Here is a 275,747-nt window from a genome sequence, read left to right on the forward strand (position 1 = left end):
TTCTCCAAAAATGTGCTTTTATAGTAGCCGTGTCTAGTGCATAATTTCAGTGAGGGCCAGGGCACTGCAGGAATCCTCTGTCCACCTGTGCCAGTGACCTGCTCAGTGTTACATCTTGGTGGAGAAAAACAGAACTTATTCCTTGCCTCTGGGTTTCTTTGTCGAGGTTCATAGTGCAAAGGCCGAGACATTGAGAGGAATTAGAGTTGAGGGTGTAAGAGCACCTGGAAAACTCTTTATTTCACATGCATTTGCCTGCCTGATGCAACGTGGTTAGTCGAGGTCAGGACATTTAATTGTCAGCGAAATGGAGAGCAGTTTGTTTGTTACTTACATGTGAACTACTCCAAGACCCTTCTGTCATCAGACTGATTTCACTGCCAAGGACACACTTTATTTCTTGTGAATATCCTGTGACATCCACCCTATGCACTGGGGGTCAATTCCTCATGGTCAGACCCTCCGCTTCTAAATCTGAGTAGCTCTATTTAAGTCACTGATACTCTAGAAATTTATGCCAGGTGAGCCTGTTTCATAATATTAAAAAAACAGTCTTTGAATTCAGTGTTGATTTCTTTATGAGTTTGTATGAATTTTGCATTGTAAGAGAAGAGATGTGAGGGCCATATGAAATTCTTGCGTGCACCGAGTCTACCAGCTTACAAACAACTTGTGTGGCAAATTAAGCTGCTTGAAAACATTTTGAAATGGGACAAAAAAATCTGTTCTCATTTGTCAGCTGTTAAGAATTGTGGACTGTGGGACTTCAGGGGTCTGAAGGATGCTCTGTCCTTCTCACAAGTGCATTCACATTTGTTAGTCTCTTCCCCAGGAATTGCTGGTTATCTCATAAACAATTCAGTGCTGATTTTGGTGTTTTTCTGTGCAGTTACCAGTGTTTGTAGAGACTTTTGAAAAGGAAAAAAAAGCAGTTGATTTTGAATGTAATCGTTTGCAGCAAAAGAAGAAATGCATTGGAAGGGCAGTGACTGAACTCTTCGCTGGGCTGAGAAGGCTCTGCTGGTGTTCTGGTGGCTCTGCAAGCTGTGTGTGTGTGTGACCTGCAGCACAGCACTTGGGAATGCTGGCAAAGCAAGTGAATGTATAAATGCTCCGTCAGAGCATCCCGACATCCCTCTTTTCTAATGACTGAACTGTTTGTTCATGTAAAGACATTTCTTTGGCATTCCCAGAGACAGTTGTGTTTGTGAAGGACGTTTTTAATATGTCAGTCACAGCCCAGAAATACCAGGCATGGACTTTGGAGCTTTCTCAACATGCATTTGTTACAGTCCTCTCTACTGAGAAAACCAGAAAATACCACCAAGAGGATATCTTTTGCTTCCCCTCTGCTTCTTACAACCTCACAGTTGTCTGAAACCTCAAGTCCACGTGGCTTTCCTTTTAATTCTTCCTGCAGGAAAGCATGTGGGTTTTATTCTCCTCATCTATTAATTGGCTCATGCGAAAGGATGGTTTGCAACTGCAACAGTCTCATGGAGAAGCCGCTTCTTAAGCAGAAATGTCTGACTGCTCTTCACTTGGAAGTCAGTGAGACATTTTATCCTCACCCACCTCACAACTGTAGCTGACCTCCTAGTCTTTGAAGATCTGAGCTCTGAGAATTTAGGCTTAATCCAGGAGGAACTCCCACTAATTCCAAAAGATATCCCATACATGAAGGTCTGATAAGACCAAGATCTTGGAGGGATGAACACTTTTAGTTTAAGAATTCACATGTTTCAGTTTAGGAGTCAGAAAAACAGACACAAACTACAGTATATGATTAATTTTTATTGGGTATTTTTAAGGGAAGTGTCTGCTAAAGTAGAGTTTAGAACACAGTGAGTGGGCCACACAGTGAAAAAAAAATCAGTAATCAGTGTTTCATTACTAAGGCAATGAACAAATAACAGACACTGTCAAGACAAATAAGGGGCTCCTGATTTTCAAGGGTTTGGAGTGTCTCATGCAGATTCATCCCAATTTTATCTTGTTTGGTCCTTTTGAATCTCTAAGCCTGTACCATTTCCTGGAATTCTGTGAAAGATAAGAGATTATTTACTGTAGAAATACTGACATGAAAGGATTAGGAGTAACAGATTAGTAACATATCAAGAGATTTAGAATAGGAATGAACAGAAAACAGTTCCCTGACAGATGACCAGAGAAGAAACATGTATGGAAAAGAGGCTTTGCCTAAAGGTCCTCTTCTAAACAGCAGATGGAAAGGCAGTGTTTTGCTGACATTTATAAGGAATAATAAAATATTCAGGGTAGTTTTAGCCTTCTCTCTGCATAGTATTAATCCTAGGCAAAAATACTGCAATGGATTATGTAGAATTTGAGTAAGAAGTAGTTAAGAGCTGAACTAAAAAAAAAAATTAAATGTGAGGCCATGTGTTTTATTAGCTGTTTGTAGTGCTTCAGTAGTTGAGAAATGTTGATTTAGAGCAGAGTCTAAAGCCAAAAAATTGTGCAGTTGCATGTGGTATGATCCTGGAGTATTGTGTGATGCAATAAAACACTGTTATTGAAAGGTTTTTAAATGTTTGGCTTTGGTGAATTAGTGTCTGATCAGTGCTGTCCTGAATGACTATATTAGTATATGGATCGCTCCATAAATCATGTGTGTTTATTCTGGCATGGTTCCCAAGGAACTGGATTTAATTCCTTCCAAAGAAAGAAACAGAAGAGCCGTGTCCTGCTGGTGCAGGGAGCTGGGGAATCTGCATGCCAGCACATTCCCTGCGTGCTCTTCCCTAAGCCCCTTCCACGCTGGCCTGGGCACTCGCTGCTCTCCCAGGGCAGTGCCAGCCCTTTGTGTGAGTGTGCTCCGTGCTCAAACAGGGCTCAGAGATGGGCAATTGGGAGAGCAGGAGGTTTCTGCACTGAGCAGCCATTAAATCCCACCAGCATTTCCAGCGGTGAGTGCAATCTGCTGCTTCCTAGAACCTGCAATCTGCTCCTTCCTGTGGGGTCCTTACCCTGCCACTGAGGATAAACAGCATCCAACAGATCCTGCTGGGGGATCTTGTGTTAGAGCAGTGATCTGATCATTCTGTTCTCCTTGTTATGCAAAGCAGATATTGAACTGTGCTGCTGGCTCCTGCACATTGAAATTGTCAGCCAGTGACTGGGGGAATTTCTGTGGGGAAATAGCTGCTGTAAATGAGCTGCTGTTGGTTCTTCTGTGGACAGCTGGTTCTTTGTTCTTGCTATTACATTTGTGTACTACAAGTGATACCGGTGCTGCCTTACATCAGTCAGGGGGAGGAGAAATAAGGGGCAGCTCCCTTCAGAACAACTGGAAATTTGAGAGTGAGTAGCAACAGGAAAGTTCCTCGGGGGTTTTTGACTTGTTTGTGCCAAAGGAGTTGCAGGTATGAACCTGTAAGACCAGGGACCATGACCACCTTTAAAAGGTTGCTGCTGCAAGGGTTTCAGTAAAATTACTGGAGGTGCATTAATGTACTATCAACATAAAAGAGAATCACAGACCATGACAACACCCCTGAGGAGCCTCGTTCTGCATCTAAACAAGTCAGTACCTTCAGCCCCAATTTTCCCGTCCCCGTCGTGATCTGCAGCTGCCAAGAAGGTCTTGGTTTCTGAGGTGGTTAACACCCTGGCTCCACACTCAAACCTCTGAAGGAAATACCTTGGAAGAGAACAGCTTTGGTTTAGATTTTCACACAATGTTATTTTTCTGTGCTTGTTGTATAATCAAACTGATCGTTATCTCTACACCATTTACCACAATAGCCAAGCCCTTCAAACTCTGCTTTGTTTGATAAGCTAAATCTTTGTTGTATATATTTCTGCTTTGTAAGTCCAACCCTGATACAACTGATTCTGCTATCAAAACCCAGCCTCAGGGAGTTATTTTTTTCTCTACTAAGCATCAAAGGCAGGTATTACTAATTTGTTTTTCTCCGTAGGGATTATCCATTTAAATACAACTTTCACAATCTGCTGAAGGTTTCATCAACATTTGGCATAACTTGTGTTCACATTTGCAGAACAGTTCTGGAAAGTAAAAAGTGCTGATAGCTTGGGAACATCTAAATAGTTAATAAAATCCTTACTTGAGCTCATCTTCCTCAATAAAGCCACTTTGATCATTGTCGAGAATCCGGAAGATCTCCTTGAGCTGGCTGCTACTCTTTTTAGACATCCCACTGATCTGAAAGAATTTTTTGGGACTAAAGGAATCTGGAGCTGAAAATAAATTAATAAACAAATTAACCCCGGGCCACTGTGTTCACTGTTCCTAAATGGCCTGAGGATGCTGCTTTGTGACATTATAATAGCTCTAAGCATGAACAGCAGGTGAAGCCCTTCAAGGAGTGAATGAATTTACCCTCCTGCCCCATAACCTCCTAAACATCGAACAGAATCCCGTGGGGAGAAGCTGCAAACTGCCAAGAGAAACCAGTTATGAACAAACATTCAGTGCCAGCTGAGTAAAGAGATTACAGAAATCAGTTTAAAATATGCACTTGCTCAGTATTCCTTCAGGCCTGAGTCCAGCTTGCCCTGTGTTACCCAAAACTGTCGATTCGCAGAGTTTGAATTGTTTGCTCACCTTGGCAGTCCCTCAGAGCAGCAGCAATATCAGAAGGGCTTAGGATGTCTGTGAGGCTCATTTTAAACCTGTGCAAAAGAGTGGATTGCAAACAGAGCTAAGTGCAAATGCATCTTGTGTTTTGAAGAACACTATAAGGATAACAAGACTTCTATCAGTAAATCAATCTAATTGATCAAACCAGCCCCTCTGCTATTCCTAACAAATGGCAAGATTTAGTACACTACTTCCTTCAAAACAGCAGTGCTGAAATAGTACTCTTTAATAGTGCTTTACAGAAATCAGGTTGTGAGTTGATGATCAATTTTTTTGTCATTTACCTTCAGCCTATTTAAGTACAACACATTTTTAAGCTCAGTGTGACCATTAATTTAATAATTAGTCTTACTGGAATGCATAGCCCCAGGCAACACAAATAACAGTAGATGCAGTGGGAAAAGGAAAGGCAAGAAAGTTTACTTCTATTGTCTCCCCCAACAGCTCTGAAGAATAAAAAGAAAACTGATACTTATCTATATAAGGTCCATCCATATGTAATTCCAGCAATTAAAAGAAAAATCTTAGAACAATAATTATTGTACTTACTGCTGGTGCAACTCTGCACAGTAAATTAATTTAATTATTCTCAAGTCAGCTGCTCACCTTTAGAGTTTTCTCAGCTAAGTAAAGGAAAAATAGCTGAGGAGACACCAGGCAAAATAGTAATGTTGGCTCTACTTGCTACTCTGTCTTATAAAGGATTCAAAAAGTGACAATAACCACTGCTTAGGTTACACTTTCATGGATCAGGTGTTTGAACTGAGACCTGGCTCAAATTTCTTCCTTAACTAATTAAACTTTTCTTTCTATTTATATCCCGAGATAATATTGACAAGAAGAACTTTTTATTTCAATAAATCCACTCTTGTTTATTTAAGTACAGCTCTGCCATTGAAACAGCCTCTCCTTCTCCAGGTATGTTAACAGGTAACCTCTGCACCTGCAAGTCCCTCCTCAGAAGAGACTCCAGCTGTCAAATCCTTATGAAAATAAATGAGTTTGTTTTCCCTAAGTCTGTTGATCCTTTGGAACGTGGAAGGGAGGTGGGAGATGAAAGATCAGAGGTGGCAATGTGTCATTCTGACAAAGATGACTTGTCACCAAGAGAGAGGAAAGCAAGCCCTACTTTGGGTGATCTCTCTCCAGTGAGATTCATTTCATACTTCCTGACCATGTTCTAAATTACAGGAACAGAAACCAAAGCCTTCAGTGACACAGAACTATGAACTAGGTACAGCTGAATAAGTTCACCTTGCTGTCAGCATTCCTTGGAAGATTATGTGTAATCAGGTGGCCTATGTAATGATCTATTTTGAGTATTTTAAATTACATTAAATTAATAACAGACTATTACTATAAACAATAGTTGTGGTGAGTTGTAGGAATCAGACTTTGCTAGTCTGGAAATGAATTTATATACATCTAACACACACTCTCACAATCTGTTTCCTTAATGTGACATTTAAATTGGAGGTATAAATAAGTGGTGGTTTGTTATATATTTCAAGAGCATTAATTTTGGGACAAAAAAAGTAAGAAAATTCATAACAGCAGATGTAAGGTTTTCCTTGTCAGACAAAAATCTATTTCCAGCTTTAAGCAGGTTTATATGGACAAAATTCTAGGACACAGGCCAATAAAACTCATTGGTTAGACTTTATTGTGTAGCAGCCTATCATGGTATCTAAAGTAATATTCTCTTACTAGATGAGCATTGCTTTATTTTTCATGGGTGGAAATAGCATGATCTACCAAACAGATACTATTTTTTATAGTACCAACAGTTACAAATTACACTGTGGAGTAAAGCAGTAATAAATTTAAACCTTGGTGTAAATGAATGGGCTGCAGTGAGTTTACTCCTGCTTGGTTTAATGACAGGGAGAGAAGTGTCAGCCACAGCAACTGTTCCACAGCTCTGCTTGAGTTTGGACATAGCAATACCAGGTGACAGGAGCACAAAAAGCAGACATAATGTCATGATACTTTTACCCTTTTTGCAACATCTGTTGCAAACAAGAGAAAGTGGCTTAAACCACAAATAATCAGCCTTGCCTTTGGTCCCAAACACCAGCATCTGGTAAGGAAACAACTCTCCCTTTTTTTGCTCCCAGTAGGAAAACTGTCCATAGTAAATTGGAAAACCCTTTCCTGTTAAACCCAAGGGCCATGGGCTGTTGTGCTTTAGTATTAACAAATATAAACAAATTTAGTATTAACTTTAGTATTAACAAATATAAACAAATTAAACGATGCTGATTTGTAAAAACTGAAGATCTGATCTCACACCTTTTGGTGTTCTTTCCATTTATCTCCTTCATTCAGTACTATATACTCGTGTTGCTTCCTGGCTGAGATTTCCATGATATTATGGTCTAGCAGGCGGTGGCAGTGATGGATCTTTCTCCAGAATCATCCTGAAAACAACTTTCATCCTCGCAGGTACCTTTTTCCACCCCGTGTGAGTTTTCTCTTTTCTGATCATCCCAAGCTGACATGAGTTTGAACAGAGTGGTTCTTTTACCGATTCCTCTTGTCATTTCTACTGCCAAGATGTTTCTAGAGAAAATTTCAAGAAATTGAAATGAAGTAGAGAAAAATTACAAGATCGAGGTGAGCACAGCAATATTCAAGCTCAAAATACGCCTGCAATTAATTCAGGCATTGCATTAAAATACAAGCACAGATGTTCAGAGAATGATGTGTGGTTACCTCATCCACTGCCCTGGCACACCGGGGGCTGAGTTGTTCCTGCATCCAGCAGGAGTAAAGTGGCCAGAATTGGGGTTATGTCAAAATATGATCTCAACCTAAAGTGAGACGATTGCTGTTCTTGCTTACGGAGGGATCTTTGAATGTTTGAAATTCAACACTGACAACAAAAGTGATGCTCATCCTGGCTGAAAGATGGTTTACAAAAGCCTAAAAGAGCTGAATTTCAGAATCAAGTTGATGTCACTGTATATTGATACAGGTGGGAATCTAGGGTTACCGGGTTTTATTTATTTATTAATGACACTTCATCTGAAGTACAGGGTTCCCTCCACTACAATTAGAATGCAATAATCAGGGATTAGGATATTAAGGGATGTTTTAATGAGATAATTTATTTTACAGCTAAATTCTCTGCTTTCCTTACCTCTGGAGTGTGTGTTAACCTGGGTGATTGCAATTATTTTATGCATTCAAAAAGTGAGATTGATAAAAGTGAGTTTTTAAAATATGCTATGCAAATAATGGAATGCTATAAAGAAAATCCCTAGTAATAAATTCCCTAATGCTGCTAGGTAACAGGCAGTTAACAAAAGTGCAATATCTGGCACAGGATCTGAGCATTGCACATTTTCCAGGAATGTTTAACACTTGTTCCTATGAAATTCAAGAAAAACTAATAATTTTTCTCTGAGTTTGTTTATTTGTTTTGGGTTTTTTTGCTCTACAAGGGACATCTGAAAGCTCTATTGAGTTGTTCATCTGAATATTTATATACTTGTATATCTACTGTTTTCACCTGAGGTGTCTTTATTAAATAGTATTAAAGCCATTACTTGTTTGTTTGTTTTCAGACTTCCAGAATTAAACTTGGAGGTCTGGTTCTGAGAAACACCCAAAATTCATGTTGATAAGTTCTTTCCAGGAATCTAAACGTATGAAACTATTGTCTTCAAATCAAGTACTATTTACATCTGTAAGAATCAGAGGAAAGTTGTGTTTTGGTGAATCATTGACAGGTTGTGGATGAGTCTCGTCCCCTTTGTGTTCTGTTTGGCATCAGGGACACAGTTAATTAGCAGTGGCAATCAACCAGAGCCATGACTTCAAGCAGCTGCAAAAGAACCATCAGCAGTTGTCTCAGGTGAGATCAGAGGAGAGGTGTTAACCTGAGACCAGCTACAAGAGTGTAAAGAGATGCTGTAGCAGCTGTTCTAAAACCCACACAACTCCATCTTTCAGCCCTGCCTGTGTCAGGGCCAGTGGTATCATGATCCTGGCTAACAGATTCTGCCTCTGTGATGACTTTGGAAGTAACTGAAATAAGGACCCAGTAACCTGTGGGGTTGCTCAGTAGTGTTGATGTCTCAGTGGTGATGGCAGAGAACCCTGCTGTGCTGACAGCTCCAAACATTAAACCAAAATGAGATACATCCTGCCACTTTCAGTGGTCTCTTAAGGCATAGGCTTTAATTGTATAGAAATAACTGCAGGGTCTGATTTGAGTTGTTTCTTGGACAGTATTATTTCACCGCATTTAACTGAGGAGTTTGAGCACATGGAGTAGGGGGTGGTTTTTTGGGGCTGTGCATTACTGGGATGCAGGATGGAAGCCAGGCCCCAGAAGCCTCAGTGACAAAGCTTTCTGTCCCTGCAGCAAGCAGAGGGTGTTCCCCTGAGCACAGAGCAGAGAGCTGGGCTGTAGAATCTGAGATCCAACACAGATCCTGCAGCACTCTGGGCTGGAGCTAACCCAGAGCAGGTGCTCCTCTCCCATTAGGGGCAATGTCACGTGTGCTTTTCCAGCTCAGATGATGTCCTCAGGATTCTGGGGGAATGGAATGGATTTCTGTTTGAACCTGGCAGCAGAACAGGCTGCCATAAGGGAGTAACAGCATCACTAATTCACAGAGGCTGGTCTTCCCTTAAAAAGCTGTCCTGGAAGATCTCTGCTGGCATTTGATATGACAGGTGTTTGTCTTTAAATGCACTTGGAAGTTCTTCTGTGACTCAGCAACACTATTTTCTGTCTGTGATCCTCAGTGTAATTGTCTGAGATGTTTCTGTCTGCTGCCAACATTACAGACAGCATCAGGTGGAGTGGCCTCGAAGAACCCAAATTGTTCAGGTTTTCTGTGTATTTTGAGAATAACCATGTCCTAAAGGCTGGGAGATAATCAGGATGCTGCCTGTTGTGACATGTAAAAGATGAGTGCAGTGCTGCTCTGCTCTTACCAAAGGCCTTTTGCAGGTGGCTGCATTTCACTGTGCCCCACAGGGGGTGAGGTCACTGCAGGATAAAGCAAATAACACTGAACCACTTCTGTATTCACTGCCTGCCCTCACTGATGTCACTGGGATTCCTGCCATTCACTTCAGCAGTAGGAGGATGTACAACCCTTAGTGAGGCATAAAGTACAATTACCCTGTAATTAGATTTAACCTTATCATAAATAATCATCAAAAATCACTTCTTTAACAGAAATGGCCCTCTAAATAAAGGGAAGCAGGTGGCTAGATTCAGACAAGCTCTTAAAACACACACATCAAACCCCTGACAAAATTCCATTGGCAAAAGGCAACCACATATTTAGGGTCTCAGACCTCCAAATTTGTGATTCCAGTGGAATGTTCTTTGTTTTAAGGGAACTGTTTGGCAATGTATGTTTATGATCAGGCAGCAGTCTTTCCAGCTGAGGCACAATTTGAAGAGCTTTCTTAAAACACCCAATAAATAGTTACAGAAATTTCACAGCCTGTGTGAGTGAGAGACACAAAGGAGAAGAAAGTAAGTGTATTTTTATACATAGAAAACAGCATTTTCTCCCCCAACCTGCTTAGTGGTACTACTGAAAGAAGGAAAGGTCTAAAAGTGTCTGTAGTCACAAGCTCTTCTTAACTTTCTGGAGTGACCAGTGAAGCTGATACCAGACTTACCTTGTCATTAATTTTTTACTGTTCTTAATGGAATGGTAAGTGGTGAAATTGTCTTAGATTTGTAGGCCTAGCAGGCTAATCAGGGTGGAAGTAAGTGTGGTTAAATAAAGGAGCTGCCTGCTATCTCTGAAGTTATCTGAGCTGTCTAGGCCTCTCTTATTTAGCCATTAATGTTGGTACAATGCTTGAAAATCTCCTGGTGACCCATATTGCATGGTGAAAATATAAAACATAATATCAGCTGAGATACAAAGCATTTTCTGGCCATAGTGAGAGCTTTTAGCCCTGCAATCAGGCTGCACTTACTAATTGTGCAAAATTTCCTTTTTTAATTGCTTACCTGGGTGACACTGAAAGAATGAGTGTCAATTTGTCAGGTAGATAATTTTTTTTCACTCTTAAAGGAAATTGAAATTCTGCAATATTAGGACCTGATTTATTCATTAGAGGTAATGAAAATATATTGTTGGCTAATTTATAAGTCATTAACATTTTATTGAGCATTCACTGAAGTAGCATCCATTGTAAATGGCTTTAATTTTGTGTAATATGATGATTTCCCCAATATTGTATTGATATTTCCTTCCTTCTCCATAATTTCTCATCATAAATGTGTTATGCATCAGCAGATAATTTTGAAATTAAGGTTTTTCATCTGCAAATACTGAAACATCCTCTTAAGTAGCTCCAAAAAAAAAAGTGTGAGACAGCTGTCTACCACTTTTTGCGAAAGTAGTGTCCAAGAACAGCATTGCCAAGAGTTCCAAATTTTAAAGGAGCACGTGGGAGCAACTATCTCATTGGATGAATAACGTTTGGAATGGTTAAAGCCATCAAGAATTGCTCTGCCTGGAATTCATTCAAGCAGCTGGAATTCCGGTTTAACCTCTCGGCAGTGGAACAACAGTGTCATCGGGTGGGCACCAAGGTGAGGAATTCCCGGAGAGTTTGGAATGTATTGCTAGTTCAGTAATCTAGATTCATCCTGGATCCAGCTGAAATTAAACTGGTGGTTTAATTGGTGCTAGGTCCTGCCATATAATCAGTCTCTGAAACATAATCAGGTGTAAAGAGTGACGTAAAAACATATGGATCATTAAATACACCTCTTGATTAAATACCCCTCATTACCAGTCACCACAACCAGGCTTTACACCTGGACATTTTATCAATTCTCATTTTTTCCAACATGTGCTAATATTGAAAATTCAATGGCCCACAGAGATGCTTCGAATTTTTTCCTCTTACAATTTTTATTTGTATCTTTAATGCCCAAAATGCAGATGAGCAGAGTGGATTCCAGTTCAGTCTCCCATTGGTATAGACCTTCTGCTTAAAACGTGGTTTAAGTAGTGCTTGCACCACTTTAGATGTTTTCCAACCATCTGAAATCACTTGCCAACAGTCTTTCATGACCTTCCAGGGTACAACATGTGTAAATAAATAGTAGACTTGCAATAGGAAAGATTGTTTGTGGCACAGATATCTTGGTCTTCATCTTGACTGCTTGTTAAGATTTCACCAGAGCCTGAAACTCTGAAAAATACGTAAGAGAATAACAAAATAGAACCACATTTTGCAGTCACACACTTTAAAATTTACTTTCTTAATTTTTAAAGTTAAAATGGGAAACTAATGATATTTTTTTTCTGATAATCATTCCTTAAAGGTATAGTACGAGATACTTAAGGCAAAGGGAGTGTTGCATTTAAGGGTCACATTGCACCATAGTTCAGGAGTAAAAAACACTGAAATTATGGGTTGATCTTGGGTTCCAGTCTTGAAAGAATCTCCACAGATGACAGAAGGGACTGAGCACCTGTAGCCAGGGCAGGAGCAGTTCCTGTGTTAGATGCTCTCTACAATCCAGAGCAGATCTGAGCACCTCAGATCCATGACCTGCAGTGCATGGAGCAGGGAGCTGCCTGGAGCTGCCATTAGGAATTCTCCAAGGCAGGTATTGTTCCTTTTACTTACCATCCACTCCAATTTTGCCGTCTCCATCACTATCCCCTGCTGCCAGGAATGCCTTGGTCTCAGCATCAGTCAGAGATCTGGCATTGGCAGAGAAATTCTTCAGGAAAAGTCTGTTAAAGGAGAGAGCACAAATGACTGAGACAGACTCAGCACTGACAGAGTTTGATATCAGTCAGAGCTGTAAAATGTCAAGCCTCATTCAATCCTGGAGGCTGTTTCAGTGGCAAAACCTCCTCTAACTTCAGTGAGGGTCAAGGGTAAGAAAGTAAGAGGATGCTGCATCACCACATGTAAAAACGCTTGATGGCATCTTGGTTTCACTGGATTGAAAAGGCAAAATTAACCCTGGCTCTGTAGTGGCAGGAGTCATCTCCCTTCCTCTTTACCTTCCTCCTTTTTCCTAAGATGCACATCCCTGAGAGTGACAAGAATTCCCCTAACCTTACTTTTAACTTCAAAGTCCGATGACTGTGATCTGCAAGGTAGAATTCATGTGACAGAAAGAAAGATGAGAGGAAAGATAGCCCTTTGAATTCAGTCTAGTAAAGAATCTTGCAATAATAAGGAGCAGCTGTAGCAGAACTATTTTTATCTTCACAGTCTGTCAGTTATCACTACATGAAACAAGTTTTTTCGGTGCTGTCAGAGAGTTTTCTCGTTGTGATCCAGCCTTGCCTTTGTTATTTGACTTGCACAGGCACTCACACATGTGAACACAAACCCCATTGTCTCATCCAGACAGACAGAAGGAAAGGGAGTATTTCTGGTCTTGTTTTTAGGTGACAAAACACAATCTCGTTGGTAACTCATTTTTTTAAAATTTACTTACTTCAGTTCCTCTTCCTCGATAAAGCCACTCCTGTCCTGGTCAAGAATGCTAAAGACTTTGGCCAGTTCATCTTTGGACTTGGAGTTGAGCCCCACTTTGACAAAAAAGGTTTTGTAATCAAAGGAATCAGCAGCTGAAATAAGCAGGAAGGGATAGAGAAAAGTAGTTAAAGATCTGGAACTGAAAAAAATTAGCTTTTTAGTCAAAAAGCAGCAAACTATTCTGCAGTACAGTGAGAGTCATTACAAGCCCCAAGTAACAATCTTTGATTTTCCTGAGTTTACATCAGATTAATGGGATTTTCCATCAGTGATGTCTCAAACCTAGGAATATAAATAATGGCTGTAGTCTTTATCATGCAAGAACATACATTTGTAAACAGATACTTCCCTCAAACATAAATTCACAGAACTTGATGGCAAATATTGTACTTGTATGGAAACCAGCAGTAGTTTTGTTATTATTCTCTGAAAAAAACAGAATTTCTGCTTCAGGACTTCAGCCATTGTTTTTTTTCATACTTAATATTGATGCAATGCACAAGTGCTGATGGGTTCCTGTACCTTGGCTGGCAAAGACTAAAACTTGCCTCTCCCATTGTTTTGCCTCCTTTATCTCTTCTTGAAACAACCTTTTCCGTTTCTATTGGAGTTGGGACCTTGGGGTGACGAGGACAAAGGAACTCGACAGACAAACTGAAAAGCCAAATTTAAACCACAAACATTACCTTGACAGCTCTGTAGGCCAGCAGCAATTTCAGCTTCTGTCAGGATACCAGAAAGAGCCATGGCAAAGCTGCTGAAAATTGAAAAGCACTGTCAGGGGGAGCTCCCACTGCTCTTGCTCCCCCAGCCCGTGGTGCCCGGGGGGGACAGACAGGGGGATCTGCCCTGCAGGAGCCAACTGCTCCATCCTTTAGTTCACATCCATGTCCTGCATCTGACTCACTGTTATTTCCAGTTGAGTCTTCAGGTGCCTGAGCTGGGGACAAACTCAGATGTATTTATAGAACTGCCCAGCCTTGGGGGATCTCAGGTTATTTCCATGCATTCTTTCTGTGAATTATTGTGGTGTCTTCTAAAGCTCCAGGAGGAAAGATTGAACTCACCTTGCCTCTTAAGTTTTCCCCCAAGCCAAGGAAATTTTGTAAAGGTAAAAGGTCTGCAGAGTCCTCTTGACTTAATTCTTATTCAAATGACAGAGATAACGACTTATATAGATTTTAGTTAAGTCCTCTTGACCTTTTACAGAAGTCCCAGAGCCACGTGATGGCTCAGATACCCCAGGGGATAAGTTACTGTGGCTGACAAGACGTGCTAGCTAATCAGTTTGATATTTATATCCCAAAGGAATGCACGTGGTGTTTTAGACAATATAGAAGGTTTGGTGCCATACAAAGTAAATCCTCTCAGCTTGCACCTATTTTACTGAAGTGAATTATTTTTGATGGGTGAATGAAAAAAATATATATATTTTTAGAATTGCTTGATGACAACAACAAATGGGCATCTTCATGGTGCACTTTGGCTTGTAAGGATCTTATCCTGACAGGAATTACTCATGAAAGATTAGTCCTGCAATTGTCCTAATTGTCTTCAAATAATACTAGTATTGGTACATTTGTAACAGATGTATCTGACATATCTGGGAATTTAGCTTTGCCTTTATTTCAGAGTACTCTGGAATAATTGAGAGTATGGCCTGGTATCAGAGAGGATCTGATAATTGCGTCGGAATTAGGAAACATTCAGGAAGTAATCCTTGTGAGAAGCCCACACTGAGATTGTAAAGCCTTTATGGATAAAGTTTTGGAGTATTTCTGTGGCAAACCAGCAATTGCCCGTAGGTGGCACCAAAGACAGACAAGTCCAGGAGTGCCATCTCTCCGGGACAGAATGAGAACAGGGTGACAAGTGTAACAGGGTGTTCATCAGCGAGGAGGTGAAGGGGAAGGAGCAGATATTTAAACCAGAAAGTCTAATCTACCAAATCACTTGAAAGACAGGAGTATAAAAGGCTAAACTGAAAACTCTGAAATAACTCCAGAGGACTTTCTTTTCATGAAGATTAAGAACTGGTTAGTTTGTCTGTTTAACAGAAACAGGTTTTACTGTGTTTATTTTTATGCTGGCTAAATATTAGTGTCTGTTGTGGAGATCACTGCACATATAAAATCAGGCCTGGGAGTTAGAGCAGAGAGTTGGTATCCAGGAAATACAGCTGATTAATGTCTAGTTGTGATGGCACTGGTGGGATTCCCTGAGTCAAGCATTCCCATGTTCTACTCGGCCAGAAGTTCCCCTTTGAACTGAGGGTCAGAAATACCTTTGTGCCTGCAGGGCAAGGCATTGTCTCAGGTTACCTTCTTTTCACATTGTAACCGATGTGCTGATCTGATTTTCTTTTCTGCAGTTTCTTATACAAACCCTCTGATTTTCTTGTTTTCATGAGTGTAGGACTTCCTGACAATCAAACCCAAAGTTACGGAGCAGCCCTGTCCCAGCTGCTGGTGTGCTCTGCAGGCCTGCAGTGCAGTGAGAGTACCAGACAGTCCATACCAATGGAATGGGAGCCTTCTGTGCTTGCAAGCAAAAAGTAACATGGAAATTAAGCGTCCTAAAATGTGAGCACTTCGGTTCACATTCCTCGCTATCCACTTATTAAAATGTTCTAAAATACACGAAAAATTAACCACGAAAATGCTAGGTACGTGTCTTGTTCAGGGATTTAATCAAGATGTATCTATTTCAGTAACCAATTCCAGGAAATTAATCCAGCCTTGGCCCCCTCTGCCCACACTGTTTGTGAGAAGAGCTCCAGGCGCCTCTGATGATGCTGCATCAAAGATTTTCCACATGGGCTGGCTGCTAACTCGGAGAAGAAACTTTACCAGTCTATGTGTGCAATGAATGTTCTGACATCCCCTTGCCCTTTCTGTGCTCTCGTACTTGTTAGAAGATGACTGAGAGATTTTGAACAGTTGGAGAGCTGAAACTGAATCTGAAGTTTACAAGTGGCTCTAGGTTGGGGCTTCCAAAGGAACACGAAGTTAAGAGGCAGCAGCTTTCACTGAATACCAGGAGGTTTTATTCTATTCAAGGTTCTGCTCCTTCTTCAAGACAACCCAAGGTTTTGGTTTAGGAGAGATGATGGATTCAGTGGCTAAAGCACTTTAAAAGCAGTATTATACCCAGTATTATACTGAGTAGAATGGTCTTGCTCTAAACCTGAGAACAGGTGTGAAAATCAGTGTGAAAAAGCAGGGGCTTGTTGGATCCTTTCTGAGTTGATGTAGAATAAACAATTTCTAACAGAATTTTGGTATTTGACTCTGTACTCAGCAGTGTTTTATTTGTCTAAGTCTTTCAAAAAGCTTGATGCAGAGAGTTTAATCCTCACTTATCAGATTGCCCAGAAGGGTTATGGAACCTCCATCCTTGGAGATACCCCAACTCAGCTGGAGCAATCTGCCCTATGGTGGCCTGGGACCAGAGACCTCCAGAGAACCTTTCCAGCAGGAGTTACTCTCTGATTCTGTACCTTGTGACACCACCACGTGTCTCTTTGCTCCTTCAGATGACATTCACATAGACATCCTGCAAGAGAAGTGTTTCTTGAGCACAATGAGTTCAGAGAACACCCCGTGCTCTTCCCTAGGAAAACTGAAGCTGTCACTGGCTGAATTTAAACTAATTGAAATGAACCTTCCCAGAAAACTTAAAGTTTTTTTGAATTTGTTTCCTGTAGTTGAAAAATACTCTCTTTTATCTTGGTTAAAACATGGATCCTGGTGCCAACAGAATCCTTTCCAGAGAGCAGGTGGTGTTTTTGCTGAACACTCTATGGGCTTTTTTTTAGAAACTGGGGAGTTTTTTGAGTTTTATTGTGATTTCTTCTAATGAAATGGCTGGATGGTTTTAATAGGATTTAAAACACGTCTCCTTGCCACAGGTTAGTGTTTCAGAAGAGCGGATTTTCTGTAAGCACAGTGAAGTTGCAGCATCCACAGGAGTGCCTAACTATCGGGAGTACCTCATCTCCTGCTTGTGAGCCAGTGACAGGACAGTCTGGAGATGAGCTGTGTGAGGAGCCAGGGTGTGTCTGACATCTGGATGTGGCTGCAGAGCTGCATTGCTTGGGGTTTTTTTCCTCAGCAGGGAAATGAATAAGGTGAAAGGAACCAACAGAGTCTCATCATTATGCAAAATATTTCAGTGCTGCAATTAACAGCAGCTATAATTTAAGCCCAGATTTAACATCAAAGGCAGTGGGGATAGAGTTAGGATTTATGTTCATTATAATTCTGCCAAGGCTTCAGTGAGTCTGATTGCTGGAGTTCCTCTTTTGCATGAGGCATCTTAAATCTGTTGACCAGCTCTCTCCTGCATGCCTGGGTACGAGGGAGCTGTACTCGCCTCACACAATCATCTTGCAATTCATGGAAATGCCAACACTGGATGTTACATAAAAGTTCCAGAAGGCTTTGTTTCTGCTCTTCTTCAAAACAGCTGCCAAATTATAATTATGGTTCAGCTTCAGTGGGGAGTGTTGGAATGACAGCCTGGGAGCTGGAACCACACCAGGGGAGATGGGGAAGGAGACCCAGAAACGGTGGGGGGAAAATTTCCAACACACTCAATCAGAAATGCCCAACATCCACTCACTCTGCTGAGCTCTGCATTTAACCACAGACCTCATTTATTTGGCACATTAATGATGACAGTGCTGTAACCAGCTCTAAATCCTGGGAGACACTTGTCGAAGGGAAGGCCAATACTTGGCAGCTTTCAGACTGAGGGAAGTTGCTCATATTATGGAATATATAGATGATTATTCGTATAATTAATGAAAGAGTTGAGTAATAGCCATTATTTAGCAATGATACATGGCTTTAAGGTAATCAAGCAGCAAGACTGGCTGTTGTTTCATCTGTAGGAAACACAGAAATTCACGGATGTGCCAAAGGGTTCTTGTTTTGTGCATGTTGAGAGACAATAAGCAACATGGTGGTGATTCATGGAAAACCCTGCAGGCCTGTGGCCCAGGTTGTCAGGGGACTGTGACTTGTGACAGTGTCAGAGTGGGATTAGACCCTTCTCCTCTATCTCACAGCTGCCTTAGATTTCAGGAGAGATAAATCTTCTTAAGGGAGAGTTACATTTTAGGCCATAAACACTTTGGGATGATACGTGCTGTAACCTAGTACTTTATTTTGTAAAATTACCCACAACCTTATTCTCTGCTGTGAGCTGCGTGTCAACTCTTCTTAAATTTTTTTCTCATATTCTCAGGGTTGGGACTGAGTTATTTTTAGCCATCTTGTTAGCAGTGCTTTTCCTCAAGGATCAGAGAATTAAGCAGAAATAAACCTCAATGAAACCAGTACAATTAAGCCTTTGAAGATATCACATTGTTTCAGATGATCCAAACTGCATCTGGCGAGTCAGCATGCTCAAGTATGAGGATGGAGAACCTAACAAAATTTTAAAAAGCAGCTTTCACCCCCCCTCCCCGAGGTTCTTTTTGTCTGGTTGGGTTTTTTTTAAATTTTTTTTTTAACTCCCCTCTTCCAGCCGCAATTTCAACATTATCAGCGGCTGAAAATCACGAAGTGCCTTCTTTGCAATGGAAATGGAGCGATACCATGTGACCAAAACACTGCGAGGTTTCTTTCTCAGTGATCGGGGTGTGTGAATTCCGTGTGTGGGGAAGCGTTAACGCCTGAAACAATAGAAAAAAGTACAAACACATGCTGGGTGCGAAGTGCTTGTTGGACGAGGTAATTGGGAGAGTCAGTCCGAGGTTGCCTTTGGTCTAATGCTGTTTATGCCTTCACCAGAGACTGGAATTCTGTCAAGGAAGAAAATGAGAAGGCAGGGAATAAAACTACATGACAGCGTTTTTTGACGTCTTCAAAAAAGATAGATAAAAATGACTTAGACTCCTCGGCATGGAGGGCTCCCAAAGTTATTATAACACTGCTCAAGCTCCTGCTAAACTGAGACTCTGGGGGCGTAACAGATTTTTCTCTCCTTAAAAAGAGTAAGCGCAGAGAGGAGGAGTGTGTCTGTAAATTCATATTTGTGGGAAATCCTGAGTTATAGGTAAACTATCTTTACCCCTTTACAAGCTCTGATAACAGCCAAGGAAGCAGAGCCTTCAGCTCTCAGGGAGAGGGATTTTTTTGTGTGTGTGTTTTGTTTTGTTATTCCAAAGAAAAAAATACCAGCAGTGATGTAATTTCAGATGGCAGCTTCAATGGTTAAGGGCTAAGATCTGCATAAGACAATGCCCTATTTGGGGCTCATAAACAGAAGCTGCAAAAGCTGCTGCTAAAGCAAATTCCTCCAACAGTGTATCCCTCTCTCCTCCCAAACTCTGGCTAAGATTAGCACGTGTGTCTGCTGGAGTTATTGCCACCTGTCCTAGTTCAGCTGAGACAGCCCTGTTTTCAGTGACTTCATCTCTAATATATGATGCACAATGTCCTATTTTCCTGTGCTGCAATTCCTAAAAGAAATATCCTGGCCAGTTCACATCATCCCTGTGAGGTTTTCTCCAGGAATTTGGTTTGGTTTCTCCTAGAAGGACTGCCTGGTGAAATGTGCACTTAGCAGATGATTCTCCAGCACAAAATCTTGTGCTGCATTGCAGCAGTTGCAGCCTCGAGAAACAACACCAGTCTTATTCACATGAGTGAATTAACCACTCAGTAATGCTGGCATTGTTTGATAGTAGATGAAGAAATAAGTTTATGTAGGTGGAAGTGGGTTTAAAAATGAAAGTGTCAGATGGCCAGAAGCACAGAAATGGAAATCTGGAGATGTTTAGGTGTTCAGGAAGTTTTCAAGATCTGGCACATTGGGGTCTGTGGATCAGACACACAGCAGGATTAACCCCAAAGCTGTTATTATGGGTTGGAAAGACCAGAATCTACATAGGGCCTAAGTATTCTGTTGGTGCAACAGAGACCAAATGGGAACAAAGTGATGAAAATAAAGGAGTATTTGCTCATATACAAACTGTGGCAGAGTTATGAGGCCAAAGTACTCAAATGGATTCTTCATGCCACAGTTTAAATGCAGCCTGAAATGTGTGCGTTTTAACCCACAAACTTTATCAACTTCCCAGAAGCCTCACCTTCCACTCCAATTTTGCCATCACCATCAGTGTCACCTGCAGCCAGAAAAGCCTTGGTCTCTGCCGAGGTGAGGACTCTGGCAGTGGAAGAGAAATTCTTCAGGAACAGCCTGAAAGAGAACAGGGGAGAGGGCTGTGCTTGGGTTCTGTTCTCTGAAATGTTCCATAAGACAATGCCTGCTCTTATTATCTGAGGAAATCCACACAGATTCAAGGCAAGACGAGGAACTGGGTTTGAGTTTTGAAATAATAAGTTTCTCCTAAGACAGCAGGCATGTTGAAAGGGTTACACTGCTTAAAGAACCGGAGCAGCTGAACAGTACTTACTGCAGCTCCTCCTCTTCAATGAAACCACTCTTGTCCTGATCAAGGATTCCGAAAACTTTCTTTATCTGATCAGGAGTTTTGCTGGATAAACCAACCATGGAGAAGAAAGACTTGTAGTTGAAGGAATCATCAGCTGGAAGAAACAGAAGTTGTTAAATATTTTCCCTTGAAGTTGCTACTACTGGATGTGTTCCTTGTGAATATGTATGTCTGTTCCTAAGCATCAGCCTGCTCCTCTTTCTCTTCTTCCCTGGTGTAGCAAAAGAGCAGATACAGTGGATAATTTCCCTTTTTAATCACCCTGTGCCTGTGGTCATATATCCTTTCAGCCAGTTTGAAGTTTTCCGCTACAGCACATTCTGCTAAATCAGGATTTATGCAAGGTGTCACATGCAATTAATAATAAATATTTAGAGGGTGCTACTGTGCCCTACTAAGCAACTCCCGTAATTCTTCCTTCATTTTCACTCAGTCCTCACTTAGGTGAAGAATTTGGTAGAAAAGTCAGTAATTCAGAGACAAAACAGATCTCTGAATACTTGGAAAATGGGCTTGATCTTGCTGAGCAGGTCTTCAGAGAACTGAGGTTGGTTGTTGTTTCACAAATGACACTTTGATTCTGCAAGCTAAGGCTTTTGGGTTTGTGGGTTTTTTTTTGAATTGGGAAGCAAAAAGCTTTTTAAATATAAGTCTTTAACAAGTTTAAACATTGACAGTTTAGAGTTAAGGTAGCTCTAGCCAAATCTGAGGCTCTTTAATTGCTGCTCACCACTTGTGAGAGTCCCTGAATGTAAGGGGCTGTACTGCGATGTAGCTTACAAAGAGATCTCACAGGGAAGGAATCTGAGGGGAAAATGACAGGCATGCCATCTTAAGACATAAAAATGGTATGCATCTTCTGTCTGCAGAGAGACCATTCCTTACCCTGGCAGCTGGAGAGAGCAGATTCAATATCTTTAGCGGAGAGGATGTCGGTCATGGCCATTGTCGAACTGGAAAATAAATTAAATGTGAGCTCCTTAGTCATTAAAATGACTTCTGTCCCCCTTTCGTGACTCTATTTGAAGTTGCTGCTGTGACAGTGTGAGAGAGGGGAGACATTATTCATCCCCTGGTAAGTGGGGCACAGCGTTAGAGATGAACAGATGTCTGAGCAGGTGCTTGCACGGAGAGCCGGGTAATGAGGGAGGAATTCTGCCTGCGGAGCGCGGGGCTGCAGGAGGAGCTGCTGCCTGTGCAGCGCTGGCAGAGCCAATCAAAGGTGTCTGGCACCACAAAACTGCAGGGATTCTGTGTGGGCTTTCCTGGAGGTGGGTTATTGCTCAAACAAAACCGGCATTTATTTACAGCACACATAAAAGACAAGGCTCGGAATGTCCCCGAGAACGATATCTGGAATGAGTGTAACTGGAATTTGAAAAAAAAAAAAAAATCTGGTATTATTATCAATATCACTTTACAGACAGTGAAAATACTAGTTTAGAATCAGTAAAAGTAATTTTACTGATTTCAAGGAAGTGTAAATTTGGAGATAAGTTCCCCCTCTGTTTAGTTGCAATAATAAATGTGTTGCTGGGCTGCTGTGCCAATGAAAGGCTGCGACTCTTGAGAGCTTCAGAAAGAGTTTCAAAGTATATTTTGAAGGTGGATTTTTTTTTTTTCATTCTATGCAGATGATAAAAAACTAGATTTTTATCCAGATTTTGGCATTTCAGTATATACTGCTGTGTTTAGAACAGAAGTATTGAGACAATATTCATTCTTAGTAGGGGGAAGGAGGTGTTTTCTTCTGGTACAGCAGCATTTCATTTGAGAAGAGATCCCCTTTGTCCCCTTCAGTCACCAACAGCTGCAGCAGTTTGCCAGTGTAATGAAGATCACTTAACAAAGTCCTATAATGCCTGAATTTTCTAGTAAGCTTTTTTAGTGTGAACATAACACTGATGAATTTACAGCTGGGTAAACTGCACCCACCACTGCAGACTGGTTACAATTTAAAACTTGCAACATTACTGATAATTCATGTTAATGAAAGAAAGGGAACTAAGGCATAGAAAAGTTATCCTTGAAAGCCACAAGAGAACAGAAATATCATTTCATTAATCCCTAACTGGTCTTCAACAACATCATTCTTCCTGTCCAAGCACAGAAAGCAGCATTTTCATGAGAAGGAATCCACTCCTGGAACCCATTTATAGTCTGTGCACTGGTTTGAGATCTACACACAGGTTTAAACTTTGCCTAATTTATGAAATGGCTGCATTTGTACCTGTTGGTTTGCAGCAGAGGGAAATGTCAATTATTTTAGTCCCTTTCCGAGTATCTCAGAAAGTGTAAGAAAGCAGTGGGACAAATTCCCACTGATGGCAATGGCTCCTTCTCCACCTCAGGCAGCTGAGTTACTTTTGTTTTATTAGCAATTATTTTGTCCCAGTGGCTTCTTGTGCAAAATTCCTCTAGGAATTCCTCCTTACACTAGGCAAGGTAATTTGGAGCTCAACCATTCACCTAATTCTCCCTGCTGACCGGATTAAAAACGGAGAAGAGCTGAAGGAAAGCCTAAAAACTGCAGCATTTTTTACAACAAGAATTGTTCCAGTCCAGTTCCATCCTGTGATCCCAGTGCTGATTCTATTCTATGTTAGCTTGTAAGGCTACAACAGACTGGAAGCTGAGATAAGAACAGATATTTTAATTGCACAGGCACTTTCCATTCAGGGAACCTTTGCTTTTGTATTTCTTTTTCAGAAAGCAGAGGATCTGATCAGCTTACCTTTTGTGGTCTTCTTGGCTGGATAAGGAGGCAGTGAGGTTGGGAGGAAGGTACTTGCTGTGTGTCTCCAGCAGAGCTGGACTTGCATATATATACTTTAAGTTGTATACCATATACAGATTTTAGATTTCGGCGTCACGGAGCGGGAATGGTGTCAGATGAACTTGCCTAACTAATCATCTTGCACTATTTTTATCTCCAGAGAATACATATGATATTTGCAAACGAAACAGGATAAGTGGCCAGACAGACAAAAAGAGCAGTCATGTTGAATTTCGTCTGATTCAAGCAGAAATCACCAACTTCTCTGGATGATGTAGGGCAAGAAAATCCCCCCAATGTCTGATACGCTTGATCTGAGGAGTCAGATGAAATGAAGCTCAGTAACTTCTGAGGAGATGACTTTAATGAATGTTTAAATGTGATAACTTGTTATCTTATCTGTAGGCACTGAGTGTGATAGAGTTTCATTGTTAGAGCACTGAACAAAAAAAAAATTAAAAGTATCCTGTTCAACTATTGTTTATGTAGGGAAATGATAGCCTTGTTGGTAGCCTTCTTGATGTCCCAGAATGTCTGATCTGGTGTTGTTTTGAAAAAAACACCACGCAGTCAATTTGTTTCTACAGGAGGTAAAATAATATTATGTCAATCCATCGGAACAGTTGGCTGGGGGAGGGTATTTCATCTGTTTCCAGAGAAACCCTTACAATTCTGCAAGGTTCTGACAACCTGTTTAGTTGGGCATGTGTGAAGCAAAGGGCTTGTCATCTCCCCAGCTGTCTCAGAGACAACAGTCCCTGAGCTCTACATGAAAGATCTTCTCTTTCAGAATACAGAGAAAAACTTTGATGGCAACATCACTGCACAATATGTGAAGAGAGCCTTTGCAGTCTGTCAGCCTGCCTTCAGTCTTTTTTAGATCAGTGATTATTTTTTTTTTTTTTGTTAATTGTCTGGGCAGTTGCTGTTTCCAAGTGTCCCTTTGTGCCGTTGCCTTTTCCATAGGAATAATCTGGTCATCTCCATTTCCTTCCCTGCCTGTTGGAGCCTAACGGGGTGAGTGAGGACTCTGCCAGCCTGGATCCCACTGGTGGCTCCAGCAGCAGAACAGGGAAAGACACGTCCTGTGGGTGACAGCACAGCGTGTCCTTCTGCTCAGGGCTGAGGGGTGGCAAGGGGTGACAGCGCACTTGGCATCACAGCTCGAGGTGGTGGCACAGGAGGAGGTGACGGTGCAGGGACAGTCTCAGTGGCAGAGACAAGGGATCCCTTTTCCAAAGCACTTCCCCCCAAGATGAGAGGCAAAGCCAGCCAGTCACTGCAGCCACTCACTAATAAATCACAGGGTCAGACAGCACAGTGGCAAATGGGGGGAACCCACGAGACCTCAGTGCATCCAGCACTGAGAGAGGTGATCAAAGGGAGACAAAAGAGCAGTGAAAATGAGTCTGTGTGTGGAGGAGCTGCTATTTCAATCACAGCATACAAACACAAGAAAAGTTACTGCTATGAGGTTTTTTCTTTTTGCAAATCGTGCGTGTCTGTCCTCCGTGAAAACAGTTTCAGACACAGATAATTCTTACGCAGGGAAGAACCACTGGTTGAGAATGGCTGTGGAAGATTTCAGCTTTCCCCATTTTCTGAATGGGTTCTTGACCAGCTGACGCTGAAACATTTCAGGAAGAATTTGATGGATAGATATTTAATACCGGCTCTTGCTGTCGCTGGTGACATCTGGTAGAAGGGATACAAATATCACTTTCCACCCTCAAACTCTTCTAAGAAACGACTTTTATTCTAAATGGGAAAAAAATTCCTCTCCTTTTTATACAAATCACCCTTCTTTCTCCCCCTCCAGTCGGGGAAATTGTCCACATAGTGCCAACAACTGATGTGCCGTACGTGGAGCATCCAACACAAAACCTGCTGGCATGATATGACCTAATGAAGCTAAGTTAAGAGGAAGGCCAAATTCTGCTGAAACTCTTGGACTGCAGGAGTCTCCATGGGAATTTGGGCTCTGGTGTCTGTTTCAGAGAATGTATTTGATTTTAGATGGAATGGCTTCTCATTTTGCCCAGAGCTAATTCCACATATGTTAACCCCTCGCCCCCACTCTTCCCTTTAAAAATAGCATTGATTGCTGTTATTTGCCTTAATGCCTGTGGACTGTTGCCATTAGTTTGAACTTTAGTATGTGAAGCACATAAGGATGCAGTCTGGAAAAGTGTGCTTTGTTTTCTAAGAGGCTTCAGCGAGGTGATTCCTTTTGTGCCCTGAGATTTTGAGGATAAAGCGTGTACGTCAGATGATTTATGGCTCCAGGCTGGTGAGCTCTATTCAGACTCCAGCAAATTTTGGAGCCACTTTTGCAGTGAGGTTGGAGGCACTAGAGATCCAGAACATGTGCACTGATGAAATGCAAAGGGATCATGTAACTATTTACAACCAGCCTCCAACAACCATTTTCTTTTCAAGCCCTACATCAGAGATTGCAAAAACATCTGTCTGGTCACTTTTATTTTCTTAAAGCAAATACTGTTAATAACTTTCCAAGTTATTGGAAGGGAAGTATGAAAAAGTAAGGAGAAAATATCCCTTTCAGACCACCAGGTTACCACTAAAGCAGTTTTAAGCCCTTTGCTCAAGGCTCGTTGCCTTCTGCAGGCATGGAGTTGCTTTGTCCTTCCCATTTTCAATCTTAATTCTTCTGACACTTGAAGTTCCCTCTCCAGGTTGAAAAGCTGTATTTTAGGTCATCATAAATTCTGGGGTTGTTCCATAATCTATTCTTGTCATTCTTCTTTGAGTGTTGATGTGAACCATGTGTGCAGTGGAACAACAAAAGTGCAGCTAACAGTTGTGAGTGCCTGCTTTAATTTAAACAAGTGTGACCTTGTATATGCCTGAGATGATTCTCAGATGAATGAGATGAATGCTCCTGATAGGGGTATCCATGGTCACGAGCCAAGGAACAGGAATCACCTTACATAATGCGTTTAACCTATTGTCAAATGGCATGTGAATAAAGAAAGTGGAATATTCATTCAGCTTGCAATTTGCTTTGGGGATATATGAGATGAAAGAAATAATATGAATGTAATTTGGTGTAGCTGTACGAATGAATCATGCTCCAGTCGTTTGAGGAATGTAGCTCTTGGAGTGATCTGGAAATATTTGCTGGTAGTTCTAGAATTAAATTACTGAATCTCCTGTCTGTAGATGCCTCATATGGAGCCTCCAGTAAAATGTTGAAAAAAATAAAAATGCCAAAATAGTTGCTGTGGAGGGAGGAGGCTGTACTTGGGAAATACACCAAATAACACCTGGTTTATTTTTGCAAACTTGAAGGAATCATTCAACTAATTTAAGTAATTTATTTTTCACCAGCTCTCGTTCTAGTGTGACGTGGGTCCCACCTCTGAGGTAGATTTCAGGGGTTCTGAAAATTTATAATGCAGTTTTCAGTTTTAAGTGCCCATTAAAGTATAAATGCACAAAGCACCTACAGACATATTTTTCTTACATGTGTAAAGCATAATTTTTAAGCCAACTGTATTGTTTACAATTTGTGGTCCTGCATATATGAAATTTGCAAGAGGAAGTTTTAATCCTGATTCTGAAATTTGAAAGGAATACATCCCAGATGAAAATTCTATGTGATTTCTCAAGCTGTAGCTTGAAACTTTTGGTCCTGAATTCAACCTTTCCAGTTCAGTTCCATTTCTGTTTCTTTCTAAGAAAATCCATGCATTGATGTAGAAAAAGATTTCTTTTTTTTAAGAAATAAATTATCATAGACTAATTTCTGAAATGATAGATATCTGGGTCTGTTGAATATGATACAATCATTCATAAACAGACAAGATACATGAGTCTCCAAATAACTCTATCCATAGTTTAAAAATTATTTACAACAAGTGTCAGAAAGCCTATAGGGTCAATAATTTTCCTGCTTTAATTCTGAAGAAAAAAGTTCACTATTTTGGAAAGTATCCTAATAAAAGTACCAATAACAAGGCGTGTGTAGGATAATAATGGTTTTTCAGTAGAAAATAAAGCTATTTCTGTCAAGACAACCTCCTGTAGCTAAGCTGGAAGCAAGAATATATGCTGAAAGCAGAACTTCTATTCAGTATTTGAGCTACTGTGTTCTGCTCTTGAACTGTGGTCTTCAACTCCCGAGTGGTGAAATCCCTAAAGGGGATCCTCGTTACAGGAATTGTAACTTTAGTCTGTGTGTTTACACTGAGCAGCCCAGTGCAGTCCTGCTCCGTGACTGTGGGTTATGGGCACTATAAATAATCCTCTCTTGCAGCAGGCTCTCAAATATAGAGGTGTTTGAGATGAACTCAGATGTTTTCCAGCCGTGTTTGTGTGTTCCTGCACAGTCCCTGTCCCAGGGATTAAACAGGGGGTCCCACCAGAAACATGGACAACTCCTTCAGCTGGAACATGGAGCGAGGGTTGGGGCATCACCCACGGGCTGAGCCAGTGCTGATACTGCTGAGTAAAGCAGGGCCTTCAAACCTTCTGGCAGAGCTGCTTCTCAAGGGGATATATGAATTCCAAGGATATGTGGGTTTCAGGTGCCAGATGACAAAAAATGGACTGTGAGAGATGTTTTTTCTGAGCACAGAGCCCACCCCCAAACTGATTTACAGGTGCCCAGTGAGGTGGGACTTAATTCCCTGCTCCTCCATTTGCTGACACCAGGAAATGGTCAGAACTTGTCCCAGCTCCAGTCCAGCCTGAGTGCTGGGGTTTTCCATGGAAACTGGAATGTGATCAGGGGCTGGTGTGTCATTGGGGATTGTCCAGATGCAGAGGTCGTGTCTCCAGGGCACTCACCCGCACTCAGGGACTCAGGAACATTCCTGCATCCCTCATTAGGCATTGCCAACAGCACTGACAATAATTAGAATGAGCACTATGGAAAAGTGAGCTGAATGAATATGGAAATTGGGCCCAGAGACAACGGCATCGGATATGGAAGAATTAAGTCTTTACAAACAAGAATCCTTTGAGCATTGGAGAGCTAAGCCTGCTTTAATCAATTGGTGCATCAGTGAAGTGATTCCACTGGTCAAATATTCGAAGGATCAGTGGGATGAAAAGACAGAAGCAGGCATGGTTCTTCCTATACAGAGCTGGGTTTGTGCTGCAGCTCCTGAGTGATATCAGTGTCCAGATAGTCCAGTGGTTTCAAGCTTTATTGTAGAGCAAGAACAACCCAGACAGAACATGGGAGTTCTTATTTTTCATTTATGAGCAAACCACATTACATTCACTATGGACTTTATTACCAAATTACTGCAGTCAAGTGTAAAGTAAATAACTTTAAATCTGTTGCTCTGAGTGAAAAATTAAGTTTCTTGCATTCTAGTCATAAATTCATTTAAGAGTCTTGCCTTGACTTGTGATGGCCTCAGTCTGAGCTCCATTACAGCACTGATTGCACTTTGCTACACTGGAAACTTTAGGAGGAAAAGGGGAGGTGAATCTCTAGGCAGGAGGCCTGTCTCCTTCTGAACAAGAATTCTGGCCTGGCTGAGCCTGGTTAGCTGGGAGAGCAGAAAATGGCCTTGATCTGTTAACAGATGGAACATGAGCTCTGCCCACACATGGTGAGGTGCTCCACTGCACCTCTGACTCTGAGACAACTCACAGAGCAGCTTTGTAGTTCAGAGACAAGAAGTAGGTGAACAAAACTCTTGAGATTCTTGGATCCATCTCACAATCTTTGAAGGATTTGACCCATTATTTTTTGCCTTTTGCATTTGGATATACCCAATAGCACCCTCTAGATTTGAAAATCCAGACAGCTGAGAGCAGAAGGTGCTGATTCCTGAATTCTCCATATCAGCTTGTCCCTTTCTGAGTGGAGGTGGATGAAAGCAGGTGTTAAGCAGAATAAATGCTGAAGTGCTTTGCTGAGTTTGAAAAGTAAGACCATTCTGCAAGTGCATTGTGTGTCCTACACAACGCTGAGCTGGGCTGCACAAGCTGGAGTTCTGGCCAAAATTTGGCGTGTCGAATTTTTTCTGGAAAGTTAATGACTTCTGTGGACAATGTGATGTTACTGAAATCTGATTATCAAATGAAATGTGAAACCTTTACTGAGAAGTGGTCCAAGGCTGTTATCTCAGAATACCATGGCAAGGTAATTTCAGAATACCAAATCCCAGCTATTCCCTGAGAGTTGCAGTTATATAAAACCTCCCTGAACAGCCACGTTAAAAAATGCATGTTAATCAGTGCAGATCTTGTCCATCACCTAACCTTGTAATTGATGGTGCCATCGACAGCAGAGACAGTAATTTAAATTATGAATGCTTCTGGTTATGAACGATGGAATTTTTTTGGCATAGGAATTAAAATGTGTGCATTATTAGAACGAGTAGAAGAGTTCCAGTCATGCTTTGGAGAAAAGTACAAAGTGACAAGGTTTAACATCCATGAATATTTGGGTAACAAGCCTATTTTTCTATTAAATATGTAGATATTACAAAATAGAGAGAGAAGCATCCATCGAACAATGCTTGAAAGTTGTTCTAAGCCTTGTTGAAGTTGATGTGTAAGGACAGCACTTTTAAATTCAAATGTCTCTGAGCAGCTATGGCAGTGCCTGGATGGGTGCTGGCAGCTGAAATGATCCTTGTCAATTTGTTCCCTTCTGAGGGAGCCAGTCCAGGGAGGTTTCTGGGCAGTGACTCTGATGAATCTGAGGGAGAGGTTCCCTGCCCAGGGGTGACCTGCTGCTCTGGGGCATTTGCCTGAACATCTTCTGTAATCACCTCTATTTGCACAAGATGTTTCTGTTTAGACCCTGATTATATCAACAGCTCAGTGTTATTAACAAACCAAAAACATGGAAACTTCTCCTTGCTGGGATGGTCAGCAAGTCATCTTCCAAAAGGAGGATTTCCTTGGAGTGAGTGGAATTGGATTTCACCCGGTTTTAAAACTGTGAGTATGAAAACACGATCTGATAATCAGGCATCGCTTTCACTGTATCTTGGTGTCCTAATTCTGCCACTTCTTCAGCAATCCCCTAGAGTTTTCCAAGCAAAGCTGCATAAACAACAACAACAATGGCAAAAATAGCAAGACTGCTATTAGAGAGAGACACCCAACCAGTAAAATGGAAAATGAAGGTGCAATCTATAGAGGATAAAATGCTGCAACTCGCTGAAATCCAGCTTCCTCAACAGAGCAAAACCTGCTTTGAGATACTGCCTCATGACTGGGCAGAGTCTGAGGGTTTTCCTGCTTATTTTAAGTGTCCTGGATGAGCCCCATGGACACAGAGCAGCTGTTTGTTCTCCTGAAGGACCTTCCATCCCTCTGAGCGCGAGCGGTGCCCGTGGCCCAGTTCCTAGGACAGATTTACAGCCCTGCCATGAGCAGGGGGAGTGAGGCTGAGCATCCCAACCTGCTGGCTTGGCATGACATGGGCTTGATGTAAGAAATGCAGAGCTGAGCTAGTGGAGCTACTAAACTGCCTGTTTGTGCCCAGGGAATGCTGAACACACGCGGAGCAGATGGGAGAGATTAAAAAACCAGGGAATTGTAGATGAGAAATGTTCACAGTTAAAGCGACAAACAGGAGGTTTCTATGTAGTCTCTTTTCTGATCATTTTGAAGGTGTGAGGGGTGAAAAAGGCCTAACATACAAAAACTATTGTGAGCTCCATTTAGAACCAAATTAATTTGACTCGAACAGTACTTCCCAAAATGAACTTTGTTTCCCTGCACTTCAGCCTAGCAAAGGCAAATCAGCATGTTTAACTCCACCACTTAATTTAGGACCATTTTAAGTTGTCTGATGAATTTGATAATTCAGCTTGTCCTCTACTGTTTCAGCTACTAAGGAAATTCCAGTTAGGAACTGCTGGATCAGATATCCTGTGTCTCAGCTGACCCAAAATCCCCATGATGGTTTTAGCAACATTCTTAAGAGAACCATGCAGACTTAGTGAATAACAGATTTGTTTGTCTGATGATGGCAGAGCATTTAATTTAGAAGTATTGGAAAACTCAGAATTAAAGGATGAGGTCTCGAATATTCTTTATTTCTGCTGTTATTAGTGTAATTCATTAATAACAACGAATTCAGTAGAAAATTAAAAAAGGCTTAATAGATTCCACTTGGTGGGAAATTCTCTTCCACCAAAGTTGTGAAGTAAAAAAATCTTTCTAGGACCCTTAAATGCTTTTTTTTCCCCCCCAAAACTCTAATCTCATGGGATCATGTGTATTCCTCCCACTGTGCTTACACTGAGCAAAGCTGAATAATCCTGCAGCAAGAACTTGTGCTTGTGCTGCTGCTCCCACCACTCAGGGTGTGATTTCGGGGCAAAAGCAGCAGTACAAAATCTAAAAAGCCCAGGAATTTCACTTTAGCCTCAGGGTTTTCTAGAAGCACAGGCTCTCAGTGAGCTAAACAGACCTAGTTTGTGGTAAGACTGTTTTTGTGGATCCCTGACAGGGTGTAAAATTACAGCCTGGTCAATGCAGATAAAGCTGACACATGCTTCCAGGCATAGCGAGAGTTTAGGGCTATATTTAACAAAAACACTGAGTTCTGTGTTGGCGAATACACTCTGCCTCCATACCCAAAAGAGTCACTGGCATCCAAATTCTCTCCAGCTTCTCCTGTTTATTACACCCCACAGATTGGCTTCAAATTCTGTCAGATTGTGCCTGTTTGGGGAAAGAGGTATGGTTTTGAGGTAGAAGATAGTATCTTTAAATGTGTTCAGTTTTTAACTCTCAAGGACTTAGTCTCTTTTCTCCATGGTTCTGGTAAAAATGTAGCATTGGGTTTCCTTTCAAGCAGTGGAAAATGTGCAGTCTTGACAAGCTGGGGAGAAGGGACATATTTTCTGATGTTGCCTAGAGCACACCTGTGCAGGAGAGTCGGTGTGGCCAAAGCACCATTTCTGCCTTTATCTCACAGCTGATAACATCGGACTCCTGGGGTCAAGTTTTTGAGGGAGCTGTGGGCTGAGTGCTGAGTTTTAAAAATCTGTCTGTAAATATCAGAGCAGAACTGCTGCTGGAAAACGTGGACAAAACGACTCTTCCTAATTGTGAAAATTAAAGCCCCTCCCCAGACAAAGGAACTGCACTGCCTCTGTTGTATCTTTCCAGATCTTTCTGAGGTTGTTTTGCATCCCCTGACGTCTCTGCAGGCATCATCTGCTCGGTGGGGAATGGCACTGTAAACTCTGCAGCTGTGAAGCCACAGGGAACAGGAGTCTTGGCAAATTTCTAAATAAAGCTCTGGTAAGGAGCGAGGGGGAATTTAATGAACACAGACTGTGGAATCAATCTCTTCACTCTTCACGTTTTGATGAGGGTAAAGTGCCTATATAATGGTTTTCCTTATTGCATCACTAAGTATGACAACACTGAAATTTATTACGTGCTCCTATTTATATTATTTTTCTGTGCTTTTCATTCCTGTTAAACCTTTGGGTTTCTCAGCATTGAGGTTGTGGCCTCTTTTTATTTGTATTTAAATCCTCCCAGCTTAAGAATTTACAAAGAAATGATCTTTTGCCTCTGAAAAATCCTTGGAAAGGACTTTTCTCTGGGCATGGAAAGTCAGGCTCTGTATGTGTGTGGTAGCTATGTTAGACTTTTCTTTATGATTTTTATCTTTATGCCTTTTTAAGAAGAAGAAGAATTGCTCAGAGAATTGCACTGGTGGTTTTATAATCCATTAAGGAATCTCCCCAACCAGAAAGAGATTTTCTGGGCAAATGAATCGAGTTGAATAAACACAATACACAGACAACACAGTGTTCCTGGGTCCAAGAGAAAGAAATTCCATGGCTTTCTGCTGGGAATGGAGTAAGGTTTAATCTTGCAAGCAGGGCCATAATTTATAGTTTGTAAGGACAAACATATGATATTTATAAATGCCTACTCTACGAGACTTCCCGTTTCCATTGAAATCAGTGACCAAATTCCCATTGACCTGAGTGCCAGCAGGACCTGAACTGCAATAAGATAAATGTTTCCCATTAAAATGGTGTTGAAATTAGCATTTGGAAACTGCTTAACCAGGTGGATCTGACAGCTACAGAAGCTATGGCTCATCAGTATTAATTGAATCTTTCTTTGTTTCTCTACTGCTTTTATTTGAAATCAAGTAGTGTCTTTGTTTTCACCAGGATCTGTGAGTTTTCCATCCCGTACCTCATCATGGTTAAAGCCAAGCAGAGTGTTATTAGTGAAGCTTGGTCAAAACAAGCTTTGTGGGCTTGGTCAAAACACATGGAAGTTTCTGTTAAGGTGACGTGGTTATTATCAGTCATATTCCTCACAATATTACCCATACTCTTTAACCTGTTTCTGAGTCAAATGAGGAACATTTCAACATGTGGTCAAAGCAGGGTGGTGATTGTCAGTATGAGGAGGAACAGACACTCCTGAGGCAGCAATGGCTGCAGGATGCCCAGGAATAGCAGCAGGATATTTAGTTGGATAGCTCACGTGGCTCAGTTTAGGAGTAAGGACTTACCCTGCTGGGGATCAACAGCAGGCACTGGACCCCACTACTGTACATCTGAACTTCTGCCTCCAGGGAATCCAGCATGGACTATCTAATTCTGCTGTTGATGTTGAGCTCCCTGTGGCCCTGGACAGTTGTTATTTACTGTGTGCTGTGTGTCAGTACCTCCCTGTGCAGTCTGCCCCAGGCATTTAAGTGATAGGCTTTGTCCTTAAAAAAGGGTCAAAGAAAGAGGTCAAAGACGAAAGGGAAAATTGTGATGTTGTCTCAGTGTATGTTGAACGGATTCTTGTGCTACAAACTGCTTCATTACAAGACAGATGATTCTAGGAATCAGATCCTACTCAGGGAAAGAGTATCACAAAATTGTTCCTATATGTTCTTACTTATCCCTACGTTGACAAAGTTTGTACTGAAAATCAACTGAAATTTTGCCTCATTAAGGGCTGCTTTATGGTAGATTTGGTCCATGTACGAATTTTCCCAGTAATCAAGATGGTAGTTTTATTTTGCACTGAAATAGTCCCATCTGAGCTGCCGTGCAAGCCAAGAATAAATGGCAAAATATTCAATTCAGAAGAATAAAGTCATGGGTATTTTTTTCTGCACTTCATTTTGTGCTGTGCGGTTCATCTTGGGTAGGGGAGCGAAACAAATATTGTTATGGAGAGCAAAGAAACAGTGCAAACATATTTATGTATTTCTAATTTTGTCTTGGGTGTTGAATTGCCCTGGGTTCAGTTGCATAATGATAAGCAAAGCAACTGGACACAATCCAGTGCAAAGTGATGCATGAAACCAGCACTTTTCCCCCCTAGTGTGTGAAAATTTGTATCAGCAAGAAACAGATAGTCTAACTTGTATGTAGCTGGAGAAGTGCCTGCATTTTGATACCTACATTCTTTCAAAATGAATCATTCTTGGGTGCAGACACAAGATCCTCGGCTCGCAGGGGCTCAGCGGTGACACCACATTAACCCTCCATCCTCCCTCGCCCTGGGCACCACCGTGACCCCCCCGTGGGCAAGGCTGGGGGAAGGTGGGTGTCGTGTGGGATTAGAGCCCCATACTCTGCTGCACAAACCCTTATTGGGGCAGGGATAGAGCCAGGGTTGGGGCTGAGCTCTGCTGCCTTTTTGTCCCAAATCCAGTGCACGAAGCTCCTCATTGCTGCTCCTTCAGTGTGAGAAGGTCTGGCTGCAAACCCCACCGGCCTGGGCAGCCCCTTCCTGCCCAGAGATGGGGCAAAGTGCTGCCTTTGGAAGGAAAAGGCCACTCCTAGCTTTTCTACTGCTAAGCAGTTATATTAGTTGCTGAAGTCTCAGCAATTATCATAAAAATAAATGCTTGTGGTAATGATTTTATTCTTTAAGCATCCTCTACCCTGAAAACCTGGTATGTGACTTTCTGTTAACGATGTAACGAGAAACACTCATGAAAAAAGGCCTTTGGTGTTTAAAGGAATTTGCATTTTTTAATAAATAACTTATTTTTAAAACAGCCTTCCAGCATCAGATAGAGAGTAATCGGAGAATAATTTCTCTGTTTTGCCTTTACTTTCAGAAAAATAAAAAATGTAAAGCTTTCTGGCTTTAGGCAGCTGCCCAACATTTACATGTCATAGAATAACCATATTTGTGTGATAGAAGGAGGGGAAGGCTCAATTCTAGACTGAAGCTCCTATTTGGTTCTGGTTTTATGTTGCTTTTTCCAAATCCACCTCCAATCTCTGGGAGGTAGGTGCTGTACTAGGATTTGCAGCAGTGCAAGGACAAGTATTTAAATAAGTCAGATTAGTCTCAGGAGTGGGGAATGTTTAAAGTAATGTTACAGACTAAGCCAGTGTAAAAATGTGGATCAAGACCATGCAGATTTGGCCTCTTGCACAATCAGTCAGTCAGCAGCTCTGCACTCGGGTTTTTCACCAAATATCTCCTTTAAATAAGGCACAAACCTATAAACACATTGCAGATTTCTCTTATTTTGGTAGGTGAAGATCTGGAGCCTAATTGCAAGTAGAAGGGGCAGTTTATGGCTGGCTTACAGACCTCCCAGAGCTGAACAGGCGGTGGCAAAGTGAGCACATCCTTCCCTCCTGTGAGAGACACCACTGACCTCTGAGTGCCCAGCAGGCCTTGGTGTAACTGCTGGGATTTATTAATCACTTGGATTGCTTTGATTGACAAAAGGGCAACTGAAAAAAATGGTAAGTCATCATGGATGTGGGAGTGCATCTCTGTGATCTCTGAAGGGCATTTAAGGGTTCATGATTTGTTCCCAAGTGACTGAAGCAGTGGGAGGGGCACCCGAGGTCTTCCAGCTTTTTGTAGCAGATTCTCAAGTACTTCACCTTTGGATGAGGTATAACCTAAAGTGTGCTGTTGAAGCAGTCAGCTAGGGAGTATTCTGCTCTTGGAGTGGGCAAAGGAATGCTGTGTAGTGGATAATTGCTGGTGGAGCAGCAGAGGGATGACTGCTCTAACCAAGACTGAAGCAGAAGGATTGTCTCCTTGAGGCGTCAGAGCTGTCCCCAGGGCTGAGGGACACAGAGGCTTTGCAGTGGGTCTGCTGTTGCTGTGGTGCTGTTGGAGGGTGATGTGGAGCAATGGCAGTGGATTTTTATTTATCCCAAATGTGCATCTTGTGCTCCATGACAAGGAATGTAACACTCAACAGCCACGGAACCAGCCTTTGCAAAGGATGTGGCCACCATGTGCAGACTCCTTGAATTCTACACCCACTTGACAGTCAATCCTTGCAGATTAGGTTATTTTTTGAGTCCTCTGTGAACTTGGAGTGGGCAAGATTTTGCCTAAGAAGAAATGTTGTAAGAATAGGATGGAAAAGATGAGTGAATTCTGTTGCTTAAAGGCTGGTCCTGGAAGAACAGAAGGGATAATGCACTAATCAAATTCTGACAAGGTATTAAGGAGAAAAGATGGGAAAGCATTTCTGAACTGCCTGCACTAAAGCTGGATGCCTGAAAAATAAAGCAGTTCTTATGCATAAACATAACTTTGATTTAGTTGGCATTACCCAGGGATAAGTCATACAACTACAGCAGCCATGAATGTCAGTGCGGGAAAGAATGGGCCTCACACAAGAAATCAGGGAGACCACCTGTTCTGAGATGAAGTACAACATAAATAAATACAGATACCTCATCTCCCCCAGCTGGGTCAGCACAGGTAGCACGTGTGGCCTGTGACCATGTGGACATCATTATGAGACTGAAGCATCCATGGCCTGAGCTGCTTGTGCAGCAGAAAGAGAAGTAGCAGAGGCTGTAGTAGTGAACTGTTTAGGGAAAGTGTTCTGCTGTGATCAGTGAGGTCTAGTTGTCTTTCCTTTCCTGTGATGTTTATGTAATTGTAAGTTCTTCAAAGAGGAGCTGATTTTCAGGCTGCAGGGAAGGGCAGGTGATCCATCTCTGAGCTGCACTGTGCAGTGGGGCTGTGCTGCAGCCACAGGGGCAAAGATGGGGACATCAAAGCTTTGGACATGTCAGTCAGGGCTTGGCTTGCTGAGTCCTCTTCCTTTGTGTTTTCTGAGAGATGATACAGCCAAAGCAGAGCATGGAGACTGAAGGGAAATAGGTACATAGGGAATGACCAAGAGACAGAAAAATAGCCAGAGTGAAAATGTGAACAAGATCTTGCTGTGTACTGCAGATCTGAGGTGATGCTGCCTTTCTCCTTTTGTCTGCCATTGTCTGAATCTGGCAGGAAGAACAGAACAAGTCTGGCTAGGCCCCCAAATAATAAGTTTCAAGCTCTGGTAGGATTGACATCAGCATGTTAAGATGTCTCTGGGCTCCCCGAATTTTCTTTCTCTCAATATGTTCCCTTAATATGTTCGCTACACTTCGTAAGACTTATTAAAATGTAAAGCTGTTAGAGGTGGAGGATTTGCAATCACTGACGTAGGAAACACTTGCTCAAGGACCAAGTGTGTGCAGTCCTCGCCCAGCTGGGCTCCCGCTGGCCCCTGGCCTGTTCCTAGCCCAGCGCTGCATCCCTTCGGAGTGCCCAGCCCCGCATCCCGCCGGGAATGGGCGCATCCCGCTGCAGGGAGGCCGCTGAGCGCCACCTCGTGTCTACCGGGCTGCGGACACGGCCCCGGGGTTTTGGGGAAGGGACGGTGATGGATCGTTCCCGGGTGCCGGGAGGCAGCGGGATGAGGCAGCGGGATGAGGCGCTGAGCTCGCTCCCTTCCCGCAGCACATCTCATCCTCCGGCAGCTCCGGGCTCTGCACAGGCAAGCTGAGGCCAGAAGGAGGTAAAAAAATCAAGCCCGTAAAAACTTTTTTTTTTTTTTTTTTTTTTTTTTTTTTTTTAATGGGAAAAGCTGCCCCTCTGACGCTGCTGAGTCAGCCGGGAGGATGGATATGAGGATTTGCCGATAGGTCGCTAAATCCTGTTCTGCAGTGAAAAAAATCGTGGGACAAAATGTCAGTAGCAATACTGGGGAAGTTTCCAGTGCTGCTCCTTCCAGCTGCTCTGCTGCTTTGTGTCCCCTCTGGTTCCCTCAGGAGAGCACAGAGCTGCTCTGACATAACCCAAACCCTTTCCATCCTGCCAGGATGTCTTGTGCACGATCCTCCATCCCACTGCCATCTTTCCTGGTGCATTTCTCTGCAACGGAGGTTCAGTTCTCCAGAAAGATTTTTCCCTGTAGTCTTGGTTCTCTCATCAAGCTGTGGAAAGCTCCCACTGGCATCCCTACCTGAATCACATCCACCCATGCTAAACCTTTTGTGGATGCCTTCTATTATGTAGAAGCCTCAGGCACTGGATCTTCAAATGAATAAAGGACCCAATTTCAAACGAAGCAGTCCTTTGGGATTTGAAATGTCCTGCAGTGCTGTATCCACTGGGACACAGAGTGTCTAAGTGCACAGGCAGGGTCTATTGGAATTGTGCTTATTCTAAGGGAGTAAACCAGTTTGTCCTGACAAGACTACAACTTACACAGGATTTTGTGATTAAATCCAGATCATTTAAACCAGTTTCACCTGTTCAAAACTCCAGAAAAATAAGATTGGATTTCGTGTGGTAGACACAACCTGAGTGGGCCATGTGAGAGCTCTAGAGACAGATCATGATCTCATTGGGAAAGAGATTAAAAGGAGCATAACAGAGTGAGTTCAAACCATGGCAGATGTGTTGTTGTTATGTTACCAATACTGTTTCCACAAATGTTTGAGATGTCCCAGGTATTTCTCAGAAATACAAGAAAGGATTACATTTGGCCAGGTAGCTCACAGTGGGATACGAGCTTTTTTTTTTTTTCAGTTTGACATGGAAACAAATACAATAAACACAACATTGGCAATTACTTTGCTTCCTGTTGAGAACATGTTATGTAACTCTCCTGGCTTTCTTTCCTCATAAAATAGGGTGGGGAGGATGATAACTGTGGAGAAAAGAATAATACAAACATTCAGCCACCCTGCAGTAGTTCAGAGAATCACCCTCGGCAGGTACAGGAGTGGAGCCCTTGAACTCACATGGCTTCACAGCAGAAGTTCTTTATCACTTGCCATACTGTGATAAAAGAGCAGAATCAATAACACAGGGAATGTGACTGAATAGCTGATGCTAAATAGAAGTCTTAGGAGGCAAAGGGTATTCGGGAAGAATATAATAAGCAATCCAAGTTTCTCCAGTAACTCATGTCCCATTTCAGGTACCAATGATGAGCCCACAGGAGGGTTTCTCTGGATTTATGCCAAGATAAGTAAGAATAAAAAAAACAAGCACTCAAGGAATGAAAATTCCAGCGTAAGATTGTAGAGAATAAAATGTAAACCAATAAAAGGTTTAGGCAAGGGAACAGAGTGCATTTTGTTTGGAAAGGGAGAGCCAGACTGCACTCCAGGGTGATGTGCTACTGCACTGGAGCCAGTGCAGGAGAAGGGGCTGGAGAGGAGGAGCTGGTCCAGCGAGGTCCCATCTCCAATCCACACATCTCCACACATCCTTCCACACATCAGTACACCCAGGTACAAATCCCAGCTGTGTGGGAGGAGAAATACCTCGTTCAGCTGTGTCTCATCCTAGGCACCCTCCACTTCCCAGGCAGGTTTCTTTTTTTGGAGGTGAAATCCAACAATTGCCAAAAGTCCTGTGTTTCAGAGAACTGTGAAAAACCTCAGAAACCAAGCTGTGCAGCAGTGAGGATGTGCTGGGAGGAGCCCAGTGATTCCTGCTGGTGGACCATTTTGGGAGTCAGAAAGTTCTGTGAAGCATGGGATCCATACACATGAAAAACAGTGACCTAGTCTTGGTCTAAGCCCCCTTTAGTACATCCAAAACATTTACTGACCACAGGCTCATTTTTCAAGTTTACAACTATTCCATGAGTATATCAAATTCTATATTAAAACTGTTTAGGTTCTTTGACTTTCTGCAAGACCATGCTGATGTGTGATCTCCTTCAGTGGTTAGAAATGCTTTCTTTAGTTTTCAGTCTAAACACACTGTTGATAAGACTACAAAAATTTGATCTCCCATCAGGTTAATCTTTAACTTATTTCCTTTTTCATGTATTTATCTTGAAATCTATTTATAAAGAACTTGCATATTGCCCCTCCACTGTCACACAGAACAAGTCACGTTCTTTCTATCTCTCCCTTAGAGTGCTAATTCTGTAACTGCTCTAATAGCCAGTCTGCACTGATCCCAGTTTAGGCTAATCTTTTTCAACACTGTTGACAGGAATTGTATAAATATCTCACACAAAATCTTACCAGTGCCTTGTCTAAAAGTGCCAATATTTCCTTCTCTACTAAAAATCCCACCTAACCCATGTGAACATCACCTTATCTGTTTCCACAGCTGTGTTGTGCTGGCAGACCTGGCACACTGTCAGTCCATCAGAACACTCGGATCTTTTTCCTTCTCTGTTGCTTCCAGCTGATGACTCCCAAGAAGATGACTTTGCAGTTCACATTATTAAATTTCTATCACTGCAGGCAAGAAGGTCATCTAATTCCAGCTGGGGATCTGGTCCTCCTCAGTATGGGCAATGTCTTCCAGCTTTGTATCATGTGCACAGTTTTTGAGGCTGGGCCTGATCATCATTCCCAGTTCATGGAAGTGTAGATTAAATGGTATTGCTCCAAAGACTGATCCCTGAGGAACACTGTTGGGTAATTTGCTCCATTCTTATGACTCCTTTTTTACCATAACCTGTTGCTCCTTGGTCACATTGCTTTTGTATTAATCCCTACCACTCCCCCTTTCAGGAATGATTTCCTGCAGAGCACTGTATCAAACCATCTCTTTCAACTCCAACAGACCGAGTTCACTGCGTTATTTCCTTCTAGAGAGATAATTATCTTACTCAAAACACACCAGCTCAGCCTCACATCCCCTACTCTGGTAGACCACGTATGTTTTCTCACTTTCTGTTTGCCTCCCTACAGCTGATTGTTCTGTCTTTCAACATTTGTCCTAAGACTTGGCATTATACTGAATTTTAGAATATGTATACTTTCTAAAAAGATTTTTTAGAATATAAACATTTTATTTGCTATGCTGAAGTCCTAGGCAAGCTTTCATTGAAATTCATTAAACACTGGCTGCTTTTACTTGTAAATTCATATACCACTTATTTCAATATGCTAGGGAAGGAAGAGATTGTATGTTTTCCTCAATGTTTTGTTTTACATTAAGAATTGTAGTTTGTTTCTCCTAAGATATTGTAATTTCTGTCACATTACTATTTCCTTTATACATCATTCCCATCTGTCATTAACCTTATGTAAGTCACAGCAAAGGACCTCTTTGTTCATTCCCCAGCAACACCATCTCTTGTTAGTCAATTGATGACTTAAGAAAACCACCTTGTACCATCCCAATGTCTTTGATGGAGCTCTGACACCACTGGTGGCATTTATTTTCTTCTTTAGGTGTGGGACGTTCAGGTCTCCCATAAACAAGGAATTGCATTTATTATTTTCCTGTAATTTTACATCCCTTTGAATTTATATCCAAGCTTGACCAGAGAAGGAGGCTGTAAAAGATCCTCAGCTCTATCCTTCTGGAGCAGTTTATGTCTGAGTAATCTGCACCCAAACAGAACGTATTTGGTTGGTGTGATCAGATTTCTTTGCACTCAGCCGTTTCCTTCAGTGACTCCCTCCCTCTCCTCTCATTTCTCTCTTTTTCCCAGTATTTTTCTGGTATCCACAGCCAATGGTGAGGGCAGTTCCTGTGGGGAGATCTACTTGAGCTAATGGCTCATCTCCATGTCTTGCTCTTTTCTTCAGAGAAATTATTTTAGCCACATCATGAAAGCATTCACTGAGGTTATAAATTTCAGCAGGGCCAGGGGAGAAATGTGCTCCCACATACCTGATCCCCTGAATCCACCACAGATTTGCTTCTCAGCAGTGAGTGCAATATCAAACAAAAAAAATAAAGGACTGGTTGAGAAATGACATTGCAGGAGTTCTTTTCTTGCCCAGTCACTGGTGTGTGCACACACCCAGCTGCTGTGGCTGGGAGCACCTCCAGACAGAGCTGGGTGATGCAGAGCATTTTCCAAATGTTTGCACAATGAAGAATTGCCATCACAGGCTCGGGAGCAACTGTTTTCAGAAAGTAAACATTGTGCATTTCTAGGGTAGAGAATAGCTAAGGGCAGCAGGCATTGTGGTAGGAGCCTGAAGGGAAAGCATGGCATCAGGTCTGAGGAGAGGTTCTTGTCTCCTAAATCAGGACGAGACTTGGGCTGTGCAGCTCAAGGAATGCTTTCCCTTTCCCCATTACCACTGGCTGCAATGCATCAGGCTTCATTTTTCAGAGATGTAAAATTAAATTAGAAAGGAGGACAGCAGCAAGAGGTTCAGTGAATTGGAGAAAGAGTAATAATTTTGTATCTGAGTCATCTTCAAACCATTCCATCAGATCAAAAATAGCCTCACTCTTCTTCAGAGATAAGCACCAGCAGCAGCATCACAGGATTTACAGTTTAGCAGCTCTGGTCAGGACTTCTGCATTTCTCCACGTAGCAAGATCAGTCCTTTAACTGCAATGTTATTAATTCAGATACAATAACTCCTGCCTGTGACACTTTCTGACTATGTTTCACTGTTCTCATGCCTTTCCACTGTAGTGTTACAAAAAGGATTGGCATTTTCCTGACGTGCTGTATCTGCAAAAGGGTCTTACCAGTTTTCAGAGCATTTCAGGAGGTTGTTTCTCAATAGAAAGAGTAGGAACAGCATTGAAATGTCCCACTGGTGTTTCTGTGGGCTCTGTTTGATGCTCGGAATGTTTGAGGAGTTTGGTTACTGCAAAGGGACAATATGGTCCAAAGTCATGCCACCAGTACAAAAGTGTTCCCAACACGATAGAATGGCTGGCAAAGAACTTTTGGCCCAATGAGAACAAACTGTATGTGCCTTCTTCCCAGCACCTGCATGGCAGGAAACTATCTGAAGTTTCTTGTCCTCTTGGCAAGGCACCAGACAATCTGCAGGGGTCTCTAAGAGATCTTTTTGCCTGCCTCTGCTGAAAGGTGGGTGAGACAGGAGGTTGTTTCAGCTGGGGGAAGAATTACAGGTGGGAAATGACGGCTGAAATAAACACTTGATCTTGTGTCTCCAGTTTTGGGATGGAGGGTGAACTTGTGTCTTACCTATTCACATTATTTTTATGACAAAAAAGCTTTGCAGTGGGAACTCTCATTCTGATTTTAGCTCTGCCAGGCAGTGCTACCAAAACGGGATTGTGACCCTGTTAGACACACATGACTCAGCACTGGGCTGAAGTTCTTCTGACTGCAGAATCAAAGTGCAAAGACTCATTTGGCTCATGGGACACAGAGGCCTAATTCAATATCTCACTCTCTTTCTATAACCTGAAGATATGCGATGTGAGTTCCCAGGGAATGTTTGCTTGAGGGTTGAGCAGAAGGGAAGATCCCAACATCTTAGCCTCTTATTTTGTTCCACCATACATTCGTTAGCTTTTAGGAAAAAGATGTCATAAGGGATCACATATTTGTTTGTTCAAAACAGTATTGCAATGTGAACTACATGCCAGTGAAAATACAGAATAATCTTTCCTGTTTACAGAACCAAAGCTGCACAGTCTAGACATCCATTTATTTATGGTATTTATTTAAAGCTTCAGTTTTGACCTAGATGGAGTTCTCATTTCTGAAAGCAGCATAAAGTTCTGACTTGCAGCAATTTTCTTCTGAGGGCCATTAATGTGTATGTATGCAACATCAAGAATTCCAGCCTCTTATTACATAAACTGTACAGGATTTTCAACAAGAGTCAACTGTTTCTATGCAAAGGTATACACAGGATATTGCAGGCAGAGGAAACAAACATGTGGTCCTTACACACTTGTTATTAACTGCTTTAACTTGACCTACCTGGTTTTGTGAGCAGCATTGTCAGGCGAATTCATTGCATCAGAGTCAGTGGAGAGAAAAATCAAGGAAGAATTCTACTCACCCCAAATTAAGCTTCAATAGTGCAAAGCTGTCATTTTGTGTATCAAAGGCTGTTGAAAGTCATGTTGCTGGGAATAACTAGGGGCCTTGTTAAAGCAGTCATGATCATCTTTCTGACAGAAGCTCACTTTCAGGAAATGTGATATGAAATTTTCCTTAGGTTCTCATCTCCTTCCCATACTGTGTTTCTTTCACTCTTGGGCTGCTTGGTCTGTAATTCCTCAGTTAGGAACTCATTTTTTCAGCATCTGCAAGACTATAATGAATGATGAGCAAGTCTGAAAGGATTCTTAAGTGAATGCAAGTTACATCTTCTTTTCCTGGTTTTGGCAATGGGAGTTTTCTCAATTGCTTTGAGCTGAACCCTGGTGTAAGTAGGGTCGTATCGTGCTTCTAAAGATAGCACAGCACAAGGCAGATCCCTGATTTCTGCTTCTTGTGGCTCCATTTGGAAGGCACTGTTTTCTTCCCAGCACGTTCTTGTGAAGTGGGTGTATTTCTTCCTCTCTGGTAATCTCTGCAGTATCTGATCAGTCTCTCTGGGGCTGACCCTTCATCCTGTGAATGGCCGGAACTGCCACTGAAGTCTGCGGAGTTAAACAAAGGGCACAATCACCGAGAGATCCTGCCAGCAGCTTAAAGGCTTACAGAGCTTGGAGCACTGATGTAGGCACTGTTTCACTGGGATTTTATGTGCATCCTTTCACATGTGTGCCTATCACGTGCAAATCTGTCTGTGGAATTCTGGTCCATCCTTCTCAGTAATTCTTTTTTTTTATTTTTATGAGCAGTCAGGAGCCTGAGTTCTTCTGCCAAATATAGTAACAAGAGGCAAAAAGCAAAAGCATATCAATAATAATGCAGGAGGCAGAGAACACAGGAATGCCTGTTCTGTTTCAAATCCATTTGGCTGTCTCATCCATGCCGAAACTTCTGCACAGAAAACAATCAAATGTAATGTAAGGGTCTCTTACTGTAAATAAACATGACTATATATGATAGCTGTTCTCAGGCCAGATGATGAATTGGACTCAAAATTACGTACACAAAATGCATGACCAAGTGCACATTTTAATTTGTGATTATCACAAGTGCTTATGTTAACTGCTTGTTGTGCAGTGGCAGTAAAATAAAACATAACTGGTTTAGTGTTTGTTGTCGGTGCATTTTCAGTGTACAACAGCTAATTTATTGCTCCTCATTTTTTTTCTGTGTGAGTGATCTGCATATGTCTATAAAGCATTAAATGCAGGATTCCTTTGACATGGGATCAGCAAACCCAGAAGTTATTGTGTGCCTTTGTCCTAAAGGGTGACCTTCCTATCTATATATCTTATCTGTCTATCTCAGCCCTCTAACAGTGGGCTGAGCATTGTGCTTTCACTGTGCAGCACTAAACACACTTTCTCTGAGATTCTGTAATGTCATGCAATTCTATCCAGCAGCACAAAACTCTGCCTAAAGGAAGCAAATATCCAGAGCCATCTGGAGAGGTGCTGAATTTCTTAGTGGTGGACAAACTGTACTTCAGACAGGGATGGGAATGACAGAGCAGAAAAGCAGCTAGAGCACATACGGGAAGCAAAATCCACTGGTGAGCTCTTTGGACACTAAACCAGCCTATAGCACAGCTCCTGCATGTTTCTCACTCAGAATTTACCTCTAGGGAGAACTGTGCACATTAACTGAGCCACCTGCAGAAGTGCCACAGCACCAGAGCACACAGGAAAGGTCAGGCTGGGCTCAGCCTTTAACTGGTGCTGCTCAGATCCCTGTGGGAGTCACCAGCAGGTGATGGTGGGGCACAGACAGGTTCTCCTGCCTTTCAGTGGTCAGCTTGATGTTCTAGAGACCTTCCCTCTCGTGGTGGTTTAAGCCCAGCTCACAGCTAAGCATCACACAGCCATTTACTCCCCCAGGGGATGGGGACAGACTGGAAGGGTAAAAGCAAGAAAACTCTTGGGGGCTGAGATAAAGACAATTTAGTGGGTACAGCATTCTCCTTCTTCCCCCAGCTGCAAACACGGAGGATGAAGCCCTGTGGTGTGGAATATCCCTCGGGTCAGTCAGGATCAGCTGCCCAACCGTGTCCCAGCTCCCTGTGCACTCCCAGTTCCTCACTGTGGGGTGGGGTGAGGAGCAGACAAGACCTTGGCTCTGTGGGAGCTCTGCTCAGCAGTAACAAAACCATCTCGGTGTTACCAACACTGTTTCCAGCACAAACACAAAACACAGCCTCACACCAGCTACTGTGAAGGAAATGAACTCTATCCCAGCCCAAACCAGCCACTTCTCCACTTTGTCTCCTCTTAGCACCTCCTCTACAAGACGAGGCTTGCAGTGGATTAGACCAGGAATCCTCAGTGTGGATATTTCCTCTGCAGTGGATCTGCCCGGGCAGGGAATGCTCACAGATGGTTGCCAGGCTCTTGTTTGCCAGCTGGAGCAAAGCAGGGAGCAGCAGGGATGTGTGTCCCAGCCCTTGGCCAGTGGTGGGACCAGCCAGTGGAGGGGAAAGCTCTTGGAACTGTCCTGACCTCCAGCAACTGGAATCAAATGCAGGCAGAGGAGAAATCAGACATGACACACTGATGTTACTGCTTGTGCACAGAGAGCAGTGGAAGATTTTCTTGTCAGACAGGAGTACTTAACATGTGTAGGAATGTAATGTGAGTTGTGTTAGTTTGCTTGATAAAAATAACATTTTCTCTTACCTTCGTTCAGTGATTCAGCATTTTGAGACATGTCTTTGACAAAACTAAATATGTCTCGAGGTTTGTGTGGGATGAAGATTTTATTTGGGTCAAATTAAAAAGTGGTCCACACTGCGGTGGATGGTTAAGCTGTCAAATTTACCCAATGAAAGGATAAAAGTGCTAATCTTGTTTTTACCAGCTCAGCAGTAAACAGAGCAGGTGCAAGCCATGTTTAATCCATGACCCCTGGGAAATGGTAATGCTCCTTTCTGTTGTCTTCCTGTGCCAGATGCCAGGCTCCCTGAATTCCTGATGGAGAGCCCTGGCTACAAGGACTGATAAGGCACAACTCAGCACCTGGGTCGCATCAAAATGAGAAAAGCTCTTTAGCTGCTGCTTATTGTAATACCCTACTGCAGGCAACACCTGTGGTATGACTTCATAAATAGATAACCTGAGCTGTGCTCACACAGGGGTAATTCAGGAGCTGGCAGCTTGTTAGGCAGTTTTCCAGCCGTGTGCTGATGGCACATGCTCATAACACAAGAGGAAATAATCCTTCATGTGTATATAGTACATTATGACATGAAGCTGGGGGGGGGGGGTGGTGTTGTCTTTAAAATTCCTAGTCTGCTTCTGCATTAAAAGGAAGTTTTTGGAAGATGTGATTTGGACATTTTCTAGTGTCTCAGAGTGGGTGTGTCACCTGCCATCTCTGAAAACACGTGGATGGGGAAAATTACTGAGTATTGGTAGCAGGCACCTGCAGAGGAATGAAAATCTTGGCAAAGGTGCTGGTAACTGTTTTCTCATCTAGTTTAATCTCTTCTGAGGTTTTCTCTCAATTTACAGTGGTGGTCACTGTACCCCATGGAGTTCACAGCACTGAAGCAGCACATCCTTCTGGTGTTGTGGCAGATGTGAGTAAGAGATCCCCCTGCTGAACATCCTGCAGCCCTGGGGTTTTGACTAGCTTTGGATTTTTACACTGAATATCCTTCATGTTCAAATAATTTACATTTGAGAATATGAAGAAGAAAATGCATTTCTTCAACCACCACCTCTTCCTGATCACTCAGTGTCTATAGAGGTTGATTCAGGAGATTCATGTACAGACAGCAATTTATCATCAACCCCCTTTCTACTCTTCAGAATTAATTTAGATTCCTTGTTGTCTGATATACCATAAACATCCCACTAAGGTATATTTGTTGGTTTTGACATTGCTTTGATATCAAAAAACCCCACCACTCCCCCCTAAAGATAAATGTATTTTTTATTTGGACCAATTTTTCCTTTCTGGAATTGGAGACCACAACTGTAACTACTGACATTTAGTGAATTAAATTAGACCTTTTCAGTTTAGTCAAAGCTTTGAGAAGCTGCAAAGAGGGGAGCATTTTGAAAAATGACTATTGTGCTCAGGTAGCTCCTGCTCATGTAAGATGGGCTCGTTACTTGGATTTTCCTGGAGTTCATCAGCAAAAATAAGAGATGTATTCCTCCATATCCTGGCACACATGAGGAATATCAGCCACAAAAGCAGCTCTACTTCATTGTGGGGAATGGCCAAAACAATGTAGTGCAGAATGAAGGACATCCAATGCTCCTGTGAGGTTGTCCCAAGGTGGGGAAAAGAATGTTCTGCACGGTGAGTTGAGCTCAGTAAATTGTCAGTACTGCAGATGGAAAGACAGTTGCAATAATTCTGATCCTTGCTTAATTTTTCACAATCTTTTTATCTGTATTTTATAATCCTACAAGCAAAGCAGCTGCACCTATGAGACTCCACAATTCAAATAATTTTGTAGACCTTTTTCTGCTGGATTGTTTTTATTAAAAAGATAAAGGGATTGTGGAATATTGGAGGTCTTTGATTCCTGGATGATCTTTGGACTCTAAGAACTGCAAAGATAAGGAAAATAAGCTGCATATTTCAGGTCTGGTTTTGTAAGTAACCAGTTAATAAGTAAGCTTTTAAAGTAAGGTACTGTCCTTAAGATTGCCAAGGCTTTTTAAAATGCATCTACAGTTTGTTTTTAGGCAGTTGTTCCTGGTCTGTGGCACAAGCTTTGCTCCTTGGTTTTCATTGCTTTCTCTGTAACAAACTTTCACTGAGGTATTTTATACCTCTCTCCCTTCTAATTACCAAATAGAACAGGAAGTTGTATCCACTTGCTACCTTTGATAAATGATTCTTGTTCTGAATACGATCTTTTGAACCTATAATTATTAAAAACAGAGGAAAGTATAAAAAAATTTGTTTTCCAGCTTCCACGTGCTGGATATTATTTGTTTTTGCTCCTTGCCCAATTGGCAAGATTCTTCCTGATCCTGCCTAATTTGTCTTGACTCACCTTAATTCTTCTCTATGTAATTGCTCATGTTAAAATGTCAGTGCTCTGGGAGGCAACATTCACTAATGTAAGAAAAATATATAAGAAAGCAGAACATTTCAGTACAAGGTAGACCCTTCCTTCCCTCTCAGTGCTTCAATGAACTGCACCTTCCTCTAAGTCTTGAATCTTCCTGTTTTAATTCCAAGTGCCTGAAAGCATCAAGACACCAGTTGTCTGGCTGGCAGCAGCAGAGTTATTCTGCTCATTTATCCTTTTCTGGATCTGCCCTCTAGATCCAAGTGTTTGTTTTGAAAAATTCCTTTTGCAAATTATTTCCCAGTTGGGATGAGCTTCTCCCCCGTACACAGAGTGGTCCTTAGGCTGAAGTCTCTGCTTACGCTTTCCCTAAAACTAAGTGTGGAAGCCAATGAGAGACTGTTGAAGGGGAATGTGGGTGGTCAAAGATAATTTCTGGTTTAATTTAGGATAGGTTAGGATTTAGGATTTGGTTATTAAAGATGTTTAAAATGAAAAGTGACTGTCTACTTATGTTCAAAACATTGTCCTTTAATCTTCTCTGAGCTTGCTCAAAGTTAATGTGAACCAGAACTTGTATGAGACTTTTTCTTAATTATTTCTATAAAGTTGGGTGTAGAGTGGTATGGAAATTGAAAATATTACCTCAATAGGCAGGTTGATCAAGAATTCCCTGTTTGATAAGACTCCAAACAAATTTTCTCCTTCAACAGGTGACACATTCAAGTGGTGACATACAATACTCACCAAAATTTAGTATTAGAGAGACACACAAGTCATATTTTATCTTCTGCTCAAAAGTTTGCCTTCCTTTATCGAAAGGATTTGTGACAAAGAGATTCCTGCTGTTCAGGAGGTCCAGAAAGAGATAACACTTGTTTTGCAAAGCTTGAGTGAGCAGAGTTTACACCAGCAAGACACTTCCACGTGGCTAATCCCAGGAGCATCCTGGAGATGGGTTGTTCCCACAGGCACTGGCAGGTTCTGTCACTCGGAGGTGGTTTTACTAAACCCGTGCCCTTAGACTGGGATGGTGCTGAATTATTCCCTTACAGGAGGGCTGTTCTTGCTGCCTCACACCTACAGTGCAGAAACACCCCCAGCCCCGAGCAGAGGCTCTTGAGTTTGTGAGTCCAGACAGGACAAGTTTTTGAGAGCGGCTGAGCAGCTTCCACAGCTCTCTGCTTAATGGAAGTGTTGCATGAGGAGAAGATGAGCTGCAACCTCCCTGTTTAATCCGTTGTGTCTTACTTGCTCTGTTTGTGAGAATGTTCTCTCTGCTTTGCTTTTTTCTTTTTTACCTTGACACACATCCAGTGTATATTTAGATCAGGACTGCATTAGACATTCATTTGGTTAAATGCTTTCTTACTATATTCAGTGCTGCTTTGCTGCATCTGGAGCAAAATTTAATAGTCCACACGGTTTAGCATTTGCTAAAAATAAAGAGGAGAGGGTGGAAGGAATTTCTAATGTAGCTATAAAAGTTTTACAACAGCTTCTTTACACAAAAATCATAACTTTGCATTTCCTTTTGTGTCAGTGGAAATTAATCAAATCTCCTTTACCTTCGGAGAGGAGAGACACATCATTTCTCTCAGCATTTTGGTGAAAGGTTCTATAGGAAGCTTTGGGATACAGATTTATCACCACAGATGTATCTTTTATTTCAGCATTAGACAGTTGTCAGTGGAATAAAAACCAGTTTCAAAATTGGCATGAATTGGCATTTTGGCTGGCAACAACATTAGAGTAATAAGTGGGGAAAGAAATTTGCCCACTCATTATTCTATTTTTTGTAAAAAGGGGTAGAATCCTGTTGAGAAGAAATTTGTACCGATGTTGGCACTTCTTATGCCTCTTTGAGGGAGTAATTAAGTGCTCTTCCAAAAAAAATTCATTCTTTTTATTAACTCCATTGCTTCCATAGAATGGTTCAGTTGACGGAAGTGATATATCCAGTGATGTAAAAACACCATTAGGTCATTGATGACTGAAAGTGGAGGTTAAAACCAGTGATATTTATTTTGCTTCTGTCAGGTGGAGAAACAAATCACTCTGTTAAATAGAAAAAGACAACACTGACAGGAAAGAAAGGTTATATTTGAAAGGATGAGACATGATTCTTTTGAGGGGAGCAGAGTGAGTGTCTCAGCATTCCCACACAGAGAAGCCAATTTTTATGCTTTAAAACAGTGACGTGGAATAAAGACCTTGGTCCTGTGCTCAGCTGGGTGAGAACATTTTATAGTAAGTGAATTGTGAATCTTTTGGGCCTTTATTCACAGTTACACTCGCAGACCTTTAACACCCCTCTGGCAACTTGCTCAGCCTGCCAGACAATGTTCCTTCCACACCGAAGATGTTATCAAAAATATTGAAGAAAACCAACTGAAAATAAATCCATCACCATCCTTTAGCTGATCCAATTAGCTGCCTCTAAAAAAAGGGTTTTGCCACCTCCCACACGGAACAGCAGCTCCAGTAATTTGGCAACGATAACAGTGCATAATCAGGAAACACGAGGCTGTGATATGTGGTAACACATCCCATTTTGTGTACAGGAAGAGTTTTGTTTAAGTAAATACATCTTCTTCTTAAGTACCTTTTGGGTTACTCACTATTAGGTTGCTCATCCCATTAAGCTCCTGGAGTTACCGCAGGTGTTTGACTGCAGGAATTGTAAGTGGGTGAATCTAACATTCCTGAGAATGGAGATAGGAGACGAGGCTTTGCATCTCTGGGTGGTTTTTTTTGATGTTTGTGGTGTATTTGAAGACAGGGAGTAACAGTGACTAACATGCAGAACAAAGGATTGGAAGGTTTGGTTATTTACCTCCTGCCAGTGACTAATTCACAGCAAACCTTAAGTGTCCCATCATTATAAGAGAGTGCTCTAACAAGTCCTTGTAATGATATGCTGCCATAACATCCCAGATGATGTTACAACACTGTGTTTTATCAGCAAATTACATCAAAGGCCCAACACTCAATTATGATAGGGCGGGTTGGGAAATCCAGCAGCCTGCAGTGTTTAAATGCAGTGCATTGTTTTCACTATGGAAATGAGGACACCCTTGCATTGTAAACCAGCTGGAAAGCTACAAAGGAAGGTCTAAACTTCATGTCTGTAGCTGCTGTCAATCCCAAAACTATTGATGTGTGGAATTTGCCTGAGGTCAGAGCCAGAGCCCAGAAGTTGCCTCAGCCCCATGGCTGGAACACGGGATGTGCCCATGTGGTCACACCACGGAGGGACAGGGTGGTTTGAATATCCATCATTCCAAAATGTCAGCTGGAAGGAGCCACGCTCACAGCCAGAGGTGCCAGTCCTGGAGGGAGATGGGATAGAGTGAGGAATAATCCCACTGGATATTCCAGAGAGGCCTGGCTGCATGTGGGTGACCAGAGTCAGTTTTCCAACAACAAAGAGCTATTTTAAATTGAGTGAGTGGCTGTTTATACATGAAAAAAACCCAAAACCAAACAAAACCATGTGGTACATATTGTATATTAGATATTGCTGATTTTAAAAGGAAAAGATCACAGTTTGCATCCCACCCATGAAATCTCCAGACAGCCAGATTCTGGGACTATTTTTTGGTTTGTATTTTAAAAAGTAATTAATGATAAGCAGCATAATGCATTAGTAATAATTTACTGAAACAACAAAAGAGGAGGTGGTGTTCCATATTATTATTCAAGTAAAATATTTCCTTTGGAAGAAAAACTAATTAGACCATTAAAAAAAAGGGTCATTTGGTAACACAATTAGTGTCTTCAAGGCAGAGAGAGGATGTCTGGAGGTAGACACAGACTTGGCAAGAAGCAGGTAGCTTGATTTTAGGTAATATCTCTGTGGTAGAAGAAAAATTACCCTAGAAAAAATACTTAGGGATGGAGGGGATTTGGGTTTGTGTTTTGTCTTCCTGGACATCATGTTCCAAATACTACTGCGAGCACAAAACTTTCCTTTCAGAGTTCCCAGGGGCCCACTCATTGTACATTTCTCTGGACAATCTGTGCTCCCAAAGTTCATTATATAATCTTGACATAATTAGCCTTTTTGCTAAATTATTTGGAAAGCAGAAATCTAGTTAGACTTGTGGTATTTCCCTATTTCCACACTGCATAGAGCCTCGAATTCCTCGGGATTAACACTTCCACTTATGCTACTCAGAGCTGACACCTCATTTTCGTGTACTCAAAGTTCAGCAGAATCACAAACCTGAACCAGAATAATCTTTATTTCTGAATCCTGCTGGTATCAATAATTGAACAAGGTCACCTCCAGCCTTGGAAGCGCTCGGGCTGGAGGGGGAGGGATGTGTGCCCGACTCAGTGTCCAACTTGGGACTCACCATCCCCCTGCAGGGGAGCAGGAACACCCCGGGAGTGAGGGAAGAGCATGTGCCCTGGGGGCTCATCCCGATGGATCCAGGCGGGGCCGTGTCCCTGGCGGGTTCATTCCCGATGGATTCAGGCGGGGCCGTGTCCCTGGGGGGTTCATTCCCGATGGATCCAGGCGGGGCCGTGTCCCTGGGGGGTTCATTCCCGATGGATCCAGGCGGGGCTGTCCGGGAGCCCCGGACCTGCCCCACGGCCGTTCGGCCGCCAGGGGGCGCCGCTCCCGCCTCTCCCGCGAGCACTGCGCGCGAAACCGGACAAGCCCCGTCCCCTTCACCCGCCTCACTCGCCGATTGGCGGAGCCCGCCGTCGATCCGAGCGACGCCCCGCCCTCCTGGCTCTTGATTGGCAGCCACCCTCAGCCGCGCTCGCGCCGCACCCTCCCTCCGCCCTAGCTCTCCTCCTGCAGAGCGATTGGCTACCGTGACTGTCAATCACGGATTAGCCCCCTCCCGGCCAATAATCCCGCCTCCCGAGCGTGAGTCGCGCGATGATTGGGGCGTCGGGGTGTCAATCACGGGCGCGCCCCGCCCCTTGGCGCCCAGGTAGCCCGGAAGATGGCGGCGGTGGCGGCGGCCGGCGGGGCTCGGGCTCTGTGAGGGGAGCGGCGGCGGGGCCGATGCCGCGGTGCCGGGGGGCGGCCGCTGCTGCCGCGGGGGCTCCCCGGAGGCGCTGAGAACCTCCAGCCCCCTCGTTCGGCGCCGGGCCTCGGGCCGGGAGCGGAGGGCTATGCGGCAGCGCGGGGGGCTCAGCGGGGCCGCCGGGCGGCGGGGGGGCGGCGGCCCGCGGGCCCCGGGACCGCGACCCCCGCTCGGGCCCGTCCTGCTGCTGCTGGGACTGCTGGCGGGGAGCGCCGGGGCGGCTCCGCTGCCGCCGGCAGGTGCAGGTGAGGCGCGGGGGGAGCGGCGCTCGGGGCGGTTCCGCGGCGGGGCCCGGGAGCGGCGGCACTGCGGGTGTGCGGCCCCCGGCCCTCCCTCCTCCTTCTCTCCCTCCCTCCCCGGGCTGCGGGCACGGCCCCGCCGGAGCGTCGGGAAGGGCACGGCGGGCGGAGGGGGCTCCCCGCGCTGTAGGTCACGGCACGGAGCGCTGTTCCCGGGCTGTGAGTCGCTCGCAGCCCCGGGACTGAGCGGCGGGCTGGCTCCCTGGGTGCTCAGCCCAGCCGTGCTCCTGCAGCGCTGCCGTTCCCCTCCGTGGAGACTTCGGCGGGGCTTTGCTTTTCGTGGTCTTTGCCTGTGAATCACCGGGACTCCCGTTCGTGGGTGGAGGCTCTCCAGGGCAGACGGCGCTTCCCTGTTTTCCGGTCAGATTAGTCGGATTCCCCTCCCCGGCCCCCCCGGCCCGGCCTCTCTAAATAGTCATGAGTTCATATTTATTTCTCTCTTATGTTAGGTAACGCGAACTTCCTTCTCTTGCCTTGCTTATTTTCCTGTTTGCCTTAAAAGCACAAACTAAACAATATGTCCTCTCAGTCGCAGGAGTGGCTGGTCAGAGGTTTATTGGGACTCACAGGTACCAACTAAGTGCTTGATTAATATTTTTTTGTTGGTATTTCCTTGGGACTTGCCAAGAGAACATTGTGTTGAGGCTGAATTTTGTTCGGGTTGGCTTGGTTTGAGTGTGTGCTGAGATTGCCTTTGTAGCCATGAGGAGTTGTACAGCTGGAATACACAAGATGTTCAGGGAGGAGCAGCAGCAGTGGGGAGGGAGAGATATGAAGCACAGAGATTAGGTAATTTGGCTGCTATTCCATAGTAAGTATCAAAACTGGGAGGGGAACCCCTGCTTCCTTTATTTTTGGACCTCTGCCTCTTTCCTTTTTTTTAAATTCCCAGAACATTTCGGAATTGTTCATAAATCCCTCCCTCCATCAGTCTTCTTTGAGGTCCTTCTTACTTTCTACAAAAGGAAACTTAGGAAAAAGAGAAAACTGTCCCTGAAACCTGTATTTCCTTTGAGACTGAATTATAGGCTTTTTCATTTATGAAATGCTCGAGGTTTGTCCAGATAATATGAACTCATCATTTGGCTGTGAGGTAAGACAGGAGAATCAGTTGAGGGGGGGGGACGACACTTTTCTTCCCTTTTTTGGGATCTTACTTTTCCTGAAATGTAATTAATTTTTCTATTTAAAGGTAGATGTCAAAGTGTTCTCTGCATTTTTTTTTTCTTTTTTTTTTTTTTTTTTTTTTTTTTTTTTTTTTTTTTTTTTTTTTTTTTTTTTTTTTTTTTTTTTTTTTTTTTTTTTTTTTTTTTTTTTTTTTTTTTTTTTTTTTTTTTTTTTGTGGTTTAGCAATCCTGTCATGGAAAACCCAGGGAACTCCAGGAAATGAAAGTGTTGCTGTGTCCTTATATTGTATCTCTGCCCATATAGTGACCAACAATGTATTTGGATTCCTTTATGGATGGATCTTTAGTACTGAGGGTTTAAGGCCCCACTGGGAGCCTTTTCTGGTTTCACTGGCATCACTTTTGCTGGGCAGACTTGCTCCTGAGTGAAATAATGTTGCAGGTGGTTTGCATGCAGCAGATTCTTAGTCTGCAATGTGTCCTGCATCATTCCCTGTAGCAGTAGCAGGAACCAGCTGGAAAGCTACAAGGACTTTGGTTTTCCCTCTGCCTTGGAATTGCTTCCCAGTGGATGACAACGAGACTTTTGTCTTGAACCTTCTCTGTCATTCCAGGCAAATTTTACAGCCTGTCTGAAGACAAACCTGTGACTTTATTTTGCAGAGTTGAGTCATGAGCTGTGTTCAAAGCCAATCCAGCCACGTTGTGACTGTCCCTCTCCTGTCCCATGACAGGTTGCTTTGATTCCCTGTGTTGGGACTGGCTCCACTCTGGGCCTTGGCAGTGCCTTGCTCTGATCCATAGGAGTTGTAAACTTGGGAAGAATGTCATGGCTTTTTCATAAAATGGTTAGTAACTGGTTTCAGAATTATTTCAGGATCCCACAGCTCTTCACCTAACAAGAATGGTTGCTTCTTTGACAATGGAGAAACCTTTTTTACGTATGGTGCCCCGAGCTTGTTATAGGAAAGATGGAATCCACAGAAAAAGGAGGGAGGTGCCTGTAGTTGTACTGAACTTTGCAGACTATTTCATGGAATATAACTCCTCTTCTGGGGAGGAAGCTGGAATGCCAGAAGTGACTGGATTCCTTGTGCAGAAGTGCTCCAGTTTGTGGAAGTGCTGTGGAAGGTTGCCAGGCTGGGGAACTGTTGGCTTCCCAGGGCCTCGATGAGGATGAACGGTGCCACTGTTCATGTGTGGCTTTGTGGTGTTTGCAGATGAAGGCATGCAGTGATGATGAGTTCTATGTTCCTCTTGCATTTTTGATAGTATAGTTTTAAACTAATTAGCAGGTGGTTTTTTTATCCAACAAAAAGGAGAGGAGGAAAAGGAAATCAAGCTTTAACTTTGGAGGGTTGATAGCAGTTATTGCAGGAAATACGAAACCTAAGATGTCGAAGATGCACCTGGCTGAAAATACTTTGGCCAGCTTAGATTTAATTTATTCTGTGAGTGGAAAAGGATACTGATACGTCCTGTGATAGTCCTGAATTTAAGGTTTCACTTTCTGCTGGAGGTGAGAGCTGGGACAGCCGTGCTGGGAAGGTGTTTGCAGACTGAAGTGCCAGAGTTGTCCTGAGCATGAGGAGTGTTGGTGACTTGACCCGAATGCATCAGGCTCAGGTGACTTGCACTGCTCCTGCTGTGTGGCTGAGGTGAGGGCATTGGGGCACTGCTCTTCTGCAGCAGGATTTAGCAGCCAAACATAGTGCATCACAAACTGCCAGGGCTGCTTTACTGTGCTAAAGCTTTACATTTACATTCAGGCTCTCAGTTCTCCTGACTTGGATTTCCATACTTGACCTTAATTCGGCTGCTTCTCCAAGAAGGCTGAGCATCTGAATCGAGGGGGGGTGTGTAATACCAGCCAAAGTGTTTTCATCATCTCTCTGCTCTGTGAAGCTCTTTGCAAATACAAAGTAGCAGGGACTCAGAAATACTTTTCTTATCCTGTAAAACTGGAATTGGTGGCAGCATTTCTGACAGGTGTGTTCAGTTTCACAGTTGCGATGAATTACGGTTTCTGTTCAGCTGAATTGAGCAGCTGGTCTTGGTGCTGACATAATTTCTTCCTGAGAACCTCAGGTTTGGGACTCAAGGGCCCAGTTGGATCTCGTAGCAGGGAGTCACTGCTGATGGACTTGGTTGTGTAGAATCCAGGAAAAGATGCTTGGAAAATGGTATATGGTATGCAGAGACTTCAATCTGAAGTATCTAGGTGTTCCTGCAGCTGTATCTAGTGTAGTCAGCTGGCCACTGTTCATGCTTTGAGATTAAGTCACTTTTTTTATTATTATTTGTTAAAATGAGTTCTATAGCACATAAATACTCCTGGGAAAATTGTTGCTTTTGAGTTGCTTTGGCTCGATGCTTCACTTGGCATTCTGTCAGACTGGAGCCAATTGCAGTTCTGGCCTGTGGTTTGGGACAGTGTAGAATGTCTGTGACGCTTGCACACAACAAGAAAAGCAATTTTCTAAGTATATGCAACTCAGTGACTTAGATCACTTGAAGTTAAGAAAAATCTTGACAAGAAAGATGAGGTTTGATTGTGGTCTGTGTTTCTGGGGAGTGGCCTGTCCTTTCTCCCTCTTTCAAGCATTGGGCTCGTTTGCTTCTTCCTGTATTTCTTTTTCTAGCTTGTGTCCCAGGCACCTCATAATTGTGGAGCCAGAGCCGGGAAGTTGTCTTTTATCTTTTGTTTCTATCTGTGAGTTTGAGGTAAGAAGCCACCCCTGCCTTAGCCCTGCAGGGATGTTCCACGCCAGGCTTTGTTCACAGCCTTGGTTTGCTCTCTCTCTGCCTGTGGCTGTGAAGTGTCTGGACTTTGCTACAACTCAAGCAGTCCTCAGAGGAGGGGGTCACTTTCTGAAGTTATTTCTCATGTCTTGAACGCTTGGGTGTATTTATTAATTCCTCAGATACCACTGCAGCACATTAAGATAGAGCTGATCAGGGCCGGTCTAAAGGTTTGTTGTCACAGCATCAGGTGCCTAATGGGTTGGAAGGGCCCATTAGCAGGTGCTGGTTGTGCCCTGTATAAAAAAAAAAGCAGTTTGTGTTCCATAGTGAGATCCAGCATTCTGGATAGGCAAATTCGATTGGGAGTGATTTTCTGGACATTTGCTATGGTCTGATTTCAGTCTCTATCCACATGTGGTTCAGCTGTGCAGGATAAAGAGACCCTCAATCAGTGTAATACCAGAGCTACAAAAATCAGTCCTGTTTCAGTGCTAAGGCAGCAGTTCTGCAGCAGAAGGGCAGCACAGGGAGTGCTGGAGTCTCCCTTGGATTTTATTTTGGGTCTGCCTTTCTGTTTGGTCTGTGCATCTGGTACTGGAGTTTGATACAGCTGTGGGTACAATTTGCAATGCCTTCAATGCTTTTCTTGCTCTCTGGGAGCTCTTTGTTTTCACTGTAATGCAGTTACGAAAGGTCTTGAGCAACATTTAGATACTCGAAACATTTTGTGGACTCTCATAATCAGAAATGTCCCAAATGTGTCAGGACAGCCTGTCAGCCTGCACGTGTGCTCTGGGCACAGCCCCCAGCAGGCTGTTTGTTGTACCCCAGAGAGCTCAGGCAAGGGGATGGTGTGAAGCTTGATATGTCAGAGAATTGTCTTCTGAGGGATTTCCAGTCGGAAATGCTGGTACAAAGTAACACCTTGTCCAACGGTTCTACACTCACAAAAACCTTGGTGGTAAGAAAACATCCCTGTAGTGACTGATCAGTGACATGACTCTTTTGGGACTGTTGTTGCATCAAGACTTCTTTGGTAGGAAAGAGGTGTAGAAAATGTTAACAGGAGATTTTTGAGAGTTGACTTTTAAGCTTCCAGCCTATAAAGCAGATCCTGTTCTCCAAAATCAGTCATTCACTCTCTGGCCTGTTCTTCCAGGGGATCCTTTGGCTGTGAATAGGGACGAGAAATGGAGCTGAATAAGCTCTTTTAGCAAAATGCTGCTGCTTTATTTCTTTCTTTCCTGCATTTCTTAACCCAGCTGTATGTTAGAGTTGGAAAGATAAAATCAAGATTCCAGAAAATCCCATCGCATGAAAGTTGCATGTGTGGATTCCTTTCACGTGAACTGAAATTAATCTCTTCAAAACCAGTGTATCTTAATAGGTTGTACCGATATCAGATGGTAGCAGAAAGAATTACCTGCAGCACAGAAACCCAAACAACAGGATCTGTTTCTGGTGGTTTGAGATACCACGATGTGTGATCTTCTCATGCTGCTTCAAATTATTGTGGTCTACCCTGTGTAAAAAAAAAAAATAAATCCACAACTCCTGTGCTTCACTGCTGGAGAAATGGTACAGCAGATGAAAAAATACTGTACTTGAGCAGAAAATTATTGCAAACCCAACATCTAGCAGTGTAAAATAAAGTATGCTCAGCAGAATTTTATGTGCAAATATATATATATACACACACACACATGAATCAGTGATGGGTTTGCAAGATAATAATGCTCCCCAGATTATACAGAAACACTGCCATGAAAGCATAAGGCACATAATTATTTAACATGGATATTTTTTACCTTGTCTTAAGATGCCTTTGTGCAAACATGAGATTCTAACACTGAAACTTCAAACAGATCTTGCTCTGTAAACACTTGAAGTACCGGCCTATATTTAGTCCTTATTAAAATTGAGCAGAGTGCTGTTGTGTGAGTAATTCTCTGACATTACTGGGAAGACTTGGAGGATAATAAAATAAGGTCAGTAATGTAAAACTTACCCAGCTGACAGTTTTGCTGGTTCCTGACTGTTCAGCCGACCCTGGGGCCAGGACAAGTGTTGGGGATGAGGGTGATGTTGTTGTGAGCTGCTGTGCTGCCCCAGAGTCCAGCATTGCCCTGGCTGTCATTGTCACCCCTGTGTTCAGAGGGCATTTAAGCAGCTGCAGAAACTCCTTGGAAACACCCTGTAAAAACACTGAGGGGGAACAGGGGATAAAACAGTTTGGGAAGGTGTTGGCTTAGATTGCAGGATGGACTTCTGTTCTTTTTGAGGGCAAAAGGGAGGGCTGAGATAATGAGCCAAGAATTGTTGACAGAGTTACGTGTCCAGTTGTGATACGAAGTAGCTAAGATTTCTTCTTTAAGATACTGTAATTTATTGCACAGGACAGTAATTATTTCAGGGTCATGTATGCACAGAACAAGTTGAACTATGAAGGTGGCTTTTGAAGCTGTAGGACTATATCCAGAACTCAAGGTGGGTTGGAGGAATGTGTCAGAAGATATATTTTTCTTTTCATCATTTCATGGGGAAAAAACTCTGTATGAAATGGCCCCTTTGCTGTCTTCATTCCCTTCCCTTGTGATGATTAAATAACTGCTGTAAAGAAGAGCTGTTAGTTTTTCAGAGCAATTGTCTGTGCACATGCACTGGCCTTTCATCCCACCCACCTGCCCCGTGGGGGACTCACTGAGTTCCAGATAAGACTGGGATGAAAAAGTTGAATAAGGGATGAAATGTTTCAATTTCTGTCTAGCAGAACATGGGAACTCGTTGACTTGGATGTGACTTTTGATTATTTGTTCCCACACTGCCGCTGAAAAATCTTGTCATCTTACTTACACCTTTTGAAGTGGGAGACTTTGATTCAGGCCATGTGACACAATTCAGATTTAGGCAGAAAACAGATTTATTGCAAAGTTGTTAATTACTGCTGCTTGTTTGAAGGAAGGATAAATACAGTTGTGCACAAGTAACTTGGACAGCTGTAGCTTTAAGTCCTTAAGAGGTTTTTTTTGTTGAGACTATATCTAGAAATTAGGATTTTCCATAGAAAGGAAAATAAAATTAGGTGATAAAGTGTTTTTGGATAAAGATATATAATACTGAATGTTACTTCTGTTAGTCATGCAGAATTTGCATTATGCAGTGTAAGGGTAGGAATAATGTCACAATGGGATAGACTTTTGAAATAACTCTTCAATTAATAACATTTTCAATTGTTTGTTCCTGGTTATTGTAAACTGTGAAACCTAAAATTTCCTTAAGGAGTGTTGTGTGTCTGTTGTTAGGGATTTGCTCAGTGAAGGAACGTTTCCAGTCTCTGCTTGAAATACTTTGGGCATTTGGAAAAGGTTTTAGATTTCACTGAGGTGCTGCCATTGTGAGGACATCAAGTCAATGAAAGTCATCTGAGATCTTGGGATTGTTTCTTCTTGTAGGACTGGTAATGGTCATTCAGATCAAAGGGCTGATTGGAATTTGGAGTGTTTCTCTCAAACAAAAATTATCTTCATTTTATTTTCCAAAGAATGTCTGAAGTGCAAATAACTCCTTCAAAACTGGTGTTAAATTCTTGTTTGCTTGTGTTGTATCTCAGTTGAAGGTTGGTGGTTGGAATGCCCTTCTGATGTAGTGTTTTAAAGCCTGTTGTAATACAGCATTTCACAACTGAGTGATGGTGCTGCACACATTTCTGCTGGAACTTATTTTCAAAAATGATGAAAACACCGAGATTACAGGAATGCAGTAACAAATGGAATGTGCTTCTGAGTTTGGGAGGGGATTTTGGTTGTGAAATGGAGGAGTTGCAATGTCTGTTGGGCTTTACCTTGTGATACAAATCAGGCATTACACAAGTGCTGTGTCTAAAATTGTTCTGAACAGGCTCTTGCTTTAGTGTTCTACCTGTTACCTGCAGGCCACCAGAATTTACAGGCCTGGTTGTGTCTGCATTGCTTTTGTGTTTATTAGTAGCAAACATCTGAAGATTTCAGGGAGTAAATAAATGCAGGAGAAACTCTTTATGAGGGAAAGATAATGATCTGATTCTGACTTGTGAAGAACTGGGTAGGAGTTGATAACCCTTTCCCACTTAATTGCTGGCAATTAATGACAGCATTATTTAGGGAAGTTGGGATAGCTTTTAAAATCATGTTTATCAAACCCACTATAAATTAGGATGATATTACACTTTTAAATCTGGTTATTTAAGTAGAGAGTAAATAGACAAACCATGTTCATGGAAGGTACCGTGGATGTAGCTGTGGAGGGAATTCGATTTCATCATTTATTAGTATTTTAAAGACTGCTCTGTTATGACTTAGTGTCATAAAGTAGCATCTTAGTTCATGATCATATAATTTGAGTGTGTCCAAGAGACAGTTTAAGTGAGTGCTGTCATGCAGGATTTGTGCTGGAAATAGTTGTAGCTCTTAGTGCCAGTTATGGAGCTGCTCTCCAAAGGAAAGCGGCTCTGGCTTATGCAGTGGGACTGTTGTTGCATAGCAACTACTGCGCTGAAAGCTTCAAATGAGATGCTCCCTTGAAGTTCAGAGTGCCCTAATAATGCTTAATTTATCTGGGCCTTGCACTGCCTTTATCACAGTAGTGAATATCTTTTATTAGTGCACTCGGGAGTGTCTTTTATTACGTACTCAGGGTTGTCTGTACGTTTACTTTGCCTTTTCCCCAGGCTTAGAGCTGGGTGGTGTCATGCATGTTTTAGCAGAGTGTCCTGAAGGTTGAGATAATAATAATATGATTAATCAGATTGAAGCAAATTTGAGAGAGTGAAGAGTTGAGGCGTCATGGTCTCTTATAATGTGGGAGCAGGAGAAGGGTGAGCCCGGGGTCCCTCCTGGACACCCTTACACCACATCTGGTGTCCTGCGTGGGGGCTGTTGATTGGCAGGTGAACACGGGTGGAACACTGGGCTGGTTGGCCTGCTCCTTGCTCCTCGTTGATGATAGCAAAGGATGCCACAGGTGCAGGACATGTGAGAGCATTGTGGGCAGCCTGGGAAACTGGATAGAGAAGGAAACCAGTTCTAGCAAGGGAAGAACTTGTGTTGGCTTAGTGGCTGCACTTGGTAGTTGGTGAATTGTCTTACAAAGAAAGGAGGCTTGGGAGAAACTTGGAAAGGTGTAGGGAATCCTGGCCTATGGAAGTTGCTGTGAAATATGCTTTGTATGAAAATAACATTTTCCACCCTTTGAAACGTCGTGATCCATCCTGACGTGTGTGTTCTCAGGTCTGTACTTGATCCTGGGGATGCCAGCACAGCTCATCATCATCCTTTCCTCAGTGAGGGTGCTCACTGCCTTGTACAGGGTTTGCCTTCACATGTGCTGGGCTCAAATTGAGACCTGAGTGTAGAAGTGGTTGTGAAATGACAATCTGCTTCAACCCTGTTCATTGAATTCCTGCCTCAGCCAGGGCTTTGAGTCGTTGTGATCCCGTGTGCTTTGGACAAGAGGGTCAATAACAGCCTGGAATCACTGTTCAACACTGTGAAGCTTTGAGAGAACACCCCGCTTTCTGCACTGATAACTTAGGACAGTGTAGATGCCATTTGGGCTGGGCCATTTCCCAGCACAGGGCTGTGCAGAGCATCACGTTGAGTTAATCTTGCAGTGCCCCCCACAGTGAGGCAGGGGCTCCTCAGCTCCTTGTTTAATGGAGTGCTGATGGAACCCAGGGCTCTTCCTCGCCTTCCCTGCTTTAGGTATCCCAAAGCAAAGGAGTCCAGGCTGTTTGGAGTAGCTGACAGGAAGCCTTTGACTGTTGGCATTTTACAGAGGGTATTTTTTTAAAATCTGGTTGCAGCTCCTTTCCTAAAGAGCAGATCCTGACTTCTGGATAGGTATTAAGATGCTGTAGATTGTCACTGAAAAGGGTTATAGTAAACATGGTTGGGCTTTAAACTGATGAGCAGAGGAAGTCTATTGCCTTCTCTCCTTTTAGAATTTATTATATTGTGTCAACTTCTGCAGTAGTTATGAAATTGTGAGTGATGTTTATTGGATGTTTTCTACCTCTGTATTAAAATTTATTAAATTTACCATGTTTTTTTAAAGAGGTTTTTTAATTAAAGCAAACTCTTCTGTGATGACTATATAAAATGGTCCTCTGCATTTATTAGACTGGATTTCTTGCTGGTTGCTTTCTCAGTCAGGATTTTGTAATAAATAGATGTCATTCCTTCATACTTTCAGAATTTACAAATAAAATGTTGTATTAAACATCTCTTACCTCTTCAATTCCCAGTCATTTTACTAAGCTCCAGTGAATTAATCATTGGATGGAAATAGTCAGAAAATGCAAAAGAGGTCCTACTGCAGCAGATTTTTCAGCACTTTGTCAAACACCAGCTCCAATACTTAATCAGTGGCTCCTATCCCTGAATATGTATTCATGTAAGCTATTAAAATAGCTTCACTCATAATAAATTTTAGCCCAGTTACAGGTTGCCATAATTTTATACTTAATTCTACATTCATTTTTTAAAAAACCCTGCAAAATAAAAATATGACTTATTAATTACTATGTAAGAAACTTCAAAGTTTCTCCAAACAGAGATGGATTCTGTAATTCTTAGTCAGTAGCTTTTACTTGTGTGAGTCATCTGAAATGTTGTTCTGTAACTGTTGCAGAAACTTGCCCATGATAATTGGCATTTTTCTTGTATTAAAGCATCTTTTTATAACTTTGTATGTGAAAGTTGCCCCGTGCTTTTGGAAGTTGAGATGACTTCCATCTTCTTAGCAGACCATTTATGGTTACCTGACTTTTCGAAGGTGATCTTTGCTTTTTAAATAAAATTCATTAATTTCTCCAATGAATTACTGCTAATTCACAATTTCTTTCCCTGGGAATTATAAAAGGGGAACGGTGTAACTTGCTTAAACACTTAGATGGTAGGCTTGATAAATGTGCAGTTTTTGTTGTCTTTTTTAACGTAAAGTAGCTGAAAACATGTGTAGTGTATCTAATGTGCAATAAATGGTTGTGATTGTGGTGATGTGATCTGGGTGTTTGTTACAGTGAATCTGCATATCTGTTCAGTAAATAATCTGTGATGAGTTCACTTCTCATTTCAGTGAAGTTGGTGGTGAAGGTGAGGAAGTTGTTTGGAAACTGAGTGGGATGGGCTTGGAAAAAAAACGACTTTAAAATAATGATTTTAATTTGTAATAACTGGTAACGTAAATATTTACCCTTTTTTGGTTGTAAAACTACCTTTTATTGTTTGGTTTCAATTAGAAGTTCAAAGGGATCTCTTAAATTTATCTACAGCTGTGTTACCCGCGTGTGTTTTTGTTACAGTAATTAACTAATGAGTGCACAAAATGCTTATATTTGTGGTTCTTGGTAATTTTCAGTCTCCTCAGGCAGGTCAACAAACATCTGGAGGGAGTAAACATAAATCAGCTGTTACCTTCCCCTCTTTTCTTTTTGATGCTTAGGAAGGGAAAAATACCCGAATGTTATGTAGAAGACTTGATTTAAATGAATATAAATTGTTCTATCGAGAGGGATTTTTTTGATTCTGTTCTGAATTATGACTAAAAGGTGGTGAGTGGCTTCACACCGTGGTTGATCTGCATTTGGACAGTGCTTAATATCTGCAGATGGAGCGTTCATGTTCTCTAACGAGGCGTGAACACCAGAGCTGCTGTGGAAACTGAATCCGTTCTTTGAAAATCTTCCTTTTTTGGTTAACTTTTATTTGTTGTGTAGATAATATTCCTAATTGTTCAGGAAATAGAGGATCTCCTGCTAACAGGCTTTGAAGCAGGATTATGGTTATGGCAGTTTGCTCTTTAGATAGAATTAGGTAAATATTCTGTGAGATGAAAAGCTCTAGCTTTTTCTGGAAATCTCCTAATTTCTGTAGTTTTCTGAAGGTTTTAGAGGTAGCTGGACAAGTTTGTGTGTTCCTTTAATAGTGATCAGCTTCTGGTTTTATTTTCAAGGCTTCATTCACATTCATTTTCTGTTGGCAGACATTCCCATTCATACTCAGATGTTCTCATAAAATCCAGTTAGTCCAATTCACCTGGCATTGTTAAACTTTGTCACTGATGTAATATCTGAATATCAGATTTGGTCCACCTGCTCTTCCAGTCCCCATAGTTTGAAAAGAAAACAACAACCCCTCAAGATGTAGTTCCCTAGGAGACCAGAGCACACATGTCTTTGTTCTCTGCTGAGGATGAAAACAGGCATGAAAACAGGTTTAATTTAAGATTTTTATAAAATGCCATTCGAGGCTTTTGATCCTGGGTGAGTAATAACCTGACTTGTCATGGAAAATGTGTTGTAGAATGTTTATTTATGAATTTTGGGGAATTATTTGGAAGTGTGTTTTGCAAAATGGTTAGGAGTCCAAAATGCTTGAAATGGAGACAAATCACGTGGGGAATCACAGGAAATAGAAGCTGGGGTGGAGCTGATCAGATCCACTGCGCTTGTGAGAGCAGCTTGTGTGTTTGGGAGAGTGTCACAAATGCACTTACTGAGAGAGAGAGGCAGCCTTAGAGCCACATACTTGAAATTTGTGTCCAGTTGAAGTGAGGATTGATTTCCTCTGGCTGCCTGTTCCCTTAGCTCGAGGGTTTGAGCTCATGGGAGGTGTCTTCACAAAGACCAAATTTCCAATATCTGTGATTGGCTTTCTGTATTAATTTATTGACTTAAACAACATCCCAAGGCTTGGGACTATTGCTGTTCATCACCATCTTCAGTAAATGATCTTGGCTGGGGCCCCTTGGGTGGGATCAGGTAAGTCCAGAGCAGTGCAGGGGGGTGGGAGGGCGCAGACAGATTTGTCCCTTCTGTTCAGTCTCCTCACGTTCCATCCCATCCACAGAGTGAAACGTTCACACTCCCATCCCTTAAATCAATGCAGGTGGATAATACATTGGCAGGGAACTTCTTAAATTCTGAGCATGTTTCCAGAATCTTGCATCCATGTTTATTTCTAGGAGAAGGAGCTGCAGCTGAAGTTCCCTCCACCTTTGTGGTGGTGTCTCTGTGTGTCCTGGTTGTCCTGGTCATCCTGCTGGCCAACTGTGTCTCCTGCTGCAAAGACCCTGAGATAGATTTCAAGGTAAGCACTGAAGGTACCAGTGGGGGTAAAAGGGGCACTCTTGGCTGCATCCTCATCTCCAGGACACCTGGATATTTGTGCTGATACCCTGCAGTTACTGATACTTGAGTGTCTCTCCTCTGAAACAGCCAGTGACTCTTTCTGTGGGCTCTGAAGTCTTGAGGAAACCAGTTATTTTAACTAATTGGTCCCTGCTGCATAAGGGTCTTTGATACCTTTTCAAAATCGTAACTAAACGTGAGGATCAGAAGGAAAGGTTTTACCCTTGGAGACAATTTTGCAGTAAAGGACCTTTTTGTTGCTTTTCTCTATTTTCTTTTGTTGTTCTTAGTCTGCTGACAGAGTTTAAGACATTCCTGTTGAATAAGAATACTGAAGATGCTGATCCACTGTAGCAAAACTCTTGAGAAATTGTTATCATTTGAGAACAGTTACTTTTGGAAAATCAGCTATCAGTGTTCCTAAAATTGAGTTTTGCTCTCATTTTTAAGTGGAGAATGTTTGGCCTCAGCAGTTTGTGGTAATTCATTCAGAGCCAGGGTTGGCATTTGAAGTAACAACAAAACAAAGCAAAAAACAAACCCACGAAAACCCAACCAAGGAAAAAACCCCTTAAACCTCCTTTGTATTAAAAGCAGTATGTGACACTTTGCTCTCTTTAAATCAGCAATAAATGGGAAATAAGGAATAGAAAACTAAATCTCTGTCCCTGTCCTTGGAAAACAGCTAAGCCTCCTTAGCACTGCTCATTCAAACTGAAAGAAATGTATTTGTGCTAATTTTAGGACGAAGATCAGCTTGTTTACTGAGACTTTTTTTGTTTAGGAATTCGAAGATAACTTTGATGATGAAATAGATTTTACACCTCCAGCAGAAGATACTCCCTCTGTTCAGTCTCCAGCTGAAGTGTTTACCCTTTCAGTTCCCAGTATTGCTTTACCAACTCCCTCCCAGTTCCCGTCTCGCACAGGTAAAATACTGGCTTTGATGGACAAACAAAAGGAGGCCTTTTCAGTGTCAAGAGTGGAGAGTGGCTGATTGTGTTTGACTTTACTGAAACAAATAATTTGTTAACAAATTACATAAACTGAGCCAGTAGTTTTGTGGGGTAGAGTTAAATGTTAAGTGCTACTGCTGAGGTGTTAACCTGTGGCAGGGTGCCATGTGAGGTGGTTTAAGAGAATGAAACTCCCTTTGAAAACCCTCTGTAGATTACTGTCATTATATTTGTGTATACCTGAAGGGTTTAAAGTACCCTGGGACATCAGTGACTTCTGCTCTTTAGTGGTTTTCTTTGGGGCTAAGTTGTGGTTGGATTTTAGTCACTACCCTTAAATGGAAACAAGAGTGACTCCCTTAGTTGACAGCAGTGCTGCTGTTCAGCTGCATCACTTTGAGTCTCACTGTAGACAATTTGTGCTGTAAATGTGATCTTGGTAAGGTAGAGCATTGGGTTTCATTTCCCTGCGTGGAAGGGTTTTTGAAATGTATTCTTTACAAAACTATTTTTGTAAAAGGAAACTTAAGCATCTTAGAGTATTACAGGCACAGTTTAGCCCAAAATGGTTGTTCTCATATTATGCTGTTGCACATAATTTTACATCTTGCTCTTGTTGCTTGATCACTGGATGTTCAGGGAAGCTTCTAGTAAAATTTCTGTACAAATTTCAAGGAGCTGTCAGTGTGCCTTAATACAAATTACATGGTACTCCCTCAGTGTTTTAAAGAGCTGGGAAAAATTATCTGTGAAGAACTTCACGTCAGCTCTTCCATGTTGCCAGAATTGTTAAAATGATACTGTCACTACAAGTGTTTTGCCAGAAGTAAGGCAGTGTGCCTGAGTCAAGTTAAAAATGTGCTGCTGGGGCCTTCTCTGTGCTCAGAAACACATTGATAGTGTATAAAACATTCCAGTAAAATGATATTGCTGTAAATGGGGTTTATGGAAATAAAACTGAGGGCTAGAATTCTCAGAGAAGTAGTAATGATGGTGAGTTTTTGTTAACATAATTCGTGTTCCTAAGCAGTTGGGCAGCAGGGGGTGAACACTGCTGGAACTCTCCTGGAGTGTGGGGTCTGCCGTTGTTGCTGCCCATCCTCTGCCAAGATCTGGGGCTTCTTTTCTGCCCTTTCCCTCTCTGGGCTCTTTCCATGAAGTATTTTTAGTTGAAAAATGTCCTCCTTCCAGATGGCAGCTACAAGTGGGGCAGTTGGGCTGAAGAATACAGCGGTTGAACCTTTTCTCTTAAAATGGTAACTCTGTAACTAATAAATGTTAAGATGTACAGTGAGTTTTAGCTGGGGTTTTCTATTTTACTTACATAGGAAACTTGTGTAAGCAAGTTGGTTGCTCTACCCAGCTCCAGACTATGATACACTTCTATACTGGAGGTAGAACTTTAGCCTTTTTGCTTTCTTACTGAACGTGGTATATTCAAAATTCACGTTTCATCAGGACAATCGCTCTTTTTTTTTGGGTTGGTTTTTTTTTTCCAGTACAGTTGAGAACCTGGATTTGAGAAGTGTTTCACTTAAGTGCTGTTTTCACAGCATTAGATTCATACTTTGTGTGTCTGATATGGGCTTGGGCTGAGTGTGTGCAGCCAGCTGGGAAGGGCTCTTGGAGGGGTTGCATTATTGCCTCAGCAGTTGATCCCTTTGGCCATGCAGGTGGTTTGATACCTGTTACCTTTGTTTCGTTGTGTGACAGATGGATCAAAGTCTCAAGTTGCACGTCAGAGTCTAAACTACATCCAGGAAATTGGAAATGGCTGGTTTGGAAAGGTGAGGAGTTATCTTTTAATGTTGCACACATTGAGTCTTACTCCTAGCTGAGTATTCACTTCAAAATGGCACTCAAGGAAAAAAGAAATAGCATAAAGAAAGCCTGAAGTTTAATTGAGATTTCTTTGCATTCACTTTTTAACTGTAATCACAACACTAATAAGTACTTCTTAAATTTACATGCTGATTCTTAGTAGAGCTACTAGGCAGACGTTTCACTTCCATGGCTTTGAATTGTTACATTCTTCTTATTACCAAGTCTTTCTAGGAAACTCTTTTAAGTAAATAAGTGATCTTCACTAGAAAACATGTTTTCTGAAAGTTGACATATAGATCAGTTGTCAAGATTTATTAATCATGGATGTTTAATTATCAAAGCTCTGCTTGCCTTTGCAAAAAAATAAAAAGGCCAGCAAATCTTTCTTACAGCATGTTTTTAGCTCTTATTTTAATTTGCAGGAAGACTCTGAGTACTTTTTCCCCTCTTATTAAAGACACAATGCTATCTTTTTTTCAGGTTCTCCTTGGAGAGATCTACACAGGCACCAGTGTAGCAAGGGTAATAGTGAAGGAGCTGAAGGCAAGTGCAGGTCCCAAGGAACAAGAGCAGTTTTTAAGGAATGGAGAACCATATTAGTAAGTAATGTTTCACAGCTTCCTTCTGCTGCAGATGGATCAGGGGCATTGCTTTTGTTCAGTACTAGTGTCCCCACTTGCCCTCCCTTAGAACCGAAATGCTTGTCTTTAAAAAGTGATGCAGTCAGTGCAAAGTGAGCAGAAGGTGTGGTCATAGATCACCTTACCTGAATGTGCTGCAAGTGAATGGTCATGGAGTGGTCATCATTCTGTTCTTCATGCTTTCTTACACCCTGGTTATATTTGCATTTAGGCTTAAGTTGTTGGCAGCTGTCACAAGAAATTTCCTGCCTTCTGCTGCATTGGCACAAGTGGTTGGGAAGCAATTTAGAAAAAGTAACTGATCTGGCTGGGAACTAACCTGGCTAAGGAAAGGTTGGGCTTTTAGCCAGATCTGCACCTTGGTGTAGTTTCTGAACCAGTTGCATGCTTTTATTGTTGCTCCAAGGCTGGTGGGAGGATGAGTGACTTTCCTGTGGCAGTACTGGCTTCTGTGGCTCTGGGATGCTCTCAGATGAGCTGCAGCAGCACAGGCAGGTGGAACCTGTGGCTTTGGGTAGTTTGCACCACCCCCCTCAATGTTCTGGTTGAAACTTCTGGTGGGGATTTCAGTGTGTTGTGTTATACTGTGATCTTTCTGGCTTTAACTGTATTTTTTTCACTCCAGCATTCTTCAGCATCCAAATGTTCTCCAGTGTATTGGGCAATGTGTGGAAGCCATTCCTTATCTCCTAGTTTTTGAGTTCTGTGATTTGGTAAGTGCACTTATGCAAAGTTTTTCCACTGATGTAAATGGTCTGTGGTGCTTTTACAGCCCTTGCTCATGAAATGCTTGTTTTTCTTAACCAGATTAACCAGAATTTTGATTAACCAGAATTTCAGGAGACGTTTTTATTTAGAGACAGCAGAGTTACAATTTTTGGTTTGGACTCTTTTCAATTCATCATGTGCTTTCTAGGTGCTTTTGGAATGTTCTGAAGAGGGAAATAGTTGTTCTTTCTTTGATAAAGGAATTACTGGTCTCCTTCAGTCTGCCTTCAAGAGGGAGCTTGAAGGGCAGAGGATGTCTATCACATGTACGTGCCAACATCACATCCTAAATTGTATTTGCTGTCTGGGCAACCTTAATGGACTTTTATTACCATTTATATGAAAACGTTAATTGAGGAAAATTGAAGAATTTCCCTCCTTCTGCCTCCTCCCCCATCTCCAGAGTGCCCAAATTTTACCCATGCTGTGCAGCTTTGGGCTAAAGTGCAGCGGTGGGCTCGCTTCTGGAATTAGCCATATTGTAGCATAACACATTGCTGAACACAAACCCCAAAGTCCAGGGGTCTGACTAAACATTGACTCAGAAGCTGCTCTGAAGTTTGGTGTGCAGATACCATCTGAAGCAGAGCTCCTTGGAGAATACCGAGGGAGAATTGAACTCCAGACTGCACAGATGTTATTCAGAAACAAGTCTTTCAGAAAGAAGATAGCTTGCATTTATAAAATTCAGCAAAATCCTTTTTATCAGCTTTACAACTGCAGAATTTTCCTTTAAACTCAGGTGCACAAATCTGCTTGCAGCTGCATCTGTTGCCCCAAGCAATTTAAATGAGCTAACATGAACTTGAGTTTTCTTGAGAAACGTCAATTAATCTGTGACTTTAAATAACGATATTTTTTCATTGCTGCCCTTCTGCTTGGACACATTATCTGTGGTAAATTAATGAGACAGAAGTGCTGATAAAATCATTCTTTTTCAAATGGAAGAAATGCCTGGACTTTTTAAGTAACTGATCAAAGTGAAATGTTCCAGTTTTGCTAACAATTAAAAACTTGGTGCCTAAGGTTAACAGATAAGAGTTTTTTATAGTCTTTCAATATGTAGAAATAGAATACTTACTGGTTTTTAAACCTGCTATTCTAATTGGAGTTTCTTAAAAAGGACCCTTGAAAGAGAATTGCATTTTATGGAGTCCATCAGATACAGATCCAGATAAAATTTCACTGCTACCGTGTTTTCAAATAGTTACACAATTTAAACCAACTTTAAATTTAAAGATGGAGTAACTTTTGAAGATTGCCCTACTTTAGGTATACGGGAGAAAATAATATCCTTGTTTGATGCCTGATTATTTATGCCAGAAGTTGTCATGATCCTGCAGAGTAATCTGGAATGGATTTTACTTTAGGGGATAAAATAGATTTTCACTTTAACTGGGGGCAGTAAGCTTGACAGTTAAAGTGGTAGTTTTATAAATTTGAGTGTAGTTAGGTAATTTCTTTGGAATGGAAAATAAATGGGCTCATTTCTATTCCAAGTGAACTAAAACTTGTTTACAGAAAATTATATATTACACTGAGTTAAACATAACATTCATGTTAAAGGCTCACTTAAAGAGTTCTTGGTTGAGTATCTCCTAGACTTGGTGTGTGCACACAAATACACAGGGCCTGGTAATTTTGGAGTAAAGGGGAGAGAAGAGGCAGGAAGAAGGAAGCAGGACAGCACCATTTGGAATAGAAGGTGTTGGCTAAACTGCTTTTTTTAGTAGGCAGGTTTTTTAGGAGGCTTTTTATCACTGTGGCTGGAATGGCTGTTATTTGGATTTTTCAAACTTCTAGTAGTAAGTGATCTCAAAAGCTGGTAGCTCCTTTTGCATGTTTTTTTTCCCTTACATTGGGTGAATTCTGGTGTATGGAGATGCTTCCAAAACGTGCAGGAGTGATTCTGCAGCAGAAAGGCCCCAGGGGAAGCTGAAGGGGTTGGCTGAGGGTTTCAGTGTCTGTGGTGACTTGGTGTGGGAATCACCAAACATGGTCCTCTGGCTGCCAGTGGTGCAGTGCTGTGCTCAAGCCCTTTGCCTTGTTACTGGTGCTGTCTGTGCATATACAACAGAGTAAACTTGCTCTAATCCCTCAGACTTATGTGATTAAGTACTGGAAATTGTGAAATAAAGGTGTCAAGTCAACTGTGTTGGGTAGGAAAGGAACTATCTCCAGGTGACCAGTTCTTTTGAGGCCTTTTGGGCAACACCAACCTTGTTTTGCAACTTTGGCACGTAAAGTAATGAAAAATGTGGCTGTTCTGCTGATCAGCAGGGGCTGGAGGGTACAGTGGTTGTTTTATTCTCACTCCTTCAAACTCAGAGCCTATCACAGCGTGCACCCCTTTTGCTACTTGGCTCACTTGGATTTGTAGCCCTTTTAGGGCCAGTTGACCTTGCCTTGGCTGCTCAGGCAGCCCTGTTGGATTATCAGTTCCCAGGCTCCTTGGCATTGAAAGGGCTTGGTCAGAGGCACTGGAACTGGTGCAGAGAAAGCAGAGCTGTCAGGGTGGCAGTGCTGAATGTCAGGCAGGCTGGCTGACTTGTTTGCTTGGCCACAAAAACTCCTGATACGTTTGTGTTACCCAAGATTGCTGGTGGGGTGTGCAGTGACTGCTAGGGCTAACATTTACCCTATTTTATAGAAATGCTCAAAAAGGTCTCACACCCCCTCTCCCCATGTTGGTTGGCATAGTATGTTGGTGCAGTCTGCTATGAATAGTTAACTGTTCACTGTTAAACATTGTAGAATGATGCCAGGTTAAAAATAGTGGTAGCTGCCTTATTAACTTTAATATATTACTCAGCCCAGTGTGGCCAGCATTTTGTCAGCACAGCAAATCCTCTAATGGATTGACATAATTTATGAGAAAAGGAAAGTTATTCAAATGTGGAAGTTGCATGTAAGCTGTGAGGCCGATTTGCCTATCAAATCCTTACAGAAATTCTTCAGGTCCTGCAATTCCCTGAGCAGATGAGATCAGCAGGATGCAGTATTTGCCTGGAATGCTCTGTAGTTTGCTTTAGGGATGTTGCTGTTAGGAGAAGGTGCCAGCTTGCAGTGGTTAGTTCTTCTTTTAATTTGGGCTTTTTTTTTTTTTTTTTTTTTAATTGCTGCCACTTGAAAACGTCTTCAAATCAAAACAGAATCTTTGCAATGAAAACTTCATCATCAAAGAGTTCAATGAGTCTGTTTAATAATCATGGTCAATATGGATATGAGGCAGATAGATTTATCAGTGATGTGGTTTAAAAAGAAAGGGGAACTTGTCAATTCATGACAACTTCAGAAACTACGCCTGAGTTCAAAGACTCTGCTCTCAGCACTGTTTAATATTTCTTAAACATATATCTACCTAAGCAAGATTGGTGGGGAAGGAGCTCTATCCCATCCAGCAGTTTCATGGATTTCTTTTTAATGAAGTAACTGCAGGATTAGTGACACTGCAAAGCAGTGCAGGGGGAGACAGGGGGAGTGATTTCAGTTGTCCAAGAACTTTCAAAGGGATAATAAGGTCACACAGTATTGTGTGACTTGACAGGTAGTTTTCCACTTTGGTCATCTCTTTACATTTTTAAAACCATTATCTTCAATGCCTTCTGGGTTAAAAAGTCCTGTCAGAGCCGCGTCAGTGTTGGGTGTTTGTGTGAACCCAATACAGAATTTGCACAAACCAAAATGTGCCAAAGGTACCCTTGTAGATGTGCCCCAGCTTCTGCTGTCCCAGGGGAAAAAGCATGGCAAGATTGAAGTGGCTGAACTGCTCCTGACTGAACCGAGGAGGATGGGAGGAGAGGTGAAATCCAGTTCTTTGTGGAGTCCCAGGAGAGGAAGGAAAAGGCAGAGTAGCAGAGGAAGCTGGAGAGAAAGTAGAACCTTCCTCAAGCATGATTATTGAGCTTTTTATATTTAGATGTCTCTGCAGTGAATTTTGCAGAGCTGCATTTTTTTCAGATATAAATAACCTTTGATATTTGCTGCATTGGAAAGTCTGTCAATAAGGGGTCATTTTGTGGCTCTCAGTGTGGGGATAATATTGCTGTGTTGCTGCTGCCTGCTTTTAGGCAGGGAAGCATCCTTGGATAATTCAGGATAATTCTCCACTCCAGCTTCTTACTCAAAGCAGTGTCAGCCTGAGGTCAGACTGCATTTCTCAGAGTTATGTCCATTTGGATCCTGAGCACATCCAAGGATGGAAACTGCACCTTCTCTCTGAGCAACCTGCACTTCTGCTCATGTCCTTGTGTGGAAAACAGCTTTCCTTATACCGAGTCTGAGCTTCCCATGCTTCAGCTCATGCCTGTTGTGTCTCATCCTCTATCCATGGTCCACAGGGAGAACCTGGCTTAGCCTTTAATAACTCCATATGACCAGAGAACTGCTCCTGGGTGCTCCCAAAGCCTTCCTTCAGTTCCCTGAAGAAACAGGCAATTGCTTGGTACAAGTAATGTCCTTTAAAAGCAATACTAAAAATACCTGGTTTATATTTTTAACCTTGATTGTAGCTTTAATTAGAATGGAATGGGAACATGGCACCAGCGTGCTTCGAGGTGCTGGATTTAATAAAAGTTGGTTTTCCTACAAAAATAAGTGCCTGCATGAATAATTTACTAAATGAGGGATGTCACACAGCACCGCTGTTACTAATGCATTTAAAATTTAAAAAGTAATTCCTCGGTGCGCTCCAGGCATCCTAGGAACTTAATCCACCTGGGACAAGCCCCAAGCAAGCAGTTGCTGTTTTAATGAATGACAATTTAGGAGAGTTGGTCTTTTCTCCGGGCTCCTGCTGCCACCTACAGTCAGCTCCGTGCTTGTATTCCTTGGGCTCGTATTCCTGCTGGGAAACCGAGTGTGTTACAAGCGCTGTTCCTTCCCTGGTTGTTTGGAGCTCTGCTCTGGCAAGATGGGAAGAGGGAGGTCTGTGTTTTATATGGAAATGTTTATCCATATAAACCTGAGCCAGTGTGAAGTGGCAGTTGTAAGTCATAAAGATCATCTGGGAAACATTTTAAAAAATGTCATTCTGTAGGATGCAAATACATGAATGTTAACCTAATTTCTAGCTAAAAACAGGATAAAGAGAATGTAATGAAGGCTTCTGCAATGTTAAACAGAATTAGAAGTTCTGCATGTTTTCTCCTCAAGTGGTGTAGCTACTTACAGCATAAGTAGTATAATCCAAAGCAGATGAAGGTAGAATAGCTGCTTCTGTGTACTGTAGAATCTCTTCATGTTTTTAAAAATTAAAATGCTGTTTTGCAAAGGATTGGTGTCTGCTTCTGAGTAGTTCTTGTTTTATTAAACATAACCCAGGTTTGTGACTGTGTCCAGCTCAGCTGTCACTGCACCACAGACATTCTCTGCCTGACCTGTTGGAATTGTAAATTATCTGCCTCACTTAACACAATAAGGAGGAATGTGATCTTTCAGATATAGCTCCATAATGCATGTGAGCACCAGAGAGATCTTCAGTCTTTTCTGGACATCAGAGTGGCTTCTAGGCAGTGCAAAGACTGTCTTTTTGTCTGCTCAACCTCAGGATCTCCCTTCAGTCTCCTCCCTGGCCCAAGATCTAGGTAGACAATGGACATGGGCAGTTAGAGCCAGTGAAACAAGCTGGGATATAATATGTGCAGTCTCAACACAGAAACGCCCTCTGAAATAATTTGCTAAACTTACAGAAAGTCTGTATTTTAAATAACAAAAGCACAGGAGTGCTGGGTTTAAAGCCCCAACTGTGAGAAAAGGAACAACAATGGCATGAGAAACTTGTTCTTTTCCCCTGCTTGGACTCATTTACTGTAAGTCTTCCTTTTCCTGAATGTTTGGACAGCTTTCAGGTATTTTCCCTCTATTTCAAAGCTTTTCTTTTTTTAGCAGTTTATGAAGTGCTGCTCTGGCCTCATTAATTATGTGTCTGTTGCTCAGTGTTGCCTGGGATCAGGAAAACTGCTGCCATCACTGGAATTCCTGACTGGAGTGGGTGTATTACCATGCTTTTTATATTGAAAGCACTGTGAGCTGGCAGTGTCTGAAACCCTCTCCTGCTCTCTCCCTTCCATCCCTTACAAATTCCAGACAGTCGGCCTTGCTGATCCAGAGCACTTGAAAACTCATCTCATTTAAAAACAGCAGCTCATCAAACTCTGTGTTTTTTAATGGAAACTATTCATGTATGACAGGTTTTATGTGGCAGTCTGATCTAGGTTGTTAATTACTAATGATTTGATTAAAACCCCTGGAAATGCCAACACCACGTGCCTTAGATGGCTGCTGTGAGAATCCTTATGGAGAATGGGATCTTGAGATTATTTTATGAAGCACAAATGTGGTTAATAAAGTGCTGTGGTCAGTTGGATCTTTATGAAAAGATTTTCAGATTCAACCAACAGACAAGGCTGATGAACATTTTTAACTTCTTTTACAGGGTGACCTGAAAACTTACCTGTGCAATGAGCAGGAGCAGGTGAAGGGCGAGTCTCAGATCATGCTGCTGCAGAGGATGGCGTGTGAGATCGCTGCTGGCCTCGCTGTCATGCACAAACACAACTTTGTGCACAGGTACGGCTGCCAGGGAGCTCCCATCCAGCTGGGATGCACTCTGAAATTCCTGGGGGGGTTTTTGTTAGGATCCAGGCATTGAAGATTGTTCTCACGAGCTTCTGTCTGTGCCATACCCTGAGCCATGGATGGAGGGGTGATGCTGATGAAGGTGCTGATTGAGCTGCAGTGCTGTGCTGTTCCAGCTCCACCTGCCTGAGAGCCGAGCACCTGCAGCCCCCAGAACACAACCTGCTGCCAGGCCAACCCAGAATGTAGTTTGATTAATTCTTGGCCAAGTTAAACGTGTGTATTGTGGGGGGAGGTATGTTAGAATTTTGTGACAATGAACATTACCTGCTGTGAATTTTTGGTGGATTATAACAATTTAGGACTTCTGTTTGGTAATCTGTTACCTTTGTTACTAAAATTGGAAAAAAATTTCTTTCTAGTACAGTAAGGGAGAGACTGACTTTAGATACAAAATCTGAATAAAATGGGTGTTCTCTCCCTGAATTATTGTTCCTGTAACCTTTTCATCATCAGTAATTGAGGCAGTCAGATTTTGAAGTAATCATACTGGGAGAACAATTTTGTTCTAATTGGGGGGAATGCTAGATTTCTTTTTAATTAATATAATCATTTAAAATGAAATTTAATGTAGTTGGTATTGAAAGAATGACAGTAGCTGCAAAAAGCTGGGAAAATGTATTCATGAAACTAGTTGCTCAGAAAAATGCAAAAATTAATCTTTTGGCTTAAAGTGAAAAGGTTCTAAGGAACTGGAAGACATCAGCCTTTAGGATGATTAAAAAATGAAAGCATACATTTTCAGGGAAATACAGATAAACTGGGTAAATCATTATTCTGTGGATCTGCAAGATTCTCACTGTAAATGTTTACTTCTAGCAACACTATCCTGATGCTGTCAGAGTGTGTGGTAAATCTCCAGCATCAGTGATTTTGTTGTTAGTGGTAAATTCAAGCAGCCAAAAATTTTTCTCTTCCAGGATATTTATTTAAATAGCATAAAACAAGTTGGCAAGCTCTGGGGAATAATTGAAGGTTACAGATGTGTTTCTAACCTGTGTAGTTCAATGACTCTAGAAAGGAAAACATCACCTTTCTTTGAAACAGGAAAACTGTGTGGTTTTAAGACTGTTTGTACTTCAGAGACTTTTTTTAATCCACACAGAAGCAAAGGTAGAGCTGTTCCAGGGCATTTAATTGCCTGGTCCCCTTCTGTGAAAGTGAGGAGTGAAATATTTGAGCAATTAGTCTGCTGAGCTCTTTGCTGTCACAGTCACAGTTCCAGCTTCATTAAACTTGCATAAATTTCTGAGTTTGCACGATGGGTTTCCTAAAACAGCTTCTTGGTATTGTTGCAGCAGCACTGCTGGCTCATGAATACTTGTGCTCTGGTTCATGGTGCAAAGTAGAAGCAAGTTCTGTGTCTGTTCAAAAGCTTTTCAATTTGTTTATTAAAGGACTCCTATGAAGTATGTTACTTTTTCTGTTGGGCTTTTTCAAAGACTGTCTGTAGTTCTGGTTTGTGTGTAATGGATGGGTTTGTAACTTGGAGGAACTTCACTGCAGGTATAAGATATTACTGGTTGCTTAGTGTCATATTGTAAAGTATTTAAAGCCAGTCTGAATTGCTGATAGATTTTGCTTATGGCAAAATGCAAGACGTGCAGGGATAGGTGTGAAGAGAGACATGTCTGTGGTGTGTGAACAGCCTCAGTAATCTCCATGATAGGATTATTGTAGAATGAGCTGCACATAAATTCTGTGTGTGGTTTGAATGCTTAAGGATAAATGCCACTGCTCTAGAGAAGTGACTACACTTTAAACTTTTTATACAGGACAGCATAATAGTCTGGGGGTTTTTATATAAAATCTTTAAATGTGATTGCCTTCTCATTGGGTTTAGTTTTCTTTGCATTCCAGAACAGGTTCTGCTTGAGTGTGTGCCTGTAAACTGATTCTCTTTTGAAACAGTGGGAATGCCCAAGGGAAATCAAATCCTTCTGAGCACAAACAAATGTCCAATAAGTTCACTGTCAGGAGAAACCCCAGCAGTGTTGGCTGTTTCTGGAAGCGCTCAGTGTTTGTGCACAGCGGTGTCTGCTGTATTCCAGGGAGATACGGGATCAATTTTTGGCTCTTACAAAATTGATCAAACTGTCAGCAACAAGAGCGCTGTCTTAAGGTTTAGTTTGGATCAGAATGGTGCTTTTGAAATGGCTCTCCCCAGTTCCTGTGCCTGTGTTTGCACTCTGGATGAGCTGGTCTTTGAGAGAGCACAGGCTGGTTTGATGTCCTCCAGAGGCACTCAGGAGGCAGCTGCAGGAGCACATCCATCTGCACCCAGCTTGTTCAACCTTCAGCAGGATTTAGGTTTGTGGCATTGGCCTGCAGCTCATGCACGTGGGATTGTGGAAGTGTGTGCAGAGTGGATGCTGAATCCTGAGCACTGTTTGTGTTACTGATTTGTTCCCGCTACCTGTGAATAAGTCCTTGATTTCTTCATTATTTTTTTAAATAATGTTGTTGGCTTTTCATTTGGTATTTTAAGCTCTGGCCTGACTCTTCCAGGAGGTGTCACTTCTGTTAAGCCAGTTGTCTCAGTTTGCATGGAACACTTCTTGGGTTGTCTCACTGTCATTTGTTTGCGTTTTCAGTGACTTGGCCTTACGGAATTGCTTCCTGACATCCGATTTAAATGTCAAAGTAGGAGATTATGGGATAGGATTCAGTAGGTATAAGGTAAGTTAATCTACTTGTGCACCACTGTTTTTAAGGAATTGGGGCCTAAAGTTAAAACAAGCATCCTTTAAAGTTATAAAATGATACTACATTGTCCTTTATTTGAATAATGAACTTCCAAACTACAATTGGCAAATAACTGTAGCAAGTTCATGTAGCAGAATAAATGAACTTTTGAGGGATGAGTAGAATTTGTGCTTGTAGGAGGAAGCTTCCAGTGAATCTGCCTTTTTAGGTCCTATTTATAGTAGTCCTAAAATATGAACAAATTAATTTTAGTGAATTTTAAGGAAACAATTGAAAGAAAAATTCAAATACCTTAATGAAAATGTTAAAAATATTTAAATATAGCGAGAAAGTGAAAAATTAAAGACATTAATTAAAACGTTTTGTGAGTACTAAACCTTTAACAGGAAATTGGCATTCTGGTTTTCTGCTGTGCAGTGACTAGTGAATGCATTTCCTCAATTGCTTTATTCTCTGCTAGTTGGGGAAAATAGGATTTTTTTTTTAATTCTGATTTTTTTACATAGGCATCACATAAGACCATATTAAGGAAAGGACTGTCAGTGTCTGAAAGTTGATCCAGTGTTTGTTCAGTCTCCTTTTTTTTTTTGTTTTGTTTCCTTTTTTAATCAATAATTTAGGAAGATTATATTGAGACAGATGAGAAGAAACTTGTTCCTCTCCGCTGGACTGCACCTGAGTTAGTAACAAGTTTTCAAGACAGACTGTTATCAGCAGAGCAAAATAAATACAGTAACATATGGTATGTAGAAGGCCTGAAAAGTGCTTTAATGAGAGATTTTTGAACATATTTTCAAATGTTAAATGAAGGAGTAAATAGTATTGACATTGTCCTGATGCACTGCTTTCTTATTCCATCAGATGGACAGTAGGGTGATCTCTGTAAACCTGAAACTGTGCCTTGCTGTGGAAAGATGCTTAGAAATCTGTTGAGAGAATGGTTGGAGTAAGCGAAAATGTTTAGCAGAAAAATAGGTGCTTATGCTAATAAAAATCATTACTGTGTGTTTGCCAAGTGCCTTCAAATGTTTTTAAAGGAAAGAGATGGAAAATGGTGTTTCCAATCATGAGTAGGTGGGGATGACATGAAATGTTGATCCCACTAGACCCTGATTAAGTTCCAGTGGTAGAACAGTGGCATCTTAATTAAAATGCTGTGTTCTTGCTGCAGCATTTGAGGGCAGCAATTAACTGTTTGTCTCTGCTCCAAAGAGCTGATAGACAATGGCTGGGGAAGCTCTTGAAGAGGAACGGGTTTGAAATTGCCAAGTTCTACTTCAGTTCTCAAGCCCCAAGAAATTTGGATGATGGAAATTGTGGATTAGGCTAACGTTTCTGAAAACACTAATTAAAAACTAGGCTTTATTTGCTGATTTAAAGGTAGGGTTGCAGAAAGTAAGTGGCATAGATAGAAATTATGTAAATACTGATTTGCTTCCATCCTCCAAGTGAGCAAACAGCTCTGCTCTTCACCTTGGGTTAGTCCACCTGGACTACGAGCAGCTGGGGTCTTAAGGTTTCCAAATGGAATTTTAATGCCTTTCATACAGAACAGGTTTGGATTAGATGATTCCAGACACCACTTCCAATCTAAATTATGGTACTGTGACACATGCAGAGTGAGTTACTTTGCATTTTGAGCACAGAAAGATCGCTCGTGTATTAACTGTAATGACTGAAAATGTGATTAGTGTTGTGCACAGTGCATGTACAGCACTGAGCAGAGAGGCAGTTTTTGACCCCTGCAGCTTACAAATAAGGAATTTTTTGAAAGCTGAAACAGAGATGAGGTTTTTAGCAGTTTAACCCATAACTGCAGTTTCTGATGAAGGCTTTTCCTTCTGTTGAACTTGCCATAAGGCTCTTTCATCTTGCTTCTATACATATGCATAACAACTTGCTTCGATATATAATAATAAAAAGTTATCTTTTATTATATGTGTATTTTTTCCCCATGGTTGAGTCATTTAAGGCCTCTTATATTTTATTACCTTCATTGTCGTTGCCTTCAAGCAACTTCACTCTTCAGGCTTCTAACATTCTGTCAAATAAAACAAGGTAACAGGTTCTAAAGTTTAGAATTCCAGGGACAATGGGGAGTAGTATTTATTTCTTCTTGCCAGTTATGCTGTGCACGTCCTGACTTCCTTAGAACAGCAGCTCTGAGGTAGTTCTGGGAATGCACAGTGACTTGCTGCTCTGTCCCAGGTCCCTGGGGGTGACGCTGTGGGAGCTGTTCGAGAACGCTGCTCGGCCCTACTCCGACTTCTCCGACAGGGAAGTCCTGACCCACGTCATCAAGGAGAAGCAGGTGAAACCCTTCAAGCCACGCCTGGAGCAGCCCTACTCTGATAGATGGTAAACTTCAGATGTTTTTATTTATTCTTAAAGCTGCTGAAGAAGTTTCTCAAATTACTCCGCTCTCTTAAATGTACTGAAATTGTTCATGGAATCACGCTGCTGGCAAACCCTGGATGAAGGGAGTAGAAGGACTTGCTGTAGATGGAAGTTCTTGCCAGTAGTATTGGTACTCTAAGGCTTGTTAGATACGTGACTTTTATGAGTTCCTTTTCAGTGTGAAACCCACTGAAACCTGTTTCCATTTGTTAGGTATGAAGTCCTGCAGTTCTGCTGGCTGCCTCCAGAGAAGAGGCCGACGGCAGAGGAAGTGCACAGGCTGCTGACTTACCTGCGCATGCAGAGCCAGAGGGACTCGGAGATCGACTTTGAGCAGCAGTGGAATGCTCTGAAACCAAACACCTCAAACAGAGAAGCAAATAATTCTGCATTTCCCATCTTGGATCACTTCACAGGAGATCGACTCGGCCACGAGCTGGAGGAGGTTCTGACTGTGACTGAAACAAGCCATGGGCTCAGCTTTGAGTACATCTGGGAGGCAGCTAAGCACGATCACTTCGATGAGTGTGGTCCCGTGAATCCTGAGGAAGCAATGACCTACACAAGCATTTTCTACCCAGTGGAGGTGTTTGAGAGGTCACTTTCAGAGCAAGGATCGGGAGCCCAGGATGGAAGTGGCCAGGAGGCGTCACTCGCTGTCCCTGGGGTGTTACCTGTGTTTGATGCACACAAGCTTTCTGTGGGAAATGACTACTATATCCAGTTAGAGGAAAAAGGAAGTGGCTGCAGCATGAATTTTGATAACCAGTCCGTTGTATTAACAACAGAAGTCGATCATCAAGAAGCTGTACAAGAAAAAAGTTCTCATTTCACGGTTCTCAGGGATCTTGATGTTGAAGAATCTAGTACCGATGGGGACTTCTTCCACTACAACTCAGATCCTCAAGAGGAATTTTTGCCTGCTGCTGGTAGCCCAGAAAGCCCTTTCCAGAGTATATTTAATGACATTGACAGGTCAGAAGAACTGACAAACAGAAAAATACTTGGGTTTGCTGAAACAAATGATATTCCTAAAGACTTTAAACCAGCTGTTTTGAACTCAAACACAGATGATGGAAAGGCAGTAGGATGTTCTGAGAAGGAGCATTCTAGTCATACTTCTGAAAATGAAACAGTTTCCTTATGTGAGAATATCTCCAACCAGTCTGATACAATAACTTTAGAAGAACTTTCTGATAACTTCTTATTTCTCCAAGAGAAAAACTTATTAACAGGGTTGTTGTCTAACAGAACCAGCAGTGATCTGGGGCAAAAATCAGATGATGTTCTAAAAAGTATATTAGAAACTTCACATAAAAACTCTGTAGAGCCTGAGCCTGTGCTGGCTGAAAATGCACAGGTCTTCTCTTTAATACATGAAAGTCTTAAAGCAGTGAAAGATGAAAATTTTAACCCAGTAACGATGAATAAAGATCTGAATTCTCAGACTCCTGGAGAGGTGCAGGCATCCTCTAGTCCACCTGGAGCACTTAAATCACGTGATAAACATGCAAATCTTCCTATTTTGAAGGATGAGGGAAAACTTTTCAATGTAGAGGTGAATGAAGTTGTGTCCTGTAACACTGATACTCTCTGTCAGGAAGAGCTATCCTATAATGCCAAAAATAATAACATTGGAAATGGTCCTTATTACGGTGTTGCTGTGGAAGCAGATGAGTGTGATGGCCAGATTAAGCAGGGAGTGCTTTTCAAGTCTGATGAAATAACTTTGAATGGAGAAAAATGTAGTGATCAGGAAGACAGGAAAAGAAGCTTGCAAGATAGTTCTCCCATATTAAAAAAAAATGAATGTTTATTAGAGGAAATACAAGAAACAACAAATCACTTGGAGAACTGTAAGGATGTTCCAGAAGAGGTGACTTTAATTTCTGTTGCTGCTTCAGACTGTACAAGTCAGGACAGTCTTTTGGAAGACAGCCCTTCTCCTGTGCAAACTGCAGAACAAGCCTTAGAGACACCTGATTCTTTGGATTCTTTAGATGTAAACGAGGTTTTAGAATCTTTACAGACTCAAAGTCCTCAGAAACTTTTGCCACCCGATAAACCTGCTGACAGTGGCTATGAAACAGAAAACCTGGAGTCTCCAGAATGGACTTCCCATATCCCTGTTGAGGATGCTTCCAGTGTGGACACAGCTCTGTGTGTTGTCAGTGAGAACAGTGGCAGTGCTTTACCCTCCAACCCAGTCATCATTGTTTCAGAAGCAGCAGCTTGTTTAGATGCAGTGAACAGCAATTTTGAAATAACCCCAGTGGTTTTTCTGGGTGGAAATCAAAATTCCTACAGAGACTCTGCCTATTTCTCTGATAATGATTCTGAGCCAGATAAAAAACAAGAGGAGTCTGTAAATCTGTCCAGAGAGACTGTGTGTGTTGTTCCTTCCACCAGAGGGGAGAATCACACACAAGAGGCTTTTGGTTTAGAGGAGAGCCAGCAAATCTGTGATGTGAGGAGTTACCAGGAGGATGATGATCAAAACACAACACTAGAACTACACCACGATTTAGAGATCCAGGAGATGGATGTGGGGATGCAGGGGTGTCCTGATGAGTGGGCTGAGGCAACTCTTACTTCCCTGGGAATAGAGATGGAAGGCAACCTAAGGGATGAAATAAAACTATCAGAGACATCCCATAAAAGTGTCTCCTGTGTTGGCACTAACACTGCAGAACTTCTTTCACACAGAGACTTAAAGTCTGTGCACAACATGCACGGGCCTTTAGATCTGAGTACCAGTGAGAAATCCTTCTACCACATGGAAGGGCAAAAGCTGAAAGAGCCAGATATTGAGGGAAAATACCTTGGCAAACTCAGTGTTTCTGGAATGCTTGATTTAGAGGATGGTGATGATGCAGATGAGGAAGATGAAAACAGTGATTCTGAGGATGACATGAGGACTTTTCATATGCATAGTCTGAGTTCTGACAGTGAAGATGAAACTGTTCATCAAGTACCTGAGATAGTTACTGACAAGGATGATGGAAAGCATTTGAGAAGCTTGTTGAAACTTCCAAAACCTCTGAATGAAAGGCAACACGAGCTTTGGAAAGATGAGAAAAAGGCTGTAACATTCTTTGATGATGTGACAGTCTATTTGTTTGATCAGGTAATGTTTTAATTACTAACTGAAGTTCTTGTTGGTTTGATTTTCTTGTGTGTGTGTGTTAAACGAGAAGCAGTAGAATAAATAGGTTAATATTTGGGAAAACCTTGTTCCAACATTACCTTTCTTGTTTTGGCAGTGTTAGAGCTTGGTTGTGATGTGGGTTATTTTTATATATAAGAAAGAAAAAAAGAAAGAATTTTTGCTTGGCTAGGTGCAGTTTTGTGTTGCTGGTAGAATAGCAGCACTAATTTTAAGTGAAGGAGGGTTTTGCTTTGGGCGTGGTTGGTTGCCAAGTCCTGAATCTCCATTGCTGTTGGACCCTTGACTGCACGTGCTGAGTGAAACATGGTTTTTAGTGATGTTTGTGTGATGTTTGTAAGCTGTGTTTAATTTGAATATGTGAGACAGCATCTCTGTGGACCAGATCTGATGAATTGATTTTGACAGAATGTTGTTGTAACTTTATAGAAGCAGCTTATCTGTTTAATGTGTTTGAGGACTTTAAGTTCAGATACTTTTATAAAAGAAAAGAACTAAGGGAAAAAAGCCAACAACTAACCAAACAAAGACAAACTGAAACCTGACTCTGAATCTTGTGTTACTTAACATTAAAGCAAATTTACCTAAAATCACAAAGATGAGAACAGCATTTAAATGGTAATGCTAATTTTTATGAATCCAGTGGGATTCACGTCCAGTGAAATACTGATCTGCTTATAAAATCCGAAGTTACCTTTATTTCCCTGTCTGCTTTATCAATTTTTAACTTCTGTAACTGGATACAGAGGGGATTGTATTTTAACATTATGGCACCTAAACTAGTCCAGTGAGTTTAAAAGAACAGCCACATTGTCAAGCTTCGGAAATGTTGCTTATGCTGACGCACATAAATATTGGAGTTAATTGTGTTTTGGAATAGAAACCAGAGGTGATATATTTGTGTTTGGGTAGCCTGTGGAATAGTAACCCTTTTGTCAGAGGGGAAGGAAAAAAGTTAGCTGTATTTAAACTGCTCTTAGTTGGTGAACTCTTTACTTGTTATTCCAGTAACTGATAAAATGTTGGCTACTTCCAACACCGGCTGTACAAAGTCTGTCTCTTTATCCTAAGGCTCGATTAAGGGATTCCAAAGAAAAATAAAATGTTGGGAGATGGGATAAGACTTTATTAAAGAGGAAAAAAAACCCTACCTATGTTAGGCTGATAAGTGAACTCTTTTCCATTGGAAAGTATTTTAACTTTGTTCCTAGAAATATGAAACCTTTTTATATAATAAATAACATTTAAATAGTGAATTCCTGCTTGTATTTTTGCATAGACTTTAGCATAGAACTAGAAGTCAGGCATGTGCCTAATCTATAGCTCAGAGTTTTGTTGTGTAACAGGAACAGTTCACAGACCTTTTAATTGCTCACTCGACCTGAGGGCAGTGTGGGGCAGTGTGTTTGTGGTGCAGGGACACGTGTGGAAAAGAATGAAAGCAGTGACTTTGTTTGCCTCAGGAAACACCCACCAAGGAGCTGGGGAGCCGTGGGGTGGACGTGAACGGGGAAGGCGCTGGCAGCTCTCCTGTCCCATCCTCCAGCCTTGGCTACCTCAACAGATTTGCAAATTCAGAAAGCTCAACAGATGAAGAAGGTACTTGGATATATTTATACACAGCAGGGACTGAGACTGGTTTGTGCACAGTCTTTTATGAAATGTCATTTAAATTAAATGTGACCTGTAAATTCCCTCTACCATGGTGGCTTCAGCTTGGCATCCTAAGCACACGCTGCAGTTGGGCTCAATTCCCGTGTTCCTGAGGATAAAATGTGATCCTGGTTGTTTATGTATTGAAATGTCCGTGGTATCCTGAGAGGACACCGAACTGTGGGTGACAAATCTCTAGCCCAGCACTAGAGGTTTTCTTTGGGGTTAATGCAGCGTTCCAGGGGCTTACTTGTAAAACTGTGTGTGACCTTCCCTTCCAGAACTGTAATGATGCTTTTTGCTTTTTTTTTCCCCTCAAGGTGGGGGTTTTGAGTGGGATGATGACTTCTCCTCTCCAGAGCCATCCTTTCTATCCAAGGCAGCTAACAGTCTCATTGGTTCCAAATCACCCCTTCAGCCATCAAAGTACTTGTCTCCACCTCCACCTTCCAGGACTCTTGATCAGAACTGGTCACATCCATCCCCTTATTCCAGATTCTCCATCTCTCCTGCAAACATGGCAAGCTTTTCTCTTACACATCTTACAGATTCAGATATAGAGCAAGGAGGTAAGTGATTCAGTTGTAACAATTATTTTAAAGATACAAATTACAAACCTTATGCGAAGATACAAGCCATGGATACAACAAATCTAGTTCTCTTTTAAATGCTTAATTTATAGATTTATTTTTAGCACTATAAAGGTAATCTCTTGTGTTTCAGTTAAGAGATAGCTTTCCACAGAGATTGGGATTATTTGCATCCAAGTTGCTACAAGCTTGTGGTTGAACTGTCTATGGAACACTTATAGGACAAGCTCTCAATTTTTCTGTTAAAAAACCCCACTGCTGTATTTATATAAATAAAACCTCTGTAGTGCTTAAGCAGTGCCACACTATGGCACTTGATAATTCTCGTTACTGCACTGTCATAAGTCACAGTTGTGTTTTCATTGCACAGGTGAGGATGCCAGCAGTGTAATGTTTCCACATTATTGTGTGAGCTTATTTTACAGTCTAGTTTCTTTCCACATTGCTTTTTAGTCAGTGCATTCTTGACATCCTCTCAAGAACTGCAGCATGTTTTCAGGAACTGTGAGTAGGATTGTTTCTGTTGGGAGAGCCAAACAGTCTCTTCAGAGCAAGATCCAGCAGTGGATTTATTAATAAGCCTTGTCTGTAACAAAAAGCTTATTTAAGCTTTGATACTTTCCTGAGGGCTAAGAGAAGCAAAAGTAAGGAGACTTGGATCAGTTTGGCATATTATTTTAATCTCAATAACACATTGCATTATTAAAACTAAATATTACTGATTGCAGAGCCTTGCTAATGGGCAATGTCTATAAAAGTGTAATCAGCGTTAAAGAGTTGTATTGTTCTTGTATTGTGCTTATTGATTAGATAATATTTGCTGCTTAGGAACTTACAGATAAGAGAGATTGTTTTGGACATCCTGCATTGCCTTTTGTGTCCTGGGAAGTGACATTGAACTGTGTGATTGAAGCAGATGTCTGTGAATAAATGTACCAAATGTTTACAGTAGTTGAAGGCCGTAGGGAAAGATTAACCAAAACTTGGAAGTGCAGAGCAGCAGAAGGCCAAGTTCTAGGAAGAGTCTTGGAAAGAAGTGAGGGTCGTGCAGAAGAATCTCACTGTACATTATGACCTTTCCTCTGTTAACAGGAAGCAGCGAAGATGGAGAAAAAGATTAAATTAATTTAAGTTTCCTCGGACTACATACATAAAACAGCCAGACTTTGTGTCTGAGACTTCTTTATGTAAACCCTGGATCCTCCTGGAGGGACACAGGTAACCAAGAAGTACTGAGAAACGAAAGTAAACACTGAAAGCAATGTTAAATCAGGACATTAATTTGAATGTGTATTTAACTTTGTAATGTATTTTTAAATCAGTGCAATTTTGCTTTTCATTGAAAGACGACTCTGCCGCTGTTTTCAAGTACTTGAAGTATTTTTCAGATAACTTAAACAAGTAAAGCAATTACACTACAGTCTGGTTTATGTATGAGATTGTATAATATTCTTTTTATATTTTTCCATGTAGTTCATTATCTATTTGAACCTACACCTGTTGTAGAATTGTGTATAACTGTCCTGTGCAACAGGTGGCTGTGTTGATGGAACTGTATGAATGATAGTTGATCAGTAGTGAGCCATATTTATTCAAAAAGATATCACTACATATTACTTTGCTTATTACAATTGCACTATGGATTATTCTTCCTTTATTTCCTGATGATGTACAGAATCAGAATCTTAAATCTTTCGAGGAAAATAAGACAAGTTGAATTGGCCCAGTTATCCAGTTTAATTTGTCCTTTTTTGTAGCCTTTGCTATGCACGGTACTTGTAAAACGTACATAACTTCTGAGTATTATGTTAGACTTGCTGAAATCTTATATTCAGTACCATTTCTAAATGATAATGATTATAGAATGGTTGTTAGTGTTCATGTTTTATAGGAAACTGGAAAAGAATATATGATATACTCTGGAATTTTTAGATGAAAGAGAGAATGTCTCTTAATTCCTGCGTATGATCCTACTGACTGCTCAAACTGTAATAGCATCTGACTATATCACAATTAAGGGCCTTCCAGTTTTTACTGCAATTTCTGCCTTGGAGAAAGAAGAGGAAAAATTGGCTGTACAAAACTGTGGAATTTATGACTCTTATAAAAAGACTAATTTCAGTAGCCTGGCTTTGGGCACACTGGGCCCTTCAGTTGTACATTCTGTGAATTCTGAAGCTCCTCTGAAGGAGCTGCCTTCAGAGGCTTGTGGTAAATCTACCTCTCGGTGATGTGATGACAGGGAAGGTTTGGATTGACGGTTAATGCCCAGTTTTGCACCCCTGGTAAGGCCAGACCCACTTTAAGATGTCTGCAAGGTACACCTTGAAATGCATCCTGAGCAAAGGGGGCAATCCTGTAAGTTGGCTCTGAAGTGTGTAGGGAAGGGAAGACGCTGGGGGGGTTGAACCCTCCCACCCTCCCCCTCATCTGGCTGGTTCAACCCTTTCAACTGCTCGGAAAAAAGAGATCCTTAATCGTTACTGCAAAGGGAGTTCAGCTGAGAAACAAATCCCTGACCTCTTGGAATGCCTTATGCAGCTGTGGATCTGCAGGAAACACTGACAGGAACAGTTTACCTGGGTTTGTGTTTTAGGGCACTACAATACAAATCTACTGAAACACGAACTACTTTGTATTTTAGTGGTGGTTTTGGCAGGGCTTGAGTTAACGGTGTCCAAGTGCTCTGTGTCCAGATCCAGTCACCAGAGAATTTGCATCAGATGAAGATGGGAAAACTAGATATTTTCAGATGTGTAATTTTTTTTTTGTATACCTCTGTATTACTTCTGATTTTTAAATATGTTTTAAAATGACAGGAATATGTCAGTTGTGGTTTTTTTTTTTTTCCCAACATTGTTTAGCCCTTAACCAGAATGGCTTCCATACTGATCAAAAGGGAACGATGTAGTTATTATGTTATTTGAAGTTGCCAATGAATTGTTGAGATTTCTTTTTCTGATGAGGCACTCAGGTTTGGAGTTAGTCAGAACTGTTCTTCAGTATGAAGTGAGGAACTGAATTTTCCCATGGACTTTTCCCAGAACATGATTTAAAAGGCAAAGTCAAGTAGTTCTTAATACAGGCTTACAGTATATACTGTAGAGGGTTTAAGGAAGCTGTGCACTGCAAATATTTAAAAATATTGCTAATAGACTTTGTGCACAAATTATTGCTTAGAAATTCCGTAATTCCAACTATAAACTCCGTGATACAGCTAGAGTTAGGGCATTTCATCTGTCTTTACAATTCTCACCATAATAAGAGTGAAATTCCACAATGGTCTGCAGAGAACGTGTGGCTTGTCTGCCTGGTGTGGTGAGAAGCCTGTCAGACCTGGAGTTCAGCCTTAATTTTGAATCATTTGATTTACAAAATTAGTCCAGAGTTAAGTAAAAGCATATACTGCAGAATGTTGTAATTTGGTGGTTCATTTTGTTTCTTAAAAGTCTGGAGAATCAGATGTTTATCTTGCACATCAGGAATTTCCTTTGCTTGATGGGAATCCAAGATTTTTATTCTTTACCTGAGTTTAAAGAAAATCTTACACAGGAAGTGAAAGTTTACTCCTTTGTCCACATGGACTCATTGCTAATGAATTGCCAAAGGAGCATTTTTTCCAAAATTAGATGTGTAATATATTAAGCAAGGTAATGTCCTTTTTAGCTGTACAATGAAGAGAAAGAAATATTTAAAGTTGACTCACCTCAGTTTAAACAAGGATTTTAATTTCAGTAATCCAGTAGGCTGGATTGCAATAATATAAATGGTCTTTTGGGGGAAAAATATACTTAAATATACTGATCAACTACTAGCAATACTTCAATATCTGCCTGGCAGTCAAGTGGCACAATGAAGATGAATCAGTAATTCCAATGTGTTCCATTCTAAAGAGGGGATTTGTCACCAACCATTCACTACAGGTAATTTCTTGCACTAGCTACTTAAGCCTGGGCTCTCTTTGAGAAGTACATGTATCTATTTTCAATGGTTTATTATGAGGACTGCTTACAGTTTAATTCCTTCTCTAGTAGAATACCTGGATTGTCTGAAAAACGAAGGCATTGTCTCAGTTTGGTTACTAAAGATATTTTAAAAGCTCTGATTTTTCCCACCTGAATAAGTTTGTTTAAAGCTTGGAATCTATAGTAAGAAGCGAAGAGAGCGAGAAGAGTGTCCAGTTTCAGTGGGAACACCTGTACCCTCCCCGGTCCCCCAGCTGCAGATACATTGTGCATACCTGCATTTATGGAAATTGCCATTTTCATGAAATGAGTGGATTTAACGTTTTATTTTTTTTTCTCATATCCTTGTTGATGCACTAATGAAAGCCATTTAAGCCTCATTCTTTTTATCAGTATTTTTAGCAGATTTTTATGTAGTACTCAATCTCTTTCATGAGGAGGCTGGTTGGTAGAGAGACCTTTTTTTATTTTACAATTAAGCACTATCCTAAAATGTCAGCGTCGTCAGGTGTCAGTGACATGGCTATTTGTGTTGGAGTTGCTGAAAGGTGGAATCCAAGTATTTTAGCCTTATAAGAAATAGCCTTAAATAAGAATGGAGTGTACAAAATTACTTCAGCTTTAAGTCACACAGAAATATCCTTGTATGCTAATGGTTTTGGTTCAAAACAGGAGGAAATCTAGAGGAGAGTCAAGCATCATATAAACTTATTGAAAATAAGTATTTGTAATACCAGCAGCCTGTTTTTCAGAAACTTGAATATGACTTACAGTTAGTTTTGTTTATGAAATTGTTTGAACTTGCACAGATGTAGGTGTAACTTAAATGATAAATGGTACTGATGTGTGTGTATATATAATGTTTAATTCTATTTGTAAATGAGAAACTATGTAACAAAATCATAGGTATGAGGTTTTCCTATTGTAATTTAATACAGGTATGAGGTTTATGGCAATATATCATAGTTAATGAAATTTCAGGTCAAAATGTCTTTAAATTGTGTACATTTTTAAATTGTAATTTCTACTGTATATTGATTATCATGCATAGTGTGATTCAAGAAACTGCTTGTAATTTAAAAATATTTAATATTAAAAATAAAATACAGTTATATATTTATAATCTCTTTGTCTGTTTGTTCATTTTTAAACAGATGCCAGCAATGGATCAGGTCCAGAGTGTAGTTCCACTGTAAGATATATTTATTAGGGTCCAGAGGTTGAGAAAGTACCAAAAGTTCAAAGCCATACTCCCAGCAGATGAATCTACACTAAGCAATGTAGTCACCTTTAATTTCTTCCAATATCACCCTTGTGAGAACTTCAGGTAATGTGTGTACAGTCAGTAGAACAGCAATAATTGAAATACAAACTGAAATTCTAAACACTGAATATTGGTTTTAATCACAGAATTTAGTATCAGTAGGAAGAATGCAGAATTCAGAATTTGTAAGTACTCTTCAGAAAGCAAGTTAATGATGTTTTCTCAGTAGTCATTGAATTTCTTTCTAGAAGATTTTCTTGGTTTTTCAATCCAGGTGCATGTGCTGAATGGACCAAAGAGGTAAACACAGTCCTTGTGTGTATTGAGAGCTTCTTTCCCATGACACTGAGACTGTTTCACCCTGGGCTCGTGGTGAGACGGGAGGAGAGGGCTGGTTTTACTGTTGTTCCTTCAGTGTGGAGGGCACTGGCAGCAGTCAGGGGTTAGTGGAGGCTGTGGGGGAAGCCCCCACATCACATCATATCACAGCCCTTGAGTCCTGGCAGCTGCTGAGAGCTGGGAATGAGAGGCTGATAGCAAGATGACTTTGTTAGGTAAAATGTAACTGCTGGGCTGAAACTTGACCAAGGCAGCGATCATAATTGAGAGCAGATGGAAAAGATCCCATGGCACTAAACTGGTCATCCTGTATAGAACCTATTATCGAAGAATTTGAGAACTTACAACCTTGATCAGCAGCAGCTCCCTGCAGGGGGTGGCAGTGCTGTGTCTGTGGGCCGGTGTCCCACGGGGGCTGAGAACTTGCTTAGCCCTTGGCAGAAGGGAGCTGGCCCAGCCTTTGTGTTCCTGCAGCTGCTGCAGGAGGCACTGAACTGACGTCCTGTGTGGCAGTGCCGGCTCGGTGCTGTCAGTGGCACAGGCGCTGCTGCAGCGCTGCTCCCCCTGCCCTGTGCCCATCCCAGACCCGGCGAAGAGCCTTGTGCTGCCCACCGTGTCCGTGCGGAGCCCCCGGCTGTGCCGAGGGTTGTCCGGGGTGTCCGTGCCCGGTGCCTCCCCCGCCTGGCCCCGCAGCTCCCGCCCGCCCCACCGGGCCCGCCCCCACCGCTAAAGCGACGTGTCGGGCGGCCCCGCCGGCACCTGCGGCGGGCTCAGCCTGCGGGGCTCGGGGCTGCGGGGCTGTGTCAGCGCTGCCCCTGCGGCCCCCTCGGCAACAGGCGAGTCCTGCTTCCCTCGCAGGCTCCTGCTGACACAGCCTGGCTCGAGGACCCGGCAGCCTTCGCTCCCTGCTGCCCCCGCAGAGCCTCCTGCCGCTCCTGCCTCCCCGCGGGTCTCGGCTGTGTTGCCCCCTGGGCCTTAAGCACGTTCTCTGCAGCTGGTGCAGTGGTAAGTCACAGTGCAGGGACGCCAGCCCTGATGTACGGCTGCAGAGGGTGGAAAAACTTGTTGGTGTTTGGCTGCTTATCGCTCTTTGGTTTCTCTTGACCGCCCCATTCTGCTGCTCCTGAACTTCTCCTCAGTCTGTTTCCTCCTTGCACATTTGGACCACCTCCCTGGGGGGATCCCAGCAGCTCCTGTGGCTCCATAAGGTCTCTTCTGAGGGTTACAGCAGCAGTCTGAAAGCAGGCCTTGGCCAGCTAGGCACCTTCTTATCCCATCATATCCCAACTGCTTTTGCTCAGTCTGCAGTTTTAAAGACTATTTTGCTCCCACAGTTTGCTGAACCTTCCTTTCTGTTGGGTTTTCTTCCAGCTTTCTCTCCTGGCTGCCTCCATGAACTCTTCTTCACCAAGTCCTATGCGCTGTTTTCCTTCCAAGCAGCAGCTCTCCCAGCAGTGCTTTGTGCTGTCCTGCAGTTGGGCCTTTTCTGCTGAGTTACACAAAGAGTCCAGAACAAATGCAGTGCTTGCCTTTTGTCCTGTTTTCAAGCTGAAGATACCCGTGTGTCTCCAGCATTGCTTTGAGGCTCACCCAGCAGAGCTGCTTGGTGCTTTCTCTCAGCTTTCATCACCTGGGTGCCACCCTCACCCAGCTCTTTCTGAGTTGCTGTCACCTTTGCTAAAGCTGCTTCCCTGGTAGTAAAGAAGCTGGGGATGGGCAGGGTGCCCTCCCAGGCAGAGAGCTGAGCCCCTGCCTGCCCAGCAGCTGAGCTTGACTCTAGAGAGACAAGAAACCAGAGGGGAAGTGGTGTTTACCACAGCACACCAGGAACTGCCACCATCTGCTCCAGGTGAGGGTGATGTCCTGTGCTGGGGCAGCACCTTTTGCTGCTTCTTTTATTTATTTTTTATTGGCTCACCAACTCTCAAGCTGCTCCTGTGTAATAGTACCAGTATAAAAATATATTTTGTTTAGACCAAACCTTTCTCTGACTACATCAAGTGTAAGAGCACAGAAGGAACATTCTGAGAATGTCTCTCAGTAACCTGATGGTTGGAGTCAGAAGCAGGGTGGCTGCAAGGCTGTTGTCTTCAAATGTAGGGTGGGCACAGAGTCTGGGCCGAAGGAAGGTAAAATATCAATGCAGTCATCTGCCCTGCTAATACAGGGGAAAGGAGCATTGCTGTGTCTTTTTGGATAACCTGGAAAGTAACCTGCCCTGCTGCTGTTGGTCTGGCAGGAACTGCAGTTAAGCCCTGCACTTAATGGATTATTGTTGGAAGAGGGAAGTGCTTGGTTTTGTGTGTGGGGGGGGGACTGGCCCAGAAAGCAGAAATGCTGCAGCTGAAAACACGTGGCTGACTCGCAGTGTCTGAGCCGTTTCAGGAAGGGAGTGTGCCTTGTGTCCCTCTAGTGGACTGCTCAAAGCCACAGTGGGAACTGGAAACAGCAATTGCCAGGAGTAAGAGCCTGAGGGTTCTGTCTAACACCCCCCCACAGGTAGAGTGAAGCAGTGTATGGTTTTATTATGGTGTGGGGTATGAGTTGTGACACGGCAGGAAAGTATGAGATCAAAAAGTAGAGGCAACGTTATCGAATCTGACTGACCATTGTACTCCACAGGTGTTTGGAGTTGTGGTTCACTATTTTACAGGAAGATTGGATTAGCTTGGAGACCATTTTCTTCTTATGTACAGTGAGAAAAGGGAAATCTCTCTAATTTGAGACCTTCTAAGAAAGCAGAGGCATCTGTTTTTCACCAGTGGGTGATTCACTGCATCTTTGTTTCTGTGGTTCCGTTCACTTGTCCTCTGCTCCCTCTGTAACATCTTCCTGCCAGCTGAAGGAGGATCTGTTCTCTGAAAAAGGATTTTCTCCTCTGTTCATCTGCACAGGTCAACTTGAGTAACAACATTCACAACTTCTAAGACCAACATCACTAAACTGAGAGCCAGTGCCGGTTTTCCAGTAAGTGAACCAAGTAAATGCATCAAACCAGCCTGCACTGGCTCACTGGTTCAGCGGGGAACTGGGCAGCAGTCAAAGATATCGGTGTCATGTTTTAACAGCACATTGGTGCTTAACACCAGCACCTCCAGCAAACCATGAAGACTAAAACCAAAGGAAAGAAGCAAAGGCAAACTGCTGACAAAGAAGCGTTTCCTGAGGAGTCAGCAATGAGAAAAAAAGAACTGGTGAAATGTTTGCGCCGCAGGGAAAGGAGGAATGGGCCAAACAAGGAGAGCAGTAAGATGTCTGCAGCCAGAGCCAAGAGCCCTTGGAGCACCAAGGACAGGCATCTGAGGAGGCTGGAGAGCAACGAGCGGGAGAGGCAGAGAATGCACAAGCTCAACAACGCATTCCAGGCCCTGCGAGAGGTGATCCCTCACGTGAGGGCTGAGAACAAACTCTCCAAAATAGAGACCCTCACACTGGCCAAAAACTACATCAAATCCTTGACCTCCATTATACTCAATATGTCCAATGGACACTTTTCAGCAGCAGAAGGGGTGGGGGGAACCTGGGGGTCCAAATTGTACCAACATTATCAACAGCAGCATGGGGAGGATGACCATGAGGAACATCTACAGAAATGTTCCATGTAGATTCATAGCTTCAGCCACAACACCCACACTTAGCTGCTACTCTCATTGTTTTTTTTTTTTTCTTAAAAAGACAAACAGGCAACACTCCTGGCTACAGTTTATATGGCACATTAAAAAGCTACCTTAGACTATGACAGTTTTTCAGAGCATAATGAATATATTTGTGGGGCTTGCCAAGGCCTGGAAACCTATCCTGTAACACTGGAGTTGACTTGAATGTAAGGATTTAGTAACTTCTGAAAATCACCTTCCTTGGGAAGGGTGTGAGTTGAGCATTAAGGTCTGTGTCACCTGAGTTCTTTGGAGCTTGGGAATCATGGCTGTAATTCTGTTCCCCACCCTTGCAGTGCCTGCTGTGATCTCCCAGCCACAGAGGAAATTAAAACTGATGGCTGAAGTGACCCTATGGGAAATCAGCCACTAAATCAGAATATTTATCTTGATATTTACATTTTAGGGATCTGCTCTGATAATTTTGGACCTTGCAAAGCATAAAAACTTCTAAAATACTTGTTGATGTAAACATCTGCAAAGCTTTCTTAGGCTGTAAGCCCTGTAGAGTAAGGGCAGTTCTGGGCTGTGTTTCCAGACCATCCAGTCTCATGAAGACTTTCTTTAGTGGGTGTCTGGCTACCATTGCAATACAAATAATAAATAAGGGACAAATGGCTTATTTCTGCCAAAACAATGATAAAAATGCTTTAGTATAGTCTTAAGTTAGACATGATTTAGCCAATTTAAATTATTTGCTAACGAAGCCTGTGATGTGATCGTGTTCTTTTGGGGTTAGTGTTAGATTCTGGTCCTATAAACCAATAAATGCAGAAACTCTTCAAAAAGGAAAATGAGCTCTTTTTTTTTCAACCTTCTCCCCCCTTTCCCCCCCTTACAGTAAAATGCTTGATGTCTCTGAGGATCCCTCAGTTCCTCTTGGATTCTCACACCTCTATTTATGTGTTGTCTGATTGTAGTGGGAGAAATCAGAGACTGCAGGGCCTTTTCTTTCCGTTGTTCCACTCAGCATCTCTCCAGGTAAGAGATGTGGGATGTTCTTTGGTTATTTCTGGAGTGCTGTGCTCTTGGAGATGCCCAAAGGGATTTTTTTAGGAAGCATTTTTTTTTTCTGATAAATTACTTTTATTTTTCAAAATCGCTTTAATTTAAAGTCACTTTTCCTTATTTTAACTAGCCACAACAATGACATTATATTTTCAATTAAATAATTTTCTCAATAATCATTTTAGAAGGCAAATACTTAGTACTCAAACATATCTTTTTTTTTTCTCCACTTAAACCCAGCTATTTACAGTAAAGTAAGTAAAACTTGGCAATGTAGGGAAAAATGCAAAGGTACATTATCAAGCTTCTTGTGTGCAATCAGGTTGATTGTTGGGATATGTAAACACCAACTAGTAAAAGGAAAAAAATCTTTTTGATACAATGCAGGGAAAATACAATCCTAATAATTCTCTAAAAATACATGTAATAAAGTTATTTATTTGGACAAGATACTGTGCAAGTTATGCAAAACCTCTAATGGTAATTAATGCAAACATGTTATTTATGATTCTCCCACAAGGTAGGTATAAATCCAAAATCTCTACTCACATACTGGAAAGATCAACAGGTTATTTTGAAACAGTTAAGCATCTTCAGTCTTCATTCACATTTGGACTTGGAAACAGTGCTTTCCTTGGCATTAAATACCAAATATATTCCTTAAATACGTGCAGACATAAGTTTTACTTCTACAAATACAGTACTGAGACCACACCAAACTGCTCATCATATAAAAATAACTCCATATACAGTCACACACACACAGAGGAAAAATGAATGTAAACTGCCCAATTATTAGAAGTAACTTGGGGGAAAAAAGCTTTTTTTTAAGAATAGAAAGTGGTTTCCTGTTGGAAAAAGGGATGAATAAATAACTTACTATAAACAAAGAGCTGAGCTTAGTTCTGAACCCCCATCAGTGTTACACTGGCAAACTCCACTGAGAGCAGAAAAGTCCCTTTGTACTGTAAAGTCAGAATTTTAAACCTTCTCTTGAGTTTGACACTAGGAGGGCATAATTTGCTCTGATCTGGAACACAGCCTAACTCCTCGAGTGTCTGGTGCCTTCCAGCCCCTTTAGGGAGGCATCTGTACACCCCAAGCATCACAGTTCCAGTTAAGATGAAGCCAAAAAACAATTTACCCCCCTTTGGAGTGACAGTTTAGAACAGATGTCAGTGCTGAGTCAGACTGAGCAGGACTGTGCTCCCTCCACAGTCTGGCTGCAAGGAGTGGGTTCACTTCTCCAGTGAGATGTTGCTCACTGTGAGCAAAGGTAGCACAAACTGCCCCTTCCTGGTACCTGCCCCCTGAGCTGAGTTGTTCAGGATTGGATTTCACTGATGGGAGCAGGATCCAAGCTCTGCTCTTACCCAGGCAGCACCCAGAGGAGCAGAGCTCTGCAGGTACAAACCAGGAGCAGGGATGTTTGCCTTCATTCAGATCAATCCAACACCATCTCTGCTCAAACAGGAATCTGAAGAACAGTGTGTGAATATGAGAGAAAGGTAGGGAACTGTAATATTTAAAAAAGAAAAGAAGTCAATGTAGTGTTCATCTGCAGATGTTCACATTTGGATGGGGCGTAGCAGCTATGGTAAAGGGTCAGAAATACATGGTGGTTACAAAAAACCTTGCCTGTTTTGACAAAACTATGGGTTCCATCAAGTCACATTTTACACATGATGTAGTAGAAGAATTCAGTACTTAAAATACCCCATTGCAAAGTGCAGTTCAGTCCAAGCCATCAGCAGCACAGACAGGTCATGTGTTTCTCTCCAAGCAATGGACATTTGGCTTCTTTTCCACTTACACTCACCGTTGCTTGTTTGCAACATGTAAATGGTGACAGCTTAACAATTGACAGCATTTCTGTCCAATTCTTGGCCTTCACTGACCATCAGAGGGGTTTTAGAGTGTTCTGATTTCCCTTTACTCTCCTCATCTTCTAAATCCTTTGACCCTGCGTGGTTTTCCTCGGAGGTGTCGTGAGCAGCGGCTCGAGATGCTTCTGTTGCGTTTCCTCTGACTGTGATGTGCTCCCACCCACCCTGGAAAACAAGGAGCCAGAAATTCAGAAGGAGAAACATCACCCTGCAAGTGCAATAGCTGATGTGATGCTGTGTGTGCACCAGTTTTGTTCTATTTACTCAGGAGGAATCAGAGAAAAGGCTCCTTGTGAAATGAAACAAAACACAGCAGACCTCCCTGGCAGGGAGCTCCAGAGCTGCTAAACCTGAGGATTATTTTTCTTACAAGGAATTGAGATTAGTAGGGTCAGGGGTTTATAGCAGAACCACTGCAGGTTTTCCACCAATTTAAAAGGGGGCAAAACCTTGAAATAGCCTTTCTCGAAACCTTGAGAATAATTCAGGGTACAGCAATGAGGAATAATTGCGTGCACACCAGGAAGAAACCCACTTTTTCTTTTTAAATGGCCCTTACTTTACTAGTTTTTCCATTATAACTTTTAAATTCCCTATTTAAAATGAACAGTCATCAAATGCAAATAAACAACTTCCCAGCTGTAACTGCACAGCCCATTATATTGACTTATAAAGGAGTCTGACTGAAGACCCAAGGTCAATCTCCTGCAGGTTCATGAGAGCTTTCCAACACTCACCAGCTGGGCAGGAGGGCACTTTCCTTCCTCTGGGTGCCCGAGGACATTTGGATGTTCAAATTTCAGGCAGGGTCCTGCCCCCAGCACTTACCCCAATGCCATAATCCCAGGAGAGGCCTTTGGGTTCCAGGGGCTGGACACCAACCCGATGGCAGACTGTCCCACAGCTCAGACTGTGACTGCCCTGCACTTTGTCAGCAATCACCCAGACCTCAAGAAAGCAAAGACAGGCAATAAAATGTGCTGCTCTTCCCAGATGTGAAAGCTCTGGTTGACCACTTCCATAAATCACTCTTGCACTTCATGAGACCAAAACTGCTCTAATTTAGGCAGAGAGACACCCAAGCTATAGAGCAGCGTTCTAATTAAAACATGGCCAGATAAGACTTGGCAAGAAATATATATATATGTATATATATAATAATATATAAATATTATATATTTATAATATAATATATAAATATAAAAGTATTTTTATAAATATATTAATATATAAATATATATATAAATATATAAATATATAAATATATAAATAGTCTTGTTAAAAAAAAATAAATTCATGAGGCTTTCTACAGCAAAGGGCTGGAGCACCATTCCATTGGTACAAATTTGGTCTTGCTCTCACAATCCCAGCATTTAGACCAACACTTTGTGGAATAAAGCTAAACAAAAATAATTTTGAAGGACACTTCACTACTAAAGTATGTTATGCATCATTTTTACTAAACTAATGAGATCCAAGGGAGCCTCCTCCTCACCTGGTCCAGGGGCCCCACAGACATTTTGCGGATGTTGTTTGACACGTGATCCCAAGCGGATCCCTGGGGGTAGCTCGGTGTGATTCCCTGGCGGTACCAAAGGTTGCCTGGAAAACAAACAGTGCTGGTTACAGCTCAGGGGGCTGTTTGAAGTGCTTCAAAACCCACAACAGATCAGCAGGTAAGTCTTCCTGTGTCCCAGGGAAATGCATCATGGCTTTGGCTCATGTGTGAGCTTCCCACTTCAGATTATAACCTTTCTGAAAAACAGCAAATACTGTTTGGTAAAATTTCCTGGGGAAAAATGTTCATACAAGGAACACTAGAAAACAAAATCAAACAAGATGAAGGTCTCTAAATCTGGTATTAACGGCTTGTTTCTTTTACAAAAGGTACTTCATGCTTTATCTTGCAAGGATGGGGTTATTTCCAGGTTTTGCAGCAGGTAAATATCCCTCTTCAGTTTTGTACATTTGGGGTTCCAGGCAAGATCCTGCCATGCAATTTTCATTTGTGTCTTCCCCCCTGAACAGCACAGATGCTGGGTTGCTGTTTCCCAGGGCACTCTCAGCTCTAACAGACACCAAGTACTTCAGTGCACTGCCACTCCAAATCTTTCAGTACAGAATACTCCTCCTCTTGGAGCATCACCACTGATCATCTGTCCAGCTCCAACTTAGCCTCTCCTTTTTAAATCAGTCCAGTGTATACTGATGCATTTTTTTAACTAATAATTTTTTAAAATCCTTACCATTTGTATCCAAGACAAACACAGATGTTCGTCCTACTGAGACTTGCTTTAACTTTTGTTTTTGAGGTGAAGGAATATGGTACCAACAGTCACCTGAAGGTCAGAAATACTTGAGTTAAAGGCTGAGAAAACAGAATTATGCATGAGAAGCCTTGAAAATGCTACATTACTGTGCAAGAAAGCTGTGAATGACATCACACTTCATCTGTTTTTGCGAGCTCGTTTTTACAACCTAACACTTCAAATCATGCAAGTGAAGAGCAAATAAACTGCTACAATCATCACATTATTTGTACGCAGTGTTTGGCACAGCTGTGGGAAAGGTCTCTGTGAAACAGGTTGGTCTTTTTCAGCTGTGGCAGAGCAAAAGAGAAAGCACCAGGACTCACCTGCAGGTTTATTGGGAGACACCGAGCCCCGATAAAAGGCTGAACCATCTCTAGCAATGGCCCACACTTGGTAAAATGCTCCAATTGAGATGGAAATGAAGGGCTGGTCTGTTCCCACGTGCAGCCAGGACACTCCCTACAAATCATGGGAAATGAACTGTGAAGGAATGGTTAAAAGCTCCATGACAGAATATCACTGATTGTTACCAAATGGGAAAAATACCCCATACACTGAAGAATATTATGGAGAATAATTCTTAGTAACTTTACAACTGAACTGAAACAAGGTTGCTGATCCCCAAAGATATTTGGGTATACAACTCTTTGAAAATATCTAAATTGGTCTACAGCAGGGCCTTTTTGTTTAAATCACTGGATTTTAGGCACCTAAATTCCAGTAAAGTATATTGTTAGATTTCCCCCTCCTGTTGTAAATATGGCTTAAAATCAGTGCATATCCACCCTAATTTGGTGTTTCAGCATGTGTCTATTAGTAAGAAATAAATATTCCTTTTGAAGTTATTGGGACCATTTGTTCCTTTCTGCACACTTTACTGGACATTTGCTCATTATTTCTGTCCCAGTCCATTAAAAAAGGTCAAATCTGTAGGTTTGTCCAGACCCACCTTCCTTAAATAAAGTCAGTTCCAGGCCCAGAAAAGCCAAAGGTTAAACTCTGACTGATGTCACCAGACTGGAACCATACTTTAGAGAAATTCTGTCCCTCACCAATCATTGAAATGGGACACACATTACCAACAATTTAAAAAACGACGACAAAAAAAAGAGGAACTAAGCTATCAGTGCAGGGAGTGGAAGTAAAATGCTTCCTGAGAAGATGGGCAGGAGCTGAGAGAGGCTCCAGCAAGCGATGTGGCACAAGCTAAGGTAGATTATGCCAGAGAAGCACTGTAGGCTTCAGTTGATGGACAGGGACTTGCAGATCTGGGACATAAAAGGGCAAAAAATACCCAGGTGCTCTGAGAGGGGGCATGGCTGGGTATAGGGACCTGCACAGTGACAGTAAATACATCAATAGGGCAGGGAAAACAAACAGGCAGCCTTACAGCTGGATTGTGCTGCGTCACTCCAAGCCTGCAGAGCACGTCTCCTTTGTCACTGATTGCCCACAGTGCCACTGCCTCTTCAGCATCTGCATCTGAGCTGGGAATTACGGAGATGTCCCACAGGGTAACAGGAGGCACTTCCAGCCACGGCCCGTTGGTGACTATCTTACATTTTCTGAAGCAGAGAAAACCCAAACCTGTCACAAGGATGCACTTTCTATAACTGACTTTGTCTCCCAGGCCATTGTTTGACTTCCAGTCTTTTCATTAAGTAGTACTTTTCAATAGATATTAGTATTTTTAATTTGAAAAAGGTTTTTAACAACCAATCACGCTTTGCATCAGGTTTTGAATTATGAACTATTACTGATTTCTAAAAATTTCTGTTTGTTTTTTTTGTTTGTTTTATTTTGGGATTTTTTTTGTTTTATTTAAAGTTACTTTATAAAACCAAGACCACCCAAAAAGTCTGCAACTTGTGCTCCTCTGCTCCCCAGTTCTCTCAGACTCACTGGGCATAGATAATAAATCCAACTGCAGAGAGAACTCTACACCCAGTTCTATTCTTCCTCTCTCTTGGTCAAGGGAATAACCTTACCATTCCCTTCCTTTTTTGGTGGGGCCTGTTAAAAAGCTATGTAGCATCTGGAGGTAGGCAGAGGTAAGGCAGCTCTAAATTAAAATCTTGGTTGGTCATGTTGAGAATTTGTGTATTTTTTTCTGTGGAAACTGCAACAAAGTAGTGCTGTCTATTAGGGAAATTATGTTAGACTCTGTTATCACAGACTCTTCCCCTCCTAACTAAAGGAGACTTGCAGTGAGCTGTTAACATTCAAACTCAAAACTTCTATTTATATCTTAGTTCCTCACCTTGCCCAGCGCCTCCGTCGGACGAAGTCTTTCATTGTCTTGTGCCCGTGGTAGGACCTACCAAAACAGATTTAAAGGTGTTCATGAGGATGTCAGAGCAGCTCCAGTGTCAGTGCCAGCCTGAGAGTACTGACAGTGTCTGGCCCCCAGACACATCTCCTGCCTTCAAGAGACTCAAAACAATGGTTTGTTAACTATTTGCTGCCCGAGCTCCCCGGCACAGATCAGTGTGCCCAGAAAAGGGCAGAAATCACGGCAGTGTCGTGTCCCTGGCAAAGCACAGTCAATGAACAAGCCAGCAAACGACATGAAGTGAGGACCTCAGTAGGGATTGGGGAGAAGGAGGTGTTTCCTTACGCTGGGAAGTCTGCTGCGTACTGCCAGCCCTCCCGGTCCGTCCCGCCCGGCACAGTGAAGTCAATGTACCAGTCCGACACCTGTTGTCGGGAGGAGACAATAACCAGCACAATCAACACCTCATTTCTGATAAAAATAATCTCTTCTGCTGTTTCCCCACACCTTTTGAGTGCAATAACTTGCTAGAAATCTTCCCGATACTAGAAATGGATATTCATACAGAGGTTCCCAGGTCCTTTTAATTCAGCTAGAAGGGATCAGTTTAAGTCCTGCTAAACAAAAACCCCACTTGATGCTTAACATTCTTTTGTCTATGGATTATAACCAGTGAAATGGGGAAAACAAGGTTAAATGTTACAGCAAATCCAGGAAGAAAATCTGGGCTGCTTGAACTCAAGTCTTGTATCCCACTTGCTAAAGCCTTGCCTTCTTCATAAAAAAAAAAAACCAAAACCAACAACTTCCAAACAAAAATTTACCCAAGACCACTGTGGAGAAGGAGGCTTGGTGTTGATCTTGGTGCATTCCTGCAGGCCAGATGCATCACTCCACATGTATCTGTCTGTGGGCAGCCCTCTGTGGCGGAACAGCAGACAAGGAATGCAAGGTCATTTACAACAGAGAATTTAAAAAGCGAGGGAATAAAAGCCTTTTTGTAGAACTTCCTACTTCCATACACAAACCACTCTGCTGACATTAATCTCTGTATTTAGAAATATCATGTGAGTGATGAGGATAGTGGGAAAGAATGTGTACAATTGCTTCCACTTACACCAAGCTTGAGGATCATGTGAACTCTCTGTAGAGTGATATTCCCCACGACTATTTAAAATGGGAAGGTGAATCCTGAGTTTCTCTGGCACAGACCACCATATATGTGAATATATATTTTCAATACTTTTGTTCAAATAGACTGTTCAAGGATCCAGTGTATTTAGCAGAGTATGTAAGAATTTACAGATCCTAATAACTTTACTGTGTGGCCTTAATAATGCAAGATACTGCAAATAGGCACACTTTGTGCGATCACAAAGCACAGATCTGCAGTGTTTTGCCTCAAATGCATTTTGAATGGATAATTGCAAATTAGAAAATTGAGAAAAACTGCCCCTGCCATCTCAGGTAAACTATAAGTGCTGGAGGAGGCTGAAGATAGAACAACTGTATTAACTATGCCAAAAAGCTAGAACAAACCCCTTGTTTCATTTGGCAGTAATAATATTATATTAAATAAATCCAATAAATTGACTAAATAACCTGCCGCTGTATCCAGTGACTGGGTTCCACCGTTGGTTCTCATAGATGTAAACACATTTCACATCTGACTGCGTATAAATGTTATCAGCACTACTGGCCAGCCCTGTGAGAAATAAATAATTTGGATTAGAGCAAAGCTAAAGACACTACATTTTAGACTCCAAGACGCTACATTTTCATTTCATTATGTCACTCTTAAGCTGAAAAGATGACCCTGCAATACCAATTCATTTCCAACACAGCCCCACATGTCAGGCTGCAGGAGGGGCAGCACAAAGCACCTGCCCAGCTGACCCACTCAGGAAGGTGAGTCAGGAAGGAGCTCCCAGAGCCCCCCAGCCCCTACCTTGGATGAAGCCCCCTCCGTAGCCCCCCGTGTACACCCAGGCCGTGTGGTCGTGGCCCACTCCCCACACCACGCCGCGGTTGTTGCACTCGATCAGCCGGAGGTGACCCCCGACCTGGCGCCAGAACCTGCCAGAGAGAGGACAGAGTGTCACCCCACCCCACTGGGATCTCAGGGAGAAAGGCTTTGGAAATCACAGCAACAGTTCCAGCATCTAAGAATTAAAATATGATTTCTTGCCGTGCAGTGGTGGATATGAAGGCTGCCATTAACCCTGTCATTGCCAGACATCTGCAGTGTGCTGTACACTCCAACAGCCCCTCAAAGCCACTTTTGAATTGAAAGGAAGGACATTCTTTGCTGGATGGCATCCCATGTAGAAAGAACAGCTTCTGAAACCTCTTACATTTGATCACAGGGCATCAGCTGTGGTCCGGCCTCCAGCTCAGCACTTGGCTCACTGACAAAGATGTCGCCTTTACAAGTGACTGACCAAATGGCATGGTGAGAGGGAGGGCCCTGAATCCGTCTGCTCTCACAGCAGGACATGGTCAGCAAAGACAGCTACAAAACAAGAAGCAAAGAACCAACAGCTTCCATTTACAGTGAGAACAAAAGTATAGATGCTTCGTGCTGTAAAACAAAGTTTTACCTTTGCATGTTCACTCAGCAAAGTGAATCTGCAGTCTTTTCTCTAAGGCATGAGAATTCAGGGGTTCAGAAATTATCACACAATCACTGGAGCCACTGTGGTTTGCAGGGACTGATCAGCATGAAGCACCTTTCAGGTTTCCCTTGCTCCAGTGTGTATCTGCCTGCCTGCATGTAAGACTTTCTACCAGAGAATGGTTCTTCTACCAGTGTGGAAGAATAAACTGAATTCAACTCCTAATTCATTTGTACCCTAATCTATATCCAGAAATAGGGAGGAAATGAAGAGGAAATGAAGAACAATATTGGTTTTGCTGTGGATAACTGCAGCACCAACACATGTGCAAACTCCAGAAGAGATAACAAGCCCCAGATGCCTCTAAATAAATTTGATCAGATGTTTCAAATACCTAAACTCTGAAAACAGATGAGTAGCCTGGATAGTGCAAATGTACTGCTGGGATTTCAGAGAGTAGCTTTTATGCTTTCTTGCAGATATTGTCAGTTTGAAATGAAAGGTTCTCAGAATTACCCAGTCATGCATTTCTTGCTCTGTTGTGGCTGCCAGGCGGATTGGCCATCGCTGCTTCGTCCTCTCAGGTGTGTACAGTGCAAAGGAGTGTTTGGCTTCATTCAGCACTTCCACTATAATAGTCACTTCATTCAGGAACACGTGGATGTACTAAGACAAGAGAAAAAAAAACTGTCACCAAGGCAAACTCAGATAAAGCTTCCTCAGAGCCAGTATTTTTGCTCTTCAGGACTCCAAACAAGGCACTCCTGCCAAAGATGTTAAAGAATCGACTCTTGGTGCAGAAGGAATGGGGCTCAATTTCCAGTCCTGCACTTCCTTGGATTCCCATTGCCTGTAGGCATTACCCCTCTTTGTGAAGACTCTGGCCAGCCAAACCTGGCTCTTTCTTCACAATCAAGAACATTTTGAGCTTCCAACAGAACTCCTAATTAGTGCAGAACTGATGGTTTAAGCAGTGTGGGTGGTTGCTGACTGGGTATTTCTGCTGTAGCACTGGCAGAGCTGCAGCTCAGAAAAGCCTGTGGTTTGCTGGTACCCGGGGCTGCCTTTGAATCGGCTCCCAAAGCTCAGAACATCAGAGTGCCACAGTTTGCCTCCTTTATGAAAGCTGATTTCCCTTCAGAGGTTTCCCTTTGCCAAAAGCAGCTCTCTCAAGGGTCCCAGGCTGAACACACCTTTTTCTCCTCGTGGTACATGTAGTAGATGAAGAGGATGCTGTCACGCATCCCGTCGCTCCCCGTGAACTGCTCAAGTGCCACTCGAACATCCATCCACTTATGAGGCTTCCAATTCCTCCACCACTGCAAGGCTCCAGTTTTAACCCAAACTGACTGCAAGGCAAACACAAATTTACAGGGTTAAGGAAACTCTGTAAATCTTTTTCTTTCTCCCAAGTACTATTGTTTGCTGCCACAAGTTATCTCTGCTGAAGGTTAATCTGTATCATATCAGTTAATTCTGACACAGAGTATTCCAAAGCTGAAGGCAAAATGAAAACTCACAGAAATGGATTGAGGGGCACTGTAACAGCACGTGTGCAACAGTATTTTCTGTCTTTACATTGTACCTCTGCAAGAATGCAGCAGCACACAGGTACTAATGAACTCCACTGTGCTCCTGTTATAACACAACCTCTATTTGGAGTTTAAAGGCTTTTGACATAATCTTTTTAAACTCGATTAAACCCCTGGGCTACAAGTGTTTTTTAATCAAATGAATTCCAGATGTCATGTGGCAATTAGCAATGAAGGGACCAAAAATGTGAATGAATCTGAAAAACAGCCAAGGAGCCATAACAAAGGGAACATCAAACAAAAGTGCTGCTATTTAAGAACTGCCATTGACGTTTGCACCATTGTTTTATTTATGCAGGTTAAATTAATCTTTTAATGGCCACAGAGAGGAAAGTTCACCTTCTTGAGTCAGTGTTTCAATTAAGAAGCCTCATTTTGTGGTGGAATAATCCATACAATGTGTGCTGTTGCAAACATTTCTCTGAGGATTTGAGGTTTCAGAGCACTCAAATAATGCTGACCAATTTGTTTGTTCCCATACAAAACTATCTGACAATGTTTTTAGAGGGAGATTGCTGTTCCTTGTTTGACAAGCTGTTAATTTCCCACAGGGAGCTCAGACAGTAATAATCCAGGAAAGCTGTCATAGACAGGAATAGGGGCAAGAATATGAAGCTGAGAGTAAGTTCAAATCACGTGTCAGAAGACAAGAGATGTGTCCCCACTGCTCACCTGCTCAATGGCCTGCTCGTAGTGCCTGAAATTCTCCAGTTCCCTCTTTGTCCTTTCACTGAGCTGCTGGAAAATCTGCTTCCTCCAGGCTGCTGTCTGAGCTGGGGTGATGGACAGGGACAGGGACTGCACAGAGCATGACAAACCTAGAGCAGAACCAAACCAGTAAACTCCAGGCAGCTTTGAACACAGCTCTGTAAAAGGTAAAAATCTTTCCAAGCCATAACCTGGCAAAATGGGAATTTTGTCACTGAACTGCAAGATAATGAGGTGATACAAAGCATTTAGAGTTCCACTTGTTACATACTGGGGTGCCACAGTTCACAGTTTCTTTTGAAAACGTGGTTATATTTCACTGTCTGTCAAGAATCTAAATTCTAATGCCACCCATTTATCATCTGGGCTCACACTCACAATGCCTGTGTGTAACTTCTGTCTCTGACTGCTGTCTCAGTAGCAATGGCAGGAGTGACTTATTGGCATCTGCATCTCTCAAGAGAGCCCTTTTCACTGCTTCCTGTTACTATTCAGGGATATGAGTTTTTCCAGAAGTTGCAGTTTCAGTACAATTAAAAATGAGATGTAGATCCAGAAGAGATTATTTTACAGAATTCTTAGGAAACTCAGAGCAAATATCACTTTTAATTTATATATCTCAAGCCCAAAGTGCTTTACAGCTAAATACTGCAGCACCCTGCTCAGACATGGAGCCCATTAACAAACTGCAGTAAGTGGGTTATCACAAATCTTTCACCATGGCTTCATTCCAAAAAAACCCCAAACCTACATTTGTCTTAAAGAGCTTATTGGCCTGTGCCTGGGAACTAGGCTGTGCTGTGGTGACTGGGTAGTACCTGATGGAGCAGTGAACCACTTGAGTGGGCTGTGCAGATCCACCAGGCAGCCTCCCCCAGACACCCAGGCCCACAGTGGGTGCTCATCAGCTCCGAACTGCTCCTCGGCTCCCGCCGGGAACGCGCCCAGGGAGGACAGGCTGGCGGTGTCTGCGAAGCTGCTGACGGGGAGCACTGGCTGCTTCTGGGCCTCCTTCAAGTCGATGTTGGTCCACTGCAGCTCTGCAGAAGGATTTGGGCTTGCAGCAGGTTTGTGGGTTTCAAGATCAGCTTTCTCATGGCTTGTTGAAGCAGCAGCGGCTTCTCCTTGCTCAGAGTCCAGAGGGTCTGCAGGGAGGTTTGCAGGTGTTTCTGTCTGGCTGCCCGTGCTGTTCCCACTGCTGCTGGATGCAGCTCCCACTGGGGCAGTGCTGGCAGGGTTCATGGGCAGCTCTGTGTCAGAGGAAGTGTCTGCATCACCCTGAATGACGGCGTTTGTTTGGGTCTGAATGTCATCGGTAAAGAAACAGCCAGCACTGAAGGACAAATAGATAATTAACTGACTATCATCCAAAGCATCGTTAATTACCACAGGCCTTAGACCACAGACACACAGAGAAACAGCAGACTTCTTTTTTTGTTATCAAGGGAAAGAGTTCACCACAAATCTGGCAGACCAGTCTAATAAATCTGAACCACAGGAAGGAATTTCACTGATCTTTTCAAACAATCAGTGGTGTTGACTGCCTACAACTCTGAGGAAAACATTGAAGCAACACTACGTTTTCTGAATATGAAAAAACAAGTAGGATTTTTCAAAGCTCATTATTATGATTTGCCTTGGCTAGAGAGGCCTTCTCAGCACACACTGACTCAAAGTAGCTTCTGCAGCACTCTCAGATCCACTGGCATGTCTTGCACAGCCCATAGGCCAGCAGGGAGTAACTGATTTAATCTCTCAAGGAAAAGGAATGTACAGTGACACTCAGGAAGGGTAATTCCTAAGTAGAGCTGACACTCCTTTATGATATTTCCCAGATGACATTTCTTCTTCTTAGAGACTAGTTTCAGATGGTGGTGGTAAAGCCCAGAGGAACATGCTTTACTGCAAACATGCAGTGAAATCCAACGTGGGAGCTTCAGTTTCTACTCTGAGTCCAATAACTGGTGCTTATTGTTAATTTTAATGGCAAAAAATGCACATGCCTTTTGGTAGACATAATGATTGGAGATGCCTTCCCTGCTCCTCCCTGTCTGTACCACTTGAATGTAAAGAAATATCTCCCAGCACAGAAACTCTGGGTGCACAGAGTCTCAGGCAGGTATTTCCCTTGGTACCTGAGCAGACTTGTTGAGCTCCCGCTCTGGGATCTGTCACTCTCTCGGCCAGACACAATTGCCTTCCACGTCTTCCCACTGAGCTCACTTGGTGTGACACCTTGACGGAAATAAATTGCTCTGTCATCACAGCCAATTCCCCAGACCTAGGGAAGGACAGGAAAGGGCTTGGTGAGGGAAATCGTTTGGAATGCCGTAGATACCAGTTACAAAAATGGTGTAGTGGTGCAGAATTCAGCTGCTGGACACAGCATTTTCCTTTTGTGTTCTTCCTTAATGCTGATACTCCAGATGCAGTACAAAATTCTGTACCTTCAAGAGAGAACTGTCTGCACCTCCCTGTGCCATCCAAGACACAAGCTGACTGTTATCTCCTGGTGCAGAATTCAGCCACTCTTTCCTCCCTAGCAGTCCAAGCCCATGGATCTCTTGCTCAGCCAGCCCTACTGGCACTGCTGACAGTCCTTGCCACATGGGAACGGTGCCTGAACAAAGGGGAAAGTAAATATCCCCACAGCTGGTATGCAGCTCTCTTACCTGGTTATTTAAGCCTACAGTTACCATCATCATTTCTCCAACCATTTCAATCCAGCTTGTCCCACAGGGATTATGTGAGTTCACTCCTCTTCTAAACCACACCTACAACAACAACAACAACAACAACAGAAAAGTCTAAATTTTGTTCCTTCTGCATTAGCAAGCAGACAGATGGAATTTAGTTTCTTTAGTGGATTAGTCTTAATCTCTAATACTGATTTACTGCATTGTCTTAAGAATTCAATTACTTCCTTGATTCTTCATCAGATAAAGATAAAGCAATTATCTTAATAATACCCACACTGTGTGTCCAGCTACAGCCAGAAGAGCACACTGGAAAGTTTTTTGGTACGACTTCCTGTGACAGAGTTGGTTTCTCTGCTTTCTATTATGTATCAGCTGTAGGCTATTTTTGATCATTCTGAATGGCCTTCTAACTAGTGCTCTGGTGTTCAAACTGTAGAAACAGGCCTGACAGAGGGAACTGTCAGAGGGATCCTTTTTGTGGTACAGTTCTTTAAATTATCCCCCCTTAGATCAAGTCTTATCAATCTGAGAGTGTCTGTGGGCTGGCTACCTGAAAAAATTTCCCTCTGTATGTAGTACAGTCATATAGTGACAATCTACTCCTTTAGAAGTGCTGGTTAAACGCAATACCATCAGTACACTTGACTGTCCTGTGGCAGATCTGGAGGAAAACACACCAGCTCATCTCCATTTCTTACAGTGGATTTCTGTGGCAGATGGAGCAGGCTGGGCACAGTCTGTTGCCATGGCTCAGCTGACAAGCAGTGACTCATTAAACCAGAGAAACTCAGCACAACTGCTGCACATGCACAGGGTTCATGATGGGTTTGAATTCAGGATGAAAGGGTTTGATTGCAATCAGCACAAGAGCACTCTAACATTAGAGTATTCCAGTATTCTTCCCGACTTTCAGGACTCCCTGTATGGGGTAGGGAGTTGGATTTGGTGATCCTTAGAGGTCCTTTCCAAGTTGACACTTTCTGTGATTTTAAGTTAAAACCCCAGTAGGAAAGTAATCACACATCCACATAACAGATATCTCACCTAATAAATACAACCCCCCCTATGTTAAAAGGTTGATCAAGAGAGAACAGCTGGAGTAGGAAGATAAAAAAAATAGCATCGTACAGGAAAGTGTAAATAAAAATATTCCTCATGCTGCTTTTGATGCAATCTTCAGCCCATGTGGGAACAAGACTGAGCAGCAGGATCCCTTCCATTTTAATGTTTAAAATCCCCTAAAAGTAGACCCCTTATTACATCCCCAGCAACATTCCCGCCCATCTGCCACATCTGTCTGAGCTGGGTTTAGAAAATTCCTTCTAAGAGAAAAGTAGAAAATCTTCCTTAAATTACATTCAACTGTATCTATCATAAACCATAGAGCATTCCCATAACAGCAAGGGGAACCAGAATTCCCCAAACCATGGGGATAGAGAGTCCAAATCGCCAACACTTCTTGTGCAAGGACTCCTGTTTGGGAAAAGCAGACAGGAAAAGGCAAGAAAAAAGCAGAAGCAGATCATGACCCCTCTTACTTTTCTATCCTTTGTAACACACCACACCACATCAACACCCACAGAGACGTGCATAATCCCATTTTCAGAGCTTGGAGACTCCACAATACTCCAGGACATTCCTGCAAGAAACAAAAGCCAGGAGGCATTGTAGGTTAGTTTTTTATTCACCACTATGCAAATCAAAGGGGTTTCCAGCTAAATTTAACAAACTTTACCTTGAGGGTTATTCCTATCAATTCCTTCTCTCACAATAGCTTGCCCTTCCCAAAGAGTTGCCCAAAGGAGGTCGTAGGGTCCACAGCTGATCTGAACAACTTCACCAGGAGTGCTGATTAAGGACCACGTGGAACCTTCTGGATTGTGGTGGCAGACATTTTCTCTGTACCATACCTAGACAAGTTTGAAAAAAGCAGAAATGAATGAACCCAGGCAAAATATCACTATAACAATGAAACCATTGAGAGAAGCATAAAGACAAACTGGAAGGAACAGTCCTCCTTTAACAACGGGATGTTTTTACGTAGCGTATGGCACTCTGACCTTTAAAGGTACTTTTTGATGTTGATTATGCAGTTGAAGCTATTTCCTTATGTACTAAGGGAGGAGGCTGTTCTACAGAGCTGCTTTTATCATGGAATCGAATCTGGATTGGGTACAGAAACCTATTGCTACAAGTCCTGCGTGTATTTCAACATTTAAACCACTTCAGTGTATTCCAGGGCATGTTATATAAACCAGGAATGAACAAATATATAACACAAAAATGTTTCTGTTGGCTGACAGCCTGACCTCCCTTTCACTGAACAGAACTTGCCACAATATGGGGAAAAAAATCTCATTCTCTGTGCAGCCTGCAGTGCCTTCCAGCCTTTTGCCAGCCTTGGACTGTGCACTTCTCTATTGTTCACAGTCAAATTAGGAAGGTCAAACACAGAAAGCATCCTGTGGCAGTCACATGAGCACTCCACAACATGACTGCTGAGTGTTAAATCCTCATTTTTAGAAATACTTTATTTCTCTGGTGACTTTTACTTGGGAAATGAAAGCATTTTCCAATGGCAGTTAAGTAAGCTGTAGACTGGGATGCTTGTCACGTACTACTGGAAAGTATGATGCATGAGAATTTTATTTTAAACAATTTAACCAAGATTGCTTGCCTCTCCAGGCAGTGCCAAGTGTGACTGAAAGCTCAAGCTATCTGTTAAAAGTATTACAAACTGCCCTGTGAGACCACAAGTTAGAAAATGTCTAGAGATAAAGCAGTGTCAGATACAAGCTCTAAGGATGAAGGAAGGAAAGCAAGAGTCAAATCTTTACAGCACTGAGCAAAAGAGGAGAGGTAGGCCTAAACCCAACATCTCATGGTAGGCCTAAACCCAACAAAAACAATCATGAAAGATGTGTAGTTTTCAATAGAAAACAAACTGAAAACATTTCAGAGTTGGGTACCACATCACCAAGCCAGGAGATGAACACTTTCTGATCAACAAGTCTCAGAAAACAATTTTGTAAACTCCTGAATTATTCCTGTCTCTCCACCACAGAGACACAGCACAGTGCTTTGCATCTCTGTCAGGTTTTAAGGCCCTTTCTCTTGGTTACCAGTGCCATCGTCAACACTCTGGGCAATTTTTCAGGATATAAGACATTACTCAGCCCAAGTTTTAAGATTCACCTGTTCCTAGAGGTTTAAGGAATCCATAGAACAGCACTTCGATGAGATACTTAAGCCTTTCCATTTACAACACAAGTTGTTACATAATGTAGCCCCAAAGCAGCTTTTCATCCTCTGCCAGATGCACAAACAGCGTATTTCATTACCGACATAAGACAATAACAAACCTGCCCTCCTTTAAAAGTATTTAACTCCTTTCCATTAGCAATCTGTGTCAGAAAACACAGGGAACACACACATACCCTTCCTTGTAAAGAAACTGCCCACACTGACAAGCGGCCGAGAGGCTCGTCGGTGATTTCCCACCCTCCGATGGAGATGTCATTGAAAGGGTCTGGCAGCTGCTCTGGATCATCACGTGACATGATCTGAGGCAAAGGGAAGGAAAACTGAGAAGAGGAGACACTGCACGTGTGGCCTAACTTGTGTCTTGCAGATTGGTTTATGTATCACTTCCTAAGTTGGCTGAGCATGGAGATTCTCCCTCTCGTTCAAGGGTGTTACAAGCAGAGAGAGGGGAAACGCTGCTGGAGCAGCACGAAGAAGGCTGTGTTTTGTACCCTACCTAAAGGAAATTTTTCCAGTGCATACAGAATTGGAAAGCTGAAACATCATAAATTACAATTTTTGTATGGTCTTAGAAGAAAATAACAATTAATTATTAATGAATTATTCATACAGATAAAGGACAGAGCTGGTGAAAGATGCCAGGCAGGTGCCACCTCAAATGAGAGTGCTTTGTCAAGCAACCAAAGGAAGTTAAAAAGCTGGTCTGAAATTTGCAGTGGAGTTAAGCATCCATCTCCAATTGCATCACTATGAGATCTGGCACCTTATTACTACAGGTTTCTATGAAAAACCCCAGCCTTCCATAAGAATAGCAAGCTGGAAGTCAAGGAATCCAGTTCCAGCCTCCAAAGAAGTAATAAAAAATTAACTTCCCTGCGCTTATAATTGATCATTTCCAAAAACCAGTTTATTTAGTATTTGAAAGGTATCCAGAACCTTTGCCCAAACATCCCGGGATTTGTATCTCCGGTATCTGATCCACCGCCTGCGCCGCACACAGGAATTCCATTTCTTATCCTTTGTGTAGGTGCTGGGGAAGTCAATGGCGTAAGTCCAGCCCTGCAAACAGAGGTTTTCCTGCATGAAATATGGGATCAAGGGAAAGCTTGAAATCAGAACTCAGAGCAATTCTGCACAAGAGTCACAGCACAAGTTACTGTGTGTGTCTCAAGAGCCCTGATTAACAGATCAGCTAATTCCATGGATGATTTATGAATCATCCCAAATTCCTCTGCATGATACACACAGAACAAACAAGACACAGTAAAACATTTTGCTTGTTTTACAGTAAAGATCTTAAATAACAATGGCATTCAGTTGCCAGCATTTCGTGGCCTGATCAAAGGAAAAAAAGCTTCCATGGAAGCTCCTATGGACTTCAAAAGCTTTCAAACAAGATCCTTCCTTGTGCTGTATTAAGAGTTGAGCTATTTCCAAGGAAGAAGTATCTACGGGAAGTTTATTTTTACACTTCTATAAAAGTGTCTTTTATTTTACAGACTAAGGATTCCCAGAACAGATCTCTTTTTGGTATTGTTCACCTACCCCTTTCTCTGTTGGTTCCCCTCCAATATTTTCATCCACATACCAGTCAGACTCCCACTCCCAGTGTGGAGAAGGCAGTGTGAAACTATCGAGCTGCTGATGTTTTAGCCCGCTCACATCACTCCACTGCCAGCGGTCACTGGGCAGTAATTTCTCACAAAAGCCACCAACTGGATTCCAGCGCTGCCAGAAATAATAAATAAAGGATTTTACTGGAGATCACATCATCTCATTGGACAGCTACAGGGAGTCATAAAAGACACAGTTCTTATTTTTTGCAGTAGAAGAGGAATAAATTCCTGGGGTGAATGAGAAAGCGTTCCCTCTGTGAGCCCCTCTTTAACACGGCCTTTTTAGGAAGAGACTTGGAGACTTTCAGTCTCAAAGCAGGGCTGACTACAGAGCTGGTCCCAACCAAGTCCTCTTTGGCTCCACAAATAGGAGCACCTGATGATCTGTTTTACCCCTAACAGTGCTTTTTCCTTTGGTGATGTATGGCACCATGACACTGCTGCATTAGATGGCCTTGGGATCTCTAATCTACACCCTGGACAAAGATGATTAATATCTTGTCTGTAGTAGAAAAATAGCATTGCCTCTGTGCCAGAAACTGTGGCAAGATAACTATTAGCAAATCTCTCCTGTATCTCATGTTACACCAGAGGGTTTTTTCCCCTAATCTGGCTTGAATCAATAGCAGTACAAATAACATGAGGATTTTCACCAATACAGCTGTCATTTTTATTTTTTCCCCACACTCCTACATACTGTAGAAATACTGACAAAATCTATCGAGTAATGCTGTCTTACATTTTAGGGCACGTGGAAAATGAGTGGTTCAAAATCCTTCTATCATTTTTACACAAAGCATTATTTACTTTTACTAGGAATATAGCTAAGTTGCACATTATCTGTAAACTACTTGACTTTAATTTTGTCCTTGTTAGCTCTTGTAGAACGTTTCCTTTTGGGCTTTCTAGCATTTTGTTTTCCATTTTTCATAGCCTAGAACAAACAAAACAAAAGTTTTAAAATAACAAAATTTTAAGTTTTGCGTTTTTAAAGAACATGTTTACACAATAAAAGGAACCTTCTTAAATGGCTGAAAAGTTGTATCAATATTAAATAATGTATACAATTATTTTGCTGTATTTTTACCCATGCAATAAGTTAATGTCTTTTCTCAGTTTATATTTATCCCATTGTCCATTAGAAAGTAAAGCAATGTGCTCAAGAGAGAAAATACACTCTAGAAAATGTGCTCATCTTTTTTTCTCAAATAACTTCTGGTTAACTTAAAAAAAATTAATAAATTTCCTTCAAATACTGTTTTAAAGATATTACTTTGAAGTACACCATGTAGGGAGGATCATCTTAACACTTCTATGCAAAAAAAGCTGGAAATGTACTTCAATGGAAAGTCATGCCTTTATTAGAGAAGTGGTTGAAACACTAAAAACCCAGCATTTTCTTAAGACTTATATAAGATAGTGTATCTTTGATAAGTAAAAATGTATCTTTGCTGCCTGGAAGTTTCACTGGGCATTTTCTTAAGGGAATTGTGTATTTGTCACTAAGGAAAGGAAACCACGCAGTGAAAAGGGTGAATGTTCCAGTCTGAAATGGCTCACACTGGCACTGCTTTTGCTAAAAGCGGGAAAGTAAAACTCCTTTGGGAATTTAAATATGAAAAGAATAAACCAGCTATTTGGCACATGTATCCTCTTCAGAAACTTCAGGTGAAAAGTGCAAACAAATAAAACTGATCAGTCCTCCTGTGAGGAAAGCATGCCAAGACATCTGATGCAGGGATTTGCCCTTTCTGCCACGTGTGTGGTGGTACCACAACCTGTCATACCTGGTTCTCATAGGTTTCCTCCTGGTACCTGATGGGAACATCCCCTGAGAACACGTAGGTGTACACCTGGTGATCACAGGCTATTCCCCAGCAGCACTGTTTGACAGCAGACACCCGCTTGAATTCCAGCTGTGTGTCCTTGCAGAGCTCCCAGTACTGGCCAACAGTAGACAGGGTGTAAACCCTCCCAAAAATGTCAACAGCCCACAGAAGGGAACTGGGCATGGCCATATCTGAAAGGCAAAAAGAAGGTATTAATGGAAACGATGGGTTTAAAAATGGATCTTGAAGCTGCTGCAGATCAGTCCTGCTTTGAGCCATCATCAGTCAAATTAAATAAAGAGGTAGGGGATGATTTTTCAGAAGAGCCTGTGCAAAGCTGGCAGCCAGATGTCTTTGTCAGAGCTGTGCAGTCACACCTCTTAGATGGCTCTGAAAAGCCACATGAAAAACCTTGCTACCAGTCCAGTACTGTCCATCCTACAGGAGGTCACAACACGACTGGGACAGCTTTGGCAGGTTGGGGACAGAACTCAGCTCTGAGCTAAGTAGCACAGACCATTTCCTAGCAGGCAGCTCCACTCCCAAGATCTGGTGATGCTGGTGGTGCTACACACCCCGCTAACCTCAGCGCCACAAAGCCCTGATATCCCACAGTACCTCCTTCTCAGCCTCCTCTCAGTGTAAGCAACAAATTTCTGAGGTCCAAAAGCAGAGATGGAGAGCAGAAAGGGAGCAGAAAGGGAGCAGAAAGGGAGCTTCTCTGTAAGCACACATCTAGCTTTAATCCATGGACATATTGCCTACTCCTGTCAGGAAACCTCTTTCCAAAGCATTTTGTACCAGGATTCCAAAACCACTTTGGGATCGGATCTTCAATACCCATAGATGTGATATTTATGAACACTTATGGCTTCACAGCAGACACCTGGCTGAGTTCCATTCCAGTTCTATCACATAATAACCTGTCATTTTCTGGTCACTGCAGCCCTGCCCTTCAGGGAGGGGTCAGACTTTTACGTGAGGCCAGTCCTTTCAGAAGTCAAGACAGGCCACGGTATTTTTGTCACTTGGCCTTCTGGGTGCCATCAAAACAGACAGATTCTCGTTGTTCTGTGTTTCTGACACTCAGAACTACTGAGGAGTATTTTGAACTTTGCCTTCAGTTCCTTTAACTACACAGCAGGGGACCGGGAGGGGAAAGGTAGAAAAAAGGACTCAGATCCAACACAATGAAAATAAAGAGGAATTCTTGCTTGGAGTCAGAGTGGAACACTACTGCTTTGTTGTCAAATGGCAATTGTGCTTTCAACACAAGAGCCTAAGGAGAGTTGCCTGCCAGCTTTCTGACTGATAGAAGTGCTGGTACAGAGGGACTGACTTGTCCTGTGGATGTGAATGGCAGAGGTGAAACTGCAGAGAATCTGAACCAGCTTGGTCAGTGTCAAACAACAGCACAGTAAATTCCCATGGCATCCCAGGGGGAATGGTTCAGAATTCTTTGATTCCTAGGACTGCTCCTGCTAAGCACCTAAAAACCTGGATCCAACAGGTGAATAACAAGTAACAGTGAGAAGAGAATGTATAGTGGAAGAGAACAAGTGATACGAGGGGAATGAGTGAACAAGGAGAAGGTCATGAGCAAAATTTTCCTATTATTTGTAGCATAACTAAGACAAATCCTCTAGTTTTGACCTTTTTCCCCTCATTGTTGCTGGGACTATGAAGGTGTCTGCTCTTGGACTAGCCATTTACCATAATCAAGGAAGCCAAGACAAGTGAGAGTTTCTGCATATTCTTACATATAAACTTTAGAGACAGAGTGCTTGGAGAATTATGGGAAAATCCCAAATGCATGTGGGATTACAAACTTCTAAGACTTCACTCTAGGCCCCTTGCACTGGCTGTGCTGCAGAAGATAAAGAGAAATGCTGCTCAATTTTGAAGGATGCTCAGTGCTTGTGGCTCACATGCATTTCAATGAAGGCAGAAGTTGTCAAGTACTCTCAGGGGACTGGAAAAAAAATCAGATCTGCTAAATTATTCCTCATCCCGCAGCTCAGCCAGGCAATTTCTGAGAGAACTAAAACTACTTATGCAAAGATGATACATTGTTAATTAAAATTTCCGGTTGCCTGGCATAACACTGATGGCTACAGAATTCAAGGAAAACATCCCAACTCCTTCCACGTTATAAAAGCAGTGAGGTTCCCCAGGAGAGAGGGGCCGTGTCTGTGGGGTAATGCGAACCACCACCAGCACAGGATTCCCCGCGTTCCAGGGCACAGCGCGCACAGATTTATCCTCGATACCCCCGCACAGCCACGGCCGCACCGCTCTGCACCCGCGGGGCTCTCACCGCGCCCCACAAACCCCACGAGGCGCGGACACCGCCCGGCAGCCCCGCACGGGCCCTCCCGGCCGGGCATTAAGGCCGGATCGGCTTAGGAGCCGTGCGGGGCTGCGGCGCCGCCTCCGCGGGGCCGGGGCGGGCGGAACCGGCCTGGGAGCGGCCCCGGGCCGGGCACAGCCCCCGCTCCCCGCTGGCTGCGGCAGGAGGCGGGCGCGGAGCTCCGGTGGCGACCCCCGAACGCCCCGCACGCCTCCCCCGGTGGGCTGTGCGGGGGCACCGGCACCTCCCCAGGGCTCCGCCAGCGCTGGAGCCGCCGGGGAGGGCGGCGGGGGCTGCGCAGGGCGCGGTGACGGCGGCCCGACCTCCCCCCTGCCCTGCCCTGCCCTGCCCTGCCCGCCCCACCGCGGCACCGCCCGGCCCCCGGGCTCGCCCCTCACCTGCCTGTCCCGCCGCCGCGCCCCGGCCCGGTCAGGGCGGCCCCGCGGAGCCGCGGCCCGGCAGCGCCGCGCCCACAGCGGGCCCGAGCGCCGCCGCCATTGGCGCGGGCCCCGCGCGTCACGGCGGGAGCGGCGGGGGCGGCTCCGGGAGGCGGCTCCGGGTCCGCGGGGAAACACCGGGAGGATCCTGCTGGAAACTGCGGGGAGATGGGCAATTATCTCTGACCAGGAAAGGCTGAGGGAGCTGGGCCTGGGCAGCCTCGAGCAGACTGAGGGGGGACCTTGTCCATGTGTGTAAATGTGTCCAGGGAAGGGCAACGAGGCTGGTGGAGGGTCTGGAGCAGAAGCCCTGTGAGGAAGGGCTGAGGCAGCTGGGGTTGTTCAGCCTGGAAGAGGGGCGACTTTATCAACTCTCCCTGACAGGACATTGTAGCCAGGTGGGGATCAGTCTCTTCTCCCAGGCAACCAGCAATAGGACAAGAGGGCATGGTCTTGGGCTGCGCCAGGGGAGGTTTAGGTGGGACATTAGGAAGAAGTTCTTTACAGAGAGAATGACTGGACATTGGAATGGGCTGCCCAGGGAGCTGGTGGATTCACCATCCCTGGAGGTATTTAAGAAGAGACACCACACACCTGCACTCCAACTACAAATTATAACCCCCCTTTAAAACTACTTGCTTATACATCTCAGTTTTTGCCATCACATTCCAGTTCATTTTGAAGCAAGATAGCAAATTTAAGAATATTAGCAACAACAACTATGCCTGTCCATTAAAATTCCCAGAAGGTATCCCAAACCTTCATATATCTCCCAGGCACAGTACAGGAGATGGAAAAGCATTTCAGGCCTCTTTCAAAGGGAACTAGCTGATCTGTTGTGAATCCTGCCTGAGGAGTTCCCAGTTTCTAGTTGCTGGTTAAGGAGAATAAATCTGCCTTGCTCTTGTTCTGTGGCTTGCAGATGGTTTTGATGTGCAGAGGGTTGTGGTTGTGAGGATTGATGCACACATGAAATTCCCCAGAATGATTCCTGTGTGAGGCAAAACCATCCTGTCTGTGTCTTTTCCTGCTGAGCCCTTGGACACTTGACTCACCCTGCTGTGGTTTGGTCCCTTGCACAGACTTGAGATCCCTAGTAGTGTTTTGATGATTTGATCATTGGAGCAAAACATATTTATAGAGACCAAGTGCTGTTTAGATCCAAGGAAATCAACTTTGCAAGATTTGTAGTGGCTCTGGCTCTGATACAATTTAATCAATTGAGTTGCCATTTGAAGCAGTTGGAAACAGGATTTTAGTTGTTTTCCATGGGAATTAAACTGCAGAAGAACATAAGGAGCATTTTCTGGGATTTTCTCTCAGTTTGGATTTTGAACTGCAGTGCAGTAGTCTTACAGGATGGCAGCATAAATGATTGGTTATGCAAAGGTTTTGCATGATAAGTTGTTTACATCCAGTACAGTTTTCTCATGCTTATTTTAAGGAGGACATTACATGTGAAACCAAAAAAATGCTCTCCATAACATTGGCAGCACGTACCCTCTCTGTGGTTGGTGGTTCTGCTATACATGAAATTTGATGCAAAAGTTAGGCTTGAATTGATGCCTAATGAAAACTCTCACTGCTCTGGGTGTCTGATGTTGAGCCTTGCTTTGTTCAGTTGCTGGTGTTGCAATAGAACTCCCATCCTGTAAGGAGGTAATTAGGAAGGTTTTGCAAAGAAAGCTGATTATAAACTCATTTTCATTTTGCCATCAATTTGAAGGGTGGATTTGTTCTGGGCTAATATTAACTTGACTTCTAATCTATGACCTGTAAAGGGTGCACCCTGGGTCTTCCCTGAATGGGGGCTCTGAACCCTTGCAAAAGAGAGAGAAACATCCAGATATCCTCACTCACCTCTGTCCTTCAGTCCTGTGGTTACTGTGTGACTCAGGAGGAAGGAGTTACTTCCAGTGAACCAGGTCTCACTCACTCGCCCTTGTTGGCTGGGGAGACTTCCCTCACTTTTGCCCATAATTGTCGCTGTCTAAACACAACCTATGGTTTCCCACAGCAAAGGCAGAGTTTGCCTTGAAAATGCAGTTAGGGGAGCTTTATCCTGTGACTGGGACACATCCTTGATCCAGGCAAGGCTGGAGCACTCCAAAATTAACTTAAATCTCTGTTATTAGGAAAGACCTTGCTCTGTTCAAAGCATAGCCAGGATATTTTCAATCCTGTTTCGCAGCCCTTGTCCCAGCGCAGTTGGAGGGGTTTTGTACAGACAGCTTCCCTACTGTTGGCTTTCCACGCTCTCCCAAACCTCGCTTCTTTGAAAGGGCGATTTTTTTTTTTTGTCACTTGACATTCATTTTAGGGAAGTCTCTTTCCCCTGATGAGGAAGTACTGCATTACATTTGTGTTTTAAGATTTTTCTTTGAACAACCTCATGTAATATTGATACCGCCACAGTAACAGTAAGCAAGAGAGCCCTCAGATTAGGTGTCCTTTCCAGATGGGTCACCTGAGAAGTGGAAGAAGAAGACAGAAAGCAAGAGGGCAGGGACCCCCTGATCATCCTGTGATGCTGGCACTGGCTTGGATTTGGGGTGGTGTGACCTGTGTTCCCACCTGTTTTGAGCATTTGTTTCATTCTGAGGCAAACTGTTTAATCACTTCTGGTTTTTATGGTTGTTTTACCCCCTTCCTATGAAATGGGGCTAAGCCTTCCCTACTGTGGACAGGACACTATCTGGGGAATGGAGTCACCAGTGTTTGCTGGGGTGATAAGGGCTGTTTGTACCTCTAGTGAAGGACAAACCCGTGATTTCCAAAACAAAAGATTTGGTGAGTCAGACAGCCCAAGAGATGAAGGTGTGGAGGGAAGAAGAGGAAGTTTTAACTGGAGCAAAAGACATTTAAGATCTTTACAGCATCTGACCTGGGCTGTCCAACCATGGAGATCCTGGGTTTCAGAAGCAGCTGAGTGTGCTGAAAGTGCTGTTGAACTCATTCCTCTGGTTTGCTGTACAGGAGAAAGCAGCATCCCCCTTGCTTTCCTCTTCCTTCCTGTGGTGTTTTTTCCTAACTTTAGTGATTCTTTGAACCTCGTGACTTTTCTCCTGCTTCCTCCTCAGTCTCTTGCTCGGCCACCGGCACATTCACGGCCCTGCTGAGCAGGGCAGAAGGGTGCAGGGCTCGTCCGTGAGGGGGCCGGGGGCTGCCGGTGCAGGGCCGTCAACGCAGGGCCAGGGGCTGCCCAAAATCGTCTTTTAAAAGAATCCCCCCCCCCGCCCAAGACTCAGTTTGTGAGCTTCAGAGGGCAGCATTCCTCTTATGACGGCGTCGGACGCGCGAGAATATTAATTTCTTCAAAAGCGTGCGGTCCCCTTACAGATTTCACGGCCACGGGGCTGTCGCTCCGTGTCTCTGCGGGGCGCGGCCCCTTTAAGGCCGCGGGTTCCCCGCGCCGCCCGCCCGGCGGAGTCGCCGCCCGGGGAGCGGCGGTGTCACGTGGGGCCGCGGCGGCCTCGTGACCGGGCGCGAGCGCAGCACCGGGGCCGCCGCTCCCGCCGCGGGCCCCTCACGCTCCGCCGCCCCCCCCCCCCCCCTCCCCTCACCGCCGAGCTCCGGCGCCCCCGGGCGGGGCGGGGCGGGCGGCGCCGCCGCTTCCTCTGCCCGGCCCCCCCACCTGGCTCCGCGCCGTCCGCGGGGAACGAGGCAGGGCCGCCGGCCCCCAGCATGGACAGCAAACCGCTGCTGCAGGAGCGGCCCCCCGCCTACAGCCCCGCCGCGCCGCCGGGCGCGCCGGGGTACGACTACGGGCACGGCAACTACGGCGCCATCCCCGCCCCGCAGCCCGGCTACCAGCCGCCCCCGCCGTACCCCTACCCGGGCGCCGCGCCCGCCGCAGGTGGGTCGGAGGAGGACGAGGCGGGGGAGGGCGCACTCGGGGAGGTCGGGGGGTCCCCGGGGTGCTGGCCCTTCGCTGGGCCGGGGGGCGGCTCTGCAGAGCCCTCCGTCCCCCCGCGGCTGGCTCGGGAGCCGTGCCAGGGAACTCCCGAGCGGCTCTCCCGGCCCAGCGGGGCGCGGGGGGTGTCTCGGCTCTCCCGCTCGCAGCCGGCGCACAGGGAGGCGGGTGCGCACCCATCCAGGTGGTTCCCAGCGCCATCTCCCTCTTCCCTCCTTCCCTCGGTGCCCCTGAGGTGTTTGTGTTCTCTCCCCTTAACACCGGCGGGGTTTGGGAGCGTCGCTCTCCTTGCGCGGGTTTTCTGTCTCGGAACAATGGCAGGGGCTCAGCCGCCCTAAGGCTAAAACAGATCCCGAACTTGGAGTTTTCTTTGCGTGCACTTCGCTGTACTCTGGTTAATGCTTGTTTTTTTTCCTGGTACACTTCAGTAGTCTTGGGGGGACTTAAGCAGGTGAGTAGATGCAGTACTTCTGTTAGCTGAATTGGTACTAACATCTATCGAAGAAAGAAGTAACCTCTCAGGAAAGAGGAGTGCTTCAAAAGTTATCAAAATTGCACAGCAGACACAGACCTCAGTCATCAATCATTGAGTTGAAGCTTGAGGCCGCAGATTGATTTTCCTCCTAATAACCTGGAGCTTATTTTCCTGCAATACAGGTCTTAGTGATTATTTTCAGTTTTAGTAGTGAGGTTGCAGGACTTTACAGATGTGTCACTTGATTCAAGAAGATCAGAACTCTGCCCTGTGAAAGAAGATCAAAATGGATCATAGCTGGGCAAAGTGTACTTTGGCTGTGTTGATTACAATGCATACATCTAATCATCCATTTTAAAAGCTTTTTTTCGTTTTAAGTTTTTATTGTTAATGCAGTAGTTGAAGGCCTATGTCTTCTACTTACAACTGGTAAAAGGACTTATTCTCTACCTAACAACGTGGGCTTTCTGGCTATACGTCCTGCTTCCTCTTTACTTGCATCCCATCTCTCTTACCTCTCCTGTTATAAACTGAGCATTGGAATTTAAGCTGGAAACCAGAGGAAGATACAATGTTTCAACTCGTTTGTGTGCTGGAGTGGGCCATACTTGATACATACTATTTAGAAGTGAAAGCTGTGGTCATTGATTAAACTGTTGTTTTTTTTTTTTCCTGGCCCTCAACAGCATTGAAACAAATTCTTGAAGTTAATTATTAGCTCGGTGTCCCTTTGAGATGGTTAAATTGTGCTGGATAATTGTGTTTATGAAGTGGCTTTGCTATTCAATGTGCCAGGTGTTCCAGCTCTGATTTTGATAGAGCTTCAAGTGCTCAATCAAAACTGCATTTCTGTTTATTGTTTTCCACGTTTTATTGTCGTACTTTTTAATTATCGTTGTTCTTTGTGCCTTGCCTGTGGTGATTGAGGTTTTCTCTCTTATTTTAGGGTATGCTGTTCCTCCACCGACATCACAGCCCAACTATTCAAGCACGTACACCATTATTCAACAGCCTGCTACCACCACTTCAGTGGTAGTAGTTGGTGGCTGTCCTGCCTGCAGGTAAAATGGCTCTTGAGTTGAGACATAAACTCGATCTTGGCTTTTATTTTTTAAGTGTTTGAGGTATCCATATGGTTCCTTGGTTTTCAGTAGTTTTTCTTTGTGTATGTGTGTGTACTGCAATAGAGTTAATTGAAGAACCACAAAGATTTAGTGGTGAAGTGCTTTGGTTTATGTAGCATGAGCTTGTCCTTATGGGCTTGTGACAACTGTTATAAATAATACAAGACACTTTATATAAATCCATGAGTCTGTTCTTTATGATGGAGGAAGGTCTGTAAGCAGTACTTTTAGTGAAAAGGCACTTCAGTAGCAGATGTAAAGGGTCAGTTCGTGGGGGAGAGGATGACAGGAAGTCCTTTCTCATGTGTTTGAGCCTGGTGATGGTGAGTAATGTGACTTTATTGTGAAATTTTCTGTAATCTTTGACCGTAGTCACTTCTGGTTTTCTGGCAGTCTTGTGGAAGAACTTGTGGTGTGCGGCCCCATTCCCAACATCCAGACTGTGCAAAACCAGGCAGGGTAGTGAAACATCAGTGTCTTAGGGCTTTAAAAGATCTCTGGAAGTCCTTTGACTGCAAAAGAACAGGGAGCTTCATAGACCTGACTCAAAGTGTTAGTCTGATGTGGTGGTAAAAACCAGAAGTAGTGGTCAGCTGTTGTTTGGAGTTGCAGCAAGAGAACAACTTCCCTTTGGGAGATCACAGCCATAAAAAAAAAAGGAAGAAGACACTCAGTTTCCACAGTAGGGCTGTAAGTCAGCTGTAGTCCCTTTCACTTCTCAGTTCTCTTCCCAGGATATTGGGTCATGGGTGAGGGCAGAGGGATTGCTGCTGGTGCAGCTCAGGCACTGCTGTGCCAGCTCTGACTCAAGTGCAGACTCAGTCCCTCTGTTGAAGTGTATGGGAGTCACCCCTGGGGCATCTGGCAAAGGGGCCCTTGGTGTTCTGCAGGTCTGAGCCCTTGCTTTCCCTTCCAGACGTGTAGGAAACAGAGTTTCCTGAAGAGCTGGAGTGATAGTGGGCTGCAGCGTGCTGGGTGTGGTCCTACGGCATGGGCTGTCCCCCAGCTGTCTTTTGGTTCTGCTGGAGTTGGGGTTTGAGAGTCAGTCCCTGCCCTCAGAGGTGGATTCAAATTGGAACTGTCTTGTGGTGCTGTGTAAGAACAGGTGCCTGCTGAAATGCTACTAGTTCAGGCTGAAAAACCTGTACCAGGCAGAGCTATTGATCTGGAAGGTGTGCGTTTTAAACAGTGAGGGAAAGTTAGTGCTGAGCTGTTCAGAGGATGTGGTAGATCCTGCCACCTGAGTGATTACATTAACATGCTGATGCTGCAGCTCAGCGAGAAGACAGGGGAGGTGTTGTGTGTTGCTTGGTAAGAGGCAGGCAGTGTGTTATACAGGTCTTGTGGCCCAGAACCCAGTACAGCTCAGAACATTTTACTGTGGAAGTGGTCTTTGCAGTGTCTTCAGATTGGTAGGCTCTTGCTGCGATTTCTTTTTTCCTTTTTTTTTTTTTTTTTACCCCTGGAGGTTATCCTGAGATAGTCTAGGAGAGACTTTTGAGACAATCGTTTGTAAATGTAATATATAACTTCAGAGAAATTTGGGAAAATGAGCTATCTGGATTGTTTTCTTAAGTCATTAGACCTGCTCTGCTGGAAGTACCCACTGTGCACTCTGTCCTGCAGCAAAATGTGCTCCACAAAAACGTGGAGCACAGATTTTGTTTTAGGCTGTGTCAAAAATAAGTTGTGAGGAAAACTGACATACTGATCACTGTGAGGCACAATATTGCACTGTTTAAACTGTAGGACTCTTCTCAGCACCTGGGAAATACTCTGGATCAGGGAATCCTGAGGATGAGCAGCTGTATCTGGTAGTGTTGTGTCACAGTCTCCTTTGCAGTATTACTATGTTTGTTCCCAGTTGCCTTTAGAACAAGATTCAAGTGTCAAGGCAGGAGGGTTAAATCTCAGATTACTTGTCTTTTGAGTCATTATGGAACTGGTAGTCTGGTATTTCAAGAGAAAGGACAGGGAGGCTGAGTGGGAAGCATAATATTGGTAATATTCATTTCAACCCGAAGGGTCAGGGTTCATGTTCTGAAAGGTTACACTGGCTGTTCTCAGAGAAAGAGCTCTTAATCCTCTTTGACTTTTCAAGACCTTAAACACAGTTCTAGTTCATTTCCTTGCCCTGGAAACCTATTTTATGAAGAAAGAGTATGGCTGCACATTGCAGAGTACAACTCTGAACAGAAAAGTTGTTGAAGGGGCATTGAAAAACATAAAAAGCTATTAATGGTACATAAAAAACTCTGTTAATAAACTGCCAGGCCGGTTGTCCTGTTACTTTTAAGGCCATCAAGAGGATTTCTGCCATCAGAAATATAAAACTGTCTGTAGCACTGTGGCATGTATTAATGTTACTAACTGAAATAAGACTCATTTCCAACTGAAAATATATGGTTGAGGAGAAATACACAGTTATTTGGGTTGGTGTCTGTTTTATTGCAGTCATAAGTCATCTTGGGATGACTGGCTAGAGCACCGTTGATCTTTAGGCTTTATTTATGGTATTCAGTCATAAAAGGTACATGAAAAGTACAAAGTATCTGCAGAAGTAACTCCCAAGTCAGTAGCATGCCCGTGGTAATTGCGTTCTTTCCCTTCTCTCTCGAGCTTTCCTGCCATCTGAGGGGTGACTCTCCTGTCTTGCAAGCTGTACCTCTTGATCAGAGCTATTTTTTAGTCAGATCATGCTCAGTCCTAATTGGTCAGTGTTGCTTTCTAATTACAGACCTCAGTATTAATGTGTGTTCCATCCTTCCTTGCATTATTAGAATGTTTTGGGTGGTTGTAGTCCTGTTGTATCAGCACTCTACTCCCAATCCTGACGTACAGAGAATTAAACTGAGTTGCTGAACCTTGTCAGCTTTGTTCTAGTTGACATCTAAGCATCAGCCAGGTCCTGCTTCTAAACCATTTCATGTTCCCAAGTACAGACTGAGTCATTACAGGCACCGACTTTAGAGGTCCAGCTGTGTAATTGTCTTTTCAGCTTGGAGAATGCAGCTTGGCTGCTTCTCTTGTGCTCACTTTCATTTTCTCTTTCTCCATCTTCCGTTGTTGGGTAGAACTAAGTACACAGGAATGTTTGCTTTCCTGTTACTTAACAGAAGAAAGATCCCTTTAAAAAATGTGAACACATTCTCTTGATCTGATGGTTGCAAAAGCCAGTTTCTTCAAAATCTAGGAGAGATCTTCTGTTGGGGCCACATTGGATTTTTATTTTCCTATTTAACAACATTCAGTTGCCTGGGAGAGAAGGTGAGGGAAAGAATATCTGCTGGAGAATCATCGTAGTGGGTCCCAAGTTCTACTAACACTGAAGCTTCCTCTAGGACTGGAAGATGAGACAAGTTTGATTAAAACTGTTTTATTTTTTATTTATTTATTCTCAGATCTCTTAAAGCATTCAAGCATTCTCCCTGCTACAGTTTTTGTTTTTTTGTTTGTTTGGTTTGGTTTGATTTTTTTTTTTTTTGAGTTTGGGCTTCTTTTGCTTGACTTGACAAAGCAGTAAGTTGTCAGGTTTTGGTTGAAATTTTGTTGTCTTCAATTAAATGCATGTCTCCCGAGGGAATAAATTCTGGGGAAAATTGCACTTAGCTGATTGGGTCCTTCAAAATTTAATTTTTTTGCTTTTGCTTCCATTTTTTCAATCACAAATGCTGTGAGGGGTTTGATAAGAGGCTGCTCAGGATACAGGTTTTCTGTAGTTATTCATAACTAGGATACTTAAACTTTATGTAAATAGCTGTAATGTAATTTCATAATCTGTACTGGTTAAATATGAAAAGAATTAAAAACAGAAAAGGTACCACAGGTGGGTGTGTGCTGTGCCAGGGTGTCCATCCCTGCTCTGCTGTGGTTTGGAGGCTGGAGCAGTTGGGGTGGGAAGTGCAGCACTGGCTCACACACGTGACTGGGAAGGAGAGAGCCTTGATCCAGCAGGACTGTTTGGAATTCCTGACGGGCAGAGCTCTCCCTTTCCCCCCTCCAGCCTGACAGCAGCTGCTGAGCAGGAAGTTTCTCCCTAAGCCCGAGGAGAGGATGGGGGAGCTGTAGCAGGGTCCCAGATGAGGACACCATAGCTCCGGCTGCTTCTGAGGAGTTTTGTTCTGCTGATCTGACCCAACTTGTGGACAGTAATCAAAACACATATTTTTAATAAGTGAGACTTTAAGTGATTAATAAGGCACAGAAGGAATATATTCCCTAATGGGGCTGTATAAAAATGGTAGTGTGGTCCCTAATGCCCAGCCTGTCAGTGCGCCTGAGTTTACAGCACTTACTTTTTTATTAATGTCACAATTTGTGTTGGAAAATACTTGCCTATATTGTCATAATTAGGATTTCTTTGGAGCAATGAGTTGTTGTGGGAGAGAGGAGGAAACTGGCCTTGTTTGTTGGTGACCAGAGGTGGTACTGATGTGGCTGTGCATGCAGATCAGGGAGGCAAAGCCACACCAGGGGCTCATCCTGAGACATGTCCACAGTGAGGGAGCTCTGACTGGCGTGCTGAGCCTTGTTTGTGAGGCTGGACCTTGGTGTGAAGCCATGAGGCTTTTCTCCTAATTAGTGTGTTCTCAGAACTGGAATTAAAGCAGTGGTGCTCCTGCATTAGAGAAGGCTGGTGATTTGGAGGCATTTCAAGAAAGACAACAGCCAGGCACAGGCTGTTCCCACTGCCAGAACTTCTCTGGCCCTGCAGCCAGCCCTCACTATAGGAAATGGACCTAAAACTTAAGGAAAGTCAGATACATCTGCAAATACTGTTGTGTCTGTTACTTGAAGGTGATTTTTAAGGATAATTGCATTTACATGTATGTACAGCTTGTGCTGAGGAGGGCAAACCATGAGTACAGAGAGATTTGAGGTCCTTTCTGTGAATATGGATCAACAAGCGTTCAAGATGCCATCAGGCTGAGGCTGGAGGAGCTGACACATCTCTTTGTGGAAATTACAACTATGAAGTATTGCTTACTCAGTAGTTGCATATATAATTGTCAATTCTTTTTCTTCTGCTGCTTGCAGGTGAGATTTAAACATATTTACCTTAGCTGCTGCCGTTGCATTGGCCAGGAGATGATAATGAAAAGCTGTCTGGATTTGTTTGCATGTTCACAATTAAAGATTTAGTGTGTAGTTTCCAAAGACTCTGGTGTGATGTTCCTATTGAAATTTGAAGTTTGAAGTTCGACCAACCTTAGTGGGAGGAGATGGGATACTGATTTGAAAATTCCACGTGTAATCCACTGTGATGTAGTGATAAGTCTAAAAATGCTTGTGTTAAATCATACCAATGCTGTGTTCACAGATCTCATCACTGGCCCTCTGATCCTGAGCATTTGACTTAAGATCTTAATGTTTTAAGACTTAATTTGAAAAAGGGAGTTGTCTGAAAAAATAATTTGGTTTTAAATACTTGTCAGTGGGAATAATTGACCTTACTATATGGAGTTGGCAGCTGCAGTTATAGCTTAAATTCAAGATACTGCTTGCAGTATAAATAAACCTTTCCACTTTATTTTTAGAGAGGGAGTGGTGCAGTTATAATCAGCTTTTATGTGGTTTATGCTGTAGAAGAAAATTTGTGTTTGGTTACGTTAGTGAATCTACAGTTTGAATATGGAGTCTCTAATTACCGTGTAGCTCAGGTAAAATATACAAGTAAAAACTAAAATATTCATAGTCTCCCTGACAAAAAGTAGTTTTTTCTCCTTTTAAATTTAGTAACTGGCTAAGCAGTGATTGGGTAAGTGTTCATCTAAAATTAGGTGGTGACACAAATCAACAGAAGCCAAGAGGAGTCTGTGTAGCTAATGCTGCAGCAGTGGTGTCTGTGCTGTAGATGTGACAGGAACTGGCTCTGAAACAGCAGGTACGTTGGGGGGGTCATGCAAGTACAGTCTGATCAGCTTCCCAGGAGTGTCCCTTGGAGCTGCCTTGTGTGATCCTGGGCTGGGCTATCCCCGCTCTCACTCCAGTGCTGACCCAGCACTGCACCCTCTGCTTTGCTTTGTCCTTTTCCCTGGATCTGGAGTTGAATATGGATGGCAGGTTTTTTTATTTTTACTTGGCATTTTGCATGTCCACAAAACGATTCTGGATAACTCTGTTTAGGGGGAAGGGAGTTTAAAATAAATTCTATTTTAAGTGTCAGGGACATGTGCTGACCAATGGACTTGGGCCTTGCAAGCTGATTAGGAGGGTTCATTGGAATTGGTTAGGCCACAGTCATCACTGCTCAGGGCTGACCAGAAGTACCCTGGTTGATCCCCCTCTAGTGTTTAATTAGTGTGTTTATTTTGTAGGGTCACATCAATTGGCTGGTTATACTCTTAACTAGACACACTGGCTTACTTGTCACAAGTGTAGGCTTCAGGGCAGGAACTGAGTATGGACAAGGAGAAGATTTCAAAACAGTACCAAACAATGCCTGCAGGAGGGGACTGCTCAATGTGTGTGAAAGTTAAAAATGGCATTAGTGTGACAGCAAAGCAAGGCAGGAAATACAACAGCTGTAACGTGCTGTGCACTGCACTTACTGTGCATTTCCAAAGTACTGTTATTTGTGATGGCACTGAAATGCCTGGAAAAGGGGCTTTGCCTTTCTTGTATGGAGCTGTGCAGTGGTGAAAGCTGCAGAATCTTGAGTTACTCAGAATCATCCAGAGTGTGTCTGAGCCTCTGTTCTCATGGTGTGTTACTGGGTTAACCTGTGGGCACTGGAAAAGGAGAGGCCTCACCTCCTAAGCTTCTGCTGCTGGTTTTTGTTTGGTCTGAGGGTGCATTTCCACAAGGACAAATGGCCAAGTTCAGCTGCTGTCCAGACTGGACAGTTCTGGCTCAATGCTACAGGATCTTTTTTGCCCTGGCTCTCTCCTGAATCCCTTTGCATTCCAGCCCTAGCACCAGAGTCTTCCCAGGAGATGGCACTTCCAGTAGCACATTTTTTCCCTAGCGAGTGAAGTCAGTGGTATGAGAGCCTTGTTTGCTGACTCCATTCTTTAATTGCAGTGTAATTTTGAGGGTCACTTGCAATGTAATTTTACAGTTTAACTGTCCAGATACAGCCTAGGTTAAAGAGGTTGTACAGCAAAGGAATTTCTCTAAAGCTTTCCTGTGAGCCTTAAGCCATGCTACATAATCCCCATCTACCTAGTGATGTGCTCAGGTAGGCAGCTAGTGGGAAATCTCTGGAAGCAAGGTTTAATGTGAGGATCTTCAGCTCTGCTTTAACAGTCAGTCTAATAAAAGCATTTCCACTTGGGTTAGTGTGCTCTGAACTTGACCTAGCAAGCAGATTTTGATGTGTCCTGGCACTGGCTAATGATATAACAACTGGTTTGGGATTAGGAGTTGAGTTGGGTAGCATGGGTAAGTTAATGGGAGCTGCATTTTTTTTCCACCAGCAGTTCTGTCCCTGCAGAGGGGACAGGCAGGGAAGCAGGCACTGCTGCCATGGGCTGATGGGAGTCTTGGGCTGAAGTTCACTGTAGCAGAACACCAGACACAGCCTAAAAAAGAAATATTGACCAAACTGTGCAAATCCAGTGCCTGTGCTTTGTGAGTGCTGTTTGCTGAGGTGATGCAGGGCAAGTGCTGTGAGTCACTGACTCACACACGTGCTGAGCCAAGGGAGAGTTTTGGATTCCCAGCAAAGTGGCCTGGGCTGCTCCGTGTCTGCTGGGCAGCTCTTTGTGCAGAGGCAGAGATGTGTGCTGGGGGGACATGGTGTGTTCTCTCTGACCCTCACAGACCCACAGCTCATGGAGCCAGCAGAGGTGTAAGGGCTGGTTGGTGACACACAGAACTCTGTTCATCAGCAGCAGCACAAGAAATGCTTGCAGTATCACCAGGCAGATGCAGACATTACCAAATCTGACCTACAGAGTAGGTCACCGTGACATTCCATTGTGCTGTTTCCAAGAGACCTGCTCTTGGCTGCTGCTGGGTATCTGTAGCCCATGTCAATATTAAAACTAGGAGTAGAAATAGCAGAAATGAAAGTGGGACTTGCCTCCAGACATTCTGTGAGGCAGCAACTCACTGTGGGTGCCATGCCAGAACCATTGTCCTTTACAACATGTGCTGTCTCTATCAGTGTACTGAGTATGGCAATGCCATCCTGGAGAAAAGAGGTTGTAGGAATTGGGGCAGTACCGTGGATACTTCTGAAGTTTTATTTTAGGTCAGTGTTGACACCGGGATTTGTGATTTGATGATAGAGGTGTGGGAATAGGATCTGAAAGGTTCTGGGGAGAGAGGTGAAACTCCTTCCACATTTGAGGAGGCTTTTAAGTGCTTTGGAGCTGTGGGGACAGAACAGCAGTACCTACACTACTGAAACTAACTCTACAAAACCTGATCCAGCTCTGGGAAAAATGGTCACATCTGAAATCCTGAAGAGTGTCATCAAAGCAGAACACTTCTGCAGAGCTCTCTCAGTGCTCTCTCACTGTTCTTATCTCCCTGGACACACAGATGTTCTTTTATCGTGGCAAAACAAAGGGCCTGCCCCATAGCTGGAGCTCTGGGACTGCCTGACTTGCAGGGGACAGAGGGGATGTTATGGTGAGTGGGTGGGAATAGCCACAATGACCAGCACGGGCTGCACAAGTCTGAGCCGTGGGACACTTGTGCACCAAGACTGGAATCCATGTGGTGATTTGAGCATTAGTCTACATTTTTTAACTTGCTGCCTTAAAGGAGTGTTATCTGAGGACATGAAAAGATAAAACTACTGCTGAGATCAATGGTACCTGACAGTTGCTTTATACCAGATGCAGAGTTTACTCCTATCAAAAGAATTCTGCAAACAGAAACAAAGTGCATTAAAATGAGGGAAAGCTGAAGCTGAATACGAAGTTGCATAAGAAGCAGAATATCAAGAGCACTTTGAAAAGCCTTTGGCTTCTCCTGATGATTGAGGGGAAGGTGAATGTTTCTGAAGTTTAATCAAGTTGCAGTGTTTCAGCCAGTCACTGTAAGGAAATGGTCTCTGAGCCTGTGTCTTCCTTTCTTCACTCTATTTACACTTACAATGGGTTGTCCGTGACTGCTTGGAGGGAAACAGCAGCTTGTTGGCCTTGGCACTTTGCTCATGGCCTGTACTTCAGGGTCACTCAGCTCTGTTTGTGTTGACTTTCACTGTACCAGGGAATCTAAGAGGATACATCTTGTTCGAGTGCTGTTTTGCTAAACTCCGAATTTTTTCTGTTTGGTAAAACTGCACAAATTTCTGAAGTCTGAATACTCCAGTTTTCCTGTTTGTCTTCATTTTGGGAGATGCTCAGATATAGCACTTTACCTCAATTTCAGTCCCTGACTCTTAAATTTCTGCTGTTGCTGAAACAGAATTTCTCATGGAGGGTGGTCATGGAGCTGGGACTCAGCTGAAGGCACGTGAGTGACATCAATAGTTGGTTCTCCTACAGTTCTAAAGGCACATCAGTTTTTGGAAGTAGAAACGAGGAACAAACCCCAAACCTTGTACTTTATCTCACTCTATAAAATGGTGTGGTTCTCAGTGACTGCCAAATCACAAAGTGGTAACTTGGGGCCAAACTTGGGGTGTGTGTCCTTGACTGAGTCTGTTTTCCCTTTTTGCAGGGTTGGCGTGTTGGAGGACACCTTCACCTGTCTTGGTGTTTTGTGTGCCATTGTATTCTTTCCAATTGGGATTCTGTTCTGCCTTGCACTGAGGCAGAGAAGATGCCCTAATTGTGGGGCAGCTTTTGGCTGAGGGGATGAAGGTGGACGTGCTTACGGAAGCTACAACTGTTAGCGTACTCTTTCTAATGTAAATGTCATGTACAATCATGTTATTTGCTTCAGACCTGTTTTGTAAAGTGTGAAGAAATTTAGTCTCTCTTGCATGTAATTTAAACTTAATCTTTTATGAGCATGTGCATTGCAAAACATGAAAACCTGACTTGTTTTCCATGTTTAGTGGCACCTGTTGAAAACTAAATAAAACTGCTTTTCCTTTTGCAATCCTCAACTTGTGGCTGGATTATTAAGTATGTGACTGATGTGTCTGATAACACATAGTCTGAAAGCAGAGTTAGTAATCCTAGCTACAATGAAGGATAAATATTTGCCAGAATGTTTATGCTGATGATAAACCATGGTTTAAGGCTGTACTTGTTTGGGACGTCGGATATTTGAGGGAAGTTTTGCAAGTGTTTGACCACTAGACTAACAACCCCTCTCCTCTCTCTGAAGGCACAAGTAATAACACACAGTCAGAGCCCTGCTTTAATTAGTGAAGGGTTTGCTTCATGCAGATGTGTGGGTTCACAGACAGCAGAACCTTCTGTCTGCAGCAGGGCCCTCCTCTCTAGAAAGAGGCCAGGGCACTGCCAACTGTGAGCTGCCCTCAGGAGAAGTTTGTACATGTTAGATATTTAATTCTGACACTGGATTATTGAAAGCTCATACAGTCTAGATTGACTTGTCTCTAATATGCTTTAGAAAAGGGGCTCAGGTGTAAGTTACCCTTGTGAAAAGCTGGTGTTTCAGACTGGGATGGTGGATATTTATGCAGGGCTCTCTAGCAGTGTCCTCGGCCTTGAACTTGAAAGGCAGTGTGAGACCAGCCAGCACATGCTCATATACTATTTTTTGATATTAAGTAACTGAAAGGCATTTCACATGACTTGAATTCACTGTTTATAGTAGTAGAATGATCCAGGGGATGCTTCAGGAAGCATGTACATATGTAAAATAGAATGATTTGGAGTAAGGATTAATCGGTGGCAGCAGTCACAACACAGACAACAGCAGTGGGAAGATCCCGAGTGCAGGGATGAAGCACCTGCTGCTGATGCAGAGAGTTAGTTTCTAGCAGTCTAGGCTAATTTCTGAGGTGATTATTACTGTAGGAAAAGGCTTTTGGACAAGCTGGCACTGCTGGATTTACCACACCTGAGTCTGAGGTGACAAACTGCTCAGCTCTGCTTGTGGCTGAGGTTAAAAGCTCAGTTTCACTGCACCGTGCCAGCGTTCAGGCTTTGCTCAGCTCCTTAACCAAAACTTTCCAAACTTCAGCTCCTTCTCCTTTGGGAAGGCTGCAGTCATGGAGGAACTTCAGAGGCAGCTTTTTGTGTTGGCACTTGAGAAAAAATCGTGGCACTGCTTTATTATGACTTTTTATCAGACTAAAGTTTGACAACACGTTTTAAAGACAAAACTTAGCAGTACAACACGAGACTGAAAATGGGGTTCTGTTAACACTTGGAAATTTGTACGTGAACATCAAGCAAAGCTTTACAAGTTGGCTATTCTTAAAGGATAAATATTTATTTATAACCTAAGGTATCTTTCTTACACAAAATAATGTATAATCATTTATACAGATGATTCTCTATTCTGGAATAAGGCAGTTTGTTACATTGTTCTGTTTGAAAAAAAAAAATAAAATCACTGTTATCTTCTTTAGTAGGTGGCATATGCAGGCTTATATTCTAGAACTTACCATTGCAGCTTTCAGATAATGAATGCCAAAGATTCAGATCTGTGAGCTATTACTTACACTGATTCACTAGAGCATCCAAACTATCTCCAGCATTTTCACAAATCCTACTACAAAAAAGGCATACTGTAAAATCAAACACTAGCCCAAAGCAATTACCTCATTAGAAAGCAAAGGTTTTTAAAAAAAAACAAACCAAAAACATCAGAGCTCCATTCCAGTATGCCAATATTGTACAGTAATTACATTTAAATAAATTTTTAGAGGAAGATGAGATAGTAATTGTCATTACTGAACTGGGTGTTGGTAAAGAAGGAGGACGTGTCTGGGCCGCGTGTTCATCGGATGATCGGTGCTGATCTGTCATTTGTTACTGTTGGTCGGAGCTTCACGGTTGCAAAGGGGTTCTCTCCACTGAAAAGAAATGCATAAAGTTACTCAAAGGCTTGCTGCAATCCTACCCCCAATTTAAACAGTTCGAGTTCTTCATGGAAGTTGTCTTACAAACAACTTCAAACAGTGAGTTATGGTTTGAGACTAAAGGATTCTGTGCAATTCTTAGTTTAACTTGAATTTGTAAAACAAGGTTATGTGTGAGGATTCACTTTGCAGTGATCCAAAAATTTGGGAAGTTAGTGCCCAGTTAGATCTGGACTTTTTTAAACAAGTTCCAGTCTTTAAGGATTTTTGCTTTTAAACCTTAAGAGGCAGTTAAAGGAAGGTTAAGTCCTCCTCCCTGACAAACTACTGGAGAAACACGTTTTTCTGAGAAGGGCCTGTTCATTGTACTCCACTTGAGGCCACTCTTGAGAAAATTTAGCCATAATGTTTTACCAGTGCCTGGGAAAGGTCCCAGAGAATTTAATGATAAACATCATTGCTTTCCCTTACAGCAGATAAAATAATATAAGCTAATATGAAAATCAACACAAATAAATCTGTGTGGAAGTGTTAAAAACATACCTTAGAAAAGGTGGTTTTGTAATGCCATTCATGTTGGGTTTCTGTAAAAGAAAAGCGTATTTACACAAGTTTATAAAGATATGCTACAGGTGCCCTCACTATCCTGCTAAGGAAAAGAGATTCTATCATTCAGGTAGGCTAAAATATTTAGCCATTTAGAACAATTATTTTGTAGTTCAGCTGAACTGAACAGGATTCAAAATCAGAAAGTTACAGCGACGCTGAGAAGTGAAGGTAACCCAAGAGGTGGCAGTGTTGCTCTGTCCCAGGCTGCTCCAGGATGCAGCATTTTGGGTGGGACAAAATGGAAAACTGTTGCCTTTGGCAAACCACTTGTGCTATGGGGACGTTTCAGCAAACGCCTAATTCCTACTTTTTCCCCCCTCTTGCTTAAGGATGTATTTTAAACTGCAAACCAATTGCTTGTATTAGGTGTCAGGTAAAACTCAAGGTGAAAATTGGAATATACATTTTTGCATTTAGAAGCAGGAATACACAGTCACCTTTTATGGAGCAACTTGACTTGTACCAATTTAGTCTACATGGCCACTACTTTTTTTGTTGATCTTGTTCTCCATAATGCTGTCCCTCTGCAGCACAGCCTGAACAATATAACTGGCTAGAACCATTCCTCATCTTCTTAAAATCCTGAGCTATTTTTTCTGTGTAGTCTGGAACAAAAATAAGATGCCTTGAATCATTTCCTGCTTCTGTGTTCTGCTCACTCCTGCACAGTGAGCAGACTGTTTCACCCAGTATGTAAATCCTGTGTGAGTCTCCAGGCCAGCCTGGTACAATGTTGGGCTCATTTCCAAAGCCTTATGGGGGAGTGGGGGTTTGAGACTTGCACGGAAGCAGGAAAGACAAGGAAGCTCAGCAGCTTCCCAAAGGAATGAAAATAAATAGTGACTTGGGAGCAAAAGACTTGGGTGCAAGTGCAGCCACTTCCCTCCACAGTTCTCTTGTTTTTAAGGTAAAAGGTGAGATGAGGTCACAGTAAAAAGTTAGGAAGTGCCTCGACAAAAGTGGTCATTACTTTATACTCCAGAATTCCTAATTTGTTTTAATCTTGCTTTCCATGTGGAAATTTAGATTATCAAAAAAGATGTATTTGTTTCCCACTCCTAGGAGTTATCAGCTTCCGTTATTTTATAGATGTTAGGGGTTTTTTTTTTCCCTTCAGAATATGATCTCTGCTTCAAGAAGGTGTTTTGACGAAAGTCTCAAAAACATCACCCTTAGACACAGATCAGCAAAATACTTAAATGAGCAGCAAGAAAAGAAATAGTAATTGTGTAGTTTGATTAGACTCATTTTGAGTCAGTTTGAATGCTGACTTACTAGCAGAAATAATGACATTGTGTAGCAGAATTTGTTCATAAAAATTGTGTTTCCACTCAGCTGAATAGACGTGAGTTAGTACAGCTCTCCCTCAGTGGCAGCTGCAAACCCACCACTAACTTCTGTGGGGTTCCTGAATACAGAGCTCCCTGTGCCCCACAGCTCTAAAATCACTGAAGTTGATGGACTTGTTCCACTTTCTGTGAGAGTTTCTTGTCATGTTTAACAAATTCCATTGCTGAGAAGCTTTGCTCTACAGAGCAGTAAACATCCCTGATCAATTCTTCTCCCTTCCTGTCAGGACGGATGGGCTGAAATGTCAGAACGCCTGATACTCCTGAGCACAGCTGTGCCCCAGGGCTGAAGTCAAGCACAAGGTAGAGGATTCCAGGGCCTTGTTTAAGAGCAGGTGAAGAGGGTGAGCAGATGGAACGCTTGTGTTCCCACCCCAGATCACTCACCGGCCCGGCTTGCTCCACTCTGTCCGTTGGTGTTTTAGGAGCGGGACCTTTGGCAGACTCCGCCCGTTTGTCTGCCTGGGAAGCCCCCAGGTAGTCTGGTGGGGGGAGAACAACTTCACCTTTCTCCACAAGATTTACAGAACTGACACTTCGGATTGGTGCAGGGCTGCAAGACAGAACCCAACAGATGCCGTTCTCAGTTCCTAGAATGCATCTCTCACTTACCCCCAGCACCAGCAGAGCACAAAGGGGCATGAGCTGGAAGTTAATAATAGTGTACAGTGCCCCTGAAGCCATTGGGGCTCTGAATTACAGCTGTTCCAAAGCTACTTCTTGGGTCTGTGTGTAACCAATAAAACACATTAACGTAATCAAGCCCTCCTACTGCAGATTGTTAGAGAGTATTTACTGTACATGTTACTGAACCTCAAAGAACACGAGCACAGAAATAACATTTCTAATGAATGTTAGTGAAAATTTGGGCATTTCTGCAAGTGCCACCCAAAATATTACCTTGGCACAGGGGCAAAGGCTTTGTCTTCTGCTTCTTCTAGTGGTCTTGTGTACGACGATGGAAACCATCCTTTTCTGTAATGAGAAAGGTTTTTTATATTATATGTATTGGAAAGGTCTTCTAAAAGACGACTTGGACAAAACCACAGACTGAACAGACTGAGACTTAATTTTTGAATTTTCATCAGAAAACCCAGTTTCTGATGATGCCAAATTAGTGTGCAAAACCTCCCTAAAATAAGTGCAGTGATTTTCCTTCCAAAGGCCTCCAAGTCCCCCAGACACCCAACAAAAAAACCATTTACCATCTGCTAACAAAATCTGATGAATTTTCCTTCATGTTCAAGGTTGGTAATATATTGATTATCTTACACTCTGGTTGTGTCATGCTCCCCATAGAGCCAGCCATCCTTTTCCTCAGCTACCAGCAGTGTGATGATATCCCCCTGGGCAAAGCTGAGCAATGTCTTGTTGCTTCCAGCAGTATGTGGGAAGATTGTCCTCACTTTTTGCCTTTTCATGATATTTAATCCAGTGGCAACGGAAGTGGAACGTGATAAACTGGCATCGTCTGAATTCTCTGTCCAAAAAATGAAACACAAAGGAAAAGAAACAAATTAAAGGAAAAAAATAGCCACAGTAACAAAATTCAATGCAATTAGTAGTCTGACAGGAAACAAAAAAATAAAGGAATAGTCAAGTGCAGATCAAGTTCTGAGACTTTGTACTTTCTACTTAGACACGTCTCAGTTACCTGCCAGTGTTTCTTATCACCACGAAGTTCTTACCAGCACGTGTATTTCTATACACACACCCAGCATAATAAAGTTGAACCATCAGGTATAAAAAGTTCTGTAAGTTTTAACTGGCTACGTTTCTCCCCTTTTGGCATGAAAAGTGCTAAACAATCACAGCCATAAAAGAAAGGCCTTTGAAAATTTTGCATTATAAGAAGTAACTGTGTATAAAACCCAAGATTTCACTTTCAAATTGCGCCTCACACTCAGCTTCAGCATCGAGGAGAGCTGCAGATACTTGGCACTTTGCAGATATTTAAACTAGATGTTTACCAGAAGACAAAATAAAGGAGGGCTTAAAACTGTGTTCTTTGGTTAGTACAATATACTGTAAATGCATTTTCAAGGAAGAAATGCTGGAATTGCAATTATCACATTGAGCAGTTCTTCATTTCTTATGCTGTGAGCTAGGCTTAGTTCTTTCCCTTCCCCTTGGCAGAGAAAGTAAAAGAAATAAATATATTGGAAACATGGAAAAGAAATCTTAATAGGATTTTACATTTCAGGAAAGGAACACAAGACTGTGCCGGTTTTGTCCCATGTGCATTCCTCCCTTAGTGCTAAGTGCCCTTAAAGGAAACCAAAGCGGGACTGGCAGAGTGTTGATGTTTTTTGTGCAGTGAAACAATCCCTGGGATGTATCCTGTTCAAAACTGCAGGGCCTTCTGCTGATAACACTGGAATTCATAAGAGCAGTTAAGTTGGGTTAATCAGTGACACACAGAAAGTGATTAAAATAGAATCTACTTACCTTGACCTGTGTTTTACTGCAAACAATTCTCTTATAACACATTTCTCTCTTGTTATAAGAGAATTGTAAATGCTCTGTAAAGACCATTTCCTACTCCCCTATACGTCCTGGAATTCACATCATGGTGGTGGTGGAGAAGCCCTGAGGTAATTCTGAACGCTTCTGGATGTCATTCACACTTACCCAGCCTGCAGCAAAGGGACACTCACCTGCTGAATGATTTAGTTTCTCAGAAGGTGCTTTGGGAGCTGTGACAGGATTGTTGAACATATCGACGAGTGGGCTTGTGTAGGCCCTGCCTGTGGGAGCTGGGGGCACGTTGGATACATTTTCATGATGAGGATAAAAGTCATTTCCAATCTAAAGTCACAAAAACAATGGTGTCACAACACCGGGGAGACAGCCATCACTTATTTGCAAGACTGAATTCTAGAGAGCAGTGATTAAATACTCCCCAATGATATACCTTGAGACTTGACATAAAGCCCACATGTTCCTATGGAATTGCTGATAGGTTTGTAAGAGGCTTCTATCCCTTGATAAACATTTGTTAGTGGGAAGGCTATTACAGCCTTTTTTTTTTCCCAGAAATAGCACCATGATCTCCAGATTTTTCTTTTTTAGAACTTCACTATAACCATTTAGAAATTCAGCAACTAATGGTGACACAACATACAAACAGAAATGAGAATTCAACCTGTATCTAATAAGCTAATAAGAATCATGAAGGGAAGAAGGAAAGAAAATAGAAAATAACACTTTGTTTAAGTCTGTGTTGAACAACTGAGTATGTAATTACTATTACTTACAGATAAGAATGTTGGAAATGGAATGATTAAAACAAAAGTAGTCCTGAGGCTGGGTTTCTCTGGGTTTCTCCCTGCTGTACTGTCTATGGTTCCTGTAGCAGAGCTTCAGGATTTTGGTTCCATACCCAACCCCAGTATATTCCAACTGAGATACATTATAGACTCCATCCCAAATGTTTAGTTGGAAAAACCAAACCTAGTGAAGCCCCTCCACTCCCATCAAAGCACAACATACCACGGTATTTCTCTCTACCATCGGTGAAGGCTGCGGCGTTCCCGAGACTGGAGTGGATCCAGGTGTCCTTATTTCATCTATCATCATTCTGACTTTTTCAGGCACTTTGGTGGCATCACTGCAGACTTCCTGCCACCCAGGCAGCTTGGATTTCAGGAAGTCTGCACACTGCATCCAGAGTAAAAGGTACTTGTCAGAGATGTGCTTTTCCATAAAACTGCACAGATCTACTGGTTAATTTTCATTACACCAAACTCTTTAACACCAGCAACATGGAAGTATTTTCTAAGATTTTTCTAAGCAATACCTCTTTGAAACAAATAATGTGTTGTAAAAAGAGGCTCTCCTTTTGCAGGGTCAGATAGTGGATTTAAGAAGTCACAATAACCCTTGATTGTCGCTGTAATACATTTCACAGAATAGTGTATTGTAAACCTTTTCTATGAACTGATCGCAACACTGGCAGTTCAGTGTTCCTTGGCTGTTTCTGGCAGTGGGATCTGTGTGCTGCAGGAGATCCTGGAGATCTCCTACAGGACTGGATTTCAGGAATTTCATTTCTGTTGGCTGACCTGAACGTGGTAGAAGTGCATGTGCTGGGTAAAGCTGCAGTGCTTGTCAACCAGAAAACAGAACCTTCTTTTCTCTTCCAGGAGAGCTTCTCTGCATCCTTCTGCGATGAACCGCTGGATATCGCTCTGGCGAGAGCTCACCGTTTCCAAATACTGAGGAAAAAAGAAAAAAAAAATTCGCATAGGGCCTCTGAGTTTTGTTTGACACTATATCCAATCACTGAAGCAAACTCCAAAAGCTTTAGAGGTAGCTTTTGCAAAGGTGGAGTGGGTGGCTCTGCTTCCAAGCCCTTCTCTATTCCTGCACACACCTGACTGCCCTGATCCCATCAGGGAAAGGGATATTGTCCCTACAGGCATCCACAGCCTGCTTAGGGGCCGTGTGGGGGGGAGTAAATCAAAACAAGAAAGAGTCTTTTAGCCTGTAAATAAAACTCTGCAGTAGATAAGAGCCTGACATCAAAGCAGGGACTGTGCTGAGCAATTGTACAGCCACAGGTGTTCTCATTAGACTAATTACCTTGTCTGCTCCACAGCAGTTCATTTACTCACACAAAGCTCTGAGGAATCTCTACTTAAGAGGGGGGAAAATGAATGAACTAAAAAGGCTCAACTATATTTATCTGAGGTTACGAGGATTCATGGCTAAACTGTGATTAAATGCTAATCCTTGAACTCTCAGACCCAGAGCCAGAACTGTAAAAAAACCAAACCTGTTATGAATGCAGGTTAAAAGATAGGCACTAAGAAATAGGAGCTCCTACCATCTACATTTACTGTACTGAGTTATAAACAAAGATTTATTTGAATTTTAAAATAGAAAAGTATGGAAAAAAATATAAGCTAGCACGAAGTACAAGTATTGTGCAAATAAAAGTATCACTGGCAAGTATTTTCAGAGAGACACATGACAACCAGAATATGAGTTCCTAGTTTTAAAATCGTTTCCCTTCAGTGCCCTGCCATTTCAGATTGCTCCTCAAGATGGCAATGCTGGATTAAAGGCAGTAGGAAAGGCAGTAACTAATAACACAGGTTGGCACTGCCTACTTTGGGAAATAAATTTATAGCAAATTGCTCCTGAATTTGCACAGCTTAGCTGACTCCCTGTGTAAAACTCTGCATGAAGGTGTAGCTACAGAGATAATTTAAAACAAAAAAAAAAAATCAATTAGTGGTCAAGGGATGAAATCTAGAAACTAGAGCAGAAGTCTGAACGCGCACAGTGGAGCAGTGAGAGCTCACTTTCAGCTGGAATACATCCTCTAGGAGTGCTTATGATCCCAACCAACTTCCAGGAATCATTAACATTTTCTGTTGACCAGTTCTTGTACAAAGAAAGAAACAAATAAGAGACAATGCACTGACCTCCATTTCTTTATGCTCATATTTCATTACATTTCGTGCTCCTTGGCTTTTCCTTCTGATTTTTTTCAGCTCAGCCTGAGACTTCTCTAAAGAATCCAGTTTGCTCCTGTGTTCGGTTTGGTACCTCTTTAGAGTTGCCTGGAATCAAAACATTTACAACAGCTCGAAATGCTCTCAGCCCCAGAGCTGGGTAAGTGCCTAAAGCACTTCTGTGATCCCTGAGATCTCCCACACCCACCAAAGCAGTTCAACAGTTGCTTTAGTTTGATTAATTAATTCTTTGGGAACAATTTCTGAAAAAAATTGTTGACTAGCGATAGACAAATAAAATAGGAGGTTTAGAATTGAATGTGTACTTACAGTCATATATTTCACATCCAGGTCTGTTTTCTTTTCCAGTTCAGATATAATTTCTTTATGAAATTTCTTGAACTTTAAAAGCAAATGAATGAAGAGTTATTAAAAACTGGCAAATGCAATTTCTAATTTCACAATGAAAATTAATTTTAAAAAGTGATTTAACTTACACTCTCCTCTAGACTGTCATTAAGTTTCTTGTGTGTTCTTGAGATTTCTACCAGAACTTGGCCTGTTGATAAACATACAACATATTGGTTTCTTTTGTAGAGTTCTGAAGTTAGTTAACAAGGAGCAGTAATAAAATACATTTACCTAATATACTCATTAACTAGACTCTATTTAAGAGGGATAGGAAATTTCTTGCTGTTGCTCACCACAGCAGTTTAAATAAATAACTCTCTCTGGCCACAGACAAACCAAGCAGCTCCTAGGTGATAGAAGAATAACTAATCATGCATTGTTATGCAAAAGCAACATGGGGTGCCAGACAAAATAAATATTTCCTTCTCTCCAGAACAGCTTCTTTTCTTGCCAAGTCAGAGAACAGTACACGAGTTGTTACTGTACAAGTACCTGCTCTCCCTTTCTTAGCCTGAAAATTAAACTTTAATGTTCATTGAGTAACAGCACCTTCAGAATCAACAAGTACCCCTTCTGTTCCCTCACAGCACACCTGCTAAAACAGAGGTGATGCACGCACTGATGAATTCCTTCATTTCATCAGCAATTGTGGTCCAATTGTACAGCATTAACAAAAGGCCAAGACAAATCTGATTTCTCAGCATCCTCTGCACAGATCCTGAGTATGCCAGCTCTGCTGTCTCACAGCCCAAACTTCACCAGCTTACTCTGAGCCATGAGCAGTTAAAAGCTGAACTGGTTCATTTTACTTTAGGAGGATATAGAAGAAAAATCCCTCAGTCTTTTGGGTGTGGTTCTGCGCAGAAACCATCGTAAACTGTGGTGCAGCCCTGCATGCCGCCACATCACCCTGCCTGGGGCACATGGCCACATCATCCCCACTCCCTTCCTTGCCCTGGCACCGACACAAGGATTGTGTGCCAGCCTTGTCTGGGTGATTGCAACACACTGCTGAGAAAAGGAGTTGGAAGGGCCCTGAAGTGCCCAGTTTGACTTTACCCAAATCAGACAACTGTTACCAACTCCCAGCCAGGAGCCATTACAACAACTGGAAGTGCCAGGGCCACTATCAGAATCCCAAACTGGGCTTAACTGGAGATGTGGTTCACTGGCATTCCATTTCCATGGCAAGACTGGCAGGTTCAGTTCCACAGCTGGTTCCCTGGCACACTTCCTCCAGTAATCCCTCTGTCCCTCTATCAGCCTTGTAGGTGTCCCACCTGTATTTGCCCCACAGGTGCCTGCAGTATTTAACCTGCAGTCGTGCTGTCCTAGTGCACAGGCAGGGCTACAGAGCAACCCACAGCTCTGGCAGTCACTCTGTGGGACTCTGTGTCCCTCCTATTTGTTATTTTACACAATCTCAGTTTCCTTTCTTGAGTTAAAAAAGAGAGGATGCATTAACTGCTCAACATGCTGCTCTACAAATCTTGTTTTCTACCATCCATGGTCTTTGAGAAGGCCTGAGCTGGTTAACAAAGACTTATCATCCCATAATGCTCAGAAAATCTCAGAAAAACGTAGATAGATAAAAAATTTGGCTTGATAAAATGAACAATAGAAATCTTCATGAGAACCTTCTCATCTTCTCCTTTCTCATCTCCACAAACATCCAAACTTGTCTCCCCACAGTGCAGGTCAGTGATTTGGGAACCTCCCCACATAAGGCAGAACCATTCCCACAGTGCCTGGGATGTGTTACCACCTTTCTCCCATTCTCAGGTCACACCACCTCAAGATTTTAGTTTCTTTGACATGAGGACCCTACATCCTGTGTATGACACAGCAGATATTTAACTGAATCGTGCAAAATGTGGGTCTGCATCATTGTTTCTGGGGAAGCATTGAGGTGGTTCGGGAAGAAATGCAGGTCTCCTGAATTTTCAGGAATCCCTCTTTGCCCAGCAGATCACAGAAGACTTAGAAGAAAGAATCAGAATACAATGATATCAGACAACCCCTTGACTAGCAAGAAAAAGGAATTTGCACACAGGATGGGAGATGGCAGAGACAGGGAGGTGCTGTATTTTTAAAAAATATGTATAGTTTCTCTGAGTCCTTCTGTCCGGCTCATAGAGTGCTATGATTTTTTTTGTTCCTATTTAAAGTTACTGGTGACTACAGAAATATAAATACTAGTAGAAGAGAGAGCTGCTATAGTAATTAGTTGCTCATATGCAGTAGAAAAGTAAATACAATGTAGTTACACAAACACTTGAAGGGACCTGAGCCCTGTTATTTTAAGGTGGTAGAAGTGAATACACTTTAGTCCACAGTGTTCCTGTTTCACCAACACAACTGAAAAGACACATTTTAGACCCTAAAGAGCTTTTAAAGTTAGAAGAGTTTTGTAAACGCTTATCTACAACGTACAAAGAAAAATGTTGTTACAAGAAAGCAGGAAATATAATCGAGAAATACAAATAAAATTACGGAGTTTGCTTGGTTTTACATGTGCAAGAAAGCTATTTGGGAAGCTACAGAAATTCCGGGCGAGAGTAGAAATGGCCTTCAAAATAATTACCCTTATCGATTTTTGTACTTCTAAAATGAACTTATTCTGCCTCTCTGTGAGAAGCACTCTGGGAGCCACGGCAGAGCACTGAGCTAATCCTTGGCAACGCCAGCGCAGCCACCGCGGCCGTTCCGGGCGGGGACACATCACACAACGTGGGGTATTGACTCAGCTCTGCGTGGCTCCCTCCCTCCCTCCTTCCCTCCCTCCCTCCTGCCCTGCCCCTGCTCCATAAAACCCCCATTCACCTGGGGCGGCTGCGCTGGAAAACCTGACGCGCTCAGGGGTTATTTTTGTCTCCTGAACTGACTGCAGCCTTCAAGGCTTTCGCCTTTGAGTGCCTGCTTAGAAACAGTTGTGGGTTTTCTTTTTTTTTTTTTTTCGTCTCAGTTACAAAAAAATACTGCCAAAACATGTCCTGAGGAGAACCTTGAAAACGACACTTCCTTCTGAATGGTTTGGGCAGGATTATTTTACGGGTATATTTTAGGGTTCCAGAACACTTTTAAACAGCCTGTTTAGGCATCAGTGACTGTGCCTCTCTCTAATTGCACTTTCTCTTTCTCTCGACCAGAGACTCCCTGTGCTGTGTATCAGAAACCCCATTTTATGCTGGGATCTCCTCCCTGCTACTGGGAATCCACAGGCACTCCCTGTACTGGCTCACCCATTCAACTTCCTCTTTCAAAATGTTGATTCAAAATGTGAGGAAAACCCACAGTAAGCACGCTCTGACCTATTAAAATTTAAATTATACCTCAGAATCTGCACTCTGAATAAATAGAGGGCATTCTTACAGTGTACATATACCATATTTCTTTATTGCCAGTTTAAGATAATGGCTTAGCCACAATTTGATGACCCTTCCAAATAAAATTTATAGAAGGAGGCAAGTTTTTGTACGAGACTAAGTAAGGAAAGACAAAACAGCCCCTGGTCTACATGTAACAGTGTCCAAGTGGAGTGAAAATTGAACAACTTCGATATAATATTTGAATTTTAATTACCATGGTGGATTATAGAATAGCTCTAAGAAAGATGACAGGTTACTCTGGATTAATAGCAGCATAACCTAAGGCCAGGCTCTAATGTTCAGTCTTTATTCCTCTTGCAGAAAGGCAGAGAAAAATACTTAAGGTGAAGACAAACATGTATTTCTCACATCAATTAAAACTATTTTGCTATGTATTAAAGCTACTCATGAGCTGGTTTTATATATGAGAGCTCATAACACCAAGTGTTAACCTTGTCATCATTTACTGGCTAACCCCAAACCTATCAAACATGATGACATGACCAGAGCACATGATAAGAGGCCACTGAAGTCCAATTTGTGGCAGCCTTGCTGTAAACTTGAACCCCTTTTAGGCATCATATTATGCAATGAGTTACTAAACCCAAACCACTGGTCTTGATGATAAACATAACTATTAAAATACTTGCCTTTCAAAATCAGGTTTTTTTCTGCTTTCCATCTTCCCACACCCCCTGAACATGAAATCTTTGTGACTAAAAAACGCAGCTGACATTAAATATTTCCCACTTTGTTTCAGAAATCAAAAAGGTAGTTGTACATTTTCACAGATACTTATTCTGATATTTTGCTGTTACCTTAGAGGTAGGGAAGAGAAGCAACAACCTCTTTCAGAAAGGGAGCTATAACCTGATATATGACCATGAACAGTAGTGCCAAGTTCCATGGTAAATTTGTTTCTGTTGCAAACGGGTTCAGTGCACAGGTAGAAAGATCTTTTAAGCTGAAACTTCAGGAATTCCTGGAATATTTTTAGGCTTAGTCAAGGTTGTTGGTTGTATCTGTATTTTCTCTTGAGAAAATAAGACAGACTGGAATTCCATTAATGACATTAGGTTTGTTAAAAAAAAAAAAAATCACTACCCAAAGTGTGTAACAGTTATTTCTGCAGAACTGTAACTCTCTCTCAGCAGCCCCTGAGCAAGAAGACATCCATGAAAGTCTGTCTTCACAGGAGATGAAAATCAAGGAAAGCAGTTCCTAAAATAAAAACTCATTGTAAGGCCAGAACTTGTGCAGCAGTTACAGTTCAACCCCACTGTTTGCGCTGGCTGATTGTTCAGGTTATTTACCTTTTCACCTTGTGTTGACTGTTCTTGTGAATAGAAGACTAGAAGAATTTGTTCAAGTTAAAAACAAAAATGGAACTCAATCAATAGAGTTCTGTCATAGCAACAAGTATCAACAGCTACCAACAAAATCACTTAACCTTTTAAAATACTAAATAGCTGTATAAAAATCAATAAAAGCAGTAATTGCATCAGCTTACTTGAAATATACCTCAAATTTGTTCTATTTAGAGAAAGTTGCTCTTGAAAAATTTCAAGCCTCTTAATGGAGAGACTTTCTTAGACGTCTGGGAACAAAGTACTTAATTATATCACTCATTTACCTCCTGCTGCCCTATTTTGTATTCAGGGCAGGTCGAGTAACTTTGTGTCTTGGAGATGAAGCCACACAATTATTTACATTAAACAAGAGAATGAAAGGCTGAGTCAAACCTACACATGGAGACAATACAGTCCAAGTGCAATATTAGATGTCATTGCTGGCAAGATGCTCTTTCTTCCAAGTCACCCTTTGCCCAAAAGAAAGGCATTTATGACACAGGGAAGTCAGAAACAGAGTCCTTTGAAGCCAGTGGGCCCTGGAAAGTAGTGAATTAGGAAGCTTCAAAGGAAGACAATATAACAAATAAATATGATTGAACAAAACATCTGGTCAGCTTCAAATGGGTTAAATTCATCATTCTGTCATAGCAAGGATTGAATTGTGCAACAGATGCTTTAAAGAAGGCTAAAATTTGTAATGGAATTTAATGTGAAAGAATAAAATCACAATGAAGGACAAAGTCATGTAGAACTTCCCCAGCTTTAACTGCACTTTGCTTCTAATAGAATTTGTCCAGAATGCTTTAACACACTCCCCTCCATCTGTAGAATTAACAGTAATATGCACATAAATCAAGAGGACTAGGTCAAGTCTGCCTTTCCTTCCTGCATGAGCAACCATGGAATTGGAAGCAAGGAGTAAATCTCCCTGAAGTTCATTTTACAAAATGGCACTGACACATGACCACTCAGTGCCATTTGGTGAAGGTGACTGCAGAGGTGAAGGGGAAGAGAAAAAAAAAAAGAATAAAGCCTAAAATCAAGAAAAGGGGAAGAGATTTCAGACTATAATGAAGTATTTTAAGTCCAGTCTACGTGGTAGATGCAGTGCCCTGGAGCAGCTAGAACTGTACATAGACAAAATAAATAAATAAAATCTGTAAATAAAAATAGAAGCAAGGAGAACTTCACGTTCTAAATGGCATTCTAAGGTCAAATTTAATTTTGAAATATGCAAAATTCTCACTGTGAACAACAGAAACATTTTGGTGATATAACAAGCAAATAGTTAATGAATTTAAGACAGATTAAACACAGGTTAAGGGAAATGAAAAAACCCTCCATGACACAATGGCTGAAATCTGTGTATTCATATACCTGTCCAGTAAAATAAAATCCCCAAAGTGATATGATTATGAACCATGAGGAATGAAACTGGACAATGGATGATGCCCAAATCCAATCCCAGTCTAAATATCTTGTCTCATGTCCAGACAAACCCAGTAAGCAACATAAGCCTTGACAAGAGTGAATACTTATTAGATTATCAAGATCATTACAATTTCCAGTTAGTCCAAACTCATTCTTGGTGTGATGCTCCTATTTTTGGATTTTAAATGGATCCAACACATTAGCTTACATTGTATTTTAAAGAGGAATGTGACTTTATTGCAGATTTAGCAAAGTTTAGTCTGCAGTCTAGTTTGCCTTTCTCTCCCAAACTGTTTTGATCTCTTAGTCAAAAAAAATTCAGAGATTAGAATTTTTTTAAACCTGCTGTATCACTGAGCAGATGTTAATGAGCATGAAATATTCATCTTTTTTTTTCAGATGATTGCTAAGCACAGAAACTAAATTTTAATGCTAAAAAAAGGAAAGGAAAAGCATATGCCATATAAATAATGCATGAAAAAGGACAAACTTGTTTTTCCACCTGTTACTCCATTACTAATATATATGAAGACTGCTGCAGGCATTTTTTTTCTTTTTCTTGTTTTTCCTTTTATCCCCCCCAAAACATATAACCCCACAATATATTCAGGTTTGTATGTCAGAGGGTCATCTTTCATAGGGCCTTGAAAGCTTTTACACAGCAGCTTTTCATCCTTGAGCTGCAGTGGCCCTAAACAAGTGACTTGTAATCCTTACACAGCTCGGGTGCAAAGAAAAGAAATTACAATACAGCCACAGGCCTGAACTTGCCTGCATGAAGCCCAGCTGGTTTTAGGCAGATTAGTTAGGGAAGCTCGTACAAGAGAGTTAATCTGTGTTTTTCAGCAGGTCTGGAACATAAAAGTCACGCTAACCAGCAAAAAACTAAAGTTCTTCATGGGTTTCAGTACTAGAGAAGGTAAATATTTATCATTATCATCACTATGAATGTTACATGAAACGCAGTAAAATGCAAGGAATCACTGCAGCTTTCATTACAGCACTTTGGAACTGCCCCTGAGTCTCACAATCTGAGCAGTGTCCAAAAAAAGCCACGAAAAACCCCACACCCTAATTGACCTGGAAGTTTTGATAAATGCCTTTTTCTCAGAAATCCAAGACAATTGGTTTTGGTTCCCTGCCCATCCCCTGGGACTGTGACATCTACAATGGATACTGAATTTTTCTTTTTTTTTTTGGTTGAGAAATAATTCATCAGGACAAGCTGACTGTACAGACTAAATATAATCAGACTTTCAATAAAGGACTTAAAAGCTCGTTACAAATATGATGTCGCTTCTTCACGATGCTGTCATTTACTTCCCATTTTCCATCTATTTCTCTCACTGGGAGGACAACCAAGTAATATTTCCCTCTTATTTCTTTTCCAACAGACATACCTGGGGCTGGCAATGAGGAAAGACTCTGATTGCTCAGCATCCTTAGCTCAGAGCTGCGAGGGAGAACAGCCCCTTGGCCACTGCAGGAGCCCCAGCACCAGCTGATTGTCCTGTGTTTGGGTCAGCTCAGAAGCTGTGCCAGCTCTCACACCTCCAACAGTGGAGCCACTTTTTTAGACAGATCCAGCCACAGGACAGGAAATATTGCCTGGACACACAGGTGAAGTTCAGGGCATCCTTCCCAGGGTTCCTGCTGCAGGGTGGAGGATGTCTCTGCCACGTCTAAGACTCAGATAGAATGTAAGTGTTCCAGTATAGTCAGAAATCCTTTAAGGATTCCCTTCATGGCACTTTCACTATTTTCTCAGGCCTTTGAGGCACAGCATGAAGATGTCAAGTACACACTCACTGTAGGTGCTCTGAATACCTGATTTTCCCCTCGAGGGTGAGTGCTGATGTGTATCATTGTGGATTTTGTGCTGAAGTCCAGAGCTGTGGCACACAGGCAGGTGCTCCTACAGCTGCAGGTCCCAACACACCTGCCCTGGTGCCACAGGCATCACCCTGTACTGAAGCATCACCAGGAACAACCCCCCTGAGCAGTTCAGGGCTATAGACTGCCAGAGTGTGATACTGTGTCTTATCACTGACTGAAAGCAGGACAATCAGCTGCAGTTTACAGGGTGCTGTAAAGTTCAGGAGGGGGTGGGGGATGAAATACTAAAATTGACTGAGAAATATGACCAACTTAATCTGAAAAAAATACCTGAAAAATATATCAGTACAGTCCTATGAATATCTGACTTTCCTTCCCCTGGTGCTACTGCAATCATTCCCAAAGACCTTGTGTGTTGTCATATTCTGTTTCTCCTATCAGGCATTTCTAGAACAAGAGAATTTGCACCTTATCTGGAAGCCTTCATACCAGAGGTTACAACAACATAATTGTACACAGAATAAACTTGTTATTTTGGGTGGTCCTGTAAGAACAAGATACAGTATCCATTTTTAAGCATTTATATTCTTTGTCTTCAGTAACAAACCCACCTTTCATTCTCTGCATTTCTTGATAGTATCATTTCTGGTTTATATTTTAGCAGGGAAAACCAGACCCTAAACCCAAGGCTGGCTCACCTCCTTCCACCTTTCTTATAGCAGCTTGGAGGTCTGTGCAGCACAAGCCCAGAGTGTTACTCGTAAAACTGAAAGATATAAAACTTCATTCTCGGAAAAGCCCACAACTACTTTGTATTTCGATTTCAAGACACTCTCTGTGTAGTTTCCTCTCATGACACAGGAATGGAGCGGCTTCTTCCAAAGCAATTCCATTGTAAGTACAGTAGAAGACTGTTTTATGCTCCATGGGAAAAGCTGGCCTGGTTGGGACTGCTTAAACCGCAGCCTCCAAGCTGCTTTCCCAGAAGTTTCCGCCAGATGAGGTGCTAAAGGTTCTGGAGTTGCTGGCACACCTCACTTGCCTTTCTATCCAACACAGCCTGTTCCAAAGGCAGCACATTGTTACTGTGGAAGGGCTGACAGGGATGCAGTGAGGTGGGACAAGATGACAGATCCCTCCTCTTCAGCTGCAACGAGCCGGAGAAGGGAAGTGTGAGGTGTCACCTTTCTAAGGCAGGTGAAATAGGATTCCAGCTGACAGGGTCAGCGAACAACTCTCCCCCCTCCCCTTTCATTTCAATGGAAGTGCAGCTAGCTACATGCATCCTAAACTATGGAATTTTCTCTTTTTCTGCTTGGCTTTCTCACTAGTGAGAGTGACACAAGTGCCGCCTCCCAGGATTAACAACAGAGAGCTATAGCTCTGAAAAGTATCTGCTCAAGTGGCAATTTTGCTCTGTAATCAGGAAGAAAATAGACAGTTTTAAATAACAAATACTTGGAAGATAGTGTTTTAAAAATATGGTGCTGCCTTACATTACAGCAGATGAGCATAAGCATTTGCATACCTGTTTCCAGGTAAGTTTTAACAGAATGCACCTAGGACAATGTAAGCCTGTAACTCAGAGTACCTTTAAATAAATTATCAATCTTGGTTAGATTTCGGAAGGGATTTTTGTCTCCTCTGATTGTCCTTTTAACATACCAATCTTCTGCATTTTACCTCCGTCAATCAAGACCATGCAGTGTAATATTTTTATTTCTTTTTCTATTTAGACAAGCAATTAACAGTGTACACTTCCTAATCGTTGAGCAAGAAGCTCTAGGTGCAGATCCCTAATGTAGTTGTGGGTGACTGCTGTAGATACCATTGCTGCACAACAAACAAAGTGGGACTTTACACCCAGTTATGACACCGATACAAAATGAGATGTAGCTACAACAACTGGCAGGTGCCAGAGAGGATAGCTGGGAAGATATGAGAAGCAGTATTGAGCAGGAAATAACTTCCTGATTCCTTGTGCAGGCTACAAAGCCAGCCTGTGTCACTAGAGGAGAGAGTTTAATAAAATTATAAGCACCAAAAATCAATATGACAAAGCCTCAGAAATCTGTGTTTCCCACCGTGAAAGTTCCTATTTTAACACTGTGGTGCAGTGTCTCCATGAAATTGGTTTTAGTGCATTATTTCATTGTGGTTTCCTAAAATTTGAATGGTATGAAATCTTTACATTTTTAAACATGCAGTTTCTTGTTTCCTATCTTTTCTTCCTAGAGGGATTTCCAAAAGGTGCCTAGGAAAAAAAGGTATGCAAATCCCATATTGTGGAATAACTTGAACCACATAAATTCAGGTTCTGTTCCTAAATGCTCACATCAAGTCTGAGGGACTACAAGCTCAGAAATTTAGGGAAGTAAGAAATTAGAAAGAACGTTGACTAAATCAACTTATCCCTTATTCATAAGGACTGTGTTGTGACTGCAGCACATTCTTCTACTGCCTCAATTTGCCTAAGTTATTCTGTATTAAAATAATTCAGAGTGCTTCAACCAGACTTGAAAGAAAAAGATACTTAGTACAAAAGCTCTGAATCAGCTGGAATATCCAGATTTCCATTTCATTCTCTTTGTTTTCCCCTTCTGCTCCAGTCTCATCTGAGAGAAGAAAGCAGTTTTCTGGCATTTTTACTTTTTTTGCCCCACTATTTCTCTGAGCTCTGTGTGTTCTACCCTCTACTTCAAAAATTATCTCTTGTGCCTCTGTTCCATTTCTGATTCTGCCCTGCTGTGGGGCTGGTGTCCATTTTACTGGCTCACTGCAGACCATGTTCTGTGTTTCCTCATGAGAAGAAGAGAAGGATTAACTGTGGTTTTGATACAAATCTCTGCATCACACTTGGCAGGAATTATACTCCAGGTGACCCAGCAGGTTTGGGGTTGAACTGCAAAATGACCTCTTTTTTGGTGAAGATAACACAAGTATTTGGTGTGATAGAGCTGCTGGTGGTCCATAATATGTCTTTTGGCAAGTCTAAAGGAACTCATGGAAGGGACAATTCCACAGGGGCTGCACCTGCAGTGACTCCCCTGGAGTTATAGGGCCCACAGATGAGCAAAGTTTGGTCTGGTCTTTACACATCCCACATTGCTCCGCATTCACTGTAATATTATTAAAATACAAAAGTGTACAGTAAATTCTTCTTTTTTTTTTTTTCTTTTTAAGTAGATGCTTTTAAAGACATCTGAGTGTTTTGTATTTCTTTGGCAAATACTTCAGTGCTGTAGCCCACCTGTAAGATTCTTTTTCTTGAAAATGCAAGTACTCCCTCACAGATTCCTAATTACATTATCCTGCCTTTTCCAGTGTTCATCGACTTTCCTTATCTCTAAATTAAGTATTCTATCAGAGATTGTGGTGGAAGAAATCCAGAGTTACTGTTTCCCTTACGAAGAATAGACTTTTCTACAGGAACAGTTAAAGCAGAAGGTGAACAGAAGGCAGGGTTGGGGGCCTGACCCTGAAGAAGGCCATGCTTTCTCAGTACAGTATATCTAGAAAAAGGTTTGTAATTTCAGGGAAGAACTCACAGTTAAGCAAAAATATATTTTCAGTCACAATTCTGTATTGTCCCTAATAATAGGGAAGAGCAGTTATCTTCAGAATTCAGCACAGGATTGCCCAATGACAGTATTTTCCAACAAGCAAGTCCCACAGTCATGTGACATCCAATAAATCCTTTGCTTCCCTCCATCCACCCAGCTGCTCGACTGCAAATATGGTGATTGTGCATTTTCTGGTATTTCCTAAGACTCTGCACAGTCATCTCTTCTAACTTTTGTGCTGTAGTTTGACAGCAGCAGCTCTGCTTTCTGTAAACAACCCGCAGAGCAAACACAGAAAGCAGCTCCATTAGCACTGTTTGCTTTGCCCTGTTTGCTGTTCTGCCGCTCCCAGCTCTGAGCTCAGGAGTTCACACTCAGCCCCAAGAGGTTTCAGAACAAACCATACAAATGTGTGCAGCACAGAGAAACCAGTGGCCACTGTTCAAGAAGGTTCTGTCCCCTCAGATCCACTTCACCGGAGCTATTAAAAAAAATTCTAAGCCCATCCTTTTTAATCAGCTGAATTAACAGGCTATTGTGAGTTACAGGAGCAGATCCACGTTACATCATTGGTCAAGTGCAGATGACACTCTTTCAAAAATCCAGAAATTATTTTCAGGAAAGTACAGCACTTGTAGTAGATTTATATTAATGTAAAATTAATCCACCTTTGAGTCTAGTGTCACTTCAGAAGCTCAAGTAGAAAATGAATATAATGCATATGAGAACTTTTAGTGATACACTTGATCAAAAGCAGTGAGGTAAACCTGAACCCTTCACAATGACACTCATCCAGAAAATGGCTTTAGTTTAGAACTGCTGTCATATACTAGGACTCCTTGTACCAATATTCTACTGCAAAAGTATTTCAACATCCATCTCTGCATTAAAAATCAAGCTATGGGGTTTTCTTGTATGTAATTTAGAAATATAGGAACTTTAAAATACATGTTTTTGAATGCACAGGCAGATATATATTCACAAAAGGAGAAAAAGAAAAGGTCACTTTGTCAAAACATTGTGTCTTGAGAAACAATATACCTTAAAGGCATCTCATCCCTTCCATCTATGTGTCATTTAAGAGTAAAACACACTGCTACTGATCCTTATCTATTTCATATTAGTTCTGTGAACTGCCAGCAGGAAAATGAAAATAAAGTTTATATTTTGAAGGATTTCACTTACCCAATTCTTTAGAAACTGGAGAACCAGCTGATATATCCCCAATCTTTGCAAGGCTATCATAATATGCTCTTCCAGCCACTATCATAACTGGGGGTGAGGAGGGAAAAAAAAGTGTTAAAAAAAATCAAAATATCTTCCATTTTTATTAATCTATGATCCTATCAAGTCTTGTAATCCAGGGCACAGAGAGGAATATGTGGCAACAAGGAAATCTGTCACAGAAAGTTACACAAGCCCCTGAGCTCCTGCTAATTTGTGAAACCAGGAGACAAAAACAGAACACCAGAAGACATCAATGAAGTTTCACCCTGTTATTTACTTCCAACTTTCATTGACACCCAGGGGCAATCAGCATCCAGTGGGGAGGTTTCACCATAAGCCTTTGGTCAGGACATAATGAAATTCCTTGGTACCAATAAAACTGGAGGAAAAAACCAAAATGCAGTCCCAAATTTGCCAGAAACGCCAAGATCTCCTGTATTGACCAGCCAGACCACCGAGCTGAGAAATGGCAAGACAAGGGACCTGTCGTTGCCCCAAGGAAACCCGGAGCCATTCAAAAACAAATGACCACTTCCTGCTGAAGTTGGCTGTTACAGGAACCAAAAAGTTCTTAATATATATCATGAAGGCTCCAGTTATTCCCAGTTAATAATTTCCTGGTTATGGCTGATTGAAACAGCAAAGCCAGTTTTGCCAGAACGAACACGGAAACGTCGGCACTCAACTGCAGGGAGGCCAGTGGGGAGAAACTTTGCTCAGGGGGTAGATCTGCAGTGGCTGCCTTGCACCTGCACAGTGCCCAGAATTGATCTGCACACCACAGGGTCTGTATTTTACAGCTTTTACTAATAAGGTGGCATCTTTGGTTACATGACAGTGTATTCACTGAGAATTCTGAGAATTTTCCAAATGAAACGAAGATTCTTTTTGAGGTTCTGTTGCACTAGAAAAGGGTAACTTCTGCCTCAGCTCCATCTCGTAGGTGATTAATGTGAATCTTTCTGAACCAGAGAATTAAGGTGGTGTTACTGTACGAGAGGATTTGACGCCAGTCCAACTCCTATCTATGTTTCCTCGAGACAGCCCCAACTCACTCTTTCCCCCTAATGCAGGTACTAAAAAAGAGGGAAAAAAAAAAAAAGTATGATTTCCCCTGTGCTAAACAACCTAAATCAGGACCGCCACTTGTACAGTCCATTCACTGGTACTATAGATTTTAATGTACTGCAGAGAAGGAGCTTTGACCTTTTGTCCCTAAAATGCATAAAAATACATTCTAAACCTATGGGGAGTTCTCTCAAGTTTTATGTTCATTGTCAGCCTTTGTGGAAAGCTAGGAAGTGTTTGTTTAGCAACAGAGTATTTACTCCGTGCTCCGGATCTATTTACACCGCTCAGGACTGATGGTGGAAAGATTAACAATTTATGAGAGTCCAAAGATGACTTTGCAACAGTTGTTGCAACACTGTAAACGTCCCTTGGAAGTGAAGCAGTCGTGGCAGATACGCTTTATCAGCCAGTCCTAAAGGCAAACGTGCCAGAACAGGACAACCTCCTCTCAGCCCCGACCTCTCCTCTGGGCTCTGCAGGGTTGTATCGTGAACTCCTGGTGACAAACTGCACTAAAAAAGACACAATGAAACATGTCGACAGCAAAGTGTGGGAGAGGCAGAACCCTCAGAAACTGGCATGGAAATAAGAGGAACAGGAAAACACTCGTTGCTACTTCTGGCACTGCCTGCAGTTCCTAAGGTCAGGTATCAGGTGACCACATGTTCATCCATCAGGTTAGGCACCACCACAGGTAAGTCAGCATTTCCTATTTTCACCTCCAGCAGGCTCTGGTTTTATTTTTTTCTCAAGCCTGGCCTAAAATTTGCATGAAGAGGGATTTTAATGTCTGCTTGGCAGGGCACTACTCCTGCAGGATCACATTTCTCAGAGTGCTGGATTACATGTAGGGCAAAGACACGCCATGGGCTTGAGCAAGGCAAGATTAGAGACATTTTACATGGCTTTAATATGATATCAAGCAGTTCAACAGGTCTGCATGGGTGAAAGGGAGCAGGCTCTAACAGGTCCTACAGTGTAGGCTTTGGGAAACAAGAGCCCAGTCCTGGAAGCCCCTTCCTAGGTGGTGTCTGTGAAGTCAGTGATGGAAGTAAACAACTGGATTCTGCAAAGTTCAATTATATTCATTCTGATTTTGAGTCAATTAGAAAGATACCATCAGGATTAGCATGGGCAACAACAACAAAAGCAATCCACTGCTGCAACTCATATTCATTCACGCTGGTCTGTTCACAGGGTTACTTAGGCAGTGACGTGTGCAGGTGAGCAGGAACAGATCTAAGGATGGGAGACATCTTTGGAAGATATTTTCAGAGAAAAATCAAGAACATCGAATTTACATCAGCTTGGGGTTTCCATTTATGTTATTATTTTAATGTGGGTTATTTAAACCCACTTTCAGTTTATTTTGCAGTAGCTCTAATTGTTTGCAAGGCAACTTCCTCAGGACAGAGGGAAAAACCCCAAAAGGTTGGGGAGAAGGTACATATGTTTGTGTGTTTGTGCTTGTTAGTTGGTTTGGTTTTTTTTCCTCTTAATATACACATCCAAAGTTCAACTTGGAAATTAAACATATACAGAACCCTCATATCTAATATGTATACTAGTTAGCACTTAGAAAACTTACCATTAACAGCTTTTTCATAATTCTTCCCCAGATTTATTAAATTCCTCAGTCCTGGATTGAACTGTTCCATAACATTCTAGTGAAGAGAAAACAAAATTTGTGTTATAACAAAGGCAATTTAACAGTGCATGGAAATGTCACTTAGGTCTAGTTTTCAGTTTCATATGTACAGCATCCATCTGAAAACTCTGTGGATGGATGAAAACTGGAAGATTTGGGATACAGAGGAGAGCAAAGGATGGAAGGGAGAACAAACAGGAAAAAAAAGGTAAACTTTCACAGGAGTAGAAAGGAGTCTGTTTATAATACAAAAGGATGTCAGGTATGTGATCAAAGTTTGCACAAAACTGTCTTCTTTGGTAGGTGATGGTGGAATAAAGATGGGAGAAAAACCTTTGTCCATAAAGGTTTGTAGCCATAGTATCTGCAAAAAGTAGAAAATAAGTGAAGCTCTGAAGTATGAACCCAAATTTGTGCTTGCCTAAAGCTTGGGGGTGAAGGAGGGAGAAGGAGCTTTTGCCCACTAACAAAAGGAAGATCCTCCATTGAATTTGAGCTGTCCCTATTCAAAAGCTTCAGTTTCTCCCATTTCTGGTCAAAGACAACAACTCTCCCTCTTCCCTCCAAATCAGTATTGCAAAGTTACTTGCTATGAGCACTGAGAAAGGAAAAGCAGCTGCTATAAATGCAGCAATTATTCACTCCTCAGAATCCTGCTCTTTCTGATGTCTGGAAAACATGTAGCATAAACAGTGGGATTCCAAAAGGAAGATGAGGAGATACCAGAAGACACCATTCTGTTATTCTTACTGTTTTTATGGCAATACTTTTATGACACAGCTCACTTCTGTTCACACAGCAGAACTTGCAAGTTCAAGGAATTCAAAACAGATGCTTTCTGTTTACAAGAAATGCAAGACTCAAGACAGGTGAAATAGTATCAAGCTTTTGTCTATTATACTACTAACAGAATGAAAATATTTATGTTTAGTACATAGACGGACCCAGAACGAACAGCAAGACCATCACATGTGTCTTATTTTCAGGCAAAGTCATGCAGAGAGAACTTTATTTAATTTTTCAAACATAGCACTATATCAAACTCTATTCCATTTAAAAAAGTGAAGAAAAGAATTAACTCCAATAACACTTTAACAGTCATATTGAGTTAAAATATAGATATTAAAATATATATATATAAAACTATTAGATTCCAATAGTAATGGAATATAAATCAAAAGCAGACACAGAATGACAATACCTCTCCCCTCTGCCTTTGTGTCCAAATTAAATGCAACTGGGATTGTTTTCTGGTCTGTCCCATTAAACTCTCACCCACCAAAACACAATCACTGCAAACAAACCAGCTATTGTCCCCAGGCCCTTGATTTGTGTGAACTCACAAACCACATCCAGAAATCATTTGGGAAAGTGTGTTTCAGGTTGGGCCAACAATGCCAAGGGCTATTCTAACAACTTAACAGCACGGATATTCCAGCTCTGGTGTCTGGGAACATCCCTCCTCCTGCCCCAGCTCTATAATTTGCTGCTGTGCCTGTCGCCCTCCCCGTTGCTGAGGCAGTGACTGGGAGACACTTGTTCCAAGGAGCAAGTTGTTTCTTCCTGTTCCAACTTCGTGCTATTTCTTGCCAGCTGTGTACTAAAGATGTCTGTTGGCATACATGGAGTCAGTGAATCACAAGGGGAAAAAAAAAAAAAAAAAAGTTGAATTAGGGGATTGTTTTAGGATAGAGAGTTCTGTATTTCAAGGATATGGGGAAAGGAAGGTGTACCGTGGTGGTGTTTATCTATGGCAGGTAAGAATCCCAGTGCCACCTTGAATTACCACTCTGTACTGAAAATAATTTTCCTGAAGGACAGATGTTAACTCTGCTCCTTGAAACAAAAAATTACAGAGTAAAACCCTTTTTGCCACCTACCCAAAAATTCTAATGGTAACATGACACTTATTTTCTTGAAGTACTGATTTCTGAAAATGACTGTCTTGAACCTTTAAAAGTTTAAGATTCCAATTTTCTTGACATCTTCTAATTTAGATTTCAAACAAAAACCAGTGACTGCACCTGTGTCATTAGTTTTCATTTAGGAGGAAGTGAACAAACCCCAATAAAACTACCCTCAACATCTCCCCTCTCTGAAGCCAGGCCCCACAGCTCTTGATTTTCACCAGACCACTTGGTCCATAGCAGTTTTTCAGGTGCAGCAGACACAGACCGTGCTGGGGGAACACAACAGCTCCAGTGAAACACAAGGGACTCAGAGGAAGAGCCCCAGTACATCACCTCTGCTTACCCTGCATGTAAAACTGCTGGGACAGATGAAGAAACAATTTACAGCTCAGTGCCTGCAGTGGCTGGAAGGAATACAACGAATGGATCTTTCCTCCATCAGACCAGGCAGTCTCTGGAAGTGGTTCAGGCTTTGCTGTGCCACAGTGGTTGATTGTTAGCAGGACCAGTCTCCAGACGTGAACGCCCGAGAAACGGCACAAACCTTTGCAATGGAAATTCCCCTTTGGAACCTGCCTGGTTTAACACAGGGTATGGTTTGCTGATCCTCACAGCACTGGGCAGGGCTCGTCTACTTTCCTGTTTAAGGGCTGGTGTTTGATAGACTCAGCTCTGTTTGACAGACTTAGCTCTCCCTGACCCCCTGCCAGGTCTCTGAGGTGACCCAATGAAATAATTCTGAGATTATTTCCCTTTCATACATTAGAAAGAAGCGTAATATGTGTTTTTTTTTTTTTTTTTTTAATTTCTACTGAAGACTAGATTCTCAAAGCAAACAAAAAACCTGGCCATGCTTCTAATGCTCTTTTCATAAAATTAACCACAGTTAACCACTGGCAGTCTCTGAAGTACTGTCCAGGGAGAAGAGTCTAGAGAACTTTTTCAAAAAGGGAAACTGTCCCAGGCAACTCCCTCTTCAGGATCAGATATGAATTTGATATGGCCAAGACATTTCAGATCAATTAAAATTATTGTAATATTTTATTCGGCTTCAGAAGTTACAGGGGACAACAGCAACTCAAATCAATTTGTACAGCTGCTTTTTCTGACAGTTTTAAAGCTCCTCGTACTTGTAGTCTAAGGAAAAGGTCACAAAAATGAGTGGGACTGAACACCAGTGCAAAATTTCAAGTCACACATTAAAGCCAGATCTCAAAACTTCTAAAAAAGCAGGATAGAGGACCAAAGAAATATTTCTGATCAGGAGAACCACTTACTTAATATTGTCAGAAGTCTCTGAAAATAACACAGTCTTGTTATTTGCCAGGGTGTACAAGGATGTGGAACTAAAACCTCAGTCTTAATACAAATAAAAATCACAAGGTAAGAAAGAGCCTGGGAGAGACAAAGTGGTTCAGAACACACTGTTTGACTGTACAGTGAGCACAAAAACACAGCCTCCTAATTGTCAATCGTGTGTCCTATATTCCAGTGACACTCTACCTCTCATGAACAGAATAATTAACGAGAAGAGGAGGCACATGATCAGATCCTACAGCTTTCTATTATTTAGGATGAATGGAAATAAAGGGAAACATTTTCAAAACAGGCAACTGGAAACATGTTTTATGTGGAGACCTTTGGAGTAGGCAAAAATGACCTTCCAAGCAAAAAAGCATGATCATTTGAGTCATTGAAACCTCCTATCATCTGTTATAAAGTTGCCTTTCCCTACATGGAGCCACTGTGAGTTATTCAGCCTGGTAGCACACAGCTGACTGAGGAGGAAGAAGCCTTGTATTTCCACTTGCTGTGTGTAGGTATTCTATCTCCCACAGTTCCTGATAGTCATATAAACAACACTAATCTTCAAAACAAATGACAGCCATTGTAAAAGTGCCTTCCTGGAAATGCTCAGCACTGCTTTTTACTTAAAGACACACCTCACTGAACAATAGCTCAGCAGGTATGAACACAACTAAACAATGCATAGACTCCCTGTAGATTCAAGTTTACATCCTGCAGGCACTTTTGCAAGAGTGAATAGCAAAGTATTTGGGTAGAAATGTGAAATTATAAAATTAGCAAAGTCGATCCTGATGTGCATCATCACTGATATTTCCATCACTGTAGCTGTTCATAGCTAACCTTTGTGGAGCTACTAATGATTTAATTTAAAATGTTATTTCTCATTGAAAATGAGTATATTTTTCTTTAAAGTCTTTAGTGTTGCCTCACTACGTTTGAGAACCCACCTGAGGAAATTCAAAAGCCATAAGAAAAGTAAATTGTACTGTGTTCTACTGTACTTGAAGCATTTTGTACATTACTGCATTTCATCTCCTTTAGCTTTTGAAATCCATAATACAGTTTTCAGAAGGGCACGGTTGAGCCCTCAGCACATCTCATGTCAAGCTGTTTCAGTTTTAAGTTGGCTTAATATTGTTTTAAAACAATTTTAACCGAATGGAAAAGAATAAATTAAGGTGACAGCATTTTCAAAAAGACTAATTCTTATGACTAATTACTACTCATCTTGAAGGAAACATTAATATATCACCCATCACTGTGTTTCAAATAATAACTTTTCCAGGTTATGAACACCTGCCCAAGGATAGACTCTCAGCAGGCATAACTATAAGTAGGGTCAAAAAAGATAATTTGCACCGAGGTGGAACTGGATTTTACAAACACACAAACTTCCAAAGGCTCCTCTACCCACAAGTTAGATTTGTACTTCAGGGATGCTAAACAACAGCCTGACTGCAGCATGTGCTAGGACCGCAGGTGAATTTTAGTTTTGGTAAATAGGTCTGGTAGTTTAATCTAATTGTCCATCTTTTTAAAATATGAAAACACGGAATTTAGGACTTCAAACAGAATTTATCAGATATATTTCCACGATAAAACAATATAGCCCGCCAAAGTAATTCTACAATGCCCCTGAGGAGAACACAGCAGTCCACTGAGCAAAGGGGTTATTTGGGCGAGTTGTTTTGGTTTGGTTTTTTAGATTATACTTTGGTCGATAAGCGAAATATCTGGGTGAGATTCACTTGAGTACAGAGCAATAGATCTTTAAAAGCCAAGATTGGCAGTGGCAATGAATCACAGCTATCCTGCCATTATGAAGAGCTCCGGAAACCTCAAACCACGGGAGCACTCGGTGAGCGCCTGCCCAGCCCTCAGCCCACACAGACAGGACAGGTCTGGAACTCCGCACTTTCCTGTTTTGTCCCCTTTCCCCTGCACTCTGTGTCTCCCAGCTGGATGCCAAGTAGTTTTCTCCCACATACAGCAGATAAAACAACGCTGTACGGGCACACCAAGACATAACAACTTTCCCGGGGTTGCAAATCAGGTCCGCGAGCGAGGGGGTCACACGATGTCCCCTCACATCGCATCACGTCACCTGGGTGAGCGACAGGGGCAGGGCCGTGTCATACCAGGGAACCTGTGAGCAGTTCCTTGGCAAAGGGGAGGCTGTGCCCTCTTTAGTCATCGACTCCCACACCCTTGGGCTTCATTTTGCACGTGCCTTTCCAATCGTGCGTTAAGGCGATTCCTCAGGTGTTACATAAAGGGTAAATGTCAGCCCTGGGTTTTGTGTGTGCACACATATTTGTGAATTATGTTGTTTACTTAGTCAGGGTAGCTGAAAAACATTGAGGTATTCACTTTCTGGTGTTGTTGACAACAGAAAGGAAGAACAAGATAAAAATAAAAGGGTCACCTGATGACTTCTGTAAGTATATTTTGAAGCTTTGTGTAACACAGGTTACTATGTATTTAATAAATCCAATGGATTAGCACTGTCAGAAGAAAAAAAACCCAAACAAACACACAACAAAACCCTCCAGAAATAGCAGACCAGTAAGGTACTCAATTTAATTTTCTATTACTTTTCCAGGTCATCCAAAAGTTGATTTTTTTTGAGAAGTCCAAAGCCTGTGTTCAGCCCCGCAGCACAGATGCCATCACTGCATTACACTGAATTGGTTTTCCCAGCCCTAGCCTTTCTTCTTACTGGTAGGAGAGGCACAAACAGAAGCTATGAATTTTATCCACCCCAGCAGGGCACTGCCAGGGTGGCACAGCAAGAGCTGAAGTTCCCTGAGCACCAGCAAACAAAGCAGAGCAGGCTGAAGCACAGCACAAAGAGGTGTTCATTTGTTTTAGAGGGGGGAGCTGTGATTACAGTCACAGCCAGTGCTGAATACACAGGCTACTCCTCTCTGCCCCGAAGAGGTAACAAACTATTTTCAAGATTTCAACTTTGGTGTAGAAGTAACTGCTTTAAAGTTGATGCTGAATCCATTTTCTATCTGAAGCAGCCTTTATACCTTATCTGGATGAAGTTTCAATTTTTAATGAGGGCAGGGCAGGAGGGTTTCCAGGCCTGTGAGTTCAAGCTATGTGATACAACATACCAGACCTCTCAAAATACCTACATAGAAGGCATTTCATCACACTGTCAACATTCACTTTGTATTACTGTGTTTTTGCTGGTTATTTCAGTCTTAAGTATCCCTTTGAATTAGTTTTAAACACAAAACAAAAGGGTAAACTTTCCCAGGAAATAAGTACTGAATAGCAGGGAAGGTTTTGCTTATTTAGAGGTCTGTTATTCCTTTAAAGCCTATTTTAAATCTTACCCGTTAAAACACACAGGATATTTTCTTCCCTCTCCTCTGTAAAACTGTTTTGGCTACATTCTCCAAGTCAATAGACAAGGTAGAACATTCCTTTGTTGGCACAGCCCTGAACAGTCAACTTCCCAGGTTTCTCTTCTGTGAGCCTGTGTTTACAAGGTGCTCTTCTGGGAGAGGATTTTATGTTTGCTTATGGCCTTGCCACAAAAGTAACTGATATCAAAAAGCACCAGAGTGTTTAAGATGACCTGCTCTGGTTCAGAGGACAAAATTTATAGCCAGGTAATCTCCCTTTTTTTTTTTTTCCCCTAAGTAATTTTGCATGAAATTGATATCTAAATCCAAAGAAAGTAAACAGCAAGGTAAAGTTGACTTAAGTGTGTGTTGAAGAACAACAAAAGTAACAAACATCAAAATTTACTCCCAGTAATTGTTTTCAGAGACCTTTCAGTGATGACAACAACATCTTCAGAAGTATGCAAACATTCGGAAGTAAACCAATAAAATTTAGTAAATAGTAAAACAGAACAACCCCCCGAAAGCTTTCCTTTGGTCTCAAAGCTGCAAGTGCACTGCAGCTGTAAGTTAAATTTGCAAATGCATTCAATCATGCAAATTTGAGGGCTTTCTCTAGTACAACACACTGTACAGAACGAGGATTACAGGTCCAGTGCTGTCCAGCCAAAAGTATGATTCTAAAGGGAATTTTGCCCAGTTAGAACTGATGTGTTTTGGAAGGACTGAGTTTATAGGGAGAAAAAGTTCAAAACAAGCGTCTGGTGGCCGCAAGCAAAATATTTTTAATTCTACAAATAACGAGGCATTTTGGAAAGTTTAAAAGCTACCCACACGAATGGGGCTGCCCGCAGCAGCCCGTGCTTTGAGGCAGTGCTTGGGTGCACCACCATAAATCTGATTATCAGCTCGGGACGTCGGCGAGCAACTCAACTCAGCGTTAAGCCATTCTTAGGCTGTGGTCCCTGTGAAGAAACGGTTCAGGCAGAGGGACCGCAGCCACCAGGATCTCCAAACCGCCTTATCACCGAAACACACCGAGAGAATTAGGGAGAACCGAGGAGCCGGTCCGAACGCCCGCCCTGTCCCGGGGCTGTCGCGGCCGTGCCCGCCGGGGGGCTGCGGCGGAGCCCCGGCCCTGGCAGGGGAAGGAGAGCGGCCCGATCACTCACGGAGAGGGAAGCGGGGAGAGGGGGGAAAACAAGGAAAAGAGAAGTTCTCTGCGTTTCCGCGAGAGGAGCCGCGGCCGCCCCGAGCCCGGCGCGGCCCCCGGGGCAAAGGTGGCCGGGGGAGCCCCTCCCCGGGCCGCACTCACTTTGTACGTGTTCTCCGTCAGCTTGTTCACCTCCTCGGGGTCCCGGGACATGGTGCCGGCGGGCAGAGCTCGGTCCTGCGGAGCGCCCCGGCCCCAGCTCAGCGCCGCGGTAGCCTCGGCTCCCCCTCGGCCGCGAAGAAACTGTCAAAAACTTGCGGAACCAGCCGGGGCAGCGCCGCCGGGGCGGGACCTGCGGGGCCGCGGCTCCCGACGCGGCAGGACTGGCTGGGCTGGGCGGGGAGCGACGGGATCGCATCACCGCACCGCGCCTCGGCTCGGCGGGCACGGCACGGCTGGGCTGGGCTGGGCTGGGCTGGGCTGGGCGGATCGCCCGGACCGCCCGCCCGCCGCTACCTGAGCTGCCACCTCCTCCCTCATCCTCCTCCCTCCGCCCCGCTTCCCTCGCCGGGAGCCCCTGGCCCCGCTGCCAAAGCCCATCCTGGGCCGTGTGGAAGTCATTTCAGGTCTGCTGGTGCCCCAGGGAAGTCGGAGGTAAACTCTTCCTCTCAGCAATTAAGTGAAGATTCGGTAGGAAGTAATTAGTTCGTCTTGTCAGAGTTAATTAGTGTAGCAGTGTAGCCCTAGCGATGCTGCTGAGGCGGGGGGTGGTCTCCTTGCTCCCTTCCACAGCATCTTCACGTGAGGGGCATTCCTCAGAGCCCCTCAGGCATGGACAACAACGTCTTTCTCCCGGATCCCGGCCCAGTGCACTGTTCAAGCTTCGTGCTACACGCTAAAGTTTTCCATTTCTTTCAAGTACACACCTATAAAGCAGTGCCCCCAGTCATCTTTTCTCTGTGAGCTGACTCACGAGGCCTTCATGAAGCAGGGCTGGTGAGGAAGGCTCTGGGAAGTTGTAAATTTTTGTGGACCATAAATTGGCCAGAGATTGTGAGATTGATTTAAAGTATGCTAGTTGGGATATCTTTCTGATAAATTCTGATAAATATACCAGCACTATCTTGAAGGACCTTGTGGGAATTCCATAACCTTAGGTACTGAAAACTAGATTTGGTGCTGGTTGTTGAGTGTGTGAGGTGCAATCACTGTACTGACACATTGACCATCCCTCTCGTGGTTGCTGTCTCTCCCTCTGATTCTCTCACTTTATTGCAGCAATAAAATCATGGCAGGAAGAGAAAACTGGACTTGGAACACAACCCTAGATACTGGACTCTGGTGTGGGAGGAGGTTGTTACCAGGTTTCAAGAGCTGTAAAAATGTTTTCATTTGAGCACTGGAGGTGCCTTTAGAATTACAATAACATTTTACCATCTGGGAAAACAGTGAGCACTTAAAGTGTTGTCTTGAATACAGCTAAAACTCAGGGCAGAGAGTGGGTTTTATGAGACTTCATATTCCCAGGTAAAGTCTTTGCAAACTTCTGGTAGGTACAGTATTAATTGCCTTTCAATTAAATTTATAATGTTATCCTATGGGCATAATGAATAATTTTGGGCCCAAATCTACAATTTATGTTCCCATTAGGCAGTGTTTGCTCGTACAGTAGTCTAGAATATGACGTGGCTGTTTGTCTGAGCATGAGGTGAAGAGTCTTATCTGAAGAGTTTTTTACAGCTTTGGGAATGGATCATGCCTGTGTACAACTGCTTTTGTGTTACCATATGCCAGTGCTTGGAAAGGACCTCCCTCCCTAACAGTCTGGCCTTTGAATTTGAGGGAGCAAGTACCCAAAGGAAGGTGTTGAATAGGACTTTTCCTTTCCTGATTCTTGCTAAAGGAGCTGCGAATGTACTGTACAGCAGACAGTGTTATTCCTGTTAGGGACAAAACATTTCTCCTTCCTCTGAACACCGTGGAGCTCTGGGAGCTCACCTGGGATTCAGGGTGTTTGTTTCCCGTTGGCACACTAAGTTCAGTCATAGTAAATGACAATGTAAGTGTTAATGAAATATGCATATCAGATAGAAACTACATGGACAGGCAAATCCAGCTCTTTAAGTATCCATATTATTGCTATAAATCATAAATTTTCAAATTCACTAGAAAACAAAAGTCTACTTGTAATACAAATGCAAATATTTTGGTCTCTTAATAGGGGATTTTTGGTCTTACACTGTGTTAAGATTAGTGTTATGTTACTGACTTAGATGGAGTCAATCCTGATGTGTGCAAACAACAGGAATTTAGAATGGTCTGATTACTTTTTTTGACACTTTTAACATATACATGGTTTCACTGTCCAGAAAGATGAAGAAGGAAGCATTCTTACTTTAGAGGTGAACCCATGCTGCTGTATGTCTGTTCTTTTTACTGTGTCTCAAACAATAACTGCTTGAGTTCAGGTTAGAGGGAACCTGGCATATTAGTAGCTGACCTGGTCCAGTCTCCCATCAGAGCAGGGCTAATTTCAGCATTAAGTTGCTCAGGGCTTCATCCAGTTGAATTTTGAAAGTCTTCAGGAAGGAACAGTTGAGGAACAGAACAGAAAGTTCTGTTTGAAACAGGCTCTAAATTGGCAAGTAAAGAAATTCATCTACAGTGTTATAGGAGACAAGAATTCTTAATGTTTTATGTGGGTCTATCCCTGAGGTGTCACCCATCCAGCTGAGCTCCTCATGCCGAAATCCTCTGTGTTGTAATGAGCTTTGATATTAGACTGTGACACATTGCCTATTGAGAAAACAAAACTCCTTCCTCATTACCTGCCCTGCTGCCTCACATTAAGCTTTCCTGACGTCAAACCGAAATGTTTGTAGGGTTGTAATTATGCACAATTCCAGCAGCCCCCCCGTTTCAAAGTGATGACTCGGACTTTGGAGTCTCCTGGTCTGCCCCTTGCCGTGGTTAAGGTACTCCTGGCCCTTGGCAGGTGGGGATGAACAGGATCAGCCAGGCACAGGCACAGGGGCTGGGCTGGCACTGAGGCTGTTGGCACCTGAACTTGGCTTCCCACAGGTATTCCTGGGAAGTGCCTGCTCTGGGCCCGGATCCAGCAGTTCATTCCATGCTGGCCAAGGGCAGAATCACACAGATTTAGCAAAACTGCTGCCGAGGGACTCACTCAAAATAAGTGCTTATATTTATTCCCTACAGAAGGCCAGCTCTCCCTTGCAGCATTTAAGTTTTGGAACACGAGTAGCAGCAGTAAAAATTTCCCCATGTCTTGTCAGCTTTATAGAATGGAGACTGAAATGAGAAAATTGTATTGTTGATGCAGCTTTTGAAAACGTAAATACTCAGAAATATTCCTTTGAGTAAATACATGTATTTCTTTCGAAACAGTAATGTTTTGATCGGTGATTGTTTTCTCTATGTGTCCTGCATGTCAGTGCCATATTCAAACCTTTGGAAACATTTAAGCATGCTGGAGAGACCCATTGATGTCAGCCCATCATTAGATCTTTAACATGTGTTTGAGTAGCTTAATATGGCTGTAACTAATTACATAAATTGTGGCTAAGCAGTGATCACATATGCACGGTACAGCCAGCTGTGGCCTGTTTCATTCCCTGTGGTCATTAGCAGATGTTTAACTTGATTAAGGAAAAAAAAAGTGTACACAGTGTGTTATTTAATGTTGTCAAACAACAGAGTTAGAACAGGAAATAAAGTGACTCTACCAGCTTGCTTTGCTGATTGATAGATATTTTTTTGTCCTCTGTTGACACTTAGAAGGAATTGTTCAAGTATTTTAATCCCCTCCAAACTGACAACACAAATGCACACTACAACTCACACAAAGTGTCACTTGGAGAATTATATAAAACTTTTGAAGGTTCACTGACCCTTTTGGTCTAAGTCAGCTCTGGATCATTTAAAGGATTTACACCATTTTTAAATTGATGCAAGTGAGCACAAAATCATTTTGTTCCCTGCTGTTCATTGTCCTGAGATGGTTTCAAAGCAAATGAGCTGTAACTCAGACTTACAGGTCAATAAGACACTGAGATCTCTGGTCAAGGAAGACACTTAATCAAATGCCTAATTTAAACGTGTAATTAATTCACTGTACTTCGGAGAGCTGAATCAAAGAAGTCCAAGATGCTTTTTATTAACTCCTCTTTCTCCAGACTAAAAACAGGATGATGATTTTATCTTGGAGATAAGTGCTTTGGATGCTTGTGCTTTGTGTCTCAGTTGTCTCATGTTGCAAATTATTTTGGCAGATTTGTGAGATGAATTATATAATCTGATTTCATCATTATGGTTTGGGGTTTTTTTGAGACTCAAAAAGAATGTATAGTATGGAAGAATGTGGGTTTTTTTAAGTGTTTTTTTTTTTTTTTTTGAGATTGCCAGGAATATAGGCAAAATTTAACACTCAAGGGAACCTAATAAGCAGTACTGCTAGCTGTGCTAATAGTTTTCTGCTGTTAATGGAAATATTTAATTCAAAACTGTTATTCACACACATTCTGTGACTGCTCATTTCTTGCCGAAAGTAGCGATGCTTTAATTCGCGCACTGTGCCCACTAGATGGCAAGCGAGCTATGCACGATGGAGGGGAAGAAACATCATCTACACGCACAAGGCTTTCTCGAAGTGCTTTATAATGTAACAGGACAGATATTAGCGGTAAGCAAATGAAACAGCACTTATATTGCTCAGACACAGCCTTGGAATTTTTTCCTCAAGATTGTAAGTGCTGTTCGTATGTTCATGTTGTTGAAACCTAAATATGCCTTGGGATCTGTGACTTTATTTTGGAAGTCAGCCCTAGCAGCAAGCCAACATCCTGGTGAAACTCCTGTTATAAACTCCTAATCCATTTAGGTTCCAAGGGTTTATGACTCACGCTGAAAACACAGTGTTTTAAATACCTACCTGTTTGTTATCCTCCCTTTTGTCATCTGTCAGCTGGGGATTAACTAACAACAGGTGTGCACTGCTCCAAAGGGATAAACTGCCTTTGCCTGGGGCTGAGTGTGAAGTGTGCAGCTAAACACAGACCTGCACACCGCTGGCCTTGGTAATGTCAATACACTGGGTATGAGAACCAGAGGAGGAATTGCCAGTGTTTGTCATGGAGTGGAACACAAAGGCCTCAGGTGGATTGTGATGCTGTTGCTGGGCTGGGAACTCAACGTGCACCAGGTGTAAAGCAGCACTTCTGTGAGTATTTGCAGATTATAACATAAATTTTTATGCTGTACTTTTACCTCTTCCTTTTTCCAGCTGGGAAAAGATGGACTAAGTACATAATACTGGTAGTTTGATTGTACTTTAAAAGTGACAAAACTCCTAGAATGTCATTTCCACATTACAAAGAAACTTGCAGCTCATTAACCCCTCTATTTTATGCAGCCTTGCTGTCATGGAGAATTACTAGAAAAGTGTTCAGGGTAGATTGTGTTAATAATAAACTACTCAAAAGATTACATCATATTCTTCCTGCATTACCATTTAGTTGTGAACATTTTTAGGAGCTGTACTGACACCCAAAAGTGTAATCCATTTCTATTTTTTTCGGTAATAAAAATACAATTCCAAAACCATACATGGATATTTTTGGATGGAACCACACTGAAGTTTCTTTGTATGGACTCATTATGAACCTGCCTTCTCCTCTTCTGTTCAGTTGCTGTTCTAGGAAGCTGCTGAAGTAGAATCTAACACTGCTCTGCCTGCCCACTCCTTGTTTCTAGACACCCACTGGCTGGTGACAATACTAGCAGTGTTCTCCAGAAAGTGCATGGGCAGTGATGGGTAATGCAGAGCCAAGCAAATCCTGGGAGCAGCCGTGCAGCCTGGGATGGATGTTTCTAATCCTTCCTGTCCCAGGGGCCTGGGCAGCCCGCTGTGTGCTCTGAGGGTGTCTCCTGGCAGGCCCAGAGCAGTGCTGACAGTTTCTGTCTCCACTTGAGGTCCTGCACCTTGCAAAATATCTGAGCAAGGAGGTGGTTGGAGGCTGTGACTGTTCTGCAAAGATGGGAAGATGATGATTAGATCAGACTGGCAAAAGGCAGTCTCAGAGATTTGCAGGAAGAGGATGATTGATTAATCACTGTCTGAAAGGTGATAGCTCTGGGGTCAAACTAGACTTCCAGTGACACTGAGATTGGGAGAATTGCACGGTTAGGGAAGTTCAAGTGATCACAGGTGGCTTTCAACTCCTGATTAATTAGCTTAATTGAAGTCAGTTAAGTTCCTATGAGTTTCCTGAAAGAGCTTGGCTTGACATTCGTCATTTCTGCTCAGCTTTCTCATTCGAAAATAAAATATGTGGGCTGTATCACAAGGAGAGATTCTCAGCCTCGAGGCAAAGTGGTGTGGGATGGCTCAAATCCACCTGGCTCCTGGTGGGTTTGCTCCAGGACATACTGGCTGCATCCCTGCTGGCCAACACTTGGTTTGGGTCACTGCTGGGCTGGGTCACCAGTCGGGCTGGGAACCCTTAACCAGTACTTTGGTTTTTTGGTTCAAAGTGCCCGATCTAATCTCAGGGTTGTGTTGCAGCCTGCCTGTGGCATTTGCATGGAGTGATAATGCCGGTGCTCAGTGTGTGCCCTGGGGCTCGACAGAGGGTGTGAGAGCCAGAGGGCAGACTGGGGTGTTCCAGCAGCAGCTGGATCCGATGTGGCTGGACATGTTTGGCCTTTAAGCAGCTCCTTGCAATGAGCTGTTCTCGGAGTGCAGCTCAAATTTCGATTGAAAGGTGAGAGAACAGCCAAGGAGATCCTGAGTGTAAAGTGATGTGTGTTTTGTGGGTGATCAGGAGGGCTGGAGTGAACTAAGGAACTGATTTGCCATCCTGACCTGACACAAGAAGAGAAAAAAGCAATTGGCTTCCTGTAATGGTGCAGAGGGCACTGGCTTCCAGTGGGGTTCTAAGGCAGAATTCTTCCATGTTATTAAGTGGATTATTAGAGTTACAGGTAACTTACAGGTAAGAGTTGTCTGGGTTGTGATTCCATACAGACATTGCAGATGCTCAGTTGCGTGGCTTCTGAGGAAGAAGCTTTTTACTATTATTTTGTCCTCTTCACACAAGGACTATAATCTCAGTTTCAGGTATTTGTGGGGATATTTTAGAACTCACTGTCCTGGAAGCAGAGAATCTAGTTTCTGGATGCAGGAGATATAGCAAACTGCTCTGTGCTGCACATGACTGCCACTCCATTCTAGAAGTCATTGAATTGAATATCAAGGTAACTTCAGGGGTTTCTAAATGTTAAATTTAGAAATGTTAAATGATCTGTTAAATTTTAAGGCTCTCGTTCCTACACAAAGCCTGCACAATACTACTTGTCCAAACTAGGAAAGAAGGGATGTAGTGGATCTTCTTTTGACCACAAGATTGATGTCTTTCTCCTAAATTTGGGCCAGAATTTGGTTGAACTAGAATTAATGAGAGTTTTTGATTTAATTTAGTGAAACCCAGCTTTCATTTTCATTCTCTTGAGTTTTTGTTAAACCTCAATAATGTCAATTTTTAAGAGAGAAAACAATTACTCAGGAAACTCTTACACTGACAGGATTTGTGAAACAATTTGATAATTTGGCTCCTAAAATATTGGGAGTTTGCTGTTGTACATGACTCATTTGTATTAGCTGCTCTTCATCCACCTATTGGTTGTGCTGTGTAGATGGAATTTCTTTGTAAACCTGTTTTTCATTAGTATCATGGAACACACGTACTTGTAGCTAAAGCCTTATATAAAGTTTTATATCTCTGCCCACATTTGTTACTATCGTAACACTGCTTAGCAACTAAAAGTAAATCAAAAGAACAATAGTGAAAACCCACTCAAACCCCCTCTTTACAATGGAGGCAAGGGCCTAAGCTACAAAATTCAGATATCAGTTAATATCTGAAATTTTTAGAAATTAGATTTATGCTTTTAAATATGAAAAGTCATTAGAGTGATCTGGTTCTGCTTTTGGGTGTTCTGTGAATAGTATTTACAGACCAAGACACAAGGCTGAACCAAAAGTATAACCATACAAAGTAATGAATTAAAAAAAAGGGACAATTACGATTGTCTCCTTTTTTGGAACACCCAGAAAAGATGTAATATTGTACTATGAGTTTATTCTAGATCAGTATCCTAAGTCCTCTTCCTCCCCCAGATGACAGAACAGATGGTTCATCTCTCTCCTACAATTTCTGAATCCTTCAAAATCCTCACTGTGAGCAGCTGGGTCTTTCTTTCAAGAAGTCCTGCACCTCCAGTCCATTTTAATTTCAGCTTCATGACTAACTCTTCAAGTAACCCTGCAAGTATTAACCTGCTGTGTTGATTTTTCTGGAAATTACTAAGGGATGAGATTGTGTGCAGAATTATCAGAATACTGATGAAAATATCAATACAAGTAGTTCTTCTTCAGCACTGCAGGAGAAATACACAGGGAGAAAATGCAATATTTTATTAGCTCTTTGTTAGTAGACAGTGTGGGCCAAAGCCACACCCCTTCTTCAGCAGCAGCACAGAGTAGCTGAAAAGGCAAACAGTGGCTAAGTAGGAATCCCACTTACATAGGAGGAATGACTTGATAATAGACATCCACCAGAGCACCTTAATGTAAACTTTTCTTCTATTAGTTGAAATTTCTGAGCAAAACAAGAGTTGGAAATTTGGTTTTGCTTCAGAGATAGTCTCAGCTGCCAACACAGTCCACCAAGAAAGTGGGTAGCAGCATATGAATTAGGGCAGTGCTGTGGCTCGAATTCTGTTTGATGTTAATGCTGCTCTGACTCACAGTGTGATGCTGATTTTACCAGGGCTGTGGTGGAGTTCCAGGTCTGAAGATGGAACTCCCTGGGTACCACTCACCTGTAGCAGCAGGTACAGCTGGGGTCAGGTGCTCTTCGAATCCTGAGCACCTTTTTCATTGTGCCAGTCTCATTCTATCTCTTCAACTTTCAGTTTCTCCTGTCCCAGCTCCAGGTTCTATTTACCAGTATAACAGAATGAAAATATCGTATAAAATAAAGCACATACACACAACCCAACAGAGGTCCTGTTTCCCATTCCCAGCTCTCTAACTTTATGTTCCCTTACTCCTTGCCTTTCCTGCTCATTTTATGACTTTTTCCCATCTCAATTTCTCTCTGCAATCATTGATTACAGATGTTATATTTCCCATATCAAATTTAGGGCTATAAAAATAGGCCCTATAGGCCCTAGTGCAGAAAGTATTTTAAAGGGAGGCTAATTTTAGTTGAGTTAGTGAGGTTATGTGTTAGAGTAGTGCCACATTCATTAATTTTTCTACAGGGAGTTGCTGGTGAAGTTTCTTATTTGTACCCTCTCCCTCTTTCCACTATTCATTCTCACCTGTTTTCTGAGATTGTAGTGACCTTGCAGAAATATAATGTGACCTAAAAGCTCACATTCATTAGAACATGATTATCATGAAGCAAGAGGTCCAGCAGGGACATTTTAAATGAGAATGTAACATAGGTGGCTTTCTACTTTTATGAAAGTGTGAAAATTCGAGTTCCATTTTCATTAAGTTAAGGGAGGTAGCTCTGCAGTATGATCGGTGTGCCTGCTGTAGAGTGCTGTGAAATAAGCCAGAAGCAGCATCCTTCCCACTACTTCCTCCTGCTTTTATTGATTTAAGTGGGGCTCTGGGGTATCTGATCCTATCCTGATGCCTGAAGATCTATTCACATAACTCCCCATGCATCAGCATGATATTATACCACTTGCTCTCCAGAGAAAATAATTAAGTGCATTACTAACGCATAAAATGCTCGAGTTAAAATGCTTAAATATTCCATTTGATGCAGTTATAGATAGCTTAGCGTAATAAGTGCAGTATCCTCTTAGTCAGAATGCCTTGTGTGGCACCCTCTTAGTCAGAATGCCTTGGCTTTCATCTCCGTTACAGGGAATACTAATTAATTAACAGTTGATTCCAATTTTGTCAAGGTTGCTGTGTTGTTATACTCTTAAACAAGACCAGAAGGTGAAAAAGGACTAAACTGTATATAAATTAAAAGTAATCATCAGAGGTCAGTGCAATAGTGTTATTGCTTTGGGATTGCAGTTGTAGATACTGTGCTATCACACAGTTTCTAAAATGAGACAGAAACTTAAACTATTGACTGACTTGTAGCAGAAGTTGCTCCTGGGGACATCAAGTTGGTTCATCCTAAGTGCAGCTATTATTGCAAAGAAAGTGAGAGTAATAACCAAATGCAGCCAGTGATGGAGCAGGTAATGGAATTCAGTCTTTCACTGAAGGAACTAGTGTGAAAATGCAATTGCAGAAGAGCTTCATGTCACACAGTAACTAGTGGATGACATGAAGTTCCCAGTATCCTGGCCAAGAAAGCCATCAAATAACTGGCACTTGTGTGTAAGTTACTGAGAGCTGGAACAGTCGATTCTTTTTCTGATTGTTTTGGGGTTTTTTTTGTGGGTGTCTGTTAGAAAGGCTAAATTATTGAAATTGAACTTTTACGTGAGAGATTGTTTAATTTTTGAAAAAAAGCCACATTTTTTAGGCCTGAAATTAGATGTCATGTATTACAATAAAACAAAATCTTTATATTTGGATTTCTCCATATTGTTTAAAAGAAGATAAAAATAAGGAATATTTTGAAACATTTTATCTTACCTAAATCAAATATTTTTCCTGGATGCAGTTCTGTTTGCCTGGGAACAGAACTATAAGTTCCTGATTTTTATTTTTTTTTTTAAATTTTTTTCTAAATGTTTGCCTTATTGTCTTGTTTTGCTATGGAAACAAGCATTTTAACCCTCTGAATAGTGGGAATACAAGTGAAATTCACTTTTTTATTGCAAAACACACGAATGTGTGTGTGTGTGTATTCCAACTGTATTAAACCCAGCCATTTCTAAACACAAAATCCACTTCAAAGACCACATGCTAATATTCATCCATCTTCATGATTCCTGTTATATCCCTTTCCCTCTACACACAGACGTTTATATAACAGTTGTACTGTGCTGGAAGGTGAACACTGACAGTGTATGAGGGAGAGAGACACGAGGAGGAGGAGAGAGAATTGTTCCAGCAGAGTGGTGTATTTTGACGGTGCAGGTACCCCCTCCATTCACTGCAGTCATTCAGCACAGCTCAGTGCTGGCTGATTCCAGGAGCTGAAACAGTGTCTGAATTCAAACATCATCCTTTAGGGGTTGGTAAGAAAATTCAACACACCCTGGCTGTGTTTCTCTGCGTTGTTTGCTGGGCAGGAGCACAGCTCACCCCAGCTGGCTCATCTGCTGGCAGCACTGCCTTCCTGGGAGTCAGGAAGCCCTGGGTGCTTTTTAAGGAAAATGCATCAAAGCCAGCAGTGCTGGCATTTACTCCAGTGTCACACATTTGTGTGCCCTGGCTCAGAGAGAAAACGGAAAATAGATGAAGCCACAGTCTGGTTGATCCACGCTTACCTGTCTCAGTGTAACTGAGATTTGGAGCAGATCCTGTGCTAGGGCAGCTTTACAGCCTGGCTCACTTTAGCAGTTCTGCACAGAGTATGACAAGCTATGAAGTTTTGTTCATCCTTTAAGTAGCTTTTGCATCGTTCTGTCTGTCCCCCTCCCTGATAATTTTCTCCCTTTGATGCTAATGATGGGCCAGAGAAACCTTATGCTAATTAAAATTTCTGGTCATCGAGAGATGTGCAAATGTAAGAAGAAAACTGATCTGCCACTGTTGATCTGAAGTGTAGAAAGCAGTGATGCATTACTGAGGTACCTTTCATCTCAATAAAAAGGAGGATTTCTTCAGGAGCTGCTGCTGTTGCTGCTTTTTCCTGCACTATTTTTCATCAGCATATTAAACCCCTTCTTCACACACTTTGTTCAGCTGTTGTTGAATAGCCTTCCAGGCTGTGTAAATTCAGGGGAGTTTGTTTTGGGGGAAAGTTGGCAAAATGAAGCTGTAAATTTTTGGAAGCATTTAAAGCGAGAGCAGTGTTGCAAGTTTCCCGTGGAGATTTAAGTCTGATTAACTTAACAGAACTGAAATATATTTTTCCATTTATATTCAAATAATGTTCATTGTTATTTTCTTTAATATGAATTTTTAAGAACTCCAAGGGGGACATTTCTCTACAGATATCTATCTTCTTTACAATAAACCCAAACATTGCCACTGACCTGGAGTATTTTCAAAATAAGAGAGCAGGGGAGGCAAATAAATGCAATTTCAGTCCCCCTTTACCAGTCACCTTTCACTGTGCCAAATGTCACAGCTGCCACTGACTTTGAGGAACCCTAGTCTTCAAATGTATAAACTCTGGATATAACATTTATTTTGATTTTGTTCCAAATTGGCAGTGAATGCATTTCGGTTATTCAGGAATATAATGTCAGAGTCAAAAAATGTTCTGAGTAAACTTAGCTGTAGTGTAGGCTCTGCTGTCTAGAGTTGTGATCCTAAAACCCTCTGAGGCCTTGGCTTTGGGACACCTGAAGTTGCAGTTCTTTTGTTCGGAAAAGTGTTGCTATCCATGAAAAATACTTTGGATTTATCCTTACCAAATACAAGGATGGGATGAACTCGATCATAATATTCCAGTGATCCATGAGGTCAGCTGTGAGTGGAGAGCCTGTCAATCTACACCTTATCACTGGAGATGTTTCTGGGTTTTGTCCAGTTCCTCAGTGCTTATCCAGCAACTATTTTACATAAATGCAGAAACAATGGATCGTCTGAGCACAATAATTTTCTCTTACAGCTCAGAGTTACTTCACCTTGAGGCAGGACTTGAACCTGGGTGTGTTGGGTGAGAGCTGTAAAACTGTAAGTGGAATGAGCACAGTGTTTCCAGCTTGTTTTTGGGTTTGTTTGTTTGTTTGTTTTAAGGATGTTTGTAGCCCTTTTCTCTGACTTTTGTGGAAAGGAAACCAGCAGGTCTTAGGAGATGGCAGTTCTTCGAAAGGGTGAGAGAAGTACCTCAGTATCCATCACCTCTTTACTCAATTTTCATGAATCCTCTGTAATGTCAGGGAAGAAATCAGGCTTCAAATCTGTATTATGGAAAATTTCTAGTGGAAGTTTCTGTAGAAATCTTACAGAATTTTTCAGAGTAACAGTGACAGCAAGACCACAACTTGCTAGAGATTGATGGGTCCTCAGGTTCTAGTCATCCTTCTAAATGATAGAAATTTGTCTTGGAAGAATATGAACAATCCAAAAAAGCAGTTGAGAAGATCATAAAAAGTAACAAAAATCTATTTTATATGTATTTATGAGTGATTTTTATATAAAGTAATCCAAAGGACAAACCCACATAGCTTCTGTAAAGGTAAATGATGTCTTTTCTGCCATGAATTCTTGAAGGATTTGATGAAACAGAATAAAAGAGAACTGAGAGCTATAATATATTTAGACGTTTGAAAGGTTTTTGCTGTAGTAACTCATTCAAAGTTATTAAGGAAAATTGGAGCAACTAAGGCAGGGGGAAAGTTGAGCAAGGTAGGAAGAGGTAGGAGACACAAAGAGCAAGTCTTCTGACTGGGAAGGACTAGAAAGAAGTCAAATATTGGGGTTATTTGAGGCTTTGTGCACCAGCTGATGTATTACTATGTTATCTGCCTAAAATAATGGTGAAAAGCAGGGTGTCAATACATGGTAATGCCATAAATTTATATAAATTAGGCAGTACTAGAAAAGATTACTAAGGGCTCCGGGAGAATGTAATAGAACTTAGTAATAAGATGTCAGATTAAATTCAATTTAGATAAGTGCACAGGAATTAAAGTATAAATCACTCCAGTGTGTGCAGTTCTAAATTAGTCCTTAAGAAAAGTGCTTGATACTATAGTGGAATGTTTGAAAAGCAGTATTTTGATTATGTAAGTACAGACTATAGTAAAAAGTGCAATAAAGGCATAGACAGTTTAAAATGCTATGGGCTGTGTTCTTGCACTTGCTGATTATTGATCACTGATTATTGTGACTCTATAAAGTATTCCAGGCACACGAGGCTGTGCCAGATTCCAGTGGGCTTGGTACAAACACACAAGTCCCATTCACAATGGATGGCTTGGCAAGCTGGTACTTGGCCTGCAGATTTAAAAATTAAGGTTCAGATGTTTATGTAAATGTTTGTTCTTTTTGCCCCCAAAATAAAATAAAACCCCAACAAAACTATATTGAGGTAACTTGGCTTTTCCAAACCTGGTTGTTCTGACACCAGAGCTGTGAAATTTGAGAGGGGTCTCTCCTTTCAGATGTGACTTGTTTCCTTTCTTTCAGTTCTTGGCTCCTGAGTGGACAGAGAGCCATTTGACCTTTCAGTCTGTGGACTTCCACAGCCAGACAGAAAATATATCACCTTGCTGTTAAAGCTTCAATCGCAGATAATTGTAATCTTTGAACTGGAAAAATAGGTCTATTCTGAAAATGGTATTTATGGTTTTCTATTAGGCAAACTAGATACAATAATAGGCTGTTCACAGTTCCCCAGATCAGGAAAATTTAGACCCAGCTGGGGGATGCTGCAGTCACAGGCTGTGGGCGCTGTGGTGAGCACAGAGTTGTCCTCCTCAGCCCACTGAGGCTGGGCCCAGAAGGAAAACATGAACAGAAACACTAATTCTGCAATCTGTTTATTTGGGAGTTATGTCAACAGGGAATTCACTGGTCAGGAAGCACAGATAGTCCAGGGATCTGGGAGTGCAACCTGCATCTTTCCTTCCCTAGCTGAGTTCCAGTATGAAGGGCACTCCTGCTGCAGTTGGATCCTGCAGAGCTGTGGGCAGAGTGGCAGCATCTTTACATATCCTTTCTGAATTGTAATTAGCTGGGAACAGGCACTGAAGCTTCTGAACCTCTCAAGCTTTGCTGTTCAAAACATGGGTGTTTGAATTTAGGTGCTTGTATTTTCTGAGTGCTGCTGGGGAACAGATTTCCGAGTTGTATTGGATCTAACCAGGCTGGGGAGCCTATTTCTGTAAAGATGTGCAAGTTCCAAAATGTCAAACTGCATGAGCAGGGTGTTCCCTTACAAGTGAAGAGTAATACTGTAAGCACCATTTTTCACTTTCCAGAATGAAATGATGGCTGAATTCGTATTCCTGAATACTTAAAAATAGCAGCTCTAAACTAAAACCAAGACTGGGAAATCTCAGCCCACCTGATGGAAATCAGTATTTTCCAGCCTTGTTTAATTCTGCTGCTTTCCTGAAAGCACTGGAAACTTTGGTGCAGAGGGTGAGAGCAGGATATCACCTGCAAGACTCAGAGACTTGTGTGTTATGATGAAAATTCTGATGAAAACTGTTCATTGTGGCTGCTCTCAAGTGTCTACAGTAAGGCAATTTATGATTAACTAGCTGTGGATTTGATCATAAGTCTTTTCTGAATTCTCTAATAGTCTGTAGTGTAGTTGACTGCATGCTGGATTTTTGCTGACACTGGTGTTTTCTCCACTGTTTTATCAATCCCTGCCCACTGTGTAGAAGTGTTGAAGAGGACTTCTGCTCTCTGCAACTCTTCAGCAGTCTTTGCATCACCCTTGTACCTCTTATTCAGCGTGAAATATTCCCTTTCAGTATCCTTGTACTTGGGCTCCAGTGAGATCGCTCACCTTGTCACCTGTTAATTCGAAAAATTCTGTATTTTAAAGAGAGGACATTGATCACTTTATTTCTGTGTTAATAATAACAACTACTGTCAAATTATCATGGATAAAGGATGTCTCTGTTGGTTTTTTTTTCATTGCTGGCAAGACAAGTATGCTTAGTCACTGCAGTTAATTTTGGTTTTGGTTCCGGAGCCTCACAGTGAGTAATCTCAGTCTCTATTTTTGGTTGTCTCTGGAGATCTGAAAAAATTTGGAACAGTTTTTAAAGTAAGGTGTTGGTGTCATCTTAAATGACATTGGTTGCCTTTTCACATAATTTTGATGAAATCCTTCGCTTTTGTACTTTGTCTCACCAGTGCAGCTAAATCTGTCATTCACTCCCAAATGATACATGCCCAGCTTGCTTTGCAGCACAGAGGATTAATATAGACTGCTCACTCTTCCAGGCTTTAGTACTATCTGGGGGCAAAAAGAGTTTCCTCACTATCTGTTTCCAGAAGTGTTAAAATGTTTTACAATTTCAGTCTTTATACATTGTCTTCGATAACTCCGTTGTGAAACTATGGAAGCAATAAATCCTTTCTATCTTTAATTGAAATCCTTTGATATCACTCTTTGGGACAGTCTGCACTTGGCAGTTATTTGCACATGTTCTTGTAGTTTCTGGTCTTTGTCCTTCAACACTCATGGCCCCCAAATCCATCTTGAGTGGTCCCTGTTTGTCTCCTTTCTATTTGCTACATCACGTTGGATCCTTTTTGTCTTTAGACTCTGTGGAAATAATTATTGTGCCTGTTCGAAGCAGTTCAGTTCCTGTCCTTGCCAACTCCAGTGTGCAGTTCCTGCTCTGTGCAAATTAAACCAGCACTACTCATCAGACCAAAGCCCTGGTCTGAGTGCTGTTCTGGCTGTGCAGTCCCAGCAGTGGCTCAGTAAGGCTGGACAGTGAGATGTTCTCCAAGGAGGCAGCAGAAGTACCCAGAGACTGCTGAAGTGCTGGTGCCAGTGGTTGCACTTTCATCTTTCCAACGTGCTAGGTTTGGGTTGGTTGTTTTTTTTTTTTTTTTTTTCAAGGAGAACTTTATGAGAGGTTTTTTAAATTTAAGAATTGTTCAACTTTTGTACCCAAAAAGGATTTGCAAAATGGCAACAGTTGTCTGAAACGTGAGGTTTAAGAAGTTTCTCTTTGTGTTTGTGTGGTTTTTTAAATTTTTTTTTTCTTTTTTTTCGCATTAAGATAGGGTTGTTGTATAAGATATGCCATGTGCATGATTTCCCTCTATATGGAGCCTTTACAACACTACAGTGTAGGCAGGGAGGGAACTTCTTTCCCTTTGCAGCCTCTTCCAGTTTGATTTTCAGGTAGCACAGAAATGTAGCTCTGTTCCTGACCAAAACAATGTGTTGTACCAACATGATCTATACAGTTATGGAATTCTGGATGTTTTTAAAATCATAAACAATATCTTTGCTATTCACATTCTACTTTTTCTTGTACAACCGAAAACACCTCCAGCAGAAAAACTCCACTAAAACATTGCAAGAAATAAAGTATAGTAAAGTAAAGTACCCAGTAACTGGGATGGATATGACTGCAGTGAGAAAAGGATGCCATGGCTCCTTAGGGATTACCCTGTTTATATTGCTTTTAAGTCACTGAACATGTCTGTGGTGAAATATAGACTTATATTTACAGAACTCCGAACAGTATCTAACTGAGTTTCAGACTTATGTAGTTAATAAAAGAGCCAATTCTCTTCAGACAGCCAAGAATTCTTATTAAATGTATAAGTTTCATTTTAGGCAGCAGGTTTCTACATACTGGGAGCCTGAGGGTGAAGCAAAAAAAAACCAGGGAGCTTGTACATGTTTGCAAGTGTAGTGAGAAGGGAAAACTTCTGTTTGTGCTGCCAGGGCTTCAACTAGTTTAGTTGTCAGGTGGGTCTTTTCCCCTTTAAGAAGGGCAGGTAAGAAATACAATTTAAAGAGAAAGCATTTTTCTTCCTGTTGCTCTCAAGGAGTTAATGTGCTTTTAATTAGGAAAAGCACTGAAGGAAGGGGGTGGATGAAGGAGGGAGTGGGAATGAACTCTCGTTTCTTAATGAAAAATTTTTCTCTGTTGTGCACAAAGAGCAATAGAAGTTCTCCTGAGAATTTTCCCTAGAATGAACAGGACTGGTTGTAGAGATGATGCTGTGAGGAATGAAAGAACAAGGTGTGAATTAACAAAGCCTTTCAGTAGTACTTTGTAGTGAGTGCAGAAACTTCTTGTTTCTTTCACAGTTTGAAAACTAAGGCAAAGAGAAGTCAAACAACTTGAATATAGCACGATTTTTGTGTCAGAGCAAGAAAGTGAATCCAAATTGTTGATACTTAAAAATATCTTCCATCCCACAGAGAAAATAGCTTTTTTTAATGCTTGGAGGTGGTAAAACCGTTGACATATTTGTGATAAAGTCCATGTAGTCCACGTTGTCTTATTTAAAAAGCAGAACTGAGTCAAATGAAGTGATACAATAAAAGCTGCAGTTGAAGTAGGCTGATCTTCACAGCCATGCCAGTGTACTTGTAAAACGTACTAAAATCAGATTTTTTTTTTTTTTTTTAACTTGATTTCAGTGTATCACTATAAAAACACTCTCATACCTGAGTGGCTGCTGGGAGCTTCGCCATTCAACTGAACTGCTTTCATTTCAGGCAGATCAGCCCTCCTGAATTCTGCTTTGCTTTCTTTTGTCTAAGGGAAGGCCAGCAATGCTCCCTCATGAAGGCAATCCCAGACAGCAGGAGGGCACTTGGAAATGGATGTTTTCCAACTGCTCAGCCTGCCCATTGAGGTAGAAGTGACCGCAAATTTGATATCAAATAAGTTGGAAATGCATCTGTATCTCTGGCACTTCTGCCTAAGGCTGGATGCTTGTAGGTGCTCAACACAACAGGAGTTCCTGAAGCAGCTGCTGCTGTGGATAAACACGTGTGAGAGTGTTTACCCAGAGTGCAAAGCTTAAACAGTGTTTTGGAACTGGATCACTGGTTCAATGGGATGGGCAGAATCACTGTTCTGATGCAGACTTTATAGAGCAGAATTCAAACTTTAGGAAAGGTGCAGAGCCTCATGGAGTGATTTGCAGAGGAACTGGATGTGACAATGCTAGTCAGTCTAAAAAAAAAAAAAAATAAGAGCCCACAAGTTAAAACAGTGGAACAGCTTTTCCTCAAAGTGAAATGATGAAGACAAACAGACGAATGTAGGAGGAATAAAATAAATCAGCTGTTAACACTCTCTTTGAAAGCTCTTTTAAAAGAGAATAAAATTACTTTTTTAGTGCTTTTTGGGTTTTTCATCCTTTTAAAGAAGAAATTAAAATGTCTATCGGTTCTGTACATTTTAAAAATGCATTGCCCGATTCTGGGAGCACTTTCACATTGTGATAAGTGTTATGTCAAAATGATGACTGTCAGTTGTGAGAACACATATCCTTCAGCCCTATTTTTAGCAAGTGCAACAAGATGACTTCACTGGCATCAGCTCTCACGACTTTGGCCTCCACTACAAATCCATTTCGTGCAAAATTCTGGGGAGGAAATGGGCTTCGTGCACGGAACAGAAAACAGAAATATGGGTCAGAGACTGTTCCAGTTTGGTGGTTCTGTGTCAAAAACAGTCTGCAGTTTTCTACCTAGACTTTTCAACTTGAAAGCAGCATCTATATTTGAGCTCTGAAGCAAAAAAGAGCACAGAATAAATAGTGCTGATATAAGATGCTTAATATGTCAGTTCACCTAATCAAATGATCCCATAATCTCTTCCAAATCCTAACAGAGTGTTTCTGACCTTATCTCCTGCCTATTTCTGCAACAACTAGTATTCTTTTTGGCTCTGAGTTCCAAACCTGATTTCCTGGGTGTTAAGCAATTGCAGCAAGTGTGTAGTTTTTTAGGTCTGCCTTGCCATGAAGATCCTGCGTGCAGGATGCAAATTCATAGGCATGGGAGTAAAATTAGGGATCCAGACTGCTGTTCTGAATAAATGTAGAACAAATGAAGTAACTACAGCTCAAGGCAGAATCAAGACTTCCCCAAGGTTCAGAATGGGTGTATTGCTAAGGTCTCATTTACTTCAGGTGTAGGAAGAGTACATTTTTAGTTTTAAAATAGAAAAAACTTTATATTTCTTGAAAAAAAGCATTGAAGATCGAGTATTGGGCAGTAATCTGCTTTTTTGCTCTATCTCCTAATCTCACAAATTGATAATTAATTGCACAGTTGCTGCCAAATCATTAAGGAGTGGAATATTTTTACCTGCCTTGGGATAATCATTTTATTTTCTGTTGCTACAGCCTACTGCAGGCTTACAAAACTTGAACAGCTTAGAATTACTTTTTTGTCTTCTTCATGTGTGTTTGTTTTTTTTTTTTGGGGGGGGGGGCGGGTAATATCTCTTCTTTCAGTTTGTTTTTGGTGCAGTGTAAGACCCCTTGCAGTATTATTTTAAAATTTAGGGTATTTTAGCCAGTTTCAGTCTCCAGGTCTATTGACACTGTTCAGGTGTGTCACTGAGGCTCATGAGCAGGACACATCAGTGGGCTTGCAGATGACTTTCCCAGGAAAAGGGCAGGGTTGTCCCTCTACACCAGCCCCCACACTGTTGTAAGCACTGTTGGAAAGCCACAGAAATCTGTAGAATTTCAAGCAGGATTTAATATGACTAATCATCATCCCCTTGGATTTGACTGACATTTTGGTAATGGCTTCAGTGCAGTAGAAATAAGCCTTTAAGAATGAAACATTTTCTGTATTAAAAGGACACCCTTGGTGTTACTGCAGCAAACCCAACAGGAGGATGACTCTGTTGTGCACTAAAATTAAAGAGCATGTGACAGGCAGGGTAACAGCCCAGGGTTTCAGCATTTACATGAGGATTTGCTAAATTCAATAAACACAAAGAGATCTAATTCTGATGCTTTCTAACTTGGCCATACCTGACTTTATGAGTCAATAATACTTTTCAGGACACACCATGTGTACATGATCTGGAACTGAAGAGGTGCCTTTGTCTGCCTAGCAGTGGTTTTTTTTCATGAGACAGTGCAATAATATACACAGAGAGTCTGGACTTGTTAAAATGTATCCTTTCCCCTGAAAATTACATATGATATCTTGTGTATGCTTTGAAAATACTAATGCAACATTCTTCTATGAAAACATAATAACATGATGTTTATTGACATGGAGATGTGACCTTTACTTTCCTTGATAAACAGACTTCCAACTACAGGACTCTGATGTTGTGTGTCCTGCTTGTTAATGGAGGAGATCTTAGACTGTTTTATCTTCTGAAATCCAAGTTCTTGTATATAAATTTCAATGCATAAAACTAATGTAAGAATAACTTTGATTACAAGATTACAGTTACTTACCTGTGTGCAGACTCATAATTTTTTTCATTATAATTTTATTGGTATCTTGTTCCTTATGATTCCTGGCTAAAATCCATCACTCCCCATCATTCTGTGGGGCCTTTTCAGGGCTACTGGTTGCTGTGTCTCAAAGTTTCCTTTTTCATTTTGTTCAGTAGTGTGAATTATGCTGAGATCTGTTCTCTGCAGCAAATTGCTTTTTTAGCATTTGGAACAATAAATGACAATAAAATGAGGTGAGTTTTCTAGCTGTGCAAGAAAATAATGTCATAGATTTTTCTTTTTAATTGAAAAAACATTTAAATACGTTTTAAAGCTTTTTTAGACATCTTGGCAGTGTGCAGTGTGTAGAAGCTAAAAGTATGTGACTCAGGAGAAAATGTGTTGATACTCATTTTGGAAAAAAATCCGGTTGCATTCATCCAGAGGCTGAGCTGGGACCCAGGGGAGCAAACAGAACTCTCTTCATCACACACGGGAGGAAATGTGCAGTTGATGTGAATTTTCAGAACTCACTTGGCTTCAGTGAAGCGATGCTGATTTATAGGAGCTGAAGAGTTTTGGTGGTTTTTTTTGTTTGTTTTGGTTTTTTTTTTGCACAGTGCTGGTGTTTTCTTTGTTTACTTAAAAACCAGCTGTGTTTAATATTGGCCAGAACAGCATAATCGTGTTCCCTGTCCTATATCCCTGCCTTCAGTGAAGTTCTTCTGGATTTGCATTAATGGAACTGAGATCAGTGTTTGGTTCAATATATGCAAAATACTGAGAGGAATATCTATATTTTTGGTTTTCTCACTGCTTTGAGCCACTTTCTTGGATCAAAGCTAGTTGAAAGCTGAGCTAACCAGATGGTTGGGGATTTCCCTGAGGAAGACTATCCTGGGGAGACACAGAACCAGGAAAAGAGATTACTGATTGGAGAGTTACTGAAAAGCAGTTGGCCAGAATGTGGTTGGGCACAGGTGATTTTACAGTGGAAGAATGACCTGGGGGGTTGATATAATGTAGAGCATCTCTAAATCTCTCCTTCACTGCACCAGGAATAATGGATAGAGGAGGGAATGTGTCCCCTCTTCTCCCAGCTCTATGGGGTGCACCTCAGCTTTAATGGAAAATTCAGTCTGAGGAATTTGGAAGTGTTCAGGGTCAGGCTGGATGGGGCTTGGAGCAACCTGGTGCCCTGTTCGTGGCAGGGGGCTTAGGACTACGTGATCTTTAATGCCCCTTCAACCCAAACCATTCTGTGATCCAAGTATTCTATAAATGCCAACAAAGAATAATACTCACAGTATTTTTTAATGGTTAAACTTACCCATTAAATCTCGAAGTCACAGTGTGAGTTTAATTAATGATGACCCAACAGCCTCTCCTGTGTCTACCCCAGACAGCACCTTGTTCTCCAGGAACATTGTGGCAGCTGAAATGTTTGAACAGCAGTCACTACGGGCAAAGGGCTGGCAGCAAACTTTCCAGTCAGGAGCCCACCCCAGCACAGCTGATGGTGTTTGTCACACTGTGGGATGATACAGGAAAACATATCAACTACAAATCTGACATATTTACAAGATTTTCTTTCTCGTACCATTTGCATTGTTAAAAATTGTGTCTGGATTTAGATGCAACCAGCCTGTACTTGTGGTGTTTATGTGAGTGGGAACTGGCACAGATATGAGAGCCCTGCCCTACATACAATTAACAGCACAAGAAAGAATTGGGTGGTTTGTAACTGGAGTAAAAGTAATTTATGAAAGTTCTATAAAGGAGTAATCCCTTTGGCTGCAGCAAACATCTAGAGACAATCTTGGCCTCGTGTCTTACTTGGTGGTGGAAGATCACCCTTAGAAAAAGGATTAATGTACATTTGAATATTTATTTATGTGGGGGTTTAATTTTTAGTTTCAGCACAGATAATAGTTGCTCTCAGTCAAAACATCTGTCTTAATACTTAATGAGAGTGTTTCTGGTTGTTGAGAAAACAGTGTTATGAATTGTGAGGGCAGAATAATCGTCTCTCTAATACAGCATTAAGAAATTCCCTGCACGGAGAAAGACAGATTTACACTTCCATTGTCTTATGTGGGTGTAAGAGATAATGGGAGTATAAATCTCTCTAGGATAATAAAATGTATAATTTAGAGTCTCTGCATAAGATGAATACCATACAGTTTTTTCTATTTTTTTTTTTTTTTTTTTTTAGTTCGTGGGATTAATATTTTCATGGGTTACAGTTTCTTTATCAATTAAAATAATCAGTTGACTGTAATATAATTAGAGGATTTTGTATTTAAAAAATAAATAAATTCAATGAGTCATAATTTTTAGGAAAAAAATTGTTCCTCAACAATTTTAGCGTAGACTTTCAAAACTCAGTTTTTATTCACTTTGCCAGGACTTTTTATTAGGTATATTTTATGATGGTGTTTGTAATTTAGGAGTTGATCCTTGTTAGAAATATGGTACCTTGTGATAATGAAGAAGTAGAAAAACAAGAAGAAAAAGTAATACAGAAAAAAGGAATGTTTTTTGATGTCAGTGTTAGCACCGGCTCCCAACATGCAATAAAAACACAGTGATTTTGTGAGGTACTTTGTATTATCAAGCCTGTTACCAGGTGTTCATACTTCTAAAAATAAAAGCTATTGTGTCAGTGAACTCTGTTCAGAGAGACTGAACATCAGAATCTCCTTAAAGCCCTTTGTTACTGCTTTGAAAGAAACCTTGGAAGGCAGTGGAATTAAGGGGTTGGTTACTGAACCAACCCAGAGGTCCCCAGCCCTGGTTGTCCTGATTGCTTTGGCTTTTCACCTCATTCTCTGTGTTTTAGTTTAAAAGGTGAAAGTAGGGGTCGTGGGGCAAAGCTGCTTGAGATCCCAGGGGATTTGGCAGAAGTACAAGTGTAACAGGATGCTGTTCCCTGATTTTGTTGCTAGGAGTTAGTGTTCAGCATCCTTGTTCTAATAAAGCCTCGTCCTGTTCTTAGTTAACTGCTTTGAGACTTTGCTTCTCACTGCATGGGATTGCAGGTATCCTTCAGTAGATGGAAAACCTGCTGCAAAACTCCAGAGGTTCCAGCTGTTGGGAAGTCCATTTTGTCCAGGAAAGAATAACTCAATTATTCTTCGTGTTTCCAAGCTCTACAGGGTACCCTGAGCCTTTCTGAGAGTGTCCCTCCACTCTGCCTTGCACTGTCTGTGTTCTTCATGTGACAGTGTCACTATTTTAGGAATCAGTTCTTAACAAAATTAACTCTTATCATCCAGTTACAGAGAAAAGAAATGCTTTGAAATTACCTGGCATGTTGTGGATGTTGAATTATTGCAAAGACAAATGTTTACCCCTCGTAAGCAGGCTTATGTGTGTAGGATTTCTGGCAGAGCTCGGTTAATAGGTTTAGGTAAACTGGAAATGCTGTCAGAGGCAAACAAATTCCTTTAAAGTGGAAGATGAGAATACTCTGATCTGCTTTTTAAATACTTTCACTGCTCATTGTATCCTATTTCCAGGAAAAAGATCAGACTATTTTTGTTCCAAATATCTACAATAATATGGAACATTACCACAAAGATGCTTCCAAACCACAGTCTTCAAGGTTTGAAAGTGCTTTTTTTTTCCCAGTTCTTCAAGCCATCTCTGTTTTAAGATTCTAAATTGCAGAGCTTAGTCTTTTAATCCATGTTTCTTTCTATGCATGCCCTAAATGTGTCAGAAAACTGCTGTACATCCTTTCTTCAATTCGATGCAAATTCTGCAGAAATTTCTTCTTTGGTAATGTTAAAGTTGAATAATAGTAATAGTTTTACTTGGCTTTTCAGCTGTACTGTATTGGGTTAAAAAAAGAAATTAATTAGGAAAGGCTTAATGAATATCATTGCTTTTCATTAGTTATGCCTCTCATTGTGATAATTAAAAAGGGGTTTGTTTTTGTACTGTGAGGAGACACACTGCATCAAGGCCAACAGAGTGTTTACAAAGGAGTGATAAATGAGCTCTGCACAGCCATAAAATAAAGTGCAGTGAGCTGCCATTGACTTGGCTTCTCTAAGTTTCTGCTATTACAGGTTTGTAATTTTACTTGGGAAATGGTGTAAGTTTATTTATATAAATGCTCGTGGTGTTGTTCATAATTGTGTCCAGGACCAGCACAGTGCATCATTGATCAAACCCCTTGTGACTTTGTTTTAAATCAAACGTGAGAAATTTGACAAGCCCATAGTTTTCTACTATAGATTTTTTTTTCCTGATATGCTCCAGGTATCAAAGTCAGAATTGCAAAAACATCAAAGAACAAACTCCAATTTACAAATCTGCCAATAACGGCAGCAGCATCATTCTGATTGATGTAATTTATTATAAGATTACATGAGAGAAGCTCAACACAAATGATTTCTATTGCAGTTGTTACTTATAGATTTTACAAGCAGGAACGTTTAAAATAATGATCATCTAATATACTTCTCTACAAACCACAGATAATAAATTTTCAGTTATTGGTTCAACTTGTGAATTGGTAGCTTGCATTGAGGTAGTTACTGTTGACAATTCTTTAGGTCCTTTAGTCAGGGATTACAATGTTTAATTTTGATATTACAAGCCTTGTGTTTGGCTGTTTTGAAGAACCCTTTGAGTTCAGTTTACCAAGCAAACTGTATTATTATTGTTCATTTTTTTCCATTCTATCCATCCTTATCCATTTGGAAATATCACCAGCCTTATTTGCATATTTGTATCAAAAGAATACATTATGTCATGGACTGATAATCAGTCTCTAGGTAGCTTTTCACCCTAAATAATTGATAATGACTTATTAAGAAATGTAGTATGAAGAAAGTATTTTGTCATTTGCTACTGCCATAAAGCTTCTGGGTATTCCTGTCTCTTGGAATCAGAAACTTCTGTGGTATTGAGTTCAAAGCTTAAAACACATTCAGAAATATGCTGTTAACAGTTTCTGCCATTCTGTTAGTGGGAGTATTTGATCTGACAAGACTGATCTTGTTGAGTACTATAGAATTAATCCTCTAAGAGTAACTAATAATCTTTAATCAGATATCTCATGATTTTCCTTGAAATCAATATTCAGGTGGGTAACTCACAGCAGTGCGAGTCACACTATTTAATCTTTTGAAATATTGACAGAACAGTTTATTCTAAGGGAAGGATATCTGTTTTCTGGAATTAAATGAACACAATAAAACAATATCTTGAGAACGGTCTAAGACGCCGTTTGTCTCCTGATGGCATCCTGCAGGAGTGGAGAGAACTGGTCTGGGTTTGACACTAGTTAAGTTTGACTCAGAAAGGATTCTTGGTGGGGGTTTGCTGAGAATGCTCTAGGACTTAGAGCCTGTTGCTCCTCTGGAGGTGCCATAACAATCTTGTGGCTCCTTTGACGTGCAGCAAAGCCCCCCCATTCAGCTGGGCTCCCAGAGCCAGGGGAGCTGCTGCTTTCCCTGGTGAATAGGTTTAGGGGTTTTTACAGATTGCAGAACATTTACAGATTTACAGGTTTTTAATACTAATGTTGGAGGTTTATGTTGCCATAATCTTAATTGCCAGGGTGCCTTTTCATGGGCAATTAAAACAAAACCTGGAGAAGAAGGGGAAGAAACCTGAGATTATATACTTGTGAGTTTGGATTGTCAACAGTAGCTGAAGCCAAAGTGCAAAGCAGAGACAGAGACCTCCCAGCACATGTTGTTCCTTCCTATAAGTGACTAACAAGTCCTGGAGCTGAAAAATCAACCACTTTTCTACACAGGTCTTCTAAAGTCTTGGTATCTGTTCCTGTGGCAGACTTGAGCAGAGCTGTGGTGGGACCCTCGATGGCTGATGTGTGACCTCAGCTCCAAACTCTGGAGAGGGGCACAAGGCTTTAAATTACAGCCACAGCCCTGATCCTGCAGCAGTTCTAGTCCTGAACCTTTTGGGTCCTGACAAGAAGATTGCTGTAACTTGTGTTAGTGTCAGAAGTACCGCAGAGGGGTTGCAGATTTTGGGAATGCTTTTCCCAGCTCTCTGCTCCGTGTTCGCTTCCTGCACATTCACTTCTTCCACATTTAATATTGGAGAAATCTTCCTCTGCAAAGTCTTCCTTGGGACAGCTTTTGGTTTTGTACCATAGCAAGTTTTACCAAGTTTTGAGGCACAGTGTTTTTCACAAAGATATAACGAAATTGGATTGTTGAAAATGTGTAATCGAAATCTATCTTATCATTAATATTTTGATTAAACATTAGTGAATACATACCCTTGTTCATATACACACTGCATTGCTTTGAATTATTTTAATGCAATAGTCATTTGGGTTGTAGAAAATAATCTTGTACATGACCTCAATTTCAGCTTGGGGAGTGCTTAGAAACATTTAATCAGATTTGTCAGATCAATGGAAAGAAGTTTGCATAATGCAGTATAAACAACTTGCAGTAGTATTACTTAAATCAGATGGGGGAGTTTAAATTGATTCTTATTTGTTGTTTACTGTTGCAGCTTTATTAAACTCCGGTCTCTTTTATAACATTATTTACAGAAGATGCTGTCCATGTTCTGTCCTGTTGCTGGCCTGTTATTTCCAGTTTTGAGCATTCTTACTTTAACCTGCCTTTAGTCTTCTAACTGGAGTAATTGTCCATTGTCTATATTTTAGAAAATGTTGGCTCATAACTCATCCCCAGGTTCAAAGTTAAACCCCAACAACCCCTTCATTACCCAGCCAGCTGCTGTCTCCTCACCTGCACCCTCACACCTGGCCGTATATTGAGTGTGTTCCTCATTCAGCATCTGCCCAAAGGCTTCCATCATCCTGCTGGGAACACACACCTGTCTTTTATACTGGGGGCTGTTCAGAATAATCAGATAGACATTTCGAGACCAAGGAACCCAGTCCAGTGAACTGCAGAGATGACAATCCGTGGCTGTGCGTGCACTGGCACAGCGTGCGGGGAAGGAAATCCGAGGGGAGGGGAGGGATTCGTGAACGCGCTGTGAGCATTCCCAGTTCCAGCTGGCCTGCTCAGCTCTGCTGTGTGGTGGTACCGACACATTTGCTTTGCCAGAGGCAGCTGAAGGTGCAGGCTTGTCTCTCACAGCTGCAGCTCTTTGCCAGATCACAGTTTTCTGCAGAGCAAACCCACGTGCCCTGGGCCCGGTCGATGTTACGGGTTCCTCCTTCGTGGGATTTTCTCTGCTGGTCATGGTGTGCTGCCCCTGGCACTGAGATCCACCAACACTCTCCCTCTGGGTGATTTCCTGCTTGCCTGCATCAGTGAGGGAAAGAGCTCCCTTTTCCTGCACCTTGAGCCGTCTTAGATAGTCACTGTGAGCTCCAGGTTCTTTCTGATATCTTATTATATTTGGAGGATGACTTTTTCATTCATTGTTCATGTGATGGAGGGGTAAAAGGGTGATTGTTTCTGAGCAATAATGAAGCCCAACACAGAGCATTCTCTTTCCTTTTTTTTTAAATTATTTTTTATTTTTCCTAAGGAAATGTTTCAGTCACATCTTTAGGCCAGTCCCTGATGCCCAGTGTAGATTTTGCTTTCCAGCTAAGTATAATTTGGTATTTTGCCAGGAGCATAGTTATCTGTAAAGTACCAGCTCTGACTTTTTTAAGAGATGCTTTGGGACTGTGTTTATCAGATCTGGGGAAACCATACCTTATTAAGCGTTCTTTTTTTCGCCTGCCTGAAGGTGGAAAATTTTTTTCTGAAGTGCATTAAATATGACAGGGCAACTAATTTATTTTTTTTTTTAAATTTATTCAATAGTAATCAGTAAACAGATACTGTCTCATACCCATTTAGCATGTTTTGTATATGCAGGTTGGTTTTGTGGAGGCAGATTGCTGTCAAGTTAGAAGCTTCAACACCATGATGATCTATTGACAGGAATTTGATCATGCAGTATTAGCTGAATCTGGGACTGAGTTTTGGCTCTGGCAATGTTATTAGTTGTGAGATAGTTGCTTTTTTTCCCCCTCAGCTGATGCTAACTGGCACCCAATTTGGCTGTGCATGATAAATAGCCAAGGGCAAGGTAGTTTTAGATTTCTATTCCATCATTTATATGAATAATTGCATTATGTTTGCTTTTTCCCTTTTATCTGTGAATCCTGTGTCCTTTCTGTGCCACAGAGCAATTGCTGCACAGGAAAGGAGGGGACTCCCTGCTCTCCAGGGCAGGCACAGGCTGGAAGCTTTTCCTAGGATGATGGGAAATGCAGTTTGAAGCCTTTCAGGCTAATGAGGAAATGGAATCCAGGTCTCCCACTACTGGGAAGAGTTTTCTGATCTCTGGGCTGTTATTCAAACACACATATCAACATAAGCACCCTTATCTGAGCAAAAAAACTTACCAGCTCTGTAGTAGCCTGGGATAGGATATCCTGAATGGACCCTGAAAATAAACCCCTCAGCAAACCAGATTTTAGACGTGCTCAGGGTGGGGTGATCCCAGCCATGCACAGGAGGAGCTCTCAGTGTTCAGGGAGCTTTGAGGTCGAAGTGGAATGCCTGGGAAGCAGAGGCTCAGCACTGGCTGGGGCAACTGTGGTTTGGTTGTAGTTTGAGATGTATATACAGAGACTGTTCTAAATAATATAACCCTCTTTTATAGAAGTTGGGGTATTCCAGTATTATCTTAAGGGTCACAGTAGAATTTGCATTTTTATGGTGTGAAATCAGGTGAAGACCAGGTAGTTCAGATGACGAGTGCTTTCAGCAGCCACCATCTCCACTGAGAGATGGTGGAATGGTTCTCAACAGTTTATTGAAATGTTTTTTCCTGTGCATCTCAGTCCATTCACAGTTGCAGTACAGGTATTTTATTGCTGTGTTTGATAAAAGCATAACATAATACAAATTATTCAGGCGGATTTTAGAACATCTGTGTGGTTTTCAGCAAGTTTGTTAACTTTTTATATTGTTGACTTAGATAGGATGGTGCCCTGAACAATCACTTATCATGTGCCCACAGCCAAAAACCTCAGACAGGTTTTTGTGTGAAAAATTCATGCTCTGTATGTTGGACCAGCAGTTAAATGGATAGATATAAAAACCTCTAAGGTGGGGTCTCTGTTGCAGGATGCAGTACATTATTCATGACACCTGCCTGCCTTGGCAAGCTTAAATGTGTTTCTAGCATTTAACCTCAGATGTGTATCCAAATCCAGAAATTATATGTGGCACAGCATCCACCACTTTGACCCAAGCACATCTTGCTAAGCCTCTCACATCCCTGTCAGTCACTTGAGAGGAAGGATGGGAATGGTTTGCCCGAATGTTACCGGATTTAAAGTTTAATACGGAAAAAAAATTGTCTCTGGCTGTTTCCTTGCTAATTCATCTCTGTTCCAAATGGTAAACAAGCTGGGAAATGTGAATGAAAAGCCCCCAGAGTATAAATAATAAATGCTTTTCCAGCTGTACTGAGTGCTTTACGGTTTTGAAATGATGCCAGTATTTTTTATTTTGCTTTTAAATGGATTACATCTTTACACTGTACTATGCTCTCTGCTAGACTCTGTGAAGGCCTTTATCTGTGTTCAGAAGTGTTGATTTTATATAATTACTAGCATAAAACATCATATGCTGCAAATTAAACACAAACAAATGAAATGAATATTCAGGGAATTCTTGGCAATTTGTAGTATTTTGTGTGAGCTCTGTGCAGATGTTTAGGAGTTTCTTAGTCCTTGACAAGTAATAGATGATTTTGTTTAAAATGTCTAAATTATGAATATATTTATGTGTTTTCTTACTAGGATAATGCTGTGAATTTATCTTACCTGAGTTATAATTATTACATTAAATCCACACTAATTATAATAGCAAGTGAAGACAAAGTGCACCCGTTCCCTCCATCCCCTGCCCTAAAGCATTTCCAACCATAAAATAATGAAGGTGTGTTGCAGCACTGACTTACATTCCTTTAGGAGTCCTTTATCCCCTCCAGTTTGGCTTCCTGAATGTGTAGGGTTTATGTAAGTATATCTTAGGCACAAGACAAAAGCATAAATTAGCTATAATTCTTCTGAAAATCACAGTATGAACATGAGGTTCCAGTGATCACTTATGGGACACTGACTCTTCTAACAGTGAAAAAGGCAATGCCTATCAGAAAACTCCAAAATGAAATCTTGGGAGCAAAGACTGAGTTACCCTTGGCAGCTGCTGTGGTATTCTTGCTTTTTGTAGATTTGAGAGTTGGTCTGGCTCCTCCTTATATATCACAGGAGTGGTATCAGTAGATAATATTGAACATACACAGAAGGCATTCACAAAAGATGGTTTGGTGGACCTGCAGTGTATGAAAATAAAACTATGGGCACTGCACATTTTAATAATGGATGAAAACAGAACTGTTTTCCCAAAGTAGTCAACTTGTACGACTCCTCTTTTCAGAAGTAAGTTGCTGTTGAGGACTAGAAAATAGTTTTTATTGTCTGTCAGCAGCCTGTTGAGGTAGAGTTCAAAACAAAGCATATGAAACCAATGACAGTTTTCTGTGCTGAACTGCTGTTCATTCTTTAGATGAAGGGAAAAAGTGTAAGAGAAAAATGCTGTGTGTTGGAAAATATTTTGTAGGAGTCATAAAGCAAACAAGTGACACCAGTCTTCAGATTTGCATGGTTTTCCTTTTTTAATGTGAATAAATCTATTGCTGAACCGCTGTCTACAGTTTCTTTCCTGAATTGTCTCTGCTTTAACACAGGGATGAAATTCCAGAGAAGTCGCTTTCATTTCCTGAATACCTGGTCATTTAATATAGCTCTGTATTAAACAGCATCTGCAGACAGAAATTTGATAATGGCACATTCAGTCTTATTGTCCCATGGAAGTAAATGGGTATTTGAGCCATCTGTGTCACGGGAAGTGGGATGAGGGTGGAAGTGCAAGAAGTTTTTCAGAGAAGGCAAAGCTTTGGTGAGGAATGAAGACTCTCAGCTGTCTGAAGGCATTTGATGTGCGGCTGTTCGGTGAATTCAGAGCAGGGATTTGATCACATCTCCTTTAAAAGAAAATTCTTCCTTCTCTCTCTTTTAGGTGAGGAAAATCTCATGAGGAATTGGTCATACTTAGACTGCACAATGAGGTACTTAGCCGCTGTTTTGCTGTATTTCCTGCTCTCTGGACATGTATTGCCTCAGGCTGTTCATTCTCAGCTCACCAAGGCATTGAAGCTCACAATTTCTTATGCTTCTTTTGAGGGCAAATGTATTTGATCTCTGCTTTGTGCGGTGCAGTGTTCTGGACCTGTTTCATCATCATGAGTTAAATCCTCTTCAGACTCCTTCAAACCCTCAAAGAGGCTTGACACAGCAGAACTTTTGCAGCTGAACTGCATTGTGCACCAGGAGTGTGTCCCTGGCTCTCCACAGCAGTTTTCTGTTTTCCAGCATGGGGAGGTCTAAAGAAGGAGGCAGCTCCTGAGCTGTACCTGAAGAGAGCTCAGGAATATGTGCAGAAATTACTGGAACCAAGTGGTAATTGTGGGATAAAACCACACAGTCAATAGACACAGACAATAAACGAATAGTCACCCAATCTGTGAACTCATTTAGGGTTTGGCTCGACAATTGCAGTAAATGGGAGCAGATGATAATCAGCTTCTGCACTGTTGGTGCAGAGGGTAATGAATGAACATTGACTGCTGCTGTTCTGAGGAGCCTGCTGAGGCAGCAGCAGCATTTGGCCAGTTTGGCTTTGATTTCATTACAAGTGTCAGGCGCTCGTGTCTAGACTGGTGCTTTGGCAGCTAATTGATCTCCAGCATTTGATATGCTAATTATTTCTTTCATAATATGCTAATATGTGTACAGTGAAAGAACACCTTTTAAATGCCATAAGGATATCTCAGAGGCATATTTAGAATTGGAAAGTAAGACCTGGAAATCTTGATTTATATCAGGATAATATACAAATGACTTATAGTTGTGGGAATTTAGCTGAAAAGTGGGAATGTGAAGGCAGAAATTGTTTAGTCATACAGTGACTGTACAAGGCATGTGTAACAGGATCTTCTGCACAGCCCTGTGCAGAAAACTGGTGTGGATTAGGGAATATATTACTCTGTTCAACACCTTTTTCTTTACTGCTACTTATATGGATGGCTTTTGTTGTCAGTAACCTGGACATCATCATTTTTATCATATTTCCTGCAGTTAGAGAAGGAAAAACTAACAGCAGAGAAGTGTAGTTGAGTCACCTCCCATTTCTCCAGGATAGCATGTACCTGTCTACATTAAGACAAAAAGGGTGACTGGACACTGGAATGGGCTGTCCAGGGAGGTGGTGGAGTCACCGTCCCTGGAGGTGTTTAAGAGAGGACTGGATGTGGCACTGAGTGCCTTGGTCTAGTTGAAAGGTTGGTCTAAGCTTATAGGTTGGACTTGCTGAGCTCAGGGGTCTTTTCCAACCTGGTTGATATCGTGATGCTGTGATGCTGTAATGGTGTGATCCTGTGATGGTGTGATACTCCTCTAGGCAACTGCATTACTTGCTGTGTCTCTCTGAATTTCCACTATTTAAAAGCAGATGTTACTTCACTGCTTTCTGAGATGTGCTTGTAGGCTGGAGTTCATTCCCAAATGTTTTGTCCTTTCCCTTTTTGGATTTTCTTCATCCTCTGGGTACCTTTAAAATACAGTCTGATGAGTCTCAGCCATTACTTTTCTGTAGCTCCGTGTGGAATTATAATTGCACATGTTGCTCAGGCTTTGAAAGAAAGGTGCCATCAAGGAGAGTTTTCGTGCACATTTTCTTTTGTCTGTCTCCACTTGGATATTTTGAAAAACACTTTTATTAAATATGTATTTGATAGACTTGAAAGGTATCAAAGCAAGTCTGCTGAAATACGACTACTGAGGACCTAGGATGGTGCTGGAAGCACACACTGAGAATGTGGTACAGAGCCAGAGGCAGCACCAGGATCCTCACTGACCTTTGGAGATCAGCCATGTTTGGCAAGTGAACAATTTAATTCCATTCAATATTTTTAAAGGAGACCCGGTAGGTTTTCTTCTTTACAGACACCTTTTGCACAGACTAATGGTCTGCCCAGTGTCATTAAGTAGACAGTAATTAGATTACTGAGATCTACTTAAAGTTTTAATAATAGGAAAATGTCTGATCTATATTTGGCTTCAGTCCCTGGCAGTGGATTAGATGAACACCTCTCCAGTGTTATATGTGCAGGGGCAGACTCCTCAACCATTATTGGGAACAGGCACCCTGTCTGGTGTAATGAGCTTATCCCTGTGCTCAAAGCCATAATCACCTTCTTGTTGGCAAGAGGGAGCTTTGATTTTATTTTATTATTGCAGCCTAAGACTCGTGGCACTTAAAAAAATATTGAAAATATTCTTGCAGAAAAATAAACATTTACCATTTCTTCACATATTAGGGAAGAGATTCCAAAATCTCCTCCTGGTTTTAAGAATTTCACTCATCTCTTCACAGCAAGGTGATGGGACATCAAGTCAGGCCCATCTGTAACTTGTGGCCATTGCTGTGCCTGGTGGCTTTGACTTCCCAGCTCAAACAGCCTCAAACTCTTCTCCCGTTGCTCTGACCGAGTGTGGGCTCTGGCACCCAACCCAGGAGCAGGATTTGAACTTCCACATTGGGATTTGGAGCATTTCCTCGAGCAGCGCTGACACTAAGCCTGTTACCAGATCAAGCAACAGAAAAGAATTTCCTTGAGTAGTTTGGCTGGGTGGTAGCTCAGTGGTTCTGTACTGAATTATTTGCCATTGATCCAGACTAAAACAGTCCCATCCATCAGCTCATGTGGGTTGGGTAACTCCGAGTCACAATTTTTGGCAGGTGTGTGGGTGAAGTCACGTTACAAGCAGAAAGAGCTGAGGTGATTCGGTCCCACCCTTACAATCTTCACAGACTGTAAGGTAATATTGTACTCCCATAATCACAAATAAAAATTAGGTTGGTATCTCCTTCATGATTCATGGAGTGAGGGGAAAAAAATAGATGACCAAGGCCCTTAGTACTGTAAAACTTGATTGGATTTTGATGTGCAGACACCTAATAATTCTGAAAATTTGAATTTAAGTGCTCTCCTTCATCTTTGCTTATCATTACTATTGACATCTTGGATAGTTTCATGAGAGCTTAGATTCTGCTCCTTTAATCCTCAGTTGTCCTTTAATCGTTTCATTTAGAAGGGGTTTCACTCTAAGAACTGCAGCGAAAGTGATCTTTAGTTAAACCTGTGAAGGGCGAAAATCATCTGTCAAAGCAGATGTACAACATTTCTCCTGTTAATGTCTCTGCGGCCTTTAATCCTATTTTTCCGGTTTGTGTGGGCACTGACAGTTAACTCCAGTTTCAATCAAATCCAGACAAATAGGATTTTCGCCTGCCCTACAGTCAGCTACTCAGACAATCAGTGATATTTTTCACACTGTTCAGAGACTCATTAGACCTTTGTTCAGACTGGCTGAGGCACAGCACGGATGTAGAACATGCTCTTTCATAGGCCACCATATTTTTCACAGGCTGAAGATTAAGGATTTATAGGCAAAGCCTTTTACATTTTATTTGAAAATGAAATCTAATTTGCAACTGCACATTTTCGACAAGAACAAAAAAAACATTGAAATGGGATTTGTTTCACGAATGAATTAATTTAATGCCATTCATTTAATGATACCTAAAATATTGCTAAGCATTTAAATGCAAAGGACTGAAAATTTTAACACTGCATTACTGCTGTTTTGGTATATGTTTTCTGAGGAATATCCATCAGTCTGCAAAGAAAGAAATTTAGTCTGTGAAATCATTTCGTGATGGCATGCCATGTAAAAGATACTGAACAGAGCAATTAAATGTAAAATTACCAGTGAATTCAGATATTAGACAATGAAAATAGAGATGGGAGCAGTATCATTACAATACATTTGAGTGTGATGTCAGTGGGGAGTTAGCTGAGTACTACCAAACACATAGAAAATAGCCAGTCACTTCCCCCAAGATCTTGTCATCTTAAAGGGTGAAAAGATAACAGGTTAAATCACAGTGGCATTGGGCAAGCAGCAGGAAGGGAAGGTAAGTCTGTTATTAGCATTAAAATCAAATAAGATTATTTAGATCTACCCTACCTAAAACATGATTGCAGCCTGGCCAAATAGAATTAGTACAATGACAAGTAAATGCATTTTTGACAATCAAAATCTAAAAAGATTTGGGCTGATTGACTCTCCTTACCCTCAAGTACTTCTTAGTGCAAATAACCTTACCAGACCAGGGGATGAGATGCTCTACAGGGGTCAATAGTGGAGCTGCTCTTGATTACAGTAAAGCCCAAACGCTCCCCAATCTAACTGCTGGTGTAAATAAAATAATCTCCAAATTCTTTATTTTGTTCTTTCCACGTCTGCCTCCACAGACAATGAACCTCTCCATGGATCCTTATGTTGTCACACTCATTAGAACTTGAGATGAAACCCCCTGAGATGACTTTCCATCATCCCAGAACACCTGGTGCTTTGGCATTTCACATGTCATGTGGGTCAAGACATAATAGCATTTCTAATTGTCAGTCACAGAGTGAGGCACAAAAGTAGCGAAAGGAGAAGGGAAATCCCTGGTGGGAGAACTCAAGGTCATCGGTCTGCTCCTGACAGAACTGAGAAACCAACTCACTGACATGAAAGACAGAGCTGCTTCTATAGTGATGTTGTGTAATGGAAAGGTACTGAGAGATGTTCTGCCTTTTGTGCTGGATTTCTGATCTCTCATGGATTCTTTTCTCTCTTTCTTTGTCACAAGGTGGGTACATAACATTCTAGTCTGCAAATTCTACCTCTAGATCCGAGTGTGTATTTCTGGTGGGGTATCTTCAAAAATATAGTTAATTTGCTGTATGTCTGTGAGTGTGAGTGTGCACCTCGTACCCACATGCAGAGATATGAGGGACTGATACAAACATGCATTTGTGGTTCATGGAACTGTGTCATGAAAGAAAGAAGAACTTTCCAGTATCATCTTGACAGAGAACTATCTGATCAAGGGACACAATTTCCTGGCCAGCAACAGGGAAATTATTCACCTGCTACTGGACTTTGAAGTTTGTAGGACTGGAAGAATTTCAAGGGACCTCCAAAAGCTTATTGACTGCAGAAAACCATGAAGTGTGGACTGTAATAATTATCCCTACTTCAGCATTTGGAGATATAACAGGGGGTACTTTATCCTGGTCCTGTGCAAAGCCCTGAGACACCTGCAATGGAGTTTAATGAGTTTCAGCTCCTGCACTGGGAACTTTAGTCCACGTGGGAAGTGATGCTAATGGAGTCTGCAGAGAGGAAATGCATCTCACGTGCTACAGAAAGAAGTGTGATGTTGGGTCTTTTCACAGTAGCATCTTACTTTCCAAAAAACACCAAATCTAAGTGGGCTAAGAAGTCTGAAAAGCAACTTGAGCAATAAATATCCAGATCTGAAAACGTGAAAGCATTTGATACACTGCAATATATTTTATATATATGCTGACTTTATAATACATCGACATGTATTTTGAATATCCCTAGCCAAAGTCTGTGATTTCTCTTGCTCTTGGAACTGGCCAAAATTCACACAGTTTCAGGGAGATAATGTGTTAATAATAACTGAGTAATAAATGTGAAGCTCTCAGGGTTTGTTCTCCATACAAGTAACCTATTGCACTTCTCAAATGCATTTCTGAGCCTGGCATTTTGGCCTAAATGTCTGGAGAATACCAGGAAGGGAACAGGTCCTGCAGTGGCTGCCCTCCTGTTTCTCGGGTTGGTGATTAGTCTCAGGGTGACAGGCAGCTGGTGTGTACTCCCAAAAAATCTCCAGTTCCTGTCCTTTAGTCACCAGCAGCATATGGGAACGCTGGAGGCAGTGAGCTCTCTTTTAAGTGTCTGATGTTCTTTGAAAGTTCCTGCAGTGAATGTCTCTGACAAAGTTCGTTTTTACAGTGAGTACCTCTACAGTGAGTTCTGTCCTCCTCCTGCTGGAAGGAAGATCATCCAAGTTAATGATTCTCAGAAAAGTGATGTATCATTTAAATGATCTAGTGAAATCCTGAATTTATTCAGATCAATGGCAAAATTCCTATTGACTTAAAAGGGAATACATTTTTCATTTATGATTTTCATAGACCAGCCTAGGATATGGAAAGAAAACGGGAGGACATCTCCTAATGATTGGCTTCTTCTAATATTCTATCTGTATTTTATCCATAAAAACTATATAAGACAGGAATATTAAGAACACCTAAAGTATGTTGAACAAAATCCTCACGCTGCAATATCCCTGTGATTTTAACCTCTGAAGGCAAACCCAAGTTTCATATTTCTTTTCCTGTTGCTGCTTAATTACCTCTCTCCTCCCCTACATTTCCTGGTAGTAACATTTGCCACATACCGAGTTTCTTGGAACGTGCTTAAAAAATTTTGGAGTTCAGGTATGTGGCACACCTGTAATCGATAGCCAGGAGATATTTATGCAGTCAGACGTAGATATTAATAAATAAAAAGCCAGATCATATCTGATTACTTCAGCAAACATATTAAGAAGGATACTAAACAAAGTTCATAATTTCAGGCTTTATTACTTGCGAACAGATTTACAGTTAATAAATTGGCTAAATAGTTATATAGTAAATAGCTAAACTTGTTATGATGGAAGTGAAGTTGGTGGGGTTTTGACAGTGATACTTAAGAAATTCCTCAAATTATATATTTATTTTTTTAACTTCTGGGTGTTGTAAATGGTAGCCCAAGCAGCATTTTCTTGGAAGCAAATGGATTAAATAATCTGGTATAACCTAGATTATATACCTAGTGTATATAAACACTGCTGTGATACAAATAATAGCATCAAGTGCCATTGTGTGGGTTTATAATCTGAGAAACACTAGAGAGGTGTAGAGAAAACGAATATTTATTTTTCAAATGTCCCTGCTTTTTGACAGAGTTGGACAGCTGGCACTTTGGAAAATTTCTCTAGGCAGTTAAACGCTTGACTTCCTTTACCATAAGACCTGAATTTCTAAGTTACCTATAAAAAGGATCTACACCTGTATCTGTAGGTCTAAGTTGGGCCTTTCAGATAATTAGACCAATATTTCACTGAATATCTGGACAATAATGAGTGGAGCAAACCTGAAGTATCAAGGAAAAAAAATGCCTATTTTTCCTCTAAAGTCACTTCTCTGCCTTTCATGTGCTCGAGCTGCACCTCAAAAATGAGGCACAATCCCCTAATTTATTTAGAAGTGTTTGCAAGACTGTGCTAGTGATAGTGGTCAGGCAGATGTGTGTTAGCAAAGTTTTATGGCAGATCTCCCGAATTCCAGACCTTCATCCTAAACACAAACCCTTTGTATTATCAAGAACCCAAATACATTTTACACAGACACTGAATTTCAGCGTTAGATACCACAGTTATGCATCAAACACAGACAGCAGTGAGCATGCAAATGCTGCTTCCAAAGAGAATAAAGCCTTTTTGAAGGCAGTAGAAACTGTCAAAGCTAAATTAAAAATTAAAAATCCATTCTGTGGGCTGCTGACACACTAGGCTGCCTGACAGCCACAGAGCCAGGAAGTTTTAAGAACCTCTCAAATGCAATGCTAAGTCATCTGTACTCTCTGTGCTTCCCCCTCTACCCCAACTGACTTTTATGCTACGGTGAAATATCACAGTGCTTATGAACTGTTCATCTTGGTCATAAGGAAAAAAACCCCTCCTTTTTAAAACATCCTGAGTGATCAAGAATTCAGCTTGCTTATGCCTTAACATGTGACATGCTGATGTAAAAATGATAGACTTTCTCAAAATGTTAATGATTTATTATTTATGATAATGCACTCCCGCATGCCAGTCACTCAAATGAAGAGTTATACGGCCTTCAACATGAAAAAACGCTGCCTACAGTCACCAAAAGTGTTTCAATAAATTATTACGTGCATTAAATTTAGGTCTCAGAATCTGCAAGTGGGGTAAAGTGGGGTAATTCGTGTTGTTTGGGTTCATGGAATCATAGAATGTCCTGACTGAGAGGGGACCCAGAGGGATCATCAAAGTGCAAGTCCTGGTCCTGCACGGGGCAGCCCCAAGAATCCCATCATGTGCTTGAGAGAGTTGCCCAAACTCTTGAGCTCCGACAGCCTTGGTGCCCTGGCCACTGCCCTGGGGAGCCAGTCCAGTGCCCAACCACCCTCTGGGAGAAGATCCTTTTTCTAATATCCAACCTAAACCTCCCCTGACACAACTTCAGGCCATTCCCTGGGTGCTGTCTCTGGTCCCCAAGGAGCAGAGCTCAGTGCCTGCCCCTCCTCTGTCCCTCCCAAGGCAGCTGTAACTGCAGTGAGGTCTCCCCTCAGTCTCCTCTTCTCCAGCTGAACACACTAAGTGCCCTCAGTGTCCTCACGTGGCTTCCCCTCAAGGCCCATCACCATCTTCATGGCCCTCCTTTGCACCCTCTCTAACACCTTAATGTCTTTCTTCCATCGTGGTGCCCAAAACAACACCCAGCACTCGAGGTTGGACCCCACCCGTGCAGAGCAGAGCGGGACAAGGAACTCCTTGTATTTGGAAAGCACTGAAGTACCATAGCAAAATCTTGAGGATGTTAGGAAGCCTTTCTCCATGCCCCCCCTGTTTATACCCCACTGTGCGATAACCGGCGTTCCTGAGTGTCTTTGTTGGGATTCTTTCCTGTTTTACTGACCTGCCCTGTCAAGAAGAAACAGTATAGTAATAAAGGACAATACTTTTGTTGTCATGAGCAATTTACCACCATATACATTACAGAACTCTGGAAGTCAGATGTTTATTGCTTGCTGCCGCTTGTATCACTTCTCAGCTTGCCTGAATAACAGATCACGACAGAAATCTATCTATAATTAAGCAAAACCTTCAAGCTATGCATTGCTTGAATTTAAAAGGAAGCAATGCCTTTATCACTGTCATGCACTGAGTCAAAATCTGTTTGGGAACAGCTCTGAATTGTTGAATAGGTCTTAAAATCCAGATCAGAATTCTGAAGTTTATTTTGAACTAATGTGAGGTTATTTTCACAGGGTACCATCACAATCCATATTACAGAGGATGGAATCAAGCTGTATAAAAGCAATAGACTACTGTTGTCCTAGAGTAGGATAGACATCCTTAATGACACGTAAATCCAGCATTTTACAACTATTTTATTATTTTTTTTTTCAAACCACGTCAAACGAAATTTGGCAGAAATAGGCTGTAATGTGATAGAGATGTGACTAGTTAATCTTACATGTACAGCAAAAATTCCAGTACATTATTCTGTATAAGCTTTAATATTTCTTGGACTTCTGAGGACCTGTGTTGACAGGTGAGGTGCTGCTGATGTGCTTGCATGGTCCTCCTCGTTGCAGCGTCCAGGATCTTAATCAGCGAAGTGGTTAAGCCGTGATGTGCTGTTGAGTTCAGTGGGAGTGAAATGTCTGACCAGGCATCAGTCACAGCCTCAGTACCTGAGTGGGCACGTTTTCATTCAACCGGGAAGCGGCAGAGTCTCCCGAGACGTGGTTTCCAGACAAAGGGAGTTCAGGCAGAAATCGGAGCTTCGAGTTGCCTTTTGAACTCTGCCCGCCCTCGAGGTTCTCTGCCTCTGGATAAGCAATGGGAGCTGCATCTCACTCATGAGGCTGAACAGTGGCTGCAGGTGGCTCTGAGTGGGGTGACTTCAAACAGGACAGCGCTGGAGGACTTGAACAAATAAACTGGACTTCATGAAGCAATCAGACTTAACTATCCCTGTAGTGCACACTCCTGGAAGCTTGCTAACTCCTTCTGTAACGAAACAATTCTCATGTTAACTGAAAAAAAAGCTAAAAAATATCTTTAATTACATATTCTCTACTCCTTATTTTTATTCGTAATTATTGTAATAGTTATGTGTTTCACTGTAAGAGCTACTCACCCTATGGAAAAATGTCACTTCTATATATAAACTTTCTAAAAATCTGAACTTCTTCTCAAAGGTTAGGGAGTCCTAAGAGCAGCCTCTGCTGATGCATAAGGAAATTGTTTCTATTTTTTTCCAGTGGAAGTAAGAGTTTTCATTGCACATCTAAGAAGAAATTAATATATAGGAAGTTTGCAAGAACTGTTCAGTTGATGCTTTTATGGTGCTTGGAAAAATATACGAGCCTTCACAGATTATAAATTTAAAGTAATTCAAGTAAATAAAATGAAAGTAATTCAAGTAGGTAAATCGATCAGCCTTGAAAAAATCAGATGCCACAAACAATATAGCTAAAACTCCAATGGTCTTATGGTCCAACAGTAGTTTTGTGGTACTCCACAAAATTTTCTGATGATGCTTCTTGACATGTTCTTGTCCCTTTCCCCTCCACCATAGGTGTGAACGCCCATGTGTAGCTCAAACTGATCCCGTTTTTGTGACGGCAAAGTGATGCTCTGGGCCGTACCCCAGGCGAGTGCAGCCAGTCGGTCCAGGGGAAGTGACGATCCCACATGGAGATTCCGTGTCCAGTTTTGTCCTCTTCAACCCAAAAAAGACGTCGACGAGCTGGAGCAGACCCAGCAGAGACCACTGCGTTGTGCGAGAACAAGGGAGAACCGGCGTCAGCAGGAGGCAGAGGGGTTTGGGCTGGGCACGGGGAGAAGCTCCGGGGCGGCTCTGGCCCAGCGGGGCCGGTCCCGGCCCATCCCGGTCCACCCCTGCGCTCCCATCCCCGCTCCTACCGGGCCGATCCCGGGTGGCCCCCGGGGCGGGGCCGATCCCTCCCTGCTCCGTCACTGCCTCCCGCAGCCAACCAGCGCTGGCGGCGCGAGCCGGGCCCCGCCCCCCCCGCGCTCGCTGCCCATAAAAGCGGCGGGCGGCGGCGAGCGCGGGAGCGGCGTGTGAGGGAGCGGGACGGGACGGACCGGACGGGGCGGCGGGACCCGCTCCTACCGCCGCCGCCCCGCTCGCCAGCCGCGATGCTGCTCGTGGCCGCCGGGCTCCTGCTCGCCGCGGCGGCGGCGGCAGGCGGGCGGGGGTCGCCGGCCGGCGAGCAGGAGAGCCCCCCCGGCAGCCGCTTCGTGTGCACGTCGCTGCCGCTGGACGCGGCGGGCGCGGGCTGCCCGCTGCCCCCCGTGCCCATGCAGGGCGGCGCGCTGCCCCCCGAGGAGGAGCTCAAAGCCACGGTGCTGCAGCTGCGGGAGACCGTCCTGCAGCAGAAGGAGACCATCGGCAGCCAGCGGGAGGCCATCCGGGAGCTCACCGGCAAGCTCAGCCGCTGCGAGGGCGCCGACGGCAAGTCCGCGTGGAAGAACGAGGTGGGCAAGGGCAAGGACACGATGGGCGACCTGCCGCGGGACCCGGCGCAGGTCATCGACCAGCTGAGCCGCACCATGCAGACCCTGAAGGACCGGCTGGAGAGCTTGGAGGTAGGGCCGGGCAAAGCCTCTTCACGTCTGGCCGTGGCTCCTGGAGATAGAGCGGGGATGCCCCAGCCCCGGGGGCGAACTGCTTGTCACGTTGTTCTGGCTATTTATCTGCTCTCTGTAGTGGTAAAGCACCTAAAGGGCTCTTCTTGAATGTGCTCTCCCACTGCGTGGGGGGAGATTATGGTTTCCCTGCTTGTCACAGCTTAGTTTCTGTATTAATATGTCTAAATCTCTTTTTCTGGGGATGTGACTTCACTGGGGTTTGAGGTACAAAGCTGACGCCTTGGGCAGTAAGACCTCGGCATATGGTGCTGAACAGAGCAGTGATGATGAGGAGATTGTGCTGGGCAGATTGTGCAGATAAGATGATGTATTTAGAGCTGACATAGAATAAAAAGAACCTGATTCTGTACACCCCTGGACAGAAAGGGGATTTGGTCCAAGCCCACTGATAAGTGATTTCCATGAGCCTTTGGACAGCGCCCATATTTTGAGTGGCACTCATGGAAATGTTTTATAGGGATGATGATTCCCACAGGATTTGTGCCGGATGTTGTTTTGCTTTTCACACCCTGAAAGCTACACTTGTGTCCTCCTGCTGCCCTCCAAATAGTCAGTGGAAGATGTGCAGATGGTAACTTCCTAAAGGCTGTTCTGTGAGAACTGGGCTGCTTTGCAAGTAGTTTTGAATGATCTGGTAGTATAATATCCTTTTGTTACTATTGCTTTCTGAAGCATTCTTTTAAGGGTTGTAGAAGAGAAGCTGTGCTAGAATAACATGGTAGGTGGAAACATTGGTTTTTCCGTGTCCTTAAAGATACCAGTGTTATTTAAGAGAGTGTGAGGTGTCTTTTTTTTCCCAGTTTTCATAAAAATACTTTCACTGGCTAATACTTACAGTTGATCTAAAGAGTATCTGACTTCTTTGCTGTACAAACCAAACTGAGGAGACTTTCATTTGGTGAATTTGCTTTCGAAGTAGATTAATTTTTTTATTTAAAAAAAAGTGATAGTTTTTCTCTTTACCTGTGTTGGCCATGTCACTTACAGTAAGCAAAGCAAAAACTGACTGATGTGCCATGTGTACACATACAAATGCAAGTGCATCAGACCTTCTCCCTACATTGATTTTATTGAACTTAAATGTATGAAGACTCCTTCATAGGAAGCTCTGGAAGCCTCTAACAAAAGTGCCCTTTTGTTTCAGGACCTCTTTAGCTACAGTGCTGATAAAAGCACTGAACATGACAAGTGCTAAAAAAGCAGTGCCTGTTTTGTACTCGCTGGAGAGCTCCGTGATCTTGCTTTCTTCCCTTTGAGTCGGGAGCAAATCTGCATTTCACAGTTTCTCTTCCAGAAATAACAATATTTTTTTTCCTTCTTTTCCTTTCCCCCAAAGCACCAGCTCCGAGCCAACGTGTCCTATGCTGCCCTGCCTGCCGACCTCCGGGAGATGCTCCAGCGGAGGCTCGGAGACCTGGAGCGCCAGCTCCTCAGCAAAGTGGCCGAGCTGGAGGATGAGAAGTCTTTGCTCCATAACGAGACATCAGCCCATCGGCAGAAGACAGAGACGGCCTTGAATGCGCTGCTGGAAAGAGTGTCTGAACTGGAAAAAGGTAATCTGCCCAGAATTGAAACACTCCCCCCTGCTGATTAATTTTGTTTACTCCCTCCTTCCAGTGCAGTAGACTGAATGTGGGCCTCGAGGGAAAGACACTGAGGTGCTGGACTGAATAGTGGGTGACAGTGCAAATACTTGCATTCTCTTTTTTCTTTTGTAGCAGGCTTCTTGCTTGACAGGCTGTTGCATGGCTTTGGCTTCCTGTCTCTTAATTTGGCGTGTGTGGGTGGTTAGGATGAAACTCTTAGTGTTTGTGGGATGGAAGGATCTATAGGGAGGCAAGTGGAAATAAGACATGGGTGTAAATAGCTACGTAATGTCAAGCATCTAAATAGAGCTGCCTTTCTTTCTTTGGAATGAAATTTGTATGGGCTCAATTTAATTAGCACAACTGCCTTTGATGTAATGAATGGCATTTTATACCGGAATAGTTTCCTGCTGCTTTTGGAAGTATTGATGGTGGTCTCTCCTTTAGTTGCTGGTTATGGCTTGGGGCAACTGCAGATGCTTGAATTGTGCCCTATCCTAAGCTTGTAGCCTTTAGAGTTTGCAGTGGATTACACACGGTCCACTGGGGGACACTCTCGTAATCCTGCTCATTCACTCTGGTACTTGCGTTAATTATTACAGAGATCTCTCTGCTTGAGGAGAGTCTGTTCATTTGAATCACAAATGCCTGTGGAAGGAGCTGAAGCACAGAAGTGTCTGTATTGACTGTGTACATGAACAGTGGACAGTGCAGGACTAGAGTGCCAGTAAATATCCCTGCCCCATCCTTAAATGATTTTCCAAGGTGAATAACTCTCCGCTTAAAAGCAGCCTAATGGACATACTTTCAAAATGGTATAAACATACCTAGCTCATGAATTTAAAAATGCAGCCTAATGGAGCCATTTGTGTGATATTGTATCTATTCTTGTTTCATTTAAAAAGTGTGAAGGAGGGGAAAAGGGAAGGAGCAGCAAGTGATCTTCTACTGGCTCTGCCTTTTAGTATTTCATGAAAGCCAAGATAAAGCCTTACCTGCAGCTAAGGTTATGGAGAATTAGTGGCCTGTTAATGTCTTATGTGTCAAGTACATTCCCTGTCTCTGAGAGATGTGACTCATAGCAGCAAGTCATCAGAAAGAGAAAGGGAGTGGTGGGAGAACAAGAATGTGTAATTTAGTCAGGCTAAAAATAACCTGTTCCCACCTTTATTTTTTGTGGGGGGGTGAGGGCTGTCTTAAGTCTCTAGGCAAGTGAAGAATTTGGGACAGGAACCAAGACAGTCTTTCTTTTAGTTGTGTAATTTTCTCTTTATTACTGTGCAGCTTAGCTGTTCTGGCTCCTTTGTCAAATCAAAGTGAGGGTAATAATGATCTAAGAACCTGCTTTTATTGTGAATTAAATACAGACAGTATTTCATATGACCTCTTTTGAAAATAGTATTTCTATTGTGCTTTTATTTAGAATATAGTATTGTTTAGCATCTCTTCCTGACAACTAACCAGAGTGTCATAAACTCCTCATTGTCCTGAGACTAAATAAATTGAGAAAAAAACCTAACCTTATGAGGTGAAACTATGAACTTTGGATTTCTTTATTTCTAGTTGTGACAGCTGTTTTAGTTACCAGTGGGGCAGAAGAGTTTGAAGCCTGTACAACTGTTGTGATTCCCAAAGTCTCCTGGTCATTCTTTCACCAGTTTTCTCCATTGAGAGTAGTAGATCATGTAGGAGAAATAATCCTGCAGCCAGTAGTGCCTGGACTTCGGTGTGATTCCTGGCTTTGCTGGAGACATGAACAGGTCACTAAATCTAAACCTATTTTCTCCGTCTCTAAAAGAGAATAACAGTATTTCTTGCCCATCTAGTCCAAAAACAGAGATTCTTTAGGAAAAGGATTGCTTTCTCCTGTGCATGTGCCCATTGGCCAGAACATGAGGATCTTGTTATCATTTCCAGTGGTGGATTCTTTCAAGTCATGAGAACAAACTGAAGAACACACACAGAAAGCTGAATATTGTTTGTTCTTTTTCAACCCATTATTGCTTTCTGAATTTTTTTTTCATAGAGCAACCAGTGCTTTTAATGGAGTCTGTTCCTATTTTTCTGTGTGAGATTGGTGTACCAGCCTAGTGGAGGTTGCTCAACATTAGCCCTCAGACCCTGGTCTTTTTTTTTGCTTAGAATTTAGAATATTTCAGGGTTTGCTCTGCAAGTTCTTCAAGACAGATGCAAGCAAAAGAGAAACTCATTCTTCTCCCACCCCCTCATTCTGTGAAAAATGCAGCCAAAACACTTCAGTTGCTTCTGAGAATGGGAACCGAGAGAATGCCAATGGTTTAAAACATCCATATGAGAACTGTGGAAAGCTTTTGTGACAACAGCTCTTCACTTGGATTGGAGTGTCAGGTTTGGCAAGGGGACTGAATTTGCTTCAGGAATGTGAGTGAGGGAAACGAGTGGGGCTCAGAAGAAGAGCTTGCTAAAATGTTAAGGGTGACATTACTACAGGACTGGTGGATTTTATTTCTTAGTACTTCACTCTAGAAAATTACTTGTGACTACATCAGAAGTATACAAAAACTGCATGATACAGAGAACTGCAACTTCAGAAAGTTTTGATCTCGAGGGTTCTCAGTTTCATAAGCAGGTCTGGAATATCTCACTGGTTTTTATCACATCTTTTAGAAAAAGCTAAATGCTAATTTCTGCTTTTATATTAAATCAAATGTCTAATCTTTTAATAGTTCATAACTTGATATTGCATTTTTAATTCAGATCACTTTGAACTGTTCAGAACTTGTCCTGATTAATTTATGGGACTGAAATCACTTCTACTGACTTTAGCTGCTGCTTTCTATGTCAGCTTTTTCAGATTGGCCACTCAAAATGACAGTGTCAGTCTGAGATCTTAAAATGGGAGTGCTGCTCCTTGCTGCTTGTGTGGCAGTAGTAGAAGAAATCCTCCTTTTGAAGTACTATGATGCTTTAATAATGACCAGAGAGAATCCATTTTAGTGACAGGAAATATCCTTTAAACCAGTTTAAATTGCTTGAAATAGGCAGGCCCCCAGCCATGAACTAGGTGATGGAGAAAGATTGGCTGCTCTAAGTGAGCAGGAGAAATAAACTAAATAATTAGCATGGTGTGGATAAAATCTAGTTGTATTATGTGCTGCAAAATCAATTCAGCAATACTGCTTCAGCATATTTTTTTCTGTATCTCTCTAAGGTGATTGAAATTCCAAAGATTCTCAATGTAAATTAAATTGTGCCTTAACCTGAATTACAGATACGTTGCTTTAGCTTAATTTACAGGTTTTTCTTCCTCAATGTGATTGCAGGTAACAGTGCATTTAAGTCCCCTGATGAGTTCAAGGTGTCCCTTCCCCTCCGCACAAACTACCTGTATGGGAAGATGAAGAAGAGCCTGCCGGAGCTCTACGCCTTCACCGTGTGCTTGTGGCTGAGGTCCAGTGCTTCTCCTGGGATTGGCACTCCATTCTCATATGCTGTTCCTGGGCAAGCCAATGAAATTGTCCTCATAGAATGGGGGAATAATCCAATTGAATTGCTAATTAATGATAAGGTGAGAATTAGTTAAATCTTCTTTAGTGTCCACATAACCAGAACAAGGCCTGACTTCTTGGTTCCTCTCTACTGACTCTTTCCTTGTCTCTGAGAGAAGCCTTTGAGATGGCAGTGTCTGCCTGTCTGTTGTTCATCTGCTCACTGCAAGTTCATAAAACAGAGGTCAAATGGCACAAATATTTGTGTGGTGGGACAAAGCAGCATCACACCCAGGTGTGCACACACTCAGGGGTGTTGTCTGAATTTACAGGCAGATCTTGGCTTCTTTTTTGTTTTTGTGAAGCAGAAACAGTATTTGAAGCCACGCTATTGCAAGTCCTGTGAGATCTAAGCCAGTTGCAGTATTTCTAATAGTAATTGTAGAATTTCTAATTGTAGAAGTTAGGTATGTTAAGATGAATTTTGCAGAAGACAGAGAGCAGCAAAAGGCACGTAATTGTCTGCTTTTGTTATGCCTAGTGACCGAACATCAGTTTAAATATAACTTTTTTCAGACTTTTCATACAAAAAGCAGCAATTGTTTCACTCTACTTCATACCACTGATTTGTTTTTGACAAGCTTCAGAAGGAGGCTTGAAGAAAACAAGACCCATAGAAACTTGACATTAAAGCAGATTATAGATCCTTACTTTCTCCACACCTTCAGTTAGGTTTCCTAGTAACTCTCTGCTCTCTGAGGGATCAGGTGTTTACAGGTTTACAGCACAACTCAGGTGGTTTGTCATGTGGGCAGTTAAGGGCTTTTAACAATCTCATCATCCTCACAAATCAATAAGCCAATTACTTTTAATGGTTTGTGGAACAGAAGGAAACTTGACCCTGCTTATCTTTGGCAATAACTTTTTTTCTTCAACATCATGTTGGTACTATCAGTGTTCTGTGAGGCTTTTTTAACCACACATCACAACTGCTCCACAGCCCATTGCATTTGTGCCTTTATGTTGATGAGTAAGTTTTCAGACCAGATTCCTAAAGGAGCATAATTCCTCCTTATTGTGAGCCCTATGAAACAGTTCCCACAAGTTTAATGGGAGCAGGCAGGCAGATCCCTTTGGCAGAGCTATTACAAATGGTGTTGGCAGCCTCCAGAATCTGAGGAGATTAACATGAGCACTGGATGGAAAGTGATGACTAAGCATTGAGATTTAAACAACAAATGCCACAGATTAATAGGTAGGATGGGGGTTGATCTCTTTTCCCAAGTAACAAGCAACAGGACAAGAGGAAATGGCTGCAGATTTAGACTGAATATTCAGAGAAATTTCTTCACCAAAAGGGTTGCCAAACGTTGGAGCAGGCTGCCCAGGGCAGTGGTGGAGCCACCACCCCAGGAAGTATTTAAAAGACGTGTTGATGTGGCACTTGGGGATGTGGTTTAGTGGTGGCCTTGGCAGTGCTGGGTTAATGGTTGGACTGGGTGATCTTAGAGGGATTTTCCAACCTAAATGATTTTATGTGGTAGCAGCTTAGGCTTTGGTCTTGTGTCATTTAATTCTGGATGAAGCACAGGCTCACATCTCCAGTAAAAAGCGTGGCTGTATTCCTGAACCCAGGGCAGCTGGGACAAAGTAGAAAGATGTGTACTAACTTTTGCCCCTAAAGATTTTGCTTCTGAGGATAGAGTAAATACTGTCCCTTTTTTAATGTTGGGCTGGAACTGCTAGACTTGATTTGCCATGTGTTTACTCTCTGTTTTTCGTAGGTTGCCCAGCTCCCTCTCTTCATTAGTGATGGAAAATGGCATCATATCTGCATAACTTGGACAACCAGAGATGGAATGTGGGAGGCTTTTCAGGATGGAGAGAAGCTTGGCACTGGGGAGAACCTTGCTCCCTGGCATCCAATTAAACCTGGAGGTGTCTTGATTCTGGGTCAGGAACAGGTGAGAGTGTGACAGGGTGTTCTCAGGGTTTAAAGAAAAATAAAATCAAAACTCCCCAAACAAACAGAATTTCTCTGTTAAACACTTGGTCCTGTTGTAGACACAGTATCAGAAAAACTGAAACCAAGTGAAGTGTCTGTGAGGGTGAACTCTGCAGGCTTGCAGGTATGTAACAAGAAGTGGAGACTGTCAGCCATTCAGGATTTGATGTTTACTTTGAAAATGAGCCTGAAGTCAGAGACAAACTCTAAATCAGACCTTTGGTTTCTCATTAAAGGTGTAGGTAAATAACTCTCTTAATGCAAAGGCTAATAAAGTTTGAATATTAGTATTGCCAACAGAAAGTATGATGAGGTTAAGTCCTTTTGAGTGTGGAAAAAACCCAAAGGATTCTGAATCTTGCTTTTCTAGTTCACACTACATAAACAATTTTCTATGAGTTGTGTGGCTCTTGGCTTCATGGTTTTTCTCTACCCATAGTTATACATATACCACAAGAAATAAATATAATGAGTAGCAAGAAATAGCTTTTCTTCAGGATTCCCAGGTTCACAGTGGGGCAAAGAAAAATTAGTTTTGCCTTGATATTGATTTTAGTGCATATTTACCCATGGCATAAATTATGGAATTGTAAGTTCAGTATCCTAATCCACTCTGCATAGCAGATGCTCCAGCTCATACTAAGCTCTTGCTGGAGCTGTCCTATGCCAAGCTTGCAGGATGTCTCCCAAATTAGCCTCAATATTTAAAGCTGCCTTCCAGCTCTATTGCCCAGGGGTAGGGTTGGTTATCTGTAGCCCTTTGGGGATGCTGTGCAGTCACCACTGTTTGCCTTCAGTTGTTTTGACACAATTGAGATTGGAGCTTGTAACTGTTCCATAAAATGTCTTGTCCAGTGTAGCTCTTGTAGAAACTTGAATTTGTTCGTCTCTGTGACCTAACTCTGCACCTCCTTCAAGCAGTGTGTCTGGGTGGGGAGGGACTTCAAGTTTGAAGAAGGAAATGCCAAAATAAGCTTCTCACCTAATTCTAACTCTTGTGTGCCTAAAGGACACAGTGGGAGGAAGATTTGATGCAACTCAAGCCTTCGTTGGGGAGCTGAGCCAGTTCAATATATGGGACAGGGTCTTGAAAGCTGAAGACATCATGAACATCGCTAACTGCTCCATCAACATGCCTGGCAACATCATCCCCTGGGTCGATAACAACGTCGATGTGTTTGGAGGTGCTACTAAATGGCCTGTGGAGACTTGTGAAGAGCGTCTGCTAGATTTATAGCTGTGATTGTTTCCCATTCAAGTGCCCCCTTTAGTAGGACAATCTTCTGTGCAAACTAAAGCACTTGTTTTCTCTCTCTGCCCTTCCCCGATCTTAACTCCTCGAAAGAATGAAACCTTGAGTAAACTGCCTCAGTGCAAAGAGAGCTGCTAGTTCAGGGTTGAGCCTGACTGTGAAAGGAGCACTCCTTGACTAGAGCAGCCCTGGCTTTCTTATGGCCCGATCCAAAAATATGCTTTGGCCTGCACAGCCTTTTGGTTGGGCCTGAGCTTAGTCCAGGAGTCCTGCAGGGAGGGGGGGACAGCCCTGCACGTGTGTACTGTGGCACTCCTGAGAATGAGAGGTGCTGCCAGAGCGCCAGCATTAACAGGCTAAATGTGAATCCTTCCTTCCAGTCTATTGTCTCCCCTTTTGAATCAAAGCCATTCTTTTTTAGCCCTTTTTAAAAGAAACCACTTAATCCTTACACTGCAGTGGTTATGGTGCAGCTGTGGGTAGAGCAGAACAGCCACTGTCTGAGTGCAAGGCTCTTGCTTTTTAATTTGCAGATTAGAGATCCTTGTTTTATGACAAAGAGGGGATGTATTTGAGACAGTTCAATGTGAAGAAAGGGCTGTTTAATCAGCACAGCTCCATTGAAGTTGAGGTGCTTCAGGTGAGGTTCTGTCCCAAAGCCTGTCCTTTGCTAGCCAGGATCCCAGATGGATGAAAGATTGTACTTGTATTTTCTGTAGGCTGAATGTACTGAATTCCCAGTGACCTGGCTTGTAAACTTTCCTCTATTGTGTCTCTTGCTTTAGTCAATGTCTTTCTTTATTTTTTTTTTTTTAATATACAAGGTGTGATTAAGTGAATTTCTGTTTTGTTTTGCTTTGAAAGGCCTTTTTATGAGCAAGTGCCAAAGTTCAGTTTCTGCTTGCTGAGAATTGCTATCTATTTTTCCAGCATAAGTCTTCTGCACTGGTTTATATGTTATTATGATGGTCCTATGTAATATGAAAATGTGCTGCTTTTTCAATTCTTGTTGACTGTCTCTTCTGTAAGCACTGGGCTGACTACTATATTTTTTTATCATTTTCTCTCAATATTTTGCAAACAATGTTGCTGTTTCCTTGGCATTGATGTGACTACTTGGTTTGTGGCTCGCAGATAGCAAATGCACTGTACTGGAAAGAGTTAATACTTTTGTTATTTAAAAGAAAAAGGATTTAAAGGGGGGGAGGGAGGGGGAATTTATAAAGCTAAATATCATATTTTATTTTTCATATGTTTGAATTGTAAGAATAATATGGTGACAGTCCCATTTGTAGGGTAAAGTTACATATTTCCATGAATATGTAGTATGCTGTTCTTAAAAGAAAATTCTTATAATGAACTTTTAATTAAAATGCACTGTAAAATGAGTCTCTTAATTCTTTTATAGTCATGTAAGTCACTGAATATTCTCTTTCATAGCTGCTCTGAGCTCAGCTACTGTCTCCCTAGAATTGTGAGAAGTTTTCTTTATTCCCTAAATTCCTTAAATCACAATCTTCAACCAAAGAAGGGAGGACTCTGTAAGAGAACAACCAGCTAGGACAGGAGTGTTTATCCAGCTCTACATCTGGAGCTGGGATGGTTCTTCTAAAGAATAGCTTAAGTTGGTTTTTACTCATTGAATAATCCAGATGGTAAGGACTTTTGAGGAGGGTTTTTGGGTTTGGATTTTTTTTTGACACTGACTCTTTAGTAAAAGTCAAAGCTAGAGATTATGTATTCCACTGAAAAGAGAACTAATTTCATTAATTTTTACTACATATATATATTCTATTTTTTGTGCATGAACACCTTTTTCATTAAGAAGAAAAGATGTGTATTGATATTTTATACCTTTATCTTGCAATGAAAAGGCTGTTACTCTGCTGCTCCACGCTCTGGGAATCACATGTTTTATGTGAATCTATAAGCAGATGGCAAAACAGGAGTAAATATTACCACACTCCAGCATCTCTGCTGCTTATGAAGTGTGGAAGTGACAACACAACCTTCAGCTCCCAAACTGCTCCGAACACACAGAAGTAATAACTTCAGGAAAGCTGAGTGACAGCTCCAGCACTTGGAACATGCAATAATGCAGATTTCTAGAAAATGTGCTGCTGTTTAAAACCAGGCAGGGCTGGGACTCCTAAAAGCAGGATCAGATCCCAACAGGAAACCCCTGGGAGCTGGGAGTGGGCAGGTGTGCAGGGCACTCCCCTGGGCTGGGAGTGCTGTTCAGGCAGTTCCTGTGTTGCACCATTCTCTTTGTACATATTTGATGCAGCAACAGCTGGAGCATTCAGTGTGTTTAAAATCCAGGTTATATTTCTTCAAAGGCAAGGGGTTTTTTTTTTTTGACCAACTGGCTGGTCACTAGAAAATGTAGATAATTTCACAGGTTTGGAATTTGTTTGAAGGCTCCAGTTACAGACTTGCTGTCAAACTGGAGCCAAGTGCTGGTGAGGGGAAGGACCATCTGGGATCCCCTGGGACCAGGAGACTGACTCCCTGATCCAGGTGGTTTTGGCTGGGCAGTGCTTGCTCATTAAACTGAATTTAGCTCTCAGAAATGCAAAGAAAGCTACAGAAATTCTTACCAGCAAAGCTCTACCCTCATTGTTACACACACTTTTCAGGTGTTTGAGTACATGAGGCTGCTGGGGAGCAGCTGATTCTGTTTTGCTTCAGAGACCTGATTTCCCTCAGGCCTTCCCCAAAGGTGAAATGCAGGCCAGTAGTGAAGCTGCTGTGTTGTGTTAGGTGTTTAAAGCTGGCACTTTCTCAATCAGAGTAATGTTTGCTCTAAAAAAATGCTTATGTAATTACAGATTAGATTTATTTCTTGCTTGCTACTGGCACCACATTCTATTTGTAAGGATTCTTCATCCAGCTGATTTTAGTTATCCAGACTGGGAGGGAAGATCAGCCTTCTATTGCATCATCCTTGAGGGGACCTGAATCCTGCAGGTACAGGAGAAAATAACCTGGCTGAGGCTTCTGCCATGGATGATGATCCCTTGATGCTGCTGTGGGAATCTGAAGCTGAGCACAACAAGGGCCCTGCAGATGGAGAGATCAGGTACTGCCAAACTCAATCCAGTAAGGAAAGGTCTCTGTTGGTAGCCAGGGAATCTGGGGGGTTTGAAGGTGTTGTGGGATTTTTCCAGAGATCTTTCACCCAAATGTCTTTTTTTTTTTTTTTTTTTTTTTTTTCCCCTCCACAAAGAAGAAGTTGGGCCTTGATACTGTTCACGGTTTAGCTGTGATGCTTAAATAATACATGAGTTTTACAGAGCTAAAAATCTTCTGGAAAGAATTGAATTAATTGCACCCCTGGCTATGGCTGTTTCTAAAAGGCTGCACTTACAAAAGTATAAATTTGCACAAGGAGTTCAAAGGTCCATTTCTTTCTCCACAGGAGAACTGGGCTGATGTTTTGGCAAAGCTTCAAAAGCAGAAGGTCCCCGATGGCTTGGTGCCACTGAGAGAAACTGGTTTATTTATTGGAGGTGCTCTGTTTTCCAGCTGGGCTGGCTCCCAGCACACGTCTGGCCGACCCTTTTAGCTCCTGACAAAGCTGTTCCAGTGGCTCCTGCCCCATGAAGGATGCTGAGCAGTTGATCCCGTGGTACCCACTCATTCCCTCACTCCCAGTCAGCTTGTCCTGACTCCCAGGGGCAGAGCTCACCTTGCCCAGGGCAGTCTGGAGCCTCTGGGGCAGCGTGTGTGCTGCTCCCCTGTGCTGGCAGATGATTGCAAGAGCTTTGCCCTGGTTTTGAGATCACCGAGCTGTTCCCAGCAGCAGTCCTGGAGTGCTTGTTAAGAATAAGTGTCCAAAAAAGTAACTGAAGGACTATTTCTGAGGAGGATTTAGGTGGTTTTTAAGGTACTAGATGCTCTTTTACTTTGTATCTTTGAAAACACTTAAACCAGCTTATGAGTAACTGGAAATCCTTATGCTACTGTAACAGAGTTCCTCACCCAGCCTTCTCTCTGCCACAAGAAATTGCTCCCCTGACCTCACTGGACAAAAGCAAACCTCTTTAAAGGGCAACCTCATGTATTAAAACAGTATGTTAAAACTTCTGGGTAACAACACTAGTGAAGTAGGTGATTTATAACTTTCCTTTTTTTAAAAAAAAATTATATTTTACTGGGTGTTCACTGTTTATTTACAGTGGAAAACCTGATGTGCCGTCGTGCTGTGGTAGCAGACAAAGCTGTTTTTTCTCCATGACGCAACAATTGGTTTTCCTGTCATTTCAGAGGGCACAGAGCAAGTAGTTGCCTCCTCCCTGATGCAGAGCTGGGAAGAGATTGCCCTGTGCAGCTTTACTCTATCTCTGCAATGGCAAAAGGGTCTGGGAGAAGTGATCTGCACTGACTTGTAATTTCATGTGAGATTTCCCTGCAGGAGATATTTATGTCTGACAAAACAGGGCAGACCTAGATTTGCTTTCCAGGGAAGGTGTAGCTCATAGGAATGTGCTGTTTTAGGTCGAGGTTTCCATTTTTTTTTTTTCTTTATGGCAAATTATAAATGGTTGATAAACACCTATAGCAAAATACAGAAATGCACTGGCAAATCATCCTTTTTTTTTTTTTTTTTTTTTTTTTTTTTTTTTTTTTTTTCCATTAAGGAAAGCTGTTCCTTGCTGTGTAGAGAGTATGTATCCTCCTAAGAGATCAAATTATTTATGGTAGTGCACTAATTAGCTTTTTCAAGGCTTCTAAGGTCTTGGAGTTACTTCCAGCTCCGCAGATAATTGCAGTAGGTAAACACCTCTCTGCATCAAGTGTAATTTGATGTAACTGCAAATCATCTGTCAGTACCTCCTTTGGACTTCTGGCCTGATGGGGGCTCTTGGCAAGTGGAAAACTGGCACCTACAAAGCTTTTCAAGGGAGTGATCAGACCTGGCTGGTTGGGTAACTATGATGGCCACAGGGATCCAGCAATGCAGGAGGCTTCCAGAGCTGGTTTGGTGCCAGTTTTCCTTGCATATACCTGTGCTGTCATATTAATTCTGAGGCTGTAGCAGCACCCTCACATGCCCATCGTTACTCTCGTTTTGGTCTCAGTGAGCAGCAGATCCATCTCCCTTCTCACGTCCATCAGCAGCTCCAGTGTCTGTTCAAAAGTATTTGGCATTGTTCAAATATGCTGCTATGGTTACTCAAGCACCACTGACTGCTCAGGTCAGCTTGGAAGAGCTTTACACAAAGTATTTGGGACAGAATGCGGCTCTTGCTTGTTAATTTAAGACCTGGCACATCGGTTTGAACAAATCACACAGAGGATAATGTCTTTCTTTTTTTCCCCACGCTCGGGATTTGGTAAAAAAACATAAGAGAAATATTGCCTTGACGTGAGTCCAAGCAACGGCAGTGGCTCCTGCTGAAAATAGAAACCAGCCTATTTGTTCTGGGAATTGCCTGGAGGCTGGTGGGGCTCTGTGGAGGGAGGATGCACAAAGCAGTTGAGGAGCACAGGCTTCCTCAGCTGCGTCACCAGCATCCAGCACAGCCCCGGGAGGGCTGGCTGCAGGTCACTGCCACAGCAGGACACCCCTGCAGACAGCCAAGGGCCACATTTGACAACCCTTGGGAAGGGGAAGGGTCTGACAGGTGATTCTTAAACCTCAGATTGCCATTTGATGGCTAAGATAAGGTATCAGCTGCTCGCTGCTGGAGACCGGCTGGCATTTTCAGGGGGGTGAAGGTCCAGGGTGCTGCAAGGATGACCTGTTGAGGGCTGTAGCTGGGATTTTAATCTTCCAGTCCTGTTAAAATCTGAGCTGAATTGGCAAGTGGGGTTGTTTAGGTCCCAGAAATTCAATGAGATCTGTTCTGTGCTGCACCACAAGCTGAGTCTGAGAAAGAGTGACTGTAAAGTGACTTTGGAGATGTGTATGGTGCCTGCACTAGGCTGTGCCTTTGTGGTTGCCTTACACTGGAGAAATGAATATGCCTGAATTTCCTCCTCTGAGTACACTGAAGGCAAAATTTCCATAGACTTGAATGGGAGAAGAACAGGAAACTGAGACAAGTCTGAGCAGGCTGGTAAAAACGGTAAAAATGAAACAAAAAAATCTGGTGTGACTTTAAAGCTATTTTTAAAAACACAAGCTGGAGCCAGTTACTGTGAATCGCTGGAGTCTGTTGTGTCTTTATTTATTTAATTTTCCTTTTTTTTTTTTTTTTTTTTCCCCCTCAGTAATTTTGAGGATATGGTGAGAAAACAAGTTTTTAGGGATGGGTTATATGTGCTAAAGGCAGGAATGTACAGCATTTGCTGAGCACAATAAATATCACAGTCAAATGAGCAGGTCCCTTTTCTGATACTGCAAAAATATTGCAGATGAGAATTTATATCAAGCCATTTCAGAAAAAGAAAGAAGGTGGGGCCTAAAAATAAAAATAATCTGCCTTCATTGTAATAGGTAATAGCAGAATCTTACTAATATCTCTTGGATTGTGTCTTGGTTTTCCACTCAGTGCTTAAATGCAAAGGCTGATCACTCATGTATTTGTTTTTCCATTGAAGAATGCAAATTTCAGTGGCATTCCTTGAGCTAAGAAGCAACAGTTCTCTTTATGTAGTCGTTTTTCCCAGTTCTTGCACTTGAAGAAAGACAGGGAGGAGGGTGAAACAGCACAAACCACTTGAGGGGAGAAGAGGCAGGAAACCGTGACCATCGCAGTAAGCGTGGAAAAGGGAAAGTTGTCTCTGAATTCAGCGGTGGACACTGGAAATAACATCTGTGTGTTATGATCATTGTAGAGATGGCAAAAAACATCTTCTCCTTGGACTTTGGCTAAAAGTCAGGTTTGTATTTTGGGAGGCTGGACCACACCAACTGGCTTCAGACATGCTTGTTTTGTTCTCCCGTGCCCTCAGGGTGTGTGTATCAAATCCCTTTCCGCAAAGACAAACGTTGGTGTCTCCAGATGCCGACAGGAGGGCTCCAGAGCAGTCGGAATGAAATGCCAAGGTGAAGGTGTGTTGCTGCAGAAACCCGTGTCAGACTTGCAAATGGTTCTTGTGCACCTCTGGGGATATGTTACCAATAAAGACTCTTCAGCTGTTTCTGGGTTTTTGGTGGTCTTGGGAAATGATTCTTCACGGCTGGTTCCTGCTGCTTTCTAATGGTCGTGTGCTATGGTTCAGGACTGCAGGATGGGATGATCAGCTTTGGGAACCATCCACTGGCTTTAAAGGGCTTTGGACATAGTGCCCATGTTCACTGGAGTCTGTGCAATATGCAGGATATTGCATCCCAATTTTTTTTAACTTCCCTCAGGAACTTGTTAATGTGGGAAGAACTCACTGAAAACTCTTCCACTGCCTTCTCCTTTCCCTGCTAAGCATAAAAGGCTGTTGATGACAATTGTTTATAAATTGTGTGTCTTGAAGAGCTGACAGAGACTACTTGATCCTGAAACATTGCTCTGGCACTTCCTTGGCATCCCTTTGATACTTCTGCCTCTTCTCGGATTAGCAATGTTGTTGTAATAGTGTAGGGCACAAATCCAGTTACATCAGCTCCTTGTTATTTGACTGCATTCTGAGCAGCATTTCAGACATTATTAAAACATTTCCTTATGCTCTTTGGCTTTGAAAAGTACAAATTCAAAGCAAAAGCTCATAAATCTTTGTTTAATCAAAGAATACCTCTAAGAACAGTCTACATGGATATTGTATAACAAAGAGGGCAAATTCCAGGTAGGACTTTGAAAATCCAGCTGGAGCAGAAAATCAAGACTGGTGGGAGATTTTTAGAGAGCCTTGCTTACTTCCTAGAAAAATCACTGTGCTGTGTTGAATTATCAATGCCTAAGTGACAACTGCAAGTTGATTTAATTAAGAGCTATGCTTAGTATATTGTATTTGCTAAGGCATAGTTTGTCTGAAGATGTGACTATTACTGGCTCACTGAATCGACGTTGGTTTCACTGGCTGAGACTTGCCTGTTGACAGCCTTGTCAGCTGAAAGCATTAGAAGAGAATGAAATTAAATTCTGGGCCTTGCCCCAGATGGGAATTGCTGTAATGTTTTAAAGCTCAAGAAGGATGGAAGTTTAACAAAGCAGCATGACCACAGGAAGACTTATTATTGCTGCTTTCATCTTGGCTTTGGGCCATCCCCTGTCTGCAGAATTCCTGTTGATGCCCCATCTGGATTTATGTAGAAATTGATGGTAGGGTAAAGCTCTCTGATCCCATCAGTTCACATTTGCATCACTCTCTGTTCTGGATGAGCTATGAAGGGCTGGAAGCACCACTTGTTAAACTCTAATTAGCAGGCAAGCAGAGGAGAATGCAAGGTCAATTTGGCACTTGTGGAATTTAAATTATTTTCTGAATTGGAAGGGTGGGAGAAAGAAATCAAAGCCCATGTCTCTGAGTTCAGCTGTGTTTCTGAAACGGTCCCTTAAGAGATGAAAAGTACTTGAACAGAGCCATTGAACTCCAGTTTGCTCTATATTTTGCTGCTGTAATTGTTATAGAGGTCATACTTTAATGCACACAGTTTAGTTTTGATGCCTGTCCTGCTCTAAACACACAGAGTTGCTGAGAAAAAGGAAACTTCATTGTGACTACTGATTCCTATTGAGAGCAAGTGGGTGAAGTTTCCAATTCTTAGTCCAACAGCACCTTTGGATTTGTCTGTCCAAAGGTTTTGTGTCTCCTGAAAGACTTTGTTCCCCCAGCTCTTCCTACTGGTACAAAAATCAGGATAGTTGTACCTGTTGGAGGTTTTTCCCTTCCCCCATCTTTAAGCTGGTTGTGTCATTCTGGTCTTTAACCACTGTAGGTGGTAAGAAGTCAAACCAGGAGGAAGCTGCACACAGCCCAAGAGCAGGAAGGGGGAAGTCAGCAAGAGTCCTTGGGCAGGACATGCTCAAGACCTGGGCACGCAGTCCAACCTGAAACTGAGATTTTTGGGGCAGGTCACAAAAGTTACCCTCCAAATAGGAAGGATGTGTGCTTTGGGCATCCTCTGCACCTGGTAAGTCTGCTGGCTGCCTTGCTCAGGTGTCCTTCAGAGGGTGCTCCCCCTCTGCCTATTCATGGGACAAACAGGCTCATGCAGCTAAAGGAGGTTCTTATTCCCTTTAATCAGGTGCTCCACCAAAAAAACCTTGTTAATGCGTTCAGGCAGTGCACAACTTCCTTCAGCTTCAGGCTGAATTGGTTTGCATTATCACCCATTATTTTTGGATTTAGACAGAGTGTTTATGTGTATCCTGGGTCACTGATGCACACAGATTGTTACTGTGGGGCTAAATCAGCACTGTGGTACAACTGTCAGCAGTCCTGGTTTCCTTGTGGGTACCCATTTGTTCTCTAGATGAAGCTGTAGTGAGTGAAGGCTCATTCTCCAGGAAAGGTGATTGAATGCAACTGCAGCTGGTTGATTAAGCTGGACAAAGAGAAACACTCATGTGTCACTCAGCACGCTCTGCTACATGGAACAAGGGGATTAGATATGGTGAATTTCTAGTAATGAAAGCAGGCAATCGGGTTGGTCATAAAATCAGCTTAAAAGAGCTTTCTAGATTCCAGAGAGAACTAAAATAACTTGACCTACCTTGGTCCTGTAATCTTTAAATGCTGCTTAACATCTGCTCATCAGCACTTGGCAATAATATTTATTATGGAATTTTTAATAGCAGAAACTGTCTTGTGGCAAAATTAATAATGCAGAGGAGGAAAAAACCCATCATTACACAGGGGTTAAAAATGAAATGGTGGTATTGGACTTCAGTTTAAAAAAATCTTTAGGAGAAACCTGCAGCTACAAAAATTTCACTGAGGTCATCAGCTTGGTCCAATGATGGCCCAATGGCCTGGGGCAGGGTGTAGCACCCTTGCAGTCCCCTGCAGATGGTTAACATTAGAACCAGTTCTGCTTAAGGGATGTAAGTTAATAATGGAGAATTGTAGAAAAACTCCTTAAGCAGTAGAAAAGAGAGATTTGCTGAAGACGCCTTTAAGATTTGAGCTGCTGTTTGGAAACAGCTTTCTTTTCCAAAGACTGGCAGTTTTGAGTATGTTCTCAGCTTTGGGGTTATAGAAGGTGCCTAATATGAGATGGACTGGATTGGAGCCGTTATAGGCAGAGGAAAGAGTTTGAAGTTCCTTAGTGCACATTATATTCCTGAAAACTGTAGCATGAGAATTTAAGGGCTCTCTATTCTCAGCAGTTACCAAAGAAAAGTAAATTGCAATTCTCATCTTGAAAGCTCTTCCAAGTAACAAGCTCTGTAGACCCTCAAAGGTCCCACTTATTTCTCTGCTGAGCCTATAATATGTTCTATTAAATGGATTCCCTAGAGGGTGGTCTGAAGATGTCAGCAGGTGCTGAATCCACATTTTCCTTTGCAGTGTGTTCCAGTCAGTTCTCCCAGGCTTCAGACAATGGGCCTTTTTTTCCAAATTTGATTTTGCCTGCCTTCAGTTTTCACTGTTGGTCCTTGTTGTCCTTACCTCTTAAACACCTTCCTTCCAGTGATGTAAATGACTGGGAACAAGTTTGGGTATTTGCTGCACTTAACCCTTTTGTGGGTTTTTTCTCTGCTATCACAAGTCTTTTGTCAACATCAGGTCTGCAGCAGGAATTGGTTATTGCCAATTCCCTATGGAGAAATCAAATATCATCTCCACTCCCAGGCACTGTTCTTGGATTCCTGTATTCAGGGATGATATTTGATAGCTTTGCCATTGGGAATGCCGAACAAATTGCTTGTTCTTTCTGTTGTCCAAATCCTTTATTCAACTGCTTTCTAGGATGCAGTTTCTCATGCTGAATGCTTGTTGTTCCTAGACACAGAGCTTTGTGTCTTGGCTCTGTGGGAGCCTATTTTGTTGGAAAGAGACCAAACTATTAGACCATCCAGGGCACTATACTGGCCTCCTTCCATCCTAATTTACTACTGTGCTGTCCTTTGTGTAGGCTGTACGTTCTCTGTTAGTAGAATATATATTTATTTCAGTATCATAATTGACAGTGGTGAGTATGCCAGGCCTGGTATGAACCCATGTGGAACATCCAGTCATTTGCTGATACTTCCCTGTAGACGTCTACTTTTTGAAGATCTGGCACTTTACCCCACTCGTATTTCATTTAACATGGGCTTTAATTGGAACTACAAAGTGGTACAATAAATATCTTAAAATTGAAATCCCAGTAGCCTTCAGCTGCTGAATGTGTGTGTGAGGTCTTTCCTCCCAGCAATTCCCCCAGAACCGATCAGTTCCTGTTCACTTTTACTCTCTCTCTTTCTTTTGGTCCCCCTTTTATTTAGGGGCTGAATCTCAGACTGTTCAATAGAGTGTATGTGGTTTCCCCACAAATGGGTAGTTCTTGACATTAACATTCCACTGAGACTTCTGCAGCAAGCTCAGGTTTTAGCACTGAATTCCTCTGAACTTTTCTACCCATTTTTTGTTTTTAAACTTTTGAGATGTCCACGTTAACTTTGTCTTTCATGGAGCTGAAACAGGGGGACTGTTTGCATTGAGAGTAAATGGCCACAGCTAAATTCAGGGAAACACTTCAGCATGTCCTGAATCGTAGAACTGGACTGGAGACTGGTATTTTGTTATGACAACTGGATAATTTTCAATGCTATTGGTGGGATTTTTGTGTTCTCATTTTTTTGTTTATTTGTTTTTGTTTTTTCTTTCTCCAAGAGCTGCAGCAGTGTGAGAGGCAGAAAAACATTTTTTTCCTTGAAGAACCAGCCTGAATTTTTGCTCTGCAAAACAGTATAAGCTCCATATAGAGTAACTGTTCCACAGATCATCTCCACTGAGGACAACTTCTGCTTTTCTGCTGCATTTCCTACCCCCACAATGTGTATCATCTGGTTGTCCCTTCTCCAGAGGCAGTTCTGGCAATGTGCTGTTGTGTGCAATTATACAATAAATAAAAATCCAGGGGTCAATAATGATGTTGGCTGCTAAATCTGGGTATGCTTTTCTTAAATGTGCCTTTATTTGTGAGGTCTTGGATTTCCTACAAATCTCATCTGTGGGACAGCAAAAGTGATGGGCCTGTATTCCCTGTGCTGGTCTAAATCAAAGGGCTCAGCTGCCCAAAATAAGGTATTTAGTCCACAGGTGGTAGCTCCACCCTTCCCCCCTGCCAGGCCTCTCTCCAGGGCTGCAACTAATCAGGAATAACCACCCATCCTGGGGGAAGACAGAGGAGTGTTCAGGGATGGAGGTGCTGCTGCATGAGATGAGACTCCTGCCTGTCCCTTGGACCACCACCAGGTAAGTGCACCCCTGGCTTGCATATGATGTGCTCAGAGAAGTATTATTTTGTCCTCCTTGTTAAAAGTGAACATTTCTTTCTTTGCTTTGTCTCAGTGCACATCAACCATATCTCGTTGTTACATCTAAGTTGCTACAAACTCTAAATCAATAATCCCATTAGGAAGAAAAAGGGGGTTTAGTAGCAATAAGTAGAATTGCAGAGTTAATCAGATCATCTCTATTCGAGTTGTAGACTGTTTCCCAAAGATGTTGTAGCTCTACAAAATCAATAAGGGCACAATAAGTAGGTTTATTTTCTGGGTATCAGTGGTACAAGGGTGGGGGTTGGATGCCTGGAGGGAACCAAGGGGTTTTGCTGCCTGTGAACACAGTAGGAGTGGAAAAGAAACTGTTGCTGCCATGGACTCAAATAACAGAAAGTAGTGTATATTTTGGGCACTCAGATGTCTGGGAAATGTCTGGGGGAGGTACAGATTCAGGAATTTTTCCCTTCTTAGTCCATGCCCACCAATTTCCCAAACACAATATGTCTAAAATAACAGTGCATTTTAAGTATGACATTTTGAGTTGGTAGCTACTTGTTTTACAGTGAAAAACCCACCTGATTTTACAAGCATTCTTTGGAAGAGATGGATGACGTTTTTCTTACCTCCTCTTCCCATTTTAATTTCTAAATCTAGTCCTTACAGCTGATCTCTTCTAGTTGTATGCTATACAGCTATAGAGATTTCAGTGGAGTTGCACCTGGCTGGTCTGGGGAGATTAAAGTGAGATTTAATCCTTCCTAAACCAGGCTTTGCACACCTTCTTTTGAGTGGAGCTGAACCCTCTTCTCCACAACCATTACCCTTTAAATAGCTATTGAAGACAATAAAACTGAAGCCACTAAAATGATGGGCCTCGTTGTTGTTTCATTATTGTTAAATATGATCCCTGCTGTGCTGTGGGGTAACCAGTGCCCAGCACTGCTGTATCTTGATTGTTGCTCAATGATCCTTTAAACTGAACAGAGCTGTATGTTCAGCAGATCAGTGCACTGCTTTCTCCTCTCTTTGTGCATTAAACAATAGATCATGGATCTGTGCCTTAAATATTTACTGTGCTTGTGTTTGCTAATAAAGACTTCTTGGGGGAAATAATGTTTCACTTTGGCACTCAGGCTAATACTGCAGTGCAGGAGGCTGAAAATGCATCTCACTGTGGCTCAGGGTGGCCTGCCCTGTTTGGGAATGGTGTGGCTGGAGCAGGATCAAACTGGGAGAGCTGGGAGTGTGGTTAGAGCCAAAGGGCTGTTGAGCACATGGAGACACTGCCCAGGGGGTGCAGCAGAGTGAGAGGGGCCTCATGCACAGGGAAGGAGATGAGCAAAGCTTTCCAAGAGCAGGATTGATTCAGATGGAGCTGCTGTTGCGCTTTGGGTGCTTAAGCACCTGTCCAAGGTGGGTTGTCAGCAGCTGGGAAGAGCTGACCTGTGTTCTGCATTCTCAGCTGCACAGCCTTCATTTGTGCTGTGGGAAACTCAAAGACATCCCTGCAGTGAGAACTCAGCTTCCTTTTGGTTGGTTTAGGTCCTTAAAATTGCCTCTTGGTTTTATCAAGACTTGACTTGGGTGAGACCTTTGACATGACTCTGAAAGCCTATTTTGTCTTGGGCTGTCACAGTGGGTTTTTAAATGTAACTAATTTCTTCTTGAACTTTATCAAAGTTTAAATAATCATTAGGACATTCACATGCTGTTCTTACCAGCTGATCTTTCTGGACTAACTGCTAAATAGTTAAAAACCTGCTGTGTTTAAAATGAACAGGTATTGCTGTTAAACCCAGGCTTGAGGGTGCATAAATAAACTTTGCATCTCCCAAGACTCAGTAAGGTGAATTTGTAATGGCTTAACCCTATTACTGCATAAAATTGCCTTAAATTTTTCTGAATATTGAGGTTCCTCCTCAGCAGAGGAAAGGCTGCATATAGTTAGAGAATAATATCATATTACATAATAATATGGTAAAGGTGCTTTAGATAATAATATTATAAAGGCAGAAAATAAAAATGGAAAACGAACCAGGCTGTAAATGCCACTGATCGTAATGGTCATTATCTCAGAAGTTGGTGCCATTTTGAGGAAGGATAAACTGACTGCTTTGACTTTACAACCTGTATATTTTTTTTTTTTTTTTAATCTTTCTGATACCTCACAATTACCTTTTTTCCCCAGGGAAAATAACTTTTATGTGTATGCAAACATTGTGTGTGTGTGTTTATCTAGTGTGAAGATATTTGATACATATACAAAATGATTTCTTTACACACAAATGTGCCCGGGCTTCCCCACAAGTGTGCCAAGAGGGAGCCACTGAAAGTGAGATTCAATACCTGCTTTAAACCACCCTGGCAGTGAGAACCAACCCACTGAGCTGTGCCTAAACTTCCCAGCAATGTTTCCAAGTAACCACAGGAGCTCTGTCTTTTGGTGTAGTGGGTTATCCTGTCCTGGCATGTGCTTTGGGTCTGTGCATGTGGAAATCCTTCATGTGTACAGCACAGAGCCTTTCAGCCTATTCCAGAGGTACAGCTGCCGCTGTATTGATTGTGTGGAAGTGTCTGTGCACTGCTTGATCAGCACCATAATGTGTAGAATGAATAATGTATATTCCTGAAGAAAGAGACTGACTGGCAGAAGCAGCAAAGTGAATCTTGGGAGCAAGGGAGTGAATCCTTGGCTGGATTGTATTTTGTCTGAAGCTCTTTGAGGCATCAGGTGGTAGAACAGAGCTAGGATTGTGCCCAAATGTTGTATCAGCTGGTGGAACAGAGCTGGGGATGTGCACAAACGTATTTTAGAGAAATATTTAATGTGGATCTTGCCCCCTGTCACTTCAAGCACACGGACACGTGGAGGGAAAGGAGAGTTAATCTTGTGTGGCATAAATTAGTAAGAGCTGTGCAAAAGAACTTCTCAAAGACTTGCTTGCTAAATAAATTACTGGTCATGTTTTATTTAAAATGCTCGTGCTGCCAGCAGAGAACATAGCAAACAAGCCCACTTACAATTAAAGTAACAGCCAGGATTTTCCTTCTGGCACTCCTGTGACTTGTTGCACTTGTTCAGCTTTGCTGCGTGTCAGCAGCAGCTGAGCAGGATCACATGGACACTCCTGGTTCACGTGGCATCCTGTGATCCACCAGTTCATCTCTTTTTGCTTGCAAATGTTATTTCGGTGAGCCCAGCTGGGTCACCCAGCTCACCCCACTCTGTTTGCCTGGTTCTGTGACAGGGTGTGCATTTATAGCCCCGGACTGTGCCCGGTGCTGTGCAGCCCCCACAGTGCAGCGAGGGGCTGATGGCTGTGACGTGGGGATCGGGCTGTTCCCTGTGTCTGCCCACGTGCCGTGGGAGCTGGGGGTGGATTGGTGCCAAGCTGCAGAGTGGCAGAGGGTGGGTATGGAGGATTTACATTTCTAGCAGGACAGATGTTTGCTTTCTTTGCTCCCAAACATCTGCTCCCATGCTCTATTTTGGGAAGTGGTGAGCACTGCTTTAAGGGCAAGGCTGAGGTTACAGCAGGTTGTCAGGCTTATCCCATCTGAGGCTGTTCTTGGTTTGAGAGTGATGGAAGAAATGTGTGGAGAAAATGTTTTCTACCTCAAGGGTTGAACATTCCTGGAAAAGCTGTCCCTTGCAGGACAGCCTACGGCACCCCCTGTAAGATACAAACCTGGAGATACAAACCCTTTCCTTTCCTCGAGCTGATGGCCAGGCTGCAGGTTCAGAGATGAGCCTTGTCACTGGACAGTGTTTGTCCATTTCTGTGTTGGTTTTTTTCCCTTCTCTACTCTCAGGTGACATTCAAACAGCTCAGGGCCATCAGCACTGGGAAGTGTCTGTGCTGTTTTCACTAGGTTATATAGATTAGGTCTCTGCTGCTTTTACCTTGAGCATAACATTGATCGGTTCACATCCCAACTTCCTCTGAAAAATCAAATAAAAGAGCTTGTTGAAACGGCTGGCAGGCAGGGGATGGTGTACAGGCATTTTTTAGGGCTGGTGTAGCAGGATGGTGTGTTTCTTTGTGCCTAAGATGCTTTTTTTAAAGAAGTATCTCCTAAGGGAGGGACAGGAGTCTGAGAAATGATCCTGGGCTAAAGGAACAGCATTTTCAAAGTTTGTAAGACTTTGCTTGGCACTGATAAAGAACACCTGAGCAAGCAAGAGATGAATATTTGGGGCAAAGAGTTTAGCTTGCCAACTGTCAGTATAATCCAGAAGAATAATGAAGTGTTTATCTTTTTCCCGTGGAAAGAATCTCAGAGTACTGCAGCAGCTCTGGGATTTCCATAACACAGTAGCACCTAAAGCATATTCCTGTCCCTCTGTACTGTGTCATTACTCCTGAGCTTAGAGAGTTTCAAGGCAGAGCATCATAGCTGCTTTTTTTGCCTCTTGTGTTTGGAAGTTGTTTCATTGTGGTCAAATTCAGCCCCTCTGTTGTCTTGGTGATAAAAGAACCCAAGTTCAGGGTATATTGATGGAGATCTTTCCCCTGTAGAACAGCTCTCAGACTGGAAACCCTTCCAAAGTTGTTTCCAAATTCAGGCTCTACCAATTGGGCTGTCATTGAAAAGTAGGATCTTTAATGCAGTGCAGTCACTTGGTAGCACAAGTGAAATGTGCATTCTCCAAAAGCTTCATTATGAATATGACCAAAACATTTTCTGGTGTCATTAAAACTGCCTGGACTCCAGCAATGACAATGACAACATTTGGGGGTGGTCTCTGTGCCCCAAAATAGCATTGCAATAGTGGCAGTGTGGCTATTGTGCCTTTTCTTTAACGCTCTAGAAGTTGGGGATTCTCTTTGGGAAGCCCAGCGAGATAATTGGATTGAGGGAGAGAGAGAATGCTGCTTTTTGAGCAGGATGTAACATATGACAGTCCCTTCCTGTGCTCCCTGGGCTAATATCTAATCCAAAGGACTGTATCAGAAAAGCCATATGCACAACAAAAAAAATCTGTGTCCAGCAGTCTGTGGCCTGGCACACATCCTCCAGCAACATCTCTGGTGTGTGTTGACAAAGTCATTCAAAATTGCTGGTTGCTTTTGGATTATGTAAGATTTTTGTTTTCTCAGCATTGGGTACTGTAAGGAAATCACAAGTTTGGTTTAAAATGCAAATATGCACATCATGTATATAGTAATTTTACAGGGTTTCTGCCTTCAGATTTTTCAGCATTTGGCCTTTATCTGAAGTCTCTTCACAGATAGACACTTGTTTTTCCTTAAAGGAAATTTTAAAAAAAGATTTTTATATAACCACGTGTGCCTGTTGAGCTTGAGTACTGGTTAAATATTTGGGGATTAGCCTTGATAGTAACTGAATGAACCATACTCAGTACTGAAGATGTTTCATATTTACAAAGCTTAACAAACAAATAGCTAGCAGTGTACTAATTAATCCAGACAAATTAACTTTCATTAGGTAGTACCAATAGTTTTTGTATTTGCTGTAGTTTGTGGTCTCGTTTTTATGGGCACAGATTATATTAAATGCTCCCAGAACCATTTTGAGATCATGAAGTTATTTGGAAGACAACATATTTTTAATTACATTTCCAAAGCCTCGGTGCTTTGCTCCCTCCATCCCCTGAGCAGTAAGGAGATTAGGGTCAGTGCCAAGTGACTTGCATCACCCTCTATCCTGGGATGTGGCTGCCCGGGTTTTAGCAGTGGATGGAATGATTCACCAGCACAGTGTGCTTTCATGGGAATACAAATGCATAATGAGCAACCTCGCGTAGGTAGAGGTGAAAGAACCTTTCAGAAGGATCTTGCTAAAGTGTTTGGACATGCAGGGTAGAACAAATCTCTAGCTCAGGCCACTGAGGCTGATCTGACCACCAAAATACTGCAAAGGACTGGAGGCTGCAGTCTAGGTCGAGCTGACTGTAGAACAGCTCCATGTATTTACCAACATCCTTTTCAGCCTGTCTTAACACCTCTAGAAACTTTTCTACTTTTCCAGTATTTGGAGAGTGTGGTTGTATTGTACAGACAAGGTCTGATCCTTTAGTTCAGCCAAAAATTGGTAAATATCTGTGGTAATTCCTCAGTCTGGCTGCTCAATAATGTGTGCCTGACACATGCAGGTTTGCTAAAGAAAGTCTTGATAGTGAACCCACCCTGCTTCCTACTACATATTTTAGTCTGATATTCAGACTTCTTTTTTTTTTCCCCATATTTAAATTCAATCCCCTGAAGCTTTGTTATATCTAGCAGTGGCTTTTCTTTCTACGTATTTATATCTTGCAAGACCAAGTGTAGGTAGAGGCACTTTTACCAAACTGGGAATGCTTTGCTACTATTTCAACCGTGTTGCCAGGAATAGCTCTGTACCTGCAAAGCTGCACACTGAATTCACTTGAAGACAATGCACAGATGACTTTTGTTGCACTGGCCTTGGCTGGTGCAGCTGTGCTTGTCAAGGATTTGGGAACTTTCTTATTAAATCAGCCTGTACAATCTGCAGGAGTTTGGATGATTCAGAAAAAAGAAAAAAAGGAAACCCACAAGAAACAAAGTAATAGAGTAGGGTGCATTAAATATTTGCAAAGGAAAACATGCTGATCAGGGGAGTAACTCTGATTTTAGCTAATAAATAAGGATAAATCTTTGAACACCTCTAGTGTACGGCAGTACAGCAGTTACCACTGGCACAAGAACGAACCCCCTTTGGACTGGCAAAGGGCAGATGTCTCTCAAATGCTGTTGTGCCCAGACTTTGGTTAGAGAACAAGTAGAGGAGAGCATTTTAACCTTTGCTTTCATGTAATGCTGATTTTAATGCTAGTTCTAATGCTGCAGCTGTCTGGCATCTCCAGGAGATGGAGGTGGTTTGGAAGGCGTGATCGTTATTTGTGTAACAAAATCCATCTGACAGGTAACCACATGTTCCAGTTAATCTCAGCTGGGCTATAAGTAGGTCTTGTATCAAATGCAATGACTCCTTTACTGAGCCTGATGCTAATGTCAGTGGCATCTGCTTCAGCCTATGTATTCCTTAAAAATGGATTGAAATCGGGCTTATGAGTGAGTTCGTATTAGGGTAACCCCCACTTAAATACTATAGGTCACACTGATATCTGATGTCAGTAGAGGTGCACCAGGAGAGATTTGTCCCAGTGTGTTTTTTTGTTTGTCCATAGCCAAGGACACAGCTGCAAGAGATTGGAATGGGTTTTCCAATGCATTAAGAGATTAATCTATTATTTACTCTGGGAAAAGCAGTCTTATTTAATATTAAATTCCAAATTTCCTTTAGGTGTTTACCAACTGTCCAGAAGATTAGGTGCATTAAATTAGTGAACGTTCCTTTTCATGGGTTGTCTTTTGCCTCTCTCAGTTTGCAAATAATGGAGTCAACACTCCTGTCCCTGGTGTTGCACTTACCCAGGGCAAGCATGCTCTGTTTTTTCAAACAGTGAGTCAAGAGGTAATTTCAGCTGCTTTCACTCACAGGGAGGGTGGAATCTTCACTCTGTTAACCAAATTCATGTCCCATTTACTCTGTCTCACACCTTCCTTTGGACTGCAGTCTCAGCTAGTGGGCTTAGTCTGTATGTGACCTGGAGCCTCCCAAGGAAAAACTCAGGATAAGTGCAGATCAGGAGGTTACACATTCAGGGCTTTGGGGTGATCTAAGTGAGGCACTAAAACCAGGCCACTCTTCTGGCTCCTCTCTTGCAGTAACCCAGGTTTTGCTTGGAGCCTGTCAGTTGGCAGTTGCACTGCAGCTATATTATGTCATTGTGACTTGGTCAAAACTGGCTCCCAAAGGCTTGGAATAAAAAGGGAGTGAGCCAGATGCAAGCTCTGGTGCCTGGAAATCTCCTGACACCAGAGCTCTTTGTCCAAGTTTTCTGTAGCTTTCAGGTCCCTTGCCAGACTTGTGACTAATCATACAAGTGATGCAAGCTATTCTTATCTCTAAAATCATGCAGATAAGATATACATATATATATATATATATTTAGCTATACTACTATAGGCTATGTGTTATGTGTCTAACACCATCTGTCACGTACATGTGTGGGCTTTGTTTAAGGGAAGATCTTTAAAATCTGAATCATTCTTATCTGAAACCAACTCAAAATGCTAAAATAATTTCAAAAGTGGACTTTGACTAATGATTCAGTACTTTAGGGGGAAAATATAACTTTGCACATGGACTTTCAATCACAGACAATGGAATTTGATTGGCACCAAAATTAAGTATAAAAACATGCCTTGTCAAGCTTCAGGAAGGGCTATAAAGCATTAAGAGCTTAGGGAAAAGATTCCCTCGTGGTTTTGCCAACATCCTATTACAGATTTCTCTGCTCCCCTCAAAAAGATTCCCTCGTGCTTTTGCCAACATCCTATTACAGATTTCTCTGCTCCCCTCATTCTTAATGATTTTGGTGGGAAATATGATGAATAACTGAAATAAGATCATTCTATTTCCAGTGAAAGCTTTACTACATCGATTTCTTTTTTCCTGTGCTGCTGTTTGTCAAAAGCAGGTGACATACAAAATTCTGTTTGTCAAAAACAGCTGATGTACAAAATTCAGGTGTCGCTGGGAATTCAACCTGTCGCTTCTGTTAAATTTTGACTACTGCTTCTACCATGAAAAACATAACTGCTGTGAAAGGTAATTTATTGTTACTGTAATGGCTGATCATTATTGGAGTCAGTGGAAAACTGCACAGCATTAAACTAAAACTCCTGTGTATAACTCTCATAACACTTATTATTTCTATAGCATAATGCTGTGTTGATATGGCAACACTTTGTGCTTATATCACTTTTATTGGGGGATCTGAAGTGTTAAAGAGTTTTATTCACTCTTCAGAACAGCACAGTCAGTGCTATCATCCTGGGTTACTAGACAGGTAAGCTGGAACAAGGACAAGCAGAGATTTGCCCAGGGATGTAACACTCAGCCTTGCAAGGCCCTATCTCTGCAGGCTGAAGCACCTGCTTAATTCTAACCCTGTTCAATTGACTCAGATGTTTTACCAAATCTGGATCTATGTAACCAAAATTCCTGGTCAGTTTGATTAACTTTCAGATGATCCCTCCCAAAGCTCACAAGAAATCAGTGGGATTTACATCCCTGCCTGTTGTTCAGCTCCAGGTTGGCTGGGGGCACAGATGAGGGCATGTCCTTGAAAGCAGCTTATGGTGCAGAATACCTGGCTACTTCCATTCTCATTCTGTCCTCTCAGACAGCGGCTTTCATGAGCTTTAAACTCACCTATTAACAGGGAAATAGCTATTTTTGGACTACCTAGTGCAGCTGCTGTAGCAAGTCAGCCTCTGGAGCTCCAGCCTTGCAAACAAAGTAAATATTTACCTGGAGGCTGTTGTTAATAAAAGAGCCCTTCCATCCATGTTTACCCTGGAAATGCTCACAGTGATTTGGTTGACAGGGTTTGAATGCTTTTCATTCATTTTACTACGGGAGCTCAGAGTGTGTGGCAGCCAAGGCAGTGGGAAACATGGTCATTCAGAAAAATGTTGTTCATTTGTTTACCTGCCTTCCTGGAGTTCTGGTTTGATTGTTTTGTTCTTAAATAGAACGGGAGATCTAGACAATATAAATAATTCATTGTGGAAGCATCACATTTCTGGGAATGCTAGGGTGAAAATTGCTAAATATGCATTTAATTTAAGCTTGATTAGGTGACTTATTCTGCTCTAACACAGTCATAATTAAAATGTAGTCCTGTGAGGTTTAAGGCATTACAGGTACCCTGTGTTCCATGAGCAGCAGGGCTAATTAAAGGGAATCCTCTTTGGGCTGCCTTATTATGGGATGTCTTGTTATGTGGGGCAGCAACCAGGATCCCAAATGTGAAGCTTGGAAAGCTGATGGGAGACTGGTTCATCACAATGGGAGAGCTGAAATATTGCAGAGGTAAATGAAGCAGCCCCTCCTGTTCAGCTTGTTACCCTGCAAGGGAAGCCTCAACCTCCTTATGGGTAGTGGAGTGAGCGCTGCACATTTCACTTCCCTGCCCTCTTGGGAATTTCAGACCAGGAGGAAGGGGGGAAGCAGACTGGGAAGCTGCTGAAATGAATCTTGGGATGGAGAAGTCTGGTGGGAACTCTAGGCTAGGTCCTCTGCAGTGGCTTCAGCAGGAGCTGCACTGTGAACCTCACTCTGAGAGGTTTATGTTATAAATGAGGTGCTGTTGGGAGTAGGCTAAAGGAAAGCAATTTCCTGAAAATTGCTTGGGCAGAGTTATGGGATCAGTGTTGAGTTTCTCCTGTGTTCAGGGGTGCTCTTGCTCTGGAGCTCAGCTTACCTCTGGGAGATTGTCAGTGGTATTATTTGTGATGTGAAGCCGAACTGAAGGCCGTACCCTGCAACCCATCCTTTCCTGAGACAGATGATGTGCCCTGGAAACGCAGATAATGTTGCAAAGCTGGGTCACTGAGCTGTTTTTCTGGCTGGTAGAAAGGTGAGACCTGCAACCAGAGATGGCTGTGGGTGAAATCCACACATGCCCCTTTTGCCTTGGCAGTGTCTTGGTGGCTTTGTCACTGAGACCTGGCAGAAGGGGCCCTTAGTGGGTCTGGCTGGCCAAGGTGGGAACAGGCTTGTGACAACAGCTTGTTATGAGTACACCATCAGCATCCCACCTCCTGTTTGGTGTTTTGTTTTCTTGTTCTTTTGTTTTTGACCCCCTCTTCCCTCTCTCTAATCACCAGAGCTACCTGCTGACTGCAGTTTGTCTGGGCAGCTGTCCGGGCCACGGTGAGCGTGTCTGACAAAGCTTAAACCTTGATCTGAGCAAATCTCTTCTAGGCTTTCTCATTTCAACAAAGCCCTTGTTCAGCTGCACTAGTCCCAAGGAGTGCCAGGCCACTGCTCAGACAGTTCTGGAAGCCTGGTTGCCTTTAGCATGCTCGGGGAGTTCTGACATATCCCTAATCCATAATGTGAGAGCAAACTCTTTGGGGTGGGGTGGGAAATCGGGGTGAAAATGAACAACAGATCCCTGGTCCTGTGAGCAGCCCCACAAATTCTGCAGGGTCTCCTCTGCACTTGCAGTTTAACTGCACTGAATCTCACCCCCTTCTTTTTAGGTGTCCTGTACATCTGGGACCTGGCTGCTCCCTTCTGGTGAGTCCTGCTTTAACTGGGACAGCTGGTAATGGCCCATCTTCCCTTGGCAGTTGTGGACCAGCCTGACTGGAGCATGATCATGACAGCACTTAACTCTTTTCTCTGTGACTGACACCACCCAGGTCAGGGCAGTGGTGTTTTCCAAACAGCAGGTTCCCAGAGCAGGAGATGGAGCCTGTTCCTGCTGCTTTCAGGGAAGGCTGACATGAGGCAGGCTTTAGGAAATTGTGTTTATTTCTCCGCATTCTAGTTGCTAATTTTTTTTTTTTTGTTCCATGGCCTGAAATATTATTTTCTTAGGGCTTGTATATTTAATAACAGGTTTTGCATGACAGTTCACTATGAGGTTTTTGTGTGTATATATACAAACATCAGGTGAAATGCTGAAAAGTATGTTTGTAATTTGAGTTTATAAGTGAATTGGGTTGCTTTTCTCTCCCAGTGGTTACTCTGCTTCTGCACATCCACTGCTACATCTTCTACAGTTTGGAAGTGATCTCTTAAAGCAAAGATGTTTTTCTTTGCAGACTGCTTATTGTAGCACATTATGTCCTATAAAATCGTTCTGTTCAACAACACTCTTCTGTTGTGCAAACAGCACCAAAAAAAAAAGGAGGAGGGAAGGGGAATAAATAAGCAGACACACCAGCAGAATTTTTCCTTTGCTGGTACCTGAATTGCTCTCAGGGAAGTGGACACATTTGTATTCTGTCACTGCTACCATGACCAAAGAGATCTCCCAGTCCCAGAGCACCAATTTAGAAAATCTTGCTGTACAGTGCTTTGAAGAAAAAGTGTTTCTGAAATGAAAAAAAAACAGAGGCTGTGGGAGTGAAGGGCTGATGCCACTGTGGGGTATCTCTGGCTCTGCTCTCTGAAGTGGGGTCCAGCCTTTCCTGCGTGGGAGCCCTCGGGCCAGCCCTGTGGGCAGTGCAGCTGCAGGTGGGTGGCATTTCTGATGCACAGGGATGCTTCCCTGGGAGGTACCTTCCTCTCTGCAGCCCTGTCCATCTGAACAGAAAAATACCAGGGGGAGGAAGGGCAGTGGCTGCTCCCTGTGATATAATCCTGCAGAACCTGCTCACTGATCCTGAGCTGGGTGCTCGTGGCTGTGCCCCTGTGATCCCATATCATGTATCTGGGGGGAAGTTCTCCACTTCTCCCCTGTCCAGCACTGAAGAATCACACCTTGCTTTAAACTCAGCTTAACCTCCATTCCCAAGTCTGGTGTTTCAGGCTTGCTATAAATTATTTAAACAAAAAGGCAGCTTGGCTGTAATGTGGGCAAATGCTCTTTATGCTAAAGGCATGGATGTCAGTCACACAGCCTGTGGAATTTACAGAGATATTTATGTACATTGCTATTTAACATTTTTTTACTCTGAAAAGGTGGCATAATTGTGAGTCAGCAGCGTGATGTGACTGATCCCAAGGACCTCACATGATGTGCTCTGCGAAGAGGACTCTCCAGGTTCATATTTTGCCAGTGTTTCTGGGAGTTTTTTAAAGCACACCCCTGCCAAACAAATTATCAGCTAATTCATTGGCTCTGTAGAAATCACTTCCCAGACTTGCCCCAGAGAACGTGCCCCTGCCGTGTGCCAGTGGCAGAGCCGAGATTGGAGCTCAGGTGTCCTCATTTCCAGCTCTTACTAATTACCAGCAGCTCCCTGGTGGTGTGTGCATGCTAGCACACATTTCTGCAGCCATGAATGAGTAAGAATTCAAGAAACTTAGCAAAGCCTAAGCTATTTCCCTGAACTTTCTGTTGAATAATGGTCAAAAAGGGTGCCAGATTCAGTGATGTCAGAAAATGTGAAGCCAGCTAGCAGCTGCCAGGGAGCCTGAGAATAAGCAATCTCCAGTGGGTTGCAGCATAGCCAGCTCTTCTTTTTTTTTTTTTTTTTTTTTTTTTTTTTTTTTTTTTTTTTTTTTTTTTTTTTTTTTTTTTTTTTTTTTTTTTTTTTTTTTTTTTTTTTTTTTTTTTTTTTTTTTTTCTGATGGCAAAGAAAGATGAAACACTACAAAGATATTCCCAGGGAGAAAATAGATGTCATACAACATTTAAATAGATCCTTTCAAGAAGGAGAGCTGCAGAAACCCTTATAACTAGCTCACGAATCTGAACCTGCTGACTTTTTTTTTTTTTTTAAAGATTGGTAGGACAGATAGGAAGCTTTAAATATACAGCTCTGTTGTCTCGATTTCTTAATTCTATTGTCCAGCTTTTGCCTGAATGTACCAGGTAATAATAAAAGCAATACAAGCAGCAGGTCCATAACTACAAAATGAATGTTTAAAAGAGCTTTGTTCTCTACAAAGCAAGGCATTTTGAAATAGAGAACAGGGTAAAATGGAAGTTTTAAGGACTGCATAGGGATTCATGGCAACAGAGGGAACACAAGTGACAAGGAAACTTCTCATGCAGAGGAACTGAAATATTGATAAGAGGGAGACTGGAGGGAAATACAAGAAGTGGAGAGAGCCCAGAAATGGCAGTTGCTTTCCCAGAAAGCTCTGTGCACCATGGAATGAGGACAGCTGTCAACTTCTGAATCAGAAAGGATTTAAATTTAACCTGCTTATATCAAAAGGCAGATCAGTACCTCTCCAATAATTATCAGAAAAATATAATAACTGAAAGGACCTCCTGATCCTGAAACAGCCCACCCTTCTACTTCACTCTCATCTTCCTCCCTCCCTCCCCTGTTCCTTGTGTTCATTCCTCAGGGCTGCTGGTGCATGGACACATATTGCAGGACACCACTGAGTAAACTTCTTGCCAGAAAGGAAAAAATCCAGCTAGATAGCAGCTTGATATGAAGTAGTTCCACTGGATTTATTGTGGTCTTAGGGTTGAATCCTAATTCATTAGTATGTGCTGATGAATTTGATTAGAGCTGGCCTAAGTACTAGAAAATGTGAGTATCCTTTGTCTTCAGTATTTCTGTGAGTTACAAGGTGATCTGTCTTTATTTATTTATTTACTGCATTCATTTTGGGAAAAGAAGGGCCAGGTTTGAACGAGACAAATAACAGCTCTGTGTGTCTTGGAGCAGTGGGTGCAGGTGGCCATGACAGTACAAATGACTCATCTCCAGAGGTGCCGTCAAAGACTGACTTCCTTCAAGTTCATGCACAAATATCATTTGTATTCCTCTGTCAAGGTGATCTCAAAGTGTCTGTGGACAGTGATGGAAGTAAAGACTTTGTGAATTTAGAATTTTTCTGCTGGTTGGAAGGAGGAAAAAGAAAGAGTTATGGAGACTTTTATACCGTTGTATAAAATGTTTACTGTGCTCATAACGCAGGATTAAAAGAAAGGTATGAAACAAAATATGCAAGGGAACTCTTTCCTGTTAATTGTTTGTTGAATTCTGTACCTCTGCCTTTACTGTTCCAGTCACTAAATATGAATCCTAAGTACTAATTCTTTAAAGCAGAATATTAACTAGTACAACAACTTTTTTGGACCCTTTTTGGCACAGGCAATGCAAAACCTGTGTCTGGGGCTCACAGCTGCTTTCTTTTCCCGCTTAATGTTTCCCAAGGATGGATTTTTCTTCAAAGCTTGCACTGACATTGGTGCAGAGTCAAGTCTGGCTGATCCTGCATAAATATAAGGGGGGGAATAAGAAGGTTTCTGCTGAGTTTGGGGGGTTTAGTTCCAAGAGATGTTTTTACTGGTGAGTGTGGAAAGAGGCAGCCCATGGATGACCCACTTGTAGGTACCTGTGGTGTGTGTCCTTTTCCTGCACAGAGGTCTTGTTTCCCATGAAATACCGACGGAAGGTATGTGAAGCCTCACTGGTGCTGAGCTGGCTGCAAACTGGGCTTGCACTGGGTGGGCTGTGCTGCTCGGGGGCTCCTCTTCAACCCACCCTGTGCTGTGGCTGGTGGGGAAAGCTGTCAGTGCCTTCCTAAATCAGCCCCTGGGGATCCAGAAGTTGCCTTCAAAAAAAATCTGCAGTGGGTTTTAGAAGCAAAAAGCACATCTGTCCTGTGGATGTAAACACAGCTCTGCTGCAGTGGGGTAAATTGACTGGTGGTGGAGGGAGCTGGAGGACAGAGAGCGACCGCTCGCTTGCACCGGCCGTGCTTAAAATACATCTCTTCTTATTGTAAAGCTGATAAAATTTGGAGAGGTTTCTTGTACTTACAGCCTCAGCTGAGCAGATTAAACATTACATAATGTGCCTCTCAGGGGCACTGCATGATTAATGAATGCTTACAAAGTGCTTTGTTAAATATGACATAGTACTAATGTCTCTCTTGCAAAAGAAAGACTGAGGAGGCGGTGGTAGAAATTGTCTTCCCTGAAAAGGCATCCCCTAAGTTTGGTTTTTTTTTTTTTTTTTTCCTAAAGTAATCTACTGAATGAAGTAAAATAAACTTTGAATTACGTGCACAATAAAGCAGAACACCAGATTTCTCTACTTGTGCTGGGAGAGTAATTTGGCTGCTCAGGAAATCAGCCATGAAGTCAAACAAACTTTAGAACAGGCAATGTGGGGGCCAGTTATTTAACTGACAACTTTCCTGTGCCATCAAGCATAAAGAAGGAATATAACCTGAAGCTAAAAGGAGGCATTTTTGAAATGGATACTGCTGTGGTAGCTGAACTTTGATTTATTTTTATTATTTTGCATTGACAAATGTGGACAAAGTGAAGCTTTGACTTTCAGATTTCTCTTCTATAAAGAAATATTTTGTATGTAAGAATTCTAAGAACTCCATTTTGGAAAAGTGGGAACAGTTGAACAAAAAATATTCCAAGGTGTATATATGTCTAAGGATGAAGCTGCAATACAAATTATAGGTCTATTCAATTAAAAATCAATATTTATAATGACCCTACTGGAACTAATTACATAGGACTAGGCTGATGGCTGCTGCAAATCAGCATGGATATATTGCCTTTCACTTTTGACAGCTGAAGATCTGGCCTTCAGTTTTGGTGCCTCTTATTTGAATGCTGGAGAACCTAATATTGGTGCTACATGTGTCTCTCTGTATCTTCTCCCAGAGAGAATACTCTCAGTATTAAGAGGAAAAAATCAATATAGATTCGTGTTTTGAATCTTCATGACACTTCCTTGCAGTGGCTGTCACTGAGAGTAACGGGGGACTGAGTTCAGAGGTGGAGGGATGGCAGATTGAGCTTAGTTCTGTCAGGGATTTGAAATATTGACCCTGTCCATGAGGATTTCCAGATCTTACCTACTTTATTCCAAGGAGATCCTAACACTGCTCCAGCTGCTTAGTTTTTCAAGTATGTTACAGGTTTGTGGTTTTTTTTTTTTTGGTTGCGTTTTTAAATGTGTTTTCTTTTTCTTTCTTAAAAAGGGAAAATAGAAGTGACTGTATTTGTGAAAGTGAGAGATTTAAAATGCTGGATTTTTTTCTCTGCTTGGCAGTTTTACACCGAGGGTGTAACATTCCAGCATGGTGGTGTTTTGCATCCGTATTTCACTGAGATAAGTGAGGACAAGCACAATGTTAGGGAGAAACAAGCCTAGAGGCTGGATCAGTCTGTGCTCTGGTCTCTGTTACTCCATATCTTCCTCCCTGTAGTCCCACAGATGTTCTAAGTCTGACTGGGACCAAAATTCAAATGGATCTGAGTTTTACTGCCAGCCTTTCAAGGCACCTCAACCCTGCCTTGTGTGTGTAGTTTGGAGAGATGATCAAACCATTCCTTGCTGTCATTGCGTCCTGAGAACATTTGCTTAGGGAAAGGCTATGGTTTAATGAATAAGAACTCAAGAACCTTAGCAAAACCCAAGCTATTTGGATTTTGGAGTTGCTTGAAAGTTTCAGATCATAAGAATTCTTTCTGATTTATATGCAGTGAGCATAAGTTTCTGTGGTACTTCCACTCATTTTGCATCATTTATTACCGCCCTGAGTGCTAAGCAGTATATCTCATTGCCTCTATAAACCATGCAGCTACAACGATTTGTTTTGTACGTGTTTCTTGAAAAAGTAACAAAATTTTATTTAATTAAAAAACTCCCACAAACCCCTTGAAATTATCAAGTGCAGATGTTGTGATTTTTTAAAAAAATTAATATTCTTGAATACTTAATCTTTTAATAGTGCCATATACAGAGTCAAGTAGTTAATTGACATTTGGATTATGATCATGAGATGCTGTACAGCATAAAAAATGGGATATTTTTACTGGTGTACTGTATCCAGGTCCCTCAGAGATCTTACATGTACATAAGACTGCTGCAAGACCTTATGCCCCTGTGTAAATCTTGTGAGACTGAAACATTAATAACTGAAATTAGTTAGTGATTGTGTTGTTAATGCTTTCAAAATGAAAAAGGGCTTAATATTGCTTTGCTTGAGGGTATTGATGGCCACTGTTATGTGGGGTGTATGTTTTGTTTATTTGCAAGGCTGGTTAGTGGTGATGGATACACTCACCTCTTTCATTTAGGGTAAATGGAAAGAGCAGTTAAGTGCTCCTTTGTGTGGTGATGGATGAAACAGGAGCCAGTCGGGACCCAGGGCAATGAGCTGTGCAAAATAATGAGCAACGGAGCCAAATGGACGAGGGTTTTCCTGCAGATTAATTGCAAACTCCGGGTTGACTGGTTAATGCCATACTCTTCCATGCTTTTGAGAAGGAAAAAAATTAAGGGAAAACCCTGCAAAAAGGGAAAGAGGCAGTGCTTAGCCTGGGAGAAAGCCATGAGCAAGAGCTTCCAGTGGGAATGGTGCTCACTGGGAAGGCAGTCTTGGACTTCTGAGCAGAAAACATTTCTGTTTGGGTTTTTTTTCCTTGTGTGTTGAGGAAGCAGAGATGTGTATACTTTTTCTTTTTTTTTTTTTTTTTTTTGGTGGTAAATAAGCAGAACTGCACCAAAGAAACACTTGATTTGTCTCAGCTTGTTTTCTTCCCATTGGGAAACAAGTGGGCTAGTGAGACTTGAGGAGAAAAGGGAGCAGCACACTGAGATGTGAAATGTTTTGGTTTTCTTTTGTATTCCACAGGTCACAATGTAAACCAGACTTCTGTGATAGGCATTGTGGGAATCAGGAGGGACAGCAAAGGTTAGGGTGCTTGTGGTTGGATTTAAAGTCTTAGAAACAAAATTACTTGATTAGTTTACTTACAGCAGTTACAAGCAACACCTATTAACTGTGAGTGGAGCCTGAGTGCAGCTGGTGGCTTGACTCGTGTAGGGCTCAGCAGGCGCATTAAAAATGATGTAGGACACCATTTCAGTGTTATTATTTTACTGATACTGCTGAAAAAAAAAATAGACTCAAGGATTTCTAGAATGAGAATGCAAAGGGTTCCCTGCAGGGAAAAAAGTCTCCGAGGGTTTTTTTTCTGACATTGATGAGAGCAAGTTGGACACTTGGGATTTATGGTAACCTCCTGACAGCAGGATAATGCCTTGGGGAGGTGGGCTAAAAACTGCCAACATACTCTTTGTTAAAGAAGAGTGGACTGTGTGAGTCATTGGGGATGAAATACAGGAGAACAGTATTCATTCTCAGGCAGCAACACATCACTGCCCACCAAATAGGTTTGATGTTTACTCTATTGTAAAATTTTTCTCTTCACTCGTGGATTTGAGAACATCTTGTTCTCTACAACTTAGTCACAGATGTGTCCCGGTACAATGACTACAGAAGTCCAGTTGGAAGAGCTGATAGCTGTATCTATTGAAATTCATGTTGCAGCATGATTTTTATTTTTTACAGGAGTCATTGTTCTGAAGTGTTAAGCACTTGTGAGAGGCTCTTCTCGTTTGTCCCTTCAAAAATGTCATTGATGGGGAAAACTGGTTTTTACTAGTGTATAATATTCTGCTTTTTCTATAGAATGGTCTGTCTTGACTGGTGCATTGGTTGTATTATACAGGTGCTCGCTTCAGTTTTGACAGTAATAAAGGTACACAGAGCACTGTGGAAAGATTTTTCTTTGTCTTTGTTTGATTTCTCTTTGTATGATTTTATATCTGTATGATTTCCTTTCCATTAGTAGTGGAAGACACCAAAACTTTAGGTGATCAAGCCAAAGTTGCCTGAACCTGGGGGTAAAACTCTCAGAAGAATAGGTTGTCTTGTGATCCCAGTAATGAAATGGAGAAAGAGCTGCTTTCAACTGACAGCTGGTAAAGATTTAAGTTCAGAACAAACAAAGTAGTGTTATACTCCAAGGTACTGCCCCTTTCACAGGAGAAGAGGGTTGCAGAGTAGGACAACCTTTTTGGGAATGGAAGGGAAAAGAAACTGCTGCAAAGCAGCCCATATAGCCCTTGTATGCACTGTGTGTTTAAAGGCTGAAAGTTAACCTGGTCAAAGGTTTCAATCCACCTTCACAACAGGATTTCAGGACAAAGTAGTTCAAGATACTGGGTGGGAACTAGAAGAAAGGAGCAGAGATTCAGTAGTTGCTGATTTGTTTAAAAAGCAAACAAATACTATTCAAGACAATGCTGGATTTCTTCCTTTTGAGTGGGAACAACATCAGCGTGTTTTGCCTCCCTTTCTCTGCCTGCATTTGCCTGTGTTTTCTGTATGAAGTTACACCACAGCTCCATTCCCTGAACCCTACAGAGCACATGTGTCCCAATCCCACAGGCAGCAGGGATGGATCCTCATGCAGCCTCTCAGACACCAGCACTGACCCCCGAGGAGATCAGAGATTCAGTATTCACGGAGCCCTGGGCAGAGCAGGTTTGCTTTGAGCTCTGCCACGGAGGGAGGAATAACAGAGCAGCAAAGGCAGGGATTTTCATTGCCAGGCTTTGGGAGTCCTTATGCATGTCTCAAAGAAGAACAGCCCTGAAGGCAGAGATGCTCTTTGGGTGCTCGTTTCTCCTCGTATCTATGAATCCTGAACAACCCCCCAGTGCATAACATGTAGGTCTGACATCAGCACGCTGAAGACCAAGCTGAGGCCCTAGGCCAAAAATTCCATCTGGCCACTTGGCCCTCGCTGGGCTGCAGTGAGGAGCTGGCAAGGCTGATCTGTGAGGATCTGCAGGCTGGGTGGGTTTTACGTGGAAGTGGAGCAGATCCTGCTCTCTGCTCGTGTAGACGCAGTTTGACAGGATCGCTCGGTGGTGTAAAGTGACTGTGGGAGGCCGTGGGGCTTCTGGGGTCAACCTGTGTTAATGTGTTTTGGCTGTGCAGTGGCATCCCAAGCAGAGAGCAGGGGGAAAGGAATTGCTGCTGAAAATTTAATTTGAGTGGGGTTTCACAGGTAACAACCATTGCTCAGTACCAACTCTTGCTTCTGGGGGCTTGGAACAAATTCTCCAGTCTTCCCCAAAACCTTGATATAGATAGATATGCTGCCTGCTTTTGCAGCTAAATATTCAGAGATAAATATTCTTCAGCAGTGCATTGAGGGGGCGAAGAACAAAAAATTTCACTTATGGAGTGAATTTCCCGGCTTCCTGTCCTGAACTGTGTCTGCTCAAGGACCGTGGAAGGTGACCCTCCGCTCCTCATGGTGTCACCTCACACGGTCTGAACCTGCCTGGTGTATTATGAAGTGCCTTTTCTGAAGCACAAAATCAAGTCAATACATGAGAATCTCGCCTTTCATTTTGCAGCAGAGCAGGGAAGAGAGGAGGTGGGAGAGAAAAGCACGCCCTTAAACCAGCTCAAAATAACAATCAGAAAGTGCACCGAAAAATTACCACAAGCTTAATATTTTTTCAGACTATGTGACTTTTTAAGCCAGCCACATGACTCTGGGGTGGGGAGGGGGGTGGGGTGGGCTGAGTCATAATATTTGAATACTACAGATTGGCAAAGCCGAGCCTCTCTGTTTCCCGGGCGGGCGTAATTACTGCGAGAGAGTGAATTGCTTCCCTCGGAGCTTGGAAGGGAGTTGTAGAGCAGAGGAGTAGCTGTGACTCAGACGCGGGGATGTGTGTGAGTCACAGTGACTCTCGCTCGGTAATTGCTTGCTTAGGGCAGCACTTAAAATCTCACGGTCCATCCCCACGGAAAGCTGGGTGTTTGCAGCAGGGACGGATGCAGCTTTAAAGGAAATCATGTTTCTGGCTCAGACAAAGAATGAGCCGCGGTATTGTGCTGTCTTACAGGTGAATTAGAACCTGAATGCAAATGCTTTGATTCCTTGCCTGCCACGTAGGCTGTTTTCAGTATTTGAATGAATTCTAACCCCTAATTGCTCAAGGTATCTGGGGAGGAAATCTCAACATAGTCTAGAGGAGGAGGAAAGTTTGAAGAGTAATGATGGTTTGAGGACTTGAGGTTTTTGTCATAGTTTTCATTGCTTTTAAAAAGTATTTGTCAATCCTGTTTGCAGAGCAGGCATTTTAATGAGTAGCTGGCGTTGTTATTGTTTATTGCTTTCATGTGAGATCTACTTTATTTATTTGTTTGGATCTCAGCCTAACAGTGGATTACTGTTTTGTCCATGTCTGGTTTAAAATATTTGATTTAAGCTTTCAGCATGCAAATTAATCTTCACGTATTTGTAGATGGAGAAACTGTGCAGGTTTCTATTTATATGACATTAAAGATAAGGGACAAGGAGCAATGAAAATGGAACCAAATATTTACTGTTGGGAAAAAGAGAAACAGCAACATCTAAAATTATATTCTGTGTGAATCAAATGAGAGGGAAAAGGCCTGTATGAATGTAAAGTTGTCTTTGCTGCCTCTAGGAGATACTTGTAGGTGCTGCAGAGTTTAAATTGAAATTCAGTTTGAATAAAATCTGGGCATGGGCTTCATGAGAATACAGATAGGAAGCTGTGTATGTTGGAGATGTTTGTATTAAATGTCTGTTGTGCAGTCTGTGATTTCCCTCAGGGAGTCAGGAGAGGGATCGTGCTGGGGAAGATGGCACTGAGACCTGCACTGCTGGTAGACTGGGCAGAGTGGTGGGTTGGTACCTCTGCAGCATCTGAGTTTGCATTGGCCCCAAAGAAATGCTGCTTGGAGCATCTGGTGTGTTTATTCCTGAGCTTCCAGAACAAAATGAGCTGCTGGGCTTCAAGGACATCCTGGTTGGCTACAAAACTTCCAGATAAGCTTGGCCAGCTCCCCAGGTTTTATTTCAGCGAAATTTCTCATTTCACTTTTATGTGTGTCTGAAACGGGGTCGAAAGCCACAGACTTGGATGCCATTTTGTGGAGGAAATTGCACAGCTCCTACTCTGAAAAGCGTTTAGAGACACTTTTCAGAGCAAACTGGTGCCCCAGCTGGCAGGGGCTCAGCAGCCAGGGCTGTGCCAAGGCAGTTCCTGCCAGTCCCGCTCCCACCACCACCAGAAAAGTGTGGATTTCTTTCCACATCCAAAGAGACCAGAGTACAGAGGTGTCCACATCCAGGGAGACCATTCAAAGAGACAAGGGAGAGGGGGAGGCATCTCCTCAGCTGTATTTCCCACTCCTTGAGTAGAAATATCTCAATTGTTACGATTCCTTGGTGAAATCACTGCCACACTCAATGAAATTGCTGTCAAATTAGTCCATCCCCAAGTGATCCAAGGGTGTTTCAAGACTAGAAGGCAGTTGAGGGAATTTAGAGGGGATTTACTGTCAAAGGGATTCTGGTATTTTAACAAGTTTTATTGCTTTAAAAGCAGTTAGAAAACAATCTGCCATTCAAATACTACATCATAAGATTGCTTGGCTTAATGGTTGAAAATGATGAGTTGTTTCCTCCTGGGGAGGAAAAACTGTACATTTGAAACATGAGAAGAAGATATGGAGCGCCTTGTTCTTGACTTTTCATATTAGAGTCCATATTCTCTTATTTTTAGTAGAAATACTAGTTTTATCAGAGGTGAGATTTCACAGTTACTGTAGTGCAAGTGACACTGAGAGGAGAAAAGGTCTCTGTTTTCTTCCACACCTTTTAATTTAGAGAGGTCTAAAAATATTGGTTTTTTTTTTTCAGAAAGGCTGATGTTTGGGTGCTCCTCTTCCAGTGTTTTTTCTATTTGTCTGTCCTTTTGTGTATTTTAACAGCACAGTACTGCGCTTGTATCTTCATGCTCTGTTCATGCTGCACTTGGCATAATTAAAATGAGCTATGCAGATATTTTGGTATTACTTGTACACTGGGACTCTCCTGTGTGTCTAGTTATCCATATCCAAATGTGCTTATTCAGTGGCCCTGAGGTAAAATCCTTCAGCATTAAATTCAATCAGGGTCCTTGTGGAGTTCGGTGGCCCAGCATTTAATTTCACCAGAAGAAAGCTACAGTGGCAACTGCTGATCCCATGAGCATTCTGCTTCTCCCTGAAATGGTGATGACTTATGGGCTGTGGAGAACCCTTGAAATGAGGAGTTCCCAGTCCTTTGGGATATTGCAACCTCTGGTTATTAATTCTGGCAACTCCACTGACCTCGGTCATGTCGGTAAGAGCTGACACTAGAACAGTGAGAACTGAGTGTCTCAGAAAACTGAGTTTCAAGTATTTTCCTGTCTGTCCTGAGGTTTTGTTCATTACTTCATCAGTCTTGTCCTGGTGGGCTCACACTGCCATCACATCAAGTTCTGCAGGAGCTGAGTGAAGTCCTCGTGTCTGGAGACAAATGAATCTCAGAGCACGTCACAAACTCTGATGTGCAGTTTGGAATCTCTGCTGGATTGTGCTTGTAACGTGTTTAACAGTGCTTTGCCAAAACTTCATTGCATCCTAATAAACAACAATGCTGCCCTACACAGTAATAAGTTTAGTTAAAATCAGTGCAATAAATATGGACTTTACCGTTAATTGCTTTTCTCCTCCGGACTTTAAAAGTACACTCTAAAAATAGAAATGTTTTGCTGGTTGATGCCCGTCCTTTGCTTTGCCATTTTGAAGGTGACCCTGGTCTGGTTTGACACTCGAGCAGCTTAGATTTTACTCTGGAGTAAAATCAACTTTTATAGGCAATATTGTTTTAGAGTTCTGTTTTTTATTTGAGCTAAGCCAGGCTGCCTTTCCTGAGGCAGCTGCACAGTGAAACCACCAAGCCATTGTAGAGAGGATGGGCCTTCTCAGGAATACATCTGAAACTGCCAGCTAGAGCAGAGCTGATGGCACTTCAGTTAACACAATTTCTTAATTAGTGCATTCAAAATGTAGTACTGCTGGACACTGGCTTAGTTTTCTTCTCTGTGTCCTGCTTTGCTGTATTGATGCATTTTCACATCTAAAAATATCTGAGCTGTTTCCATGATACACTGCACTTCAGCCTGCATGGAAAACAGGTCTCTGTTTGACAAAGGAATATCTGCATTATATCCCCCAGCACAGGGAGCCTCTGGTACCTTCCCTTGCTTTTTATGATTGAGGAGGAGGTTTGGTGTGAGAGTTTCTCGCCTGGTGACAAACCACAGTCTGGGACAAACCAGTTATGAGGGAAGTTGTGCCTGTGATATCCACCTTGAGTTCAGCTTACAGGGTTCATTCCTCTCTCCTTCCAGGCTGGGACAGGCTTACCCCTGCTCTGCACCCTCCTCTCTGTGCTCCCCTATTACCATTCCATGTGGGTGCCTGACTGGAACAGGCAAGTCAGAAAATACTCAGAAGGAAAATATATTGTTGAAGACAAATATAAGGGTTTAAAGGTTCAGAGAATCTCCTAATGACTTTTGTACCAGTGCAGCTCAAGCTCTGGCAGGAGAGTTGGGGTATTTTTTCTCTCCCTTTGGGCACTGAGGGGGTGAGTTGATCAGCTTGTGCAAGGACAGAGTCTTGCAGTCTCCAAGATGAAATGCTTCTTTTTGGGTGTCTTTGCTCCTCAGATGAGCTAGTTTTGAAACCCAGCTCCCCTGCAGTCCTGTTCTCAGTAAGTCCCATCTGGGGAGTCACAAAATCAGAGGCAGAGGGGGTCTGGCAAGGTCTCCTCCTCTCAAATGAAGGATGGTTCACAGCCACAGTGTGAAGGCAAAGTGATGGTGTGGAGCTAAAGAGGTAGTTCTAGCGGTTGGCAAGGGAAATCAGGGCTTTTTTTTGTTTGTTTTACTGTTTTTTATTGTTTACTTTTTAAAAAAATATTGTACCTCCATTACCCCAAGGAGGTGGCAGGGCTGGCAGAGCACATGCTACTCCAAAGGCTGCTCTGCCACGATCCCCCACCTGCTGAATGTGAGCCTTGGGTCTGGTGTGCTTGGCACGTGGTCTGCAGGTGCCCGTGTGGTCCCTGAAACCCTCACAGTACTGTCGTGGGTCTGCAACAGCTCAAGCTGAGTTCAGTAAAATTGATTTGAATCTGCTCCAGGATAGCTGGCAGAAGAATTTGGTCTGAAATAGCATCATTCTTACCCTCTGTGGTGCAGCTTATTGGATGCAGTGCTTAATTTTAAGAGTTTAGCATGAAGCTGAGTAGGAAAGGGTTTTCCTGTCCCAAAAACTCATTGTGATTTCCACCCCTCTCCCAATACCCTTCTTTGATAAGACTCTTAGAGGACTTTTGTGGGAGCAGTGGAGAGCACTAGAGAGCAGTGGAAGAAAGGTGAGACATCACCAAGCAGGAAAATGCAGCTGTCAGGCTCAGACACCCCAGTCCAAGTCTGTGCCTTGCCCCCCTCCAGTGTTCAAGCCTGCCTGTTATTGCAGAGTTGGTTGCTCAGACTTCACCATCCCACTTGAAATTACTGACTCACCCAGGATGAAAAAAATCATTCCTAATGGAGATTTTTAAAAACTGCTATCAGTCCTACTGAAAAAAAATATAGCAAGTTGACATGTCTAATGAAGGTAAAAAACCTCATCAGAAACTTTCTGCCATCTGTGGTTTGTTATCCCTACATAAAATGCATATTAGCTACTTGTTTACTTCTGCTGTTTTGGAATTGTAATGAAAAGTGATGCCAGCACCTTGCCCCTTCATAAGTAGAGGCTGATTGTCAGCAATAGCAGCTTGATCCAGGATTTCAGGTACCTTTAGTTCTACTTACAGCTGTAATTTATGACCGACATTCTTCTGTTGGTTCATACAGGGATGAAGATATAAAATACCAACTTAAATATTTATGTAGGTAGCACATCTTTGTGAATATTTCTTCATGGTAAGGAAATGCTGTTTAAAGAGCAATACATTGCAATTCAGTGGGAATGACTGTGTGAAAGCTGTCAATGTTTTGAACAAAATCTGTGAATGCCATAAAGTGTTAGAATTACTCATTCGCCAAATCTGTGCTTTGGAAGGGAGCAAAATGTCTTAGTTAATGATACTTCAGTAGTGACAAAGAATTTGTCCAGAAAATTGGCACATCAGCTGAGAATATCTGGTGATTGAGCTTAAGCGCTCAGGGGCTCCGTGTTTCGTCAGTGCATTTAATTCCAGCTGAGGGGACAGACCTTGAGGATGGAAGCTGAATAAAAACCAGGCAACGTCCACGTACCTTGCTATCACGTATAATTGGAGACCTGATGATGCTCCACTTTCCTCATTTGCCAAATCTGACAATTACAAGTGTCTTTGCACAAGCTCTCGTTCCCTTCCTGCTGACTGACAGCTGCCCAGTGCATTTGCATGCATAAATCCACAGTGCATAAATCCATTTTGCATGCAAACACCTCAGATGAAAAAGAAAGTTGCTTCTGCAGAAATTTTGGATCTGCAGTGTGGCAAGAGTTGCAAGAACTGATTTGTATGTCTGCTCTCTTTTGCCCCACTTCCCCCGAAAATAGCTAGCAAAAAGGGAGGAACACACTTTAATAAAGTCTTATGGAAAAGGTAAGAACAAAATTAATCTGGAAACCCGTCTGCCTACCACAGGTTTTATTGGGATTTTTTTTTTTAAAGACAGTGAATTCTACTGATTGTAAAATATTAAAGTTTAAGAATACATTAAAATTTAATGAAAATGTCTTAAATAGCAAGCTGAAGAGCCAATGCTATCTAATTTTTTTGTGTGTGTCTGATGAAATCGAACTACAGCTGAAATCTCTGCAAACCCTTCCCTTGTCTTTAATAGATATCAGAGCAGGCTTTTAAAGGAGTGGGTCTATTTACTAAAGGTCAGACACATTTGTAATGAAAATTCCATTCATCAAAATGCATTTATATTGTGAAAAGAGCTTATTGCTTCAGAATGGATTTTTCTCCCTCCCTGGATAAAACAAACACCCCTGAAAAGAATGACGGGAACATTTCTCATGGCACCCAAAGGTCAGTTCACAATATAATAGCCCTAAGGGCTTACTCAGCTGGATGAGGAAGCTCTGCTCTTGCAAATAAACAGAGAGATATGTGGGCATTAATATCTATTTGAAATAATCCATCAAAGCTGGTGTTTATGGTTTTGATAGTAAAATGTACTCGGTGCTGAAGAACCTTGCAGAGAAAAGCTTACTGGTGGATTGTCTTCTTTGAGGGATTGAGGAGGTCTGGCCTTGGCTCTCTTGGTATCTGCAGGATCATATAATTATTGTAGCTTTTCCTCAGAAATGGGTTTTGCTGAATTTCGATAAAGGTTTTTTTTTTCCTCCTTCTTCCTCCGCCCCCCTGAAAAATTGCTGCTGTTTTGATTTAAATAAATAAATAAAATTTTTTTAAAAATCAAAGCTCACAGACAGTTGGAGCCCGCCAGAGTTCAAGGAGCATCTGGATGATGCCCTTAGTCATATACTTTAATTCCAGGTAGTCCTGTGAGGAGCAGGGAGCTGGACATGGTGATCCTTATGAGTCCTTTCCAACTTGAGATATTCTGTGACTCCAACTCCCAGAGTACTTCAGTACAAAACTGGGAACGGGGCACTTCAGAGCTCTCAAAGTTCCCACCGAAGGTGTTGGTGGTACATTGATGCTGTTACAGTGCTGTGGATCTTGAAAGGCACTCCTCCCCCTTGTAAAGAGAATATTTGTTATGCATTTTATAGTCTCAGGCATGGCCATCTGCTAATATAGTCAAGTAGACACAATAAAGGAGGTTTATATCTTTTTAGGTTCTGTTACTTCGGGTTCTATTTTTTGATGCAGTAGGAGCCGGCACAGCTGAGCTGAAAGACTCTCAGGAACATGCCATGCATTTCATAGTGGCTGTGACTACAGCAAATTTGCTGAAGGACTTGAAATCAAGGTGGCACATAACAGAGAATTTGAAATGGCTGTTGCCCTGCCTTTGGCCAGGGGCGGTTCTGAAGCTCTTTTTTATGTGAGAGACTCGAGACGCTTTTATTCCGAGGTGATGTAGCCTGTGAGGCACAAGTGGTGTGTGAACTGCACTGAGATGTGAGTGGTCAGTACCAGCACCTCTTTTGCCAGCAGAGGTATGAAAAGCTTTTAATTGCTGTCTGGAGGAGGGTCTGTCGTGTTCAATTTGTCTCCTGATGCTTGGCAGGCTAATATCTGCATTAAATAAGTAATGAAAGAAACCCCCTAATTTTGTGTAGAGAGAAAACTTCAGCTCTCCAGAGGTTCAATTTCTTGACTTTCCCGTAGGATGTCAAAGTTGGGAGCTGAAGGCTGGGAAGGACTCCCAGGTAAATGAGCTGGGCAAACTACTCTGGCAAGCAACCACACTGTTTATTCTGTATTTGTCCGAGTATAAACGCCCTTGAATTCAAAGTATTTCTCACTTTCCAGAGAACAATGGGACTTAATCCAATTCAGCCCAGTGTGGGACAGGTCAGCGGGAATGTGGCCCCATCCAGAGCCCAGTGGTGGAGAAATACAGTGATCCATGTTCCTCCTTGGCCTCTGGACCAGGCAGGAGGAGGGACTGAGGGGCTCTCCCAGCTGTTTTTGCTGCCTGATGCCCTTGGTTTGTTTGAGGGTTTTGTTTGTTTCCTTAGTTTTATGGTTTTTTTTTTAACCTATTTTGTTGTATTTTAACCTCTCAACCTGCATGCCAGAAAGGCTTCTAGTTACTTGTTTTAAAGACTCTTGCAAGATCTGATTCAGCTTGGCTTTTTGCAGTCCTCTCCTGCAGACAAAGTGACTGTGGTATCTCTGTGCCCTCCTGCTGTGGTTGGTGTAAACTGAGGAGCAGGAGGACGGTGCCTCCTGCTCATCCTGCTCCAGCACTATGAATTTCAGCATGTTAATTATGTATGATTAGCTCTCCCTGCCATGTTTCTAATTAGCTGTGGTTTATGCCAAGCTTTTCCCCGTCTTAATCCTTCTCTGCTACTGTTTTGAGACTTCTCTGATAGCTGAAGCAGCTGAGTTGCTGTATCTCGTGGTGTCTGTGCTACTGCATGTTTTGTTTTCATTTCCCTCATCCCCTGAAGAGCGTAGAAGGAAGTGGGGCTCTGAATGAGGAATGGCGAAGAAAGATGGGCACAGAAAATTGCCCTCTCCTTTCTGATTTTCAGATTTTCTGCATGCTTGGGACAGGTCCTCATTCACCTCACTCCCTTGATTTTCTCATGGTTGTCTAGCAAGCAGATGGCTGGGGTGTTTTCCTGAATTCTACACACATCTACGTAATAGATTTGTTCAATCCCCCGTGGTATTAATTTGTTCTTTTTTTTCCTGTGGGTTTTTTTCATGTTTTAGTAGCTTTTGCTTTCAACTGTGAGGTCAACAAAATTTTCTTTATTATTTAATGTCTTACTCCACCACAGTTGCATGATTAGATAGCAAGTGTTTAATAATTAAATTCTGGCAAGTTGACTACATATCTTGGTGTCTGTAATACCTGTCTGGCCACAACTAATAAAAGGGAATATACCCCTGTAATTATATAATCTTGTTAAATATCCATGACCTTGAGGAACAGTAATAAGTAGGTAAATAAGAGTATTAGAGCACTATCTCTGTGGGTAGAAGGATCTTCTTGGAATTGTGCAGGATATTTTGGCATTAATAGCACAGCAGGTGATTCCAAAATGAAAATTTTCAGTAATAATTGGTTAATTTGTTCTTTTTAGCTAATGCATTTTACAGCCAGTGCAATAAACATTTGCAGTTTGTAACACATGTTCAGAAGATCTCTGGTAATAGAAACTGTTGGGTTATCATGTGCTTCAGATATTTTTAATATCTCCTCATAAGGCAAGCGCATTTACTGAAGTCACAGCCTAAATGAATGACCATGGGGAAACCAAAAATAACAAGAGTGTAATCAGATGATGCAGTAGCCCCCCCTCAGTATCAGGATGTAATTCCTTCAGGCACCATCATCAGTGGGCGCTGATAGACAAGCACCTGGAATGAATTTGTGCCTGTATCCAAACAGAGCCTGAGTCCAAACCTGTCTGACCTTGTGATTCCTGTTTCCCCATTACCTGAGGATTTTACAGGTGTAAGGGGAGGAGCTTTGGAGGTCAGAAAACAACAGTAAGGTCTGATCTGAGGTTCCATGTGGAATAAGAAAAGTATCTAGCAGGCTCAATTGCTTGATTATCAGGAGCATGTGATGGGAGTAGGTAAAGTCTTGGCAGAGCTGACTGGAAAAGCTCTGTTTTGTTGAAGCCCAAGTTGTGGGTATTTCTTCATCAGTTTAACTATTCTGACATATTTTCCTGAGGGGAGAAAATTATCCCAACATAACACACTTGCTTTGAAATAACATTAAGTTCTGGCTTGAGGAGTTCAGCCTGTGTTCTATACTGAAGATATGAGATAGCTCTGATTTCTGTTAAAAAGCATCTCTGAGGAGGAAAATGGGCCCAAATTAGTTTCCACAGATGATAAGTAGCAATTCACGGGGAAACTGCATGATGCAGCTGGAGGGTCTGTCAAGAGGAGATGGCTTTGCTGAGAGGGAGACACAGGGATCACAATGAGGCTTTGGGAAAGATGAGGGGGACGAAGAGCAAAAAGAAAACTGCAAATCACAGGAAAGTGTGTGCTGGGGGTGGGGGGGGGGGAACAGAAGAGAGTTGTGCTGTAGTTTCTCTTGTAGTGATTCTTCTCCTGGTAACTTTCTCCTGTCAGATGTACACAGGGAGAAGGCATAGGAATGTCCTTCATCTCCACAGCCCTGGCTCTGTTCTGCCATCCCTCCTTCTCAGATTATGCTGCAGAAACGTAATTGCCACATGTGTATCATGCATATATTTCTATAAAAATAACTATTAAAGTGCATACAGGAAACTTTGTGTTCAATGGAAAAAAAAAACCCCAAATCACCTTTGCATGTCTTTATGGTGAATTTAAATGGAGAACTGTGCTGGCATAGTTCAGCCTCAAAAGGCAAGTGTTACCCACGTTGGTTTGGTGGTTTTATATTTTAAGCTACCATTTTCCTTTTTGTCAGCAGCAGCTCTGATGCTCCAGAGAGCTGAGCTGGGCTCTCATGTCTCCAACTTGCTTCACCACCTTTGCCTGGATTCTCTGGATCTTGTAAAAGGAAGCAAAGGCACTTTGTGGCATGCTGAGCTCTCCCAGCCGAGGTCTCTGCCTCGGCTGCTTGAAACGCTCTCCCCTGGCTGTCTGAAGATCATTCCCAGCCTTGAAATCCACCTGGGTATTTTCCTCCCACTCTGAGTTTCTGCCTCCTCGCATCCTTTGTTTCTGTCTCATTGTTTCAGGTCTTCCTGGGGGAGTTCTCAGCCTTTTTCTGTAGAGGTTTTTTTTTTCTTTTTGTTTTGCATTAATAATACTGGAAGGGGCTGGGGGGGCGGAGGGGAAGGAAGCCTCAATTCTGCTGGAGTTTTTCCAAATCGGTTCATCATCATTAATCTTCCAATGTTATTTCCCTCCCTTAAAGCTTCTTGGTTCATTATTGCCATGAAAAAAAGAGGAACCCTTTGTTCAGTAACAAGGGAATTTGTGTCTGTCAAGGCAGCAGCTTTTTGCTCCAAATTCCATATCTAATTTTGCAGAAAAATACTGTCAGCAAATTGCTTGAGGTATTGCAGTGAAACACAGGGTTTATGTTACCAGCAAACATTCATGCTATTATGTAAATCTTTGCAGAGCTCTATTATCAGCAAAAGAAATAAATGGACTGACCAGAAAATACACCCGAAATCAGGATGCAATGGGCACCAAGGAGAACTGGCTGGTGACACTGTAAAACAATCAGCCATCTGCTTAAATGACACTTCCATTTTATTATACACAGAGAATTCAGCTTGATTCATTAATTATTGAAAAATAACTTTGAACAGAAGAATGCTTTCCCCGTATGTGGAATCTGTGCTTGCAAAGCACAAAATCCCAGCGGTTCAAAATGGAAATGTTTGTTGGCATCCTTAGCAGGTCTTCCCTGCCAGTGTGTAGAGTCCTCAGCATCTGATTTCCTACATCTGGGCTGCCCAGCTTGGTTTGCAGGGGAACCACCAGCAGCAGTGAATGCAGTGACAGCTCACCTGGTGCCTGTGGCTCTTCAGGTGCCCCCAGAGAGGCTGGTGCAGTGGCCACCCCCAGTGAGCTCTGAGCTGACTTAGCCAGGATTCCTTTAGCCAGGGCTCAGGCCCCAGGTACTCAAAAGGATCCAGTTTCTAGCTGGAGGCCAGTAAATGCAAAATACTATACAGAGATAAATATCACTATTCCAAAGTCTGAATTTTCTCCAGCCTCTGGAAAATAACTCTGTGACCATCTCTCTCTTCCAAATGCTGCTACGTTTATCAAAATGGGCATTATATTTAGAAACTGGGTTGTCGTGTTCTAGCATTTTGAACTGTTTGTCTTCGAGTCCTCAGGAGCATTGCACAGATCCCTGGAAAGACCTGGATCTAGAAAAATGGGGTAAAAATTTCCCAAATGTCACTTCTGTGCCACCAAAGCTCCAAAAAAATTTGGTTTTGAGTTCTGCTCGGGTTCTTCCCCAATTATTTCTTACTGGATGGGGCCCAGAGAGCCTGGTGTCCCGAGGACTTCACAAATGCAGTCAAATACTCACTCAGCCCAGCCCACGTGCTACCAACTGCCTCCCCCAGACATATGGTGATGTTTTTTTGCCTCTCACTATATAAGGTTGGAGTAGGGCAGAAATGCTTCCCCCTCCTTCTCAACGGAATAAGTGTGAGAGTTTTTCTAAATTAAAACAAAAACAACTTCTACTCGGGAGCGTGACTAATGGAGTGTGACCCGAGTGACTTACAAGATGTGCCAGGCAGGAGTGGATCCCTGGGCCTGGCTGTGCTGTGCAGTTGCTGGCTGGGACCTGCATTTCTGCCTCTGTGGTTCAGACGTGTCCAGAACTCCCAGCAAAGGTCGATGTCTCGGTGCACACAATGAGACCTGACCCTGTAAGGAGGAGATTGGTCATCACAACTCTCCTTGAAATTCAGTGTTGAGTTTTCAGGCCACGTTGCTGCTGCCTGGGAAGAAACTCTCTTGTCTTCTTTAGCAGTGAAATTCCTCCAATGGCTGCCAGTTCCCCTGGGTGGCAGAACCAGAGAGATGATGATGATTACAGTAAAATTTTTGTGTTGTTTTTCTCCTTAAAGACATTTCTTTGCTCTAGTCCTACCTTCAGCAGTCTCATATGCTTCAGAAATGTTCTATATAGAGATTGTCACTGCAGCCACTAAAGTCCTTTTGCTGGTGGAAATTAGAAGCCCAGTTGCAACAATAACATTGCTGCACCGCCAGCAGAAAAATATTGTCTCGGGATTCAGCTGCCTCTGACAGATGGTGTGTGGGAAGGGGTTGTAGGGCAGGGCAGAAACAGGGCCTTGCTGCCTTGGGAAGGGCACTGTTGGTCTCTGAACTCAGCTGGAGCTGGGAGTGTCTCCTTGCACTGCGACAGAACAACATCACCTGGCTGCAGGGAGGCTTTTCATTCACACAAGCTGCATCTCCAGGTGCTGCTGAGTTCCTCCCAGTGCCCTTAGTGCCTCAGGGGGAGCATAATCCCTGTGTGCCACAGTGGCTTTGCAAAGCTCCCAACTTCTGTGTTCACCCATCTCTGTCGATGATCTGATGCATCTAAGCAATGTGGTTGCAAAGGACTGCTGGAATACAGGAGATGTAGGCATACATAGAAATTGCAGGAAGAGACTGAGCCTGCCTTTGGAGCAAACCCTGGAGAGTGAGCAGCACCACTCTCTGCAGGTTCCATGGCTGGGCTCTGGTCCTTCAGCAGTATTTCAAATATCTGGGGTTTTTTACACCTACCGCTCAGGCTTATTCTTGCAAGCTTTTGGCAACAAAATGGTTGAGGATGGACAATGTTATGATTAAGAGGAGTTAGGACTGGGTTTGAGGATTTGCATTCTCCTTCAGCTGAGGTCTTCCTGTGCAAAATACAGAGGGTCGTTTGATCTCTCTCATTATGCCTTGATTTACCTTTGTGAAAACTGGATAATGGCCTTTACCTTTTATATCTGTATCTATATTGTAGATTGTATGTATGTGATAAGGACGTGGACTTAGGCCTGTAAATACCTGGCCATGCAGATTTCCCACTCATGAATAGAACTTTTGGTTGTTACTGTCCTCCAAATAATTAACAGGATGGCAATTCCTCTTGCATGGCTGTATAAAAATCCCAAATGTAATTTTCAGAGGAAAACATTTTTGGGTTCAGATCTATTTGTTGCAGGCTTGTCATTAAGGATGGTACTGTTTTCTAGCCAGTGCTGTCCTACTTGAATCTTGAAAACATAATATTCGTTTGGGGCTGGGTGGGAGGGGAGGAAGAGAAATTTAAAACTTTTATACTTAATTGGTATTGGGTAAATCTCACAGGTTTTACTCAAAAGTCATCATTGGTTTTAATAGATCTGCTTAACAAGTGTTGGTCTGAAATGCTTTAGGGTAATTAATGCTAATTCTTACATGGCCTTGACACTTCTGCAAGAATTCCTTCTAAAAGAAATAATCAAGGGATAAGTTATTATTTTAGCATATATAATGATGCATTCCAGGAATTAGCGTGCTAGCAACTAGAAAACTGAGTTGAGAGACTCTTCTTATGAGATTAAAGCACTTGTGAATGAAAGTTCCCAGTTGCCTTTCTAACTAACCTTACAAAAATATAATGTGACCAGAATCTACTCTCATGTTCATCCCACAGAGATGGTTGAAAGAAAATATCTGGTTCCCTTTGCTATCTTTGATAAATATGGGCTGAATGAGGAAAGCACTGAAGTATACACTTGGAGAAATGCTTAAGTGTTTTCATCAAGGCCTAAAGTAGTGAATTAGAGCAACTCTCTTACCCTTGTTCAAACCACACTGATGTCAGTGGAAAGACTCTCATTAACCTCTGAGGATTTTGCATTAGATCTGTGGGTAAAATTCTGGTTCCTTTGAAGTTAGTGGCAAAGCTTCCATTAACCTGTGCCTGGGACTTCATTTATTTTGCAGAAGGAATGTTCTCAGCATAAAACATATGACCGTGGCCTGATAAATATAAAGAAAACTGGTGCTATTCATTTAGGAATATCCAGCGCCACCAATTAGCAGGAAGCATGAATACAGGGAAAAAACCCTAATCTAATTATGCCAGAATCCTTGCTGTGTAATAAAATGGAAAGGGTTTCTGCATGTCTTGCTGCAAATGAGAGAGATCAGTATTTAGAGACAGGTTTGAATTTATTGTGATATGTATTGAAAATACTTTTTTGCTTTCAAACTGCTCGGTAACTGTTATGGTCTTCCCAGCCATGAAGCTTCATTTGCCTCACAGTCTGGGGTTGTTTCTCAGCCCTTAGTGATGTTTTGGAGGCAACCTGTTCGTATTTTGAAAGGTGTTATAATGAAACCTGGAAGTTCTGTTCATTCCATGTTCTGAGTCATTTTATGTGAAAACCCGTGAAAAAGAAAAGGAGTCTGAGACATCAAGGACAGATAAAATTGGTCTTCAGAAGTTCAAGAAGAGCAATTGCATCAATCTGGAAGAACATGGTTAGGGCTAGAATTCAGAAATACAACCTGAGGGAGCTGAGTGTGTTTAGCATAAAGAAACCACAGTGAAGTGATGAAATGGCATCCCAAGTCATCTTTTTCCTTTTGAGGTGAAAAAACCCCGAACTAAACACCAGTATAACAATAGAAAATACATTAAGGTCTGTAAAAGATTACATAGTTAATAGGAAAACTTTCTAAAATGGGTCTAGAGGATGGCTAAATTATACTACAGAGAAACAGAGGTATACATATTCCATATTTATTTTAAACCCTGCTATTTCATCTAAGACTTTGGATTAAAAAGGAAAAAGAAAAAATCACAACAGAAATAGCCAGCCCTCAGAGATGAGCAGTTTCCACTGTGAAAAATGTAGCCAGAGGATGAGACTTTTTTTGAAAGCCTGTAAATCTTTGGTAATCCTAAATACCTAAATACAAAAATAAAGGGAGATTAATATTCCAAAGGGCTTATCACCAATGTTTGCAGTGGAAGTCTGAGGGCAGCCTGCAGAGATCTCTAAGGGTGGGCTTTGAGGGGACTTGCAACTCTGCCTCCTCCCTTCTGGGATGTTTGTGAGGAAGGTGTTGTGATGTCAGAGCAGGTCTGCATCCTCCAGAGAGGCAACTCCATCTGGCAGCGTGGCTGGCAGCATATGTCTGCAAGAGAACACACTCTAGAAATCAGGCAACCACATCAAGTCATGGCATGCTTTGTCCCATTTTTGCAGACTCTGACTCAAGTAGGGTGATACACTTTGCTGGAAACTCCCCAGCACTGCCCTGATTATTAGTGCAGATGAGAACTGGAAAACTCATTCACCACGTCTTGTGAGTCACATACCCTGCCTGAGGGCTGGGGGCTGCCGAGTGTCCTAAGTGATACTGAATTTTTGAAGAATTGAAGGTACTCAGCAACCCCTGGGATCATGTCAGGATGGTATCAGGTGGACTTGTTTTGGAGGATTGACTGCAAGGCAAACTTCTGCAATATCCTTCTGTCTTGCACTGCCAGCTCTGCATTCCATGATAACTGCATGCAGGAAACCTACATCCAAACAGGTGACATGACATGTGACATCACAGGTTTGAAAATGTGACTGTGAAATGCTGCATGTTTTTAAAAGAAGATGAGCATTATCTCCCTGCATGAACTGGAGCCTTTTGTCAGAGGTCTCCCTGTGACCCTTCCCCACATGTCCAGTAAACTCAAAAATGAATCATAAGTGCAGGTCTTGAGAGAAGCCAAACAACTGAAGTCAAGCAACCAGTTAATCTGAAAGCACATTTCCCAGTTAATGAAGTGTTCCTGAATGCTGACAAGGAATCTGTGTTGGGAAGCACGTCTTGCTCCAAGGCATCAACTTGCAACAAAAGTCTTGAATGGCATCTGCTGAGGAGCTTCTCAGGGCACCCTCCTGGGTCAGTGCTGTTCCCTTTTCTTGACCAGGCTACAGAAAGTCTACCTAGGCTGTATTTCCCAGGGTTTCTTATGAACTGCCAAGTACAAGAACATAAAGAAGTGCCAGAGAAAATAAAATTACTTTTGCTTCACCTATTTGTTCTTCACAAATCCAGGTTGGCTGTTACTCACCTTGATGTCATCTTCCAGTTTCCTACAGGTTTCATACTGCAGTGTTTCTCTGCATACTGAATGATGTATAAACCCCAAGGTCCTCTCTTGCTTATTTTCTAGCAATCTGGGTTCTCACCTATCTCAGCTTCTGCTCCAAAAACCGAACTAGTTCCCTCAGCATCCCTTTGATTATTCTTTTTCATGACTAAAGGATATAAAATCCTCTAACTTGGTCAAGTATTCCTCAATCTCTTCTGACTTTTGTCATAGTTCATACGCTAATCTTTCTGTGCCAGCATCAATTTTGTTATCTGTCTGATCACAACTAACCTTTTTAGTGAGGACTGAGGCAGAAGAGAAAGTAAATGCTTTGGTCTGCTCAACATCATTTATCAAGCCAGACTTTCCTGTTGAGTAGCAGAGTGACTTTCGCTGACCTTCCCTTTCCTACCAGTATATCCTGTTGGCTTGTTTCATTTTGTGTCTTGTTTGCTCTGCCTTTGTTTTTTTTTCCTCTCTTCTTTACACGCTGCAGCAGTTCTTGGACACAGACTTAGAAATTAGATGAGTAAATTGTATGTTTTCTGATGCCTCTTGAAGGACCCAAAGTCTTTGCAGAATTAGAAATCTTACAGCTGCAGCTTTACCCACAGTCTGCTGTAAAATCTTATGCATTAACATTTAGAAGGAATAATAATCAGAGGATGAAGTGGCATTTGATTACTCTTTTGTGGAATGTTTGCTGTAATTGTTAGGGCACCAGAAAAATAACTTGCCAGGCCGCTAAAGGATGTATCTGTTTCTGGATTTCTAAGCAGTATTTATAATTCAAGAGAGATGCTTATAATATCTGAATATGTATGAGGCTTACCTAAAAAGTATCTTTGCTAGTAGAGGTGTTTTGTGGGGTTTTTTTTTGGTTCTTTTTTTATTGACAGATTTCCTTGATAGGGAGATTTCTGAATAGATATTTTTGTCCAGTTTTTACCCTTCCTTTATCCTTTCCATTAATGCTGTGCTTGAAAAAGCTTCTTTAAAAGTTGTCTATCACCATTATTGTGTTTTTACTATAAACATTGTAAAGCCTCAAAGCTACAATGTCCATACAACAGAAATAATTGACACTGCACATCTATAAACATTAAAAATTCTTTCCCTAAGTGTAATGGGGCTCAGAGAGGTGTTGAGTGCCCAAACCAAAGGAGTTGGAAATCTTAAACTGTTAGAGTCTCAGGGCTGCTGACAGTGTGTGCTACCAGCAGTCCTGGCCTCCCCCTTGCTGACACCATCTCTATTATCTGGTTATTGGCAACTGAACAGGATCAGTCTCTATGCCCCGTGGGCTGATGAAAATTAAAGAGAATACCGATTTTGTGTCTGGCTGGCTGTGATATGAGGGGTTCAAGGTTGTTTTTTTTTTTAAATGATCACTTGTGGTAAAAAGCTGAATGCACCTTTAATGCAGCCACTGAAAATGGTATTAGGAGTTAGTGCCCAAATCCTACTGAAACTCATCTGATACTCCTTGGTGGTAATGAAAATCTCTTCCTCCTAAGCAGAAATATTGATGGGGATATAATGAATTAATATTTACCTGCTTCTGATTCAAGTTTTGAAGATTTGGAAAAGTGCTGTGAGACCAGCTGGTATCCATGGAGTTAAAAATGCTAAACTGCAATATAGGGGTGTCTGGGAAGAATTGCTGTGGGAAAGAGCTGGTGATATTTGCTGGGAATTTAGGTATGTAGCATTAATTCCTATAACTCTTTTTGCAAGACCCTGTACAGATCAGGGGGAGGGCTCCTCTCCAGCACCTACATGGTTTGGGCTGGGGTATTTGACCCCTAAAATCCCTAAACCGACCAAAAAATTGTGATAAAAAACCAACCAAAAAAAATCCAAACCAAACAAATAAAAATCCATTGAAAAAAAGGAAAAGGAAAGACAATTAAGGAAAAAAACCTCCAACTGAAAACCAGAAAAAAGGATCTAGGGATAATGACCTCCATGAAAATGAGAGCCCCCAGGTACCCCTTTGACTGTTGTTGAAAGGATGATGGCTTTGGGTAATAAAAACCACAGTGCTCTTTCCCCACTCCTGTTGCCACCCCACTGGTGACATTTAATGCAGGGAACAGGACCTGAGCCGTGGGGAAATATCACTCCTGTCACTCGGGCTGGGGGACAGCAGGCGGTGAGGAGGAGCCATCCTGCCCAGCTGATGAAAGGAAACTTGAAAGGGGATGAATAATTACTGAAAGAGGCTTCTCAGAGACCAGGGGTGGGAAGAGTGACAAAGAGAGCGCTGGTGCTGAAAGGTGCTGGGGGTGATGTGGGCAACCCTTCGTGACACCTTTCATGGCCCTGGTGCACCCTCCACCCAGGCAGAGCTCCTGTGGCTGCAACCAGGCCCCTCTCTACTCATCAAACACCCTGTGCTGATTTTAATAGGCAAGATGAAACACAGGACAGCTCGGTATAGGTTTAGGTTGAGTCATGGTTATTGAATTTGTCAAGGTACAAAGGTGCTGTTTGCAGCAAAATGAAATAAGTGATAAAAAAAAAAAAAAATCCACAAAGAACAAAAGGACCGGAGAGTAATATTTGTCACACTCTCAACAGTCTTCTGCTGTTTCTGAAAGATTTATATGAGAGGAAAAAAGAGTAAGAAACATGTTGCAAACTTGCAACAGTGAAGTGCCTGAAAATAAAAGAAGTTTAATGAAAGGGAGCA

At 42.3% G+C, this 275,747-nt stretch overlaps 9 protein-coding genes across 13 annotated transcripts; 4 read left to right on the forward strand and 5 right to left on the reverse strand.

The window, feature by feature from the left end:
• Positions 1–1,896: 1,896 nt before the first annotated feature.
• LOC114054780 (parvalbumin, thymic CPV3) lies at positions 1,897–5,191 on the reverse strand. 2 transcript variants are annotated; one of them, XM_027878251.1, is made up of 5 exons: positions 5,174–5,191; positions 4,589–4,656; positions 4,089–4,221; positions 3,552–3,661; positions 1,897–2,040 (listed from the first exon to the last, which is right to left on the reverse strand). In XM_027878251.1, the coding sequence occupies exons 2-5, from the start codon at positions 4,647–4,649 to the stop codon at positions 2,015–2,017; spliced, it is 330 nt and encodes a 109-aa protein (XP_027734052.1). In that variant the 5' UTR covers positions 4,650–4,656; positions 5,174–5,191; the 3' UTR covers positions 1,897–2,014. The 2 variants fall into 2 exon arrangements, with proteins under 2 accessions (XP_027734052.1, XP_027734051.1); XM_027878250.1 differs by lacking the exon at positions 5,174–5,191 and adding an exon at positions 4,816–4,851.
• A 6,283-nt stretch (positions 5,192–11,474) lies between these two features.
• Positions 11,475–14,268, reverse strand: LOC114054781 (parvalbumin beta-like). 2 transcript variants are annotated; one of them, XM_027878253.1, is made up of 5 exons: positions 14,191–14,268; positions 13,810–13,877; positions 13,083–13,215; positions 12,254–12,363; positions 11,475–11,812 (listed from the first exon to the last, which is right to left on the reverse strand). In XM_027878253.1, the coding sequence occupies exons 2-5, from the start codon at positions 13,868–13,870 to the stop codon at positions 11,787–11,789; spliced, it is 330 nt and encodes a 109-aa protein (XP_027734054.1). In that variant the 5' UTR covers positions 13,871–13,877; positions 14,191–14,268; the 3' UTR covers positions 11,475–11,786. The 2 variants fall into 2 exon arrangements, with proteins under 2 accessions (XP_027734054.1, XP_027734053.1); XM_027878252.1 differs by having other exon boundaries at positions 13,810–13,880; positions 14,191–14,261.
• Positions 14,269–18,627: 4,359 nt separating this feature from the next.
• Positions 18,628–23,418, reverse strand: LOC114054782 (parvalbumin, thymic). The gene is made up of 5 exons (XM_027878254.1): positions 23,326–23,418; positions 21,474–21,543; positions 20,550–20,682; positions 20,223–20,332; positions 18,628–18,932 (listed from the first exon to the last, which is right to left on the reverse strand). The coding sequence occupies exons 2-5, from the start codon at positions 21,532–21,534 to the stop codon at positions 18,907–18,909; spliced, it is 330 nt and encodes a 109-aa protein (XP_027734055.1). The 5' UTR covers positions 21,535–21,543; positions 23,326–23,418; the 3' UTR covers positions 18,628–18,906.
• Positions 23,419–54,395: 30,977 nt separating this feature from the next.
• On the forward strand, positions 54,396–94,347 carry LMTK2 (lemur tyrosine kinase 2). Of its 2 annotated transcripts, XR_003570565.1 has the most exons (15): positions 54,396–54,690; positions 67,617–67,741; positions 68,567–68,711; positions 70,452–70,525; positions 71,043–71,161; positions 71,829–71,916; positions 78,408–78,541; positions 81,205–81,289; positions 81,937–82,058; positions 83,525–83,674; positions 83,927–86,840; positions 88,343–88,478; positions 88,853–89,101; positions 90,215–90,340; positions 94,242–94,347. XR_003570565.1 is itself a non-coding variant. In XM_027878167.1 (14 exons), exons 1-14 carry the CDS (start codon positions 54,534–54,536, stop codon positions 90,241–90,243), a joined length of 4,527 nt encoding a protein of 1,508 aa, XP_027733968.1. In that variant the 5' UTR covers positions 54,396–54,533; the 3' UTR covers positions 90,244–94,210. The 2 variants fall into 2 exon arrangements, 1 of the variants encoding a protein (XP_027733968.1); XM_027878167.1 differs by lacking the exon at positions 94,242–94,347 and having other exon boundaries at positions 90,215–94,210.
• Positions 94,304–99,140, forward strand: BHLHA15 (basic helix-loop-helix family member a15). The gene is made up of 3 exons (XM_027878171.1): positions 94,304–94,414; positions 95,549–95,695; positions 97,585–99,140. Exon 3 carries the CDS (start codon positions 97,795–97,797, stop codon positions 98,293–98,295), a length of 501 nt encoding a protein of 166 aa, XP_027733972.1. The 5' UTR covers positions 94,304–94,414; positions 95,549–95,695; positions 97,585–97,794; the 3' UTR covers positions 98,296–99,140.
• Positions 99,141–99,420: 280 nt separating this feature from the next.
• Positions 99,421–122,912, reverse strand: TECPR1 (tectonin beta-propeller repeat containing 1). 2 transcript variants are annotated; one of them, XM_027878168.1, is made up of 25 exons: positions 122,896–122,912; positions 120,106–120,338; positions 118,248–118,430; positions 117,639–117,761; positions 116,876–117,001; positions 115,174–115,348; positions 114,977–115,077; positions 113,412–113,513; positions 112,875–113,020; positions 111,558–112,072; positions 110,704–110,849; positions 109,633–109,788; positions 108,956–109,105; positions 108,179–108,336; positions 107,773–107,900; positions 107,427–107,529; positions 106,649–106,745; positions 106,170–106,249; positions 105,813–105,869; positions 104,943–105,117; positions 103,876–104,011; positions 103,487–103,579; positions 102,736–102,842; positions 102,069–102,188; positions 99,421–101,405 (listed from the first exon to the last, which is right to left on the reverse strand). In XM_027878168.1, exons 2-25 carry the CDS (start codon positions 120,334–120,336, stop codon positions 101,208–101,210), a joined length of 3,606 nt encoding a protein of 1,201 aa, XP_027733969.1. In that variant the 5' UTR covers positions 120,337–120,338; positions 122,896–122,912; the 3' UTR covers positions 99,421–101,207. The 2 variants fall into 2 exon arrangements, with proteins under 2 accessions (XP_027733969.1, XP_027733970.1); XM_027878169.1 differs by lacking the exons at positions 120,106–120,338; positions 122,896–122,912 and having other exon boundaries at positions 118,291–118,401.
• A 3,604-nt stretch (positions 122,913–126,516) lies between these two features.
• Positions 126,517–138,455, forward strand: BRI3 (brain protein I3). The gene is made up of 3 exons (XM_027878172.1): positions 126,517–126,790; positions 128,269–128,383; positions 138,065–138,455. Exons 1-3 carry the CDS (start codon positions 126,619–126,621, stop codon positions 138,195–138,197), a joined length of 420 nt encoding a protein of 139 aa, XP_027733973.1. The 5' UTR covers positions 126,517–126,618; the 3' UTR covers positions 138,198–138,455.
• Positions 138,456–139,735: 1,280 nt separating this feature from the next.
• BAIAP2L1 (BAI1 associated protein 2 like 1) lies at positions 139,736–171,715 on the reverse strand. Its single transcript, XM_027878170.1, has 14 exons — positions 171,568–171,715; positions 163,616–163,691; positions 160,915–161,001; positions 148,266–148,327; positions 148,099–148,170; positions 147,739–147,876; positions 146,371–146,523; positions 145,799–145,966; positions 144,964–145,114; positions 143,579–143,786; positions 143,207–143,281; positions 142,694–142,859; positions 140,892–140,932; positions 139,736–140,342 (listed from the first exon to the last, which is right to left on the reverse strand). The coding sequence occupies exons 1-14, from the start codon at positions 171,616–171,618 to the stop codon at positions 140,267–140,269; spliced, it is 1,524 nt and encodes a 507-aa protein (XP_027733971.1). The 5' UTR covers positions 171,619–171,715; the 3' UTR covers positions 139,736–140,266.
• A 42,645-nt stretch (positions 171,716–214,360) lies between these two features.
• NPTX2 (neuronal pentraxin 2) lies at positions 214,361–224,654 on the forward strand. Its single transcript, XM_027878173.1, has 5 exons — positions 214,361–214,893; positions 216,293–216,509; positions 219,845–220,089; positions 221,794–221,973; positions 223,024–224,654. Exons 1-5 carry the CDS (start codon positions 214,444–214,446, stop codon positions 223,249–223,251), a joined length of 1,320 nt encoding a protein of 439 aa, XP_027733974.1. The 5' UTR covers positions 214,361–214,443; the 3' UTR covers positions 223,252–224,654.
• The last annotated feature ends 51,093 nt before the right edge of the window (positions 224,655–275,747 follow it).

The sequence above is a fragment of the Empidonax traillii genome, unplaced genomic scaffold (genome assembly GCF_003031625.1).
Source record: "Empidonax traillii isolate 1590-97213 ecotype Southwest subspecies unplaced genomic scaffold, ASM303162v1 scaffold39:size2480183, whole genome shotgun sequence".
Taxonomy (NCBI): domain Eukaryota; kingdom Metazoa; phylum Chordata; class Aves; order Passeriformes; family Tyrannidae; genus Empidonax; species Empidonax traillii.

Bases quoted from the DNA above. Each gene is read 5' to 3' on its own strand.
- LOC114054780 (XM_027878251.1), bottom strand. From the start codon at position 4,649: ATGAGCCTCACAGACATCCTAAGCCCTTCTGATATTGCTGCTGCTCTG. The intron at 3,662-4,088 runs GTAAGGATTTTA...TTCTCTTCCAAG, and splicing joins ATTGAGGAAGATGAGCTCAA to GTATTTCCTTCAGAGGTTTG. The intron at 2,041-3,551 runs GTACTGACTTGT...TATCTTTCACAG, and splicing joins CGGGAAAATTGGGGCTGAAG to AATTCCAGGAAATGGTACAG.
- LOC114054781 (XM_027878253.1), bottom strand. From the start codon at position 13,870: ATGGCTCTTTCTGGTATCCTGACAGAAGCTGAAATTGCTGCTGGCCTA. The intron at 13,216-13,809 runs GTAATGTTTGTG...TGCTTATTTCAG, and splicing joins TGGCCTACAGAGCTGTCAAG to CTGCTGATTCCTTTGATTAC. The intron at 12,364-13,082 runs GTAAGTAAATTT...CTCCTTTAACAG, and splicing joins ATCGAGGAAGAGGAACTGAA to ACTTTTCCTGAAGAATTTCT.
- LOC114054782 (XM_027878254.1), bottom strand. From the start codon at position 21,534: ATGGCCATGACCGACATCCTCTCCGCTAAAGATATTGAATCTGCTCTC. The intron at 20,683-21,473 runs GTAAGGAATGGT...TGTTTCTTCCAG, and splicing joins TGCTCTCTCCAGCTGCCAGG to CTGATGATTCCTTCAACTAC. The intron at 18,933-20,222 runs GTGAGGCTTCTG...CTTCCTTGACAG, and splicing joins TGGCAAAATTGGAGTGGAAG to AATTCCAGTCTCTGGTGAAG.
- LMTK2 (XM_027878167.1), top strand. From the start codon at position 54,534: ATGCGGCAGCGCGGGGGGCTCAGCGGGGCCGCCGGGCGGCGGGGGGGC. The intron at 67,742-68,566 runs GTAAGCACTGAA...TTTTTTGTTTAG, and splicing joins ACCCTGAGATAGATTTCAAG to GAATTCGAAGATAACTTTGA. The intron at 71,162-71,828 runs GTAAGTAATGTT...TTTTCACTCCAG, and splicing joins AGGAATGGAGAACCATATTA to CATTCTTCAGCATCCAAATG.
- BHLHA15 (XM_027878171.1), top strand. From the start codon at position 97,795: ATGAAGACTAAAACCAAAGGAAAGAAGCAAAGGCAAACTGCTGACAAA.
- TECPR1 (XM_027878168.1), bottom strand. From the start codon at position 120,336: ATGGCCATGCCCAGTTCCCTTCTGTGGGCTGTTGACATTTTTGGGAGG. The intron at 107,901-108,178 runs GTAAGAGGTTTC...TCTCTCTGGCAG, and splicing joins CTGATGCCCTGTGATCAAAT to GTTCTGGCGCCAGGTCGGGG. The intron at 106,746-107,426 runs GTTATTTAGTCA...GTTCCGCCACAG, and splicing joins GTCACTGGATACAGCGGCAG to AGGGCTGCCCACAGACAGAT.
- BRI3 (XM_027878172.1), top strand. From the start codon at position 126,619: ATGGACAGCAAACCGCTGCTGCAGGAGCGGCCCCCCGCCTACAGCCCC. The intron at 126,791-128,268 runs GTGGGTCGGAGG...CTCTTATTTTAG, and splicing joins GGGCGCCGCGCCCGCCGCAG to GGTATGCTGTTCCTCCACCG. The intron at 128,384-138,064 runs GTAAAATGGCTC...CCCTTTTTGCAG, and splicing joins GGTGGCTGTCCTGCCTGCAG to GGTTGGCGTGTTGGAGGACA.
- BAIAP2L1 (XM_027878170.1), bottom strand. From the start codon at position 171,618: ATGTCCCGGGACCCCGAGGAGGTGAACAAGCTGACGGAGAACACGTAC. The intron at 163,692-171,567 runs GTGAGTGCGGCC...TCTCTTCACTAG, and splicing joins TGACGGAGAACACGTACAAA to AATGTTATGGAACAGTTCAA. The intron at 140,933-142,693 runs GTGAGTGATCTG...TTTCTTTTACAG, and splicing joins GAGTGGAGCAAGCCGGGCCG to AAACCCAACATGAATGGCAT.
- NPTX2 (XM_027878173.1), top strand. From the start codon at position 214,444: ATGCTGCTCGTGGCCGCCGGGCTCCTGCTCGCCGCGGCGGCGGCGGCA. The intron at 216,510-219,844 runs GTAATCTGCCCA...ATGTGATTGCAG, and splicing joins AGTGTCTGAACTGGAAAAAG to GTAACAGTGCATTTAAGTCC. The intron at 221,974-223,023 runs GTGAGAGTGTGA...GTGTGCCTAAAG, and splicing joins TGATTCTGGGTCAGGAACAG to GACACAGTGGGAGGAAGATT.